The 266,117-nt window shown below is 46.1% G+C and overlaps 2 protein-coding genes across 2 annotated transcripts; both read left to right on the top strand.

The window, feature by feature from the left end:
- Nucleotides 1–39,320: 39,320 nt before the first annotated feature.
- RAB2A (RAB2A, member RAS oncogene family) lies at nucleotides 39,321–74,122 on the top strand. The gene is made up of 9 exons (XM_054179267.1): nucleotides 39,321–39,476; nucleotides 39,573–39,704; nucleotides 49,944–50,015; nucleotides 53,397–53,464; nucleotides 58,129–58,211; nucleotides 59,566–59,658; nucleotides 63,204–63,315; nucleotides 70,189–70,257; nucleotides 73,569–74,122. Exons 2-9 carry the CDS (start codon nucleotides 39,659–39,661, stop codon nucleotides 73,662–73,664), a joined length of 639 nt encoding a protein of 212 aa, XP_054035242.1. The 5' UTR covers nucleotides 39,321–39,476; nucleotides 39,573–39,658; the 3' UTR covers nucleotides 73,665–74,122.
- A 19,158-nt stretch (nucleotides 74,123–93,280) lies between these two features.
- CHD7 (chromodomain helicase DNA binding protein 7) lies at nucleotides 93,281–215,935 on the top strand. Its single transcript, XM_054179258.1, has 38 exons — nucleotides 93,281–93,431; nucleotides 135,564–137,421; nucleotides 161,119–161,540; nucleotides 169,657–169,795; nucleotides 172,662–172,799; nucleotides 173,890–173,955; nucleotides 178,896–178,951; nucleotides 180,320–180,434; nucleotides 182,133–182,216; nucleotides 183,495–183,632; nucleotides 183,729–183,850; nucleotides 184,343–184,586; nucleotides 187,284–187,460; nucleotides 188,923–189,066; nucleotides 189,590–189,845; nucleotides 194,454–194,664; nucleotides 195,446–195,641; nucleotides 195,886–196,053; nucleotides 196,673–196,852; nucleotides 197,112–197,222; nucleotides 197,309–197,514; nucleotides 198,468–198,667; nucleotides 199,296–199,455; nucleotides 202,494–202,583; nucleotides 203,310–203,413; nucleotides 205,163–205,292; nucleotides 205,569–205,641; nucleotides 205,939–205,993; nucleotides 206,744–206,972; nucleotides 207,457–207,665; nucleotides 207,786–208,463; nucleotides 208,879–209,039; nucleotides 211,082–211,309; nucleotides 211,672–212,115; nucleotides 212,654–212,875; nucleotides 213,048–213,188; nucleotides 213,929–214,033; nucleotides 214,832–215,935. Exons 2-38 carry the CDS (start codon nucleotides 135,739–135,741, stop codon nucleotides 215,783–215,785), a joined length of 9,039 nt encoding a protein of 3,012 aa, XP_054035233.1. The 5' UTR covers nucleotides 93,281–93,431; nucleotides 135,564–135,738; the 3' UTR covers nucleotides 215,786–215,935.
- Nucleotides 215,936–266,117: the final 50,182 nt, after the last annotated feature.

Genomic DNA, 266,117 nt, shown 5'->3' with positions numbered 1-266,117 from the left:
CAGATTAGCTTCCACTCAAGATTCCTACTGCTTTAATGGTGAAGTCACAAAGGAGTTGGAGGGTGTGTTTCCACAAAGAAATGGAGCATGAGACAAAGCCCTCCTCACATTTAACTCCAACCATGAATGAAGATAGTGACCTGACCAGTCTGCACAAACCAATTAGTTCATTTATGGGCCCAGCTTCGAGTAAAAGGATTGAGACAATCAGCTGGAGGTAGTGGCATGATCTAAGCCTTCTCCAAGATCAGTGGTATTTGGTCTGCTTTAATGATGTAGGTACTCGATGAGGCTCTGGACAGCCTGATCGAGTGTGGGGTGTCCCTGCCCATGGCAGGGGGGTTGGAACTAGATGATCCTTGTGGTCCCTTCCAACCCTGACTGATACTATGGTACTATGATACTCCTGAAGGCCGTGGGCAGTCATTCCACCTGTGTTGCTGTGTAGGACACCCTGACATGCCCCAGGCACTGCCCTTTGCCACGTGTTGATGTGCTGTGTAATCAGTGAGAAACACTCACAGCTAAACATTCTGTTACCTGATGGAGCTGTCCCAAGGCATCCACTTCCACTTCATCATTCTTTCCTCTTTAATAAAATGTGCTCATTGTGGGGATCATGTGATTTATGCATCTCCATCTCTCTCTAAACTGATCTTCTATCAGACTTCAGAAACTGTCTTATTACTTGACATCTAAAATTCAGCTTTCCCAGAAACATTCAGGTTGGAAAAGACCCTCAGGATCACCAAGTCCAACCCAGAACCCTACTCCACAAGGTTCACTCCTAAACTATATCCCCAAGCACCACATCCAAACCACCTTTAAACACATCCAGGGTTGGTGACTCCACCACCTCCCTGGGCAGCACATTCCAGTCTCTGACTGCTGGGAAAGTTTTTTTCCTGATATCCAGTGGTAGCTTGAGGCCATTCCCTCTTGTTCTATCATGAATTACCTCTGAGAAGAGACCAGCACCAGCCTCTCTACAACCTCCTTTCAGGAAGCTGTAGAGAGCAATGAGGTCTCCCCTCAGCCTCCTCTTCTCCACATTAAACAGCCCCAGCTCCCTCCATTGTTCCTTATAAGATTTATTCTCTTTGTGGAGAAGCTCCCAATGGTTGACTTTACTGTGAAAAGATGTTACATGTACATCTATAACACACATAAATACACTCCTTATTCAGTAAACATCCATCTCTCGTGGTGTTTGCCACATTGGTTCAGCATCATGCAAGCTCTGTAGGATGGCATAGCTATGGCCCTCAAGACAGTATCAAACTGATGAGCAAAAAATAGGAGAAGCCCAGCCAGCATCGCCTTCTGGAGTGACTTGGCAGCTCAACAGCAGAAACAGGAGCAGGGCACCTCTCTCCTGAATCCTCCTTCAGCCTTTGATTCTGTGGCACATGCTGACTTCTTGTTTAACTGGGATTAATGATCACACTCTTTGATAATACCAGGGGAAGAAAAAACAAGAAAAAGAGGAAAAAGAACAAACCTCTGGCACAGATCCAGGGCTTAAGAGTTCCTCTTTGAACTCAGAGCCTGGTGGTTCAGAAGCAGTGGAGTCTCTCACATTTCCTTCTGTCAATTGAGAAGCAGCGTTTCGAAACGTTTGGTCTAATACCTGATCCTGGAGAGACTGCAAACAACTCTTCTGCATTTCCTACCTGATCCTGGAGAGACTGCAAACAACTCTTCTGCATTTCCTACCTGATCCTGGAGAGACTGCAAACAACTCTTCTGCATTTCCTATGTCTAGATATATATTTTTATTATTATTTATTATACACCTAATGATTTTTGGGGGTTTTTTTCCAAGACAACATCACTTCCCTAAACACTTTAACATATATGCTGGGAAAACCAGACCTGAACCAGAATTCTGCCTCCAAACACTGTGAAATCTCTGTTGTTTGTGTTTTGTCACTAGCAGCGTTGTTTTAAGAGGACACATTTCAACAACTGCTCTCACTGTTTACACCACTCCTAGAGGCAGAGTCCAATGCAGAGAACAGTGCAGGTTATTAAGAGATGGGCAGCAGCCCTCCAGTTCCTGAAGGGAGGGACTTTTGACAAGGGCTTGTAGTGACAGGATGAGAGGGAAAGGACTGAAGCTTGGGGAGGGCAGATTTAGGCTGGAGATTAGGAAGAAATTCTTTACAGTGAGGGTGGTGAGACACTGGCACAGGTTGCCCAGGGAGGTTGTGGATGCCCCCTCCCTGGAGGTGTTCAAGCCCAGGTTGCATGGGACCTTGAGCAACCTGCACTAGTGGAAGGTGTCCCTGCCCATGGCAGGCGTTTGGAACTGGCTGATCTTTAAAGTCCTTTTCAACCTAAACCATTCTATGAATCTCTGAATTGCATAGAAGTTATTTTAAACTACCCATTCCTACCTGCAGGATTCTTTGCAGGCCACAGAGCTGAGACTGTTTCCTGTGATTCAAGGGATGAGAATTGCAGACTGTGAGATGATCAAATTTCCTTTATTATTCACTTATTTACTACGCTGCTGCCAGCACAGAGCAGCTGAGGTCACGCAGGACTTAATAGGGAGAGAAATATTCTGTGGGATATTAGACTATTCTATTTGGGGCAAATTAGAGGCCATTTATGCTTCTCTGAGTCAGAACTCAGTTTGTGCCAAGGTGTCCTGAAAGAAAAGGTGATGTCTGTACAGCAGCATGGGCAACTGAAGGGACCAGGATGAGGAGGGGAGATTTAGACTGGAGATTAGGAAGAAATTCTTTACAGTGAGGGTGGTGAGACACTGGAACATGTTGCCCAGGAAGGTTGTGGATGCCCCCTCCCTGGAGGTGTTCAAGATCAATCTCTCCTCCTTATCTGGCTTTTTCAGTGCACGGGGCTTCCTATTTTGCTTCCCAGGCTGGCCAGCAGTCACCTGTGGTCTTGTTTCTATCTTTATTTCTTGCCAGCTTTATTTCTCTGCAATAAGTTTGATCCTTTCCCAGATTAAGAAGGGTAAGCAGAAAGTTTCTCCATGTGACCATCGAAGCATGAGCTTTTATAGAGCAAAGCTGAAAATCTCTCTGCACCTTTTCAAAGGCACTGGTTCATTATAAGCAATAACATTCCACTATTCCTGGAATAATTTTATTTACCCATCTTTTCTTTTCTTTTTTTTTTTTTTTCCCCTGCAGCTGAACTAAATGTGTTGCAAAAAGGGTGGCCTGGTAGTATAAATAGTCCAAGATGAAAAGGTAAGGAGAGTCCAGTTTCAATAAAGGCACCATTTATAGCAAAGAGAAACCATCAGCAGTGAAAGGCTTCCTATGTTTGCAAGCCAGGTTTATGTTGGCAAGTCCAGCCTGCAAACATTGCAAAATAGCTCAGCTGGATCCCCAGCTCCCCTTAGATCCACACCAAAAGGTGCTGCTTTCAGTGCCCTTGTGTGTTTTATGGTCTGTAAGTGTCAATTTGTGCTTCTGGGCTTTGCCAGCTAACAGGATCACAGCTGGTCCTGTCCAAACTTCTCATTTCACTTTACAATAGACATATTCGGGGGGGGAATTAGAGGGTGATGAAAGGGTGTACACAAGCTTTTCTACAGTACAGGTGTAAAACCCTTAATGGGCAAAATTTCCTCTTCAAGAGTGCACAAGAGGTCAAGGCAATGTGGGAACAGGTTCACATTTCTAAACCAAAGGACATGCGTTGCATGTGACATGGAACAAATGACAGCACAAGAGGAAACAGCCTCAAGTTGTAACAGAGGAGGTTCAGGTTGGATATTAGGAAGAATTTCTTCACAGAAAGGCTTATCAAACATTGGAACAGGCTGCCAGGGAGGCGGTGGAGTCACCATCACTGGTGCTTAGGGACATGGTTTAGTGGCAGTGGCTTAGCAATAGCGGTGGGATTGCAAGCTCAAGGTGAGCAGTTGAACCTGATGAGCTCAGAGGTCTTTTACAAACTCAGCATTTCTGTGCTTCTGTTATTCTATGCTCTTCCAGTGTAAAATAGGACTGTTGTGGCTGCTCAAGAGAAGACACTCATACAGACAAAGGACAGCCACTAAGAGTGAGGAGACACTGGAACAGGTTGCCCAGGGAGGTTGTGGATGCCCCTCCCTGGAAATGTTCAAGGCCAGATTGGATGAGACCTTGAGCAACCTGGGCTGGTGGGAGGTGTCCCTGCCCATGGCAGGGGGATTGGCACTGGATGATCTTTAAGGCCCCTTCCAACCCAAACCATTCTACGAATCTATGACACTAAAGCTATGGCAGGACAGTTTCAAGTTCTTTCAGGAAAACCCAAGTAATAAAAAGCCATTTCTAAGGACTGAAAATGCCACAGTCAAAAGGGAAGTGAAGAAATCCTAAAAAATACAGTGGAATTAAGGGCAAACTTTAAAAAAACACCCAACCCAACCAGACCAAAACAAAAACCCCACAGAGAATAACCTAACAGGGGGGTGGGGGGGGGAAATCTGTGAAGGATTAGAAAAAGTGGGAAAGGCAACAGGAATTGCTGATGAGGTAAAATGAGCACAAAAGCAAAGTGAAATCCTGCAGACAATAGAAGAGCAGAAGGGAAGTGAGATTTTATTTTCCTTTTCCCCTACTAGGCTGAAAGGAAAAAGGAGATAAAGGATGAAATAGGATGTCTTTGGAACCCAGAATGCAAATGGCAATCAAGGGCCCTGACAGGGCAAAACTCCTGTGTAAATAGCTTTTCATTTCTATAGGAAGGAAGCTCAATTAAAGATACACCCAGAGCAACGCTCCAGGAAGAAGATGGGAAGCTCAGAGGGAAAATCTGCAATAAGGAGATGATAAATATTTATTCACCTGACTGGTAATAATTTCAGATCTTTAACATTCAGATGAGATTCCTGGAGGATTAGGAGCTTCATCTAATACCTATTGAAACGAAGTGGCTCTTTTGTCAGTGGAAATGACACAAGTTAAATCTGCTGCTTGGAAATTAAAATGTTTTGAAAGAGAAGCACTGAGTTAGGGAAAGGCATCATATCTTCTGCTGCTTCAAATAAAAGGAGAGAATGAGCCAAGTAATGAGCCTTAGCAGGCTTTCACTAGATGAGCACAAGCAGCTGTTGGCTTAAAGGTGCTGGCTTTTCATTCGTGAGAAAGGGGATCAGGATCAAGTGGCAAAGGAGAAATAACATATTTGAGTCCATAAAATGATGGCAAGAAGAAACTCAGTTCTTCTCTTCATTCCAGTATCTTAAGGGGGCCTGCAAGAAAGCTGGGGAGGGAGTTTTTAGGGTCTCAGGTAATGATAGGACTAGGGGGGATGGAACAGAACTAGAAATGGGTAGATTCAGATTGGATGTTAGGAAGAAGTTCTTCCCCATGAGGGTGGTGAGAGACTGGCACAGGTTGCCCAGGGAGGTGGTGGAAGCCTCATCCCTGGAGGTTTTTAAGGCCAGGCTGGATGTGGCTCTGAGCAACCTGCTACAGTGTGAGGTGTCCCTGCCCATGGCAGGGGGGTTGGACCTAGATGATCCTTGAGATCCCTTCCAACCCTGACAATTCTATGAATGTATCATTCATTCTGCTGAGTTTTGCTTACTAGTGTGTAAAGATCCAGAGATGACAAAGTGCCCATGTGCCCTGTTGGGGTAAAGCTATGAAATCCCACAGCCAGAGTGCAACCTGCCTTCCTCTGGCACAAGCTCCTGCACTTCATGCAGCCACTCACGTGTTAAGTTAATGATTTGCCTGTCAATAAATTATAACTTGTGCTTTCCAACAGCACAGTCTCCAGAAATGCATGACCTGGGGACATCCAGAAATGAAGAATTCATTACTCTGACAGTTTGTTCCAGTGGTTAATCCCTGCCAGTCTTAACTAATGGGTACCCAGTTCTAATTTGAATTTATCTGGCTTCAACTTCCAGCCACAGGTTCACATCCTGCTTGTTTGCCTGGACAGAAGAGCCTTTATTGCTTTGTGTTTTCTCTGTAATGTCCTCACCCACTTTACTCTGGTCACCTCTGTGTGGTCTAAAGAAAAGGAGCTCATTAACTACAGGCTTAAGACCAGGTTACTTCATTTTTAGCTTTTTATTTTCCCTGCAGATTTTCCACATTAAAAGCACAGCAGAGTTCTCCTGTGTAGCTCTTGCTTTCACCTCTGTCTTCTCATTAATGTCTTGTTTCCTCTGCACACTGATGATCCACATGAGTTTGGGTTGTGTGTTTTTTTTTCACTCTCAAATCAGACATTGGAGCTCTTGTTCTGCTGCTGTTTAGTATAAACATTAAATCCTCTTTCCTAGTCAGGGTATCCAGGAGCCAGTCTGCAGAATGTGGACACAGCCTGCATTATCATTTTACATTTAGCTGACCTCAAATGCCATTCACTTGAATGAGTCCCAGTGTTCATTTTCAATCAGAATCTTGTACACCAGCAAATCAGAGGCCTCATGAAGTTCTGTAATCTCATTAGAACTGTTTGTTTGACAAGACATGCTTCCAGTAAAACTATTGTCACTAGCATCAATTATATTCCTCTCCATCAAGCTTTTATGACTGCAATCCCATTTTCCCTGGAACTCTCAGACAGTAATGATTTCATTTCTCTCTCTCTCTGGATTTCCTTTAATATTTACTGAACGCTAAACTTCTTGAAGTCTTCCAAGACTTTCCTGGGTGTGTTTAAAAAGTTTACAGAACAGGCTGAAGATCTGTTCAGCCAGATCTTGTAGAACTGCAGAGCGTGAGTGCATAGATTTAGATCAGGTTTTAAACTCCTGTGGTTTAGGATATTGCATAATACCACCTAGCTATTAATAAACTGAAAAATTCTTTACCCACACATGGTCTAAGAAGATCAGACTCCAAACACAGAGGCCCTGATACATTGATGAATATTTTCTTTCTTTATCATCTTTTGCAAATGCACAGTCTCCAGCACTAATTGACTTGGGGTTTACTTTCTTGCTAATGTAAGGCTACATAAGCAATCACCTCAAGGGAGGTTCTTCTCGCCCTCTACTCTGCTCTGGTGAGGTCACATCTGGAATACTGTGTCCAGCTCTGGGCTCCCCAGTTCCAAGAGAGACAGGGAACTGCTGGAGAGTCCAGCAGAAGTGACAAAGATACTGAGGGGCCTGGAGCAGCTCTGTGAGGAGGAAAGGCTGAGAGTCCTGGGGCTAATGAGCCAGGAGAAGAGCAGCCCCAGAGGGGATCTGAGCATTGCTGATGAATAGTTAAATGGGGAGTGCCAAGAGGATGGGACCAGACTCTTTTCAGTGGTGTCCTGTGACAGGACATTGGGCAATGGGCACAAACAGGGACTCAGGAGGTTCCATCTGAACAGGAGGAGAAAATTCTTTGTTGTGAGGGTGATGGAGCCCTGGAGCAGGCAGCCCAGAGAGTTTGTGGAGTCTCCTCTGAAACCTAGCTGTGAATTTTAACCTGAAGTGTTCATCAGTATTTTTATAGCCCACAATTTCCCCTTCATATCAATATCTGTTTAGTCCTTTTTCCACTTGCTGCCATTTTAATTTCTAATCATTTTTCTATCCAGCATGGAACCAGCACCAGATTCTAAGCACAGCAGCTCTTCTGGGTTTTAGATGTGACACTTGGTCACATTTTATGCAATTAAGGACTTTCCTATTTTCATTCTCTTTTTTTTCCCCCTACTGTTTTCCTTTCAAGTCATGTCACTTGAAATCTTAGAGATAGAAAACAAACTGCTTGATTTCAAAGTATATACAACAGGAAGCAAAAGATATGGAAAGAAGTTTGCAGTTTCAAAGTCCAATGGTCAGCTGCAGATAATAAATATGAAGGAGCAAGTGTTTAGAGGGAGCCCAGGCAGTGAATGATAGAGGACAGTGCAAGATAACACCTTAATGCTGCTAGAAAGGCTCTTAGCTCATGTCCTCAGTTTTGCAGTTCAGAAGAGTTCAACTAGAACCTAGGAACAGGAGATGATTTCTTTCAGATTTAGATTTTACCATTCATTAATCAAGTTTCAATGTAGATAGTTAGGAAGAAGGAACTGATTTTGTTTCTCTTCAAATGTTTGGGGTAGGAACCCTGAACACTCGTTGCTTAAATAGTATTCTTCCAGGGCAACCTGTTCCAGTGTCTCACCACCCTCACTGGAAAGAATTTCTTCCTCATCTCCAGTCTAAACTCCCCTCCTCAAGCTTCAATCCACTTCCTCTCATCCTATTCAGCAGTGCAAAGGGACTGCTAACTTTCCAAGCCACTAAACAACTTCAAAGAGCTGCCATTAAAAAAATCCCTTCACAGCCTGACCTCTTTGCCCAAAGTGCCCCAGATTTCCACGCAGTAAGTTTTCTGGTGGCTCTAACATTTCATCGGTGTCCTGCAATGCGTCTGTGTGCAGCAGCTTTGCAAGAAAAGAGGGAAGGAAAGGCTTCAGAGACAACTTCTTCATAGAAAGGAGGAGTTGCCTGAAGCCTTTTTCCTTTTTTTCCTATGAGATTTTGTATTTCACAGTCTCCACCCTTCTGTTTAGGACTTTGCAAACAGGCATTTTCTGGTTTACAGTGAAACACAGGAGTCTTAAATATCTCTTCAGCTGCTTCCTAATGTTTGTTCCACAGGAAGGGAGTTAGTTCATAGCATAGTGTGCTTTGTTGTACCAGCAAAGCAGATAAGCTCAGCTTCTCTTCATCAGGGAAAGGGGGCAGAGGAAGAGCACCAGGAGACAGGACTTAAGGAGTGCTGGGCAGGTTTCAGGGAACAAGACCACTGTCAGGTAAGCAGGAAAGGTCCTCTGCTATTTATGTTCTTCTGCTGCTTGTGTTCCTCTGCTGCTTTGCAAACTGCTCAACTGTGTGTAAGCACTTTCACCAAAATAGCTGAGTTTTGGCTCCCAGCTGTGGGTCAGTATTTCTCACAGCAAACCAAAATGCTCCTAAAATCTGTTGTTATTATTCCTGCTTAGCACTCAAAACCTCCTTTTGGCACTGAAAAGCTCTGTCTTGGGTCTGTTAACAGACATTTGAGTGTCAGGTATTCCCTTCACACAGAAGGTGGCCCATTTCTGGCAGTCCTATCTGACACTCTCGGGTTGGCATCACACTAAAGGAGCCATCAGGCTTTGTGCTGAAAATCTGACCCTCCATAGGGTTTGGCTTCCTAAGTACTTTGATTAAATAACAACTTGTTCCGAGGAGACCTTATCACATGAAAGGGCAGGCTCCTCATGGGTCCCCAGATCCCTCCTTGGAATTCCTGGAGACAGAAGTCACTTCTCAGGTTGAAAGGCATCATTTGCAGTTTCTTGGGACTTTTCCTACACTGTCTACATTAGCAATAAGTAGGAGGCCTGCAGCAATAAGTCTGGTGGCACTAAATCAAAGTGTCTACAAAGCTTCTCAAAGTACAATTCTTGCGCGAGCATTTCCTCCCTTCTTTGAGAATCTCTGTCTGGGGCTGAGCTTTTTGGCACAGTCACCAGACACCCAGCTTTGTTAGGGTGTGAATTATAAACTAAAAGTCTAGGAATACAAAATTAAAAGCTTGTTTATCACAGAGCTTCTTTGCCAGTGTAGAGCGCTGGAAGAAGTTGTTCTGTGACAGGAGAGCTTTTCCAGTGTCATGAGGAGAGTGGAATCCCTGCCAGGCAATGCAGTGCAGCAAGCTCAGGAAGCTGCAGGAAAACTTCTCCTTTCATTGTTAAAATCCCAAAGAACACAAAATCCCTGCAGCATGGTGTTTAAAATGAAGTAGTGCAAGAGTGGCAAACAAAAGTGGGCATGCTGGAACTTCCCAAGAGCTGTCATTTTGAACCCTCACCAGCAGAAATGTGTCCAGGAGTTACAAATGCTTTTCTAAAGACACAGGCAGCACATCTCCTGTGACTTATCCACTTCCCATTTTTCCTTCAAAAGCAGCTGAAAGAGGCACTCTGCACCTGCTTTCTCCCCTGCTTCTGCACGAGGAAGGAGGCAATGAAGGCTAAGCTGTAGGGACTTATTCTATTTATGATTGCAAAGACTCTTGGCTTGAAAAATCAGTCCGGTTCCAGTGCCTTTCACCTTCTGTGCTAAGCAGGGAGACAAAGAGAGCATTCAAAGACACCCCACATGTGACATGGGCCAGTCTAATGGCATTAGAGCAGTTCAGTGAAACACTAATGAATTTACAGTGATGACAGCACAACAGTGGCAGGATCTGGTCTGCTCTGTGGTAAGTGGTTTTCCTAAGCAACCTCAAACACAACCAATCAGTCAGGGCTCTGTCTAAAATCTTTTGGTTCCTGAAACCAGTAGCCATTCCCTTGTTTGCTGTGTCACTGGTGGCTCTGCAGTCCATGCCAGACCTGTTCTCACCAAGCTCAGATAAGACTGCAGCTGTTTTGATACCTCAAATATAGTTTTGCCCATAATCTCCTGTGGTTCGTGCCACCAGCCTCAGCAGCTGCTTGGAGGTGAGATCCAGGAAAAAAGCAGCCTGGATCTAAACAAAAAGGTGGTGTGATCTTGTCCAACTCTATATTCAGAGCCTTTTCTTCACCATCATAACTGCTGGCTGTCACTTATCTGTGCCTGTGTGTTTGGGTGAGGTGGACATACAAGGTGTTAACTCAGATATCAGCACGGTTCTTGAGATGAGGAAAGATGTGAGCGCTGGCTGTTTACACAAGATCTTATCCTGCCTCACTGCCATCAAAAAGGTTATTGCAGTTTCTTAAATGGGCATGGTGACAGGACAGCAAGCCCTGCCAGAATGCCTGTTTCCAGAATCCTAGAGAGGAAGGTGTTGGGTTTGAGGAGATCAGTATGTGGGGGAACTTCTCATCACAGTCTACCAAGAATGTTGCTCACACCAAATTATTCACAGGATTAGTGATTTATTGCAGGCATTCCCTTGCAAGGAAAGCTGTCAGTTCTGTACTTGAGGCAAGGCAAAGTAGAAGTGCTTCTGGTATTTCTTAAATGTCTCTTTTTAAATAGATCCCATGGCATTTCTCTGAAGAAAGAGGTGTTCTTCCAAATGCTCTACCATATTCTGCATCACATTGTCCCTTCCCAGGAAAATGGGTAATGGCATAGGCAAGGAACACAAAGAGGAGGGGAAAGTGTCTGCAGGCTTTCAGGGCTCTGCCAAGTCTCACTGAAGCTGCCTTGAGATGAAGGCAGGAGAAGGTGACAGCGAGAAGTGGAGATGCACTGCAGTCTGTGGTGTTCTGCAGAATGGTGACTACAATGAAGCTTGCCTTGCTTTATAGTTCACTCCAGCCCTAACAGCAGTGAAACCAAGCAGTGTGGGGTGCAGTGCTGACCAGCTACCTGCATGAGTACCCAAAGCTCTGGGAGGACTGATGGAGCACAGCAAAAGCCTTCAGCACAGAAGTCAGCAAGACCAAGGGTAACTTTCATAGCAGTGAGACCTCTAATTGCACTCTTGTTTTCTTACATCTGGCTCTACAGACACTGTCATGAGAGAGGAACTACAGGAGCAAGGCAGCACAGAAGCACACCTGCATAGCTTCATTTACTCCCCAGACTGTGCTTGTCAATTGATTTCAGTAGGACTTCTCCTGGCAGCAGGGATTGCTGGGAGGAGAAGACAAATCTGTCCTTTTCCTGTCAGAAATGCAGATCATATAGGATTGATTGCCTTCATTAGCCTCATTTCAGTCATATTATTAGCTATAAATCACAGGACAGTTTTCATATGGCATTACAGTGTTATTAATATCACAACATCCTCATCCCCCCCTCCCCCAGTTCATTGGAAATCCCAATAAAATTATTTAACTGGAGACTAATAGCATGGCTGGATATTTCTGTCTTCCATATGTTCCTTCAGCTTTTATCCTTTTATCTTTCCGTCTTAACTTTTGTTGTTGTTGTTGTTGCTGTCAAATTGTGCTGCAGAGCACAGAAATGGTTTTCTGTCCTTGCCATGTCTTGCACATTACAAATGCATTAGGGGAGACAGCAGCTACCTTGATTTGCTGTAAAATGTTGGTTTTCCCTTGCAGCCACTGGAAATGAGACTCATGAATGCATTAAACCTAACCAGAGGTGGTGGTTCCTCATTTAGTAAAAACACAGGCCAAAATTATTATTAAAAGGATGATTTTTTTATATATACATATAGTTTGCTCTCTCTGTTTGATGTTCAAAGTCATTCACTGATGACAATAATCATAACAATTATAGGAAGCTTGAGGGGAACAAAAATAAAATTACCTCTTCTAATTCAAGCTTGGGAGGAAAATGAATTGTCCTGGACAACCAAAAACTGCTTTCAGAAGCAGTTTTACCTCCGTGGAATTGGTGCAAAAGTCAAGCTGTTACAAGTTCCTTCTGCTCCAAACCTAAAAGCTGGGGGAGATATTTTTTCACACGTATTCCCAGCCCGGCTCTATTCCCTCTGTGCTTTGTGGGATCAGCACAAAAGGTCTAGAAAGTAGGCTGGAAAAATCAGCTGCGGGTTCTCCTTGAGAGAAGGGCTCCCCAGCTGCTGCAGTGCCAGCACAGCCAGCTGTCCCCACCAGCAGCTCGCTGCTTCCTCCACCACACTGGGCAGATCAAGGTCAGGATGCAGCTCCTTTCAGGGTGTTGGAGACAGCCAGAAGGTCTCCCCTCATCCTCCTCTGGGCTGAACAGCCCCAGTTCCCTCAACCACTCCTCACAAGATTTGTGCTCTAGACCCTTTTCCAGCTTTGTTGCCCTTCTCTGGACACACTCCAGCACCTCAATGTCCTTCTTGTAGTGAAGGGCCCAAAACTGAACCCAATATTCAATGTGTAGCCTCACCAGTGCTGACTACAGGGGGACAATCCCTGCCCTGGTCCTGCAGGTCACACTGTTGCTGATCCAGGCCAGGATGCTGGTGGCCTTCTCGGCCATACCCTGGCTCATGTTCATTTGCACATCAATCATACCCCCAGGTCCATTTCTGTCAAGCAGCTTTCTTCCTCAAGCCTGGAGCCATTCATGGGGTTGTCGTGACCCAAGGTGTGTGAGTGTGATTTGTCCATCAATCAGAGGTTTCCAGACATTCAGGCTCCATCTCCTGAAGATCTCAAAGGATACTCTGATGTCTTGATTTCTCTTGATTTCTCTTCCAAACTACTGGCAACAGACAGACAGTCCATTACTCCACACTGCTGCAGAGTGCATGTGTAATGGTCAAAAACCTCCTATGCCACTGCTGCTAATGCTTTGTAACAAAGAAATGCTCCTATCACATGGAGCTTATCACCAAAATTAAATAGTAATGATAAATGGCTGGCTAATATTTTTCTGTGAGCCAGTTTTTAAATGGGTCACATTGTTCTTCTCTTTGCCAGCAACCTAAAATAGAAGTTATTATATCAATAGTGGTCTGCACATAATAGGATGTTATCAGAAATTGAGTTTGCCAATGGCTTTTTTCCCTGAAAATTAAGGCTCTAGTAGTGTGGTTATAGAAAATTATCATAGTTTACTTTCCATTTCTCTATCTAAAAGCAAGATCCTTGATAGCAAAAGTTGCAGTTGGAATCCTGACTCAAGAAACTGAGCTCTTGGCACAGGCATTAAGGAAAATGAATGTTCCGGTTGAGAGCATAGCATTATTGATCCCTGGAGGTATTCAAGGCCAGGCTGGATGAGGCCTTGAGCAACCTGGGCTAGTGGAAGGTGTCCCTGCCTATGGCAGGGGGATTGGAACTAGGTGATCTCTAAGGATTTACATGAGCTAAGGAACTAGATGATCTTTAAGGTCCCTTCTAACCCAAATCATTCTTCAGGTTTCTTTACCCTTCATGGGCCAAATTCTCTGCCAGCATTTTGGATGCCCTTGCACAGCCCTCAGTGGGACTGCAGCAATTTGTGCTACAGAGGATACAGGGTCTGGTGGTGTTAAAATTGATCTAAGTTGTAAAACATAAGGGTAGAATTTAACTAAACATTGACAGATTTCCTTTCCCAAAGCTTGGATTTGAGAGGCTGTTTATGAAAGTCAAATTGTGGACCTCTTCTCCATGGTGTACCTTGCAGGTGTGCAGCTCTGCAATGCCATGGAAAATACAAGCCACCCACAGACACCAGCAAAAAGGCAGTCAGATGCAGCCCACACAAGGCACATGGAGCCATCCAAGAGTCACCTGCATCTCCAAGGGGGTGAAACACTCTGGGAAAATGGGAATTCAGATGTGAGCAGTGAGCAGGTTATTTGTCCCAGCTCAGATTTGTGCCTTGTTGCGGTGCTGGTGAGGATTGTGTCCAGGCAATGCCATGTGAGGCTGTGGAGGATTCCTTCTGGGAGAATGGATTTCCCCACTGCTGTATAAGCAGCTTCTGCTCCCACTCAGCTCTCAGTTCAGGATTAAAGGGCAGCTCAGGGCTCCACTTCAGCAGTTTATCCACAGTATCACCATGGTTGGAAAAGACCTCTAAGTTCATCAGGTCCAACCATTAAATTAAGGCTGGAATGGCCAAAATAATTTACAACCATTAAAAACATAATAAGGGAAAATAAAGAGGTCTTTCCACCACCTGCTGAGTGGAAGCAGAGGAGAGAACAGACTGGAGTCCAAGGTCCTGAGTATGCCTGGCACCACACATCAGACTTTGGGGGATTTCTTCAGAGAGGTGAACTTCACTTGCTCTGAAATCAATGAAAACCTGTGCATTCCATCTGTTTCTCATCAAAAAAATACCTCTGAGTCCCTCCAGCATGCAAGTCAGATCTGTCTGAAAGTCACAGGGAAAAGAAGGGCTGAAAGGGTAAGAATTTCACCCTTCTTTTTCTTTTTATACACTCTTTATTCCTGCAGATCCTATGGGAAGCAGAAGGCTTCAGCACAGGGACAGCCAGAAAGATTCAGGGCTGTTAAATTAGCAGCTTGCTTAAATCCCAAGGTAAACTAGTTGTGCTAAATTAATCTGTGAACCCTCACATCTGATCTAGAGCCTCTGAACAGTACAGATATTTTGAGATGATCTAATTGTGGTTGGAGAGAAGGGAGAGGATGGGCATGAGTATGGTGCTGCAGCAGGGTGAGCACACAGGGTTGGAAAAGACCCTTGGGATCACCAAGTCCAGCCATTAACCCTACTCTGTAAAGGTCACCCCTAAACCATATCCCCAAGCACCCCATCTAAATGACCTTTAAACATATCTAGGGTTGGTGACTCAACCACCACCCTGGGCAGCCTGCTCCAATGCAAAAACCTGACATGGCAACACCAGAGATCAGAGCTGTCTAGGTGCTTCTAAAAAGTAGTTGCTGGAATCATCCCAGGACACCAGATTTGAGATGCTTGCTAGGAAGGTGTGTAAGGGAAAAAATGGGAGTTTCTAGAAGTGGTGGGGGAACTGGGAAGGACAGGGAAGGTGACTGCTGCCAACTGATAGAGCAATAGACAGGAGATGTCTCTTGGAGGGGCTTTTCCAGCTCTTCAGCAGGAATCAGAGGCACCCCAGACAGCTTTGGTTTCTAAACTCAGGCAGGACCAGTTAAGAGCAGTGCCTCTCAGCAGAGTCAATTGGAGGATAGAGGTCCTGCCATCTTTAGCATCACCTTGGGAAGCAGAAGACAGGGCTTGTGGAGCTGACTGACAGCAGCATGCAGGGAAACCCCAGGCTCCTTCTTCTGGGCAAGGCTCCTTGTGAGCCCAGCACTGGCAGATGTTGTGGGGTAGCAGCAGTCCATCCAATCTGCTCCACACCATCAGCACTATGAAAGCACGTGCCAGTCTGTTGTCATGGTGTGCTCAAATCAACCACTATGACCAAACAAGGAGGGTGCAGAGAAGACTTGCAGTGTGCTGCTGTCGCTGTGGAATTTGTGGTGTGTCACCACATCCACCTTCTTTGGGTGCATGGACTTCTTTCCTAGAGTTCTTGAGATTGCACTTCTGGTTTTCCCCTCCTGCAGGAGTGGTGGAAAGCAGTTTTCAAACGCAGAAGATCAACTGAACAAGATTCTGCAGCTTGTGACTCCTTCAAGATGTGATCAATTATTGTCCCACTGCCACAGGCCAACCCCTGCCATAGAAAACTCCAGATAATCTTCAGCTGCATTTCCTAAGCCATTAACAGGATGGACAAGGCTTAGATAACAACACACAGCTTCTTTGCCAAAAGCAGCTGACAGGAGGAAATGGACACCAAATGAATTCCCTCATTAGAGCAGCACAGTGTGTTTGGAAATTCAAAACAGACTGCCTGGGAAGATTTACATCCAGCACAAGGTTCATGGCAGTCCCTCTTCTAGGAGTGTTGGTGTTGTGAGCCAGTGCTCCATCTTCAGAAAGGCTGCTGGGTGCACACCCTGGGGTTTGTGTGCTAGGGTGAGCCTGGACTTAATTAAGGACATGAGTTAAATCCCACCCACGGGTTGTATATCACGTGCAAGGGCTACCTTCAGAAGCACAGACACAGACACACCAGCACCTTCTCATATAAACAGCAATTTCTATCATTTGCTTCTTGAGAGGCATTATTAAAAGCAGCAGGTATATTACAGGCTGTAAAAACATCCTGTCTTTAAGAAGCCACATCTGTATTTAAGCTTGAGAAGAGGAGATTTAGGCTGAGATTAGGAAGAAATGAGTTACAGTGAGGGTGGTGAGACACTGGCACAGGTTGCCTAGGGAGGTTGTGGATGCCTTCTCCCTGGGGGTGTTCAAGGCCAGGTTGGATGGGACCTTGACCAACCTGGGCTAGTGAAAGGTGTCTCTGTCCATGGCAGGGGGTTGGAACTAGATGATCTTTATGATCCCTTCCAACCCAAATCATTCTGTGATTCTATATCCAGGGCAAAAACCTGGCAGTCATCTCAAGGCAGCAAGGTTTCTCTCCTGCCTCATTTTTAACCAACTGAGAATGTCTCACAAATTGGGGGTTACCATTTGTCAGCCACAAAGTTGTCAGCCAAGACTACTTCCTCCTGGTAAACTTCCACTGTGCCTCTTTTGGAATTACAGGAGTGTATTTTTAGAGTGTTGTGAACCTCTTTTCAACATGCCAGACTCCATCAGAGCACTGCTCAAGCAGTATGTACATTTATAGCTGTCATTAACAGGTTACATTGAAGAGCTGAAGTCGCTTTTCATCCTTCATGGGATAATAATATGATAACTATAGGCATCAGGGGCTGCAGTAAGAAAGCATTTGTCAGCATGTGTGTAGCACAAGGATTGCTTTGCAAAGAGACAACTGGCAGCCAAAGCAGTTCAGGGTGTTTCTTCACATATTCAGGGCAAAACCCAGCAGCACTTTTCACTTTGTAAAGTAAAATCTAAGAGAATCCCTTGTTAAATCACTGTGTCTGTGGCTCAGTCTCAAATAGTGTCTGCAGAGAACAGGGAGCAGAAAACACCATAAAAATGATCCTCTTGATGGGTAGCTGAGGAGCCCACACACGTGGTCCACAAACACAGCTGTAAAAAGCTTTCTGCATGGTTGTTGGTGCAGGAATCACTTTGGAACAAGGCTCATCCCAAAACAAAAGCAATTCCCACAGCCCATCTGGGAGGAGGGTGAGGAAGGAAGGAGGAAGGCTTATTTCATCTTCTGCACTGCAAATAATTGTTACATCACTCCAGAGCATGCAATATATCACAGCAGGGGCTGTGAAGCATGAGATCATCAGGAAAGGGCAGCCTCTCTTAGCACTTCTGCTGCACAGCCTGTGCTCTCAGATGTCTGAGGTGGGAAGGTCACAGCCACAGACTTCACAGCACCTCTGTCCAGTCTCAGCCTCCACCCACCCTTGGCTGTCTGAGGTTATGAGGAAGAGGTCAAATGCCCTCAAGTGAAGTCTGTGTTTATCCTGGTGGCACACAAAGAAGAATCCAGTTAAAATCAAATTAAGCAGCTCCCTTCTTAAGAATGATGGTTCTACTGTGCAGTGCAGATGAAAATGAAATTCCAGGAGCTAGTGCCCTGATCTCATTTTGTGATGATCCTTTACTGTGTCTAGTGTCCAGCAATACACAGGGATGATCCACAAGAGAGCAGAGGAGGATTTACAATGTGTAATGATGTCTCTGGTGCTCAAACCCATGTTCCCTTGCATGGAAACCATGGTGGTACAAACTGGCTTGGAATAAGGCACAAGACTTTTCCTTATCTCAAAAGAAAAAGCCCTCAGTTGTACTGGAGTGAGATAAAATGACAAAGGTAAGGGCAGAATTAATTTAGTTCAAAGTAACTTCTTTCCTGGGAGGATGATGGAGCCCTGGAGCAGGCTGCCCAGAGAGGTTGTGGAGTCTCCTTCTCTGGAGAGATTCCAAACCCACATGGACATTTTCATCCTGGGCAACCTGCTATGGGTGCCCTGCTTTAGCAGAGGACTCAAACTGGATGATCTTCAGAGGTCCTTTCCAGTCCCCACCATTCTATGATCCTATGACTATGTCATATGGTCACAACCCTTTTTTTCCTTCAGTCCCTGGGTTTATTGTGATATTCCAATAATCTCATGGAAGTGTTGCAAATCCATTTATAAAACTGTATTGGTCTCCTTTAAATGAATTCATACACACACAAGTGCACTCTCACACTCCTAACCTTTCTCATTGTGCACCAAAAGGTTTGAGTGGGGTCCCAAGCTGCAGCTCTTCTGAAATCAAACCTGTTGGAGTTTTGTGGAAGATGTCTTTGAGTTCTTGCAGAGAAGATGCACAATCCATGGCAAGCTCCATGCAACCTGCCAGCTCTGTGTGCAAACTGAGAGTCCAAATCACATACAGTCCCCTTCCTTTCTTTTGTTTTGGCTGAAACCAACTCTCTGAGAACAAACCTCATCCATGCAAATGTCCCAACAGAGAAATGCTAGATTTAGCTGACAGATGCATAAAGTCTCATGTTGTCACAGAATCCCCCAGTGTCTAATCAGCACCAGATGTCAAAGAATGCAAATCTACAGCTGGGCCTGGTGTTCATTTGTGCTCCAAACTCCCTCCTTCACAGCTGTTGTTTTCCACTTCCATGTACACTGAGCCAAATTTTCAGAAGCAGGAGACAGACCACAGCTCCCTATACTGATGTGAATATAGATGTTTCTTTATTTGCCTGCAAAAATGCCTGTTTGAGCTGAACAACAGTGTTATTTGTGAGGGTATATTTGAGTATGCTCACCTGCTGGTGCTGAAAACAACCTTGCTCCTCATTCAAACACAACTTCTCTGCAACAGGAGTTTTCTTCCCAAATATCTTTCTGCCAGGACAAAAGTGGGGGGTTTAATCCTTGCTCAAGCCTCCTGGGCACCATGGAAATAATAGTCACAGCCACAGTAATACAACACAGACATCATGGGAAACTGAACCATTATCAGTACTTCCAGCTTTGGTCCCAGGGCAAGCAGAGCCAGGTGAGGTACCAACATCTGCCATGGGAATACTCTTAGAGATCTCCACATTGCCAATAAGACTGAATCAGATGAACAAATCTGCCTACAGAATATTGAAAAGCTGGCTCCACAAGTTGCATTAGCCAGTGCCAGAGTCCTGTTATTGGGTCCTTTCAGTCTGGAGAAGAGAAGGCTCCAGGGAGACTTTATAGTGGTCTTCCAGTACCTGAAGGGGGCTACCTGAAGGAGAGCTGGGGAGGGACTTTTGACAAGGGCTTGTAGTGACAGGACAAGTGAGAATGGATTGAAGCTGGAAGAGAGGAGACTTACAATGGAGATTAGGAAGAAATTCTTTACAGTGAGGGTGGTGAGACAGTGGAACAGGTTGCCCAAGGAGGCTATGGATGCCCCCTCCCTGGAGGTGTTCAAACCCAGGTTGAAAGAGTCCTTGAGCAGCCTGGGCTGGTGGGAGGTGTCCCTGCCCATGGCAGAGGGTTGGAACTGGATGATCTTTAAGGTACCTTCCAGCCCAAACTATTCCATGATTCTACTATTGCAATCAAATATTTTAATGTCATTTGAATGCCAGCAGTGTAATATGGAACAGAGAGGTAGTGAGTCTGCAGCTATTTCTGTATTTATTGAGGCCAGAGAGCAAAGGTAATAAAAATGTTAAGTGTTAAAGCACTTCTGTCAGGAGCTTTTTCCCTACCTCTGCTGCCTTCCAGTGGCTCTGTTGCCTTTCATCCAAGTATCTCAGGTTCTTGATCTATCTGGTAGTCCTCACTGCTCTTTCTTTGCCTTTCTTCTCTACTCTAAAAGAAAATTATTCCACTTCTGGCTACAAAAAATAAAATAAAATAAAACAAAATAAAATAAAATTTAAAAATACATTTTTAAAAGCCTTTTCTTTGAGCATTTCTCCAAGTGTGGCATCAGTCCTCATCTGACCCAAGGGAAACATCAGCTTTGTCTATCGATTCCCTCCACTTCTTTCAATGCCATCAACCCTCCCATAGCTTTACTCCACACTGGGTAACAGCCACCTTAACAAGCAAACCCAGCTCAGATTCATCTCTTCCTGATCCCTGTGTGAAGTGTCTTTCATGCTGCAGATAAGATAAACTTGGAGAGCAAGCAGGGACATTTTTCACTCCCAGAAGTGTATGAACAGTGTAGCTCTCCTGATGAAGCCCAGACAGGGTTCATCATGAAGACAATAGCAGCTTTTAAAGCTGTACAAAATTAGCTCTTTTATCATTCAGCTGTGGCTGTGCCAAAACAAGAAGTAAATCACTGACACTGTGCATTATGCATGAGGTATGCAACAGGACTGAAAAATGATTGATTGATTGATTGATTGATTGATTGATTTTCCTCCCCCCTTAAAATTCTAAAAAGGAATTTGCACAGGATGTGATTTGAAATTCTTGGGCCAATATCATTGCTAATTTTAATGGCTATTAGAACTTGTTTGATTCTTTACATTGTGCCTTAGAAGAATTCTAGCCCAGATATGCCTGGGAAATGTCTGAGAGCCATTGCAGAACAAACAGGAAATGTGAAAGCAACCGCAGTAAGCTATTAAATATCTCTAGGTGTGATGCCAGGACTTGGCTCTTTAGCTATCAAGCAGATGTTAACAGATGACAGATAAGTAATTCTTCCACAGAGTTGGATGAAAATCCTGCAAAAGCATCCAGACTCCTGCAAAATGCCATCTAAAAGCTGACGTATGGGGGAAATTGCACATAACGGAGCAACATCATTCCTGTGTAACAGTCTTAATTATGAAATATTAACACTCTGGCATGTGAGGGTTTAGCAGCAGCTTGGAATCTCAGTTTTGTAACTGAGCCCCACGCATTTATGCATAATTGGATCCATGCAGAAGGTTCCAGCTTGTGGTGGAAACAGATTTTGGTGCACGGTGCCTTGGGGAGAGGAAACAGCACAAAGGCCATTTGGTCCTGTGTCTTACCTAGCTGTGTGCTCAAGAATCAGAGCTGTCCTGGATAACAATGGCAGCAGCCAGAAGCTCTTATCACCTTACAGGAGGGTGACCTTGGCAGGAAGGGTTTCGAAAGGCACACCCTTTTCCTCTCCCGACCTCAGGAAAGCCCTGAAGGGAGAAAAATGGCATTGGGATCCCAAAAGTGGTGCCTGCAAGAGATCCCAGCACTAGATAAAATGGAGTGCTTTGCACTGGATGGAGACTTTAACACATCTGACTGAAATATGTGAAATCATAAAGAAAAAGGATGTGTTTTATCTAAGCAGGGTGTGAGTTGGTGTGATTCAGTCATGAAAAACATAACACACAATGAAATTAGGAGGATGAGCATGCAGCTGAAAACAGTGGAGAGATGCAAGCAGGAAGATACTTATTGGTGTTGAAGACATAAGCAGATACTGTGTTCACTGAAAAAAAATAAACCCAAACCAAATAAAATCTAAACAACAGAGAGCAAAAACCTTTTAAATCAAATTTTCTAAGCAAGTGTCGCTTTTTCATAAGAATGGGAATCAGACTCAAAGATCTGAAGGTCTTTTCCAACCTTAATGATTCTATGTAGGCAAATCCAGCATCAAAATCTTGGTCACCTTGAGAGTGTGGACTCCAATCATTTCTTCATAAGTTTCTCCTGTAAAGTGTCAATAAGGGACCGAAGAAGCAGCAGAAAATGAAAACAACCCAGACTTAACTCCACAGCCAAGTAATTCTCCAATCAAGGACCACAATAAAAACTCAGAACTATCCAAAGCAGACAGACTTCAGGGTAATTTGTAAATCAATTAGTTGTTAACACTGTTGTAAAGAACATTTTGGACATTCTGCCCAAAACAACAACCAATTTGGGTTTAATAGCAGGGAAGTGCCCGCAGCCAAACAACCGTGCAGGCCAGATGTAAACCAATTTCACAGAGCTAATAACTGTATTCAGTTAATTTATAATTGGTTAATTTGAAGTAAAACTATAGGCTGAGGGAGCTGAGGCTGTTCAGCCTGGAGAAGAGAAGGCTCCAGGGAGACCTAATAGCAGCCTTCCAGTACCTGAAGGGGGCTACAAGAAGGCTGCAGAGGGACTGTTTTCATGCTGCAGTAACAGGTCCAGGGGCAATGGTTTGAAATGAGAGCAGAGCAGAATGAGATTGGATGTTAGGAACAAGTTCTGCACTAGGAGGATGCTGGAACACTGCAACAGGTTGCCCAGGGAGGTAGCTGAGACCCCCATCCCTGGAGATATTCAAGGTCAGGCTGCACAAGGCTCTGAGCAACCTGGTCAAGTGGAGGATGTCCCTGATGACTGCAGGGGGATTGGACTGGATGCCCTTTGGAGGTCCCTTCCAACCCAAACCATTCTCTGATAGCTTAAAACATCACCTGAAACATGTAGGCACTAGAGTTTTTTTCTATATGTTCTGTGTTCTAACAATTACATTTTAATCAGTAACAAAACTTGGAGGTAATGCCAAAGGTGTAATGACAAACAAGAACGACAAATCCTGGCACTGTAGTCTGAAAAACAAGCAGAAAACCTCAAGTCATGGAAGCCACAACAGTTAAATTTCAAAGTATCTGAAAGAGTGAGAACAAATCTCAATATTGACACAAACACTTCGCTACAAATCCTGCTGCAGATAAAAGGCTGAGAAAAAGTTTAGGCTGGGTTGGGTTTCATGGAATCTCAGAATGTTGACTCTAAACCAGGCTGATTTATGTTCTGTCATAAATGTGTAAATAGGGACTGGTAATGGCTGGGGAAAGTCTGTATGCTAACTAATTATCAGCTGTTAACTAGGACTTGTAGCTCTTTCAGAATGATTGTAATGCCAGGTTACCCACAGTGTGTGACAGGGACACACATTCTCTGATGCCCTTCATCACCTCCTTTATATATTCCATGGCAATGTAAGACTGGAAGCCCCTCACCTCAGCCACTAAATGCATTCCCTGCTGACCAAGATGACTATGTGAGCAGTTTGCTATCATTCAGTTATTATTAGATACATTAACCAGCTTCCTTTTTCTTCCCTTAATAGTCCAGGGAAGCTCTGTGAGTCTTGTTATGGTAGGTTCACTGCCAAGGCTCATCAACAGAGGGGAAAGACGTACAACAAAAACAAAACCAGTTATCTTTTAACCACATGTGAATTCCTGGCAGGACTGGAGTCCAGGGGTGCCTTGCCACTTGCCTGGGATTTCACCTTACAATTATAGCAAGGGGATGTTCTCACTCCTCAGTGCTTTTCTCATTTGGCAATCTGAGGCAGGAAAGCAAGGACAGGAATATCAAGCTGGATTCATAAAGAGATTAGGGTCCAGAAGCTGAATGTAAAAGTCACCCAAGCCTTCAATTAGCAGCTCCTTGCTCCAAAAAGGCCTGAAATTTCCAGATAGCTAAATTTTGCCAATAAAGTGTCTGGGGCACACCCAGAATTGCTTCTGCCCACAAAGGGAATTCCCAAATGATAGAAATACTTTTTCCCTTGTGAGGATATATGTGAAAGGTCTCCTTAGACTGGAAAAACAAAAAAAGCATGTAGTATGAAGGGGGGGAAAAAAGTGCTGTAGCTTTTGTCCTTAACTTCTGGTGTCCTCATTTATTAAAAAAATTGGAGTTTAAATCACTTATTCATGATGATCACTTATTCAGGATCTATGACATTCAAGGTTAATTCTTGGGATGACCTGAACTACAGCACCCACTTCCCAAGGGAATGTGTTGTCACTGTGTCTCAAGGTAGAGAGCAATTTCAGAGTCATGGAATCGTTTTGGTGGGAAGGGACCTTTCAGATCCTCAAGTCCAACCATTAACCCAGCACTACTAGGTCACCACTAAACCATGTCCCTCAGCACCCCATCTACATATCTATTAAATTCCTCCAATTTTCTCACTGAGTCCTCTTAAACTGTCTCCTTTTGCACAGAGCAAATTGAGAGGGGTTCACAGACTGGAGAGCTGTGACCAGCCTAAGTCCATTCAACTCTGTCATGCAGTGCACAACAGTTTCATCAGAAGAAACTATAAAGCCTAGACTCCATTCTTCCCCCACTGCCACAGATGGAAGAACAAGTGTGACTACAGCAGTGAGCACTTCACAACACTGAATAAATTGTACTGGATCTGCCTCTCTCCTGCTTTAGTGATTTCTGATACAGGACATCTAATTTCAGGAGAGAAGCAGAGAGCCTGAACACTTTTGAAGGAGTGAGGCTCATGCTCACCTGGGATTTCTTGATTTCATGGCATGCTGAAAAGTGGCTTCTATAGAACCCTCTCTTGTACAACTCTCCACATATGTGTAGTAGGATTGCTTCACTGTTGATTTCTTCACTTTGAAAAGATGATCCCTGAAAAGTCCTTAACTGAAGAGTCTGGCCCCACTCTCTTGCCCCACACCCTCTAGCTCTTGCTGAGCACTGAGAAGATCCCCTCTGGGTCTGCTCTTCAGGCTAAACATCCTCAGGGCTCTCAGCCTTTCCTCCTCACAGAGATGCTCCATGCCCCTCAGCATGTTCAGTGCCTCTGCTGGACTCACTCCAGTATTTCCCTGTCTCTCACACTGGGGAGCCAGAGAAGGACACAATACTCCAGATGTGGCCTCACGCCCAACACTGCAAGAAGTTAATAAACCCTCCCTAGCCATGTCGAAATAAGAGAATCTTTTCCTTTCCTGTCAGTTAATCTTTTTCAAGACTCTGCCATCAGAAAAGCAATTGTTAGCTGCTGCTTCACTAAATGATACCTCTAGTCTGACTATTCTTTTGAAAAGCAGATAAGGAGTTGGAGATCATTTGTGAGATATAAATACAATAGCTCTCCTTATGCCAGCCGTGGTAATTTGGTGCACTGACATGTGCTGCATTTAAACACTTCTGAACACTTTTGAGCACTTGGGAAAACAAACAGGATCTATTTTCTCTGAAAGCAGGAAGGGAAGGCAGAAAGTCTGTATTTCATTACCACCAAAGCAGAAGGTGCAAAACTGGGACAATGCAGAAGTCAGAGTTGCTGTGATCGAGGTTTCTGAGAAGCAATCTGCATTCCCCAGATCTTGGGAGAGGTTGGACTGGATCTTTTTTCCTCTAGTGGTGAATTCCTCTCCCCCCCCAAAAAAAGGTCCAAAATGCTTAAATTCAACAGAGTCATTTTTCCTTAGAAAACTGATTCCTCTGGTTTTATACTCAGGAAATTCACCGTGATTCAAGCAGCAAAATAGAAATATTAGAAAGCTGATATAAAACTCTCCCTTTGCTTTCCGTACTTTGCCTAGGGGGGCTTCATGTTCCAGTCCGGCTCAGTGGCCTTCTGGACTGAAGAGAACTGCACAGTCTCCTGTAGATCCCAGAAAACCACAGGATTATAGAATTGTTTTGGTTGAAAGAGACCTTTTAGATCAATGAGTCCAATCATTAAACCAGCACTGCCAGGTCACTGCTAAACCATGGCCCTCAGCACTACGCAGCTGTGAAACCCCTCCAAGAATGGGGATTCCACCACTGCCCAGGGCAGCCTGCTCCAGAGCTTGACAACCCTTTTGTGGAAGAAATTTGTCCTCATGTCCAACCTAAACATCCCCTGGCACAACTTCAGGCCATTTCATTTTATTCAATCTTTTGTTCCTCAGGAGAAGAAACTGACCCTCACTTGGCTCCAGCTTCCTTTCAGGGGGCTGTAAAGAGCCAGAAGGTCTCCTCCAGAGTCTTGAAATTCACTCCCTGTGTCTCACCTTAATTATTCACACAGCTAAGAGCATAATACAAGTGTACATCCAACCCCCTGTGCTATCACCACCTGCCCTCTTCCTACCTCTGTCAGATCACTAGAATAAAGATGTGAAGAAATATCTTGAAGCCTTGAATTCCTAAATCCCAGTTGCATTTGCATTAATGAAACAGAAATAAATGGAAAGATTCAGAGCATTTCCCCCTCTCTGTTGTATTCCTGAGTTTTCACTCCTCTGAGAAAACAAACCTCCAGCTCTCTCTTGTTCCCAAAGCCCAACACAGAATGTATATCTTGGAGTTCAATGTCAGCTAGCACACCCGAAACCCTTCAGAATTGTCCCCTTTTGGACATGTATGTCCCAGAAGCTTTATGCTCCAACTCTTACACAAGCCATATACCACTTTTTAATTATTTCCAGCAGACAAACATGCAGATTGCAAATTCCTGGCAGATTTGTCTCCACAGATTAGTCCCAGCAGATGAATTCAAACTGGCCCCGTTAGTCTTTCTTCTCCTCCCACCTATATGGGACCTGCAGACAGAATTCTGCAGAGACACAGAAGTTAACCCCAGTCCTAATTTTTCTTACTGGTTGGGATTTAGAGCCAATGCAAAAAGACACATTAAGATATTGCCTTTTGTCAGCATTTGTCCTCTTCTTGGTTCTGAGCAGCCTGATAGCTTAATATTGGCCATAGTACCAGAATCGTAGGCTCGTTTTGGGTTGGAAAAGACCTTTAAGATCATCTAGCCCAACCATTATCTAACTCTGCCAAGTTTGGGGCTAAACTTCCCATGTTGGCAGAACCAGGGGAAATAATAAAATAGAACATTTCCTCAGTTTATGAGCGCCTGGGGTCTAGTTAAATAGGATTTGGGGTTGTTTTTTTTAAGTAGGTATCTCTTCTTGGCAAAGATTTTTCACTGTTTCCAACCCTAGCCAGTCTGCATTGTCAGCACCTCTTTAGAATGAGCTGGATGGTGAAGCAAAAGATATCAAATGAGTACATTTCCCAGGCAAAGTGGAAAACAACTGAAAACAACTTCTTCAGCTAATCCATCAAGCAAGAGATGTTAATCCTTTTATTAACTTTTAAACAGGGATTGACAGAGTGCTCTACAACCTCCCAAATTTCTGTGCTGCACATTGAAAATTGCCCTTCACTAAAAAAACTGTGATTAGGGGAAAGTGTGCTACACAAAACTCTCCAGTCACCAGGAGTTTTTGGAGCAGTGGCTAAGGTTTGAGTTTAGCACTAACATTTTTCAGCTGCATATTTGATGCAAGTTCTCCATCTAGTGGAGTCACGTTCAGCGCTCCAAAGGATCTCCATTCCTTGCATGCCATCATTTGTAGTTCTCATTCATTTAAGGAAGAACAGCAACATAATCTTGTAGAAATATCTAAGTGCTGCAATAAGTGGGGTTTTTTCCCCCAAATTAAACTTCATTCCACACAGTGACTGAACTAGGGGTTTGGACAACACAAAGGCCAAAATGAACTACAAAACCATCCACAACATTAGTTGATTTTGTCCAGCTCAGTTTTGGTAGTTAAGCTGAGTTTTATTTTTTAGAAGTAAGTATCAGTAACAAAACAATCACATTTAAAAGACAGTTTTAGAGCAGGCAACGTACCTGCTCATACAGCATCAACAAGACAAACCCATCCAGGTGCCAGAGGGAAAAGCAGCAATTTGAACAGCTTGTCATAGGATGCAGTAAGTTCCAAACCACCTGAAGTTCTTACTTTGGGATTGTAAAATACTTATTCTGGTCCAAGCGTGGCGGTGTGGATGTTTGCCTGTCATGCAGGGGTTCCAGGAGAAAGCAGAAGGAGCACTGCTGTGCAGAGTCAAACCAGAGGAATGCAATCACCCACCCTGCCTAAGCAGATGAATCAGAATACTCCTCCCTGTGCTTGCAGGGAACAGCCCCTTGGAGAAAAAAAAAACAACACAGCAGTAAGAAGTGCTCCTGATAAATGCACCAGTCCCATCTCAGAGCTGCTAAAACTTCAGCTGGCTGCCAGCTCCAGTACCTGTAATCACAATGTAGCACACAGCCCAGAGAAGTAAAAATCCTTTCAGGTGGGTTGGTTCTGAGCCACGTCAGGAGGCAAAGGTCACAACAGAGGAGATGAACTTCACCTCTGTCCTTGCTGGCAGTGAGTGTGCTCCCAAAGCCCTGGGTGCAATGCGCTGTGCTCCTTGCGTGGCACATTGCTTAATAACTGCATGGCTGATTTCAAGTCACCTCCCGTTCACAGCAGTTTTTAGTGATGACTTGACAGCAAGAGCAGGTTACAGTTATCCTGCACTTGAGATAATGAAGGGTTAGATCATAGGTGAGAGCCCACATCAGACAGAAGATCTGTATCCTGACTCAATACAGATCAACACTGTAAGCTTGGGCTCATATAACACAAGCGCCTGAAAGGTGCCTTGACTCCTTCACTTACCACAGCTCCAGTACTGGAGATCATATTCCCTCACACTGAGGAAGTTCCAGTTTAGTCTTTCATAGAGTACTGGCTGAGCTTGTCACAGCACCAAGTCTTGCAGATGCAGGTAGACTTCCTTCCAGCCAGCAAACCATCTCCCCTGCTCGCCGCACTGCCTGCGCAGCAGCAGCTGCCAGATATCCCTGACACACAGAGGGGTAAACCGAGACAGCAGCAGGCTAAGACTGAGCTGAACTGATCACAAACAAGCTGCCCTGGAGGAAAGAGACCTGACCAAAATCTTCTTCTGTATGCTAACAATACTGAGTCTTCAAAATCAGTCTGTGATTCTTCCAAGGAGGAAGATAGGAATTAATCCAGCACTAGAGATTTCTTAATGCTGGCTTTGGCAATATAGCCACAGTGTCCTGCAGGGAATGACAGCAGGCAAGAAAAGAGGGTTGGAAAGGATATCTGGAGATCATCCAGTCCAACCCCCCTGCTAAAGCAGGGCACCCACAGCAGCTTGCCCAGGATCACAATGTCAAGGTAGGTTTGGAATCTGTCTGGAGAAGGAGACTCCACAACCTCCTTGAGCAGCCCGCTCCAAGGCTCCAGCACCCTCAGTATTTAAGCACTCTTAGACCTGCAACTACTGCATTGGAGTTTGCACACCTGCTCTGTACTTCACTTTGGAAGAAGATCACAAGTACCTATATCTCACCCTGCTATCAACACTGGAGCCCTTTTGGGCTTGGTGGTTGTGGGTTTTTTTCAGGCATATTAAATGAAACTGGCATCTGGATTTGCCTTTGGGCTGCTTGGTACTTTCTTCATAGCATGGCAGGTTCTCCTCTCTTAGTTGCATTTTGTGAGAGCATCCCTTGAAAGTCCATGTGCTATGACAAGAACACAGCTCCCTGTTAGAAAACATATTCATGTATCTACAGCTGAAGGCAATTTTCTCCAGCTTGCCACTGTGCAGCCACAGGAAGAGGGGGAACATTTCTCCAGTATATTATCACTATAATTAGAATCACACTGGACACAGAGTAAGCATCCCTTGGGACTGGACAGGGATCCCAAATTCTTTTCTTTTTTTATCTCTTTTTTTTAAATTTTGCCCTAAAGATGGTAAATGAAAAATATTTTAAGAGGCTGTAGTTCCTTTTTGTGGGGTTTTTTTTTTTTGGTATCTGGGGTACATGGACAAAGTCTGTCACATTGTTCTTTCATGAACTGACCCTTTACTGAGTACTTCAGAAACTCCCAAATGCCTTCCACAGACAGACATTGTTTGTTAGCAAAGATTACATTCAGAGTCAGGGCTGTGGCTATTGTGACAGATGTGTGGTCTGTGTGTACAGGACTTGATTTTCCTCCTCTCATCCCCAACTGAAGGTTTGCAAGAGAAGTTTCAGGAAAAAGGAACTTTCAGCTTTTATTGGATAGCACCAGGGATTCAGCATTTGCTTACTACCAGCTAAAATAACACCCAAAGCACACAGAGGTCGATTTCACACTGTCCAAAGGAAAACCCAGGGCTCTGTGTATAGTTCCTGGGGCAAGACAGGACAAAATGCTGTCTGGCTTGCTTTCTGGAGGTGTCTTTCTTCTGGAGAGATCTGTCTTTCTCCATTGATAGAGAGGGAAGTTAGAAGGGCTGAAGGCTAAATCTAGACAAGAAAAAATAAAAAAAAGATGCTTGGGGGAAGATTTTTATGTAAATTAGGAGAGTAAGGAAGCAACTATCTTAAACTATGAGTTTTTTATTGGGGCAACAACAGCTAAACCAGTGTGCCCAGGTGGCCAAGAAGGCAAATAGCATCCTGGCCTGTATCAGGAACAGTGGCCAGCAGGAGCAGGGAAGTCATTCTGCCCCTGTGCTCAGCACTGGTTAGGGCACACCTTGAGTCTTGTGTCCAGTTCTGGGCTCCTCAGTTTAGGAAAGATGTTGAAATGCTGGAAGGTGTCCAGAGAAGGGCAACAAAGCTGGGGAGGGGTCTGGAGCACAGCCCTGTGAGGAGAGGCTGAGGGAGCTGGGGTTGCTTAGCCTGGAGAAGAGGAGACTCAGGGGAGACCTTCTTGCTCTCTACAACTCCCTGAAGGGAGGTTGTAGCCAGGTGGGGGTTGGTCTCTTCTCCCACGCAAGCAGCACCAGAACAAGAGGACACAGTCTCAAGCTGTGCCAGGGGAGGTTTAGGCTGGAGGTTAGGAGGAAGTTCTTCATAGAAAGAGAGATTAGCCATTGGAATGTGCTGCCCAGGGAGATGGTGGAGTCACCATCACTGGAAGTGTTTAGGAAGAGACTTGTTGGGGTGCTTGGTGCCATGGTTTAGTTGATTGGATGGTGTTGACTGAGAGGTTGGACTCGATGATCTCAGAGGTCTTTTCCAACCTGGCTAATTCTATTCTATCTTCCTTATGAAAACAGCAATGGGAGGCTTTGTTGGGCAAGGGGGTGGTTGCTATTGCCACAGCATGAAGATTGTGATATGCAGATTTTTTGAATGTCCTTTCCACTCACAGTTGCAGCCTTACAGTTAAACAAAGTGGATTGCCATCCTGCCCTCTGAATTGGCCCTTCAAATCCTCCCTAAAATAGGAAGAGATTAAGGGTGACTGACAGCAGGAAAAAAATATATAATGCAGCCCCATATATGTTAATCTTGCCATCTTTTCTGCAGGATTTGGAAGGAGAGGGATATTTCTAACTGCTCCTTTGTCTTGCTTTTGGACCGGCCAGTGATTTCCCAGCACCCGAGAAAACATTTCTAAAGGTCTGGGACAGAAAAATAATTCTTTGGGGGCAACTAATCTCTCCATTCATGTCATTCACAGGAAAGTAATTCTGGGCTCTTAATATTGGCCAGAATATTTGGTCTTGAGTCTCAGGCCAGGGAAAAACTGGGAGACTCTGATAAACATTTCCTTTATCACAGCCTTAACTAACTCCATTTAATCAAACATTTCAAACTGAATCAGGATACTTTTGTGTGCTGGCAAAGTTGGGACAGGCTGCAAAGGGTTTGTGTTGTATTTTTTTTCATCTCAGACACAACCAAGGCCTTATCTGAAGGCCTTTTAAATAGAGAGGGGCTCAGAATCTTCACTTGTATCATCTGGCTATGTAACTGTTATTAACTTGAAGATGTTGACCTGGTTTATAGGCGCTGAGATCCAAATAACTTAAACCCACTTCATTTCTTAACAAAACACTTCAAATCCACTCTGACTTTTGTTCTGCTTCACCTATTTTCAGCATCATTAGGCATCATTTTTACAGAGCTTAGCCTCAGAATACTGTTACCTCTGAAACAGGCTCTTGTCTTTGCCTGTTTATCTTCACATTAGGTACCAAACTGGAAATACAATCTGCTGCATGATAACCACCAGCACTGTTACTGCTGCTGTTTTGATATGGCTATAGGGAGCACCATGACAACACGCTCTGGACAGGACTTACAGGGAACACAAATGAACCCATTTTGTTTGCTCACAACTGAGTATTAGCCCTTCCATTTTTCACTTTATTAATATTTCACATACATAAAGATCCTTTTGTCCTAATGGGTTCCAAAGGAAACCATTGAAAATAAAAGGGAATGGGAATGATTTGGATACTGCTCCCCATAACTGGATTATAGGTTCCTTGCTTCTGTGTTAAACCGCTGCAGCAGTTCAGCCTACAGATGACTGAAGCCTCTGATTTCTCTGTTGAGAAACAGCTTTGTCTTTGAGCAACAGACTTGTAATTGTGGCATAGAATTAGTCAAAAGATCCATTCTATCCTCTGCTGAATTGCTCACAGAAGATGCAAGAGCACACTTGTGCCGCTGACAGTGACAGCACGAGCTCTGCAGATGTCACTGTTGCTGTCACTTTGCTCCACATAACTGGGGCAGCCTTGGGTATCCTTCCAGAAATCAGCACAAAGCCTGATTCAGTCCTTCCCTGCTAAACGTGGCCTTTATAGTCCATGGAATTACTGCAGGCAGGAAGGGGAGGATGCCATTTGGGGAGCGTTTTCTAATTAATTTAAATAGTCAATGTCTGAACTATAGTTTCAGCAAGCTGCTGGTCCTGAATTTGGTGCTTTGGGGCTGAGTGCCTCTAGAGCACAAGTCCTGTGAGGAGCAGCTGAGGGAACTGGGATTGTTTAGCCTGGAGGCTGAGGGAAGACCTTCTTGCTCCCTACAACTCCCTGCGAGGAGGCTGAGCCAGGTGGGGGGCAGTCTCTTCTCCCAAGAAACAACTGACAGGACAGAATGAAATGGGCACAAGTTGTGCCAAGGAATATTTAGGTTGGACATCTCTGCAGAGATTCCAAACTCACCTGGACATTGCTATCCTGGGCAACCTGCTGTGGGTGACCCTACTTTAGCAGGGGACGATCTTGAGAGGTCCCTTCCAACCCTGACCATGCTGGTATCTAACATAGAATACATAGAATACATAGAATAAACCAGGTTGGAAGAGACCTCCAAGATCATCGCGTCCAACCCATCAACCAATCCAACTCCGCCCAAGCAACTAACCCACAGCACCAAGTACCCCGTCAAGTCTTCTCCTAAAAACCTCCAGTGATGGTGACTCCACCACCTCCCCAGGCAGCCCATTCCAATGTGCAATCACTCTTTCTGTATAGAACTTTTTTCTAACATCCAGCCTGTATCTCCCCTGGCGCAGCCTGAGACTGTGTCCTCTTGTTCTGGTACTGCTTGCCTGGGAGAAGAGACCAACATCCGTCTGTCTACAACCTCCCTTCAGGTAGTTGTAGAGAGTAATAAGGTCACCCCTCAGTCTCCTCTTCTCCAGGCTAAGCAACCCCAGCTCCCTCAGCCTCTCCTCATAGGGCTTATGTTCCAAACCCCTCACCAACTTTGTTGCTCTTCTCTGGACTCGTTCCAGCAAGTCAACATCCTTCCTAAACTGAGGGGCCCAGAACTGGACACAGTACTCGAGGTGCGGCCTAACCAGTGCAGTGTACAGGGGCAGAATGACCTCCCTGCTCCTGCTGGCCACACTGTTCCTGATGCAGGCCAGGATGCCATTGGCCCTCTTAGCTGCCTGGGCACACTGCAGGCTCATGTTCAGTCTACCGTCGACCAGCACCCCCAGGTCCCTCTCAGCCTGACTGCTCTCCAGCCACTCTGACCCCAGCCTGTAGCTCTGCATGGGGTTGCTGTGGCCAATGCTTTCATCGCCTCCATTGCTGCCATTGCCTGAGCTGTACAGTTTTTACTGATCTTGATAACACCTGAGTAATTCAAGAAAGTTCCACCCCTGGAAGTTATTAAGGCCAGGCTGGATGGGGCTCTGAGCAACCTCGTCTAGTGTGAGATGTCCCTGCCCATGGCAGGGAGATTGGAACTGGATGATCCTTGAGGTCCCTTCCAACCCTGACAATTCTGTGATTTTTACCAAGTCATCAGCAAATCTGTGGCAGAGTAGCAAATTCCAGTCACAAGCTGACATCCCAGTTCTTAGGTCAACTTTCCATGACATGGCCTAAGTAAATTTAAACTCTCCACCCTAAAAATATCCACTTTGAAGTGAAGTTTTGGAGAGAGAGAAGCTGGCAGTACTAAGCTTCTTTGCTGGTTCTGCATTATTTAACCTGTAAGATGTGAGGGAGAGGGCAGGAAAAGTGACTTTGCAACTTGTGTAGAATAAAGCAAATTTTGTAATGTAGCCCTCTCAATTAACATAGAATATGGCAAAAGAAACACTGACTTTGATAACCTGTGCCAGCCAAAACTGTTTATTTTGACAGCTACTCAAGAAAGTGATGTTTCAGTGCTGACTGCTGACCTTCCTCAAGGTTTCTTCCAAGTGAGTCCAAGGAAGCTCTCCAAACACCTGGAAGAAACACAATGTCAAAACAGTTTACTTCAGAGTAACTGTCAACATGTATGCCTGAATTTAATTAACCTGAACCAAAGATTAAATGTCATTGTTCTGAAATGAATAGCAATCTCTGCGTTTATCGGGGGAACTGCACCATGACAACCTTGGTCATTCCTGGATGGATCTGGGAGGAAGACACAGACACATGGTTCCTCAAAATCAGTGGTCAGCAGTCAGTGTGGGCCCATGCAACAATGAAAAGCCAATATTGTGCTAAATGAAACATCAGTAGTTTCTGGTTTAAGGTTTAGTATCTGAGGTATTAACAATATTAACTGCAAATCATGGTCTGGGGAAAGAAGCTCTATGCTCTGAAGCATCAAATCACCATAGTTACAGAATCCCAGCAGGGTGAGGGTTGGAAGGAACCTCTGGAGATCATCTAGTCTCCCCTGAGCCTCCTTGTCTCCAAGCTAAACAACCCCAGTTCCTTCAGCTGCTTCTTGCAAGACTTGTGCTTTAGACCCTTCACCACCTCTTCTTTGGAGCTGTTCCAGCACCTCAGTGAGGGTCCCAAACCTGAACCCAGTATTCAAAGTGCAGCCACACCAGTGCTAAGAACAGGGGGACAATCACTGCCTTGGTCCTGCTGGTCACACTATTGCAGATGCCAGCCCGGATGCTGTTGGCCTTTTTGGCCATCTGGGCACCAGCTGCTGTCAACCAACACCCCCAGGTCCTTTTCCACCGGGCAGCTTTCCAACCATTCTTCTCGAGAGCCTACAGCACTGCATGGAATTATTGTGACCCAAGGGCAGGTCTGTGGCAGTAGTTCAGTCCAAAAAAGTGCTTTGAATCCTCTCATGCACATCATTTTGTTTCACATTTACCCTAAATATGAAGCAGCAGATACACTGAGTGACAGCTTTCTTTGGACCTACAGAATTTCTGTTTATCAAATGTGATGTTAATCACACCAATTTATTGCAAATAAACCCAGAATAGCTGACACATTTTCCCCCCTCATACAACTGCACTCATAAGTTATATTTGTAATTCCATTTTGTTTCCCTTTCAGCAGACAGAATTAACAGAATTTCGGTTCTGATCAAGGTAATTATTGTAAAATCAGGCTCAGTGAAGATTCCTTACTGGTTGGTTGGTCAGTTCAGGTCTGCTTCTCTCTTCACTCCAGCTAGATCCCTACGCATCATTTAAACCTCTCTAATTCTCTTTGACAGAAAAGGCAGAGCCCAAGTTCTATAAACAAAAATGCATGGAATTCACTCACCTCAGAACATAAGGTCAAACATCTGCTTACTGCATGTATGGTGTTTAAACCTATTTGATCTTTATCTGAGCTGCAGGATAAAGTGTTTGCACGTTTTAAGAGTCACTCGTAAATGTAGAGCTTGTAAAGCTGAACTACTGAACTATTCCAAACAATGGCAACATTCCATGGTCCCAGTTGACTGATGTAAAACAAAATAAATATGCTTGTTGTCATTACAGTAAAAATGTCATGTAAGAACAATGAAATCTGCAGTATATTGTCATTCATTGCAAATTCCTGATAGAAAATTCAGCTTATTGAGATGCAACCTAAAAGCATGAGCCACGAAGCAGATTCCAGCAAACTCCCCCAGCTCATGTTCCTAAAGGTCCCAATTGCAATTCTTCTTTCCAATAAAAGCTGAATGCAGACAAATTAGGGATGAAGTTACTGGGACATGTTAACCAGTCTATGAATCTCTGTGTGGCCCCTTTGTTTTGGAAATCAGTCCAACAGTATAATTGATCTGAAATTACCTTTTCCTTTTCTTTCACTTTTCTTCTTCCTTTCCATGTGTACTATAATAAATACAATTATTTTCATGTTTTTAATTGTACAGCTTAAACTGGATATTGCCTCATTTCCTCCATTTTCACTAGAGAGACAACATTTTCATGAACAACCTGGGTAACACAATGGCTGAGGTAAAATAAAAACCAAGCAAAACAGACAACAACAACAAAATGTTGAACTGAGTAACCCTGAGTGAAGTTACTGAGATTCAGAAAATGGGAAAACAGTGATTAATGAAGAATAGAATAGAATAGAATAGAATAGAATAGAATAGAATAGAATAGAATAGAATAGAATAGAATAGAATAGAATAGATCAGGTTGGAAAAGACCTTCAAGATCATCAAGTCCAATCTATCACCCAACACCATCTAATCAACTAAACCATGGCACCAACTGCCCCATCAAGTCTCTTCCTAGACACCTTCAGTGATGGTGACTCCACCACCTCCCTGGGCAACACATTCTAATTGCAAATCTCTCTTTCTATGAAGAACTTCTTCCTCACATCCAGCCTAAACCTCCCCTGGTGCAGCTTGAGACTGTATCCTCTTGTTCTGGTGCTGGTTGCCTGGGAGAAGAGACCAACCCCCATTTGGCTACCACCTCCCTTCAGGTAGTTGTAGACAGCAATAAAGCTCCTCTGAGCATCCTCTTCTCCAGGCTAAGCAACCCCAGCTCCCTCAGCCTCTCCTCACAGGGCTGTGCTCCAAACCCCTCCCCAGTTTTGTTGCCCTTCTCTGGACATGTTCCAGCAAGTCAAGATTTTTGTGGATACATTTGAGTAACCATCTAGAGTAGGGATCTAGGTGAAAAATAAGATTCTGATGATGTAGGAAAAAGATGGGGGAGAGGGAGAAAGGAATTAAAAAATCCCATTCAGAGAGGAGCAAGACTGGAGATGCTCATAACTGTTTTGAGGTGATGAGGTTGATGTTACAGATACATGGAAACTGCTGGCTTAGACTCTTATAATGTTAAGAAACTGGGAGAAGTACAGAGGAGGGAGGGGGAAGAAAACGGGGTGTGGTGGGGGGAGGACAGGTGTTTTTTTATTACCTTAATTTTGGGTTTCAGGCCATGAAATATGGAAGCAAGATTTGGCACCATCAGATTTATTGAAGGGTGTTACAGATAGATTAGATGCATACTTGTTTACTGAGAGATGTCAGTATTGTTCAGTGTTGTTGACTTGAAGCACCACAAATAAAAACCTCTATAAAGTTAAAAGCACCCAGGATTACTACCAAAAGGTTAGATCTGTGAGTTCCTATGAGGAAATGCTAATGGCTCTGCAACAGTCTCACCAGTTCACAGTCAACAAACAGCTGAGCTGAGTGACATCCTGACTGCAGCATCCTACCGCATTACCATTGCCAGGTGTCTCACATAGAATCGATGTGAAACTGACTGTGAGCCAATCTACCTTTGACTGCTCCAGGGACAAAGGTCTGGGTACAAGAGACACTTCACAAAGTAGGTTAGATTAAGGAAGACCTTGGAGTTTCTTCCAACTCACCAGCTCCATGTGAACTCTAAGTAGAAAGTCCTAAACAGTAGCTGTGGACTTAGGCTACTTTCTTGGATCATTGCTTCCAGTTCAAATACAGAAACAGAAAGGAAGATATCCTTTTCAAGGCAGAACTGCAGTTTGATCACAGAATGATGGAGGTTGGAAGGGACCTCCGGAGATCATCTAATCCAACCCCGGTGCTAAAGCAGGGTTACATGCAGGAAGCTGCCAAGTATCACATCCAGGCGGATTTGGAATCTCTCCAGAGAAGGGCACTCCGCAACTTCCCTGGGCAGCCTGCTCCAGTGTCCCAATACCTTCAAGGTAAGTAAGTTTTTCCCATTGTTTTGGTGCAACTCGTGTTTCAGTTTGTTCCCATTGCCTTTTGTCGGACATCAGACTCTTTGAAAAGAGTCTGGCCCCATGCTCTTGACCCCCACCCATTACATACTCATAAGCACAGAGAAGATACCTTCTCAGTCTTCTCTTGTCCAGGCTAAACAGCGCCAGGTCTTTCAGCCTTTTCTCCTCACAGAGATCTTCATAGCCTCTACTGGACTCATTCCTGTAGCTGCTTGTCTTCCAACTGGGCAGTCCAGGACTAGACACAAAGCTCCAGATGTAAGCTCCCTAGGTCAGAGTAGAGGGGGAGGAGCAACTGTCCAGGTCTCACTGAATAGCAGCTTGGTGGTGTATCAGTAAGTGATAAAAATAACCTGGTACAGAGTTGCTCATGCTCAGAGGCCTCTCTTCTCAGAGCTGGATTCATATCAAGCATTTTTCCCTGGAGAAGGGATTTTCTCAGCCAGCATCACTATAAAGGCTTTGACCAGCAGCACAGGAGTTCCACCCCTGACCCTGCTGCCAACTGGGAGCTTGGCAGTGCCTAACACACGCCTGGTTGCCTCCATCCTCCCTTCCCCAGCCTCTCCTGGCAAGATGCGGGTGACTGCAGGGCAGGGGCCACCACTGCCCACCACTTGGACACCTTCTTTGACAGTACTCAGCCTGGCACCTCTGGAGGGTATTGTCAGTTAATCCTCCCACCAAAGTGACATTAAAACACCACTCCAGACCACGGTGCTTGCTGAAGCCCTGCATGACCTGTTGGAGAGAGTCCAGAGACAGCACAAAGATGATCAGAGAGCTGGAGAGCACCTCCCTTACAGGGGGCCATGCTGGGAGAGCTTGGGGCTTCGGGGAGAACTTAGAGCAGCTGTCCAGTACCTGAAAGGGCTGCAGGAAAGCTGGAGGAGGGCTCTTTAAAAGGGCCTGTGGTGATAGGACAAGGGGCAACGGTTTTAAACTGGATCAGGGCAGATTTAGATTGGACATATGGGAAGAAGTTCTCTACCCTGAGGGTAGTGAGACACTGGAACAAGTTGCCCAGGGAAGTTCCGGACACCTCATCCCAGGAAGTGTTTAAGATCAGGCTGGATGAGCCTTCGAGCAACTTGGTCTAGTGAGAGGTGTCCCTGCCCAGGGCCGGGGGCTGGAACCAGACGATCTCTCCGGTCCCTTCCAATTCAAGCCCATTTACTGTCCTACGGCCCCTCTCCTCCGCACCCGCCGCGCGGCGTGGCCGGCCCGAGTGCCCGCCCCGTGGCGGGCGGGAGGAGGCGCCGGGCGCCGCCGCTACCTCAGCACTTCCGGGTCGGGGCGGAGCCGGGAGCGTGACGCTGCCGGAGGCTCCGGGGCCGCTCGGCGCCTGGTATTGTTCTCGCCGCCCGCTCTTCCCGCCGCCGCGTAGCGCTTCCCCCGCTGCCTCGGGAAGGGGAGCAGCGAGCAGAGCGAGCTCCGCAGGGGCGGAGGTAGGAAGGGAGCGAGAGAGCGGTGTCCGGGGAAGGGCCCGGCGGGAGCGGGCCGCCGCCGCCCGGTGGCCGCTAACCGTTTGCACCTCTCCGCAGCACCAGCCCTGACAGCGGGGGCGGGGGGAGAGCGGGCGCGTCACGAAGGAGCGAGTCAGAACCGGAGAGCCGAGAACTGGGAGGCCATGGCCTACGCGTATCTCTTCAAGTACATCATCATCGGGGACACAGGTAAGCGGCGGGGGCGAGGCGGCCAGGCCGCGCCGGCAGCGGGCGGGGAGCAGGGCCCGGCTCTCCGCTCCCATTTCCGCAGTGCTGGCGTCGTCGACGTGGTGGCTTTGCGCGAAGAGGCGGCTCCCCCCGCCTTCCTCCTCCTCCTCCTCTGCGCTGGGCCCCGCCCGGGGCCTTGGCCTGCCTCGACAGCTCCGAGCCCGGCGGCTTGGGCCCAGCAGCAGGCCCGGGAGCCTGACAGCCGTCTCCGGCCTTGGCTGACAGGCCGCGGGGCAGTCCGGGCTGTGTCACGCCCCAGGCTGCGGCATTCGGAGCGGGGGATGGGGGAGGAAGAAGGTGCTGTCGCAGCACAACTTGTACCTGGGTAGTGCCCCTGCTCTGCGTCCCCGCAGCAGTGAGGCCGGAGAGGTGCCACTTGTCCTTCTGCAGCTCTGATGTGGCCAGGGCTGCTGCTCTGAGGTACCTTCATCGCAGCCCCCAAGGATGCCCTTTCCAGCCCTTGCTGGAGGTGCTGTAGCAAACTGTGTCGAGATGTGCTGCCAAAGGAATATTAAAAGCCTTGGCTCTTTCTTTCTGGTTTAATGGGACTTTTAAACATTTATTTTTTTTTTACTACTGTTTTCCCAGATGCCTCAAGTTGCTTCTGTAGTCTCTTCCCTTCCTTACCCATTTGCTTTCCACTTCTTAAGGACTTAGTGCATTCTATTTGTTACTGTCTGCTGTGTAATAATGCTTACAAGTGCTGCAGGCAGTACCATATGCTGATAGGAATTGCAGTTTGAAGCCCTTTTGCCAGTATATTCTCTGCTCCCTTAGTGTAGTGTGGGTCTAAGTAGTTTCATCAAACTGTTGTCAGGACAAGGTAGCTAACATAGTTGTCTCTCTTGCCTGTTTATTGTGCATCTTGTTGTCTTCCTCATACCTGAATAAATGCCTCCTTTAATGAGTTTGACGACTCTGCTGTCAGTTCACGTGTTATTGTAAGGATACTTGCATAATTGTATTTCATACCTATGAACCAAATAGTCTGTTGCTAGAGTGTAATTATACATTGCAGCTGCATGACACATGAGGTTCTTCAATACCCTGAATGCAACTACTCTGTAATTTTTGTCTTTTTTAAAACCTACATTTAAATTCTGGAAGCTTTTTTTATTTTAGGCTGCTGCAGTAGCAGCTGTAGTACAAATGAGTCTTGAGAAGTATGGCACAGCTGTAATGTGGAAGGATTAGGCTGTAGATAAGTGAAAACTTACTTCTCTTGAGCATTTAGGTGAGTGACAGCTCCTTAAACCAGAGGAGAGAAGACTACCTGAGCAGAGTCAGAGGAATCAAGAAGAGATTTGTCTGCCCAGGATGATGCAAAATGATAGTGCAGGATTCAGAATGATAGTGCTTCAGAACAGGTGGCCAATTCTGGTGCTTCTCTCAAGCAAGTGATCACTGAAGTGGTAGAGACAGCAGCAAACAATTGCTTGGGCACATTGAGCGTACACTGATTAATTTTTTACAATGAAATATCCTTGGTGTAATGGCCTGTGCTGCACTTCTCACTTTGGTTGCTTGAACTGTGAGTTTGAGAATGGATGCAGAATAGAATAGAATTAACCAGGTTGGAAAAGACCTTTGAGATCATCAAGTCCAACCTATCACCCAACACCATCTAATCAACTAAACCATGGCACCAAGCACCCCATCCAATCTCTTCCTAAACACCTCCAGTGATGGTGACTCCACCACCTCCCTGGGCAGGTCATTCCTGAAGTTGTATCAGCTGCTTAAGAGCCAGATATGGGAACAGTGAGATAAAAGAAACAGACAGTAAAACAGGTCACAAGTTTTGGGTTAGTTGTCTGGTGTTTTGGTTTGGGTTTTTTTGTGGTTTGTTGTTGTTGGGGTGGGGTTTTTTTGTTGTTGTGTTGTATTTGTTTGGTTTTAATTCCTGTGGCTTTTACTCAAGAGTTGCCACAGGAAGCTAATTAAAACTACTGCAACCATCATTGTTGAAGTGAATTAAGTATGCCAGTAGTGGTAAGTTGGTTTTGCTTTTATTTAGATCTCCTGTGAGCCTTTTAAGTACTCCAATACAGCTCGTACTGAGAGCCAATTAATGCTGTGCACAGTTGTCTGTTGCCAAAATGACTGCAATGGTTTAGGTGTCTCTGCTGTTCCTCAGACTAAGGCAGTTGATCTCACAGCTCTGCTGTTGAACATCAAGAGTGGATTGGGACTGTCCTGTCCAGTTCCATTGGTGGTGTGCCCCAGCATTCCAACCGGTGGAGGCATCCCAGTGGCTTTGCAGGCTGCATAATTTTCATAATGATCAAGAAATTGATCTTTGGGACTTGATTTAGAGTCTTTGGAAATGAGTCAACTGCCTGGTGACTCAGCAATTAGTTGTAAACAACCTGTAGGAGAAAAGTAAGACAGCATCAGCTGAGGACAGATGTTAAGGTTTAGCTCCTATTCCCTTTCAGCACTACAAAGCAAAGTGGGTTATGTGAGCCATAAACCAGCCAAAAAAACCCTGCAGTTACACAGGACACTTGCTTGTGTCTTCCCTGACTTGTGATTCCACATGCTTCCATTTACTGAAACACAGGAAATTCAGTGTGATCTCAGTCTCTTAATATGACAGCCACAGAAACTGGCTGTGCAAGGCTGCCTTTTGCTCCACAGCTCTTGTCCCCTTCTGTTGCTTGCTTCGTTGGCCACTGACATTCAGTGACTTTGTTTCACTGGTGCTTCGGGCACAGTAGCTTTCTGAACAAGGGCTTGATTCTCTTCTGGTTGTTACATTTTATTTATTTTGAAAGTAAAAGGTGTTTCCTGTGTAGTTGAAACTGTTTTAAGATGTAGGTCACTTGCTGTTGTGGGAGAAACCTGAAATGGAGTATCTGTCCTGCTACTCAAGCAGCTGGAGAGTAGCTGTGAAATTTCAAGGAGTTAGTATCTTTAAGAGAAAAATACAAATATTATGGAATACTGACAGCTGTGAGAGTTAACCAGGAAAAGCCTTTTGAGTTAGAGATTTCCAAAACATTCCAGGAGTTTTGCAGCTGCACTGTGAGAAGCATTTGTGGTATGTTCTGCTTAGGGCTGTACTTCTGAGACCTTTGCTTTAGTAATGGGTAGTGTCTGTGTCATTTTCATAGCTGGTAGAAGCTGCTGTGTTCATCCACTCTTATCTGCACATCTGCTTTTGCCCAGCACTTGAAGTTGGGATGAACTTTGATTAGAGTTAGGGTGAACACTTAGCACACAAGTCTTCCCTGTTTTTGCAGTGAGTGACTGAAAGTCTGTCATTCCTTTCTTACAAGTTTTTCTTTATGATGGTGAAATTGTCTTTTCTGCTTCAATATTTCTGTTACCAGCAGAGTACCACATGGGAATAAACTGGGAATGAAACATGAGATTTCTGTGAAGACAAGAGCTGGAAATATTTAGTTTTTTCAAGAGTACTGAATATGCATTTAACTGCATTTTCTTATATTAGAATATGTTTATTAGGTTCCACCAGAGAACGCTGCTGAACTTCAGTATACCTTGAGGTGCTGGAGCACTTCCAAAGAAGGGCAACAAAGCTGGTAAAGTGTCTAAGAGCATCAGTCTTTTGAGGAGCAGTTGAGGGAACTGGGGTTGTTCAGCCTGGAAAAAAAGGAGATTCAGGGGAGACTTCACTCTGTAAAACCTTCTGAAAGGAGGTTGGAGCCAGATGGGCATTGGTCTGTTCTCCTAAGCAAAAAGTGACAGGATGAGAGGAAATGGCCTCAAATTGTGCCAGGGGAGGTTTAGATTGCACATTAGGAACAACTTATTCACTGATAGAGTGGTTAAGCCCCAAAACAGACTTCCCGGCAAACTGGTGGAGTCCCCAATCACTGGAACTGTTCAAAACTTGTAGATGTGGTGCTGGCAGATGTGGTTTAGTGTTAGGTTAACAGCTGGACTTGATCTTGGAGGTCTTTTCCAACCTTAATGATTCTATGCTTGAAATAGCAGGTTTTGTCAGTTGTCCCATCTAAATGTCTCTGTGATCAGTGTCATCTGGGTGATGAGTGCATCTTCCATGAGCAGGTCTGTCTGCCATTTTTCTTAAGTATGTTAGTTCAGCAACTCTCAGAGCTTCTGGCGTAATGAACTTTCAATTTCAGGTAATTGCTGATTATAAACCAACAAGATCTCCAAGTTATTAAAGGAAGATGATGAAAGAAAACATAATTGCTTGCTGATCTAATTCTCCTCCCTCTCAAGAGTAAAGCAAGCTGTCTAGTCAACCATTTCACTTGTCTAGAAGATCCTCAAATGCTGAAATTAAGCAATTGAATTTGTTTCATTTTCCAGCCTTATTTGTGAAATCCTTCCAGTGTCGTTGCCCTTTGTTCTGGCACAGCAACTGTTCCTAGCTAGTGGTGGGTATGATCATAGCCTCTTGCCCTCATTTTCTGGAGCTATGTAACAGTATTTCTTAACTAAACAGGTTTTCATCCCACGAGACCTGATGTTAACATCTCATGGTAGCTTGAGAACTGGTTCACAATGAAAACCAGAGTACTGATTTGTAGTGTCTCACTTCAGTGCCCTTCCAATTACACTTTCATCCCTAAAAGTGTATTAGGTGTTTATAAGGACATTATCATAGCCTCTTAGAAGAAGTTAACTAGAATTAACAGACTGTAAGCAGATGCCCATACAAATGGTTTCATGAGACTGTTGCTGTTACCCTTGGACTAGCTCTTACCTTTAATTTGGAAGGAAAAAACCCAACCAACCTTCATCATCCCCACTCCCCAAAACAACCCAACCAAAACCCCATTCCACCCTTCAACCTTGACTAAAACCATTGTACTATGAATGCCTGGCAGTTTTCTTAGTCTAGTGATCATCCAGGACACAAAGACATCTTCATTTTGTTTGGAAATAACTTTTGTTCCTTTATTTTTAAAACCTGCAGTTAGCAGTTGAGTATTGCCAGACAAAATGTGAGAAAGCCAAGCAGCTCCTTTCAGTTTGTAGGTCTGCACTAATCTTTATGCAGAAAGGAAAACTTACATCATTGGCTTCAGATGCACTGCTGTAAATAATTTACAGCAGTGTTTATTTGTTTAAAGTATTGGAGCTGAATCATCTTGAAAAGAGTTAAAGAGCCATTTTTAAGACATTTCTTCCCCCAAACATCTGAAGCCAGCACAAAGGATTTTGGAGGCTGTTTTTCTTCCCTACTTGCCCATTCTTGCACTAGTATGTGAAGTCCACTTGCTTTGTAAATGACAGTTTGGAACTTTGTGGTGTGTCCTTCCTATTCATTTAACTTTTTGATGGCAAAGTTTTGACTAACAGATAATTGCCTGAAGAGAGGTTAAAAAAAGTCTTTGCTTTAGGTTCATGTCTCATTATGCTTAGGCCTGTGAAGGGCTAATACTGCACTCTGCCAGTGTGGGTGGAAAGGAAGGAGAGAGGGAATCAGCTGTGGCCCATGATAAAAAAAGATCTCATGAAGCACCTGGAAGCTGGGTAGACCACTGGAAAGAACTAGAAGTACCTCATAGCCAGGTTAGAGGTATATGTCTTGTGATATTTGTACTACTCACCTGGTTCAAGTCTGAGCTGGGTTTTAAGCTGTTATTGGAGACTCTGTAGCTTGTTTCAAGATTTATTTTGTTTATTTTCTACAGGGAGGTGAGAAAAGAAGGAAACTTGTTTCAGCTAGGTTGGTATTGGGGCTTTGGTTTCATGGGCATGTAAACTGATGTGATTAATTACATGTGAAAGGAGGAGCTCTTGCTCCCCTTACCTTGTGGTGACTTTGATAGCCCACGTGAGCTGAATCAACCCACTGTAGAAAAGTGCCTGCTTTTTGGGTTAACTTTTTACTTGGTGGCTGAGTCAGCTCAGTTGGCTGGGGAAATACTTTCCAAGGTCTGGAGTACTTTCAAGGGAGGAAACTGGACGCAGGAGAATCAGTGAGAGCAAGATATCAAAGGGGGAGTTGGTCTTCATCTCTGTGGGTGGCCTTCACCCTGCCCTGTGGAGCAATAATATGGAAAACACAATTGTGTGAGATGGCTGAGTTAATCCAATCTGCTGCCAAAATGGATGGACCTGGTACCACTCCCTGTCTCAGCTGGGAACTTCTGCTTCTTAGCTGTCAGCGTCAGTGCTTACCTGATCCTTCAGGGAGCCAGTTCAGCTCACAAAGGTGATTTGGAAAACAAAACCAAATCAATTGTATGTGCAGTCAGCAAAGTGTAAGAGCCATTTTGAGTGAGGAGATAGAACTGTGTGGGAAGGAGTGAGTCTACTCCTCAGAGGCAGCTAGCAGATTCACTCTAGACATTCATCTGCAGGATTCAGCATTGATACCTAGGTTGGGATGACTAATGCTGTGGTTCTTTTCCTCTGTCACCTTTCTTGGGCTACAGTGATGGTTATGTGAACAGTTAAGGACATTATCTCAGCCCTCTGTCCCCCACCCCAGCTTTTTGAGGAATTTCAAATTTGAGCCAAATCAGCTTTCTAAGACAAACATCAGTGAAAGGAGCACTGAGTTTGTTTGGTGGTAAGAAAAGCCTGCAGGTCTTTCTCCTGTAGATTGTCATGCATCTCTGACTTTGAACTTGGTTTGCCCTGTTCACAGGGAGTCACAGGAGCTGGAAGGGGAGAAGGAAGCAAGTCACTCCTCCTAGCAAAAGCTGTTTAACTGGCTCAGCTGTGTCATCACCGGTGCCGTGGTTCCAGAGCTGGGTTTTTGATTGCCATGAGTGCAGCCTGCTGCTGAAAAGGACAACCCTTCCCTTTCCTATGTGTTTTGTGGCCCAGGTCTCATGCACATACCAATGCTTTGGGTGTGTAGCTTTATGCTGGATCTGTTCCTTGGTTTAGCTCACAGTGTAACCTTAAGAATGAGAAGGGTGAGGTTAGAGCTTTTCTGGCTTACTGAGCAGTGAAATGAGCAGTAGTGTTGATACAAGGCTGGGCCAAGGTAGACAACCACAAAGCTCTGGCAATACTTTGTCTAAGGACATTGACTGCACCCAGGGACATTGAGTAGTACCAAGAGGAATTTGGAGAATCAGCTCACGCTGCTGGGTTTGGAATTTAGAGCTGGAGGGTAGTGCAAATTCCACATCCCATCCCTGTTTGGGTACTAAGTGAAGAAGGGAACAGGCACTTGCAAAGCAGCATGCTGCTCCCCTCTGAGCACATAATCCAGTGTTTTAATTTGTTCTTAGCAAGAGCTTTTGTTCACAAATTGTATCCAAGCTCAGTTCATTTCTTTGTTTTAGATACGATTTTTTTTTCTCCTCTGGGGTGCCTTATCTGAAGCCAGATTAAAGTAATTGTGGCAGTAAACTGGAGAATGAGTTAATAAATAACTGAATCTGTCCCTTTTGTATACAATTGACTGTCATCAGACATGCTCAACTGCTTCTCCCAGGGTGTCTGCCTCATTTCAGGTGTAAGATTCACAGAGCTAAGTCAAGGAGATACCTGGTAAACAGCCACTTTGCTGTTAGTTAACCAGTGTAGTTACTTTAAACTGTCTGTATGCCAGGAATTAGCTGCTGTGCAACTGTTAATTGATATTTGCAGCATCTGTTTATGTCACAAGGTGGTTAAACTGCACAGGAGCTCCTACAGAGCTCTTCCCGGGACAGGTTCCTGGCTGTGTCTGACAGCGGAGGCTGCTCAGGCATGGGGAGCAAATGGGCCACAAGCTGTTCTCATCACAGCTTTCCTGTTACAAACTTGCAGCATTTGAAAACTCTCAAATTGAAACCAAATATTACTATTAAATATTTGTAACCTAAACTTAACAAGCACTGCAGCTTTGTCTGCAACTTTTGGCACATCTTTTTCAGTCAACTTTTTGAACCTCTTTCAGTCAACAACAGTCCAAAACTTAGAGACTTCCAGACATTTTTTTCTTGGAAGAGTGAAGCAGCAGGAATGGCATTAAACAGAAACCAGTTACTTCTTTTGTTTCTGGGTGTGAACCCCTCAGTCTGCTCCTAAAAGACCTGCTACACGAGTAACTAGAGATGCAGTCATCTTGTGCCAGTTGAGGCAGAACTTGCATGGAAGGATCTGTGCTTGTCTGTCATCTCCACTGTGCTGACGCTGGTGTTTGTGTGTTCTCCTGAACCAAGCTTACATCAGCCTTACAAGAAGAAATATCAGATTGCCACTGGAGAGCTGGAGCACTGATCAAGTGTCACTTTGATGGCATTTTGAAGTATTTTTCTACTGTTCCTCAGCTATGTGCAGGAATACTGGGTATTTTAAGGTTGTGGTTTATCTGATGCTACTGAAATAACTTGGTATGGTTAAGGACAAAAGCCATTCTACATTCTGTTCCTGGTGTGGATTATAGGCAGGTTTTTGTAAGTGGAATGGTAACTATGTTCTATGATGGGGCAGCTGTATTTCATTGGTGGTCTAAAAGAGTTCTCTGCCCTTAACAGCTCCAGTATTCTGCCTGTCCTTTGCCCTATTTCTTCCTCACCTCTAGCATTTTTCCCCTTTCCTCATCCACTTCTCCCTACTAATTCAGTTGGGCAAAATCTATACCTGCTTCCAAGCTGCTTGTGTTCTGGCAGCTTTCTCTTACAAGCCAGAGAGCAACAGAGGAGAGGTCTGTTAAGGCCAGTGCTGCAAACTTTGCCGTGGGCTGTAGTTCCATGCCACTCAACGCTGTTGATCTGCTGGCTGCTGCATTTCTCTTCCCTCATTTGAACTATCATGCTTGTCTGCCCCTGCATTGAGCCATTTCTGTTTGCTTTGTCACTCTTCTGGTCAGATTAGTGTGCTAACCCAGCAGACAGCTGAAATGTCTTCAGGACTTGGCTAAGCCGTATGGAGAAAGGGGCACGAAGCTGCTGTAAAGAAGAGAGCAGGGATAGCACCACCAACAACTGCCTTGGGCTGCTGGAACTGCTGCATGTCTTGGGACATTAATCCCCAAGTGTCATCAATTCATCACAACTCGTTTTGTGACAAAGCTGAATGCGAGTCTCCTGTTTCTGCTGGATTTGTCTGAAACTGGCTACTGATCTTAACTTTTTAACACCAAAGTAATTACAATTGCATTCGATTTATTTCCTCATGAAACCACTAAAAACCTTTGATTTTAGCTGCAGAAAGATCAGTGTCACTCTACACAAATCTCTGTGTCTGTCTTTCTGTGTGCTGCTTTTCCTTAGTCCTTTGTTTGCTGTCTTTTGTTATCAGATGTGTCACTTTCTGATCAGCTGTTACTGACCTCCACTGTGAGGCTAAAATAGCCTTATCTTGCTGGACAGATAAAGCAAAGTACAGCAGGAGCTTGGATGCTACAGGACTGTGTGTTATGTGGTAACAGTTCAGGGTTTAAATATATGTAACCCAAATACATGACTGTCGAGTTGTAAAAAGCTGAGAATATGAAATTTGAGCAGATCAGGAGGAATGACTGCTCTAAGTAAAAGAACAAGGTAAAATTAAATCCCAAAATTATTCTGTTTCCAAACCTAGATAGTTTGAATGCTTCTGTCCCTGTCCTGCTTTTACTTTGCTGTGCTTTCACACAGAGGAAAAAATTGCCCATTTGCTGACCAGTATCCATGCAGCATGAAGCAGTTAACATTTGAGTTGGAAAGCAGAGTATCTGAGGGAAACAATCTTTGTGTTGTCTGGCTGTACTATGAACTCAGCTGTTGCCAGTTCTTCCTGGACTGTTTTTGGGCCTCCTGGGAACCAGTGGGCAGTAGCACATTGTGGCTGTAAGCAGCCATATATGTATTGCTGTTATGTGAGCTGAGAAATGGGGAGCTAGGTGGGAGCCAAGGTGCTGTTGAGGATCTCCTTAGCTTGGAAGAAAGCTGAAAGTCCTGAAGGAGTTTTAGAGTTGTGAGAAGCAGCGAGGCCTGTAGCTGCTGTGGAGAAAGACTTTCAAAGTATCATTTTATAGCCTGTTAGGAAACATTTTTTTTTCTGCTTAATTTTTAAGGCAGAAGTGTTGCTCAAAATTAAGAATTTAATGTCACTTGTTTTATTTTTGAACATTCCTTTGCCTAAAGTGTTTCTGGAACGTCAAAAGCTCTGTTCTGTTACCAAAAAGTTGTGTATGCTGCAAAGTAGGTAAAATCAAGTTCTAGTAATGAATTTTAACCAATGTACTGCTGACTTACATTTATTTCTAAACAAATAGTTTTAAAAAATTGCTGAAGAAGTCTTTCTTTTCTCTTTCTTTTTTTTCAGGTGTTGGGAAATCATGTTTATTGTTACAGTTCACAGACAAGCGGTTTCAACCAGTCCATGATCTCACTATTGGTAGGTCTCTTCTGCCCCCACACTGTGCTGTTGGGGTTCCTCAGCATACATGTGTGAGTGTTTGCTGTTGCAATGCAAGATTTGTGCTGTGTTAACTAACAGTGAAACCTCAGCTGGTGAAGTCATCCTTTAGCTAATAAAGACAGGTGGAGGCCTTTTTTCTAACTAGGAAAGTACAATTCTGAAACAAAATTCTTAGCTCTAGTATCTCAGCTGCCTCCTCAGAAGAGAGAAGAGACAGTTCTCTTGGTATCAGTACAGACTGGGGTGTGAAGGGCTGGAGGGCAGCCCTGTGGAGAAGGACTTGGGGGTGCTGGTGGTTGAAAAGTGGGACATGAGCCAGCACCATGTGCTCCCAGCTGTGTACTGGGCTGATCCCCAGCAGTGTGGGCAGCAGGGACAGGGAGGGGATTCTGCTCCACTCTGCTGAGACCCCATCTACAGTGCTGAGGCCAACTCTGCTGAGACCTCAACACAGGAGAGATGTGGACCTGTTAGAGCAGGGCCTCAGATTGCCTCTGACCTACAGTAAATGGTGCAAACTTTCCACACAAAATCTAAGGAGTAGTGTGGGAATGAATTTTTCTGGGGGCAAACTTGGTCTTCAGCTCAGCTTCGCTATTCAGCACAGCAGATGGTAGTCTCTGGTAAGGTTGCAGAACCTTTAAACTTCTTGATGTTATTTCAGGGAACTCATCAGTTCTGAACATGATGAGCCCTGCCCAAAATGTAGCTCTAGTCTCCAGTTTTAGTTTGAGCCCTGGAATAGGGGAGCCTCTTGTGTTTGTGAGCATTGAAATATAAACAAATACTCTTCATTTAACAGAATTTTTGGGTGGTTTGGTTATGGCTTTTCCCTTTCTTGACTGTCTCCCCACACCATGTGTGTGGCTAAGATAATTCAAATTCTTAGGCTAACATCAATTTTCAGATATTTCTGAGGGCTTGGCAGGAGATAGGCTAGCTGAATAAAGAGCCTGAGTTCTTTAGGGAGGCATGAGTTATTGTCATCTTCTCTTATTTAGGCCTGCCAAATATATGACACCTTATATATCACTTATGCCTTTGGCAGCCCTGTCACATCAGCAGACTGATAGGCTGTGGGAAACAGCTTCACCTCAGCAGGGTGGTTGCAGTGCCAGTTCTGTGCTTGGCACATAGCTGGCTGAAATCTGGGAGCAGAAATTGAAGCTAGTGGGATGAGGAGGTAGACCGAGATAGCAACATAATGAGGGCTGTAGGAATGGAACATGGGAAGCTACTTGGAAAGGGGATGAAGGGACATTTGTGTGTGTTTTAGCCAGGAGTGTGGTTGTCCCAATTACCCAAACAGATTTGGAAAGACAGGGATAAATAAAGAACATGGATTAAGAGTCATATGAATGCCCATGCAGGGCTAGATGAGATAGGCTGATGTTACCCCAATGCACTTCATGTGCTGGAACATATAAGAACATGTAAGAAGGTTTGTGTCTAACTATTTTCAGTATAATACACTGATTTTAGCCTGTGGGAGTGCAGATTCTGTTCCTGCTGTGAGCAGCTTGAGAGAGGAGAAGGGAAACTGAAATCAGACACATGGAAAAAAGGCATTTCATCTAAAGCTGTGCAAAATTCAGCCCCAAATTTTCGTATAGCTAGCCTAAAGTGTTGTCTCTGTGGCTTAAGAAATTCAGAGAGGAACTTTAAACAAGATGGGGGAGAAATAGAATACATAGAAGCAGGTATTTGTCTGTCTTTGAGCTGCATTCGGATCTATGTAATAGTGTAACAGAATTTGCAGTGCAACAACTATCTCCACTTTCACTTGGTAACTGAAGTGTCAGTCATCAGAGAGAAATGAAGGTGAGGGGGAGGAGCTGTGTGATGCACTTGGGGTAAAGAACCAAACCTCAACACACCCCAAAAATGCAAATACCAACAACAATGAAAAAAACAAACACAAAATCCCAACTGCCACCCCAATATTTGTAGGTAGATATGGGTGACAAAATCCACTGTAAACATTGTTTGGTTTGCCCATTCCTTTAGGACATGCCCTTACGGTAAACCTTCTTTAAGAGAGCAAAGATCAGACTGTGTGGTGGTTCAGATTCAGAACTTTCAGCAGATGTTTTGATGGAACAGGATAACTATCCTCTTAATAATTTTCTGTGAGGTTTAGGATGATTGCTGGATTTAAATCAGCAGCTCTCTATATCTGCATTTTCAGATCAAGTAATGCCTGCAGTGTTGACACTTGAAGTAGTCTAAGGACCTTGCCTGGCTTTGCAATCAGCTTCAGAGGCAGCATTGTCATTCTGCTGCCTCCTTTCTGCTCCTCCTCCCCTATTCTTCAGTTTGTCTGCATACAGTTACTGCAGGTTATTGGGGTGTTAAAAGAGAGGAGAATGTGCTTTGGCCCAGGGTTTGGCCCCAATATCCTGTGGGAGAGGAGGGTGGTTCTTCCCTGCCCCCTTCCCTAAAAGTAATCCTGCAGAAAGCGACACTGCCCAAAAAATATTCCAAGCAAGCTTGTAAAGAGAGGTTTGCAATGCTTCAAATCAGGGCTGCTTAATTAGAAGACTTCAGTCCAAATCTAGCTACATTTTAGACAGAACTTAAGCTACCAGAGCCTTTTTTTTTCCCTCTCTGAAGTAATGGATCTATGAAGCATAGATTAATGGAAACTTGATAGTCTTTAAACGTGTTCACTATCTCTGGACATTTGTCAAACTTTAACTACTGTAGTAATAGCCTCAATTTATTCTTAATAGTCTTAAAATTGCTTTAAAGGCCATCATAAAAGGCTGAATTTTTCCACAGAAGACGTTCCCTTTGTTTATTTGAGACACAAGGGTTTTTTTTCCCCTTGGTTTGTTCCATTTTGATCTTTAACCAGCTCAAATTTGAGAAGCATCAAGGCAGATGAGTTTTAATGAACAGAGAAATAAAATGTAGCTTGTGGAAGGTGCCATATGTATTTCCTCTTAACAGAATATTTTATTGATAAAGAAGTGCAGGTTTGATTTCCAGGCTGGCTTCAGCAATCTGTCATTTGTAGAGTGTTAAAGTAGCTGTGACTCTTGCATTTCCTGTTTGCATTCCGAGGGGCATGTTTTCCTCCCTCTGATCTAGAGCTACTAAATCCTTTGGAAAACTTTGTAGGAAATAGCTCTTTGACACTTCTCTCATTAATGCCTTTTTAAAGCACTTCAGAGTAACAGTGTTCTTTGGGAGAAATTTCCAGCTCTTTCAGGTAGCTGGAAAATTGAAAGCAGCTTGTGAAAGAGCGCTTCGGACAAACAGAGTGCTAACAAATTTAGTTCTTGTTTTCATAGGACTTGGCATTCTTCTTACTGATGCATGCTAATAACATCATCTTCTGTGAACCCTCTTCAGGTGTTGAATTTGGGGCTCGAATGATCACTATTGATGGCAAACAGATCAAGCTTCAGATATGGGATACGGTAAGTAATAAATCGTAGGAATTATCTAAACACGTGGCTCCACTGGCTTTCCCTTTGTTCTGGTAAGCTCTCTGCCATCAGCACCCATGTGAGACTATCTCCTGTGTCTTGCAACTTTCTTTTGGTTTCTACAAAGACTCCAAAATTGACTAAAATTAGCTTTTTTTGCTGTGCTGTATTCTTAAACCGGTGCAGATTCCTGCTTCCTCGAGGATCGTTTTGTCAGACTTGTAAGACTGGAATTTCTGCTGCCTCAGTCTTTTCCATGATATAAAGAACCTCTGGTCTTTTTCTATGCTTTCATGCAAGGTCTGGGTAATACAACACCCTGTTGGGAGGTTGTGATGTGTCTACTAGCTTTAGTCTCAAGGAAATATTTGCATTTGCAGTGTAGAAGAAAAGCCATGGCTTGCTTATAGAAGAAGGTTTAAGATCTCCAGTTCAGTATAATCAAATCATGAAGATAGTAAATGCTTCTGACAATTAAGTTTTGGAAAACTTCCCAACACCCAGACTGACTTTTGAGAGGGTTTAGTTTCAGAACATAATTTTGCAAAGTCAGCTGTCCACTTCTTGCTAGACACTTCAGCATAGAGCAGTCAGTGTCTGCACTTGTTGTGATGCAGTGGATTTAAGATGCTGCTACTGATAGCTCTGTCTTTCATATGTGCCTAACAGTTCCCTGAGGCAGGGTTGTCAGTTTCCTTTTCCAAAAGCATTTTAGGATACCTTCAGCAACTGACAGATGGATGAGCCCTGGCCTCATGTAGTGCTCTTTTTGGTATAGCAAATAGAATGCACATCCCTTCATTTATGTGTGCATGCCTGTGTATGTGTGTGCATGGAAGAATGCAAGCAGGAGGGGTTGTAGCTAACTTCTTGGGTAAGATCTGAAGAACCTCCCAAGAGTTCTTTCCTAATTGTCTATTTCATGATAGTTTCTTCTTGCTTTGATAGTTTTTATGTTCATGGGCAGTTGGTTAATTCTTTTTAAAACTGGACTTTTAACCACCAGGGCATGGTTACATCCTGCAGTTACATGTACACCTCGCAGCTCAAACGAGGATGGCTCATTGCTCATGGCCCTACTGCTGTGTAATAACATCAAGAACTTGCAGAGGAACTATTTTGGATTCTGAAACTAGTTTGCTCTGTGTTGGCTGCTGTGTAAGAGTGTTCTGTCTGTTACATGCTGCAGTGTACTCAGTTATTGAAATACTGTATCATTGGTATTTTGTTTTCTGGATGGTTACAGATTTCATGTCAGCTTATCTATGGGAATGAAATCTTGCTTGGGATAAGGCCTTGGATGGAAGGAGGGTAAATCATTTAGTTTTATCCACAGTGGAACTCCCATTTTAGTGAAGGCAGCAACTTAAACCCTAAAGCTTTCAAATGTATTTATAACCTTAAATAAACAGTAAGACTTTTCTGATAGTGGAAAGCTAAAGTTTTGTGGTTCTGTGATGTATTTGGATTTGCTTTGGATGTCTACATGGCATGTGTTCAACAACAGCAGAGGAAAAGGCTTGTGTACAAATGCTCTGTACTTAGACATATGGACAGCTTCACCCTTGGGGATCTTTGGTCCTCTTGAAATCTCAGTTCTCACTGGGATGCTGACAGGGTTATGCTGAAGCAACATGGGACTTGGCTGAATCCTCCACAGAAATTCTGGCACTTTCTTAAATTCTTATGGATTCTTCTTCATAAACATCTTTATTTCTGTTCTCAGTTGGGAACATCTTTGCTGGAAAGCAGCAAGGCAAGGGGTTGTTCTGTTGTTTTGGTTTTTAAACACTATTTTTGTGCCTGTTCTTTGCACAGCATCACCTTAAAATTGTCTTTTATTCTGGAGTCGAGACATGATGGCAAGAAAGAGTAATGCATCTGTACAAACAAGCTGCCATGTGACTAAAAGGCTGTTAATTTATTTATAACTTAGAAAACTATTCAAAGGTATGTATTGCTCCTCTCTTTCTGGAACATTTTGTTCCAGGGGTCAACTTTGTGGAGTAGTTCCCAACTGGCAGTTGTCATAGGTGGTGTGACACTTGAGTGAGTTGGTTGTTTCTTAGATGTCTCTTTGATTTTCCATACAGCTTACAAAAGTGTAAACAAGTTTTGAGCAATAATTCCCAAGGTGAGTGAGGTGTTCTGGGCTCCAAGTTGGAGCATATCAGATCTGCCCCTCTAAAAAGTCAAATACCACTAGCTGTGGGGCACTGTAGCTTCTCATGCTTTGTCTAGAAGTATACTATAAAGATTCTTCCTAATAAAAACTGTCACTCAGCGTGGATGTTGAAGGCCTGCCAGGATGTACTCAGAGAACTTTGTCCTTGAAGAAACTTTCCACATTCTTCAGCATTGAGAATAGAGGGTTCAGTAAAATGAATGGACTGGTTTCTAGGGAGATTCACTGTTGTGGACCCTATTTCATTAACTACTTTCTGGTGCTGCATTGTGGCTCTTTGGAGTTTATTTTCCCCCCCTTATTTTAAAGATTCCAAAATAGCCAGTTAAAGGAACTTTCAAGGAACCCTTTCTGATAGCAAAGTCTTGCCCACACATTTTGCAGCTGACACCTCCATGCCTACACCACACACTTGGAAGTGACACCAAGATTTCTTGTAGGAATAGTAACACTTTTTTTTCTCCAATGTGCGACAGATACTGTGTCAATGGTAACAAAGTTTAAACATTCTGGAAGCTAGGGCAGACCCTAAATCTGTGTGACTGATGCTTCATGTTGTTTCCATCCTTTTTAAACTCTGTTTTGGTCTCTATTGAGGGGTATTTAGAGCAGCATATGGGATCCATATGGGATGTCCACGCAGTGCTACAGTCCAAGCAGGGATGAAGAGTTCTGTACTATTTGGAAGCCCTATAGGTCCTGGAACTATAATCATGAGAATCTCTCCTATCAGAACACTTGTTAACCAATATGATCTGAATTGTAAAAGCTTACAATCCAGAAAGCAGAGTTTCAGCAATCTCAGTGTGGTAGGCCAAATTCAGTTCACATCTGATCTTAGGCAGTAGATTGGTAACAATAACTTGTATGTTGTGTAGTTAGGAATAAAATGGTTTGTGCATCTACCATGCACTTGAGCTAGTCACCATACCAAGAAAAAGCTGTAGGGAGCTAAGCATTGCAGTAAACACTTGGGGGGGGGTAGGGTGGTGGTGGTGTTACTATTCCTTGGTGCAATCTGGCAGGCTGTCTTCTGTTACCTCAGTCTACACAATGATGCACTTGAACTCTTGGCCAAGTCCATATGCTGATTGTGTTGGAACTATTAAATCTATTGTCTGTCTTTTGTAACTTTTTCCACTGGAGTGGCTAAGGTTAAGTTGGTTTTTTTTTCCAACTGAAGTCACTGATTATCCTGGGAGATAAGGATCCCTTCCAAAGACTGAACATGTTGAAACTTGCAGAGCCACTGTTCTTGTTCAGTGACAGAATATAGATTGAGTTCTCCTTCAAGAAGACTTTCTATTAAAAGAAGTGCAGGAACTGTGAGAGGAGACAATTCTCTGTACACTAATTTTGTAGGCAGGGCTGAAGAGTGCCTAATACTTGATAAATATTTAATTCTTGCTTTAAATGGTTTTAAGTCAGAGTCATTTCCTGTAGTTCTGCAGGAAACTCTCGCTGCACGAACGTGGGTTTTCAGCACTAATATCAGGATTTCTTAGTCTTATGTTCTATGTTTTAATTATGCTAAAGCTTTTATTATTACTGAATATTAGAAGTAAATGCTTCTCCTAACAGCTGTCAGGTGCCAGATAACGCTTCTGAAAACCATGAGCACGGGGAGCTCAAGGTCTGCAACCACAAACACTGGTTTTTCAAGGCTGTGTTCTTTTGAGCCTGCTGTTTTAGCAGTGCTGAGATTTCTGCAGAATACTTTTCTGTGAGAACTCTCTAATTTATGTAGGATCTCTGAAGTTTCTCAGCAGTGCACATGAAGATGACTCTCGCATCCTGTAGCCGTTTGACAAGCATTATTTATCAAGCACGGAGGAAATTGATTAGCCGTGGAGCAGAATTGTGTCAAATTGAATTCAGAACCATTTTCTGCTTTTTCATAATAAAATGATTACTGAAAGAATTCCATCTGAAGACTGTTGAAAGCTGGCTGCAGTTTATGATATAAGGGATAAAAATCTGCATCCTTGGCCTTCCAACAACCTTTACACCAGCAGATGGTGGGCGTAAAGATGTCATTCATCATTTATTTACAATGGGCTTTATTTATTCTAGTGTCAACAGCTGCCCCAGGGAGCGGGTTATTGAATTCAAATGTGAAGCTCTGGGTTATTTGCTTCCTTTCAAATTTGTCTTCAGAGCTTAGTTGCTAGGAGTCCATTCTGTGCTCTAATAATGATTCATGTATTGTGAAGCCATTCAGTAAATTGGGTTGTCGGGGATTGCCAAAAAAGGTTTAGAGGTCTTGTTCCGATTTTCTTTCTTTCAAGCAGCACTCTTCTGTAGTTGGTGTCTGATGTGTTACAGACCTTGCCCCCTCTCAGATTTCCACTCCAAACTCCTTCATGTCCCCATCCTCTCACAAGTAGAATCCTGTGATTCTGAGTTGGTGGTTTTCAGCAGCAAAAAATATACTCTGAGATGTGAACTAATGAAACTTTGTCTTCTACAGGCAGGGCAGGAGTCCTTCCGCTCCATTACAAGGTCATACTACAGAGGGGCAGCAGGGGCTTTACTAGTGTATGACATTACAAGGTGAGAATACCAAGGAGGTACAACTGGAATGAAATGCTATGTCTTTGTAGAGTTGTGCTATGAGATGTAACAGTGTTAAAATGTCTTGAGTTAGTTTGGCTTTTGTAATAGATGTTTGTACTCTTAACATTTTGCCAGCTTTCTTGAAGGGTTCCAGCACACAGCTTGTGTGACCTGTATGCTCCACACTTTCACTGTGCTGGTTAAGAAAAATACAGTCTCAGAAAGAATGCAACAAACATTTTATAAGCTATTTGACTGTGAACCTCTAGATTACCTTTCCTGAGGAAGACCTTTAAATATTTCATTAATCCCTTTCTGGTGGTTGGGGTTTTTTTTATTACCATGAGCTAGAATTTTTCAGTAATTGCAGCAGACTTTGTTAGGGAAGTGCCATTCTGCAAAGGAGTGAAACAGTAAAACATCAAAGTTTGGTTACATAAAAATACCAGGAAACTTCTACCATTCCTGTGTTTATGAGGTTGGGAAAATAAGGGTCTGAAGTGTGATGATCTGGGGGGTTTTTTGAGGCAGCTGTTCAGAAGTAAGGTTTTCCTGCTGCATTGAATGAAGCCTCTGTACAACTTACCTGCAAAACTGAGGCTACTGGGGCTGGATTGTGAAATGTTCAGGCTCCAGAATCCTCTTAGGGTGTGAGGCTCCTTTTGTGGAACTTGGGTCTCATTGCTGAATTAAGCAACAACTTTTGTTCCCTGTTTATTTTAAACCATCATGAAGCAGCATATTCTTTCCATTGGATTTCCAGCAAATGCATCTTTGAGTCATAAACAGATGAATAAATAGCTAGATGTGAAATGTTCAACACAATTTCCAAGCCTATGAGTTAATATTTGGTGTACACATTCTGTACAGTCTGGGGCATGCCTTGTTTGTGTACCTCACTTTTTAAAAGGCTTTGTTGCTGAGTTCATTATTCAGTTTGTAAACTCATAGAAAATTGTTAAACATTTTCTGTCATCAATAGAACAAACATTACTCTGAGTATGTGATTATTGGTACTGGTATTTGAATCTGCTTGGGACCTTTCAAATCCTGCTCAGCAGATTTTGTATGTATATAAAATTACAGATTCTTACAGCTCTAAGAGTCCTCTTTACCCTTTGTGGCAAACATGTTTTCAAACACTTTTTAGGCAGAGTTCATTAATGTTCCTTGTTTACTACATTTTTGTTCACCTATTCTCTCTCTCACACAAAGGGCTTACTAGCTTTTATTCCTGGAGCATGTGTACTAATAAATGAGTTGGTTGCTCAAGTAGAGAAGCTGACTAGCAAAAGGAAAATAGGTTCCTTTGGAATACTGCTTTTTAATTGTCATTCTCTTCCATACTTAGGAGGGACACTTTCAACCACTTGACAACTTGGTTAGAAGATGCTCGTCAGCATTCCAATTCCAACATGGTTATAATGCTTATTGGAAATAAAAGGTAACATTTAACCAGCTAGAACTTTTTGTTCTCTGGATTTTAGGTTTTGTGTTTTCTTACTTGTAGGCAATGTTTTAACTTCAAATTCCTTTCAGTCACTGAACTATGGTGAATCCAAAAACCTTTCCTTTTCTGATTAGTCTGATACACATGGATCAGCTGCCTCATGTTGTGAGCACCCGTGACAGATCCATAGACATTTCCATGGATGCTATCACACAAGTAGAAGTAATTCTTAGAAGTAATTCTGTCTTGAAAGCATTGCCTCTGCATGAATGAGGTCATGAATTCTAGGAACTGTCATGCCATTTTTTATTGTTTATTTACATCTGGAACTACCATTTAGAACATAAGAGATTCTCTAAGGAGAATATGACTTTTTAATTTGAGGTGTTCCAGAGTGCTTTAGTTTTTAGTTAAGAATCACAACAGAGAAAATGCAATTGAAAATTTTTTGTCACTTCAAAAACTTCTCTCAGCTGTGAAAAGTGCACACTTCAGGGATTGTAGGAAATGGTTCTGAAATCTAAGCCTGTTTCCTCTTCTGTAAGATGAGATTAGCAGCAGAGAAAGACAAAGTTTTGGAAGTGTGTTACCCAGTTTGTGAAGAATTATTTACTTGACCTTTTCATCAGATACACTCAAGTTTCAAGGTGATTCCCTGTTGATACTGAAGGTCTTTATAAAAGCATCTCAAGGTTATCTGTGACTTCTCTAGTCCTTGATCCAGTGCAGATGTAGCTGCATATAAGTGGTTTTTTTCAGACACCAAAATCATCATTTTGGTATTTAATAACCCATTTGTTGTGGGCTTTTGCCTAATTGACTTTAACTTGTCTTCATGCCTCGATTCTTGAAGGTGAAGATGCCAGGTGAAATAATGGTTGGTATCCTTGTCCCTTAAAATGTAGTGAACAGCCAGGTTTTCTTAGACACTACAGAGAAACAGCCTTGTGCTCGAGACTCTGGTTTTGCTACGCTGGCCTGTTCACCTCTTCTTCCCTCTTCTTCTCCAGAAGGGAGAAAAAGAAAGATAGAAGATCTCCCTTCCCCTGCCCCTCACCCTCCCTTTGAAAAACATGTTTTAAAATTGCTTAATATTAAAAAAACCTGGTTTAACAGTGCTTAATGTTAAGCATTAAGTAATTGTGAAGCTTGTCCCCATTTTTATAGATCATCTGGAAAATAGCTAACACCATTCTCTCACTGAGGCTGTGATAAGCATGGTCTTCAAAAATGAATATATAAAAATATAATCTCTTATTAAATGAAGTTTTGGTAGGTCCCTGGCCAACTGTTTTATGCTTATGTGAGTGAAAAAAAAAGCACTGAGAGAAACAGTGAAGGCTACTGTTTACTTAAGATAAGTATTACAGAAGTTAGCATATTTAGTTGACATCTGCAACTCTTCCTGATTATTCTTAGCTGTTAAACTGAATCTCTGTGTCTTGCACTTTGCTGATGCAGAGTCTGCCACAATGTGCTGCTTGCAGCTAGCTCAGTAATTCCCAGCCCCAAGTAGGTTTCATTCAAACAATCAATATACTTAAATTATGTATTTTAAGTTGCAAAATCAAGGTGCCATGTGAAGTAACAGTTCCTTAAGAAGCTTTTGTAAAGGGGATTATTTTCAAGTCTCAGAGGAGGGCAGGATGAAAACTCCTGCAATTATTTTGTATTGCCCTGAGAGGAGTTCTGCTGGCAGGGCATGCTGCTGGAGATGGATGGAAGAACTTGAATGCTAGCATAATATTTTGGAAGGAATAAGTTCTGTTCTTATGAGTCCCAAAAGTGCACTTAATATAGGTTTGTAGTACTGCCTTCATGCTAGATTTGAAGAGTGAGAATTGAAGCTGCAATATAATAGCTGTGTTTTTAAAATACCGGTGTTAAAAGATGACACATACTCTACTTAATCTTCTTTCCAGAACAAAACCTAGCTATATTGATCTAGTAAGACCAAATGCTTCAAGTTATTGGAATGGAGAGAGGAAGACAACTGTGGTTAGTAGAAGCAGTTCAAGCTCTTTAAGAATATGTTTAGATATCAGTAGTGAGTTTTGACTGGGCTGGCTCTGGAGCTTTTGATGCAGCTGCACTATTTCAAGTCAGAAGGGTTGTTTGTTCTGTCGTGGAGATAACGCTGTAGTGATTCAAGGTTTTAAGGAGATACTTCTGAGGACAGCGTGGTGGTAGCAAATAAAGACACTGCTGAAGTTCAGAAATACAGTGCCAGATGACTACTTCAGGGACATGAGAATGGACACCTTGTAAAGATATCTTAAGCCTGAAGCTGAGATACTGGGAATGCTTACATACAATGAACGCCAACTTCCACAGTGTTTTGGGAAGACATCTCTTGTATCCTTATCTTCAAACGCTCAGTGGGTAAATGATGTGCTGAAATTGTCTTGACTCTGTAACTCATCCAAGCTGGCATGTGGTTGTGAAAAATAACAAAACCCTGCTTTGCTGCAGAATAAATTCCACAAGTGAGTACTGTTGGTATTTTTAATACATGCAGAATTACAAGGATGGCAGCACTGAGGCCCAGTGTGATGTGCTTTTTACTGGCTGCCCATGAAACATTTGCATGCTGGTTAGATTAAAGTTGTGTATCTGGGAAGCTACTTTTACATGCACCACTTAAATGAAACGTTGTTGAAATGATGTGTTCATTATTTATGGGTAAATGTAGCATTCTTACTGCTCTCACTGTACTTAGAAGGATGAAATGTGGGCTCCTTGTTCTTAAACAAGCTTTGGAATGTAAGAATTAAATACTTGTGTCTGTATGCCTTTAGAAGCAGGTTTTATTTCAGTTGTCCTGTCTCAGAGGGTTGTTTTTTGTGGGGTTTGGTGGTGTTGGGTTTTTGGTGGATTTTTCTCCTGTTCTTTTGTGTAATATTTAATCTAAACTGCTTGGAAAGCAGGAAACAAAAAAATGTGTAACAGTCACTTCAAACTCTTATGCTGTCAGAGGGTCAGGCCTGGAGTTTCAAAATCTGATGTTAGCCTGGTGGGAGAGAACAACTGCTGTAGTTCAAAATAACTTAATTTTTTGCTGTGAAGCCTCCTTATCAGAACAGAAATTGACTGAATTAAGTTTGGTTACTGAACATCAAAATGTTAAGAAATGGTTTATGGACTTCCCTTACCAGTTCAGCTTTACGGTGGGGATTGGTCGGTAACACTACACCAGAAGACAGTAATAGCTGCCTAAATTGACAGTGTCTAAAGCTGGCATTCAAGGACTAGCTACTTAAATCTACATACATCTTGCTGGAAGTAATTTCATTAATTCTTTGATAAGATCTGTGTCAGCTAGGATTGATAGCTCAAGCAAGTGTGGTGTCTCAGGCTATTCCATATACTCTAAGTGCAAGGCTTACAGTAACTCTGTGTAAGGGCTTGAAGAGATTCTCATCTGTATGTACTAAGTTCTGCTGGGGGCTCCTGCCTTAGAAGGATGTCTCTGAAGGATAATGTTTATAAGGAAAGGTTAGACCATGCCATTAACTTGGGGTTTCTTTTCCTACTTTTAGTGATTTAGAATCTAGACGAGAAGTCAAGAAAGAGGAAGGTGAAGCATTTGCACGAGAACATGGACTTATCTTTATGGAGACATCTGCCAAAACTGCTTCCAATGTAGAAGAGGTAACTTTGAACTCTGATATTGTAGTTTTGAATTGCACTTTTTGCAGATATTACTCCTCTAGGTCTTTGGATTTCTCAACTTGAACAATTCTTCAGTTTGTGTTATGAGATGGACAGTGTCTATGTTGTACCTGATTGCACAGCACTGCTCGTACTGCTGAGACTCTATTAGTAAATGTACTTGTTTGGGTGGGTTTCTTGGCATTTCATCAGAGCAATAGGTACTGCTGTCTGCCCTGGAATCTAAAAAGTAAGTCTAGAACAGACATGCCAGTCCAAAGCAAGTCAGGCTTTTGGCATCCTTGGCAGATGTCAATCTAACCTGCCCTGGTCATACATGAAACAGCCTGTAAGCCAGTTCTGGTTAACTGTCCTGGCTGGGTGTCCCATCCTCCCCTCACGTTTTGCCTTCCCTAAGTCTGATCTCTGCAGGAGGCAGAGAAAGAGACAGAAAACCTTGACACTGTGCAAGCACTGCTCAGCCTTTCCTCCTCACGGAGATGCTCCAGGCCCCTCAGCATCTTCGTAGCCTCTGCTGGATAATCTCCAGGAGTTCCCTGTCTCTCTTGAACTGGGGAGCCCAGAACTGGAGCCAGTACTCCAGATGTGGCCTCACTAGGGCAGAATAGAGGAAAAGGAAAAGGAGACCCCTCCTTGACCTAGACCCCCGTCCCTGTTCAGCAGCTGATCTCGCTGAGCTGTGCTAGTCTATCACTGACTCCTGGTGTGGGAGTTGGTTTTAGTAAGTTGTTTCCCATATGGAGGGGATTATATAGCCCTATGCCAAGCTTTCATCTTAAGAGCATTGTCTGTGTTACTCCAAGTTGTCTGCACATAAATAGAAAGCAATAATGGATTCATTATTTAGGATTAAATCTGAATAGACTTAATGGTTTTGCCTGAGCAGTGGAGCACTTCTGCTACATGTAGCCGGATGGTCATTCAATGGTTTTGTTTCAGCTGTAACTTAATTTTCTCTTCAGGCAGCTCCTTTCATACTTTTGCTTAAATGGATAATGAATATTCAGAAGCCCTGTAGCTTCAACAGCAGAACTACTGTCACAGATAAGGGAGGGAAGGTGGCCTTTGTGATACTCTGAAGGGTAAAAATGAACATCTTGTGGAAAAATGAGACTCTCCACAGCTTCCAAATTGGAGCTGATTTTTAGAAGTGCTTTTTATTTCCCCTCCACAGCCTCCCTAAACACAGCTTATTGCTGGTAAACACTTGTTTTGACCTGCTGACAGAGTTAGGAGGGATTTAGTTAATAAAACTGGAAAATTGTAGGATGTGAATAGCTTTCTTAGTAAAGTGAAGTGACACATGATTTAATCTGACTAGAACTTGCAAGAGAGCAGGATGTCTAGTTCATGAGAGTATTAACCTGTAGGTATCTCTTAGCTGGTATCAAAACCAGGATTCCTTGAAACCAAAGGTTCCTGTGACCTTTCAGCTATGTGAAGCTGGCACTTTAGCTCCTGTCTCATGATAAAGTGGAGTGATGAAGCTCATGTGGGAAAGAGAAGGGGCAGGACACCCGGTTCCAGTGAAGCTTCATAACTTCTACCTCCTTGGGGCAGGCCCTTGGACTGTGCCCCAGCTACCCTGTACAGAACACTGACTCTGCCATGGCTCTAGGGACTTCTGGGCATCATCAGAATAAAAGGTCTTAGGCTTTATAGAGGACCAGGAAAAATGTGATCTGGCAGCCTAAGCTGTAGATTCTACTGAAGAGATGTGTTCTAGGGGAGTATCTTTTTTCCTCAGGTGCTCTGTCCTTTAACTGTTCAACAGCAGCTGCTGAACTTCTGGAGGCACCTTGAGCTCTATTACAGTGCATCTTTTACATGGGTTTGTCAGATTGCATTGCAGTGGGTACACACCAGTCACTGTCAAGTTCTGTGCAGCTTTACTTCAAAAATAAGGCTGTGTTGGGGTGCTTTTTGGGCTGTAGGCTCATACTGCTTGATAATTAACCCCTTTGTCGCCCCTTCAGTGTCCCAGGCTTCTTTCTGAAGGATCATTTAGTGGTAAAAAGTATTGTCTTGGTGTGCAGAAACTCAGAGCTTTGGGAGCTTACTCTCACCAAGTGTCCACTTGGGATGCTCTAGGGTGATCTGTGTTGTATCTTACTGGTAAAGGATAAGGCAGGAAACTAGGAAGGGGAGGGGAATTCTGGATGTTGGCTGACCCCAGTGGCGTGAGGATCATGCTTTACAATTGTGAGATATTTAACCTTTAAGCCTCCCTCATTTAAAAGTAAGAAAAGCTTCCAGGAGAAAATGGAACTGCGTTTCAAAGCCTTGCATTTAACTTTCTGTGGCCACCAGAGGGCAGCATCGGACGGGAGCCGGCGGTGCCCAGGCTGAGCCGGCGGTGCCCAGGCTGAGCCGGCGGTGCCCAGGCTGAGCCGGCGGTGCCCAGCCTCAGCCGTTCTCCTTTCAAGCGAAGATGAGCTTGCAGAATCTGAGTTTTGAGAAGTGTCAGCGGTTCAGTCACAAGCTTTTCCTGATGTGCTCAGCTTGGAGCTGAGCCTTCAAATAATTGTCATAGCGTTAGCTTTCTGAGAAAGAGAAGTGACCTTCCTGACATCTGCCCAGTGCAAACTAATTGGAGCTGTTCTCTAACTTACATCCTGGTGCCTGTAGCTTGTTACTGCTCCTGCAGACAACTTCCACAAGAATTGAGGTACAAGGAACTTAATTCCCTACTTGTATTGTTTTTAGCAGTTAGAGAATTCATTCTTCCTGGTTGTATCTCAAGGGTAGTAAACCTACATTACTTGTTAACTGAGTGTGATAAAATGGATGTTGAACTTGGTTTAAATCTATGTTCAGTGTGTTTTAGTTTATCATTAATGCAGCATCTGTATTGTTTGGGGGTTTGCTTGGGGTTTTTTTTGAGGTGAACATCATGAGACTTCCTGATTTCCATGCAGCAGTGTGATCTCTGAAAACTCCTAACACAGATCACCCAAAGTGATATTATAGTGGTGTATTGTGGCTGGAAATGCTCTTTGGTTAGCTTTGCAGTAGGTGTAGTACAACAGGCAGATCTCATCTTGCAAGACTCACTTCCCCACCTGTAATGTCATTTTCCTCAGCAGGTATTTTAGAATCCCTTTGTAATGGGAACAGAAGTGAGAAACTGAGTCACTGTATAACTTGCATGCAGCCATTTGTTGAGGTTTTTTTCCAGGAGTCTCATGCATAAAAGAATCCTAATTTGTGATTTAGAAGATTAAAACCAGGAGTTAAACATTAAATAGAGAAGTTACATTATTTCTTTGTTTCTATTATTTTCCTACATGTTTCCATTAATTATCCTGGAAAATGGTTAAGAATGTTGATATTTGGAGGCCTAAGATATTGGTTTTGCTTAAGCTCCTTTCTTTCATGAGACATGGAGGTACTTGCCATCTTTCAGGTAACTGAGTATTAATCCAGATTGAATCTGGTACTGTCCTTCCTTGGGTGATGAAAATGAGGCTGGATCCTCAGCCTGAGCTGCTTTGAGGTGGAGGTGCTTGAGTGTCTTTGTGTGGTGCTTTGGTGACAGCAGCGTTATGGCCATGTGCAGTGCAACCACAGAAGGCTTGGCAGGTAGGCAGCCAGCTGAGCCCCTGTGGGCTTCCTGGTCAAGGTCTTGCCTTGTGTGGAAGTGGCTAAACTGCACCTGGATCCAAGTTGGCATGTGAAGAGCTCCAGCTGTGTTCTTGCAGTCCCCTGCACATGGTCTAATAAATCCAAACTGGATTTGAGGGGAAACCACTCTCTTTCTGCATCCGTGGCTCAGTTAATCTGCAAATAGGATAAACTGCCCATAAATAATTGAGTGTTTTTAGTAGACTGCCTGTTCCAGATAAGAGTGAGAACATGCAGCATTAAAAGAGATTTTTTAGAAGTAGTCAATTATACAGAGTTCACCTCCTTGTCCTTGCTAATTGGGGCACTGGGATGGGATGCCAAAATCTGCTCTGATATTCTTGGAGCGAGCAGGCCGCTGCTGGTGGGGCTGCTCTCAGGCAGTGGCTCTGGCTCCACACACACTTTGAAGTGGAACTTAAAATACATGGATGCAAGAAACAAATGGCAGCCTCGAGGGGTGCAAGGCTCTTTTCAAGGCTGGTTAGCAGCAATATTTTTTTTCAGAACCCATACCAACTGAAGAAAACACAAGGTAGGCTTATTATGGGTTGTATTCCTGTCAAACCCTGGGTTTCAGATGGGGAGCTCAAACCATTCCAGTTGCTCTCTCCAAAGATGAATCAGAGGGCTGGAGCACCTCCCCTATGGGGACAGGCTGAGAGAGTTGTGGGTTGTTCAGCCTGGAGAAGAGAAAGCTCCAGGGAGACCTTAGAGTGGCATTCCAGTACCTGAAGGGGGCCTACAAGAAAGCTGGGAATGGACTTTTTTACAAGGGCTTGTAGTGATGAGAGGGAATGGATTGAAGCTTGAGGACGGGAGACTGAGACTGCAGATTAGGAAGAAATTCTTTCCAGTGAGGGTGGAACAGGAACAGGTTGCCCAGGGAGGTGGTAGATGCCCCCTCCCTGGAGGTGTTCAAGGCCAGATTGGATGAGGTCTTGAGCAGCCTGGGCTAGTGGAAGCTGTCCCCGCCTATGGCAGGAGGGTTGGAACTAGGTGATCTTTAAGGCCCCTTCCAACCCAAACCATTCTGTGCATCTGTGATTCTACATGGGACCCAGTGCAGGCTGGCATTTTGCCCTGTGCAGTGGCAGTACAGGGATCTTAAGTTGAAGGTTGGACTTGATGGAGTCAGAGGTCTCTTCCAGCTGAAACAATTGTGTGATCCCATAGTCTGTGTTGTTTTAAAACTCATACATGGTGCACCAGAGTCACCCATGGCAGTGTGGGAGTCAGAGCATGTCTTCTCAAGACAACAGGAATGGTAGGACTGAGGTGAATGGAACATTTGGGGTTTGCAGCTCAGCAGTTCCTCAGGCAATATGTTTGATATTAAGAGAGCCTCAGCAATGTTCTTTTGCTTTGTACAGTGCATGTGGAAGAGCTGTGTTGAAGGTGAGAGGGGGGAGGATCAAATGCTGTCAAATCACACTGTGTTTCCCAGTGCATCTTGCTGTTTTCTTTGAGGACAGATGCACTCCTGGGGTGATCCATTCTTGCATGCAGCATCCAGAAGAGATTCTTATCCCCAGCAGTGTGTGTTTGGAGTGGGGAGTCTGTTAGAAGTCTCATTTTGTTGGTTTCAATTAGTTTTAATGAGAATTACATTAGATCTGTAAAATTAATGCTAAGATCCTGGCTGTGCTTAGACCAAGGCTTCCTAGAACTATTACAAGTGCCAGTTGTTAAGTGCTTGTTTACACCAACTTATCATAACACATTTTTAAGACTCCAAGTTCTGTTTAATGTCCTGCTGAAAAAAAAGAAGCGAGGAAGTATCCTCACAGCTTCCAGCTGGGTGAGCTGCCATGGTTTTTGACTTGTACCTTTCAGTAGGCCCACGTGTGAGGCCATTCCAATAATTAGTGTGCTATCAGGAGCCAAGATGAGTTTGGGTTTGCCTTTCTTCCATCGAAAACTTCCAGCTTCGGAGGAGTTTGAGTCATCAGCTCGGAGCTGGCCGCCAGCCAACCTTTCTCCTCTACTCTGAGCGCCCGTTTGAAAACCGAACTGGCTTCCTAAGTGCCTTGTGAATCTGCAATGATTAATTCTGCTCATTATTTTGCTGCAAATTCTCATGACCCTCTGTGATGATTCGATCACCCACTTAGAGTTTATGCATATTCATATCTCTCTGCTGCTGCTGCAGTCGTTCGAGTCTCCTTCACTGGCTGCGGTGTGTGCTTGGTGCAGTAATTGAGCTGCAGTAGATTGATTACTCTGGGGAGCTGTAAGGCCTTTAAAGGTGAAAACATATCAGTCCTGTTAATTAGGAAACAAAGCTCTGGTGGCAAGTTCAGCAGTCAAATGCTTCCAGTGTAGAAATGAGGAAAGGTATGATTTGTTCCTCTCCGTGAACCCTGTTTACTTTTTTTTGGTGTGTGTTTGAATTAGATCTGTATTTGCTGTAACAGGCTCAGCAGAAGATAGCCTGTCTTGTGTGCTTGCTTGGTGTGGGTACAGCAAACCAAAAAGAGCTCTGTGTTTGATATTGATTGCAATTATAAGCTGCTGTTAATCACCTCTTCAATTGTGCATTGTTTTAGACGTTACTTGACCTATAAAGTTAGAGACAAAGAATGGGATCCTTGAGTGTAGACTTCACCCCCACACAAGTGCATCGTTCACTTTGCCAGCCCTGGGTGGCCAAGAATTCAAACAATAGGTTTTCAGACATCACCACAAGACCTGGGGCCTCTCCTTTCTGCTCTTAAGATGTTACACTGCCTGTCATGTGCAAGATTAATTAAAGGGGATACGTCCTTAAAATTAGGTGAATATTAAATGATAGCATAAGGTTTCATCCAGCAGACAGCATCCTTACATCATCATTGTAAGTACCCTGTGGTTTTATGTTGCTAAGCACTCTAATCTAGAGTGGCCTATTACAAAGATATTAAGGGTAGGGGAAACCATCTGCCACACAATCTATCCATAAGGGTCAGAAATAAATAATTTAAAAGTAATTTATATATCTTTAAAAACCACTTTTCCCCCCCTGTAATTACTGGACACCAGATTGTCGAATACAGATGTTCTGAAAGCCCCAGTTTCTCTCAGCAGCCTGGGATCCGCTGCTGCCTCAGGTTAGAGGATGCTGTTGCCATACCTGTTCTGCTGAGGTCAGGAAGAAAGCTCTTGCACCTCAGACTGGATTCCACTGAGTGCATCTTGAAGGGATTCATTGTGTTTGTGTCTGTCTTTTCCCCCCCTCCTTTCTTTCAGGCATTTATTAACACTGCAAAAGAGATCTACGAGAAAATCCAGGAAGGAGTTTTTGACATTAATAATGAGGTAACTTTTGGTTCTCTGAACATTTTGTGTGTGTGTGTGTGGCTTATAAATGTTATGAAATCCACCTTCCCTAAAAGGCTGGGCAGTGAACTCTTTGTCTGTTCCTTTTTGGACAGAGAATGGTCTGCCATTGTGATAAAAATGGATTAAAATAAGTGACCCTATCCATCCATGAAGCAGCACAAAATAATATAAATCCCCACAAGAGAAGAAAATCCACTTTCATCCACTTCTCCATATGGTGTCATCTGTTTTCAAAGATAATTTTCCACTATGTAAATGGGGGACCATGTTGATATGCCAGATGCACTCCATGAGCTGTCCAGTGTAGGGGAGGGATTGCTTTGAGAGTTACATAAAAGATTTTTGAAATGTTCCTGGGTTAGGTGCCTGGATTCTGCAGGGAATAAAAGATTAGCCATTTTGCCTGGGCACATTACTGAAATTACAGATTACCCAGGCCTGTCTCTCTGCTGGGTGGGGGTGGGGAGGTGGAGCAGGGAGCATTTCTGTAATGCAACAGCCTAGAAGGGCCTCTGATGTCGCTTGAGTTTTGAAATGATAGTGCTGTTGAAAATCTGCAGCAGTTAGAGGAGGCTTGTGGCCATAGAAAAAGCAGATTTGAATTCAGTGGTAGTGAATAGAAACATTCTGAAAGCATAGAAGGGTTTGGGTTGGAAGAGACCTTTCAAGGTCATCTAGTCCAGCACCCCTTCGGTGAGCAGGAACATCAGTGACCAGAGCAGGTTGCTCAGAGCCCCAGACTACCTGACCTGGGGCATCTACCTCCTCTCTGGGCAACCTGGGCCAGGATCTCACCACTCTCTAAAAAAAAAAAAGCCAAACAAACAAAATCTTCCTCCTCTCTAGTCTGAATCTCTCTTTAATTAAAGCCATCACCCCTTGTCCTGTCACAGCAGACCCTGCTCAAAAGTGTCCCAAATTTTCTTACCAGCACTTTTAAGTACTGAAAGGCCACAGAAGGTCTCCCTGGAGCCTGCTCTTCTCCAGGCTGAACAACCCCAATTCCCTCAGCCTGCTCTCACAGCAGAAGGGTTCCAGCCCCCAGATCCTTCTAGGATCCTGTGAGCTCTCTTACCATCCACATTAAACTTTACATGGTGTGACTTGTTTCATATGACAGCATGAAGTGGTCCTTTCTGATGCCACAGTTTGGGGGTTTATGTCCTACATGCCCCTGAATACTGTTTCTGAGGTGCTTGGTGTAACCACCTGTGAAAAAGCTGCCCTTCCTCTCAGTTCTGTGTCTGTTCTGTGCCTAAGTGGATTCTCCACCTGGGACTCTCAGCCTGACACATCTCTTGAGCGTGAAGTCCTGGCAGAATTGTTCCAAGAGCAGGGATGGAATTGGCAAGACTCAAACAGCTTAATAGATTTCAACACAAGATGATTTAGACTATGAGAAATATTGCTGTTAGGACTTCAGAGAGGAACTAATGAGAAGCTTGAGTAGTGTGCAGAGTATTTGCATTGGGAAACATTTTAGCTAGGTAAGACTTGACCAACCACCCTTCAGAGCCCATACTCTGTGTGTTGGTGAAGCCCTTTCTAAATGCAGCTCAGCCATGGAAAAATTTGCCATTCTCTTTCAGGTTTTTCCTACAGAAAATGCACTCAGCAGTGCAATCTAAATTGGAGAGTAATCAGAGTGTCTGGAAAGGCAGGCTCATTGTATCTGTCGAGTTTCATATAGTAGCTGCCTGCTTTCCTGTGCCTTACGGAGCTCTGATTGCAATCCGCTGTCAAGAGCCAACAGTCCGTGCTATTTATTTGGCTTTATGCCAAGCCTGGCTCCTTGATTCCTCAAGAAGTTGCTATCAGCCCAGAGGGGGCAAAACCAATGAGCCATAGGGCATGCTTTTTATTAAAGAGGAGTCAAAGAGCGAGAAGAAACCACATCAGCTGCTGTCAATACTGAGCTAGTGCCAGAAACCCCAAGGCTACCACTGTTGCAGAACAACTGCCAAGCGCTATAAATCTGAGATTTACTGTGACGCAAAGTTTCCTTAAGAGCTTAATTTCTGAAGCTACTGTATTACTTTGCTGAAAAGTGCTGTATTTTTAGGTGAAATCCACTTGAGGGAGCGAGGGTTAAGATAGAAGTGTGATTTTGATGAATGAAAGAGCTGCGCTGTGTGTGGGTTCTTGGCAAGTCGCCACCGCCTTTCGGGATCAGAGAAATTATTGATGACACAGAACACTCGTGTGCCCTTAGCCTCCACAGCTGATTCAACACAGAAAGAAAGGCTGTCTGGAGAGGAAAAGTTTTATATTAAACTATTAAACTAATGGAGGTTTTGGTGGGAGGGGAGAGGTCATCTGTTCTGAGCCGGCGCTTGGGTGTTTTTAAAGCCTCGTGCCAAGTAGCGTTCAGGCAGAGTCCCTGCTCTGTGTTCTCCTGGTAGGAGTTTAAGGTACAGCGTTCAACACAGAGATCAAATTTAAGTGACATGGAAAGCATCTTTATATTTGTCAAGGACATATTCCTAGGGGGGGTAAAACCCCACATTTTTTAATAAGGTATATATTTTTATATATATATATATACTGGACCTGGAGTACTCTGTCCAGTTCTAGAGCCCCCAGCATACCAAGGAGGTGGAGTTGTTGGAGTGGGTCCAGAGGAGGCCACAAAAGGTGATCATGGGGTTGGAGAGCCTCCCCTGTGTTCATGGGCTGAGTGGGTTGGGGCTGTTCAGCCTGGAGAAGAGAAGACACTGGGGAGACCTTAGAGCAACCTTTCAGTACCTGAAGGGGCTGCAGGAGAGCTGGGGAAGGACTTTTGACAAGGCTTTTGTAGTGATAGGATGAGAGGGAATGAATTGAAGCTGGAAAAGGGGAGATTTAGACTGAAGATTAGGAAGAAATTGTTGACAGTGAGGGTGGTGAGACACTGGGACAGGTTGCCCAGGCAGGTCGTGGACACCTCATCCGTGGAAGTATCACAGTATAACTAAGGTTGGAAGAGACCCCAAGGATCATCAAGTCCGACCTGTGTTCAAGGCCAGGTTAGATGAAGCCTTGAGCAACCTGGGCTGGTGAGAATTGTCCCTGCCCATGGCAGGAGGGTTGGAACTAGGTCATCTTTAAGATCCCTTGCAACCCAAACCATTCTATAATCTACGAATGATTGATTTATTACACTTATGGCCTACATTAGGAGAACTTGCTGTATGACCTCCTGAAAAAAGAACAAGCTTTTCAAGTGTGTTAATGTTCTACAGCCTATTGAACTCCATTTTCCAGTGTGTTACCTTCTGAAATCATAACTCTGTTAAACTGTGTTTCAGGCAAACGGCATCAAAATTGGCCCTCAACATGCTGCTGCCAACGCAACACTCGCAGGCAATCAGGGAGGACAACAAGCTGGAGGAGGCTGCTGTTGAGCCTGTTTTTACTTTCTAGCTGCCTGGCTGGGGCCTACTAACTTGTTTGTTCACCCTTCCCTCCCCCACCGCCCCGCTCGCCTCCACTTCAGTTCAACTGAGACATGAAACTTGTAAGTTGGTTTCCTGTTGCAGAAGACTTTATCCTTCAAATTCTTGTATAACTTTGAATAAATGGTTAATGTTCACTTCAACCCCAGATTTTGGAGATTGTATTCATACCTATTTACCTTTGATTTCTAGGTCAATTGATGTGATTATTTTTGTTCAATGTTGTCTTGTGCCCTTGGCTACGAACTGAAGTTGTATTAAACACTACAAAGTCATCCTGAGTATTTTAATCAGTTTGTGTAGTTAGGTTTCCCAGCTCCCTGCAGTCACCTAATGTTTAATATTGTAGAGCTGTCCTCAAACAGTTTTTGGGTTGTTTTGGGTTTTGTTTGTTTCTTTCTTTTCTTTTTTTTTTTCTGTTGTTGTTGTTGCTGTTGTTGATTTTTTTCCAGGCTATGAAGAGAAGCAGAAGGACTCTTTTAATTCTGTATTTATCACTTTCTGTATATATAGTTTAATAACCTGCTTGGGTGTACTTGCCAAGCTAGAATTCTTTAATGCATTTGCATAAATTCTATACTACTTAGAGCTTAAAAGAAAAACCCTACAGGAGCATTACTAGAAGCTGCTTGGACGCTAAATTTTAAGCCTTTTTGACATTGTTAGCATGTTCATCCTCCCCCCTGCCATTATCCTGAAGTCCAAGAGAAATGCTTAATGTATATTACTAGAGGCTACATACATGCTATCTATTTTAATGCCAAATGTTTGCTGTTTGTTCCACAATTTCCACAGCACCTCTTCAGAAATGGATTAGCTGTTTGCCTTAACGAGTTCTATAGGTAAAACCAGAGTAGAAGTGGAGGAGGAGTTGATCAGTTTCTAAATGGCACATTCTGAAAACATTAATCTTTTCCTTAATGTTTTTGGGTTGGTTTTTTTTTTCTCTTCTTCTCTTGTTTACCACTTGATTTCTAGGTATATTTTTCATGCAAGGACAGTTTTTCAACCTAAATGTACAGTGGTTGTGTAAAGTTTTCTTTTAGTGACAACTTGTAATCCTGAATATATGGTAAGCATCTTGTCTATTGTGAAGAGGGTGTGAAAATAAAATCTGCCAGTTTGGAAATCTTGATGAAAATCAAACCTAGAAATGCTTTGGTACTTATTATGGTGGTGGTTGGGGGCAGGGGGAGAGGGGAGGGGGGGAAATGTTGTGCCTCAAATGAAAGGGTTGCAACAGTGCAAAACAGAATCCTGTGGCGAGGTGTTTGTCTGTTAAAGTGCAGAATATTCATGTCCCTGAGGGAACCACTGAGTTTCATCCCACTGGAACCAACTGCAGATCAAAGGTAACACTGATGCTAGGCCATGCTTCATGTATCCAAATAAATAAAAGGGGTGGGGAAGGGGCAGGAAATGGTTGTAAAACTTCTGTCTCACTGGACCGAGCCCTGCAGCACAGCTGGGGATGTGGATCCTTGTGCCAGCTCTTCTTACTGTCAGAACTTGAACACTGGGAGTGAATAAACTTCAGCCTGACAGGTGGCTTCTAGTCCCTCCTGCTTGTTGCCCATGCTGTGTGCATAGGTATGAATGCACTTGAGCTGGGCTGTTGATTTCACCCCTGACATGGGCACACAACCCCTAGGCTCACCTCTAGTGAGCTGGGTTTTATCCCCTTCCTCCTCTGAACCTCGTTTAAAGCCCTGTGCATGAGCCTTGCCCACTCATGTGTGAGAATCCTTTTCTGCTTCTTAGACAGCTGAACTCAGTCTGTCCCCAGCAGGCCTGGTGCTGCAGAAATGTTCCCCTGATCAGAGAAACCAAAGCTCTGCTGGTGGCACCAGCTCCTGAGCCACACATTCATCAGCTGTGTTTGCCTGTTCCTTTCAGTGTTCAGTGCAGTCTGCCCTGCCACTGAAGGGACTGAAGAAAACACTCCCTGTGCTTCAACCAATCACCCCAGTGCCTTGAAGTCCTTTTTAATTGCCTTTGCACTTCTGTACTCAACCTCATTGCTGCTGTACTCAACCTGTATGACCAGTAATGCATAATAATCAGAGGGCTGTACCAGCCTAGGGAGTTTCCAGGCCCCAGGGAAGGAGCAGACTTCCCTGTGGGATGGATCTGGCCCCTTCCAACCTAAAGCCATTGTATGATTCTGTGTGCTTCACAAAATGATTCTTTCACAGGTTTCAGTTTTATTTGTGACTGGTAACTTGCTGAGATCTCGCATCGAGTTCCATTTGCTGTTGTTGGCTGCATGTTCATACCCAAAGAATTAAAGCATTTATTTGTGCCTCAGCAACTTGTACAGCTCTAAAGCAGTCAGCACTGAGAAATCCATACCAAGGTGCAGTTCCCCTCTGCTCCCAGTTTAGCATATGGTCTAAACCAGAGTTCACTTCCTAAGGAGGAAATTTGGAGTGACAAATCCTCCAAGCATGACTTAAGATTTCTCTCTCTTATTTCTACCTTGGCGTCCTCTTAGATTAACACTTCCCCCTCAATCTCAGACCTGTGTGTTTCTGTGGACTCCACTCATACTGATTTATTCTTCTGCAAGATCAGACTCAGCACTGACTGAAGGTAAACGACTGCCCAGGCACTTGCTGGTAAGCTGAAATAAGGAGGAGCTGTCTGAAGCCCCTGGCAGGCAGCGAGTGCCCCCTTCCCAGCTCCTGAGCTGTCTCCTTGCTGCTGTCTTGTGCTTTTGGGGACAGAGTTCATGGTGTTGGTGACTGGCTGAAGAGCCTTCCACTGCAATCTTAATGTGTTGATGGGGTTAGAAGGGCACAGTTTGCCATGTAGTCCATACATTGAAGTTGGGAAAGCGATTTCTGCCTTAAGAGTTTACCTGTGACTCTTGGAGCTCTAAATCTGTTCTGGGGAAGAAAGGAAAAAGTTCTTCTCAGTCTCTGAGTTCAAGTGAATCTGAGTGAAAAATAAAAAGGTGTATTTAAAACAACTTACAAATATCAGAAGAGACTTTTGGGCACTAAAGGGTCATTTTTGTTAATCATTCTAAATGAGGGGGCCCCTCAAATGTTTCTAAGTTGTCTCCAGGAGGGCATTGCTTTTGTGGGTGCTGACACCTGAGGGAGCGATTCATTTGGCTGGACCATTCTGCTGGCACTAGATTGTCCTACTGCTTGCTTAGATTTCTTTGAGGGGGTTTAGGGTGTGGGGGTTTGGGGTTTTTTTTCTCCTAAATCAAGTTTCTTGTCCATTTTGCCTTGTGTGTTCTGGTGGATTCCCTTGTTCAGGCTGAATCCAGTGATGTTTTCCACTCCATGCCTGTTAACGCCTCCACTGAAGGGAGTTTGCCTGGTGTGGAGTGTTTGCTCTGAGGGTGGAAGGGTGGGACAGAGATCCTATAGAATGGTGAGGGAAGCACTGCATGGCTTCTGTTAGTTGTCACGCATACCCTGTGTACAGTTTTGCCTGTGTGTGGGGGAGGGGAGGGTCATTGGCCTGTTCCACTACTGCACAGGAGGAGACAGGGGAGAAGGAAGCAGACTAGCAGGTTTTATTTGGCTATCTTAATGAATTGTTTGCTGATGTCATGCTTGGGGGTTGTACATACTTCGTGTTCCTCCTCCCACCCCCCCCCCAGCTGGCTGGGTTGTGCTGTGCTGCAGCAGGGTGACTGTAAGAGCAGGCAGTGGTGATTTATTTTCGTGCAGAACTGAACTCTCCATTTGTAAATAATCCTGGGCTGCTGCTGTGTAAGTAGCTGATGAAATGTCTTCGCTGGGGCTGCTGCCTAGGAAAGAAACCACAACATTGGGCAATAAAAACTCCTAACAGAACGTTGTGAAACCCAGGCCATGACAAAAAAGCAGCATGTTGGGGATCTGGCTTTTTTTTTTATTATTATTACTCTAATTTTTTATTATTTTTCATTCATTCTTGGGACAGATTTTATTATTTTTGGAACCCTTACAAGACTTATGTTAAATATTGTGGATGATAAGAGGAAACAGACTCTTGGCAAACATGGAAAACCAATTACAGCACATTACCCTATTCCCCTTCCAATAAAGGAGGGGCAAAGCTGAAAGTTTATTCTTCACTTAGCAGCTGGAGGAGGAGGAGGAGGAGGAGGAGGAGGAGGGGGGTGGAAAGTGGTTCCTACTTTAGGACTGGCTTGAGGAAAGAGCTTGTCGCTGTAGCGATCTTCCCGCGGGCAATCCAAACTGGAAAAGGGAAAACCCAAGGAGCTCCACAGGCAGCTTTACCCTGCCCTGTTGTCATGTGAGCAGTGGGTGAGGAAACCTCTGTTGTGTGCTATCAGGTGTAGTGTTCCCTTAACAACTCCAGAACTCTGTGGCAGCACAAATGCAGATGACTCAATGCATCAACATGTTTGTGTTGTCTTCCCCCCCCTGCCCCCCAGCATAGTTACCGTGTTTAAAATTCCTTCTGTAAAGAGTCAGAGATAAAAATGTTTATTTTGGGCAGAATCTTGTTGATGGCAGAGACTCTGGCAGATTTGGTGTCAATTAGAGCAGGGTCTAATTAGCCTTTCTTACTTAAGGCTTTCCAGACTCACTGGAAACCGACTGTTCACTTTTCTTAGGATACAAACGGTGGGAGGCAGGACAATCCTGAGGTGAGAGGACAGCTCAGGAGAGACGAAGGAACAATTCTGACCATTGTCAGTGTAACGTTTTCCAAGTGCTAGAATCGTTTAGGCTGGAAGAGAGTTCTAAGATCAAGTCCAGCCGTGAACCCAGCACTGCCACATCCACTGCTAACCCATGTCCCTCAGCACCGCATCTACACAGCTTTGAAACCCCTCCAGGGATGGGGACTGCACCACTGCCCTGGGCAGCCTGCCAAGCCCTGGCTCAGTCCTTTCTGGAAAGAAACTTTTCCTAATGTCCAAGCTAAACCTCCCCTGGTGGAATCTGAGGCCATTTCCTCTTGTCATGTCCTTTGTTACTTTGGCGAAGGTTTCCCTCCCGTAGATGATCCACCAGCAGCAGAAGGGTTCTGTCCAATCACGTAATAAAAAGCAGTTGCCTCTTAGCCGTTTCTCTGGCAGAGCACCACCTGAGTGGGGTTTTGTTTGGGCTTTATTTTGAAGGTGCTGTAACTTCATTCCAGCTCTCCAGTTTGATTCAGTTGCTGTGCAAGGCAATGAAGCAGACTTCCTTCAGTCTCAGAGTTCTAAACTTGTTGAGTCACCAGATGTAAAGACGATCCGTTCAGGACTGCAGTAGAGGAAAAGCCACTGCTGGAACTATTGCTTCATGCGCCCAGGAAGGAGCTTGCTCGCTGCAGGGAGGAGGCTTCTCTGGTTATCTGACAGCCGGGAGCCAGGCTCTTAGAGCCGTCTCCTCTTCCTGCTCCACCAGGACCGCGGCGCCTCTCGGAGGCAGGAAAAGCAGCAATGTGATACTCCCCAGCCTTATCAACCGTTATCAGCTGGATCTGCTGCTTGCTCCAGACTCCACCTTTGCTTGGAAAGGGCTTGCAATTCCATGAGGTAATCCTTCCTCCCAGCGCCGTGGCTCCTTCCGACGACCATGTGCTTGTACCACGGGCCAGGACAGAGGATGAAGCAAGCCAGCCCCGACGCCCATGTGCTGTGGCTTCATCCTGCCAGAGCAGGCTGCCCTTCACGGCTGCCCCTGTGCTGGTAGGCGTCCTGGACAGGAAGGCCTAAACCCTACAGCCCCAGCGAAGCCATCGTCCTCCTGCCAGGGAAGCAGCTGAACCAAGCACCCTGCTCGGGCTTGCCCGCAGCACCAGGGCATGCCCAAGTCTCCAGGGCCTGGCTGTTCGCAATCCGCCACCGGGTAACCCACCGGTGCGAGGTAAAATCCTGTTCGGTTGGCTCCGAGGCTGATAGACGTCTGCCTTACTTTGATTATAGCTTGGGCTGAGGAGCAACAACTCTGCACTAAGGTACTCGCAGCGCCTTTTAAACCCACACAGCGCGGCTGCAGGGGGCTTCAATTAAACGGCTGCAGCTTGGCTTGCGCGGGGGAGCGGGAGGCAGCGGCGGGCTCCGCACGCAGCGGCCCTGACGGAAGATCCCTGCGAGGGCCCTCAAAAGCGGGCAGCGCCGCCCTCGCCGCTCCACGGTGCGGAGGCCGGGGCCGTGACCCCCCGCGTTGGAGGGCGCTGGGGCCGTGCCGAGCCGGGGCGCTCTTCCCGCACGGAGCGGACGGGACCGGGGCGGGGGGGAGAGGACGCTGCCCATTGGCCGGCGATGCCCATTGGCCAGCGGCTGCGCCCAATCAGAGCGGTTGCCGTCAGGGGAAGGAAAGCCCGGCCGCGGTGACGTCACGCAGAGGGGGTGGGGCGGGGATCCCCCTAGGGGGCGGTGGGAGGGGCCGGACCGGGCTGGGCTGTACCGGGCCCGGTTGTGCCGTGCCGAGACGTTCCGTACCGTGCCGGTCTGTACGGTCGCCACAGCAACCTCTGCCCCGCGGGGTGGGGTTCGGCTCGCCAGCCGCCCTGGGAGGCGCCGGTCACCGCCGGCTCCTTCTCCCCCGCGGAGTTGTTGCAAGGGGTGAGCCGAGCGACTCGGGGTCCTTCTCCCTGCTGCCCCCGGCGTGTGTGCCCGGAAAACTTGGCTGGGAGCTGCTGTGCGGAAATAAAGACATCTGTGTGTGCAGGAGAGACTGGGACCTGTCGAAGCGGGGCCAGAGGAGGCCACAGCAATGCTGGAAGGGCTGGAAGCCCTCTGCTGTGGGGCCAGGCGCAGAGAGTTGGGGTTGTTCAGCCTGGAGAAGAGAAGGTTCTGGGGCATCTTCTAGTGGCCTTTTAGTACTTACTGGGGCTGATCAGAAAGCTGGGGACAGACCTTTTAGCAGGGCCTGTTGGGACAAGACAAGGGGTGATGGGTTTAAACTAAGAGAGGGAGATTCAGATTAGGTAGAAGGAAGGAGCTGTTTACACTGAGGGTGGTGAGAGCTTGGCCCAGGCTGTCCAGAGAAGTGGGAGATGCCCCTGGAACCATTCCAGGTCAGTTTTTTGGGACCTTTGAGGAACCTGCTCTAGATGTTCCTGCTCAGTGCAGGCAGGTTGGACTAGATGAGCTTTAGAGGTCCCTTCCCCCCCCAAACTGTTCTGTGATGTATCACAGTAGCTTGAGGAAATGGATCCCATTTCAACTTCTTATGGTAAAAAGTTACTGCAACGGGGAAAAAAAGACCAAACAGTTTGTTTCACTTCATTTTTTCACTTGGCAAAAGGGTGGAGAAAAGCAGCAGTGAAGGTAAATATTTTGAGCTGTGAGTGGTTAAACAATCAAACCTTTATGTCTGTAAATAGTTCTGCAGCACTAGCAACAAATAAACATTGTCAGTTTCCCATATTTCAGTTGTGACTGCAGCAGGAATCTTCCTGGGTTGTATGCCTCTGCACCTGCCTTCTATACTGCCACTGGCTTTAGGTTTGGCATAAACTGGAGTGGTCTCATCTAGAGGATAAGCAAACAAACAGCAAAACAAAACCCAACAAGGTAGAGAATAAAAGAAAGGTAGAGAAAATGGAAGTCACCCAGGGCAGGTCACACAGGAATGCATCCAGATGGGTCTTGAAAGGCTCCAGAGGAGACTCCACAACCTCTCTGGGCAGCCTGCTCCAGGGCTCTGTCACCCTCACAGTAAAGAAGTTTCTCCTCATCTTGAGAAAGTTCGTAGGTTCTGGTTTATGTTCACTGCCCCTATCACAGGACACCACTGAAAAGAGCCTGGCTCCTTCTTCTTGACACCCACCCCTCAGATATTTACAAACCTTAACAAGATCTCTCCATCTTCTCCAGACTAAACAGCGCCAGGTCTCTCAACTCCTCATCAGGCAGAGGTTCCAGTCCCTTCATCATCCTCACAGCCTCTGTTGGGCTCTCTCCAGTAGTTCCCTGTCCCTCTTGAACTGGGGAGCCCACAACTGGACACAAAACTCCAGATGTGGTCTCACCAGGGCAGAGCATATACATGGCAATGCTGCTTAACAGACAAGCAGCATCTGAAAGCACATAAAGCCTAATTGATTCCAGACACAAGCAGCCTGGATTTTGTTTCCTCTTATTCCAACTTTCTGACCTTGTAAAAATTATCTTGATCATGTTACAGTAAACCAAGGCCACAGTCTTGCCAAAACTGCCCCCTGTGCCAGCGCTGCCAAGCAGCATGTACAGCACAGACATCCACAGCAGCAGGTCCCAGGAGGGGTTCTTTGTTTTCCTTTTCAGCAGTGAAGCAACAGCCTCACTTCTGCTAAAACCTGGACCTAGGGTTGCATCCTGAAACATGAAAAATGCCTACTGAAGCTTGGGTGTGAGCTGGAGGAGAGGTGTTCAATCCTTGCAGCACTTCAAGCTACTGGGATTTCACTGGATCATAGAATTGTTTAGTTTGGAAAAGATCTTTAAGATCATCAAGTCCAACCATGAACCCAATACTACCAAATATGCTGCTAAACCATGTCCTTCAGCACCACATCTACACAGTTTTTAAACCCCTCCAGGAATGGGGACTCCACCACTGCCCCGGGCAGCCTGGTCCAGGGCTTGACAACCCTTTGGGGGAAGAAATCGTTCCTCATGTCCAGCCTAAACCTTCCCTGGTGCAACTTGAGGCTGTTTCTTCTTGTCAAGTCACTTGGTCCTTAGGAGAAGAGAACCCACTCCTGGCTCTAGCCTCTTTTCAGGGAGTTGGAGAGAGCCAGAAGGTCTCCCCCCAGTGTTCTTTTCTCCAGGCTGAAGAAGCCCAGGTCCTTCAGTTGCTCCTCACCAGCCCTGTTCTCCAGAGCAGCTTTGTTACCATTCTCTGGACCCATTCCAGCGCCTCGATGTCCTTCTTGCAGCGAGAGGAATATGATGTCACACATCAGCTTGCAGTGGTGATACAACACCAGATGTAACTCAAATATTAAGCCTACCTCTCAAGAAACCCAGCAGCTTTTATGCTTCATTAACTTGGTTTCAAAGAAGTTGGCATCAGTAGGGCTGCCACTGTGTCTGGGGCTTTTTAGTTCCCTTGTCAGCATTTCTTTCCCTCCAGAATGCAAAGTGTGTGGTTTGCAGCCTGTGCAGTGTTCTGACTCAAAAGTCCTCCCACCTCACCTAGGTTTGAAGGATGGAGATGAGTGCTGACACTGTTGTCTCTATCTTCTAGCCCTGGTGAGACCACCTGCAACACTGTATGCAGTTCAGAGCTCCTCAGTATAAGAGAGACAGGGGTCTGCTAGACAGAGTCCAGTGGGTGACTGGGAGACTAGGACATCTCTGCTGTGGAGAAAGGCTGAGAGCCCTGGGGCTGTTCAGTCTGGAGAAGAGAAGGCTGAGAGGGGATCTATATATACATAGAATACATATACATAGAATAAACCAGGTTGGAAGAGACCTTCAAGATCATCGCGTCCAACCCATCAACCAATCCAACACCGCCCAATCAACTAACCCACAGCACCAAGCACCCTGTCAAGTCTTCTCCTAAAAACCTCCAGTGATGGCGACTCCACCACCTCCCCAGGCAGCCCATTCCAATGTGCAATCACTCTTTCTGTATAGAACTTTTTTCTAACATCCAGCCTGTATCTCCCCTGGCGCAGCCTGAGACTGTGTCCTCTTGTTCTGGTACTGCTTGCCTGGGAGAAGAGACCAACATCCGTCTGTCTACAACCTCCCTTCAGGTAGTTGTAGAGAGTAATAAGGTCACCCCTGAGTCTCCTCTTCTCCAGGCTAAGCAACCCCAGCTCCCTCAGCCTCTCCTCGTAGGGCTTATGTTCCAAACCCCTCACCAACTTTGTTGCTCTTCTCTGGACTCGTTCCATCTGATCCATGTCTGTCAATAGCTGGGGGGTGGATGTCAGGATGAAGGTGCCAGGCTCTTTCTGATGGTGCCCAGTGATAGGACAATGAACAAAGGGTACAAGCTGCAACCCAGGAGGTTCCACCTCAACATGAGGAGAACTTTCTTTACTGCGAGGCTGCTGGAAGCCTGGAACAGGCTGCCCAGAGAGGTTGTGGAGTCTCCTCAGGAGACCTTCAAAACCCTCCTGGGTGTGTTCCTGCGTGACCTGCCCTAGATGATCCTGCTCTGGTAGCAGGGTTGGACTGGATGATCTCCAGAGAAGCCTGCCAACCCCTGCCACTCCGGGCTTCTGTGAATCTAGCAAGGGTTTGATGACTTTTCTGCACAGCTGTGGGCAAGGTTCAGGTACAGCCCTGCCACCTCAGGAGCTGTGATACGATCTGTGCTCTCGGTGCAGAAAACACAGCATGTTCTGGCTTGTGTTTGCTGCAGAGCCCAAACAATTGGCCTCTTGCTCTGAAGCTCTGCCACTGCTCGACGTCAGCCTGCAGCCTACCAAGTGTGACCTGTGGCACTGTGGATGCAGCTCACGTCCCCTCCCTCCTCTGCAACCACGGCATGAAGGCACCAGGGCTTGCTGCCTTCTCTCAAGGAAGAGGCTTCTGCTCAGCTGCCAAGAATGTCCAAGTAAACAGAACGATTGTGTAAGTTGTTTTAATACCCAAAGCATAAACAAACTTGTGCAGAGGAAAGGTGAGTTCCTGGGCAGGTTCCCAGGGGAGTTCCCTCCACACAGCAGAGCTGAGCTGTTCCTCTGTGAGGATATTAGGAAGAAATTCTTGACAGGGAGGGTGGGGAGACACTGGAACAGATTGCCCAGGGAGGCTGAGGATGCCTCCTCCCTGGAGGTGTTCCAGGCCAGGCTGGATGAGGCCTTGAGCAGCCTGGGCTGGTGGGAGGTGTCCTTGCCCATGGCAGGAGGCTTGGAACTGGATGACCTTTAAGGTCCCTCCCAACCTGTACCATTCTATGATTCTGTGATAAGACAAACTCTAGACATTGACACAAGACAGGAGCAGAGAAGGTGCAGAGTGGCGATGCCTGCTGCTGGTGGTGGTGCTTTTAGCACCGAGCTGTGGCTCTAGGTTTACACACTGCTGTAGTGAACATCTTTGCTTTCACAGCGCGTCAGACAGGTGGTGAGCATGCAGGATCTCATGGAGCCAGGTCTCACATGTCTCCTGCAAATGTATGCATGAAGTGAGTGTTCCTTCACCTGGGAGCTGGTGTTAGAAGAGCACATTTTGTTAAATTAGGCATTCAATGTGTTCTTTGTCAGGTTCAGTGAATGGTGCTTGCTTTAAACACCCTGCTGATCAAACCCTCCTTTGTTTCTTGCAGGGGGGGTGCTGCACAAGGGTTACACTGGACTGTGAGACACTGAGATCATCCAGGTAAGCTGAAGAGCTCAGGTTTGCTGTCTGAACCTCACACTTCCTGACTGTCCCAGCACCCACAGTGATCACTGCAGGCTGCAGCAGGAGTGTGTTCTCCTTTCCCTCCGTGTTATGCTGTTTCCATAGAGTATTGATTCACATTCAGAACTTTGGCCCTTAAAGTGTTCTGTGCCAGTGAGATCAGGAGCAGGGCTGACAACATCACTGCTCCATCGCAGCAGAACTCTTCCACAAGCTTTGAACTTGACTATGTATGAGACCATTTTCTCATGTGCCTGAAACAGGGGGAGGCACAACTTATTTTGCTTTTTCTCTGAATGAATGTACATAAATGATTTTATTTCTGTCCTCATAGCCTTCTGAAACCCACATTTTCCATGCATGCTCTTCTGGAGGCAGACTCTGCGATTGTATCAAGGTGAGGCTCGACAGGGCTCTGGGCAGCCTGATCTAGTTGAGGATGACCCTTGATTACTGCAGAGGGGGTTGGACTGGATGACCTTTGGAGGTCCCTTCCAACCCAGCCCTGTGAAAGGAGAAGACAGAGAGGGAAGGAGAATAGAATCCACCATGCTCTGCAGTAAGGCACCAAGCTAGCACTGTGCTAAGTGCTAAGTAAGGAAACACCAGGAGCAATATGGGTTGGTGTAATGCACAGCACAGTTCTGAAAGATCTCAGTTGCCCCAGGCTGGGAGGGTGGTGACCACTATGGATGGTAACCCAGAAATTAAAATGATCTAAATCAAGGCAAAACAACCACCAGTTTCTTGGGGAAATCAAGGTAGGTGGTTGGAGGGAGAGTTAGAGACTTGGAGGATGCAAAGCTGCTGCAAAGTGCAATGCTCTCTTAGGATTTATCAATAGGTGGCATATGTAAGTCATCCAGAAAGAGGTAGAGAGGGCTCCATGAGCACTGCTGAGGCCTCAGCTGCAGAGCTGCCTTCAGTTTCGTGTTCTCTGCTGGAAAATGAAGTACAGGACAGAGTGAGAAAAGAGAAGGGATGCAGAATATAAAAGGGAAGGTGAAGGAAGGGAGAGAGTTGAGCATGAAAAACAATTTTTGGAAGGAATTGGATCAATTTCCCAACATCTGAGAGGTCTGAAGAGGTTTGATCAGCCGTGTTTTTTTGGATGCTGAGGGCAAGGTGAGCTAAAACAGATCTGCAGAGAGGGCAAATATCTCAGACTGGCTATCAGGAGAGTGATTTAAATTGGATATCGGGAGAGGCAGGCGAGATGCAACAACAACTTGGAAATGGTTACAGTGAAATACCAGAACAAGCTGCTTAGGAAGTTCAGATATCTGCTCCACAGAGGGCTTCTGAGAACAGGTTAGACAAACATCTGCTGGGGATTGTCTGGGGCTACTTTATCCTCTCTTTGTGCGGCCGGGGGGGACCAGATGGTCTCTTCAGATCCCTCTCAGTCCTCTTCCTAGAAGTTTACCACGCAGAGAGGGGAGTGGACCCGAGTTTAATGAGAACACAGCATCGTCCTGTTAGCTGATCCCCTTTCAGAACAGAACAAGAATCAGAGGGAAACCAGGTCAAACTCTTGTGGGACGGTGAGGCGTGGGGGTGTTTGTTGTTGACTTGCCATTTGAGGAAGCATTCACCCAAAAACGAAGGGGAAAGTGATACAACTGAGCACGTTTAAGGTGTTCCTCACTGCATTTCTAGTGTGGCAGGGTCAAGAAGCAATTCTAAATGCAATTTTAAATGCTGTTTCTTTTTTTTTGGTGAGCGTTAAGTAGTAAACCCAAGAGGTTTGTCAGTGTTGTCCAAGGATATTATGAGTCTGTGTTTGGCCCTGGGGTTGTAAATTGCCTCCCATTTTTAAGGCAACCCTCGTAGGTATTTCTGCCCCTCTCCAAGAATGTCACACCCAGGTGCTCCTCGCATGTGCAAACCCAGGAATGTCATCCTGATGGCTCACTCCTGCTGCCTGGTCCGCAGAGGGAGCAAGTTACTCGCTCCCTGCTCTGCCGAAGCTTGAAAGGAAGCGGAACGGAGCCGTGACCGTCGGTGCCTCGTTCCTCAGCAGGTGAACCCGGGGACAGCAGCGGCGTTTCCCTGCCTCCCCAGGGCTGGGGGTTGGGAAGTTCCAGCGCAATGTAGCTGCCGTGGAAAGTCGTGCTCAGGGCGAGGAGGAGCCGGTGACCTCTCGGCGGGGCAGATCCCATTTTACAGGCGGCTCTGAGTCAGGGTGGAGCCGGCGAAATGAACTTTGTGTTTAAGAAGGAAGTGCCGGCGGTGGCAGCTGGGGTTGCTAAGCAGACGAGCTGCCCTGTTTTGATGTCAGCTGATAGTTTGGTCGGCTGTGTGACTTCACTCGTAGATATGATGCCTTCCATTTATTGAGGACAAAGGTCAGAAGTTATCGGCGCTGGGGTTGTCTCTCCGTGTAAGATGAGGCAGGTTCTACTCGGCAGGCGAAGATAGAAATGGGAGTCCCCAGCGCCGCTCCTGCACCGGGAGAACAAAACCCACCCTGAAACTGTCACTTTGTGTCATGGTCCAGGAGCAAGCGGCCTCAGGAGCAGGAGCTCCTGGAGCAGGTCAGGTCCTGCTGTTGCTCCATTTTTTATAGATTCACACCGGGTGGGAAGGGACCCTCAAAAGTCATCTTGTCCTACCCCCCTGCACTCAGCAGGGACATCTCCAGCTAGAGCAGGCTGCCCAAGGACACATCAAGTCTGATCTTGAATGTCTCCAGGGATGGGACCTCAACCACATCCCCAGGCAACTTGTTCCAGTGTTTCACCACCCTGTGCAGAACTTCCTCTTGATGTCCAACCTAAACCTGCCCTGCTCCAGTTTCAAACCATTGCCCCTCAACCTATCACTCCAAGCCCTTCTAAACAGTCCCTCTCCAGCCTTCCTGTAGGTCCCTTTCAGATACTGAAATGCATCTAAGGTCTCAGAGCCTTTTCCAGGCTGAACAGCCCCAACTCTTTCAGCCTGTTCTGCCTACCAGCGTGCCTTGTCTGCAGTGGGAATGGGGACTGGGGAGCTGAGGTGAGGTGAGCAGTCAGGCACTGGCCTATTAGATGAGCATTCAGATGGAGACCAAAGTGATCTTGCTTCTTTCTTCAGCAAACTAAGCAGTGAGTCCCTTAGGGAAGGAGAGCGAGTTCTGTGTCACCTCTGTGCCACTCCAGCCTGCCAGCTGCCTAGGCTGTCCTGGCAAAGTGGCAGCACCCGGGCAGCATTTCAGACACTTGGGGAGCAGAGCACAGGCAGGTCTGGGGCAGCTGCCCACAGCTCCGTGTGTACCCACACAACCCACATTGACACAGTTTGCTGTCTCAGTTGGCATTTCTGCCTATTCCCCCATGACAGCCTGTGTGAGGTCCTGAAGTTAGGCTTGAGGGAGCTGCTGGTTGTTGTCCTTGTTCTGGGAGAGATGACTGTACCAGGAAACTTCCGTGGGGCAGAATGGATTTGGGCAGCAGCATTAATTCTTCTTGCCGCTGTTGGATTCCCAAGGGGTGAGGCAGCAGCCAGCACTGATGTCTCTCTGGGAGCTTTGCCCCTACAAGGCCTGGCAGGTGAGAGGCATGTGGACAGGAGCTGCTGGAGCTTGCTGCCCCCCTGCTTTTCTGGTTCAGCTCCTCGGTGAAGGAGTTCCCAGCCGCAGAAGTGGCTGTTTGGGCCGGTTCCAGCTTTTGACACTCCAGCTGGCTTGAGTTTCAAAAGACAAACCAACCCACCCACCTCCACAAGTGTCTACCCTGGCTTGCCCTCTGTTCCCTTAGCGTGCTGGTGCCACAGGGTGGCTCCTTGCAGCACTTGTGCTTCTGGTGCTTCTTTAGCTTCTCAGCTGCAATGTTGAGGTTGCTCTTTCGGATCGGAGTCTGCTGCTTCCTGGTGCTAACCCAAATCCACATGCTCTGGCTGCTGCAGCAGGCTGTGTGCTGCAGAACCATTTCTCCTGAGAAAAGAACAGGGAACATTGTTTGCCTTTAGCAGATGGGGACTTGGTGAAAATCTGTGCCCCTTTGGCTGCTTTGCCCTCCTGCTCTTGTGTGCTTCCCAGTGCTGCCTGATTTTTGAGAAACTCTGAGCAAAACTTTCACTTGTGAAAGCAGAAGGAACCGTTTGTCTTTTTCACTTTGTCTGGCTGAAACAGCCTTCAGAGATGAATAAAACCTGAGTGTGTGTCAGGGTCCTGCGACTGGGGAGCTGCTTCCTGCCAATCATGGGACACAACCTGATGCCTCAGCTCAGCTGAGGCCACAAAATGGCATCCTGAATGTGGAGCCTGAAGTGCTGGGAGGGGGGCAAGATATTCCAAGCACAAGCTTGGGCTCCTGCATCAGTTTCAAGCCTCTCCTTGCACAAAGAGAAGTAAAAGTCTGTGAGATGAGAAGTTGTTGAGGTTTGGGTACATCTGTACAGAATTTCCTTGGGAGCTGCAAGATCCTTCATCAAAGCTAAAAAGCCTTTGGAGGGAGCCAGCTGGAGGGGATGGCAGGAGCACAGGCACTCTCTGCCAGAGCTGGTGCCCGGTTTGGCCCATGGCAGTGCCGAGCAGGTGAGGAAGCAGATGTCCTTCACAGAGCTTCTCTCCAGCGGGACAGGCTGCTCTGAGCTCTCTGTGCACAGCCCTCAGCACCAGCAGCTCTCAAGCAAGCTGAGTCCCTGGGCTGGGTTGCCAGAAATGAGGCACAGGCTGCCTGGTGGCCTGAAGGCTACCTGTGCACACTGTGCACTCTCGGCATCGTGAGGAGTCATCTGCCACCTTCACAATGACAGCGTCTAGACTCCAAGATCACATTTCACTCATTGCCTGTTAAAACAGACGCTGGTTCTCCCGAGTCTCCTGAATAAACAACCTTCCTGTGTATTTTCCTGTGACACCAAGTCATTTGCATTTGGTAACGCTGATGTTTTCAACCAGGAGTCAACGCCACCCAGTCCCCTCCGTGCTCAGCTTCTTGTGGAGCTCGCTGAGGCATCTCTGCCTACCGATGCCTGTCACACACAGTGACTTGCTCAGCTCTGCACAAACTCTCCCCACCTCCAAAGGTTACCCAGCAGGGTGAAGTGTAGCAATTCCTTGGGGTTTTGTTGGTACACATCCCCTTGCTCTGCAACTGCTGTTGAAATTCTCAGCCATCAATGCAAATGCTTCCTAATCTGCCAGCCAAATGGCTGCCCACATCAGGTGGATCACTTCATCCCAACAGCTCACAAATGGCTGGGTGGCTACAAGAGAATTTTCATCCCTGTCATCTCTTGGATATTTTAATAAGCTGCTACCAATAAGGTTAATTATGAAGACTGCCCTGTTGGTGTTTGCTCACTGTCCTGCAGAGCTGCAGAGTGATGGTTGGTCACTTGGGGAGTTAGGACTTGCTCTGTGGGGGGCTGGCTGAAGCACCAGTCCTGCTTTCAGGACTTTGTAGCAGCCACACCACCATGTGTGGTACCAGTGTGAACACATCCCACACCTAGCCATGCCCCACCTCGGAGCACTTTTCCTTCCTCCCCATTTCCCAGTGTGGCTGAGGAGCTGGAGAGCAGCTGTGACTCTGCCTATTGCTGTGAAAGTGGCATTTGCAGATTCTGCTTCTTCTGATGTTGGACAACGTTGGGAGACTCCCTCCACCTTTTTATTACCCAGGTGGTGGTGAGCCAGCTGATTTCACAGGCCACCGCCAGGAGGTGATTTATGGGACCCAAGGAGCTGGTTCTGTGTCTCCAGCCGGAGGCATGCACTAGAGACTGGAGTGTTTTTCTTCCCTTGGCACAAGCATTTAACTTAGCACCTCCACATGTCCTCCCTCATTGCTGGTGCCATAATTACCTCTTATTTTAAGGAAATGCTACGTTTCTTTGACATCTTACCCTGTCACCACGATCTTCTTTAAACACTTTTCATGCTTGGAAACTTTACAGCCGTGATTTCTGCTCAGCAAGAAACTGAAACGAGTTGTAGAGGGAGCACTCGGGCTGCTGGCAGTTGGTCTCAGAATGACTTTCTCCAGCCCTTAAATCTTGGAGAACTCAAATCTTTGAAAGCGAGGGGAGTTCCAAGGTGAGTTTAGGTTACACCAGGGTGCTCGGCTGCCAGATGAGAGGAGCAGTTACATGGCACACACAGGAAAACAGAGTCGAGGGTGTTTCTGGGCTGTTTACTCCCTGGTCTGTCAACACAGTGCAAGAGAAAACTGAAACTTGTTACGTTCAGTAACTTGGGAGGACACTGCTGTGTATGTTGTGTTTCCCCACCCCCAAAGTGGAGGAATATGCACATTAAAAATAGAACAATCATAAACCGAGCAGATTTGGTGAAGGTGCACTTAGGGCATGTGCTGCTTTTTAAAATGCTATTTCCACTTTCTATTTTTAACTTTATGGAAGACCACGGTGGGGAACAGGGAGCGTATTCTACCGTGCTGTCAGCTCCTCGACACATTTTCCAGCTGAAAGCCTGGGACAGCATCACCTCCCTGGTGGCTGGCCCCTCTCTGTGTCACCCTGCGGGCCTGGCCGGTGACACCTCTCCATCTGCCCTCCTCCCCAAATGGTGCTTTCCCCCTTAAACCCAAGGGAGATGGAGTAGGCCTAATGGGAACAACACGAGGTGGAAGAGTTTGGGGCTTCCTCTGCAGCAGCCTGAAATATCCCTGGCCATAGTGGTCCTCATGACACTGATGTGGATGGAGCTGACAACCCAAAGAGAGAGAGGAGCTTTTGACATTGGTGTTGTCCATGTCCAGTTCTCAACACGAAAAGCTCTGTGAGACCTCTTGGAAATACCTCCTCTCCTTCCCATGGAAGAGGTTTGCTGGTATGGGTGCAGCAAACAGCTCCCAAAAGGGGCCATGAGAGCTCCTGCCGAGCAGTGGATGCCTTTTTGCTTTTCCCTCTCCAACCTGCTACAAAAAACGATGGTTAGAAGTTATCTCCGTGGAATGACTCGCAGAAAACTGCTGTAACGTGGAGCACTGGGTTTGCACTTTTAATCTCTTGATACTTTTAAGACGCTTATTTCGTTTCCAGAGCGATGCGGGGAGGACCGTTAAGCGGGCTACTGGTAATCACTTTTGGGTGGGATTTCTCTAATTTACTTACGGAAGGAGTTTGTTTCGTTTTGTATCACGAATTTGAATGCATCGCTTACAAACAGAACGGCAGCAGGGGCTCGGCGGATCTCCCGCTCCCGGATCTGGTGCTGGTCCTTGATCTGATCCCGCTGCCGGTCCCAGCGGGGCGGGGGTTGAGCGGCGGCAGGCGGGCAGCGCTTAATGGCCGCTTCCCTTTGCAGACCCGACCCGCTCGGGACAAAGTCCACCCGAAATCGTGGACTCGAGCGGTCCTACCAGCCCCGCCTGGCCTCGCCCCGGCTGCCGGGAGGGGAGCAGCGGGCGGGGACGTAGTGCCCTAGCAGGGGACCGGGATCGGGGCAGGCCGCGGGGGACCGGGCAGCCTTCCCCGGCTGCTTCTCGGTTTCGCTTCGCCGCCGCGTTTGGGAAGTTTGAAGCGCAGCGGTGACACAGCGACACCCCCCACATCCCCCTTCCCTTCTCTTCTTTCCTCCTCCTCCCGGGCTTCACCGGGAGTTTCCCGGGACGGCGCTAACCATCCCCCCAAGCCCCCACCCGCCTCCCAGCCCCGGTGACCGGCAGCAGCCGAGGCGGAGCAGCCGGGGAGGCGCTGGGGAGGCGCACGGAAGCCACCGCCGGCCCCCGCCCCGCCGCAGCGCTTCCTCCTCAAGGTGGCGGACCGGGTGCGGGGCGGTTGGTGCCCCCTCTCCCCCCGCTCCCTGCTAGGGTTTGGGGGGGTTTATTTTCCCTGTTTTTAGGGTTTTCCCCCCCCGCTTCCCTCCTCGTTGCATAAATTATGCCGGGCGGGGCTGTGACGTCGCGGGGGGCGGGGCTCTCGACAGCGCTCGCCCCCGGGGAGGGGGCGGTGTCGGGGGCGCGCCTTGTGGCGGCGGGAGGCGGCGGGGGCGGGCGGGCGCAGGGGGCGGCAGCCGCCTGGCTGGTGTCGCGCTCGGCTCGGCTCCGGCGGGCGCGCTCCCTCGCTCGGGAACTATCGGATTAAACTTGAATCGAGTGAAATTACACAAAGGAGCGAAGCGGAGCCGGGACCCGGCGGAGAACCCGAAACTACCCGAGACCCGCGCTGACCTCTTCTTCTCCCTTCCCCACCCTTTTTTTTTTTTTCCCTTCTCTCTCAACCCCTCCTTCACCCGCCCGCCCCGGTCAGGGATCTCCCCCACCCACCCCACCACCCCTCCCCATCCTCCCCTCTTAGCCCAGCCCTGGTGCGAGCGAGCAACTCCGTGTGTGTGTGCGGGGACCCGCACCCCGCCTCACCCCCTCCCTAACCCCCCCCCTTCCCCGACCGGCGGCACCAACTCCGGAGCGTGTCCCCTCCTCCTCCCCGGCCCCTCGGCGGAGGGCAGCGAGGGAGCGAGCGGGGGACACCGGTCCCCGACGGCCCCCCGACGGCCACGCACCGGCCCGGTGAGTGACCCAGGAAGGGAGGAAGGGCAGGAGGGCGGGCAAGGCGCCGGCCATGGAGCCGAGGACTGGCGGCAGGTCTCCGATCCCCGGCGGAGCGGCGCGGAGCTGAGCAGGGGGTGCTTACTGCCGGTGGTGGCCCTGGGGGTCTGTGTGTGTGTATATGGGGGGGATGCTGCCCCCCGCCGCGGCTCCGGGCGAGGCGGGGCGGCGGGCGCTGGGGGGGTGGGGGGTGTCTCAGCGGGGCACTTCCCCGGGTGTAAATGGCTTTTTGTTGTGCTGCGGCCGGCCGGCCGCCTGCCTCGCCTCGGGGGAGGGGAGGGCACCGGGGAGAGCCGGAGCGGCGGCGCCCCTTCCCCTTCCTTTCCTTCTTCCTCCTCCTCCCCTCCCCGCCAGCCGCTCCTCTCCGCAAGTTTGGAAGGTGACTAAAAATCCGGGAAAAGTTGAGCGGAGCTGCGCGGCGGGGGCGGCGGGGCCCAGCGGCGGCCCGGGGCTGGCCGCGGGAGCGCTTCCCCCGCTGACCACGCTGACGGCTGCCGGCGGCACAACAAGCGCTAACAAAGTGAGGGCGCTTCCCCGCCGCGCACGGCCCGGCTCGGCTCGGCCCGGCCCGGCCCCGCCCCGCCCGACACCACCGGCACATGGGTCGGCGGGGGCCGGTGCCGGGCCGCGGCGGGGGCACCCCCAGCGGAGGCCGGGCGGTGGGTGGCGGCGGGCGGCAGGAAGGCGGGCGGGGAGGAGGAGGAGGAGGAGGAGGGAGGCGGGAGCACGAGGTGCTGCTCCGGCCGCCGGTGCGTGCGGCGGTGCTTCTGGGGTGGGGGGGAGGCGGGCTGGAACCGTCCTGTCCCGGTACCGGGAGAGAGGGGGCAGGGGGCGGCCGGCGCTCTTCGGCGGCCGGAGAAGAAAGAGGAGCGGGGGGGCGGGGAGGGAGGGGACGGGAAGGACGCTACCTAAGGCAGCCGGAGTGGTGCCGGCGGACGCCGCATAATAGGGGCTTCACCCCACGCCGGGCACCTCTGGGCTCCGCCGGTGCGGGGTCCGGGCCGGGGGGGTGTGGGTGCTGCCGCCGCCACTGCGCACATGGGGTCGGGGCTGGGGCGCTCACACACCCCCCGCTCCACCCCCCCACCTCCCCCCCGTAGCTCCGTTCCGGGCCATTTCGAGGGTGAGAGGGGGGGAAAAAAAAAAGGTGGTTTGAGGCCAAGCGGTCATGGCGCGGGGTGCGTGGTGCTGGTGTGGGGAGTTCGGTCGCGGTGGGGTCGGCGGGGCCGGGGCGGGGGGAGCAGAGCAGGGCCGGCAGGGAGCGGAGCGGACAGCGTGTGTGTGTGTATGTGTGTGTGTGCGAGTGTGTGCGGCGGCGGGGGGAGGGGGGCAGGGTTGTTAGTGAGTCTCAGGGAGAAGGCGCTGCAGGCAATGAGCAGCCATCATTACATTGCCTTCATTTATCCCGGTAGCGTTACATCGGGGGACGCGCTCCCCACGCCGGGGGAGACCCGCAGGGTTCGCCCCGAGCCGCCGGAACAGCCTTGGCGGGTGGGTGTCCGGGGATGGGGATGGGAAAAAGGGATGGGGAAGGGAGGGGGTGGTTCAGGGAGCCTGGGAAAAGGGGGTGGCTGTGGGGCAGGGGTTGGAAATGGAGCCGGTTTCCTCGGCTGGCTCCGACAGCCCGCTCACGCCCGGGCTGAAAGTAGTTGTTTTTTAAACAGACAATGGACAAAAGGAAAGTGGCGATGCCCGGGAGTTCCCTGCCCGGGGCCGGGGCCGCTCGGCGCGCCGGCAACTCTCTCGCACTTCCCCACTTTCTGCCTTTGTTTTCGTTTGGAAAGGGACAGAGCGTGCCTTCCAACTACAGAAAAGGGCCATTTCTTCATTTGCGAGTGGCATTCTTTCCTTTTTTCTTTCTTTCTTTCTTTTTGTTTTTTGTTCTTTTTTTTTTGTCTTCCCCTTTTTCCCCTTCTGTTTATTTTCCCAGCCGCTTGCTCTTGTGCTGGGTTTGTGACTCGGGGAACATCAGGATCACCCCCGATACCATAAGTTAGTTTCCGTGTCGATGTGCGCCTCGATTTTACTTTCATCAAAGCAGATTGTGAGCCGTGTTTATCCTAGAAGATGGCTTTGGGGAGAATCTGTTTGCCATTACTATTATTTATTTTTGTTTGTTTGTTTGTGTCCGTGCCCCTTCCCCCCCCCTCCCCCCCCTTGCTCATGGTATGTGGGACTAGCAGAGATACAAACAAGCAAGTTGAACAAAACACGTTTGTGTTCATTTCCTCACAGATCATCCATTCTAACGACGGCAACAAACAAACAACAACAAAAAAAATCGTAGTGGCTATGACCCTTAGCAGCTTGGGTAGCTGATTTATCCCAATTCCAAATCCCGTTAGCTTGCTGGGGTGTGCCAGTATCGATATAGAATTCGTATTAAAAAAGCCTGATCCCTGCTTATTGCTATTACTATTTTGTCTGAAAGTTGCAATCAGCTGCTTTCCAGTGAGAGTGCTGCATCTGTCGCTTGGAGTGTTTTTGTCTCGCTGTTGCACAACAGAGGCTCTCCAGTCTTTAACCTAAAATGGCAGCTTTAATTTGACTGGGGCCCATTCATTGACAGTGATAATAAAAAGGCTGAAAGCTAAATGTAGCTGGATGCTTGGGGCACGTTTGCAGAACTCTCTCCATTGCTAGGCGCTGCTAAGAGAGGAACTTGGAGGCTTTTTCCCCCCCCCCTCCCCTCTAGTTTCTACCCTCAAAGTTTTCAACGTGGTTTGCCTTTTTTTTTTTTCTTTAACCAAAAAAAAACCCCAACCCCCAAAAGAAGGACAAACCTCCAGGTTGCTCTGCATAACACACGTTTTAGATTTCAGGGTGGCTGGCTGACAAACTTAACGGTGAGGGAGGGAGGTAGAGAGGGCTGCTTCTTCCCACAGCTCTGCCTTTTGAACAGCGGTGGAAAAATTCTGGTAATGCCTTTTAAAAGAGGAGTCGTTCTGGGGGAAAATTAGACCGTTTCTGAGGCTTGTAACAGGTGATTAGAACAATTACCTGCTGTACCTCTTGCTATGAAAGCCGGAGCCTTGCTTGTTTCCTCTTGTTTGGCGTTGTAAACCTGCTCGGGGTTTCGCGGAGATCCTTTTGATAGTGGCGTATTTTCCTCTAGGATGAAACCACAGCTGCTGGGGAAAAAGGAATTAATATTTTTTTATTTAATTTCTCTTTTTTTTTTTTCCTTTGGAGCAAGATGTCATTCTGAGTTTGAAACAGTTTTGCAGAATAAAATTTCCCCTGCTGCAGCGTTGGAAAACGCCACAGATTTGCTTCCCTGTTAACCTAAACTGCTTATTTCCGATCTCTTTCGAGCTTTTAAAGCTGACAAATGTATAAAGATCAGTACTAAAGCCATAGAACAGGCTGTGGGAGAGTGTTGAATGCTCATGGTGGCAGGTTTAACTGCATTAAAGAGTCAGTGATGCCTGGATGATCATATTTGACCAAATACCTCACTAAATATTTAACAGCACGATGATATTTCTGTGTATTACTTGTAAGTCCTAATTAGGTTATTTAAACAGTGGAGAAAAACTTGCTCAGCTTCAAAACTCCAAAGGATTTTGTTGCCTCTTCAGTAATTAAGGAAAGTTTTGATCATAGGTGAAGATCACACAGCCCTTTTGGGGGAAATAACCATTTCTGAGGATGTGGTGGTGTAGGAACAGCAGGCAAAAGGAGGTGTAGTGGAACACTCTCTGCTGCGGTCGGGACTCTGGGGAGTGCTGGGGGATTGGGCTCGTAACCATTTTCGTTTGAATTTGGTTCCTGTGGAAACCTGAAGAGTTAGGTCAAGGGAGCGCTGTAAGGACTTCTCAGTCCAGGCAGAGGGGTCAGTAAACCAGAGCAGAGCTTTTCTCACGTGAGTTATTTGCTGTTGGGCACTGAAAAGCTTTTGATGAACGTCCGTGGTATTCCCTGTTAACGCTCAAGTAATACCAGGGCTTTATAAGGCTTCAAACGAGTTATTTGTGACTCAAGGAGAAACAGGCTGATGGTCAAGACGAGAAGGATGCCCTGGAGAAGGTGATGTGCTGCTGGGTCTAGCTTGACCAGGTGTCCTCTGAGTGCTGGTGGGTCCATCTTGCCCTGCTGTGCACACTCTGGCCTTTGCTGGAGGATAATCTGCAGCACAAAACCTTCACAAGGAAACAAACCCAACCCAGAGGTGATTTTTCTGTACAGGTGGAAGGTTTGAGCAATAAGAACTTTTGTGGATTTTCAAAGAGCTGCTGAAATCTGGCAGCAAGGCTCTGGTTTGCCATGGCCATGGGCAACCTCTAGCAACTGGCTGTTGGGGCTTGGCTTTGTTTTTAGTGTATGTTGGTACGTAAAGGGTTGTTAAGGTGGGAGGAAGAAAGTCACCAGAAAGGAAGAGGGAGGAAATAAACACGTGCCTTGCCTTGAATCCTGTGCCTTCATTCATCTGATTTTTATGTGAATTTTCAGAGGGAAAGCTGTTGGAGTCTGCTGGTTTGTCTTTGCTCTGGTGAATCTAGCGTTACTCGAATAAATCCGTGTGGCCGGCAAGGAAACAGGCAGCTGTGTGACAAGTGGTGTGTGTCTGAGCAGCCTCCTTCCCTCAGTTCCCTCAATCCCCACTTCCAAACCATTTTGTGTTTGCCTGCTCTGAACAGATCACTAACTGCTCAGATTTATGAGCTGGTTAACTGATGCCCATAAGTAATCCGGGTGATACTTTTATGTTACTTTTATGTTCCCTGTATACATGAGAAAACTGCAGATTTTAGTCAATAATTAAACTGTCTATTTTACAAATGAGTCTTTTGTGTTGTAGGTGAGGCTTTAGATTTCAGTTTTCCAACAGGAAAGTTATGGTATTAATTTACTGCTTGGTTGTTAAGGCAGGCATTAACTCGATGGTTTCTCATCATTCCTGATTCTGGGAATGGTTTGTGCGAATGGATCTGAAGGGAGGAAAGTCTCAAATATTGTCTATATTTTTGGCAGCTGTAGGAAGGCAAAGGGAAGCTCCAAGTATTTTTAGAACTCTTTCAGAGGAAGGAGTGAGGTCCAAGATGCAGAAGCATCCCATGTCGTTGGGAGGATTCCGACAAGTCACTGCAGCCTGGTGGAGGAGTTTGCTTCTTGATTTCTTGCCCTCCTCTGCAGAACCCAACTGCAACTTGCAGTGGTCCGTCCCTTCCCCGAGGTCAGTGGTTGTGGAAACGCCACACTGTAGCTGCACACTGGAATTCTTAGTTGGAGAATGGGGTTGGAAGGCATGGTACAAAAAATAAAAAGGAGGCTGTGACCTGAAGGACACATTCCAAGCGCCCAAATATGACAACAAAGCTCTTAAGGATATTCTTAAGTACACAAAAGCTGATTAGCTCTTAGCTTCCAACATTGTGACTTTTCAGAGATGTAAACATGCACCTAGAAGAAGCCAAGGCAAACCCAGGGATCTTCGTGCTGTTGGGTTCTCTCCTCTCATGGATGCTGCTCAGTAGCAGTTCCTAAACATCCTGGTCGTGTTGCTGCAGTTAGGCTACATGCATTCTCCTGAGGAAAAAACCCCTAAGGAGCTGTTACTGAATTTAGGCATTTTCATTTAAAAGTTGACATGCAGTGAGAGAGTGCTGATTATCCAACAAGCTGCTCTGCTAGTAGAGGGTCACCACAGATGACTTTGAAAGGTTATTGGCATATAGGAACTCACCAGAAGCCCGTGGCGGAGGGCTGGCTTTGCTTTGTAGTGACCTATATAGCTGTTTTGGGTGTGGTTTTGCTTGGCCTTCATGGGAGCCGTGTCCAACCTTCCTGTGACATAGACAATTGCTGTGAGGAGAGGGCCTTGAGGGGAATGATGGGGAATAAATAACTTTGAGAATCAATTGTCTGGAAAAAAGTCATTGCAGCCAAAATGTCTGCTTTCTTTCTAATGGTTCTGAGGGGAAAATTGCATTTCACATATCTGGCCCTGATCCTGGAGGTTGTTCTCTTCAGGCTTCATTTGAATAGGGGTCGGTGATCATAGTGAGCACCACAGCAGCTTACCTGGGAGTAGCTGTCCTGCGGAGAACCCAACGCTGGATACTTTTGGAAGCACTTTAATGTCCTTGAGCTGCTTTTTAAGCCATCCAGTTGAGCTTTCTGTTTACAGCTACAACTCCAACAGGTAGTGGCTGTCTTTAAAATTTCTTCTTAGTGATTTTTTTTCCCCCTTTTTTTTGGAAAGAAATTGGCCTACCCCACGTTTATTTTGATTTCTATCTACAAAGTGAGCGTCACTTCTTAGAGCATCTCACGGAGGTGTACATCAGATGTGCAAAGTATGATTCCTTTTATGCTGCAAAGCCAGCCTTGCACTGAAACCTAAACCTTTTATTTCTTTCCCTTTCCTGCCCCTGCCCCCCACCTTCCCTATCTTTCCATAGAGGTTTTTTTTTTTCTTTCTTCCTCTTCAGATTGTGCTTTTCCTACTGGGGTTTTAATCTTCTCTCCAATTTATATTGCTCTCTGTTTGCTCAGTAGAGTTGCATTTTCTTGCCAGCCTTAGATAATTAGGATATGTTGCAAAATAAACATGAATTTCAACTCCTAAACCCACTGCTTTCTACCCAAAGCGTGGAGGATGCTTTTGTTGGTGTGGGAAGAGCTGGCTGGTTGCACCAAAGCCTCAGCCTTAGACCCTGGGTGCTGCCTGGCAAGGGGTGGTCTGCAGCAGAGAGCCAGAGCAGGGAGTCACTTGGGTGCTGCAGCCTGCTGGCAGCCTTCCAAAGGTTCTTCCTGACCCTTGGAATAGGAAAGGCCTCTGCTTGTTTCAAGTTCTGTTTTCATGAACGTGACATTCTGCCATCATTTCACAGTGAAGAAATGCAGCTGTCACAGCTCCCTGTGCTCTCTGCATGGAGTGGTTTGCAGAATAATAGAGTGGTTTGGGTTGGAAGGGACCTTTCAAGGTCATCTAGTCCAACCCTGCTGCAGTCAGCAGGGGCATCTGCAACTAGAGCAGGTTGCTCAGAGCCCTGCACAACCTGACCTGGAATGGTTTCAGGGATGGGGCATCTGGCATCTCTCTGGGGAACCTGGGCCAGGGTCTCATCACCCTCATTGGAAACAATTTCTACCTTCTCTCTAAATCTCCCTCTTTTCAGTTCAAACCCATCAGCCCTTGTACTGTCACAACAGGGCCTGCTCTCAAGGCTGTCCCCGGCTTTCTGATCAGCCCCTGTAAGTACCAAAAGGCCTCCAGAAGGTCCTCCTGGAGCCTTCTCATCTCCAGGCTGAACAACCCAAACTCTCTCAGCCTGTCATCATAGGGAACCTCATGTTTTTCATGGAACACCTCTCTTCCATCTCTCTGATCACTTTTGTGGTCTCCTCTGGACCTGCTCCAACAGGTTCATGTCCTTCTTGTGCTGAGGACAAGAGTGAGTGGGGAGAGTCCTGTCACCCTTGGTGTGAACTGGGGAGAGCTGTTGGGAGATAGTCCTTGCCAAACAAATCCGGGGTGTGAGGGCAAGTTTGTGTTTGGGGATTGTGATGAATTTGAAAGGAGCAGGGAAGATTTGGAGGCCAAGACCAGTGGTAAAGCAGCTCAAAGCCTGGAGCAAGTCCAAGGAAGACTTTCATAAGGCACCTTTTTTGCCCTGGACCTTAAAATAGGAAACCTGTGGATTTACTGACAGGGTAAATGGGATTTGTTAAATGAGCAGTCTCGAGGTGCAAAGGGATAGAGTCATTCTTTGAGAGAAAATTCAGGGGGAGCTAAGTGAATTTTAAAGCTGGAATTTTACAAGATTAGAGATGAGTGATAGGGCAAAATAAGGAGGAAAGAGTCTTCATCATAGAAAGCATTGGGGTAGTGCTGCTCTGGGAGAAATGTGAAATGAGCCCTTAGCTTGAGAGGAAAGGAGGAATTCAGTTGAAGTCTTTTGTATTGACAACTTGGGTGAGCTGGTCAGTGGGAACTGGAAAGTTGATGATGACTTGCTGTAAGAAAATATTCCTTGCTTCAGAGAGGATTCATCCCTGTAGCTGTTGAGACTGAAATCCAAAGCCGAAATGTCACTTGGTAAAATGTCTTACAGGAAAATGCACATCAGGCTGGAATGCAGAGGACAGCAGTTTGGGATCTCTTTGAGTTGAAAATAAGACAAGCAGGAAGGAGAGAGGACTGAGTTTGGTTTTAGTGCTGGATGGAAGGAGTATTAAGGAAAGGTTGGTAAGGATGAGGCTAACAGATGTCAAAAAAATCACTCTGATAAGGCTGAGATAAAATTCCATGTAGGTGAGAGACTGGGAAGTCTCAAGGATGCATCTTAATGAGTCACTTAGGGTATAACAAATGTTACCAAGACCTTCCCTGTTCTGGGCAGGGGAGCACAGCTGAAGTGCAGAAATCTGGCATCTCAGGTAATGTGCTGCTTCTAGTTCTGAACGTGTGGTGTTTGTTCCTGTGGGATCAGAAATAACCTAGGGAGTCCTAACTGTGGGAATTGGCTTGAAGTAAGGTGTAAGAATTGGATTGGTTTGTTTGGTTAGTTTTGGTCTGAACTGTCTGGCCTCTATCTAGGCAAGCCTTGTGGCTTTCTGAGAACATGACTGCTGTTGGACAGGAGTCACTGGTGCTCAGATGTGGTTTATTGCAAGGCTAAAAGCAGGCAGGTGGTCATCTTTGGGTCTCAGTTTGGGAGGTTGTTGGCATTTCTCATGCTTGGGAAGATCTTGCAGACTTCACAGGTTGGTGTGGTCATGTCAGGATGGCTTAAAGGAGGGCCCTGTGTCATTGTAGTCATTGCTTAAGTGAGGTCAGAGATTCCTTTAAACTCTGATGAGGGGACTCTTGCTAAGAGTATAATTCTTGCCTCGAGTTGTTTTAACCATGAAGAATTAAACTGAGAGTTTATAGTGAGCAATTTAATCTCTCTCTTGATTTAGGGAGGAATCATTCAGAAAGTGAGTTAAATAAGGGTTTCTGGACTGCCTCAGGAGGTAAGTCTGGGAGAGACCTGCTAAGTAATTCAGTTTATTTATCGGTGCCCTTACGAAGTGTCTGCTGTGCTTTGCATTCGCTCTGCTCTGTGAATGGGGCACAGCCTTGCTCATCCTTCCTGTAATCATTGCCCTTTCATCAGTGGGGAAGTGAATAAGCAGCCTTCAGCTTCACTGCTCCCCCTTTCTCTCTTCACCTCTGCAAAGCACATTGTCATGGACTCCTAGTATGGTGGGGGTTGGGAGGGACCTCTGGAGATCATCCAGTCCAACCTCCCTGCTAAAGCAGAGTCACCCACAGCAGCTTGCCTAGGAGCACAATGTCCAAGCCTACTCCAGGGCTCCAGCACCCTCACACCAAGGAATTTTTTCCTCCTGTTCAGATGGAACCTCCTGGTTTGTGCTTGTTGACTCTTGTTTTGTCACTGGACACAACTGAAAAGACACCCAAAAAATTAATGGATATTTGTTTGGTTTTTTTCTTTTCCAGAAGTGAAGGTAGTTCCATGTGTTTCTTTTATTCTATTGTAATCTTAAAGGATCTCCACCTGCATCAGTTCCACTCCTTCATTCCATGCAGTAATCTCCATCCCATGCCACCTTCCCTTGCCCAAGTGACTCTTAAGCACACACACCTCTGTATTTTAAACAGCATTTGAACTTTGTGGTAGCCAGGCAGAAGGAAGGGCTTGGTCTGGCACACCTATTGGAAGAATCAGCTTGTTAAGGGCAGCACTTTTAACATGGCAAGCATGGAAACCTGCTTTCCAAGCTGGGTTTGATAATGGCTGTGGTACGTGGCATTGAGCATGTTAGGTGTTGCAGTAAAAGTTGAGAAGACAAATGGATGGGGTGGTGGTTTTGTGTGGCTTTTCACTTATGGTTGGAGTTAGAGGAATGGCATGGCTAAAGTGAGTGTTCTTGGATGGTTGAATCTCAAGGAAGTAAGCCAATGCTTTGCACCCCTGCTCTCCCCCACCCCCAAATTTTGAGGTGTTAAAACGTTGACTACAAAGAAGCTGACAGGAATTGCCTCCATTGCTCTTCTCATGAGGAAGTTCCCTCAGTTCTTTCAAAGACTATTCTCCTTCATCTCTATCCACCACCAGTCCCCTTTTCCCTGCCCCCTCCTTTAGAAGAAAGGAGACCAGCTCACCTGCCTCTCCAGGTGAAGGATGGTCAACCTTTGGCTTGGCAGCAGTTCCTGTGTGGTTCCCCTGCTGAGGCTGTCTCATCACTAGCAGCACAGCTGGGCTGTGCAGTGTGGTGATGGTTGGGCAATGTGAAGTTTTGTTGTGAAGGCACTCAGGAGCTCTTGGAGGTGAATATTGCAGGCTGCATGCCTGGTCTTCTATCCCCAGCAGTGGGGCTTCTGGGATGTGCTGTTGGTTTCTTCTGTGGCACCGAGATTGGTGCTGTGCTCTGTGGCTGTCCAACATGATGGGCAGCTGGTAGAGTCAGGAAGACTGTATGACCCTTGTGTAATTTGTTAGGTGGTGGTTTGGGACAGGGTGTTTTTTCTCTCCAGTGCATACCAAAATGAGTTGCTTGTGTTTTGAGGTGTCTCAAGGTAGGCAATGAACTCTGAATGGCAAGATGAGGACTGCAGCAGCTGAGCTGTCCCGTTTGCTGCTGTCATTGATCCCGCTGGGCTGTGGGAGGGATAGATTTGATCCATGTTCGCCTCTTGCTTGTGGAGTGAAATGGCACAGCCACAGTAGGCAGTCCATCACAGGACCAGGCAGATCGATCCACAGAGGGAAGTGGCTGGGCAGAAAACCTGGGACTGGGCATCTAGAGCAGATTGTCACCTGCCTGTGCTACAGCACCTTGCAGCACGCTGGCTCAGCTGCCTCCTTCCAGATTCTGGCTCTTGGCCACGTCAGCCTTCCTCTGAGAGTTTTATTTGGATACTGGTGACAACTTCAGGAGAAGAGGCATAGTTCTTGCTGTGTTCTTATCAGAAATACTTGTAGCTTGTCTCCATCATAATGCTGATTGAGATCAGTGGTCACTTTCCCAGGGCTTTTTAGATTAAGAAAGGCCAACAACTAGGATGAACTATGCCAAGTTTTCTTTACCCTCCTTTTCTGATTGAATTATCCTTATCTTGCTTGGTAGGGGTGGTAAGAACTTTCTTCCTGCTGGACTTACATCTGTATGGGAATACATATTGTGCACAAATAAAATAAGGTAATTTCCCCCCCACCCCCCTTTTTATTGTAGCTCTGAAGATGTTTGGAAGTTACTGAGTGTCTCCTTGTGGTCCATCTAATTGTTTTTTAAGGTGGGCTATGGTCTGAGAAAAGCAGTGAGCTAATTTAACCAGACATTATGCTGAAAGGAGAAGTTTCCTCTCTGCCTTTGTCCCCCTGCACCCACCCTTCCAACCACATGGCTCTGCTACTTTGTTCGAGCAGCAGTGCTTGTCAGGTCCTTCTGTGAACCACTTTAGTTCACTAAAATGGCAGAAAAATAACTCTGTAAAATGGAGAGCATTTTTTGCTGTTGTAATGAATCAAACTGGCTCATAAAAGGATCTGATGAACACCAGAGCTGGTGCTGAGGACGAGGGGGGCCGGTGGCTTGGAGAGCTGCAAGCCCTTTTCATCTTTTCATTTTGGTGGCAGTGAGCAAGTGGATTGGATCAGTTGCCTGGGAACCTTCATGGGAGAAACAGAAATAAAGAAGTCATCTGTGAAGCAAAGGGACACCAAAAGAAAAATGTGCTGGCCCGGGTTCAAATTGATATTAAAATTTGTTTATTCCAGCGATGGTGTGGACTGAATGCTGCAAACAGTTTGTTAGAATTAATAATCCACTGCCCAGAGATCATTGTGCCTCTTGAGGGAGGAGAACAAAAAAACCTCCAAGATTTATTAATATCTAAATGGCTTGTCTGGTATTTCAAATGTAAAGTATTTAATCTTTAAACCAATTTATTCACAAGGAAGTACACTGCTATGAGGGAGTGGGGGGGGTGTGATTCTTTTCTTTGCTAGCTTCAAGTTCTCCATTAGGTTCATCAACCTTCTGAGTCAATTTCTGTCTCAAATTTCATCACATCAATGTTTAATTCAGTGCATTCAGTTATTCAGGGTTTTATCCCAGGTATCCACATTATTCCTGGTTGAGAGCTCTTGGTCTAGTGAGGTGGCTAAGATTGTGACTTCCTATCACAGTCTAAAGCTCTCTCATAGTGAAACATGCTCATATTGGTTTCAAATTGGTGACAAAATTACACTGCAAGTAAAATGCCACACTGCTTGCTTACTGCTGTAGCAGTGTGCTCTTGCTGTTCTCCAGAGAAATGGGCACTTTACCCCTTGTAGCTCAGCAGAGGATTAAACACTTTACCGAAAATGAGGAATCCTGACTGCAGCTCCTGCTCAAGCCACCTGCCAGCTTGAGCTGGCTCATCAGGAACGTGGCCATGAGAAGCTGCTCCCTCTCTGAAGAGCCAGGCTGCTTGGTGAAGTTATTTGTGTAAACTGCCTGCAGTGTGACAGAAAGGGGCTTCCTAGCAGGTGGAAGAGTGGAATCTCATGGTTTCCTTCCTCTTTTTCTCAAGATTTGAGCACTGGAAGGTAAACACTTGCACTGCATTGTTGGGTATTTTAATAACTCTGACACCATCTGGATTCCTCTCTGCAGGTCTTCCATCTAAAATAATCCCTTTCAGGAGGTACAGGGGGTGGCAGGAGGAGCAGGAGTGGGGACTTAGATTCTACCTCAAGACACCACAAGCTGCTTTTGGTGAAGACCGTGTGAGGAGCAGTGGCCCTGACTAGCCTTGTGTGTGTGTCTGTGTGTTCAGAGTGAATATTGTAGTCACTAAAAGCAGCTTGTTTACATTAGGAATTGTATGTGCTAGCTCTAATGGGCTTTAGGAAGCCCAAAGCACAGCTGTAAAACATCTGTCTCTGGGACCAGATCTTGTCTGTCTGATGAGTTTCTGTCCTGTATTTCACGTTGAAATTTAGAAGAAAGAAATGGAACTTTAAGCAATAAAAAAGTAAAGAGAAGTTCTTGGCCATCCTGCTTGGAGACTGGCTTGCACTTGTCAGGCTATCATGCTGTTGTCTTGAACTCAGAACTGAAAATAGTGACTCAGTATTAACTTAACTCTACTTCCTCTTTAATCCGATCATCTTGCTTGCTATATGACCTTATAACACCTTAATTTAAAGGCCGCTTATTCCAGTGGATTAAATTTGGAGGTGTCTGGAGTGGTGGGCAACGCTACAGGAGGAGCTTAAGAGAAACTGTGAAGTAGTTTTGCCTCAAAGAAAAGAACTAAGAAGGGACAGAACAGGGAGCAGTGGGGGTGTTTTCCCGCTTGCTGGTGCTGATGTACAGTCTGCAACAGCACAAGGCTTGCTGAAAGATCAGGAGGAGTTTTGAGCACAGAATTCTGCTGTACCAGAAGAGAAGGCATGCTCACATCTAGAGCTGTTGGAATGTGCTGCCCAGGGAGGTGGTGGAGTCACCATCCCTGGAGGTGTTCAAGAGGGGACTGGATGTGGCACTTGGAGCCATGGTTTAGTAGTCATGAGGTCCTGGGTGACAGGTTGGACTTGATGATTCTTGAGGTCTTTTCCAACGTTATTGATTCTGTGATTCTATGAACATCTAGTGAGTGGATCTGGTTTCTTTCTCTCAGTCACCCATGAGAGCAATAGAAGGCAAACTGTCTCTTCAGTCCCTCTCCAAGTGTTTGGGTGGTTTTTCTTCTTCTGGCCTGAGCAGATGGTTGGAAGCCAGGAACCTGAGTGCTGCTCCAGAGCGGCATACCAGGTTCATAACAATGTCTTTTGAGGTCTGCCACACTGGGGTTTGTAACAGTTGCTGCTCACCTAGCAGCTCTCATCAGATGATCTCCGTTCTTTACCAAGTGTTAATTCTTGCCTTGCTACTGCTCTCCTGGAGCAGATGAATACCAGCCTCAGAGGCAGAGTTGGTCTGGTATTTAGCACTTTAAAACCCAATCCCTTTCAAGTGTTTAGAGCCAGTGTCTGAAGGGGCTGCTATTTCTCAGAATTTACGTCGCCTTCCTCTAAATATTTTTCTCAGGAGTAAATTCCAAACAATTCTATTTTGTGTTTTGAGTTCAGGGGCTATAAGCTTCCCCCTTGTCCTACACAGCTTCCTGAATAAGCTCTGCCAAATGCTCTGTGATTATTTTATGTTGAGCTCAGGTTTAGGTGTGGAAAGACTTTAGCTGATGCATTTCCCCTTCTCTGCTATGTTACTAGCCATTTTGACCCAGCTTTTCTATGAGGTTCTTCTTTCATCCCAAGTCAAGTATTGAACTTGCCTAAACTGCAAGCCCAACAACCTCTCTGAAGAACTGTGTGGTATTTAATTTGTTGGGTGTGATCTGGGGCTCATGGCGAGTTTTACTGTACCTGTGAAAACTTTTTGATGGTTGCAAGGCCTTGAAAATTGTGGGCTTGTGCTGTCTGATGGAGGTTTAGCAGGAGGCTTCTTCTGCACTGGGTGTATGCTGCTGCCTGCAAGCTTGGGCTGTCTGCAGCAGAGTGGCAGCAGCACCTTTGCTTCCTGAAGGAAGCAGCAGCAGGCTGGAAAGTGCAAAGAGGCAGAGTTCTTCCATTGCTTGCCACTGTGTCTTCTGTATTTGTTGAGGGGCAAGGTCTGCACCTTTGGTTTAGGAGATGGGCATGGTCCTCACTTTATAGGTGATAGAAAGGGTTTGTTTTCAGCTGCTAGGGTGTTGCACAATGACTGGTGGATTGGAGCCGAAGATTGAATTTGGCCTTCCAGTAATTCCTTTAAGTGATTAACCTAAATATGTTGTAGTTATTTTAAGTACCTTTTTATAACAGTAGTAAAGCTTTGGGCCAGCACTTCAAGCTGTTATTATCTCCTACAACTGCTGTTTAAATCAGACGAAGTATGACTCTCTTAATTTTCTTCACCACTCGGTGGTGTTCTCAATTCTTTCTTCTTCAAACGATGAAATAATGTTTTTAATAAAAGTTCAGTGTCCCTAAAAATGCAGTGTTTTCACACAACTTGGAGTTGTTCCCAAACTGAACTTAAACTAACCCTGTGAAGCTGCTGAGTAGCATCCAGAGAGGCACTGCTTGTGCTGCAGTGTTTAGTACTGTCACGGTTTCTCTTACTGCCCCTAGCCACCTTTTGTTGTTGTTGTTATTTGCTGTTCCCTCAAGGGGTTAAAAGCAGATCACAAACTCTCTGATTGTGTTGCTGTTGAGTAGGATTCTCTCTTATGTAGGAATGGTAGAATTTTAGCAGCCTAGTAGTATTTGGGTGTCCCTGTCTCATTCATGCTGTGGTCCTCTCAAACTTTTGTAATCTCAACGTGCATTCTTGAAGTACTGATAAGATGGGCTGAAACAGTTTCTTCATGAAAGGAAGGTGAAATGATACACTGCAAACTGTGTGTTATCAAAGTAACATATTTATCAAGAGCCATTAAAACCATGTTACAAATACCATCTTGCTGCTTCAGTGCCAGACAATAGCTCTGCCAGTTGAGACCAGAGCTCTGTCTCATCCAGAATCCTGTTTCACAGAGACTGAGAGACCTGGGGCTGTTTAGTCTTGAGAGGAGAAGGCTGAGAGGGGATCTTATCAATGTCTATAAATATCTGAGGGGTGGGTGTCAAGATGAAGGTGCCAGGCTGTTTTTGGTTGTGCCTAGTGATAGGACAAGGAACAACTGGTACAAGCTAGAACACAGGAGGAGACATTTCTTTACTGTGAGCCCTGGAGCAGGCTGCCTAGAGAGGTTATGTATGGAGTCTCCTTTTCTGGGGACTTTCAAAACCCACCTGGATGTGTTCCTGTGTGACCTGCCCGAGGTAATCCTGCTTTGGCAGGTGGGGTGGACTCAATCTCTGGAGGTCCCTTCCAGCCCCTAACGTTCTTTGATTCTGGACTGTGGTGGAGGCTGTCCAGAGTGAGAGCTTGCAAACCCTTTAGGCTCCACAACTCTGTAGCCCAGAATTACCTCAGGGGAAGAAAAACCCCAAACTGATAGGTAACACTTAATGAGTTTTTCTTGCATGAATTCATCTCGTCTTTTCTCGGTCTGTGTAAACTCTTGGCTTCCATTGGGACCGTGGCAATGAGTTCTGCAGCTTAAGTACACATTGTATGAAGAACTGCTTCCTTTTATTTGTTTTATTTTGAACCTACCACCTGCTAGTTTTGTTTGATGTTCCCTAGTTTCGTTGTTAAAAGAAAAAGGGAACAATGGTTCACTACTTACCTGCTCCGTGTGGCTCCTGATTTCATAGACTCGCTTGTTCTACCCCTGGCTGTCCCTTCTCTTGGCTGGAGGTTCTGAAGGGTCTGTCAACCCATTTTGGTCCTTTGGTGGTTTCTGCTCTTGAAGTGGAGGTGGGAAGAGCACACACTGGGACTGCAGCAAGGTGTGGGTACCTCCTAGACTTGTACATCTCATGCATCTAAGCTCTCGTGCAGTTCTGTGTTTGGTTTATGGGTTTTGTTTCTTAAATATGCTTAACATTCTGCTTCTTCTTCTGACAAATCTTGTATTCCTGGAGCTATTTATTCTAGTTCCCAGATCTCTTAGGTCTCAACATTGAGGTGATCAGTTCAGAGCTCAGCAAAATATATGTAAACCAGCAGGATTGTATCTTTTCAGGTGCATTGCCTTCTGTTTGCCTACCCTGAATCTCATCTGCATTTTATTACACCTTCACTGGGTAAGATGAAGCTCTGCTGCTTCCTGCATAGTTAATTTCCATTCTGCTCAAAATGAACTTGTTGGTATTATCAGCAAACTCCCTCACCACCTGTTCCTGGATCTCTCCTGTGCATGCTAAACACCACAGGTCTGGAAAAGAGTCAGGGGATGTTTCCTAACATTTTTTTCCCTGTGAACCAGTTACTTATCCACGTGAAGACCCTTCCCTCTTGCTGTTGGAGCTTAGTTTCTTGAGGAACTATTGATGGAGGACCTTTGCTCAGCAGTTGGCATGTGCTCTGGTCATCCAAGTTATCTCAGCCCTTGACCACCTATAAATTGCTTCAAAGAATTACCATGCAGCAGTAAGCCAGGGCTTTTCTATGGGCAAGCTCAATGTCACTGGTGTAGTCTGTACTTAGCCACGAGCCCTTGAACATCGTTGCTTACATCTTCTACCTGCTGACCCTGAGGAGACATTGGACTTGCTGGTCTGGAGTCCTTGACAGTCTAAAGCTGTGACCACCTATCACCATTGACATGACAGCAGTGTTTGCCAGCAGGATGTTTTGCAGTGGATAGATGGGATTTTATCCTTCAGCTTTCCACAACTCTTGGGTGAATATCATCTCACTTTGGCTGCTTTTTGCTTTGCTTTGACCAAAGATGAAAGCCTCCTTTGGTGACAGTTGATGCAAAAAAAAAAAAAATACCCCAACCCTAGAATTATTTTTTTGTTTTATTTATTTACTTGGAGTATTTCTTTCATGTCTTGGTTACATGTTAGCCCAGTGGATTTTCTAGCAGGCTGGAATATGTGAAAGGACCTTTTATTATTTTGCCCCTTTATGAAGGTACCTTTCACTTCCAATTTTATTTGCCAGTTCTTTTTGTTCCCCCCCACACCCCCCCTTTTTTTCTGATTTATTCCCCTCTTGATGACAAATGTTCTCACTGATCACCTCCCCAGCTTGTGGTGTAACTGTGATGACTTTTTTTTCCCCCCACCCTCAATAATTTTCATTACATTTTCAGTATTTGCCTTTTTTTTTGGTCTTATTTTGGGTTTCTTACCAAGCTTCCTAATTTTTCCTGCATTCTTCTCTGGGAAAGCAGAAAAATAAGGATTTAATTTTTTTTCCCCCCCCCCCATGATTTTTTGCAAAAATGTTTGGAGTTTTGTTGTACTTCATCAGGGATTTGTTAAGTTTAAATATACTTAATGGATTTCCTGAGCAAAAACTGCGAGTCATGGTATAGTCAAGTCAAACAGATCTGACTGTAATATGATTTGTTGGCTGTTGAGATAATCCATAATCTAGTTAAATTAGGGCAGTGTGGCCCTGTTTGCCTCACTGTGACTTTGGAGAAGTTGCTTGATAAACATGGTTTATGTGCCTCTCTGAAGCCTGGTTTCTTCTCGCCAGCAAACCACAGTCACCTTACCGAGATGTACAAGTGGCATGGAAATTTAGTTTGAATGCCCCTGATTTATTTAAGAGCGAGACAAAGTGTGTGACTGTGTCCTCGAGTTTTAATTCCCCATCAATTGTAAATTGATGCAGTTGTTCAAATCTCCACAGTGTAAAGCAGTATTACAATCCAGCTGTAGTTATCGTGGGAACCATAACTTGGACTTTTCTTTTTCTTGGCTGCCTATGTGAAAAACTGCACTGTAGTTATATTATTGAATTGTTTAGCACTGAGGTCTCTCTGTTTTATCATAGTATGTGACATGCTACAGTACCACTCTGTGTAAAAACCTTTGGTGCTTGAAGCAGTGGTGGAACAGTAAGAGTTTATTCATCTCCTCATGGAGAGAAGGGCCAGAAAACGTATTTAGCAAAATGTTTGCACAAATAATAACCACTTCGGACTGGGGCCGGGGTTTCTGCTGGAGAACTACGGTGCTTTGCTTAGCTGAGAAGTACTTGGAAAGTTGCAAGGCTGGAAATCTCACCTCACAGGCATTGAGTGGTGATTCTGTGTTTCATTTAATTTCTGCTCGTGTTGAAAGTCTGAGCAGTCTGTAAGGTTCATAGATACAGAGAATGGTTTGGGTTGGAAGGGACCTTGAAGCTCATCGTCCAGTTTCAACCCCCATGCCGTGGGCAGGAACATCTCCTGCCAGACCAGACTGCTCAAGGCTTCATCCAGCCTGGCCTTGAACACTTCCAAGGGAGGGAGACATCCACAACCACATACTCATGCAATATTTCAGCACATGCAACTGCATTTGGGGGTTTTACACTTCAGTAATGAAGAAGAAAAGCCCCAAACCCAAAGATGCTTGATGTGCAACAAAGGAGGTGAGATATTTGAGACCTTTTAGTCATGAAGGCAGGTAAACTGATGTTGTTAAAGAAGGAGCAGCTGGAGTTTTAAAATGGATGCTCTGAAAGGTGGCAACTCTTGGAAGCAATCAGAAGTGTAAGGCATTTTATTTTTTAGAGTTTTGTTTTTTCTCCTGCCACGAAAGGCTTGTGCCTGTTTCGATTGAGGAGTCATAGTTGTGCTTTGGTAAGTTAATTTTTAAGCTTTCTCATGAAACCCAGCTTCCAGATAGCAGGCCATATGTACAAGATAAGCTCATCAGCTTTGTTTTCCTTGTAAAATAAGTTACATTGCTATCACTGTGCTTACAGGTAAAGTCGTTGAGGGTAACAGAGAAGGAAACTCTATAGAAGTGTTTGGCTTAAGAAAGAACTTAGAGGAGTTTGGTTCAAATAATAACTCACAAAGCACCTAGAAGAAAGCAGAGGGGTGGTTTTTTTCTGTCTGCAAAGAAAAGGTTGGTAACAAAATTTTGAAGTAACAAGGGTTGAAACTAATCCAGCCTGGAATATGATCAGTGTGTTGTGAGAGGGTAGAATCTCTTAGGTGGTTTTTAATAGGGGTCTTTAATGCCATTTTTTGGTGTTGATTTTTTCCTGATCTAACACATTTTTAACTCCTAAGTCACCTTCATGAAGAATAGAGGGGAATCTCAGAATGGCTTAAGTTGGAAGGGACCTCAGAGATCATCTACTCCAACCTCCCCACCATGGGTAGACTTGGCTCCTCAAGGCCTTATCTAACCTGGCCTTGAACACTCTTAGGAAGGAGGAATCTACAACTTCCCTGGGCAACCTGTTTCAGAGTGTCACCACCCTCATACTGAAGAACTTCTTCCTAAGATTCAGTCTAAGCCTACTGTACCTCAGCTTCAAACCATTCCCCCTTGTCTTGTCTCTAGACACCCTGATGAAAAGTCCCTCTGCATCCATCCCTTCAGGTGTTGGAAGGCAGCTGTAAGGTTCTCTCAGAATATTTTCTCTTCCAGGCTGAACACCCCCAGCTGCCTCAGCCTGTCCTCATAGCAGAGGTGCTCCAGCCCCTGGATCATCTTTGTGGCCCTCCTTTGGACTCGCTCCAACAGCTGTGTGTCCCTCTTATGATGGGAAGTCTGGCATTTGTTTGTTTAAAAGCTGTGTTGTGCATTAGCACAACATCTCGCTGCTACTGGAAGATCAGGAGCTATCAGTCATTTAGTGCCTAGGTTTAAGTGGAGTAGGGGCTTTTATAGGCTGATTTATTAGAAAACCTTGCTTATAGGCTTGTCTCAAAGTGTCACTGGCAGATTTGATAGGGAAAAAATAAATAGCGTGAAGACAGTTGGGGAAGGCTTTGCTGTGGTCTATGAATAGTGTGGATAGACCAAGAGGTGCTGTAATGCTGCTTGCTTCCTTTCCCCTATCCCCCCTACATGTGGGATTTTAAATGGCATGGGAGGGGGAAGCAGGTCTTAGTCTAGTAGCAGGAATGAAGCTATGGGTTATAGGTATCTGTTCTTCTTTCTGTGATCCTTGTCGCAGGCACAGATCACTTCTGTCCCCCCTGCCACCCCCCAGCAATAAGCATTTTGAAAGGCTCTGCTCCACCAAGTATATTCTTAACAAAGACCTCTGAGTAGTTGGGTTCTGCACCACAAATGATAATTACTCCTTAAATTGTGACTTTGAGTTGCTGAAAAGGGAGACAACTGTATATTAGGTTCTTCATTTTGAAGTGGTTTAGAAACTCAGTGTTTTAAGTCTGAAATATGCAAAAGGTATCAAAATCAAGGCAGGACAATGTGCCTGCAGGCCAGAAAGGTCTGTCAGATGAGTTTGATGTTGATGATTTAATGATCCAGGTAGTATTTTTAATCAAAAAAGCAGATGAGTGGTACGAAACAAAATCATCTGCTTTGGGTTCCACATCCCTGTTTGAGAGGATTTATGGAGCAGTTCTGCATTAGCAGAGTAAGAGTCCCAGCGTAGGTTTGTTGTAGGATAAACCCAAAACTGGCTCCTTGACAGTAAGTTGTCAATTTTCTGTGCTTTTTCAACATATTTGTTCCTTCTGGTCTACAGTGAAGTTTAACAGGGCAGTAGAGTTAACTACAACAGCAAGCTTCTGGAGATTTTATGTTCATAAATACAGACTGCCCTGCTGTGGTCCTGATGCCTCCTTTAACCCCTTTCTGAGTTTTGATCTGAATCAGAGGCCCAGATGGCTGGAGCATGAGTTGATTTACAGTAGCCCATCACTCAGCTTAATTTTTGTATTGATGAGATAGATAAGTGGAAGGAAATAAATAGTTTCTATTTAAGCACAGTCTTTTTCTGCTGCTTTTTCTTTCCTCTCCCCCTTTTACCCTTCAATGTTTACAAAAGAAATAGTCAACCTACCAGCTACATGCTTTTAAGCTGGAGGAGTGGAAAAATACTTCAGGTATTTAATGTATCAGGTGTGAAAGGAAGGTGCTTAGCTGAATGTTTAGGTAGGTGCTGCTGTGATACAAAGATGATGTAAATTTGGAATAACTTCTGAAGAGCATGCAACTGGAAGGGTTAAAAAAGGCAACAAACCAGTGTGGCCAGTTCTTGGTTTTTTGAGTGGGCAAGCAAGATGGTGAAGGGTCTGGTTGGTTTCAGAATAAGGGGATGCAAGTGAGGACAGTGGTCCAGGTCACCTGGCTAGGAAAGAAAAAAGCAACTCCTGTGTTAAAATGGATGCATATTTAGAATTGGGATCACTGTTGACACCAACACTTTGCATTTTTATAGACTGAAGTCCCATCCATCATCTCTGGCCTTTCCCTCCAAAATCAAGAACTCTGAATGCTGTTAGCATATTCTGTCTTGTGCTAAGCCTGACTGTGTTTGGCCTGGAGGAGAGCAGACTGAGAGGGGCCTTTATCAGTGCTTATGAAGGGGGACAAGAGGATTGGGCTGGATGCTTTTCAGTGGTGCCCAGCGACAGGACAAGGGGCAACAGGCAATAAATGGAACCTGGGAGGTTCCACCTGAACATGAGGAAAAACTTGGTGTGAGGCTTCTGGAGCCCTGGAGCAGACTGCCCAGAGAAGTTGTGGAGTCTCCTCTAGAGAGATTCTAAACTTGCCTGGACATTATAATCCTGAGCAAGCCGATGTGGATGACCCCGCTTTAGCAGAGGGGTTGGACTGGCCGATCTCTAGAGGTCTCTTCTACCCTGCACTGTGCAGGGATTCTGTATCTAGCTATTCCTCTGGTCATGGGCTATCATTTACCCCAAAGTGATTACAAAGCTGTTGTGCATTAGCTGATGGCATCCATAAAACATTTAAACATGTGCACAGCTGGCATTTTCTGTGTGAACATCCCCAAACTTTATATTGCATTTCCTTACATCTTGTAATTTCTCTTTTTTTCAAACCTTTGTGAAATGAGTAACTTGGATCTCCTGTGTGGTTAACAGCATCCATAAAAGTGATCTCTGCAGGAAAGATCATTGGGGTTTTAGAGATGAAGAAAATTTGAAGTCATATCTGTTGTGCATCTTAGTCCAGGTCAAGGTTTGTGTAACATGAAATGTCACTCACTGGAATTAAACTGATTTCAGGCTCAGGCTTCTGTTTTAAGATCCAGGTATTTGCAACAGGGGAAGGTTAAAAATGATATCTTGAAATATGCTCCTGTTATCTTGAAATATGTCTTGAGTCAGCAGCTAAGTCAAGTTCTGGTTTTGAAACCTGATAGATCCCAGCCTCTGGTATTCCTTCAAATAAAACTGTCTTTTGCTCAGAGATTGAACATTTGGAGTTAGTCAGAGATGTGAGCGTTGTGAAGCTGCGAAAAGGAGGCTCGGGTTACAGCGCCAGAAATCACTCTGTTAGAAGTTTAATTTGTTCGTTCAAGAGATTTGGCAGAGTGAGGGGTGGAAACCTGCTCTCCAGAATGCCTTCCACTTTCCCTCTATCCATGCATATATTTCATTAGCTGTTGGCCAGCTAACTGACCGCAGCCAAGTGATTATGTGAGGTAAAGCAGAGAAATTACAACAGAAAACCTGTCCTCTTGCGCTAATTTTTGTATATTAATTGAAGGTTATTTGTCATTTATGACCCTGAAAATCCACATTTCCTACCAGAGAACTAATAACTCTTTAGCAGATAAAACCTCTCTCTGGCCTGTAGTACATGTAGCCTGTGGTGTAGGTATTTGCTGTAAGCTTTAGAATCGGGGTTTTTGTCAAGCTCTTAATTTTCATCTTCCTACACCATTTGTTGAGTCTGATTATGATGATCACTGTGGAACTGCAGGTGATGGACTGAGTGGATCCCAGTCTATGTAACTTCAGGTAAAAGATCCTCTATAGAATGATGCTGAATGATGGCTCTGAGCAACCTGATCTAGTGTGAGGTGTCCCTCCCCATGGCAGGAGGGGTTGGAACTGGATGACCTTTGAGGTCCTTTCCAACCCTAATAATTCTACGATAGTTTTATTTTCCTTCAGCAACAATCAAATTCTGTGGTAGTAGAGTTGGTATCCCTTTAAAACACTTCTAAAGTGTTGGAGAGGCATCCTGTGTGATAGCTCTTGTGTTCAATGAGTTCCTAGATGGTTCTGAAAGATTTATAGTGAAGTCCAAAGCATTTCAAGGCCAAGTGTAGCAGTCTTGTCAGATAGAGCTTTACAGCCTAGCGACTTATAATGAGAGTAGAATGTAATTAGAAATTGTCCATGTCTTTACTGAGTACTGATGAAAACTATGGCTCAAAGGTTAATTCAAATAATAATTAATATTGGTTTCTGTCAGAACAGGGTGGTAATGAAATCTTTGGCGTGCGATGAGTCTGATTTTAAGAAGTGGGTGCCTAAGAGAGAGAGGCTCCAGCTTACCTTTTCTGATTGTGTTCAGTTAGCTTACAATCAGCATGATAGCTTGATGAAGCATAATTTGAGGGCAATTTAAAGCTCCTCAAATATTAGAGCCCAGAGTGAAAACCATCGAACGCGGTGCATCTGTTTAAGGAGACAGATTCCCAGCGAGATTGCTGGAAGGAGATGGGTTTCCTACGACTGATCCTGCCTAAGAATTGTTGTTGTTGTTGTTAATAACTGAGCAATACCATGTGTTTGTGGGAAGTAGTCTTAATAAGATTTGCTAGCATGAGAAATGTGGGATGTTACATTGGTGTTTGTTTAAATTGGACTAGTTTCAATGAAAGCGATAGACCAGGTTTTGCTGGCAACCAAAACAAATTCTGTTCAGTTTCTTCTTCTTTCCTTTTTTTTTTTTTTTTCCCTCCTCAGAAGAAATTTTCTATTGGGGGAAAAGAAAGAATAAATAGATGCTGTTAGCTTTCACTTGAGCTAAAACCATAATTTTTCAGTTGGTGAGCTACCAGAGCTGTTATTCTGAGAGGCATTTCATGAATGCGTTGCTGTCTTCTGATTTCCCCCTACCTCCCCCCGCCCTCTGTGCCTGCTCTTACAAATCCTCTACCAAAAAGCTTCTCCAGAAAGTTATGGCTTGGTTTTATGGGTCTGAACAGTTCTGCGTAGCACACCTTCCTCAAACCTCTCCTTTCTATTCACTCTGCTTCTCTCAGAGCCTCCCAGGCTGCTTCCCCCAGTTTGAAACTTGCCGTAATTTTAAGGCTGTTTCCTCTTTTGCCAGAAAGGAAGCTTGAATGCCTCTAAATTAGATCTGACAAAGATCAGGTATTTTCTTTCTTAGGCTTGTGAAAGCGATCGCAAGACTGATTGCTTTTATTTTTCCTCTCGTTTGGATAATGCTTTCCATAGAAACTGCTTCAGTTCCTGGCAAGCAGAGAGTCCTCAGTCAGGACTGGACCTCTCAGCAGTGGAGGCACCCAGTGGGAATGAGTTACATGGTGGGGGCAGGAGTTGAGAAAGGGGGGGGGGGGGGTGGGAGTGTGTTTGAGGGGTGTTTTAAAACTGTTGAAAGATAGGAAGTGCTGAGTTGATTTCTCAGAGCTGTTCCTGCTGTTCATGCTTCTTTTTTCACACATTTTTCTCCAAAGCCTGGGTGAGGGACTCTGTGCTACACTGAAACTTCCACCAGAGGTTGGAAGAAAAGCCAAGCCCAAATTTTAATGATAGCACTGGGGAAAAGCTCCCTGTGCAAGTCAGATGCTCAGATTCTCTTTTCTCTTTTACTGTAACCAAAGAAATACTGGCTTGGGAACTGAGCTGCACTTAAGAATCTTACAGAGATGTCTTATGCTAAACCTCTTGTCTTGGAAAACTCTAGTGCTTGGGTCAGGAAATGGAGCTTCTTCTGTCTGAAAATGAATCTGCACACAAAGTTTCAAAACCCAACAAAAACCAAAACCAAAACGATGGCTGAAATCTTTCTTCCTGAATTAAAGTTGCATGTTTATGCTTAATTATTTAGTCCTTAAAGAGAATCCATTGCCTGTAGAGGTGGTCCAGCATCTGTGGATGATCTGCTGCAGTGATAGCAGGGAAAAGTATAGCTCTCAATCTGAGAGATTCCCTGCAATGGAAACTCTTGATTCAAAAATACTCCCATTCGGAGCAAGACCTAAGTGTGCCAGAATTTCTGCTAGTACTCCAAGGTGGCAGAGGACAAATGTGGACAGAAATTGAAAGGGAGGTGCTCTGCTGAACATCCTGAAAACATTTTCATTTTTATCTTTCTGTATATTCCTCCAAACTGCAATTCAAACCACACATTAGGTCCCAGTCCCTTTCCATGACAGGTCTGCACATTAACCTGGAGGTATCAATAGAAGCTAGCCCTTATTTAACTAGGGACAGACATGCCCCGGTGCAAATCCACCATCTCCAAAGAGCAGTGAGACGGGTGGTGGGGAGGGGAGAAAGGAAGAAGAGGATGGTCGTTTCAGTTCATCTTATTTCACAGTGTTAAGTGGCAAAGTTGCTATGGTTAGGTCTGCTCAAAATGCTTTGCAGAGTATCCTGTAGTTTGCTTTCTCTGGCCACTTGAAATTCTTTGGGAAAGGGAATCTTCCAGAGGATTGTGTCTGTGCTGTGGAATAAACAGTTGTCGTGTGAAACTGATGTGAGCCTTAGTTTTACTCTGCCTCCACTAAAATACACTTTTACGGTAGTTTGTGCAGGATCAGCACAGAGGAGTACAAAGAGGGAGCTTTTCAGTACAAAGGCTGCCTGTTTGGCCTGCCCAAACCACCGTGAATGTGTTTAAAGGGGACTTTTATTACCATGGAAACTCTCAGACAGGAAGGAATTTGTCCTGCCATATCTAGAAAATAGTCTGTAATGGTCAGCTCTTGGAACAAAAGTGTTTCAAATGGTGGGATGTATTTAAAAATTCTTGTGGTGAAGATGTTGGGGTTTGGCTGTTGGTTTGGTGTTTTTTTTTAAGAGAGGAGAATATGTAAAACCCAATCTTATGCTAATAGACTTTTGGGGTGGGGAATTTAGTGAAGGCAGCAGACCAGTACAATGTGAGCAGGGGAAGCGTTAGGAGAAACGTAACAAAGTTCTGTCTCTCTGTGTCCAGAAGGCTTCCTAGGTGTGGAATGGATGTGGATGAAATATTCTCCCTTTAAGCAGCCTGTTTATCCATCACAGCCATCCATTGAGGGGACTGTGCGTGCGCTTGGCTTGAACTGCTGGAGGCAGTCCTCTGAGCACCAAGGATTAATTGCTTTTGGAATGTCTTCGCTAAAACCTGCTCTTTGACTCTCTTGACAAATATCCACAGCACTCACAAATGGCCTTTATTTTCCTAAATCACACCGAGTTATAACATTTCTCATCGAAAAGAAATTCTAATGCCAGACCCCAGAATATTTGCACATCCCAGAATATTTGCACATCCTTCACTGGAGCTCTACGTTGGGATGAAGTGACTTCAGGTCAGCCATCTTCCTTCCAGCCCTCAGGAGCAGCTCAGTGGTTACTGCAACTTTTTCATCCATGCTTTCTGTGGTGCTTGGTGTTGATTTGATTGTGTGTTTGATCAGTTACGTGGAAAAATGTTTTGTGTTGATTTGACCAATTAGAATTGCTTTTCTTTCTGTCTGTCTTCTCCTCTGGAAGACACTCCAGCAGACATTGGTTTCTCATGTTCTTTCTATACAGCAAATGCCTGGCTTCTTTTAATGCTCTGCTTTTCAGGTTAAGCTGTTGAACCACCTGGCCATGGCCTGAAGGCAGTTTGAGTGAGTGGTGTAGTAATAAGCTGATCCAATGGGCTGTGCTGCTCGAAATCAGCCGTACCACTCTCGCTTCTCCCCTTGTGCTGTCACTGCTGTTCAGCTACCCCCGTGGTGATGATCTTCTGATGGCAACTAATGGTTACAGTAGCTTACCTCTAGTGTCAGGCTGCACCCAAATGATGTTTGGGGTAAGCAACAGAACAAAAGCATTTTGTTTGTGGTTAGGAACAGGAATAACTAAGGAGGAAAAAAATCATTGTGAAAACTTTCTGCAGCCCTGCCAATTTTGCACTTGCTTGCAGCTGCTGCAAATCAATGTTCAAAGTCTAATTCTACCTGGCAGGCCAGGTAAAGGACTGTTACACAGCTATAACATGGAGCATTTCTTTGTCCCTTCTCCAAGCATGGGATGACCTTGTTTGCGTTATCTGGGTTAAGGCTCTAATCTGCTGCTCTCATATGAGGACTTCCGTCTTACATGGTGATCAGTTTAGTTTCTTGTCTCCTGACTGGAAGAGCAAAAAGGATTGCAGAAGGTAGTTCCAACCAGGGTTAAAAAGAACCAAATGCACAAGAAACAACCCACCCTGTTGTTCTTGTATATAAAACCTTGTGCTTAATGTTTCTGTTTCCCACACAGGGCTTGGTCAGTTTCCCTGATGGGGGCAACTGGGGGCAGGCTGCCATCCAGACTGTGCCAGGGGAGGGGCATCTTCATCCTGGACAGTCATTTGTGTAGAAACCCCCATCAGATGCACTTCCCCTAAGATATTGTTGACTAAGTTGAAAAAGGAAATACTAGTGACATCATGTATGACTTAATATGGTTATTAACTGCGCAGGTGTTGTAAAGCTGTGACTCTAAACTGTAGTGGAATAATTGTACCATATGTCAGGCTTTTGGTTTTCCTTCAATTTTTGTTCTTCCTCATTTACCACATTTGTTTTTTCCTCTTTAAAAATGTATTCCTTGGCTGCTTTGGTTCTGTAACACCTCTTACTTCAAAAAAAGGAAGGAAAACAAACAAAAAAATCCCTCAGGCCTTGATTGGTTTTGATCTTACTTCATCCACTGTTTCCTTACTCACTTCTCCAGTATGCACATGTGGTTTTGTCTTCTTCCTCACTGTTCCAGTTCTAGGCTTTCTTGAGCTGGCAGTTCCTCTGCTGAGTTTCATGAAGAAGGCAAATGACCAGCTTGCTCTTTTCCACTACCTCCTGCTTGCCTGAGGAGCTCACAGCCAGTGCTCCTGGGTCCGTGTTTCATGGCTCGGTGTTGCTCTCCTGATGGGAAGCCTGGGGAAGCACTAAATCATCTGGCCACGTACTGCTTCCTTCAGCTTGCTGCCCAGCAGATCCGTGGGCTGAGTTTGCAGCACAGTGTGATGGCTGCAGGCAGCTTTAAAGCTCAGGAGTGGGGATGGGCTTTCTGCCCCCACCCCCTCGCCCCACGCCACACAGACATTTCCCTGCTCTCCAGCTGCTCTGGTTTCCATCTGTTATGGGGCCTTCTGGTGCGACTGTTTCATCATCTGCCGAGCTGAGTGAAATGCTGAAGGACCAGACACTGCCCTGACCCAGGGAATTAGGGGGTTGTGGTTTTGGAGAAAATGGCTCACACGCTGCTTTTCCCTTCCTCTCCAGCTGGGTGCATAACACAGGCACACCTCATGTCTTGAAGAGCTTGGTTAGGTGCTTTTTCATGTCTTTGCAGCAAATGTGTTTACTCATCTTAGTTGTGTGTGTGGTGATGTAGGCCTCTCCTACATAGCAGCTGCCCCCCGCCCTGGGAGGAGTGCTGTGATGGGTGTGTGATGGGCTCAGAAATGCTAAATGTTAACTTGGAACAGAGAGTGGAGAAGAAGCTGAAACCGTCTTGGTGAAGACAAAAATATGCACCTAGTAAGAAGCAGCAGGGAGCCAAGAGAGGCGTTAAGAAACCTTGGAGTGGCCATTGCTCTCTTGGCCCAGGAGCTGGGGAACTTTACCCCGCAAAGTGTCTTCTCTTGGCAGGCAGATGCCTGCTGCTCATCTTCAGAGCGCTATTTTAGGCTGCTCTTGTCTTTAGCACTTCTTCCATCCTGCAGACGCTCAGATTATCCCTTTCACAGATCGCTGGGCTGTTGCGCTCTCTCGAGTGATACTGGCAAGTCACTGACAGCAGCAGACAGTGGCAATGCAGGCGCACAACTGAGAAGGGTTCTTGTAAAGCAAACCAGGTGAACAACGGAACAAACATTTTATATGTGAAGGATTGTAACCACTTCTGCCCCAGAAGCCCTGCAAAACGTCATTAATTATCCCTGCCCAAGCAGGGAAAATTGCCAGAGTGCAGTTCCTCGCTAGTCAAGTTGTCCCAGTGAGCGAGGAGCTTTCATTTTTCTGACTGTTGCATCTTCTTCCTTTAGCTCTTGGCTTTTAAAAATCTGTTTAGACACTCTCAAATTGGTTTGGATTTCAAAATGATATGTGTAAATGAGAAACATACCTAGCACCCACTTCTGTAGTTGAACAAAGCTTTTTGTTTCCTGAACCTGACTACGACTCTGTGTGGGAGCAGTGTGCTCTGACAACTGGGGCTGTTTTTTGGGGACTTCAGTGATCTCACTGAAGGGTTTTAATATTAATTCATCATGAGTGTTATGGTTGTGTTTTGATGATAGTCACTTAGGAGATGGGTGTTAGGCAACCAGTTGAAAATTACTGTAAAGTGATTTTTTTTTTCCTCTTTAAGTGGTTCATACATTCAACTTGAAGTCCCAGAGCACATTAAAAGTGCTAATGTTCCTTCTCCTGCGAGCGAGGTTTCTCTGTATTTCTCCATTTAGCTCCTCTCTGCCCCCAGATCCCAGCTAATATGGTATATGTAACTTAACCACTGATTTCTGACTGGGGATCCTGCATTTATTAGCTTAATGCTGGCAGAAATTGATAATGGAGAAATAAAATACTATAGACTTGCTGATAGGAGCCATTGTTTGCCTTTTGGGAGGACAGATGTATTACATGATCAGAGGTATAATACACTTTGGGATGGTTTTCTGTGCAAGTCCATGACAGTCAGTGCAGCTGCCACTTGAGCTGTGCAGAATTAAGAAGAGGTCTGTTGCCCTCTTGTAAAAACATGAAGTAAATGAAGCAGTGACCAAGGAGGGGAGCACTCAGTGAAACGTGGAATGTTTTTGTTGATGGATAAGGGTTGTGCAACTCAGCATCTCTGTGTGCTAAGTCCTGGTGTTGTAAATAGTTTAGCAGTTTAGCTGGGCAGTGAGAATGGGTTTGGAGTTGTCACACCACAGGCTCCGCAGTGTTTTAGAAAGAAGCTTTTCCACTTTGTCTTCTGCACTTGGAGCAGTACTAAGGAAGGCACAAAATCAGGGCCAAGAGGAAGTCAACCTGTGATTTCTGAAGTTCAGGGACAAACAGCAGTGGAGTGAATGTCTACTAGTGGTTTAAGGAATGAAGTGATTTGGTGTGCTAGTCTGTAGCTACAAGGCTCTCTGCAAGGCTTTCAGATTAAGCAGTTACTGTGTGGTGCAGCAGAAAGGGAAAATTAAATGGATGAATAGTTATCTGGGTTTGAATTCAGTCAAAGCTGCAGATGCTTAGGTCAAAAAGAAGTAGGGGAAAGTGGCTGGACAGTCTCCTAGCTCCAGTGAAATGTGAAGTTTGCAGGAAACACTTAAATCTTCAGTCTAGCTCTCAAATCTGTAGAAGTGTGTGAGTGTGTTCTGTATCCCTTGTCTCATTTGTATCCGTTATGATAAAAGGTGGTATGTCTTTTGTGCAATAGCAGATGGACACTGCTTTTCCAACAGGGGGTAAATGATTGGACTCTATTCTGTCACAGATTTGAAATAGAGGCACTACACAGGTTTTTATCTTGTAGATGTTCCTTGCATCACTGCTTTGTTGATGTATACTTCCTTCTTGCCTCTCAAACTAAACCCTCTCTTTCAACTTGTTTTAGTTGGCTTCAGCTCTGGAAAAAAAAGGCTTTTATAGTCCCGCTGTGGGCCTTACCTGTAAATTCACTCCAGCTTTAATGCTGTTACTTTGTTCACTGTTTGGAAGGTGTGAGAGGAAGCTCAACATCATCCTTGTTGTGAAGAAGACATAGGGAATGGGTGTGAGACATGAAAAATTTAACTGTTCATCTTCAGGCACAGTTGCATGTCATGGCCATATCAATAATCTCAAACACCCAGGTTATCAACAAGGGCTTTTTGCAGACCAGGCTGATAGCATGGAGCTGACTATCCTGCTTTAAATGAACTAAATTGAATTATGTGTTCATTGTGGACAGAAAAAGTGACTTAGGCCTGTTTCTTAGGAAAGGATCTTGATATTGTGAAGCAAATATAATAACCCCTCCTGCATGTGATGCTGCTTACACCTGAGACCCCTAAAGAACATGTGAATTTTACCTTTTAAGCAGAAAGATGTTGAAGTGGTTTTGTTGGCTTTTTTTAGTGGCTATTTTTTAAGCTGATGCTTCAATTGGTATTTATTAACAATATCACAGATGCATAGAAATTCTTCTTTCGTTGCATCTCCCATTCTTTCTAAAGAAAATGCATTTTCTGTGAAGGTGTTAGGAAGAGTTCCTAGAGTGTGCATGCTGTTTAGCATTTCATCTTACTAACACCTAACTGCTGCTTCTAGACATGTAGGTATTTAATAATCAGAAAAATAAGTCTTAAGTAATTCATGCTTTTGGAGGAAGTATGGATCCTTTCTTTGTTGATATTGTCAAGTCCAAGGATTCAAAGCCTGCCCCTAGAAAGCTGCTCTGTAAGTAGCCACAAATCAAACACAAATGCAGTCTTCCCCAGAGGAGGGGGAAAAAAAGACACCAAAAATCTTAATTTTAAATAAATACTCCTAGCTTTTGAATATGTTGAGAGCACAGCCTGTGCTGTAACCCAAGCTTGCCATGAGAGGCATAGCTGACTGGTGAGGAGTGTGTTTGAAAGGGAAGGTGGCAGCTGGCTTACCTGGATGCTCAGCAGCAGGCTGGGACAATCCCAAGGAACAAATCCGTTTGACAGCTGTTGCTATTACTGCTGCCATGCAGACATCTCTTGATTAAGCTGGTCCCAGTTTCTCTCTTGCTTAATTATTCTCTTTTTGGGGTTTTTTTGGTGGTTGTGTGTTTTTTGGTTTTGTTTTTTAGAGTAATTTGGAGAGCTGTGCAGAATGGAGATGCTCTGGAGATATGATAGCTGCAGTTGGTGTTAAGTCCTTCCAGTAGCATACAGGAACTTGAGAAGTGGGTTTTAGGAAAATACAAACAGAAGATCCTTCTTAACAGCTTTATAAAAGCCATGTGGTAGAAAATCGTTCTATCAAGTTCAGTCTTCATGTATTTTAGAGTGTAAGACATCAAAGTTTTTCAATTAGAATATTCTTTTCCTCAACCACTCCTCGCCCAAGCCTGGCACACTGGTGTACAGTGTGCAAAGGGACCTGGCTGTTACTGTTTCATTGCTTGCTTTGCTTTGAAGCTGCAGTCTCAGTTGAGGACATAAAATGCCCCTTTTTGAGGTGATCTTGTCTCTTGCTTTTCTTTGAAACCTCGGTTCAGAGATCACCATTATCTGAAAACAGGAGTACATGGATTGCAGGTACTGAATGGGGTAGGAAAGGAAGAATCATGATCTGTGAAAATCTGACCCGTGTCAGGTTTTTTGATGATGCTTTGATCAAACACAGTAATTTAAAAGGTGCTGTAAAAAGTTGGTCAGGAAAGCTCATTGTGGAGGTTTAGATAGTGGCAGCAGGCAGTTCATCATCCCTTTCAAGTACTTCTAAGTACTTTTACTTTCATAACTAGTTTTATATAGTGTATATATAACTGTGGAAGGACAAGGAGCCAGAGTTTAGTGCGTTGCAAGCCTCATTAGCAAAACTGTTACCCTAGTCTCAGCTGTAGGTCCAAATAATACTTGCTTCTACAACATAAGCATTTCACCTGCCACTCATTCCTGTGACTCCTAGATTAACTCATCTCTTTAGACCTTCATCCAGACTTGTCTCCTCAACTGTGCACATTGGGTTCAGGTTATGTAAGTCTTTGCATGCTGACTTAGGCCATAAAGATAGTTCTTGATGTCCTCAGGATGCTATAACAATGCTATTTACCATTTGAATCCCAACACTGTTTTACTTAAGAAGTATACTTCTAGTCTTCTGATGGTTGGTGTTTTCTGAATTAATCTTTTTGTAGAGATAAAAAAAATTTGGAAAATGTTGCTTAGCACTGGAACTTCACAGTCCTTTATACCGGTTCTGATTTCTCTCTGCCTAGGTTGTGAGCAAAGGAATATGTTTTTAGCCATTTGAGTTTTCTTCAGGTTTGGGTAGCAGGTTTTTGACCCTTGGTTGAATGGAGGTTTTTTTTCCTCACAGTGTTTCTGCTTTGCACTGTAGCATTGGTATTACAGTAGCTGTTGTAGGTCTTGTTCTGACAACCAGACTCTAAATAGTAAGTGAAATGTAATACATAATTTTTATTTTCTTTGCTGAAAGGTTTAAACCAGTATGCTGTATGTGTATAGGGCAAAAATTACTATCGATAGTGGAAGCTGAGTGAGGGCTTAAGTTCAGATGTAGGATGATTCATCTTGCTTGTAAAGAGCGTGAGGGAGAAACTACCATTTTGTTCCACAATCCTGAAATATGTTCTCTTTAGTTCTGTGAAAACTCTGGCTTTTCACTCTGGATGTATAAGGTGTATTTATCTTCACAGAAATGAGTGTGGATATGTGGTTCCTGTACAAGCGCAGACTCTGATCTACCAGTATTTATGAAGAACACATGTACAGGAAAATGACTCTTAAGTACAAGTCATAAATTGAAATGATTATAGAATATACGTGGACAAATATACCATGTGTGGTATCGGTAGACTGTAATTTCATCAAGTGGTTTTTCAGACTTCATAAACTATGAATGAAACATGATTGTATTGGCCTTATAACAGGTAAAGTAAAATATAGGGTCTGGCTACTTTAAAGTGCTCATAATTCTATGGCTGGAAATAGCCTTTTGGGATACGATTACGTCTTAAAACCTGCTCGTGATTAAAAAAAGAAATACATTTAAGTGAAAATCACATGCTCCGAAACCCTGGGAAACATTTGAGTATCCACCTCATGAATTTTTACAGTTCCCAGCTTTCGGGGTGTAAACACCGCGAGCTGCTTTCGCCAAAAGGCAGAGAGGAAAGCCCCGTTTTACTCAGAGCTTTGTCACCTCTTCGATTATTTTGATGTTTACGACTTGGACCACGCAGGGCTTTTGTTTACCTCGGGGGATGCGGGCAACATTTTGTTGCGGATAACGTTTTGTTGTTACGACCTGGACACCATTATATTTTGGTTTTGGTGGCTTTGGACGGCGCTGGGCTTTGTTTACCTCGGAGGATGTTTATTTTTTTGTGTGACTTGGACACTGTTGTTTTTTTTTCGTGCGAATCGGACACCTTTTTGTGTGTGTGTGGTTTGGACACCCTTTCTTTTTTGGCTTAGGACAGTGCTGGGCTTTGTTCACCTCGGGGGATGTTTACAGTATTCTTATGTGTCTCGGACATTATTTTTTTGTGTGTGTGAATCAGACACCCTTTTTTTTTTGGTGGCTTGGACACCCTCTTTTTGTGACTTCGGACGGCGCTGGGCTTTGTTTACCTCGGGGGATGTGGCAAACCCCAGCCCAGCGCTGCCTTGTGGCGATGGCGTGAGGCGGCCATGAGCGCCCGGCCCTGCCCCGCGCAAACCCTCCCGCTTGCTGCTGCGACCTCTGCCCTTTTGTATCCTGTGACACTCAGCCTGTCTTTGTGCTCAAGTTTATTCATGATGGATACGTTTCCCTCCCAATCGCATATGCCGGGAGCCCGGCAGAGCGAACAGATAAATTATTTTCAGCTGCAGGCCTGGGCTGGGGGAGGAGGGCGGCCGAGCGGGGCCTGCGGGAGCGGGGGCCCCTCCGCGCCCCTCCACGGCTCAGCCGGACCTTGGCGCAGCCTCCCGCTCCCCCTGGAATATGAAAAGGGGATGACTCTCGGCCCCTCAGATCCTTTTTAAATGCAAAAGAATGTAGGAAATTGCCAGATCAGTTGGTTAATCAGTGACAACTGCAGTAGGTGCACAAAAAGCACGGCCCTTAACAAGAGTAATCAGTTGCGCGGGGTGTTTTTTCAGCGCCTCAGCGGGTCGCCGCTGGCCCCACCTCTTGAATCCTCAGGCCGGTTTAGTGTCAGCTCTAGAAGAGAATGTAATTGCTGGGAGATTTCTTGGTGACTGATGGCGACAATATAAGTCTTCTCCCTGACACCACGTCCCTCCCCCCCTCCAGCCTTGCTTAGGCTTTTTGTTCGCAGCGCAGCCGTGGGTCGGGCCAGCAGCTGGCACCGAGCAGCGGAGGGAGAGGGGGGAGGCTGGTGGGAGCGAGGGATCCCGACCCACCGACACTGAAAATTGTATCACGGAATCATTTAGGTTGGAAAAGACTTCCAAGATGTTTGCAGAGACTACACGGGCCACGCTTGTGGTGTCCATCCCTCGCGCAGGGCTAGGTGGGTCCCCTTGATAGGTTTATTTGCAAGGTAGCGCTGCTATCAAATATTTGAAAGAGTATTCCTGAGATATTTTTGTGATTGCAATTGTTTCTCTTACTTATCTAGGACTATTTTTAGACAAACCTCCTCCTTCTCCTCCCATCCATATTTTAAACTTATGTTGGGAGAGAGAGGGTGGTCGCATGACCAAAAAAGGCCTCTTAAAATTCCAGGCTACATAACAGTGAAACGGAAGTGTTTCTGGCTTAGCCTTCTGCCCTCCCACTTCATCACAGATTCCCAGCATGGTGGGGGTTGGAAGGGACCTCTAGAGATCATCCAGTCCAACCCTCCCCCCCCACTAAAGCAGGGTCACCCACAGCAGGTTGCCCAGGATCGCAATATCCAGGCGGGTTTGGAGTCTCTCCGGAGAAGGAGACTCCACAGCCTCTCTGGGCAACCTCAGACTCATGTGTTTGATAGACTTAAATGGAAAAACAATTATTTCTTTTATTCCTCCAGTTACCTCTTTAAAAAAACTCCAAGCACATACTTCTGGTAAATGCCTAGCAATTTTTTTTCTTCTGGGCTGGAAAGAAAAGACATGCTGAGGGCTCTTATTTGATATTCTAGGTGCTGACTTAAAATTAGCAGTGTCCCATGTTAGGAAAAGGATTTGCAGCCCAACTGGTATGGTGGTTGCAGAAGTCATTTGGAACAGGAACGTATGATGTAACGGGTTTGGTGGGTTTGCATCAGAATAACAACCCTACGTGATGCTGTTGTGGTCTCCTATCAGAGCTCCTGTGAACTTGAATGACGTAGGATATTGTTTCCAAATGTGTGGCACAAGCTGAACTCTAGCTGGTCATTCCTGCATCAGCTGCTTGACAGCAACAAGCTGCCAAATATTCTAAGGCTGTTGTGCCCTCAGTTGCCTTTGTAAAAGCCAGTTCTTTGCCAAAGTACATCATGCATTATGGAAATAAAACACAGTCTGGCTTCTGCTTAACTATTGTATGGGAAATTTTAGGCTGCGTGGATTTCTTGACCAAAAGCTGTTAGTCAACAGCATTCGCGGCATTTAGCTGACTGCACATATGCAAAACCCCGTGATTTTGGAGCACAGGCACATGAGGATTTCACTCCCACTCTTAGGGTAACGAGAGATCTTGACTGCCTTGAATTTGACACTGCAAATCTAACATTCTGTGTTACTAAGATATATGTGAAATTACTTTTCAGAAATGCTTATACCATATTTCCTGACTCTTCCCACTGGAGGCAGAATATTCCTGAAATGTGTGAGGTCATTCTTTTCATCCTTGTGAGTCCTGTCTCCCTTTCATGGGATGGGGGAAAACAAGATTCCTTCCATCCTTTGATCTGATATGAGCTATACAGACTTCACATATGTACTATGTGAAGTGAACATTAGGAAACCGTTCTATACAAAGGAAAACAAAAAAGTGTCTTTAGGCATTCAGACAATCAATGTTTGTTTGGAAGCTGCAGTCAGAAATCATATTGGAATTGCTTCACAGATCTGCTGCTCTGTTTTGGCTAATCTGTACGTAGGAGGAACATGCCATGGGTGGAGAGTTGTCTGTGACAGCAATGAGAACTAAGCACTGAATGTGCAGGAGACTTAGGGGAGCTTCCCACAGACACGGTCAGGCACTTGCATAACTGTCCTGGCGTCACCAACAGTGTTCTCTCAGTAGGTAGATGAGCTGAAAGTTCTAAGTCTCATCAGCCATCTTCCCCAGTATGAGTGTCTTGGCCTGGCTTTTCTTGCATTGCCTGGGTGTTACATCTGCTGATGAAAGCTTTGGTCAGTGTTTCTCCCCAACTTTGTTCACAAAAATAAGAATGTGACTTTAAGTGCTGTCACTTGTGTCATCTGCTTCCATGCTGCAAACGCTTAACTTGCTGCCCCTAACAGCCAGCAGGAGCTTAGCAGTTTTAAAAAGCAGTTTAAATAGGCAATGTTTAAATGCAGATTTAGTAGCCTAATGTTTAATCCTACAATTTGAGTCTCCAGTCTCAAAATGACCTTTGGTGTGGCTTTTTTTGTTTTGTTTTTAGCATGAGAGGTCTTTTCAGCCTAGTTCTTCAAAATACCATGGAATCTGCCCTGTTTATGTCTTGTAGATGCATAGTTCCATTAAATGAGTAACTTTGTGTCTGTCAAGAGGTTTTGTCTGAGATACCAACTGATAGCTGTAAAAATACCAACTCTGTGTAACACATCTCATAGTCACTAATAGCTGCCTCTTCATGTTCTGTTTATTGTTTACCTGCAGTGTGTCCATCAGGAAATGCTGGTAAATTTCTTGTAGGCTGCACAGCTGAATTGAGGAACTTGTTGGTTTGCAGAAGTCTTCTGAATGGCAGAATGTGAGGGTGATGTTGTGAAAGGTGTGTGTACTTGCGTGCTTCCTTGCCTTGACTGCCAGGATCTGCTGCTTTGGGAGCAAGACTGATGAAGTTCAGCTTGTGGTGTTTGCAGCCCTTTATCACAGTGTGAGTGTGCAGTAGCCAGTTTAGTTCCACTCATAAAAGTGGGAAGCTGCCCAAGGCTACTGAGCCCATGTAGCTTTGAAATACTTAAGTTGAGCAATGGTTAACTACTACTTAAATTTGAGATCTAGCTGTTCCAGGCTGGAATTTTTCAGGCTGAAGTAAATGTAAGCTTGTCTGTTTAGACAACAGGGTGGTTAAGCCATTGACTGTGTCCTAGTAGTTGGGATCATACCATTGCTTTGAAAAGAAATAGGTTGTCCAGGCAGTCTTCATACTCACTGACTGTTTAGTTCAGTCCTATTGGTGCAGTCTTTCATGCTCAGGGACAGAAAAGCTCTAGAAAGTTCCCTGCCTCTTCATTCATTCACTCCTCTATTCAGCAGTCTGCCTTTCTAAGGATTCACATACCATCTCCTTGAACATGGAGAAGAATTGCTGCTAAATGAATCTCTGCTGGCCTTATCTTAGGGGATACCAGAGAGGATGATGTCTCTTTTTTTTTTTTTTTTTTAACTGTTTAATCCAAAGAAAGACTTTAAGGTGAGGTTATCCTGGTCAGTCTTGCTGTCAGCATGTCTGTTTTCATGGGGAAGCCACCAGTGGTGTTAGTAGATATTTTGTCCAGAATTATTGCTAGATGCAGATCCTACCTTTATGGGGGAAGGGAGGTATTTTTTTGGTTTGTGTTGGCTTTTTGTTCTTGGTTTTATTTTGGGGAGCAGCCTTGAGGATTTAAGCAAAGAATATGCATTCTATTGGAAGAAGCAAAGAAACAGTTGCAGCTTAAAATAAGGCTTGTGACTCATGACTTGCTTAACTATCTCCAAGACATCCATCCCATTAATGTAGAAGGCTGAGAGTTTATTGGGTAATTCCAGTATTGACCGTTTTCTTATCAAACTGTTGGTCAATTTGTCTTGACAGCTGCTGCCGTCTTTCATTCTTCCACAAGTGCTGTTAGCCACATCTCCACCAGAAGTGTGACTTTCATTTGGGAAAGTAGGTTTGGCAAGAGTTGGTGCTGACTTATCTCTGGCTTGCTCTGCCCTGAACTTTACCTAGGAGCCTGTCAGCTTAAAACAGTAACTAAAGTACCAGGATTCAGATGCGTGCTTGGGGCTTGTAACCCAGGTTCTGGAGATACTCTCTTAAGTTTGTCTTCAACAGCAAAGAGAATGCTCCTGTGTTGATTTCAGTTTTTGTTGCAGAGTTTCATTAGTGCTTCAGAAGAGAAGACCACACCTGCCTTCAAAAATGGTTCATTTAATAGGCATGATTTAGATAATAAAATGAGTGAAAATTCAGGGATTGGAACAGGCTACCCAGGGAGGTGATGGAGTCACTGTCCCTGGAGGTGTTCAAGAACTGTGGGGACATGGCACCTGGGGACATGGTTTAATGGCCATGGTGGTATTGGGTTAATGGTTGGACTTGAGGTCTTTTCCAACCACAACAGTTCTGTCCATGTATAAAATTATTTCCTGTTATTAATTCTGTGGCTGTAGATTGGTAAACTGGTGGGTCAGATCCTCCCCTTGGCTCAGGTTTGAGAGTGCCTGGATTGCATCAGTGTTTGGAAGGTAACAGTGTCTGTACACCATGGTGTTTACTATTTCCAAGCAAAGAGAGACTGTTTTGTTAGATGGAGGTTCTCTGCACATCCTGGTGCTTAGCTTTTCCAGCTCCTGATGACAGTGCACGTCAGCAATGTCAGAAGTCCTTCAACAGTCTTTAAATCACTGGAGGGGTCTTGAACATGACAGAGTGGTCACCTCTGGAGCAGTCTAATGCTGGAAGCTTTTTCGGGTGAGGGAGGGTGGTTCTCACCTTGTTGTTGGAACTTCCTTACACTCTGCTTTAATAAACTGATTGAGGTAGTAAATATTCCAGTTGCTTCAGCTTAAAAAAGAAAAGGAAACCTAAATAAATAGCTATTGGAAATATGAAGATGGCTCATAGGAATTTGCCTCCTAGTGACTTAGAAATATAAGTGTTAATATCTCAGCTGAGCACTAAAGAGATTTAAGAGTGTGGTTTTAGAGGTGACATTCAAATGCTATTTTAAGAGGAGTGATAAATGCTTGTGCTTTTCCTCTTGCCCTCTGCTTCAAGCTGGAGAAGGTCCTCTTGACAATGGCTACAAGAAGTGTAATAAATGTGCTGATATTTTCTCCCTAAAACTTGTCTGGGACAAATTGCCTTCAGTTAAAATGGTCTGGCCTGGCATTTTGCATTCAGAAGGACTGCAACAAAATGCAAGATGTGAAAGTTCAGACTTGTAAATCTTCTTTTCTTTGATCACTGATTTAAAGGCAAGTTGATATTTGCAAGTACAGTCCCTACTAAATTATGGCAAAGATGCAAAACTAGGTTGGGTTTGCTCTCTGTGTGAATGGGCTGCCTTGGATATTGTCTTAAAGTTCATTTTGAGACGTGAGATGTAGTGAGATTCTGATATTGAGAAGAGGCAGCATTAGCTTAGTTCTATTCCTACTAAGCAGATCCAAACAAAATCTTTCAAGTTGTTTCGGGGAGAGGATGTGGGACACAGCTCACAACATGTCAGTTTTCCCTGTAGGAAACCCACAGTGGAACACTTCTGAATCTGTTACTGTGTGTTGCTGCCTTCTGTTTCCCCAAGTCCAGGTGTGCACCTTGTTAGGCTAGCACTTTGGTACTTAAATTCTTTTGACATTAATTCTCCTAAGTGAGTTTTCAAGATCATAATTCTGGAAAGAACAAAACTTCAGTGTGGTTTTCTGAAGTGCTGCAGTTGCATTTAGTAGCGTGCCTGCCTCAAGATGAATAATGAACCCCAGTGACAGTGTTCCCTGTTCCCGTCAGGACTGTTTAGAAGGGCATGTAGTGATAGGACAAGGGGCAATGGGTTTTAGCTGGAGCAGGGTAGATTTAGATTGGACATCAGGAGGAAGTTCTGCACAGTGAGAGTGGTGATATACTGGAACAGGCTGCCCAGGGATGCGGTGGAGGTCCCATCCCTTGAGGCATTCAAGATCAGCTTTGATGTGGCCCTGGGCATCCTGGTCTAGTTGGAGGTGTCTGTGCTGAATGCAAGGGGGTCAGACAGATGACCTTTGATGGTCCCTGCCAAGGTGATGCAATCTGTGAATCATGAGAGAAATTAGGATCTGGGTTGAGAAATGTGACCTGTGAATGGAACTTTTGAATTTCATTTTCTTACACAAACTGAGCAAAGTTTTGCTGAAATGGGGAGAGTCATGTCTTCCAGTTTGCTGCTTTGTTTAAATGAAGATACAGCGTGTGTTTTAAAAAATAATGTTATTTTTCTTCCTCGGTGCTCAGTTTTGGACTTGTGTGTCGTTTAGAGGGTCATTTTCATGTGCTTCTGAAAAATCTGTTGTGCCTATAACTCGGTCTAGGCCGTCGCAGGACTTGGTGCTTCTGCTTGCTCATCTGATTACACAGCTCAAGGGAATAAGGTTAAGGACATGCTGTTGGTAACTAGAGCGTTTTCAGGGCTTTAGTTTGGCAGATGGACTGCTTGGCTATATTCATACATCTGCCTACCTGCTGTGGCAGCTGCTGCTGCTGCATGTTGTGTTCTTTTGTTCTGTTCCACCCAAGAAAGGAGCACAAGGAAGTGTAGTGAATGGATTAATTTAAGGTTAAGGCTAGTGTTTTGCTCGCTTCCTAACTCTCAATCATAATAAAGCTTCTGATAAAGCTAATGAATCCTTCTGAAAGTGAAACAGATTTTTAGGATGTGTTTCAGGGGCTGCAACTAGCCAGTAGCATTGTCTAAGAAACAGTCAAGTATGTTTCCTTCATTATTTATTTCAATATCTTCTTCTTTTTCTCTCCCCTTCCCCCGCTTTTTCCAGGAGCAGTAACCAGACTTTGCCTGACACTGCATGGTCCAAGAGAATTAAGGAAATATGGAATGACATGAAGGAGATTAGTTGAGGATTAAAGGCTTTGAGGACAAAACACCTCGCCGAGGTGAAGCACAGACTAGCTTTCTAGTTGTAGCTCCGAGGAGCTGTGTGCTGAAAAAAGATGGCAGACCCAGGAATGATGAGTCTGTTTGGAGAAGATGGGAATATTTTCAGTGAGGGGTTGGAAGGTCTTGGAGAATGTGGATATCCTGAAAACACAGTAAATCCTATGGGGCAGCAAATGCCCATGGATCAAGGATTTCCCTCTTTACAGTCCTCTCTTCATCATCCTCCAGCAAATCAAAACCAAGCCAAGTTGACCCATTTTGATCACTATAACCAGTACGAGCAGCAGAAGATGCACCTGATGGATCAGCCCAACAGGATGATCAGCAGTGCCCCTGGGAATGGGATCGCATCTCCGCATTCGCAGTACCACAACCCTCCAGTTCCTCAGGTTCCTCACGGCAGTGGTGCTGGTGGTCAGATGGGAGTCTATCCTGGCATGCAGAACGAAAGACACGGGCAACCCTTCGTAGACAGTGGCTCCATGTGGGGACCACGGGCAGTTCAAGTGCCAGACCAGATAAGAGCACCCTACCAGCAGCAACAGCAGCAGCAACCGCAACCGACACAGCCGCCGCAGGCACCCTCCGGACCCCCTGGGCAGGGCCATCCTCAGCACATGCAGCAGATGGGAAACTACATGGCTCGTGGTGATTTCTCAATGCAGCAGCACGGTCAGCCACAACAGCAGAGGATGAACCAGTTTTCTCAAGGCCAAGAAGGCCTCAATCAGGGAAACCCTTTCATTGCCACCTCAGGACCTGGCCACTTGTCTCATGTGCCCCAGCAGAATCCCAGTATGGCACCTTCTTTGCGACATTCAGTCCAGCAATTTCACCACCATCCCCCCACTGCTCTCCATGGAGAATCAGTAGCCCACAGTCCCAGATTCTCCCCTAATCCTCCCCAGCAGGGTGCTGTTAGGCCACAAACACTTAATTTTAGTTCTCGGAGCCAGACGGTACCCTCACCTACTATAAACAACTCAGGGCAGTATTCTCGATATCCTTACAGTAACCTTAATCAGGGATTAGTTAATAATACAGGGATGAATCAGAATTTAGGCCTTACAAATAACACTCCAATGAATCAATCTGTACCAAGATACCCAAATGCTGTCGGATTTCCATCAAACAGTGGTCAAGGACTAATGCACCAGCAGCCCATCCACCCTAGTGGCTCACTTAACCAAATGAACACGCAAACTATGCACCCTTCACAGCCTCAGGGAACTTATGCCTCTCCACCTCCCATGTCACCTATGAAAGCAATGAGTAATCCAGCAGGTACACCTCCTCCACAGGTTAGACCTGGGAGTGCTGGAATGCCAATGGAAGTTGGCAGTTATCCAAATATTCCCCATCCTCAGCCGTCACACCAGCCCCCTGGTGCCATGGGAATTGGACAAAGGAATATGGGCCCCCGAAACATGCAGCAGAATCGTCCATTTATGGGTATGTCTTCAACACCACGGGAGATGGGTGGGCACATGAGACCAAATGGTTGTCCAGGTGTTGGCCTTGCAGATCCACAAGCAATACAAGAGCGACTAATATCTGGCCAGCAGCTTCCTAGTCAACAGCAGTCTTTTCAACAGCAAATGCCAACCTGTCCTCCCATGCAGCCTCATCCAGGGATACATCATCAATCTTCACCACCCCCACATCCTCATCATCAGCCTTGGGCACAGCTTCACCAGTCACCACAAAACACACCACAAAAAGTGCCTGTCCTTCAGGTAAGCTGCTTCTGATGAGTAGAAAATGTTTTAAATTGCTCTTTAAATGCATTTCAGGATACACAAGATTTGTAGTTGCAAAATATTCGCTGCTGTTTGACTCCCCTGTTTGCAGCCACTTGTGTGAGTTTCTTGGTGCACAGAAGCTGAAGGTAAAGTGAGGTGCAGGTAGCTTGGTAATGCCCTTACAGAAATTTTTACAGGATAACATTATGGATAGACTGGAATGTGATACAGCCACAGGACAAGCTGAATACCTGCTTTGTTGGGTTGGATCCTTTGAGGAGAAAATGAAAAGCACGTGTGACAATTGTTACCTAAACTCCTAATGTCTGTATCTGAAACTTGGGGAAAGAAGTGTGTGTGTTACAGTGTGTTTGCTTTGGCCAAACCCAGGGGGTTCTTTAAGTCCCGAGGGAGCGTGTTGTGGTTTGAAGTTGAAGCTGAAATTCTGACGTGTGATAAAATGTCCAGGATGAACTTCTTCAGCACTGAGTAATGCAGCTGAGAAATGGTGGGGCAGCGCTTTATGCGAGGAGAAGACAGCGGATGTGAATCACAGCCTGAAATCAAATCTTCTGAGGCTTAAATGAAATCTCACATAGGATAAAAGTTTTATTTTACTGAGTCTCTGACCTGCGGGTTTTGATGTAAATTTATTGCTTCCACCTCGTTTTTCAATTAAAAGCTAAAGATGGTAAAACATCTTGATCCTCTGTAGCTTAGCAGGTTTGACTATGTGCTACTGTGTTAAGCTTCAGCTGAAAAAGTGCCCTTTGGGATCCTGGTGCTTGCCATTGCTTGCCTCTGGCTCTGCCAGTCGTCACTCAAGAGGTTCTGGTACTGAATGGATAGATGGCCAAGATATCAGAGGTTTTATTATTTTGTAATTAATGCCAAGTGGCTCTGCCCATAAATATTTGGAGGCAATTGTTGGAATGCAGTGGTAACGACAGGATGCTACAATAAGCTCAATAAATCACACAAACAGCTGTCCCAGGCAGTGTCCTGGGCCTGCGTGGAAAGCAGCTGCTCAGCAGCCCCTTCGCCGCTGCCTGCCGGCTGCTTCCATAGCCGCTCAGCACAGCGTGAGCTGGGGCTGGGAATCAGATGGATCTGCTGCAGGGGGGCAGCTGACAAGGAGTGGTTACGTGGAGCAGCTCAGCAGCTGGGAGAGGCTTCCACGCTCCCTGTGGAAGAGGGGAGGGGGAACCATAGGGTGGGGTAGCCTTAGGAGAGGAGGGAGATCAGGGGCTAAGCTGGGGAAGGACGCTGTCTTTCTTCAAGGGAGGTAGAAGCTCTTCCCTGGAAGGGGCAAATAATATCTTCAAGACAATCTTTCTCTCCCCTGCCCCCTTCCAAATGGGTGTGAAATTTTATACCTGTTTTGACCCTTCCTCTCCTGCCACATCCAGGCACAGGCTTTGTTTGGAAAAACTAAATTACAGTTCTCAGATGAACATGGAGCTGTGTGTTCCTCCTTGAGAGAGCAGCTCTTCATGGTGCCTCTTGTGCTATTGACTGCAGGTAAGCAGGATGAAAGAGGAGAGAACTCAAGACTACATGAGAAAAATCCAAGGCAATGAGCAGATATTTGGGAAAGGGGTAATGGGTCCATGGAGAAATCAGTGCTGAATCTCTGGGGATCAGAAAAAGAAGTACAAGATGTGTTTTTTATCCAGAAGATGAGAGCTAACACATCTAGCAGGAAAAAACTTGAGAGGAAATTGCAGAAATGGTAACTTAGAGATGTGTAAGACTGGAGAGGAACAAAACCCAGCATCAGCTGGGATCCTCTGCAATTAGTGATAGTGGGGCTGTGGGAAGAGAAGACTTCAGGCTGACTGTACCCCAAAGCTGAGGTGTTTTTCACTGGCATTAATTCTTTGTTTTCATCTGACCATCCAGTAAACCTTTTGATTTTTTGACAGCAAGAGGTGCCTTGGAAGGAGCAGGTTTACTTGTAGAATGGACAGGCTTGTTAAACATTCTTGGGACATTTGTTTCCCTTTTATCTGAAGGGGTAAAACCCAGACAGCTCAAGCCTTCAATGAGCTACAATCCCATTACAAAGTCCTAACTGCAGATGAATAGCTTGAACAAAGGTAAGTGCTGAAACAAAAATGAGAGGAAAACCACATGATAACTCCAGCAATTTGATTAAAATCAGTAATTCAAACAGTAGCAGCTAGCCAAGAAACTTCTCCTTTAGCCTGCTTCTGTGAAGTTTTTATTTGGTAGGAGTTATTGCTAACATACCTTCCCATTAAGTAATTAGTTTGAGACCTGACTGCAGTAATGAAACCCTTGACAGGCATGCATTTCCCACTTGAAAACTGTTTGGATGAAATAAATATTGTTCAGGTCAAAGAAAACTCAACTCCTCCCCACCCCCTGGGGATAGCTGCAGATGTGGGAAACCCCTGCTCTTCAAACCGAGCAGAGGATTTGCAGCTCTCCCGTCGGCATCGTGGTTTGCCCTCCACGTCAGCTGGCAGAGAAGTGTTCATTGAAGAAGAGTTATTTCAACGACCACTTTGGTTCCACAAAATGGACAGAGGCAGTGCAATGGAAATGACAATGTACTTTTGAATCAACAGAAGCCATCTTAGTAATTATTTCTTTCAGTGATTTGAAGCTAGCCTTATCATGGGAAGGCTGTCATACTTGTGGTTAACCAAATTGCTGGGTTGTTTTTAGCTATGTTGGAAGGAAAGTGAAGTTCTTTTGCTTTTAACTTGGATTTTAAAAGAAAAGCCATGTAGATTCTAGGCCTTAAAGTCTTTTTTGTGTGTGTGTGTAAAGCTTCTAATGTATTTTGGCTGGGAGATAGAGCTGGTGATTGAGAACTTGATTGGTTTACATTAATAGCTGAAATCTAGATGTGGCTGTCGGGAAGCTTGCTAGCAGTGAGTTGCTGGTTTCATTGGAGCTTGATAGGTCTATTAAAGACATCACAGTGTTGGGCCATGCAGTCAGTGGGCTTGGTTTTTCAAACCCTCTTCTGAAAGCAAAGACTTCTGGATGAGCTCTGTGGCCATGTGGTGGGAAGGTGGGTGCTGCTGTGGCCAAGGTGCAAAGCAAAGGGTAGGAGGTGGAAGGAGCTTGCTTGTTTTCGTAGTGGAGGCATCTGTATTGGGCTTGTGGGCTCCTGCTCTCAAAATAGATCTGGAAAAGGGTGAAAAGTCAGAGGGCAAAGTGTACCGCTGCTGTTAACATACTTAAAGCCAAGTGCTGATGTGGTGTAGAGCCTAGAAACAATGAAACTAAGTAATTAGAAATACAACAGGAGTGTCAATTGTGTGGCTGCAAGCTGTGTGAGTCCAGGCATGCTCTGGTCAGGTTGAATATTAGGAAAGACATCTTCACTAAAGGGGTAGTGAAGCCCTGGAACAGGCTGCTAAGTGCAGTGGTGGAGTCCCCATCCCTGGAGGGATTGAAAAGCTGTGTTGATGTGGTGCTGAGGGACATGGTTCAGTGATAGACTTTGTTGTGTTATGTTTACAGTTGGGCTTTATGATCTTAAAGGTTCTTTCCAACCAAAATGATTCTGTGATTCTGTGGTGCCTGGGCAGTGAAATAGCAGACAAAAAACCTGTCCTTAGAAGCAGACTCTCGGTGTTAGATGGCTGCCTGAAAATGTGCTCTGACAGCCAAAGAAATGAAGTGCTAGGAATTGGTATGGAAGTAACAGAGGAAGGCAAAGCCGGTTCCATGCTGTTGCATGGAGGCATGCTGTGCCCATGTGGCAAGTGCCATAGCTCTGGGTCCCTTCCTCAGGGCTCAGAAAATAAAGTAACACTTGAAAAACAGAGAAGGATGATTTGGGGGGAAGAAGAGAGAGAAGGTGAAAGCCTCTGAAATTGAGTGCAGTGGGTACACAGAGAAGGTGACTGTGAAACCAGGGCTGTTTGTCACCTGCTTTTGTCTCCTTGAAGTCTTTTAAGGTGTTCAGCAAATGATTAGGTGGTGAGCTCAGAACTGCACATTAAGGTGCTGATCTCCGAGATGTTGTGGAGGAAAAGACATCATTTGATAATCATGAGGGCACCAGATTCAGTTCAGCAGCTCAGTGCTGCAAACAAGTGCCTCAGAATTCGTTGGGGTGCATGTACTGCGTGCATCTTTGGTTCTTGCACTCCTCCACAGACTGCATCAAGAGGGGCTAGCAGGTTAGACAGGCCTCTGGAGGTCTGTGCTTATGAACTCCTATTTTCAGAGTTTTATGAGGGACGGAGCAAGTGCCAGAGCTTTCTCTGCCAAAAGCAGGCTATCCTGGGTGTGCTGTTGAACTTATTTACCCACAGCTACTGTGTGGGCTGAAGTTTCAAGTCCTGTTCATTAATCATGTTCCAAATGTGTTTATAATCAAACACAGGAATATTTAAGTGACAAACAGTTACAGCATAACCTCCATGCTTGACTAACTGGTAGGACTCATCGGAGGGCACCAACAGCATTGAAGGATGCTGGGTTGTGTTGTCCAGCTTCTTGTGGAGAAGGAATTCATTGTGTGTGTTACAGTTCACTGCCAGGTTTACTCTGCTGGCTCTCCTGGCTGTGGGCATGTGACTTTGATTTAAATCACAGCTCATAGCTGTGTTTGGGCTGAACACATTCTTTTGAAACTTCCTGCCCTCCCTTGCAAGGGGAAGAGGCAGGGAAAGTCCTGCTGAGTCACCAGCTGGGACACCCCTGTCACAGACCCTTCCTGCATTTTCAAACCCCGTGTTGATGGCCCAGTTTAATTTATACTGGGAGGTACCTGAGTAATGGAAACTACTGGAATGGTTTGATGCAATATTCTAACCCAGCAGAGAGTGCAGGATAAGTCAGGTACTGCTGGCACACCGAAATGAAGTTGACTTTCTCCTGGGTATTCGTTGTAAGGTCTAAGAGTAGCAGGAAGAGACTGACCCCTTCTCCTTAATATCTTCACAGAGGTCTCCATAAATCACATGCTGTCTCCACAACCATTGTTCAGTCTCTGTCCTGTAATTTTATGTATTATGAAGTGGTATCATTTCAAACTGTTAAGATTTTCCCCATAAATTAATATTCATAAGCAGTGTCCCACAGCTCCAGAGAAAGCTTTGCTTTTCCTTCCCTAGTGTTTAGCTTTCTGAGTGGTTTCCAGTCAGTAAGTAGAAGACCTCCAGATTTTTTAATGTTTTTTAAATTTTTAAACATTCTTGGGTACCTTTTGATACAGAGGTGCCATATGCACAGAGCCTTGCATCTGGGAAAGCACAACCCCATGGACCAGTATAGGTTGGGGACTGACCTGTTGGATAGTAACATAGGGGAAAGGCACCTGAGGGTCCTGGCGGACAGATGGATGCCCATGAGCCAGCAGTGTGCCCTTACGGCCAAGAAGGCCAATGGCATCCTGGGATGTATTAGAAGGGATGTGGCTAGTAAGTTGAGAAAGGTTCTCTTCACCCCCCCCAACTCTGTAAAGAGTGCAAGCTGGAGCAGAGGAAGTTCCATGAGAACATAAGGAAAAACTTTCTCACTGTGAGGATGACAGAGTGCTGGAACAGGCTGCCCAGAGAGGTTGTGGAGTCTCCTTCTCTGGAGAGATTCCAAACCCACCTGGATGCATTCCTGTGTGACCTGCTCCAGGCGATCCTGCTCTGGCAGGGGTGTTGGATCTGTGGAGGTCCTCTTCCAACCCCTAACATTCAGTGATGCTGTGCACAGTCAGCAAAATCTCATGACTGCCCCTGGAAATGCTGGTTTCCATTTGCAAGCGTTCATAGAGCAGCAATTCAGTGCTGCTTAGCAAGGTTGTTGAAGGTGCCAGAATAAATGGAATGAAAAACCTCACTAATACTGAACCTTAATTGAATTGTGCATTATTTTTGTATCTAGGTAAGCCTCTCTGTGTGTGTATTTATGTAAAATAGATGTTAAACTCCAAGGGCAAATCAGAAGTTGTGCAGGATGACGAAAGGAAAGCTGAGAAGAAAATCCAGTGTTCATCTAAAAGTAAAGCCTGATAATTGTTGGGGGTTTTTTGCCTTAAAGTTTACAGACTTCTGTATTTTATGGAGGCTCTGAAGAACTCCTGTATTGGAGCCATGTATTCAATGTAATTAACAACAACTTCCCAAATAAAAGTAGACCATTAAAGCTACCTCTGGTTAACACTGCTGAAGGTATTTCACCTCTAGAGCAGAAGAGTCTCTTACATGGACAGCCTGATCCATCCGTGCTCAGTTTTGGGCCCTCACTACAAGAAAGGTGCTGAATCACATCCACAGAAGGACAATGAAAGTGGTGAAGGATCCTTGTGAGGTGTGGCTGAGGAAATTGGGGTTGTTTGACCTGGAGGTGCAGGGGAGATGACCTGGCTCTCTACAGCTGCCTGAAAGGAGGTTGGAGGTCGGTCTCTTCTCCTTAGGAACAAGCAATAGGACAAGAGGAAATGGCCTCAAGTTGCACCAAGGGAGGTTTAGGATGAAAGTGAGGAAAATTTTCTTAGCCCAAAGGGTTGCCAAAGCCTGGCTCAAGGCTGTCCAGGGCAGAGGTGGAGTCCCAATCCCTCGAGGGTTTTAAAGCTGTGTAGATGTGCTGAGGGACATGGTTTAGTGGTGACCTGGCAGTGGTGGTCTGCGAGTCTATCCAAGAAATGCTTGATTATTTCTTTAACTCCAGTGGCAGGCTTAATAAGGAACAAGTTGTAGGCTAAGTAATATGTCCTGCCTTTTTATTGTGGATCCTCCTCCTGGTCTTTGTCCTGCTCTTTCACATGGAATGAGACTTCCATTTGTGCCTTTGCTTGTGTCCTGAATAAAAGTGTCACAAACTTACTTCATTTTTATGGTGCTAGATATATTGCACAGGTGATAATGTGGACTGGATTTTGGGAACAAATAGCTTGCTTTGATTTTCCTTTAGAGATGCCATCTATAAATATTTGGTGCTTGCTTTTGTCCACAGAGTTGTAAAGTTTGGTAGCTAAGGAGTGAGATTAACACCCTTGTACATTTCACAGTGATTAAAGCTTCTGTTTGTACAGATCTTTCCTTTGAAATGCTCCCAATTCGCAGATGTGGTTTAAAAATGGTGAAGCTCCTTCTTGGGAGCTGGTAGGAGCTAGGAGCAGAGGTGGAAATGTGGGCAAGAAGTGGTGTCCAGGGAGAGGGTAGCAAATGGCTGAGCTGATGGAGTAGTGCTGAGCAGCAGAAACAGAGGGACTGGCCAGGATCTGTTATGATGTGGGCAGAGAAGTTCAAGAAGTCTCCCCATCTCTCCTGCACCAGCTGCTAGTCACCTGCCTCTTCAACCCATGGCAGAGGTGGCCATGTGGCAGGTGGGTGCCCATCACAGCTCTGCACACTGCTTCAGGGTGCACCTTAGTGTCCCCATGCTGTGGGCAGAGTCCACTGATGGCATCCCAGCACAGCTGTGTGAAGCCAGTAACAATATCTAATCTCCTTAAGAAAAAAACAATCCATGCAAATAAAGGTGGCCAAAGTCTGTGATACAGAACCTGAGCTCCTCTGCACCAGCACGCCTGATCATCTGGTGACCTGGCTTATCTGGCCACCTCCCTTTGGCCCAGGTCACATTCCTGGCATCTCCTCACTCTGGTTCAAAGCAGGAAATCCCACTTCTTGTGGGTAGTGGTAGAGGTTAACCTGAGATCTTTCTCTGATCTTCCACTGTTGGCTTGGGAGGAATCTTTGTTCCTTTGCTTCCATCAGCTGTTCATTCCTGGATCGGTATCAAGAGCCTGGGTGCAACTCTTTGCTATCCTCTTCCTCAGCAGTTTTGCTGTGTTAGCTGAGCCAAGGAGATGGCAGCAGCTCAGCTATTGCACTGAGGAAGCACAGAAAGGAAGACCTGCTGGCAGCTGGGTTCATACTGCATGGCTTGCTGCTGTAGAAATTAAATGTCAAAAAGTCTCAACTTCTGGAGCTTGGCAGGGTGCTACGGAATATTATGGGGCCTACGAGAAGGCTGCAGAGGGACTGTTTCCAAAGGCCTGCAGTGATAGGATGAAGTGCAATGATTTGAAATGAGAGCAGAGCAGATTTAGATTGGATGTGAGCAACAAGTTCTGCACCATGAGGCTGCTGGAACTCTGGAACAGGTTGCCCAGGCAGGTAGTTGAGGCCCCGTCCCTGGAGATATTCAAGGTCAGGCTGGACAAGGCTCTGAACACCCTGCTCTAGTGGAGGATGTCCCTGCTCACTGCAGGGGGGTTGGACTGGATGCCCTTTGGAGGTCCCTTCCAACCCAACCTATTCTCTGATTTTCTGCAATTAAAAGGTTAATAATCATAGAATCACAGAATGGTCTGGGTTGGAAGGGACCTCTGAAGGCCGTCCAGTCCAGCACCCAATCACGAGCTCTTCAAGAGGGCAGCGGTCTGCAGCACCAAATGAATCCTTTCTCTGTGGCTCTAACATGATGTAGGGATTTCCAAGCACCTCTTAAATTTCACCTTCCACTTGTGCTCTTTTGTTAAAGACAGGCTCCTGCTCTTTTCATGGGAGAGGAATATTTTCGTGTGCAACGCAAGAGTTCCCAAAAGGAATGTATACCCACCTCCAACAGACTTCTGCCTTGAAACAGACTGAATAATTTAATCAGTTGAATCAGAAAAACATTAGTCAACTTTAATTGTGCTAATTAAATTGTGGTTTATTATGGCTCTGCAACTCCCACAGCCGAAAGAACACAACGACCACAGTAACTGAGAAGTTAATTCTTCTCTAGATGTTTGGATTTAGTGTTCCTGGAAGAAAAGGGAGAGAGCTTCATAACAAGTTTCATAACAAACTTCTTATTAGCCAGTTGTCCATGTGAACTCTGGTTTTTCCACTCTCCTATGCCGTCTCCTTTCTCTCCAGATGGCCCTCCATCCAGTTCCATTCTGGTCCCTCCTATCTCTTTTGGCCCTGCAGGGCTCTGATAGCTGTGATAATCCCCTGCCTTTCCCTACCCCTGAGAGCTGGAGGATATGAAGGTTTTATTTTTGGAAGAAATCTTTCTGTACCAGCCAATTCTTGCTAGAGATACTGGGAGGCTTATTATGTGCAGTGCCTCTCTGAGTTTAAAGTGACCCCTTACCACCAAATGCTGGCATCAGGGTTGAGTTGTACAACAGGTTTATGAAATACCCAGGCTAAACCATCAGGCTTTAGCTTTTTCACTTGTATCTCACTCAGTTTGTTAATGGGGTGTTGCAAATGTTTCCTGGTGCAAGCATGGTTTTATTCAGCAACTTGGGCTAGTGGAAGGTGTCCCTTCCAGAACTAGATGATCTTTAAGGTCTCTTCCAAACCAAATCATTCTATGATTCTGTGACTTTTTTTTACAGTGAGGGTAGTGAGACACTGGCCCAAGTTGCCCAGAGGTACCTCATCCCTGGTCAGAGATACCAGAGGTACTCCATTCCAGGTCAGGTTGGTTGATGCTCTGAGTAACCTGCTCTTGTTGAAGATGACCCTACTGACTGTGGGGGAGGTTGGGCTAGATGACTTTTAAAGGTCTCTTCCCACCATTCTGTGATCGCTTCAGGGGCCAGTCCCAGCAGTGAGTTCTGTATTGGCTGATCCAAAATGGTGTAGCCTCACCTCACCTGGGAGTAATGGACCCTACAGTGCCACTCTTTCTTTGTTTCATGGAAAGACTGAAGAGGCTGTACAGAAAAAATTGTTTGCCTTTGGGTTTGAAGGGAACTGGGCATAACTGAGCCTTCCTGTGGAGCTGCAAATCTTGTAGTGGAAGGTGACGATGTGAAACCACAGTTACCCGAGTTGTTTGACAGGTTAGTATGAGTAAGTCAGCTAGAAAAAGATGGCTTTAGCCTGTGGTATGTACCCTCCATGTCTGTAAACTTCTTCCATGAGAGAACCTTTGAGTAACTTGAGTCAGAGGGAATATGCTGGCAGGGCAGGCAAACCTGGTCACTGTTTCCATTTCACAGGGTGGAAACCTGCAGCTGGGTGGCTGTGATTTCAGGGGTGGCCACAAACCACCTCCCTCTTTCTCCTCACCACCCTGGGCAGGCTCCTGTTGGGTTTCTTGGTGCTCTGAGGGAAGCCTTCCCTTGAGAAAAGTGAAGACTGCTTGTTGCTCAGCTCCTGCACACGTTCTTGGCTGCCAGTTTGACTCTCCTATACATTTAGATACCCTCAAAAAGGCAAAAGCCTTTGGGTACAGTTTGCTGTTCTGCTCTGTCTTTTAGTGTATCCAAAATGAGCACTTTGGAAAGTGACTTGAACTATCTTAGGGCTTCAGCTAACTATCTTTAATTGGATAGTCAAAAATCCTGGTGCAGAACTGTGAGGACTAACTTAAAAGCAGTATTAAAAGCAGTATTAGCTGTGCACATGAAGAGACCTACCTTTCTTCAAGCCTAGAAAACCACCAATTTGTTTTCTACAAGTCACAAAGACAAAGTTGTTGAAATCTTGATCCCTGTGGTTTCCTTTGAACTTGGGAATACGTTCCCTGGGCTGCAGATGCTGAAGAATTAGGTGCTTGTATTCATAAGTAAAGCAAAGAAATCATTGTCTAAGTGGAGAAACCCAGATAATAGTCAAGAAAAGCTGGGCTGCAGAGAGCTGAAGTATCCTCTGCAGGTTGTCCTGCTCTTTCAGTGATTAACTGCTCAAGTCTGATATACTTCCCACTAGGTGTAAAAGGTAAACTGCTCCTCTCTGCCTTGTGTACAAACGTAGCCTAAAGCAAAGTCCTCCTGTAACCCACACCGTGGCCTCATTGGGAGAAGGGGTTTAAAGTGTTAATTAATTGGTCTGGAGAGCCTCAAAGCAGGCCAGGGGCTTCTGGTCTGGGAGCTCTGGGGTAATTTTTATGGAAAACAATTATTGTTGGGGTTCTTTTTGAGAGAAGAATTTGTTCTGTCTTCGTTTATCCTTGTTGATCTGCATCTCTCGCATTGAGGATGTGTTTAGTCTCCAGCTGCACAGCCTTACTTTGCTTGATGTAAACATAAATGAATCTTAACATGAGAAACGAACACTCAGCATGAGGAAAAAGCCTCTGTACTGTGAGGGTGACAGAACCCTGGAGCAGGCTGCCCAAGAGAGCTTGTGGAGTCTCCTTCTCTAGAGATACATAAAACCTGCCTGGACACGTTCCTCTGTGAGCTGCAGAGGGGTTGGACTCGATGATCTCTGGAGGTCTCTTCCAACCCCTAGCATTCTATCATTCTAACAATCAGGGGTACAAGAACAACAACTGCTGAAGTGTTTCAGGGCAAATCTGTGAGGGCTTTGCACTGGAGAGTTGAATCTCTGTGCTAGTATTTTGAACTTAGGAGTTGTCCACAAACTTCCAAGCATCTCATTGCAAACTGGGATTGTGAGTAATAAGCACAGGCTGCTCTGCTGCTGCTGGAGTGGCAGCTGCGTAATGCTGAACGGACACCTTCCTTTGCAGGAACATTTAAAAGGACTAATTCCTCTTAGTCATCTGCAATCCTCTTCCCACAGCTTGAGCTCAGGGCTATAATGGAACCCATTAGAGGCAAAAGGTCTGTGACTCAGCCGTTGAGCCATGCAAACTCTTGGCTTCTTTAATGGGCACCATTAAATCTTTTAGTAGTTTTTTCTCTCATAAAACAGGTATTGTTGGTGCAAGGTGTATGGCTGCTGAAGATACAGTGTAGCTTTTGGCCTCTGATGGCCAGGAGTTATCAACCCTCGGTGTTTAAAGGCTGGTTAATTGGAGAGACCTTGCTGGAATTACTGCTTTTCCATAACTGGTTAGGAGCTCTCCAACGGAGTGCTACAAGGGTGATTGGATTTCTCCTGTGAAGAAAGGCTGAGAGCCTTGGGGCTGTTTAATCTGGAGAAGAGAAAGCTGAGAGGGGAATCTGATCAATGTCTATAAATACCTGAGGGGTGGCTGTCAGGATGAAAGTGATGGTGGCTTTTTGGTGGTGTCCTATGATAGATACAAACTGGAACCCAGGAAGTTCCACCTCAACATGAAGAAAAACTTCCTTGCTGTGAGGGAGCATGGGAGCAGGCTGCCCAGAGAGGTTGTGGAGTCTCCTTCTCTGGAGACTTTCAAGACCTGCCTGGATGCATTCCTGTGTGACCTGCTCTGGGCTGATCTTGCTTTGGCAAGGGAGTTGGATCCATTGACCTTCAGAGGTCCCTTCCAACCCTTCCCATTCTATGATTTGGGTGATTATTTGATTCTGTAGCAGGCTGTGTTGTTTTGGTTTGTTTTAAATATATGGGGAAGTGAACATGGAAAGAGCTGTAGTTTGGGAAGGGGGTCAGATGTCAGTAGAGCAAATGCAAAGAAGTTAAATGTTTGAATCCATGTGTGTGTTTGTAAATCAATATGTATGGAAGAAAAGAAAGTAGCTTTTCATTCTTCTGTTGTTGCCTACCCACAGACTTAGATGTGATGCCTTAGAGCTTTAAAGCTGCTGTGAGCATCAGTGCCTCTGGGAGAGGGGTGTGAGGAGAGCATCCAGAAAAGTGTAGTTGTTTGTTACCACCTGCCTTAACTGAACCTAAGTTGTGGATGCCACCTCCCTGCAAGTGTCCAAAGCCAGTCTGGATGGGGCCTTGAGCAGCCTGGTCTAGTGGGAGTTGTCCCTGCCCGTGGCAAGGGACTTGGAACTAAAGGATCTTCAAGGTCCCATCCAACCCAAACCATTCTGTGATTTAGAATGTCAAAATGTGAACTTTTAAATACTTTTAAGTCTTCTAGTAGGAAGTGAGCTCACCTGCACTGTGAGATGCAAACAGCAACATGCCAAACACTTGGAGATTTACAGTAGACTTAAATGGGAGAGACAGGAGGGTTGAGCCACTGCAGATATCATGGCATCAGAAAGCATTTACCCAGTAGGGCTGTTTGGAAGAAATTCTAGACAAGGCCCTTTAATCACAAGTCAGAAAATGTAATGATTAAAATGATGATAATACAAAGGTTTAGACTGGCTTTTCATTGCCTTGGTGGTGCCTGGTGGATTTTTGCAGGAGAATTCTCTGTGGGTTGTTTTTTTTTTTAATTCACAAAATTCCAGCATAGTGGTGGTTGGAAGGGACCTCTGGAGATCATCCAGTCCACAACAGGTTGCCCAGGATCACAGTGTCCAGGAGGGTTTGGAATCTTTTCAGAGAAGGAGACTCCACAACCTCTGCGGGCAGCCTGCTGCAGGGCTCCAGCAGCCTCACAGCCAAGAAGTTTCTCCTTATGCAGAAGAAAAGCCTTGAGTGCAAGTTGTAGGGTTTTTTTCTTTGAAAAGAAAGGTGCCAGTTGCAGTCATCCAGATCAAATACTGATGAACTGAAAGTCTGTCAGCTCCAAACTGAAAGCAAAGTGCAGTGCCAGTGCCAGCAATGTTTCCTCCAGTGCTTTAAGCTTGTTTCCCTTAAGCTGGGACACTCAGTCTGCAAAAACTTCTGATGAAACGAGGGGAAGAAAAACCCCAAACACCTTACTGCAGACTGTGGAAGAATTTATTACTTAAGGTTTTATTACTTAATAGAAATGCTTATTGGGAGAGTGCCCTGGGACTTCAGTGGGACTTCCTTTCTAGGGATAGGAATGAAAAAACTCAAGGGTTCAAGTCCTTTGTCACATCTGTTGAAATCTTAAACATCCAAGGCCATTGCCCTTTTCTTGAGCTATTAGAATGTGATGGATATTTATAGCTTTGGGGAAAACTTACTCTTTCTTCACGAGGGCTTGCAGATAGGAGAAGTGCTAAAGTTCTTCATAAGGGCTCTCTCTGTGTGTTGGTCATTAAACCGGTGAGTGATGCATTTTGGACACGTTCGGGTTTCTCAAGCGTGTGCTTAGCAAGTCTCGAGTCTGATGGGGCAGCTTTTTGAACAACAATGCTGGGCTTTTATTTTTGTAGGTGTGTAAGGAAGGGGTGACAGAGCACTGGAGCAGTTGTGAAGTCTCCTCAGGAGAGATTCCAAACCATTCTAATTCTGGGGAACCTGCTGTGGGTGACCCTTTGGCAAGGCTGTTGAACTGAGATGATCTCCAGAGATCTCTTCCAACCCACACCATGCTGGGATTCTGTGTCTGACATGATGTAAAAAAACCACAGAGAGTGGTGCCAAGTAAATGGGCTGGGTCAGTATGCACTGATGTCCACACTGCTCCATCTGTGCTCCTCTCTGCTCCTAGTGAACTTCATGACAGTCTTTACTGCAGCTTGGTCCTTCTGATTCACCGTTGAAAAGTATTTCGTGTTGTCCTCACAAGCAGTGGACCTGGGCTCACAGGATGTCTGTCAAACAGGTTTTATTTCTGAAGCTTGTCTTTACTTGATCCTTAAGTGCTGCCTGCTGCAGAGCAGGCAGGAAAGAAAACCTTCTGGCCTGCCAGTCTTTGACTTCATCTAGTTAAAAAACCAACCCAAGCATTCTGCTTTTCTCTTCAATGTTGTCTTCCTTCCTTAGATAAAAGTGCACTTTAATTGATGCAAAGCACGAGAAGATACAAAGTGTACTTCACCCTCTCTTTTTCCTTTTAACCTCAATTTCTATCTCAGTTTACCTGAACTGAGATAAAGCAAATTATTTATTAGAGGCTTTGCAAATGGAAAAATAAAAGCTGTGTCCCTTCTGGATGTAGATTTACACCTTAGATATTGATGGCATGTAAGAGTGTGTATCTCTCAGGTAGCTCTGCCTCATTACCTTTCACTTTGTGTTTTTTAACCTATGCAGCCTGTTAACTAAGTTTCCTGTTAACTCTTCTGGAGGTTAGAAAGGGTGTTGGCGGGGAAGAAAGTACCAGAACCAAAAGGCTTTTGCTGTAGTGGTGTGAAATGCTTTTGCAGTTGCTGCTGCTGGCAGCGGTGGAAGCAGAGACAGAACCTTTCCGGCTGTCTGCGGTCAGGAGCAGCGATGCTGGCACCACCTAGGCCGGTCTTTGATTTTCTCCTTAGTCATAGCCCTGGTGCCGTTCGCTCTGCGTGGCTGTGATTCAGAGCTGATAACAGCAGAGGAACGTGTTGATAGAAGCAGATGTGAACTAATTAAGGTCTCCCTTAAAATGGTTCTCCCAGTGACTTTGAGTCTTCTGTAGCAAAAGAACATTTCAGGTGACATTTATCACTTTAATTGCTATGGGCAGGCTGTGAGGGCTTAATTCTTTACAGTGAGGGTGGTGAGACACTGGAACAGGTTGCTCCCTCCCTGGAGGTGTTCAAGGCCATGTTGGATGAGACTATGAGCAATCTGATCTAGTGGAAGGTGTCCCTGCCCATGGCAGGGGGGTTGGAACTAGATATCTTCAAGGTCCCTTCCAGCTCAGACTGTTCTGTGAATCCAGGAATGTACCTAGTCAGGACTCTTTTGTTGGGGTTTCTTTTCCTGGGCAGGGGACAAGTGTTAAGTGGAAATCATAGCTGGTACCAGAGCATCATAAATGTGGTGATGGCAATCCAGTGTGATGTACCCTTCAGAGAGGATGGATCTCTGTGTATCTGATTGTTCAGTAGCTGAGTGGAGGAGTCTTCTGCTGGTGAAGGGAAGAGGCTGCCTGTGTAGGACTTCCTCTCCTCCTTCAGGGCTTTGGATTTCAAAGTGTAGCTGTAAAATGTGCCTGAGATGGAGAGGATGTTGACATTTCACTGCGTTGGAGGAACTGCTTCACTTTCACAGTGGAGCTGAAGGTGTGGGGAATGTGGAGGTAAGCCCAAGGGAACCAAGCCAGCCTGTCTCTGTGCTATAACATTAGGTTAATCTTCGTAATGCTTATGAAGGGAGCAGTAGCAGTAATAAGATCATAGCAGCTTCAGTATGAATGTTTTGGGTTGATTTGTGTGTTTCATCCTGATGCTTTCTTACTTTGCTGCATGACTTCCTTGTCTTGCCTGGAGATGTGCAGCCATCACTTTGGTTTAAAAGGTTGAAAAAGACTGGTATTAGACCTGGATATTCTCCAAGGAATTCCCTGGTAAGCACTAGATATCTGATAGCTGTACTGGGGCATAACTTCACAACAAAAATATGTCTACTCCACTCTGCTGAGATCCCACCTGCGGTGCTGGGCCCAGCTCTGGAGTCCCTAGCACAGGAGAGACATGGACCTGTTGGAGCGGGGCCAGAGGAGGCCACACCAATGATCTGAGGGCTGGAGCACCTCTGCTGTGAAGTGGAAGGTGTTAGGAAAAAGGCTTACAAGCCATTTTACAGGGGGACTCTTGCTGCTCTCCCTGCCAGTTTCCCACTTGTGCTATAGGCTGCATAGCATAAGCTCTGTCAAACTCCTGTTGGCATGTTTCTGGCATGTCTTGATAGTGGAGCACAGACAGGAGTGAGGTCTCCTTTGACCATGACTGTGTGGGGAAGGCAGGCTTGAGGTAGATGAGCTGTCAACGTGAGTAATAAGGCTTTAGCCAGTAGGATTCAGTACCTAATCGTCCCACCCTTTCTACATGTCGCTGCAGCTAGTAGCTAGTAAAAACCTGCCAAAATCTTGAGTCCTTGACCTGTCTGCATGGTGGTGATGGAGAGTGGAGAGTGGCTTTTGTTGTGTACTGTTTGGGACCCGCCCTGCTTGGACTGGGAGCGGTCTTGGACTGATGTCTAAACCATACAAGCTGTGGCAAAGAAGTGTCAATGAAATGTTTGTCTATGGAGCATCACATCAGCAGGGTCACACAATCCTTGTGGTGGCTGCTGCAGTTTCTTAGGTGGAAGGCGAAGTTTGGAGCCTTCCCTTGCCCTGACTGGCTTCAGAAATAAACTAGTATTGCAGCAGCCCTTCACTAAAACATGATCTGCAACCCTGCAAAGTGATTCTTTTAATTGCCAAGTTGTGTCATGTTAAGAAGGTATCAACAGAACTTCTATTTTCCACGTGTTTTCATCTGTCTTTTGTAGATGTGTGGCAAAAAACAATGTAGCGAATTCGGAGGTTGCTGTAGAGTCTTGTTTGCAAAACAGAAGTCTTTGCCTCTTGTTTGTTGTGATGCCTTTCCCTTTATCGCAGACACAACACTTGTTAGTTTACAAATGCAAGCTCTCCCTTTGTAAGTGCACCTGTTTTGAGAGAGGTTTCTGAAGCATTAAGATACCCCTGGTCACACAAAATATTTTAAGGGAGGACTAAGTATTTTTCATACAGTAAAGTAAAGAGGACTTAAGCATCTTCAAAGCAGTAGTTTCATGGAAAAGGGAAGAGATCATTTCACAACATAGGAGAAAAAACTGATTGGTAAAAGAGATTTTGGAGAGAATGCTGGCTGTGAGCAGAGTCTCCACTTGAGCTCCTATAGGAAGTCAGTTGTACAACTGTCGGCTGTAGGTAGTAGTGTCTGGCTGAGAATTTGGAGGCGGTGATTCCTGTTTTACTCTGGAGTTTGTACTGATACATGGAGCTTTGCAAGCAATGTCTGAAAAGGATTTGCCTCTGTCTAGAAAAGCTGAAGCATGTTGGAGATCGAAGGAGCACGGAGACAAGTCTAATGATGAAAGTGTTGAGGAGACAAGTTGAGAACTGCAGGGACAAAGCAATGCAGAGCGATGTGACGCGCAAACTTCCCCAGTGATTTGTTGGGAGGATAGGCAGGCTGAAGTTTGTTCCCCGTAATCCAGAGGGATGATGAATCCTTTCATTAAACTGTGAAAAGAGGAATGGTGGAGCAATTTCTACATGTGGTGGCTTCTAACACCAAGGGGACTGTGCTATCAGGAAGGAGATAAACTCCCGAGTTATCTCAGTGGCACTGGCTGGAGCCGCTGCTTCCAGAAGCGATGCTGTTGTCCATCTTCTGTCCTAGAAACTCTCTGTGGTCACAGTTTGCTGGTTTCTCTTTTCCAAAGTGAAGGTGGTAATTTAACAGGACTTGCAAATGAGAATGTTCAGTAATAACTTGCCTAAGGTGGAATTACCTATTGTACAGATACTGTATTGGGAGAGGTTTTGGATCAGTGGGGAACCACCCGAGCGCTTGCTCTGCTGTCACACAACTTAGTTAGCAAAGCAAAGTTCAAGAGAATTGAAATAAAGTGTGGCTGCAGTAGATCTTTTTTAAAATATGGAAAGAGTCTGGAAATACCCAGGAAGGAAATGAAAGGAATTGTAGGGAAAAGGAGCATGGTTTTGGTTGGTGCTGATGTTTCAGTGTGAAGTCAGCTGAGTCATGTCGCACACTTCTTAAAGCTCAATATTGGCTCAAGTTGCTGCTCTGCTGGGGAAGAGACACTCGGCTACTTCCAGTGCTTAAGTACAGTTGATTGTGGATCAATCCTTGTTCAAGCAACAGAAAGATTCTCCTCCTTAACCTCCCTCCCTGCTGCTAACCCCCACCGGATTAACCCCACATCCTGTCCATCTCCCTGCCTCACGTAACAGCCCTGCTTCTGAGTATCTGTGCTGTGGGCTGTGGAGGATCAGCTTAGCTCCAGCAGCAGCTGTGAAATGCAGGCAGCTTCATTTTGAACTTCTCAGATCTTGGTGATCCATGTTTGGAAGGTTAAAAACAAGTTTTAATTCCAGAAGAATGAGATTTTTGCACTCCAGGAAGGACTTCCCAAATAGCCTTTTAATTTGTTTTGTTGTTGTTCAGATATTGTTGATTTTTACAGCTAACACAAAAGCACTGCTGGAGCAGGTCCAGAGGAGGGCCATGAAGATGATGAGAGAGCTGAAGCAGCTCCCCTCTGGGAGCTGGCTGAGAGAGTTGTGGGCTGTTTAGCCTGGAGAAGAGACGGCTCCAGGGAGACCTTAGAGTGGCCTTCCAGCTACAAGAAGGCTGGGGAGGGACTTTTTGCAAGAGCTTCTTGTGATAACATGAGAGGGAATGGACTGAAGCTTGAGGAGGGCAAGTGGACTGGATATTAGGAAGAAATTCTTGACAGTAAAGGTGGGGAGACACTGGAACAGGTTGCCCAGGGAAGTTGTAGATGTCTGCTCCCTGGAAGTGTTCCAGGCCAGGTTGGATGAGACCTTGAGCAACCTGGGCTGGTGTGAGGTGTCCCTGCCCACGGCAGAGGGGGTTGGAACTGGCTGATCTTGAAGGTCCCTTCCAGCCCAAACCATTCTATGACTGTGCTCTCCTGGGTAACCTGTTGAGCTGCAAATTGTTTTAACTCCCGAGAGTTCCTGAAGAATCTCCGCTTGGCTCTAATAAGCCTCGATCTTTAGGAGTGTCCTGCATTGTGATATTGCAGGTTAATAGCATTGATTAACTGTCAGGCAGGGGGAATTGATGAGAAAACATCCATTGTGAAATTAAATGGTATGAGTGAGGAGGGTTCGGTGCTGCTGGCTGGGGAGGTGAGCAGCCCCAGTCGTCGGGGGCAGGAGCATTAATGTGAGCTCCAGGTTTTTTCGCGTGATTAAAACAGGCCATCTGTTCTTTGTTAAATGTTTACCAAAACAGCTTTTCTCTAAAAGATTTAAAGAGGTGTGGGTCTGGTAAACACACCAATGATTTGGGAGCACCTTTTCCACCTTCTTTTCAAATAGTAGCAAAATAAAAGCATCCTGTTGCAGTTATCAAAGGGGAACAAATAGCTGTTTGTGTTTAATCTTCACTGATTTTTCTTCTTTCCTGGGGAAGATTAAATTCTCTACCAAGATACTAAATGCTGGCTTTGTTATTACCAAAAGCAGCAGGAGAAGTGATTTTTGTGAAGCATGCAGATAAATGTTTCGGGTTTTTTTTTTGGCTATAAACCTGTAATATCTGGGGGGGGGGGGGAGGGCTGTTTAATGGAAACTGGGGTTCTTCCATTAAAAATGGTGACCCTGTAACCAGAGTTAATCCTTTGTAGATTTAAAGTAGAACTATTGGAAATAATTCCCCGTGGTAGGCTTAATCTAATATTTACTAGTGAAAACCTGTTCTTCCTTTTCTCCCTTCTCAAGGAAGAGGTTTGGGGTAAGAAACTGCATCTTTCAAGCTGCTTCCCGTCTCCTCCTCACTAGATTTGTGCTGCTCCTACACAGCTTCACACTAGGGAGCAATGTGGGGTTGTCAGTTAAGGATAAACCGTTTTAGCATATTGCAGGAGTGTAGGCAACAGACTTCCTAGAAAAAGAAGAGTTCATCACACCCATTTCTTTGAAAGAGTGCTACAATTGAAAAGAGCACAGGGAAATCAATTGCAAAACGTGCCAAGCTGCAAAGGGAGTGGCATGTGGCAAAAGGAAGGTATTTGCAACTGATAGGAAATAAAAGCAAAGCCAAATTAGGGCAGAGTTGGCTCTTACAATCCCCCAAACACTAAACTGCAAAGTGATACAAAACAAACCCATAATATTTTAATGTGTGTGCTTGGTGATGCAGATGACTTGGTACTGTAAATAACAGGCAGTAAGCTGTGTTTGTTAATATTTGTTTCATGCATAATGATGAAGTCTAATGTACATTCTGAATTGGTTTAGAGCCCGAGAGTGACTCTTGTGGATGAGCTTTTTGAAGTAATAATCTGAATGTTGTAGGATGACATCTTCTAGAGTGAGTTCCTGAGTACTGCAGTGTGGCTGCCATTCTCAGCACTGTACCTTCTGGCCAGACCTTGCACTGAAGCTACAAATGTCAGCTCACGAAGGGCTGACGTTGCTGTTGTGGAGACTTGGACAGCTGTCTGCCTTACCTTCAGATTTGCTTAAGACTGTGCTGAAAATTGTTGTTCAGGCTTCTAAAACAAACAAGCAAGCAAACCAAAAACCCGACCCAGAAGCCATAGAAAGGAGACAAGGATTAATTGTCTGAATTAGATTAAAAAGAGATTGATGAGAACACTCAAGGATATAGAAAACTTTATATTGATATGAAGTCATATCACTAATGAAGGGGCAACCTTGAGAATGGTATGGAGTTAATTTTACATGGTGTTACTTGATTTCTTGTGGGCTTTAATGTTTGTTGGCTTGGCTGCTTCACGTGCTGAAGAAAAACAAATTAAATGAGCAATTCTAATTTGTTCCTGAAAGTTGAGTTTAAGTTTACAGATAGCTGTAAAAGTCTCTTAATGTGGCAGAGAGACACACTAGAGTGCCAAGCACAAGGTACTTACTTGCTCAAGACAGAATTTACAAGTAATGCAAAGAAAACTCTAGTGTTTTCTGTGTTAGACACAGCAAGTGAACAGTAGTTAAAAATAGGTCTGAGTATTGTGCTGGACAGCTTGGTGAAGACACTGAAACTTGCACTTGAGGTCTCTGGAAAATGTTGGATGCATGAGAGAGGAAGTAGCAGAAAGCAGAGCAATACAGTGACTACCCTGGGCAATGCTGGTTGAATGTACTGCTCTGAAAACCTATGGATAAGAAGTGTTTAGAGGTGACCTGTGCAATACTCCTGTCTTTTCCTACCTAAAAATAACTGTAAGGCAGTGTGAGTTCAGAGTGATCTGGGGTACAGCAAAGAGAGTTTTGTTCTGTCACAGATCAAGTCTGAGGTGACATTCAGTTCAGTCAACCAAATTCAAAACAGATTAGAAGATGCTAAAATATCTCTTGTTTTGTGAGATGCATAATTGGACTGCAGAACTCATTAACACCACTGCCTTCCCGGGGTCAGCTTTTTTTACACAGATACTGAGTCTTGAAGACCTTTCCAACATGTGTGTTATGGTGACTACAGGTTACATACTCATACTTGAGGTAGGGCTGATTGATGTGGTGCTAATGCAATCACAGAATCACTTTGGTTGGAAGAGACTTTACAGTCCAACCATTAAGCCAGCACTGCCAGGTCACCACTAAACCATGTTCCTCAGCACCACATCTACATGGCTTTTAAAGCCCTCCAGGGATGGGGACTCCACCTCTGCCCTGGTCAACACCAGGTTTGCATTAGAGCTGTTTCCACTGCAGCTAAGGCCCTGTTGTGCTAAAAAGTATCTTCATAAACAGGTGGAGGATAGTAATATGTAGAAGTCACCCTGGAAGTTCTTGGTTAAGCCCAGCAGAGCCAGTCCATCTGCCAGGCTTTCCCTCTTGTCCTGGAGTCTGTTCCATGAAGAACTGAAGGGGATAGCTTGTACTGTTCAAACCTCCCAAACAGCAGTTAAGAGCTGTCTTTGCTTCTGGACAGCCTTGGTCCTTGTGCTGCTTCGGTAGCTTCTGAGTATGTGAAGAGTGTGCAGGGCACAGTGGTTGTTTGCTGCTGTGAAGAAATGCTGAAAATAGGACTGCCCTGGTTCAGTTTGGTTACATCCAGAAATCTGTGTTAACATACTTGGAGAAGTACACTTGCAGTCACTTTCTCATGTGATGACACTAAGACTTTTATTTCCTACATCTTGTGCAATGTCTTTTATAGAGCAGGTGGCTAAAACACATCTGTGTGGTGCCTGCAGCTCTCCTCATGCTCAGGGGTTGGGTCTGTGGGCATTTGTTTGACACTTGCTGCTCCTTACGTGCAGTGTGAATAAAAAGTGGAGAAAAGGCCACACAAATAACCTTGCAAACAGTTACACAGGCACTGCTGTTCTAGAAGTGAAATTCTAATTTCCTTTAAAGTTGGTGGGGTTTTTTCCCACCCCAGTTCAATGGCTCAGACCTTTCAAATGACTGGACTTTGTGACCATGGCTAATGGGGACCTCTTCCGCCTAGAATCATCTCAACTTCACTTCTAGGGAATTTTAGGGAAGAAAGAAGGAGGAGAAACAGAAAGAGGGTGGGAAAATGGTCTGTCCATATATGCAGCTGCAAGAAAGGCATCAATCAGTAGGGTGTCAGGCTGTTGCTTTTCTTCTTCAGAAGCACTGTCATCCTGCATTTGTAACCACGGGCAGGCAGCGAGGAGAAGCAGGTCAGAGCTTTGATAGGCTGCAAAGTAATGGCAGAGCTTAGATTCACGCCCCTGCAGACTCATGGGTCTTTGTGTAGACCAGAACCAATGAAGTGTTGCAGATATATCCCCTGCTTAGCCCAGGCACTTGATATTTGTCTAATTATATGTAGGTTTTTGTGTACTTTCTGACTCTGGAGTAAACCTGATGCACTACACGGACTCTGCAAGCGGAAGTTTTTGCAGCTTCACAAACAGTGAGGGTAGTTCTCTGTCCAGTCTGTAGCAGGAACTAATCTGTTTCGATGACAGGTAGGGATTTGTGGATCTTTGACATGAAATGTAACATTATATTACATCTTAAAGTGGCTTAATCCTTCACATGCTGATCAAAATACCTCCTGTCACAGCAGAGCCAATGTAAATTGCCTTGATGAATTTTTTATAAATACAGCCTGTGAATATACTTTCTTTTCCTTTGCATGTCTAGAAACACACTTTAACCATTTTTTTCCCCCCTGGAGGACAAAATTCCAGTGCAACTGAGTAATTGGTAACAAGTCATTCATTCTGCTAACAGCAGTTTGGAGGTAACTGAAATAACAATTACTTTCCTTTTGCATCTCAATGTTGAAAGCTGTAAATATTTTCTGTACTTCATACACAGGCTTTGAAGTAACTTTACCCTTGCTAGATTAAGAACTTCTGGACACTTTGCTACTGGATTAACTGACCAAAACTTTGTTTGACTGACAAAGACTTTGGGGTGTTTTTCACCATACAATGCTTGAGATCTGCTGCTAGGTTAATCTGCGGTTGCAGTCGATGTTCCTAGAGTCCTTTTCCAACCGAAGCAGTTCTATGATTCTGCTTAATAATTTCTCCCCCTTGTATAACCTCTTGCTCCAAAAGAGCAAATGTTTAGAAAGCCAAGCTGCAAATCTACAACTTGATTTCTGTTTGTCTCTCTCAGCATTCTCCGTCGGAGCCCTTCTTGGAGAAACCAGTGCCGGATATGACTCAGGTTAGCGGACCCAACACGCAGCTCGTGAAGAGTGAGGATTACCTGCCAGCCATCGAGCCCCAGCCCCAGCAGAAGAAAAAGAAAAAGAAAAACAATCACATTGCTGCAGAAGGTCCCAGTAAAGGTTTTGGTAAGGAAGACTTTCCTGGGGGACTTGACAGCCAGAATCTAAGCAGAAACTCAGTGGATTGCTCCCAAGAAGAGAAGAAGAAAAAGAAAAAGCCCAAGGCAAAAAAAGAACCGAAGGATCCTAAAGAACCCAAGGAAAAGAAGGAACCCAAGACCCCCAAAGTCCCTAAGACCCCTAAAGAGCCAAAGGAAAAGAAAGCAAAAAATGCCACGCCAAAACCCAAGACCAGCAAAAAGGCCAGGTAAGGCAGGAGGCTTCTGTGTGCCATCAGAGCAAACACTGCTTGGGGCAGCTCTAGAGCATCTCTGCTAAGTGGCGTGGGTGGAGAGGAAACCTTGTTTTGCCATTTCCCTTCTACAACATCATACCACATCTATTATCTACAACACCTTGGAGGTGTTCAAGGCCAGGCTGGATGAGGCCTTGAGCAACCTGGTCTGGTGGAAGGTATCCCTGCCCACAGCAGGGGGGTTGGAACTAGATGATGTTTAAGGTCCCTTCCAACCCAACCCATTCTAAGAATCTGTGAATTGTGTTTTTGTGTAACTTGAGCACGTATCTGTTTTGGCTTTCCTGTTTATGGCTTCACAGTGCCTTTAAACAAGCTGGAAAGGCAGAAGGTTGTGGGGGTTTGATTTTGTGGGGTTTTTTTCTCCTTTTCAAGGCATAAAAATCTCTGAATGTGTTAGATTTCAAAACTAACTTTTTCTCTTCTAATGCTTGACCCTTGTGTGTGGTTGTGTGTGAAGAAGTTAAATTGCTTTGCCAGTAATGTAGATTTGACCAAATCCAGAGATGAAGGCTTAGGGTAAAAAGGTTGATGACCTTTTTCTCTAAATAAAGAAGTTAGTTCAGTACTTAGAGTTGTACAACCCTTACAGATGCTGTTTTATACTGATACAACCCAAGGGCTCCAAGCTCTGCTGTTCAAAAGCCATTTCTATATGGATATTGATGTATCCTCGCTGTAGGGATTATATTCCTTTTGCTGTTTCATGTAAAGATATTTTCCCTAGCAGAAGAACCTTTGTGGATAGACCAGATGCTTCAACCCTGTTTCTTTAACTGTTTTCACTAGGCATCGTGTCCCTTTATCAGGAGAGGCTTAAAATGCTCCAGAGTAGTATGAGAAAGAGCAAACTGCCGTTACACATGAGTAAATACGTCACAGATAATAACACAGATTCTTTCCTTACCCCTCAACTCCCTAAACACCCTGATTATAAAGGCCTACTTGAAAGGAAACTGGGAGGAAAAAAGACATTAAAGCTCAATTTTAATCTTTTTTTTCATTTGTACCTCGAATTTTGTACAACTGTTCTGAATTTGTTCTGAACATCTGAATCTGGTTTTCAAGATGTGGCTAGCGTTATAAAATATAACTTCCAGATGGAAGCACGGCCAGACTTGGTTAATCCAAATCAGTTTGCAAAATCCATTTCTATTAGGCTTTAAAAATTGCACTTAATGAATCAGCTTTGCATACATTGTGCAAGAGTCGCTGTTGCTTCGGTTTGGTGCAGCTGTATGGCTATGGGAGGCTTGGGCAGGGAGATGCTACTTGTTCCTGCAGCGAGAAGGAGTAGGTTCTGCATTAGCAGAGATGGTGTTTCCTGAAGAATGTACAAGCACTGGCTTGTAAAATGCAAGTGTTGTCCTGAGCAAGTTATATTGACTGTTCATAGAATCAATAGGTTGGAAAAGACCTTAGAGATCATGGAGTCCAACCTATCACCCAACACCTCATCACTAACTAAGCCATGGCTTCAAGTGCCACGTCCAATCCCCTCTTGAACACCTCCAGGGACAGTGACTCCAGTAAACTCCAGTTGACTGGCCCAGCCCTACTGCTTCAGCTGTCTTCCAGACTCTCCTAAGCGTGAGGATTACATAAATTCACAGCTTAGAAAACCTCTTATCTGTGTCCCAATGTGCGTTGTTTTAAACCAAACTCTTATCAGCTATACACCAACCTTTTAGTTCCATCTCCTTCTACTCACAGCTGTAAAGGCTGACCAGGCCATCCTGCCCAGTTTTGACCATCTCCCAGCAATTTTTTGCCACCAAGAAGTAAAAAAGCTTTTACTGCAGGACTGCTCAATGAGCATGTTTTTTACAAGGTCTTGGCTACAATGGAGCTTTGTTCAGTAAGTGATGTTTAGAAGGAGTCTGCCTTAAAAACATGCACAGGCTGTGCTGGACACCAGACCTCGGAACTGGTCTGTCCTGTCCACTCAGCCCTAATACCTTTGTGTGTCTTCTGAATCCTGGGACGTGCCATGCAGATTAAAGGAGCAGCGTCTCCTTTGAAGGGTCAGATCACTGCTTGCTTAGTTGTAGGAGTGTCTTTATCTTCCTTCTGTTGTCCCTGGGTGGCTGAATGAAGTGCAGCATTCTAGTTAAGCACTAAGCCCCATTGTTTTACCTGTGAGAGAAGCGTCTTTGGAGCAGCACTAAGAGCATTTGCTGTTCCTTTTGCTTGCTCAGGGGTGTGGAGAAAGTCCTAGTTGTCCCATAGCACTCCTGTGTTTCTGTTACCAAATGTTCTCTTGAAAACAAGGTTGTTCTCATTTTATGGTCTTGTCAGCTTCAGTATCAAACTGATTTGAAGAACTCTGAGACTGGGACACTCTCTGTGCTGCCAAAGATTTCTGAAATCACCGAAAGCAATGTGCTAACTTTGGCAGTGCCACAGACTGGGGAACCTGGCCAGTGGCAGATCACTGAATCGAGCTTTTAAATAAATCAGACCAAACTTTTAGTCACCTGAGCCTGCAGTATTTCAGCATCACTAACTCTGGGAAGGAAACATTACAGTAGCTGAAATGAGGGGAGATTAATGCAAGTTTATATAGATTATGGAGGATGATTTAAAAGTAAAATATTTTGATGAAGTTAATGCCTGGCATCTGTTTACTGCTGCTGTTTACATTGCTCAGTGTTTTGCTTCTAAGCACTGAAGGAGTAGTGTGATTTCCAAATGTTGTGCAAAAGTCACGGTTTTCATTCCTGAAGAAGCTGATTAGTCTTACTAGAAGAGTTTTGCACTAATGCAAAATTCAGGTATACAACATCAGACACAGGAAAGGGATTTATTGAAGAGCAACAGTTTGCTGGGTAAAGCATCACAAGTCCTTGATAGTTTTGACAGAGAGAGGCTTTGTGATTCACAGAGATAAAAATCTGATCCTTAACTATCTTAGCTCATAATTTAACTCAGTTCCAGTTTTTACTACCAGAGTATAATCTTTTCACTAACCAAACAACAACTAAAAAACCAGAACCTTTTTATCCTTCACACCCCTTCTGTCCTTGGTATATATTGTAACAAAACAAACAGCCTGCCTCACTGAAATGCACTCTCCTGTGGGGGGCCAACAGTCAGACTGGAGAAAAGAAGGGAAGAAGCTGATTAATTTCATGCTTGTTTGAATTGTGTGTTCCACAGCATCTTAAAAAGACAGAAAACACCCAAATGTGCTGCTGGTATGTTAGACTGTGTACCTGGGGATTTGGAAGGAGAGATCACACATTAATATTGGATTGTAACACTCTTAATGGATATTAGCCCAGTCCTTCCAGTGCAGAAAGACAAATACAGTGGTGACTGAAAAAAAACCCCCAAACAACAACAACAACAAAAGCCCAAACACGTTTGCAAATGTACCAAACCAGTCAGGTTTGAAAGCAAAATGTTGGGTCTCAAATGAAGGGGTTTTCATTCGATTGGGTGGCTGCAGTATCAGGTGGGCTTTTAATGTTGCAGAGCCAGCTTCAGTCACATGCAATGCAGGCAGATTTTTCCAAAAGTAGCTGGCCAGGGAAAGGCAACTAGTCCTACAGAACTGCAAAGTCATGGCTCAGATGTCTGTTCCTCCTGTGCCTGTCCCTGGAGGAGATGAGGACCACCTGTTTCAGAAGATCACGCTGCTGCACAGCTGATATCTCTCCTGCTGCTTCCTATGGAACTGTAGAGAGTGGCCACCGATGACGGTGGGAGAAGCAGTAACTGTGCGGGCCAAATGGCAGCTTTTTGCAGGAGCTGATCCCCCTCCTGTCATCTCCCCAGAGCAATGTGCTGTGCTTTGCAGGGCTGCTTCTACCCGCCTCCTCCACTCCCTGGGGCAGGGGAAACTCTTCCTCCTCCTCACGCCTGCAGCAGCGGCATCGAGCGCTAAGCATGAGTGTTGTGACCTCTTTTAGAGGGAGGTGGAGAGGGACCTTTTGGCCTCCAGATTCGCTGTTGTATCGGAAGGGGGATGGCTCCTGGCTGCGGAAGCGGGAAGACCCTGGGGAACTAGAGGACAGGAAGAGAGGTCCCGAGGCAGGGGTGGTGGTTTCCACTCCAAAGCTTGGATCATCCTGAGCAAGACAGGAAGGGGCTGCCTGTGGGAGAGAACAGGAAATCGTGTGAGATTTCCATGTGCGCATCCACTGAGGCTGTTCCTGTTCGCACCTGTCCTCATCTCCCTTTTGAACCAGCCCAACCTGAAACAGCTGCCAGATATTTACCTTTGTCTTTGCTGCAGGCAGGTTTTGTGGGCTTGGGACTTTTTAGTAATCTGGCTGATTTTTTTCAGGCTGGAAAAAACCTTGTTGTCCTATTGATTCCTCCCCCCAACCCCCACTTTTGTGACATACAAAACTTGATTGGAAAAAAAAGAAAGAAAGGAAAGCTTTGATTGTGCTAGGAGCTTCAAAAAACCCACAGTTTCCCTCAGGTAAGGCAGTACAGAAAATCTTACAGCTCTAAAATGTTGAGAGGGTGAGATAATTTATTTTATGGATTTGATGTGCAGCATTTTTCTAAGCCAGGTTCCAATCATGAATTTGTCATGAATTTGCCAAATGGTAAAATAGAGGTGGTTGGTATATCTGATTTATTTTAGACACATTGCAGGGAAAAAACAAGTGTCATCCAAATCCTGATAGCTATCATAAATTACATTAATAAACAGATCTGTCAGTTACCCAGATCAGATGAAGTAGTTTCACAGTGTAAACCTGCAGGCTGATTACTACCCCTCTTCGTCCTGCAAAGCTTGCCATGCTTTTGGGGGTATTTTTTGAGTCAGATGGTTTGGCCCTGTAAGCTCCTTGAGTTTGACCTAGCTCTGTAGGTGGCTGCTTGACTAACTGACACAAAACACTTTGTCAGTGTTTGGATCCTTGTTCTCAAATTGTAATTCAAGCTTGCTTTCCAGTTGTCCTACTTACTGTTTTCCTCCTCAGCCTGTTTTCCTTCACATTGTTTGCTCATCTGACCTTCTGCAGGTTGTCTGCTTACTGATCCCCTGTGGTCACTATGCTGGGGATAAGAGGATGAAACCAGAAAGTGGTATTGGACAGCTAGGTTGTGAAGCATCTAATCTGAAATGTCTGTGTTCATATCACTTGAACAGAAAGACTAGTTTTAACTGGCAGTTTTAAAATATTTCAGTGGTTTGTGTGTGGCAAATACTCCTTCAGTTTCTCCCAGACTTCTTGTTTTGAGACTGGACAAAAACCTTGTTGCTAGTGGGACTTGGCTAAATTTTGCATTCATGCATGTGTAAAAACAAGTATGAGAGAAAGTTGTCTAAATGTGTAGGTCACAGTTTGCCTTTCCTTATTGCCAGATTTAGAAAATACTTTCAGCTGTGCCTCCAGGGGTAAGCACTGACACGCTGACCCTCGGTGTAATGGCAAAGTCTCAGAACTGCTTTTTACCTGCTTGTACTTCTGTGTGGAAAGGTAATTCTTGCCCAGGCTAACACCATTACTGAATGGCCTGAGTATGATCTGCTGGAAAGCAGAAAGGCTGAGTCAGAAGTGTGTACATTTAATTGTCAGGAACAGATCGCACTGTCTCTGTGGGAGGATGGAGAGGAACAGCAGTAGCTGACAATTTGAGGAAGCTGCTGCTCCCACCAGCCAGGTGAAGCTCCTGGGTGCGTGATGCGCTGGGAAGCAGTGCCTTGCCTCGCCTCGCCTCGCTCAAGGGCATGATGGTGCTCTTTTATGGCTTATTTGTACTTCACCTTCCTTTCTTTCCTTGAAAGAAACTGTAGCTGTGCATTTAAAAACAATCCTGCTGCTGCATTTAGAACTTAAAATTCCCAGTGGAGCTGCAGACGGGCTTTGTTCTCGTCAAGTTGGTGGCTCTTTCATGTGTCTGTTTTTAACTGGCCTGGCAAGGGGGGTAAGATTTGAATTGCTTGGTCCACGTCTCTGTTACTGGGGATGACTTGGTACGCCGAGTCACGGCTCAGGGTTGTGTATATAGGTCATGGAATACTCTTAGCTCGCAGTCCCTGCCTCTGTGAGCGGAGAAGGGTCTGACAGAGGCTGGAAAGAAACCTTTGTCAGGGTGGACCTGCCGCTGGAGTCGCTGGCAGGGTCTTTGTCTGGGCCTGGCCGGGGCAGGGAGGCCGGCAGGGAGGCCGGGCGGCCCTCGTTAGCGCTTCCCGGCCTTTCAGCACAGGGGTGTTTTATCAGTCCTAGGCCACACTATTCTTCCTGACTTTAAGCCTGTTATTCACCCGGGGCACGGCAACAACTACTAAACTTAATTGCACTCCTTGCTCTGATTTACGGGGGTCAGGGGCGGGAAAGCACCAGCCTGTCAGCTCCCTTCACCTGGCCGCCATCCAGCTCCCCTGTGGCAGCCTCACCTTTGATTTCAACAAATTCGACAAATACGTAAAGTTTGGGGGGGGGGCTTAATTTTTTAAAATTTTTTTTTTTTTTTTTGGGAAGCGGTGACTCGATAAAAGGCAGTGTGAAGGGAGGGGAAGCGGCGGCGGCGGGGGGGGGAGGTTGGTGGTGTGTGTGAGGCGGGGGAAGGGGAAGAAGGGGGGCGCGCAGGCCGCGGCCGCGCAGGTGCCGGCAGCGCCGGGGCGCTGATTGAGGGAAGCAGATGGCTGCAGTCGGTGGCCGCCAGCCAGCGGAGCAGGTGCTGGTCACGTGGGCGCGGGTTGCCCGGGCGACGCGAGCGCTCTCGGCGCGCGGATGAAAGGCGAAAGGGGGCCCCCGCCTCAGCCGCGGCTTTGTGCCATTGGTGGCAGCTAGAGCGGAAACAAACGCCGCGAGGGGAGCCGCGCGCCGCCCGCGCGCCCCGGGGAGGGAGGGAGGGAGGAAAGCGAGCCGGGCTGCGCGCGCCGCCGCGGCTCTCCGCGCTCCCTGCGCTCCCGGCCGCCTCGCACACCCCCCTCCCCCTTGTATTCGCGTTGGAAATGTCACCGTTGGAGGTGTTCTCTCGGAGAGGAGCGCGGTGTCACGCCCAGTGATTTCACTATAATACAAATTCATTTCCAAAACTCCCGGTCTTTGCACTTTTTGTGAGGTCGACGTTTGTCTAAACGCAGGCTGCGAAGGGGATCATGCCCCAGGCGAGTTGTCCCGGTGCCGAGTGCTATCCTGAACGTAACCGTAATCCTGAACATGACCATATTCACAACTGTAACCTGGATATAACCATATCCGGGAATTTAGAATTACTGCTCCAAAATGCATCTTCAGTGGGCCGCTGGTGACTGAAGTGAGCAAGCTTGTGTCCGCAGCACAAGTCTGGTGAGGAGCCCCCGACGGGGCTGGGGTTCTTCAGCCTGGAGAAAGGAGGCTTCTGGCTCTCTACAACTCCCTGAAAGGAGGTCGGAGCCAAGCAATGGGTGATAGGACAAGAGGAAAGTTGTGCCAGGGGAGGGTTAGGTTGGATGTGAGAAACAATTTCTTCCCCCAAAGGGAGAAGAAGGTTGTCAAGGCTTGGAACAGGCTGCCCAGAGCAGTGGTGGAGTCCTCATCCCTAGAGGAATTGAAAAGCTGTCTAGATGTGTTGCTGAGGGACATGGTTTAGTGGTAATCTGGCAGTGCTGGTTTAACAGTTGGACTTGATGGTCATAAAGGTCTGTTTCAACCAAAACAGTTCCAGTGTTCTATAAGTATAAAACTGTTTGGCAAGTTACAGGACCAAGGATTATGAGGGAAGCACACCTGGTTTGCCCACTTAATATCGAGACAAGTCCACCTCTCTTCACATGTGTTGAGTTGCCCAAGTTCTGCTTTTAGGAAGTGCAGGTTTTGAAGAGAGGAACTCCTCCTTTCCAGTCTTGTTCTTAGTTTCTTTTTGAGTGCATACTTAGTGTCACTGTCTAAGATCCTGAAAGAAAGAAGCAACGTATCCCATGTGAAGGAAGGGGAAATGTATGGTGAGGGCACATGCATCATCGATCTTACAGTTATGCTTAAATACTGAAATAAGGAGAGAGTCAAAAATAATGAAGTCACTGAAAAGAAACATCTCCCAGATAAACTGTTTTGTTAAATGCTTTTTGCTTACATTTTAGTACAAATACTGATTCAAAGTATCTTTGTTTCAGTAATAAGAAAACAGATTCAGAAACAAGTGCTGCGAAGAAGAAGGTTAACAAGGGAAAGGAAGGTTCTGAAAACTCAGATTTGGAAAAAACTCCACCACCATCACCTCATCCTGAAGATGAAGATGACCCAGGGGTTCAGGTAATGCTATCTTTCAAGTTCATCGTAGGCTTTGACAACTTAGATGTGTGGAATGGTAGCTCTCACCGTCTTTGTTACAAAGATATGGATATTTGGGTGTTTTCTGTCTTGTTTAGGGTCACATACCAAGAAGGTGAGAACTGGAAATCACTGTGATGCATATTTTACTACAAGTATTCTTCATGATGCTTTTGCTTTACAGTCTTGTTACCTGCAGATGTGTGTTGAGTTTTCAGATGTTCTCTTGCACCAATGCTTCAGTTACAGTATTGAATTTTCTGCTCTTTAGACTTAATGTACTGTTATGAGGTCTTGCTTATAAGCCTCATGTTTCTTCTTCTGTTGGCTTTGCAAACCTTCTGAAATCAAGAGTAAGGCATACCAGAGCAGGATGTCAGAAGTGTGCATGTCAGGGACATGTAACCACACTCCTCCCATGGATGAAAGGCCTCTTTTCTTGCTGGCTACCATGGATTTCTCCTGACCACTGCATACCTATTGCTTTCTGTCCAAACTTCATTTCATGCAAAGAAAATCTAGAAATAGAGATATAGCACCCAGGGCAATTTTGGTGTGCTCTGTCATTAGCCACGTTAAGAAGTGGTCAGCTCCTGGCTTGCTTCTGCTGGAACTGGGAATTAAATTGCCAGCTGAAGAGGCAGAAGCAGGTTGTGAGAATGGTCAAAGCCAGCTGGGTGAAGAGGTCATGGTGACTTGTAACTTCCCTCTTAGTCTTTTCCAGAAGGATGTAGAGTATAAGGAAATGAGAGCAATCCTGTATACTCTAATTCAAAACAAAAGGAGCAACAAAAAGAGCGTTACTGCCAATTCCTGAAGCTGGAAAAACTGAGCTACCATGCAAACATTAAAAAGTCTGAGGAAAATATTTTGTGTCCTGTGCCACAGATCTGATTAATGGCACTGACAAAAAAGAGTTGCAGGAAAAGCTTTTGGGGCTGTGGAGGATTTGGGGTTAATTTGCAGATGATTATATGCTAGCTGTGGTTCAGTATGCATGCACATTTTGTTTGTTTTCAGTTTAGTGGGGCAAAGTTTTCTCCTGGTGAGAAACTTTACATTGGAAATACTTTGGGGGTTTTGTAAATACAAAGTGTTTGGCTATTTGCATTGCATTTTAACTCAGTGTAATAGAATGTTTCAGGTGATAGGTTTTTTTTTTTGCTGTCTCACACCATTCATGTTACACTGCACTCCACCCCACACTTCTTTTGTGTGAAGTTAGGGAAGGTTTACAAACATCTGCACTGGGACAGCTGCAATTTGTGACCTCTTTGTTCATTTCCCAGCTGAAACTACTGATGTGTAGTTGTCTAAACAACACTGTTACACTTTCTGTGTTAAATATTGAGTCTTCCTGTAACAATATTATGCAGCATCCTTTCTGATTCTGAAGAAGAGACTTTGGGCACCAGAAATACTGGCAAGACTTACTTATTATTGATCCAAAAATAAATGTCTACTTTCCCATCAGTGATTATAGAAAATGGGGTTCAGATTTGACAGGTAATATCTATTTTCAGGTAAAAAAAGGTTATAGTTTTGTGGGAATGCTCATAAGTTACTGTACTAATTGTAGAAGCCACATCACCAGTGTCTGGAAGGGTGATGTAAACTGGACCTTGGCTCCAAAACTTCATTTTCTGTCCAAGAAGGGGTTTCTGGTTTTGTGAAGTGCATCAGGTAGCTGTGCTTTAAGAAGTATGATTAACTATGGGAGAGTCAATATTTGACTTTGTCTCTGCACATTGAAAGAGGCTGTGCACAGATCTGTTAAACAAGCTACATAAGTATTTGCATGTTCTGCTGGAGATGTGTGTTAAGCTGAGAAAGATGTGAAAATCAGTAGTGCATCAGTTCATAGAAATGGCCTTTAACAGTTGATACTCAACATGTTGTTTTTAAATCTATTTGTATATCAGTCCATTGAGATACTGGATGCTCACTTGAGTTTCCTTCTGCAGCATATGCTCTCAGCTTCTCGAATTCTATAGCTTGATGCAGACTATCTGGGAATGTGAATTTTTTTGTTGCAGAAAATGATGTCTGGTGCTGAGCACCAAATAGCAGATTCTGTCCAAAGCACGCCTGTGGATGTTACAGCTTGTTTGCTGCAGTTCCTCAGAAGCCTTCTCTCATCCTGACCATGATGGTGTGGGGATGTGTTTTCAGTTTGGGGCAGCTCAACTTATTCATCCTCCTTTTAGCTTGGTGTCTTTCCTCAGGCTGTGCTGCAGGATGCCCTTCTGAGCAGCGCTGGGTCAGTGGAGTGAGGCAATGGAATTTCTTTGCATTTCCCCTACAAGATAATCTGGGTACAACTGGGTGGACAGGGAGAGCGAGGGACTGTGTTGTCACTGCTTAGCAACACCCTGGCTGTGCCGTGCAGAGGTGGTGTTTGGTTCCTGCACTGGCCATCTGTCAAAGTTTATCCTAGCTGTGAGTCAAGAGGTGCAGCTTCTTGGGGTTTAGTTGCTTGCTGAGATACACCTTCCGGTTTTCTGATGTGGGTTTAGGCATGCTAAGAAAAAAAAAGAGAGAGAAACAAAAGACCACTTCCCAACACAGAGCAATTATGAAGTGGATTTTGTCCTTTGTTTTGTGCTTGGGTTTTTTGAGTGTTGGTTTCGTGGCTTTGTTTCTGTTATTTTTTACACAATTTAAGAGCAGCTAACTGGCAGGAATGTAGGACAGGAGTGTGCTGCTGGTCCTCTTTCTAGCAGGGTGCTGTAAAAATAACAGCACTGGCTACCCACCAGTGTATTTGAGAAACACACAGACATTTTCTCAGCTCTCTGTTGCCTATCAGCCCTGTGTCTCATGGAAAATATCCCCACTTTCTATTTAGAAGCGACGCTCCAGCAGGCAGGTGAAGAGGAAGCGTTACACAGAAGACCTGGAGTTCAAGATTTCAGATGAGGAGGCTGATGATGCTGATGCTGCTGGAAGAGACTCTCCTTCAAACACTTCTCAGTCGGAGCAACAGGTCAGATCCGAACAGGCTGGAAGGGCAGAGCTGCAGCATTCATGGTTGAGATTCAGGCCCCTCTCCTGAGCAGTGCTCACCCATGGTTGGCACAGCCAGCAGGCATTAGCTTTTTACGTTCTGAGGCAATAGATTAATTCATAACTTTGTTTACAAGCTGACGACACGCAGTTTGACACAGTCCTTTGAAATTAATGGCCTCTACCTAAAGGAAACCAAAACTGGACTGCTAGGAGTCTTGAATTTTACTCCTCTGAATTCAGTGGTCTGACTTTAATAAACCACTCAAGCTTGTCCCCTGCTGCTAGGCACCAGAAGAACCCCTTTATGAAATTACTGCCTTGTAGTACCCAGCAGGACACACTTTATTCTCTGCGCAATGTAAATGATGGAGAAAATAGTTTGAATAAGATGAGGGGTAATAACCCAGCAATGACTGTTGTAACAATCTCATTGTTTTGTAGTGCTTTTTCAAAGAACTACTTCACTTAACTAACTGATGACCTGCTGCAGAATATATATGTGTCCTCTGGTATTCCATTTGGCAGTTCTTTAAGCCCTGTGAAATACTGTTTGTGATCTCCATTGCTAATTGTGTCTTATCAGAAGGAGAATTTGGTAGGGCTTGCCTGCAGTAGTGATGAATTAATGTAACAGAATCCCAGGCAGTTCTGATAGCTGTCATGGGGACCCTTACACAGAAAACTGGAGCTTTTGGAACATCTGATCTTTAGAGTGGATGGTGCTGAAAGCATGTGTTATTTTAGGGGAGCTGAACTGCCTGTGTGTTTCTGTTTGTCTGTGCATGTCAGCCTTAGTGAGGGAGCTAGAGTTGTGTAAGCTTTTAAAAATGGGCTTAAGCAAGCTTTTAAAAATGGGCTTAAGCAAGCTCCTAAAAATGGGCTTAAACAAGAATCCTCCATTACAATATTAAATCTCTTTGAATCCTCTAAGTTCTCATGCTATGGGGGAAGAAGTCCTGTGTATTAAGCTCCTCTTGCAGAAAATAATTTGATGTTGTTCTGATGCAGGAAGTCTTTAAGTAACAAGGATTGACTCCCATAACTCTTGTGTGATATTTATGATGTAGGAATCAGCTGATGCTGAAGGTCCTGTTGTGGAGAAGATCATGAGTAGCCGTTCAGTCAAGAAAAAGGTAAAGCAAAGCAAAAAACCTTCCCTTCCCTTCATAGTTTTGAACAGACTGAGCAGGATTCTGCTGAAGCCCACATAAAGATCTTAAATTACCTTGGATATTCCAAATGGAAAAGCTGTTTTCATGAATAGAGGAGGCGCCCTGGAAGTGTCTTCAGATCACATTTAACATGCTTTTGGGTAGCAATTCACAAAACCTTTAGTCTCCCACTCTTTTCTTGCAGTTTTTCACATGAGAGTTTTGATTTTTGCAAATACCTAAGCCTGAGTGAAAGCTGTGCTGCTCTTCACTTCGGAGTGGTGTTTCATGGGAGCTTGAGGTGTGAGAGAACTCTCCTGCATCTTGAGTTTCTGCCTTTTCTAGTAGTGAAAAATCCTTGCCCATAATGTTTGCATCTTTTGATAGTGGTTGTGCTTAGCAGCTGAAATCAGTTCAGGTGTGACTGCGAGTGTTACTTAAACTGCTGATTGTTATGTTCCTTTGTCCCTGTGCTCAGATGGGGAAAGAAACCCTCTTTAGTTCAGTGTGACTCTTCTAATTCTACCCTGGATGCAGGGGTGGAATTAAGTTATGTTCTTATTTTGCATACAGGTTCTTCTGATTTGCTTCACAACTTGATTGGCCTTTGCACTTCCAAACTAGTAGTCTCTGAGCAGGAAAGAGAAAAAGACCTAGTTCCCAAAAAGCCGTTAGTGTATTTTCCAGGCTCTTTTGTGTAGCTCATTCTGTGACTTGTGCTGCAGTTGGGCAGAAAACTGGTTCACACAGATACAACATTCACTGTGATCTTAGTTAACCAGAAGTGCTTCTTTTCCTTGAAGTCTTCATTTTCAAATTGGAGGAGGGGAACTTGTCTTTATTCATGGATAATGCAATGTCATGACTGGCTGTGACTGAGTTTGACCCCTTTTCTGTAGCTTTCACAGCACAGAACCTCTAGGGCTTTTAAATCCAGAACTGCATTTTGTGTTTCAAACCATGCACTTATTTTTCAGATAAACTTGATGTAATATGAACTCAGTAATTAGTTGTTCTGATGGTCTGCTAGGAGAGGGAGGAGAATGTGGTCTTTTCGTAAATGTCTTTACATTAGAAGCTGTTTTTCACCAATTATTCTTCTCTTCTTCCTCTCCCCTGCAAACAAAGGTGTGATTACTCATGGGGAGTGTGTATTTTGCTGCAGTTTGTGGGAAGTGGTTGGTCTGCTGCCTACATGTCTTTGATTGCAAGCTCTGCTGGAGGCAAGCTCTATTTTGAGCTCTTTCTTTAATGTTTTTTATGGATTGTATTTGCAGGTTTGAGGGGTGTCTCTTCTTTCTCTGCTCTTCTCCCCAGCCCTCCTCTCCAAAATCCAACACCCCCCCCCTAAAAAAAAAAAAGGGAAAGATATAGATTTCAGGTTGTTAAATATTAACATCTGAAGTGTCCAACTGTGCTTTTATTAAAGGTCTTTTACACTCTCACTAACGTCATCAAACCCCTGGTTGTTAGATTACTAATCAAAGTAAAATTGCTGCGATCAGGACCAGTGCATAAAATAAACATGAGGAAGGGCTTCACTAGGAAACCTTTCAGTGGATTAGGTTGTAACAAAGATGTTGCTTTCAAGTAAGGGACATCAGATAATGAACATGCTCTTGGAGCAGTATTCTTACCATGACATTGTACTGGTTTTCTCAGCAGTAGCCTTAAGTCTAGGTTTGGAGTCGCCAGGCTTGAGGCAGCACTGTGCTTGCAGGCGGTTTTGAACTGTATGAAATAAAAGGTAGAGATTGCATTGGTTTGTGTTTCAAGTGCAGAAGAGCAAGGAAAAACCTGGAACTTGGAATTCTTCTCTTGCAGAAAGTGTTAAATCCGTGTCTCTCTCTTCCAAAACCTTCACAGTCCTCCTGTATTCAGTTTGTATGTGGAAGTTTTTCATTCTCCTAATTATTTTCTTGGCTAGCTTCAATCCCTGTTGAATTTCAGCCCCTTCACTTTGAAAGGAATGGCTGGGACTGAAAATGCTGTTCAGCACAAACAGCACTTACAATGGGAAGATGTGGTGCTTGTGGAACACTCTAGCTGTGTGGTACACATTTGAATTTCCCTTTTCTGCCCACTGCTGCATGGTGAGAATTAGATCTGATTGACCTGTGTACAAATAAATGCCTGCATTTCTTCCACAAGCTGGTTAGTTCACAATCTAGTGGTGAGCATCAATAGAGGCAATTGGTTTCTAGATAACAGAGTCATAGGAATGGTTTGGGTTGGAAAGGACCTTGAAAATCATTTAGTTACAGTCCTCCTGGCATGGGCAGGGACACCTCCTACTAGACCAGGTTGCTCAAGGCCCTTTCCAGCCTGGCTTTGAACACTTCCAGACTTGGAGCCTCCACAACTGCTCTGGGTAATCTGTTGTTTCTGTCTGTTGTTTTTCTAGCACTAGATCTGGGGTGGGGTTTTGTTGTTGGGTTGTATTTGGTTGGTTGGTTGGTCAGTTGGTTGGGTTTTTTAAGCTCTTCCTTGTCTCTACAGCTCTGAGAGGCTTGCTCAACTAACTTCACATGAGCAGGTATTACTGTACTCTTTCTGTGGCAATGGCAGTGCAAGATTGTCTGCTCTTAAATATTTGCCTGAAGGAAGGGATCATTTCTTTCTTTAGATGTCTGCAGAGACTGTGGATCTCTTTTTGGTGGTGCCCAGCAGGACAAAGGGCAATGGGCAGGAGGCTCTGCCTAAACATGAAGAGAAACTTCTTTGGTATGAGGGTGCTGGAGCCCTGGAGCAGGCTGCCCAGGGAGGTTGTGGAGTCTCCTTCTCTGGGGAGATTCCAGCGCTCCCTGGGCATTGTGCTCCTGGGCAAGCTGCTGTGGGTGCCCTGCTTTAGCAGGGCAGCTGGGTTGGATGATCTCTAGAGGTCCCTTCCAACCCCCACCATGCTGGGATTCTGTGTTGTTCTGTGATCAGATTATCAATTATGATCTCACCTGGGCAATGAGTTCTATAAAGATTTCTGAAGATTGTGTTCTGAAATGCTCTTTACTTCGGTGAATCTTTGAAGCGCCTGATACAACATATAATGACACAGACCAGTTATTACCTGTTAGACAATACAAAAGTACCTTTTACTCATGAGGGTTACAGGATTGAAGATTTAAATTGTAAATTATTGTTATTAAGTTGGCAGTTGACAGAAAATACCCTTGATGGAAGTGCTGTTGAGAGGAATTAAATTGGCTGATGTGAAACCTTTCTATGAAGGTGTTTAACCATGATGTCAGTGCAGGATTGATGCCTCTCAAAACATTCTGGTTTAAAAACTAATCAAAGAGACTTGGCCATAACACATTTTAGAAACTAAAAGTGGTGGATGTGCAGAGATTGGGAAATGGCCTGAAATTGTGCCAGGAGAGGTTTAGGCTGGGTACTGAGAAAAATATCTTTGCTGCAGAAGTGGTCAGGGATTGGAACAGGCTGCCCAAGGAGGTGGTGGAGTCATCACCCCTGGAGGCATTCAAGAAACATGTAGACTTTATGCTTAGGGACATGGTTTAATGGCCATGGTGGTGCTGGGTTGATGGTTGGACTCGATGATCTCAGAGGCCTTTTCCAACCATTGGTCTTGAAACTGACCAATGTAGGGAAATCCACTGCTTCCCCTGGGAGATGATTCCAATGTCTGGCTGTGCTCATGGGGAAACATTTTCTTCTGGAGTCCAATGGGAATCTCCCCAGCAGTAACTTGTCCCCATCACCCCTTGTCTTTTCCGTGTGACTCTTTGTAACAAAAGAGTCTCCATCATCATAGTAGCCACCATTTATGTACTGGTCCATGGTAATAAGGCCTCCCCTAAGCCTTCTCTTGTCAAGGCTGAACAAACCCAGCTCTCTCAGCCTTTCCTCATTTATTTTCCCCCTCTCCTTTTGACATGTGTATGTGTTTAGACCGCAGGATTTTGACTTACCAAGGAGTCATCGGTTTTGTCTGTATAGTTCTGCAGACAGGATTTATCACAGAAGTTGTTGTCTCTGATGAAGTGTGTAAACCAAAAAAAAAAAAGCCTCTTCCATTTAAAATGGTTCCAAAGTTCACGAGCAAACACAAACCCTGAGTGTTGTGACACCAAGTGAATTCCAAACACATGCCTGCTGTGCTGTCCTTAGTTTGTCCTACGGCTGGGTTCAGGAGGAGCTGAAGCCAGCTCTACGTGCCATATGTTATGCAATACTTTGGCACTAGGGATGAGTTAAGGGTAGTCCCAACCCTTAGCACCGAATGCCCTTGGTTTTGCTGCTTTCTATCATGGCTTTAACCTTGCTTTAAATGCAAGTTTGGGGTGTTAATTTAATTTGGCTGCTCTGTATGTGAGACATCTTGCCTGAGTGAATTTAATTGCACCATTGAGTAAAACTAAAGCCATGAACACTGATGCACTAAAATTCTAGCAGAGGTAGAAGGTTTAGTTTTATATGGCTTCTTGTTTGGAGTTATTAACTATATGGAGGAATAAACTCCCTTTAAAACTCTTTTTTTAAAACATTACAAAACCCACAATGTAAAGTTGCCATGAGCCAGCCAAAAATAATACATATGGCATTCAGGAGTGCAGTTGCTAATTGGCTGCTGCCTGAGAAAATGGTACACTTGGCTTCTACTTAACACTGTGGGTTTGGCAGCAAGCCAGGTTTGGGGTGAGGTTGTGAATGAAGCTGCATGTGGTTAGGGAGGAGTTCAAATGATTCATGTCTTGGAAGTTGTAGTAAGCAGTGCAGAATGCACTTGGGGAAGCTGCTGGAGGAAACTCCTCACCCATGTCTTTCCCCGACGGATGCTTTCGTGCACCTCCACTGATCTCCCTACGTGGGGACCGTGTTCTGTATTTCTGTTAGTTTTAATCATTAACTAAATGGGGATGTTGAGTGGTTTAATTCACATTTCAACCGTTCTTTTCTTACAGATGGAGAATGGAGAGGAGGTAGAAATAGAAGAGTTCTATGTAAAGTACAAGAACTTGTAAGTAAAGTTAGAGGTTTGATGCTGCCTTTTAAGTTCACACCATTTCCAAATAGGTTTTGAACACTGGGTTTGTGAATGATGTGATGACCAACTTTAAACATTTCTAATGTTTAATCCAAACCAGTGGCAAATAAATAGGGAGCACCTGGAGTTGGTGGTAGTGGGTTTATAGTCTTATCTTAATTTGTCTTCTCCCCAAAATGAAATCCAGAGGTAAAACTGTTCACGTAAAGCAGGCTTGTTATTCACACAGACTCAAGAGCACATAGCCACGTAGCTGTGTAGATCTAACTGCAACCATAGAGTTTCATGCCTGCGAACTACTCACCAAATAACCCTTTTAACTCTTTCAAAACCAAGAGCTGTATTCAACAAAATGCGAGGTGGCTTCCAGCTGATCACTGCCTTTCTTTGAGAGGGATGTGACAGCAGTGAGAGCAGCACCTTGTTTCTGGCTCTGAAGCTGCAGTGCCCCTCACTATTTAAAATAAAATATTCACAGCTGGATAAACTCATGTGTTTTTTTCCAGGAAAAATAGCAGGTCTTTTGTCATTTTAGTGAATTTTCCATCCAAGAGAGAAATTCACTTACTGAATTTAAAACTCACTCCAAAGTGAATTTCATGCAGCTAACTGCAGGCAGGCACAAAATATGCTGCTACCTTTGTACCTTTTGCTCTGTATTGATTATCACATGATGTTTAATTGCTTAATTAGGCTTTGTTTAGTTTGATTACATTGGCAGGTAATTTTTGTATTAACCCTTCACGTGTTAGACTCCTTAGCAATATAACTTTGACAGGCTCTAAATGCATCAAGTGGGACTAGTCATTTTTGGCAGAGTTGCTCTTCCCTCCTTAAAGCTGAATGATTACCGTGGAGCTGTATCGACAGGGTTTGCTTTCTACCAGTCTTAAAACTTAATTGGCTCTTGCAGCTTTCAACTACAGTGCAGTTCTCACAAACCCCAGTGTATAGCATGTCAGCATTTGGAACATTTGAGTGTTTTTATTAACTTCTAAAGCCCTGCTTTTTGCTAGACTATGCTGTTTAATAGTGACATTTATGCCAAACGTCTTCCATAGGAATTATGTTCTAAGTATGCCCAATAAAAATCGTCTTAGCTTTGTGCCAAACACTTGATGTACTTCAGTTTTGAGTAGGAGTTGTTTTTATTAACAGTCTCCATTAGTAAGTGTAATTACTTCCAGTAAAGACCATTTGTTAATAATTTGTCTGATGAAGAAGACCATGTCCAGTTGGCAGTGCAATGTGCTGGAGGATCTGTCTGTACGAGTGGGACACACAACAGAGTATGCAGTGGAAGCCTGTTTCTTGAGTATGATTTTCTCTTTCATCTTCTAGTTCTTACCTTCATTGTCAGTGGGCATCTGTGGAAGAGCTGGACAAAGACAAGAGGATTCAGCAGAAGATTAAGCGGTTTAAGGCAAAACAGGGCCAGAACAAATTCCTTTCAGAAGTATGGTTTGTTTGTTCCTTTTATGTATTTAAGCAATATTCTGATGAATTCTTGTTCTGTATGAAAGCAGAAGGTTTTCAGCAACTGTGTGATGCATCAGTAGCCTTTATTCTGGTGTGAAGCATAACTGTGCTTGATCCAAGTCTTGCAAGTTTCTAGACTCAAGTGAGCTATCCTGACTTTGTACTTTTTATTGCAGTGTTTTATTTTTTCCTTTAAGTGAGTGGTTAGCAGTTTGCATTGTAAGCATGACTCTCAGTGAATCAGCTCTCTTCTCAAGAGCTGATTATGCCAGAAAAATGCATCACATTTTTCTGTGTTATGGACTGCTGTTCACTAGGGATTCCAAGCTTTTTATCATCAATTTAATTTCACTTAGAGCCATAAGCAGTGGTGTGGCAGGGGGTCCTGTCAATAAAAGCCCAGATCTGCTGATTTGTGTCCCTGAAAGCTTGCTTTTCAGCAAGTGCTGTCTTTTGAGAGGGGGGAAAAAAAAACCCAACAGGTTCTTCTGCTTCTGTATTTATTTGCTTAACTTTATTTTTACTATACAGTTCAAGCTAAAGAGAACCTGTTGCAAATTGAAAGCTTCTCTAAAGTCAATGTGGAATATCAGGAAGTGTATCTGATGGACGTGCTTGGAGAAAATACACAGGAATTTCATCAGGAGGACTTGATGTGCTGAGCGTAGAACATCTATGAATGCTGTGTCAGAGCATCCAAAATGCTTGGGGTTGATTGTAACAGTGGCACCCCAAAAAAATTAGCTGCATCATATACTTAATGCCTAAGGAATTAGATTGAATTAACTTTCAAGACTCCTGATAATTGAGTTTTTTAAAGAAGTTAATAAATACATAATTTGGACTAACAGTCAGTGCAGTTTATCATGTCATTAAGCAGCAGTATGGTGAAATTAAACATCTGTTCTAAGTGGAGGTGCCTGGAATTGTTCCTTTCTAATTTATTTCTGTTTAAAAAAACTGTTGCCAGGTGGGTCACAAGTGATTGTAAGGACTTGAGATTTGTTCCTGTCTTAGAAAAAGCCATCAGCATGTAGCCCTTTTATCTATCTCTTCAGGTGAAGGGCATCTTAAAAGTGTAGAATTAAACACAAAACTTTCAGTATGCAAGAAAGCCGTGGAAGCTGCCGAGGATATAAGGAAGGCTATAACAAACTGTGGGGTTTGGCAAATCTCTGTCTGCCTGGTGTGTTTTATCTCCTTTTTTTGAATTAATAATCTTTGAATCTTGCTTCTGAAGCAGACAATTCCTGTAGTTAAAACAATCCAAAGGCACCTAGTGTAGAAGGCTCTCAGTTCTTTATTGTGAGCTGTAGTTTCCAAGAATGCTAAATGCATTGCATGCCATAAGCCTTTTCGATTGCTCATTAGTGAATTGTAATTTCACACTTCATTTAAAATATTCTTAAACATTCTCTCACAGTAAAAGGTTTCACACAGTAATTAAGAGGCCCAGTTAACAAAGTCTGAGAAGTCTGATTCCCTCACGGGGAATGATCTTGCTGAATTGTAGCGTTTCAATTAACATGGTGAAGTTTGCCAAATATCAATTCTGTGTCACCGTGACCCAAAATATTATTGCATGGTGAAATATAGAATCATTTTCTCCTCTAAGGAAGAAGAGCCTAATAGAGATATCTTACTCTTTATTTTTTTTTTTTACCTCCTTGGACAGATTGATGATGAGCTTTTTAATCCAGATTACGTGGAAGTGGATCGCATCATGGATTTTTCACGGAGCACGGACGATAATGGAGAGGTAAAGAGAACTTTCAGTGCTTCTGTAGTCGTAGAGGCATTGTGCTTAGAATTTGTTGTTTAGGGATGGGACTGAATGAACCACCTCAGACACTGACAGTGTACATGTGTGTAGAAAGCAGGAACCTGCCTGAGAAAGCATTGGCTAATACAGCAGTGTCCCTAAAATAGGTTTAAGTGAGAATTCCAAACTTGTTACAAGTTGTCTACAAAACAACAACAAATCATCCCCAAGAACAAAAGCCTTTCTGAGCTAAATGTCATCACATCTTAGACCTTATTTATCTGTTGCAGATGAGGTCCTGAATTCATTGTTTCTTACTCCTTAATGACTTGTTCTGCAGGGCAAGATCACTTTGTATTCCAGGGGAATCCTTTTTGGTTCTAGGAGAACAGAAAAGATGTTGAGGTGCTGGAACATGTCTAAAAAAGGGCATACAGCTGCTGTAGGGTCTAGAGCACAAGTCTTAGAGGAGCAGCTGAGGGAACTGGGGTTTCTTTAATCTGGAGAAAAGGAGGTTGAGGAGAGATCTCATTGCTCTCTACAACCCCCTGAAAAGAGGATGGAGCCAGGGGGGGTCAGTAACAAGTGATAGACAAGAGGAAATGGCCTCAGGTTATACTAGGGTAGGTGTAAGTTGGGCATGAAGAAGTATTTCTTCCCTAAAAAGGTTGTCAAGGCCGTGAAACAGGCTGCTGAGGACTGTGCTAGAGTCCCCATCCCTGGAGGGGTGTACAAGCTGTGTAGATCTGGTGCTGAGGGAGGTGGTTCAGTGGTGACCTGATGGTGTTGGGTTAACAGTTGGACTTAATCATTTTGAAGGTCTCTTCCAACCTAAATCATTCTGTGATTCTGAAGCTTCACTATGCCAGTGTTTCCAGACTGCTCTGTCAGTGAACGGTGGGGTTTGGGTGGCCTGCTGGGATGTTTCTGAGGACACTCGATGAAAAAACAGCGAACTGGTTAAATATGTGATCAAGAACAGAAACTGCAGGAGCTGGACAATGAATATTTGCTTTAGTTCTAAGTTTTAATTTAACCTTTGTGATGTCAAATGGAGCGTTGTGCTCCTCTTGGTGGTAAGCCTGCGTTCCCCCATCCCACTCTTAACTTCATTGGGTTGTCAGCCTGCTGATGGCTTCTCCTTTGGGCTGATTCGTTCAGGTCTGGTAAAGCTTTTTGAAACGTATCAAGCCTGCAGATCTGTAAAAAAAAAAGTAACAGTTGCATTTTATTCCTTTGAAATGGTGATGCAATCTCATTTTTGTCTCCCCAAAGCCTGTAACACATTATCTGGTGAAGTGGTGTTCGCTGCCTTATGAAGACAGCACTTGGGAGCTCAAGCAAGACATCGACCAAGCGAAGATCGAAGAATTTGAGAAACTGATGTCTAGGGAGCCAGAAATGGAGCGTGTGGTAAGAGTTGGCTCCGTGCAGAGGATTTGATTTGAAAATAGCCAAGTAATGTGGTCTTTTAGAAACCACTAATGGGATTTGCTGTATTTGAAACAGGAGCGGCCTCCTGCCGATGACTGGAAGAAATCGGAGAGTTCCAGGGAGTATAAAAACAATAACAAACTCAGGGAATACCAGTTGGAGGGAGTGAACTGGCTTCTTTTCAATTGGTACAACACGTACGTAAAACCTTGCTGGCTGGCTGCTGAATCCTGCTCTGGATCAGCTTTTGTAGTTGATTGCAAACAGTAACCTTTGAAAGTAATCTAAAGCACGGCTCTGGAACGGTTTCCGTGTCGCATTTTCTGCTGCAGGAGTCACATGCAAACTAATTCTGGTGCACAGCGGAATGTTCCATAAAACATAAGTCTTGCAGATAGATTCTTGTGATGTGATTTTTCTATGTAGACGTGTTCATGCACACCCCTGCTGCCCCTTCCTCCCTCATGTCAACTTGAGAGGTGCATAAAGTGGCTCTATCCATTCTTACTGCATCACAAATCATAACGCTTATATAATACACACAAAGTTTATGATGTCCTTTCAGTGTCAACTTGCCATTCCAGACATTTCTGTTGAGCTCTCTCCTGATCTTTCTCTGGTTTAAGTTAGGACTGAACCATTCAGACGAATATCATTCAGACTGTTGTTTTTTTTATTATTGCTTCCAGACGAAACTGCATTTTAGCAGATGAAATGGGGTTGGGAAAGACTATCCAGTCCATTACGTTTCTCTATGAGATATATTTGAAAGGAATCCATGGTCCTTTCTTGGTTATTGCACCATTGTCCACAATTCCCAACTGGGAAAGGGAGTTCCGCACCTGGACAGAGTTGAATGTGGTTGTGTATCATGGGAGTCAAGCGAGCCGGCGGACCATTCAGTTGTATGAAATGTATTTCAAAGATCCACAGGTAAAAAAGCTCTTTGTGAGTTTTGTTGGGGTTATTTTGCTCCTCTTTTAACCCCTCCCCCCATGTTTCACTGTTGTTAATTAATCTCGATGTTAATTAGGTTTTTCGTACTGATAAGAGTCGGTTTCCGGATGTGGTTTGATGGCCACGGTTGGTGTTGGGTCGATGGCTGGACTCAGCAATCTTAGAGCTCTTTTCCAACCAAACAATTCTACACATAAATTAATAAAGAGAAGGCTTTTTAGTAGGAGCCAAGAATTCAGCTGGAAATGGAGAGAGGAACCAAGAGTTCCTGGCCTGGTGCAGCTCTTGTTTTGAGTTTTGTTGTTCCATCCAAGGTTTTGACTGATTTTGTGTTCCTAAGGAGAGCAGGCAGAAAAGATTCTTAATGGAGGAACTGCTTTAATTGGAACTCTGCTTAAAAATCAATCTTTGTCCACCATTCCAGGAAAGACCAGCCTGCAGAAATTACACTTGTCAAGGCTTCTTTATCAGATAGGTTTTGAATCTATGTAGCTGCATATATGTTGAATAGCTCTTAGGAGAGAAGGAGAGCAGGTATGGAAAAGATTTGTGGTAGAAACAGAAGGCACTTGGAAACCTGGAGCTACAAAGAGCAGCAGATCTCTACACTTCAATGCAAGGCTTTGCTCAGAGTAACTGAGCAGGATTAGGGAAAAATAATGTGCATTAATTGAATATTACTCCAAAACAATATCCTCCTCCTCGTTTCAGAGAAAAAAAGAGTGGAAATTCCACCTGGTTTGATGGCTCATGGAGCATCCTTTCCAGCTGGTTTGAGCATCCTTTCCATCTGAGCTTAAAGAAGTGATAGTGTTGAATTCATATATTTAGATTTTCTGTGAAGGGTTTGATTTCCTGCCACTGGCTATTTTGATTAATAAACTCCAATGATACAAAATCAATATGGCACACATTAAGTGGATTTAAAACTGGCTAACTGATATTTCTCTATGTAATTGTAAATGAGAAATGATTTGCATTTCCAGCGTAGTTCTTCAGGGATTGGTTCATGTCCATGAGCTATATAACACTTCCATCAATGACCTGAAAGAAAACATAAAATCATTACTGAGGAAGTTTTCAAATGACACGAGGATGGGGAGAGTGGTAAATAACTAAGACAGTTCATGGATACAGAGTAAGCTGTATTACTTAATAAATTGGATCCAAGCTGACAATGATCAGACTAAATATAGGGCTGTCTGTGGACAAGGAGTGGAGGTGAGTCTTAGAGTAGGGAGAGGTCTGTTCTGGGAAGGCTGTTAGACAAATGCAGGTCCTTTTATGTCATGACACATGAGCAGTTAAACATGAGTTCATACTGTGAGAGACTGTGGTTAAAAGGGCTAGTGTAGTGCAAGTGTGTAGGAGGAAAGAAATCTTTATTAAAGGGTAGAAAAGTTACAGCATTCTTCTGGCTGTCAGTAATGTGGTGGTTAGTGCAGTTCTGCCTAGTTCTTGCTTCCTGTCCTCAAAAAGTGTGTTAAAAAAAAATCCCAGAGTCCTTAGAGCATGAGGGTGGCTGTCAGATAGAAAATATGACGGGGAAAGAGCAGAGTAAAAACTGCTCTGAAGGTGTTGACTGTGGCACAACTTGACATGCCATTAGGGCAAACAGAAATAGACTCATGTACTTAAATAGAGTAGAAAAACACCTAGTAATTTATAGCAGGGAGAAGTTACATCTGTTTGGCCAAGGAAATAACCATTTTCTCAGCACTTTATCAAAGAGACTTTCAAATCCCAATCATAGACACTGTTGTTAAAGGAGATTGATTTGAATAACAGTTGTTACACCCTGGTCTAAAAGCCTCTATTACAATAATAATCACATTTAGCTTCTTGCCTGCATGTCTAATACACAAAATGAACTGGAATTGATTTGTACTTTTTCTGGGTTTGAAACTCTTTCTTAGCAAAGCTAAATACTGTGTACCAAATTCAGAAATTGAGATTCAGACAAATGCTGCCTGCACTGAAGTGTTTCCTGTGTTGGAAATCATATTTGTTTGTTTGTTATTTAAGCAGTGCTTGTTCTCAGCGTGTTCTTTCCCCTTAGGATGCAGCAATTATGTAGCATGAAACCTGAAGAAACATCATCAGAAAAAAAATCTCTCTTACTGTGCAGATTCTCAGTGTTACTTTGGCAATATTTTGTTGATCAAAAGCCAACTAGAAGGGTCCAAGTCACAATGCTGCAGAAAATTTTGTTCCTCCTGTTGCCATGTTCTTTACTTGCCTTTTGTAATGACCATGGGAGTCATCTGACCCCGTAAGAAGTAATGACAAAGTATTTGTGGCATGGAAAAACAAATCATTCTCTGCTGGCTTCTCTCCCTGAACTGGCTTAGGAGGAGAATCAGACAATTGCCATGGTTGGGGATAAAGGACAAACGGAGTGGTGGCAGTTAGCTTAGATGTTAGATAATCCAGGTGACTTACAGCAGAAATGCTTGTGTGCCATCTTTGTCATGAGTTCTCTGGGCCTTTTTACAGGACTTAAACCATGCTTAGCATCCAGCCAGCAGTGCACTTACACACTGAATCAGCAGTAGTGACTGACTTCAAGCACCTTACCCAAAGCACTGTTCCGTGTCCTTAACGATTTTTGAAGATGAAACCAGTGCACATCCTTTCTTTGCCAGGGTGTGTAACTTCTGCTGTCCTTTCCAGGGTCGTGTGATAAAGGGGTCCTACAAGTTCCACGCCATTATCACAACGTTTGAGATGATCTTGACTGACTGCCCCGAGCTGCGTAACATTCCGTGGCGTTGCGTGGTCATCGATGAGGCCCACAGGCTGAAAAACAGGAACTGTAAGCTTCTGGAAGGACTCAAGATGATGGACCTGGTCAGTGTGTGCATCTCTGACATCTGTGTCTTCCATGGGTTTATTACTCCTGATACAAGGTTTCATCAAAAAGTAAAGGAAAAGGTTTTCTTCTCAAGTCATCAAGTGCTGACAAGAGTGAGGGAAGCTGAGAGAGTCTAAATGAAGTACCTGGAAGCAAATGCATACCTTCAGTTTGGCAATGCTGCTGTCTCTTCATTGATTTAGACCTAGAATCATAAGAATGGTTTGGGTTGGAAGAGTCCTTAAAGATCATCTGGTTCCAACACCCCTGCCAGGGGCAGGGACGCCTCCTACTAGACCAAGTTGCTCAAGGCCCTGTCCAACCTGGCCTTGAACACTTGCAGTCTTAAAGCCTCCCCACCTTCTCTGGGCAACCTGTTCAATTGACTCACCACCCTCATGGGGAAGCATTTCTTCCTCATGTCTAATCTAAATCCAGCTTCTTCCACTTGGAAGCCATTACCCCTCATTCTGTCTCTTTGTACAGAGTACCTCTCCAGCTCTCCTGTAGCCCTTTTCAAGTACTGGAAGGCCACAAGGTCTCCCCAAAGCCTGGTCTTCTGTGGGCTGAACAATGCCAACTCTCTCAGCCGGTCTTCATAGGAGAATAATGGGCATTGTATTAAGGGAATCAAAATAAATCTGTTCTTTCTCTCTTTTCATGTGATTCACTCCATAGTTATTTCTTCACAAAGAAATTTATTTGAAGATATACTGTGGTCAGGTGGCCAAACAGTATTGATATCAGTTGATGTTTATTTGTGGGGTGGCCATAAGGAGCTTCTTTCAGATTGGCCAAAGAAGGGGAAACTGAGTTTTGTTATTGTGGCTGCTGTTTAGACAGCTGAGCTGAAACCTGGGCCTGTAGATGGAGATGGGGGACTTCTCACTTCAGTTCTTGCTCTACTGCTAAATCAATATTTAGCCTTGGGCTGGTGGCTGAATCTCTCTGGGCTCCTTCTCCAAAGCAATATGCAACTTTACTCCTTCTTCTGCCAGTATCATACTCTTGTGTGTAGAGGGAAAGCAGGATCTGCTTCAAGTTGCCTATGTTAGAAACTTTGACCTGCCCTGAAGAGCTTCATGCACTGAGCTCCTTGTGGGGGAGGGGAGGGTAAATGGGTGCATTTCTGCTGGAGGTGGTGGGTTACCTTTAGCTGTTCTTTTGTCATTTAAAGTTCATTGTGTCTGAATGGGCCGGGATGCTGTGAGTCAGTAGAACCTCTTGTAGCTGGAGGAGTTTTGAAGGTGCTTTAAGCAGTGAATTATTTTCTGAAGGAATGCCAGGAGAATGCTAGTTAGAAATGTCTTGGAAAGTGCTGTAGGGGTCAGTAGCTGGGGAGGAGAGAGGAAGTGAAAATGAGAGATACCTAGAGGGGGGAAGATGAGAGTTTTGTGTATTTCTCCATTGAAAAAGAATTGAGTTGGATTCCTAGGCAACTGTTTCTTAACCTTTCAGGAACATAAAGTGCTGCTTACTGGAACCCCTTTGCAAAATACAGTAGAAGAACTATTTAGCTTGCTTCACTTCTTGGAACCAGGTCGCTTCCCATCAGAAACCACATTCATGCAAGAGTTTGGTGATCTGAAAACTGAAGAACAGGTAAACTACACCTGCACACTTAATTCTCTACTTCGTTATTGTGAATTTATCCATTTCATTCTATCAGAACTTCATTACTTGGTTTTACAAGTAATAACCTATTTAATTCTGGGGGACAACCTAAATGCCATTCGTCTTCTGTCTGGAATATATTTGAGCTTTTTATGTAAGGGGCTTTACAAAAGCTAGGCAAAGCTGGGCTAATTCTTTGGAGGCAAATGAACATTTCTTCTCCCCACTCCCATTTAGGAGGGTTCCTAAAGTAATATGCTGCAAAACCTGGAGACACTAAAAATACTGAATAAGAGTTGCACAGTGAAATTTGACTTTAGAGGTGTGTGTGGCACTGAGTTAGCAAGGAGAGCTCAGTCTCTAGGTCATTGAGGAAAAGAGTCTTTTACAAATGCTCCCTACTTGGGAGCTGAGGTAGAAACCAAGGATTTTAGAAGTAGGGAAATTGGTAAATAACCATTTGAAGCCTTGCAGTTTGAATTCAGTTACTCATGAAACACATATTTCATAGGTGCAAAAACTCCAAGCTATTTTGAAGCCGATGATGCTGAGACGTCTCAAAGAGGATGTGGAGAAGAACCTGGCCCCCAAAGAAGAAACCATCATTGAAGTTGAGCTGACAAATATCCAGAAGAAATACTATCGTGCTATTCTTGAGAAGAATTTCACCTTTCTTTCCAAGGGTGGGGGTCAGGCAAATGTTCCTAATCTTCTAAACACTATGATGGAGCTAAGAAAATGCTGCAATCATCCGTACCTTATTAATGGTAGGCCTCCTGGTCTTCTCCTTATCCAAAAGTGGTTGTGAGGAAGTTCACTAAGGTAGAAATTCTATTCTAGGGTGTCTTTTATTAATTTATTTCAAGTAGAAGAGTGAGTGGGTATCTGCTAGCCAGGACAGCACTGCTTTTGAAGGCATCTGTGCTGCCTTCTCCCAAGGTTTCCTAGCCCCGGCAGCCTTAGCGTTGGTATTACCAAGTTATTTCTGACAAACAAAGCTTCTCTTACCATGCTGGTTGTTGGATGCTGGCAGAAATACAACAGGTGTTTTCTTCAGAGTTACAGTTCACTGCTATTTATGTTACAGTTCACTGCTCTTTATTTTCTTTCCATAGAATATTATGAGACAGTGACTTAAAATTTCCAAATAAAAGTTGAATAAAGGTCTGAATAAAGGTCTTGTTGGCTCATTTCCCTAATTTAACTAGCCAGGAAATGGTTTGTGTGAATATCATCTTAAATGGATGGTTTTCAGTGTGATGCTATTGATTATCCATGGCAAGGACTATAGAATCAAAGAATATATCAGGGTGGAAGGAACCCACAAAGATCCTTGAGTCCAACTCCCTGGAATCAGAGTCTCTCTCTCTCTCAGGGTGGAAGGAACCCATAAAGATCATTGAGTCCAGCTCCTGGTTTCTTGCAGGACTACCTAAAACTAAATCATGCAACCAAGGGCATTATTCCTTGAAAACTAAATTGTGCAACTGAGAGCATCATCCTTGATGATCTTCCTTGAGCTCTTGACAGTCATGGTGCTCTGACCACTGCCCTGGGGACCTTGTTCTGGTGACCAATCATATGATGACCCAGCCAGCTACAGCTGTCTGAAGTGTGCTCAATTTGTTTGTGTTGGTCACATCAAATCTCCCCTTGGAGGAAGCAGCACCAGCTTCTGTGCAGGGTTGCTTTCTGTGGGTTTCTTGTTTCCCAGTTCCTCTTCCTTACCCTGTGTGATTTGTACTAAGGTTGATTTAATGTTGGTTATAACCTTCACGATGAAAGATTGGTTTGTTCAAGAGCCAGATGTGAGTTCAGGTATTTTATTGTATGGCTTCCATATTGCTGTGCTTATGGGTTGTTGGTTTTCTCCCTTGACATTTTTTGTTTAAATAGGGGGTGGGGGAATTCTTAATGTTGTTCATAAATGACATCTAATTATTTCATGCTCAAGTAATTATTCTAAAGACATGATGTAGGGTTACTCCAAAGTACTTCCTGCTGGTGGGCTGCTCAGTGTCTAAGCTCAGATGAGCATACAGTGAAGTAGCTTTGTGGTTCTGCTGCAGGGTTTTTTTGTTTGCTGGTTCTTTGTTTTAAGTCAACCTATTATGTAAAGGGTTTTACCAGAAGGTAGTTTATGGTGTCCAGGTTGTGAGCTTCTGAACGTGATGCTTTTTACATGTCTTGGCTTTCAGCTTTTTAGTTGCAATTTTTCCTTATTTCATGTTTGCTGGGAAAGAAAGAATAAACTGAGTGTTTTGCTGCTACTTTGGTTTGTCAAACAGAATTCAGGAGCAGTACCACTTGCAGTGTTGCCTGCAGAAGTGACTTTGTTTTTTCTTGTGTCATTTGCTGTCTGTTAGAGACTGCTCTGTATAGCCAGGTGGCTCTATAGAAAATCTCAAGTATTTTTGGATGTATCTGAACCCTAATAAAGGGAGAGGAGGTGGTTTTGTCTCTTGAACACTCTTGCCTGTATAACATTTTTGTGACTTTTGAATATTTGGACTTGCTGGTGTCACGCAGCAATGTGGCAGGTGGGTCAAGCCTTCAGCTGGGAGAGAAAAATAAACAAATCCTGGCTATTGGTGTGGAGATGGAACTAAACAGACATGTCCTTTGTAGTTCTAGGACAAAAATAGCTTTTACATCCTGTAGTTGTCTGAGCCTGAGGTTTTGTTTTGATTGGTAATTAATATCTTTGTACTTAGTGACAGCACAAGTTTATTGTAGCTCTACCAAGAGCTCTTGCAGTGCTAGTACATGATCTTGCACAGTGTTCTGCTGCTGAAGGATCTGTTGCAGTAGCAAGTTCTTGAGACTTAACTGCTTTTCCAGAGGTGTCTCTGAGTCTCCCTTATGTTCTTCCAAGTTTGTGAGCAAGTAGCACTGCAGGTGTACTGGAATATCCAAGCATTGTCATTTCTCTTAAGAGCTTGACTCCCTCTTTTCTCCATAGCAACCACTCTCAAGTGAACATCATTCCTCTGTCTCCACCAGCCAGCAGTGGGGAGTGCTTCTGAACTTAGACATCCTACAGTGCTGAATGTTGGAAAGGTTTCTTACTCTGTTCCTTGTGCCCTCTTGAGCCCTGGATGCCCTCCTAATTAGGAGTGGAAGCAGGGGTTTCCCTGATGGACCAAGCATATATTCCAACACCTTCCCTTTATCTCCTACTAAAAATCAGCTAGGATAGGAGCTAGTGACAAAGCCCTGCAGGTAGTACATCAAGTAACTTGTGTAAGAGGCTACTCGGTGTACTTACTTAACTGCAGTTGAAATTGACATAGGGATGAAGACGACAGGGCAGTTCTTTACAGGCCTTAGCTGGAGAGGGTTATTGGAAGAGCACAGCTTTGGAGCTCATGGTCTGTCATGGAAATGGGTCTTGCTGGGGCCAAACTCTGACACTGAAACTTGCCCATGTGTTAGAGTAGTTGTGGTGCACCTGGCTGAGGTGGTTTGCTTTTGCAGGTGCTGAAATTTGCAGGTTGGTTTACTTCAGAGTAGTGAAATGGAAATTTGGCTATCACTTTAGTAAGAATGAATGTAACTGAGAAAGGTCATTGAAGATCCTCCATATGAGCTCCTTGACAGCATGCACAATATCCTGAAATCACCTGAGCTCAGTGCAGAGTTTGAGATCTACCTAAAGTTCTGCCTGTTTTGCAAGGTGGGAAGGGGTATGTTTGAAGGGAACCTGAAGGAATGTCTGATTGCACCACTTCTCATGTGCAAACCATTCAGATCAGCCGTTTGGAACAGGGAATCAAGGAAAATTCCAGGATGTAAAACTCCCTTCAAGTGTGGTCGTGTTCTGAGTCTGTCAGGTCCTGTAGAAGTTGGTAGTGCAGGTGTACTGATGCTAGGAAGCTGCCAGCCAGCCTGCTGGGGTAGTACCTAGAGAAGTCACCACAGTGCAGCAGGCACTGAACCAGCCCTCACACAGGGAGCGGGTGTTGGCGTGTTTGTTTACAGGCATCTACTCAGAGCAGGGATATGAGAGATGCTCAGCAGAAGCCTGGCAGTAAGTGGTTCTTCCCCCTCCTCCCCCAGCCCTCCCACCTTTCCCTGTGCTATTCAAAAGCAGCATTGAAGCTGCATACTATAGAAACCAGAAATATTTTACAAACTACGTTAAAACCCCCCAAAAACGGAGAGACTGGAAAAGCCAGCTCCAAAGAAGGGTTTATATGGGCGTGAAATAAGCTTAGAACCAAGATTCTGAACCTTTTACAGAGCCAAGAATAGTAATCTGATCACTCTTGGCATAGTCAAGTGTTTGTAGAAGTGATAAAAAAATGGAATCAAAGCATAAGAGAGGCTGAAGAGAAAACTTGCAACGTGGTCTGTAGTCTTCAGGCAATGAGTGGAAGGAAATAGTTGCTGCTGTGCAGAGAGGGGATGACAAGAAAGAACTTCTGACTAATAGTAACTGGAAAGAATAAAACATCAGATCAGAAAAATAACACATGCAGTGAGAAAAGAAAGCTAAAGAAAAGGTAAAAGGATAATTTCACAGCTGCTTATCCCCCCCCCCCTCCCCCCCCCCGGCCCCTTCAAATTAGTTTTTTCATTGTTTGGATTTTGACTCTGTAATTAATAATGGAAGGAGCAGATACAGGTCATGCACATGCTTAAACCTGGTGTAGGTTTTGGAGGCACAGACATGAAATGTGATTTGCCTTTGTGTTTTCCTGAGGAAACATGATCTTCTCTCTTTCATGTTTCATGTGAAAAAGGACAGAAAATCCATTTGAGCAGTTGGAATATAGTTTCATAGCTAATTTTTCCCCTTAATTTTTCTTAATTTTTCTTTTTCTTTATTTTTTATTTACTTTATTTTATTCTCATTTATATTTTCCTTTATTTTTCCTTTATTTTTCCTTTATTTTTCCTTTATTTTTCCTTTATTTTCCTTTATTTTCCTTTATTTTCCTTTATTTTTCCTTTATTTTTCCTTTATTTTTCCTTTATTTTTCCTTTATTTTTCCTTTATTTTTCCTTTATTTTTCCTTTATTTTTCCTTTATTTTTCCTTTATAATCTTCTTTATTTTTCCTTTATCTTCTTCTTTATTTTTCCTAATTTTTCATTAATTTGCACCTCAAACAATTGCATTTCTTGAGGGAAGGTTTTAAAAGCAGGGAATAAAAAAGGAAGGAAGGAAGGGAAGCCTCAAAGTTATGTTTTATTTCTGCTGTTGCTCTGTATGTTTGCTTTAAATTTCAGCTTCATAATTTTTTCCCTGAGTCTTTATTCACCCAGGGCTTGAAGCATTCCTGCAGTTTGGGCAGGGTATTGAAGGGGAGCTCATTGTTTATTAATAAAGCCCTCTGCAGCGCTCATGTTTTTGCTGTCCAATCTTTGCAGGTGCTGAAGAGAAAATTTTGGAAGAGTTTAAAGAAACACACAATGCCGACTCTCCAGATTTTCAGCTCCAGGCAATGATCCAGGCTGCTGGCAAGCTAGTGCTGATTGACAAGCTGCTGCCAAAACTGAAGGCTGGTGGCCACAGGGTGCTTATCTTTTCCCAGATGGTGCGCTGCTTGGACATACTGGAAGACTACCTCATTCAAAGACGGTGAGAGCAACAATCTCATACCATGCTAAATAAACTCTGCCTTCCTCCCTGGCCACAGGGTGTAACCTGGGAGTAATCCCTGCTGAACGGGGATGAAATGGTTTTAGGGGCCATGGTTTAAAGCTGGAGCAGGGGAGATTTAGGTTGGACATAAGGAGGAAGTTCTGCACAATGAGAGTGGCGGAATACTGGAACAGGCTGCCCAGGGATGTGGTCGAGGCCCCGTCCCTTGAGACAGTCAAGATCAGACTTGATGTGGCCCTGGGCAGCCTGATCTAGTTGGATTTGCCCCTGCTGACTGCAGTGGGTGTTGGACAGCATGGCCTTCCCTTCCTGCTCAATGCAATCTGTGAGTCTGTGAAGTCTGTCCTGTGAGGAAAGACTGAGAGAATTGGGGCTTTTTAGCCTGGAAACAAGAAGGCTGAGGGGGGGATCTCATATATGCTTATAAATACTTCAACAGTGGGTGCCAGGAGGATGGGGCCAGTCATTTTTTCAGTGGTGCCCAATGACAGGACAAAGGGTAAAGGGCACAAGCTTGGACATAAGAAGTTCCATCTAAACATGAGGAGGAACTTCCTAGATTTGAAGCTGACAGCCCTGGAACAGGCTGCCTAGAGATGTGGCAAGGTCTCCATCTATGTAGACATTCCAAACCTGCCTGGATGTGTCCCTGTGTGGCCTTCTCTAGGTGAAGCATTCTGCTTTTGTGTGTGTGTGTGCTTACAGAGCAGCAATGCCATGGCAGTGAAGTTCTCCTCACAATGCACCTTCCTTCCAGGTACCCGTATGAGCGAATTGATGGCCGAGTGAGAGGCAACTTGCGGCAGGCAGCTATTGACAGGTTTTCAAGACCTGATTCTGATAGGTTTGTTTTCCTGCTGTGCACAAGGGCAGGAGGTTTGGGCATTAATCTTACTGCTGCTGATACCTGCATCATTTTTGATTCAGACTGGAACCCCCAAAATGACCTCCAGGTAATGTTACAAGAGGTGATTTCAGTGAAAATTTTCCTTTGCCTTTTTGATGTGAAATTTCCTTCACCTATAAGAGAAATTATCTGTTGTCCCTCTCTTAAAAACCATAAAGATTATCATTTATACTGAGAGCAGTAACTTCCTGGTTCTCTCCAAGTTCTGTTTTAAAGTAAGTTCTCTGATTATTTTGTACTTTCTCTTCCTTCTGTCACCTGTAACTGAGTATCTGCCTTTGTTTTATCAGGCTCAAGCACGGTGCCACAGAATAGGACAAAGCAAATCAGTGAAAATTTACAGGTTGATAACAAGGAATTCTTACGAGAGGGAAATGTTTGACAAAGCCAGCCTGAAGCTTGGCCTCGATAAGGCTGTGCTACAGTCTATGAGTGGAAGAGAAAACGCCACAAACGGGGTGAGAATTAACATCTTAAGGTGCATGATCAGCAAGTGCTCTGAATGTGCAACACTTGTGTTTAGCTGGAGAGGGGTGGTGGTCAGGGGGAGTGTGGATTTTAAAGTTCATTCAGGGCAAGGTTCAGCCCATCTGATGGCTCATTCATTGACAAGAGGGGGCAGGTGGAGTCATGTTCCTTCCATCCTCATCCTTTCTCATCATTCTACCCTTGTCATGGTGTTCATCCTGGCACTGCTTGGAGTTCTTTAGTCCACTTTTTCAGGGGTAGCCTTTTTGCTTTGAGCTTCTTTGGCTTGAGCTTTTTGTCAGGTTAATAAGTTAAATCTACTCCCAGGAGGCATTTAGCGCTTATCAGAGCTAAGGAGATTGGGTGACAATGAATTATTAAATTGTTTAGACCACTCATATAACCTCACCCTGAGAATTTTGTTGTTGGTACTCTTCTCTTAAAGGTGCCTGCAGCATGAATGTTTCATTGACCTACACCACATTGTCTTCCAGTTTCAGTTCTTAAAATGCTAAATAAGAGGGCAGTCAGTCTGGTTATGCTGTCAGGTGTAGACACTGGCTGGTGTCAAAAAAAACTCAACCCCCCCACTTCTCTTACATGTTCCAGGTGCAACAGCTTTCTAAGAAGGAAATAGAAGATCTCCTTCGAAAGGGGGCATATGGTGCTCTGATGGATGAGGAAGATGAAGGGTCTAAGTTCTGCGAAGAGGATATTGATCAGATTCTCTTAAGGCGAACGCACACAATTACTATTGAATCTGAAGGGAAAGGCTCAACGTTTGCCAAGGTGTGCATTGACATTGAGGAAAAGGAGTGAAATGTGACCAGGAGAGATGGTAGTGCTCTTAAATTGTACTTGTCTCGGGTATTCTCCTCACAGGTGTTGGGGTATCTGTATTTCCAGTCATGCTAGTTTCCAGGCTTACCTTTTTTCTTTCTTGAAACTACCACTTCATAGGTCCTAAGCATTGTGTTTGCCAGTGAAAACAGATATTCCCTGTAGCATGCAGTTAAGAGACCAATGCGTGTGTTTTCACATTTACTAGGCTAGTTTTGTTGCATCTGGGAACAGGACAGACATTTCCTTGGATGACCCTAACTTTTGGCAGAAGTGGGCAAAGAAAGCTGAGCTGGATATCGATGCCCTAAATGGAAGGGTAAGAGCTTTGTGACAGTTGCTAGTATAATTCAGTTGAAGATTTTTTTCCCCCCTTCCTAAATGTCTGCATTTTCATTGTTTTAGAACAACCTAGTTATTGATACACCGAGAGTCAGAAAGCAAACCAGACTCTACAGTGCAGTCAAAGAGGATGAACTGATGGAGTTCTCGGACCTGGATAGCGATTCTGAGGAAAAGCCTAGCACAAAGCCCCGCAGGCCTCAGGACAAGTCACAGGGTTATGCAAGGAGTGAATGTTTCAGGGTGGAGAAGAACTTGCTGGTTTATGGGTAAGGATGCACAGATTAAACACACTGTTTGTGGCTAAAGAACTGAACTGATAACTGGTAAAGAACTCCTCCTTCTCTTGGATATGTTCACGTAATCTCTCACTGTGTAACCTTGGCACTGTGTACACAGCAATGAGATTTTAAGTTGCTATATATACGTAAAGTTGCTTATATATATACGTATGTTACTTAGCTTGAAGTATCAGAGTGTCTCAGGTGGCTGTGAGCTCACAGGTGAGATAAGTAGTTTTGTGATGATGGAATATTAGTTTCTGGTTTCTCGTGGGTTAAAGAGCTCCTGAGCTATCAAGGTTTAATCTCTCTTTTCTAAGCGCTGTGGACAATAACAAAGAGCATTTGTAAAGGGCAAGGTGGTTGTCAAACCAGCAGTCAGGCTAGAGGTTTTCAACATAGATCCTGGTGTTTTTGGCACCACTTAAATTCAGCTGTTTGATATTTTATCCTTTCCCCCATTGGCTTTACCAACCTGAATTCTGCCTCTTTGCAAGCAAGTAGCTGTGCTTGGCTGCTGGCAGGGTGGGCTTCAGAGCGGCCGGCTTGATTCTAGGAAGCAGTGTGCAACAATCGCTAATAATGGATTTCAGGATCAAAATAAGAACGATTCCCCAAATCCCATGATTGCAGGAATTGCTTGAATTTCCTCTTTGTAGCTTACTGGGACCATTAGAGTTAAACATATGTACTTTATTATTTTAAGGGTAGTTCCAACTGCAGCTTTACGAGCAGTGAACTTATTGCCTGTTCTGTAAAATAAACATTCTTAACTCTTTGGTGCTGGCGGTTGGATTCCCTGGCGGAGCCTGCGAATGCAAAAGGCATTAGTGCTAGCACGGGAGGTCCCAACTCACTTGGCACCAGGAGTTAAATTAAAACTCACAAATTACACAGCACTGGTGCCCTGGCTGCCGTACTGAAGGTGTTTTTTCTCCTAGCTGGGGTCGGTGGACTGACATCCTCTCGCACGGGCGCTATAAACGTCAGCTCACAGAGCAAGATGTGGAAACCATCTGCCGGACTATCCTGGTGTATTGTCTTAATCACTACAAAGGGGATGAAAATATCAAAAGTTTCATCTGGGATCTGATCACTCCAACTGCAGATGGGCAAACTCGAGCTTTGGTTAATCATTCCGGTATGTCTCCCACAATCAAATGATGATGCTGGTAAATAGGGAAGAATTGCTTCAGTCGTGCTATCCCCTTAGTTTAAACTAGAGCCATTCTGACATGTCCTAGGATCTTGTCAGGTTTTATGAGTAAGGTGGGCTTTGACTTGGTCTGTACTTAAAGGGGAAGTCTCCCCGAGACACTTGGTAGACCGCAGTGCTCGTTGCCTCAAGTCAGTTCTGAACGTGTATTCTAGCACAAGTGGCACCTACTGCTGGAGTTAATCTCTCTCAAATTGCCATAAATCAGAAAGCTTCTTTCCTTATGGCCCCTCAGACTCATGAGAGCTTTAACAAGAAATATTTATGTAACACCATTTTCTGGCGAGCGCTCTGAATGTTTGCAATCTTCACACCTCGATTTGCATGAAAGTTTTGGTGGATTTTGTGATTTGCAATTTTCTGTGCTGAATTATGTTGCAGTTCAGGGTTTTCTTTGGGGCTTTTTTTTTTCCCCTCCCTCCCGTGGTTGTTTTGGCCCACAAAGGAATTAGTGGAGCAGTGACACTTGGCTTTGAAATGTGTGATTGGGGTGTGGATTGGGGTGAGAGCTCTCCTACTGAGATTGTCTAAGAAATATTGGGGTTTGCTGTAGGTCTGTCTGCACCAGTGCCCAGAGGGAGGAAAGGCAAGAAAGTAAAAGCCCAGAGTTCACAGCCAATGCTGCAAGACGCCGATTGGCTCACAACCTGCAACCCAGATGTCTTGTTTCAAGAGGACAGCTACAGGAAACATCTCAAACATCACTGTAATAAGTAAGTATTAATGAGTATTTCATTTAGAGGGTTTTTACTACGTGCTTTTGGAAAGCCCACAACTTCTTTTGGCTGCTTTTAATAGAATTCAAGGCCGTTTAATAGGATGTAAAAGCCATTATTACATTTTAATTTGGGGATAATCATCTTAACAGATATCTGGATACTTGTGTAAGCTCTTTATGACTGATCAGTGCTTAAATCACAGTTCTGAAGAAAAACTGCTTCCTACTTGCTAAATAAGAAAGGAATCACATGAGGTCATTACTTTTACCATATAAAGATTCCCTCTCCCCACAAAGTCTGTTTCTCTTGACAGTTGGCTCTCCTTAAACAAAAGCTGTTTGTTTCTTACCCTTCTTGTGGGGTCTCTCAGACCAATGTCCTCAATCTTCTGTTCCTAAGATACAAAACTCAAATATCCAGATCTTAGTTTCCAGAGTTTCATGTGGTAACTCACTGATGGGTGGGTGTATCTCTTCCTTGGTTTTCTGCCTTCCTCTCTTGCTCTCCACATTGTACAGAATACTACTTCTTTCTCCTTTGTTTGGGTTACACTTCCTCACGCAGCCCTTACCTGAATCAGAGCCCTGATTGGATTGTTGAAATTCTAAACATGTTACTGAGCTTGGAAGCCCAAAGGGATGAAGATAATTGTGTTTTGATTTGATGTTATGTTGGTTTATTGTTGCATGAATGTCTCTTAAGAGCCTCTCTTGCATTCTTTTAGCTTTTGGGTTGCAGTCTTAGTTATTTTTGTGTTAGCATCCTGGTTCTCCCTCTCAGTTTTGCTTACTTATATTCTCCTAGTATAGACACAGAAGCTAATCCTTGTCCCAGAAAGAACCTGTATTGGGGTTGGTAGGGGGAGCTTGTTTGGGTTTCGTGTTTGGGGTTTTGGTTTTATACTCTTCGTTATACATGAACCATTGAGATGTAACGCAGTGTTACTGAGAGGTTGTGATTGCTTTGGTGGCTTTAATATATCCTGTGTCCTGCTAACACTGATTATTGGAAAGAAATGATTGATTGGAAAACTACCTGTGGCCTGTCAATAGGAGGTGTGGTGTGAAGGAGGAAAGGCATTCCGGGGGTTTATTTGCTCATTTCCAGATGCTAACCAAGCTTAGTTCTCAGCTGATGAAAACAGATACTTACAGAATTACGTTAGCAAGTGCACTGCCAAATCAACTGCTTGCTGGGTTTGTCTGAACTGTTTCTCAGATGTTATTACATTTCACTTGTGCTTAAAGTAATTTGATTCTTTCCTATAACATTATTTTAATCTCCCAGGTAACATGTCCTCGTTACTTGTTAGATCAGTTTGGAGATCAGGCTTAAATTAATTTTTAAAAGCATTGCTTCTGTAATAACACAAGGAGAAAAATGACAGGGACTGGGAAGACTGGCAGGTGTGCAAGGATGTTTTCAGGTGGTTTCTTTTTCCTTCACTTCCCAGATCCACCAGGACTAAAGTGAATTGTAGAAGCAGCATGTGTAGTCCAGGTGAAATCAAGCAGAGATGGAGGCCAGTTAATAATCTAAGTGATACCCTTCCAAAGGTAGCAGTAGAAATTGGCTTGGTAGGAACTGGTGACCTGTCCTTCTGTCACGTGTGTGCTGTTCTCATGCGTAGGACTCCTGAGAGGTGCAGAGAGCCTCTGGTTTTTGGTTGATGTTGGTTGTTTTTTTTCCCCTGCTCCTCTTCTTTGGCTTGATGTAACAGCTGTTATTGCTTAATACTAAGATGACAGAGACCCTCAACAGCTTATTTACATAGCCACACAGGGAGCGGGGACACCTTACTGGTCCCAGTTATCATGCCTACAAAAAGAAGCATGTCTGACATGTTTTGAATTGCAGACATGACCTTCATTCAAATCCCTGCTCTTCTGAGGGCTGCTTGAATAACACGTGTAAGAGCGGGTGTTGCTGCGCTCGCATCAGATCTCTGATGAGGAGCTCTCAAAACTGGTGGTGGTCTAAATTTTTCATGCAAGCTGGTGATCAGATTACTGCCTCCCTGGTCACCCTCCCTGTTCTCTGAGCAGCAGCAGTTCAACAGTTGCCATGATGGATTTGGGTACAGTGAGAGGGCAGGCTGAGTACTCCCCATCTCAGCTGGCCCTGCTTTTACTTCGTGAACAGGGCAGCAGGGGGTGCCCTGAATTGGGTAAACATCGGCGAGCGGGGATTATTTCCAGGTAGATCCTTTGGCTACAGAGATGACCTCTTCTCTAGTCTCCTTGAAAAGCCAGTCTGCCATCCTCTCTCCTGCCAGCTTCAAGTGTGACCACACCACCTGACAGCACTTCCAAACCTGAGAAAGGTGGGGGGGGAAATAAACATGGGCAACAAAGATTATCCTTTTTTTCACTTCCTTGTAGCAGTTAGGTTGTGCACAGGTGAAAATTAAAGAGCAGTTTGAGCTTAAAAGAGTAAAAATAGTTAATGTGTCCCAAGGGAAATGGGGGATTATTTTTGTTCCCCCCCATTCTGGGAAGCAGAAAGTTGTATAATCTGAAAAACCTGACATTCCATATTGAGGGTTTATTGTAAGGTAGTAAAACCAGATTTTATATCTCGTTTATTCCTACAACTTCTGATGTGCTTCCAAAAATGGTATTAAGGCAGCAGCTGAGGAAATTTTATGAGATAATGAAGCAGAACAGTTACTGAAAGCCATCTGCTCAGTTGTTTACAAACTTGCTTCAATACTTCAGAGGCAGTGGTAGAGTACGTGTCTAAACTTCACAAGCTGCACTAGGTAGAACTAAATGAAATGCGCCGGGGCCGGGCTGAGCTGGGTCCCTCTCTGTGCAGTGTAAGCGGTTGCCAGGCAGGCCTGTTGGAAGCCAGCAGAAAGCACCACACAGAGGTGATTATGTGCCACCATCTGTCACGCTTCAAGCCTACCATACAGCATGGCTAATCAGCCTTGGCAGGATGATGGATGAACAGCAGCAGCTGCCAAAAGCCACTGTTGGCAAACAGTCCTGAAGTTAAGAACTTTTTCCCCCCTCTGCCTTCCTCTCCAGGGTCCTGCTGCGTGTCCGCATGCTCTACTATCTACGACAAGAAGTTATAGGGGACCAAGCAGACAAGATCTTAGAGGGTGCTGACTCAAGGTTAGTGCAAGTGCAGGTTTTTTGTTTTGTTTTTTTTTTGCTGTGTGAGGCTGGCTTTTATAAAGCACAGGTACTGTAATAAGGTAGCATTTAAAGGTTGTCACACTTTATCTCTTAAATGCCTGGGCTCGAGCAGCCTCATTATTTTATCAAGCGCCGTGGGTAATTTTCTTGGGGGAGGGAATGATGTGGGAGGTGACAGCAGTGGATTTTCAGCTCTGCTAATGCTAAATGATTAGTCTATCTCAATTTAAAAAAAAAATAATTAAAAAATATATCCTGGGACCTTAAATGAATCCTGTTTGGATAACCTTTCTCATTGTCCTCCCAGAACAGCCTAATGCTGAGGAGGTGTTCTGGGGTGTTTGGGGAGGGGAGGTTGGTTGGATTTTTGTTGCTGCCTTTTTTTTTGGATCTTCATTGAATTCTATTTATTTAATTATTTATTTATTTTTAACTAGGCACTTTTAATGTTTTCCAGATTTTAAAATGTCTCTGTTGGCTTTTGCTTTTGGGGCTTTTTTTGTGGTTTGGTTTGGGTGGGGGTTTTTTGTTGTTGTTAGTTTGTTGGTTTGGGATTTATTCATTTTTTCTCCCCCTCAAAATTTTGCTTTACCAGATACTGTGAACCACCTTTGGGGCTGTATGTTGTTGGGTTTTTTGGGTGGTTTTTTTTTTTTTGGTCTGGTAATACCAGTGAGAATGTAAATAATGCCTTCTTCACAGTGAAGTGGACGTATGGATACCTGAGCCATTCCATGCTGAAGTTCCTGCAGACTGGTGGGATAAGGAGGCGGATAAATCCCTTTTAATTGGAGTATTCAAACATGGTAAGTGATGTCTCACTCTGAACAAAACTCAGTTGTGAAGCTTTCTGTGTGTAGGACTGTTCAGTCATAATATTAACAAGTATTGTTCCAAAGAACTGTTGGCTTGTATCTCCCTTTTTTTTTTTTCCCCTTCCCTCTCTTTTCTCTTGCCTGCATTAAAAACCTAATATGAGCTGTAAATATCAGATGCTGTTTTTAAATGTTTGCAGAACATTTGAGAAGAAAACATTACTTTCTTGGCTGTAAATAAAACAAAACCATATTTGTTTAAATAATAGCCAAATAGTAAGATAGATCTCCATAAACTTTGCTTCCAGCGCTGCTTCACTTGCTAACTCTGCCAACCAGTGTCAAAGTGGACGGTGGGCTTAACCTCTGCTATTAATCTGTACAAGTGCCTCCTGGGCTTTGTTCCAAGCAATATTTCACAAATGTCAGTGTTGAGAACTCCCGGCTCCCTTGAGTGGGATGCAGCCTTGTTAACTTTGAAAGGCTGGGGATGCAGAGCTGGCATGATATATACAGTGAGCGATTCCTGATTATAATCCCAATTCTCTGGAGGTCGCAGAGGTATTCTCAGCAGCCCAGCCTGACTAAAGGGGAGAATGATGGCTTATAAAACCTTTCATGATTACAGTTTGGCTTGAGGCTCTACAGCAGTTAGGAGCAGTGTGTTGTAGTACAAATCCTAATTGAATTGTGCTGTTCTGCCTATGTACAGCAGCTCTGTTTTGTGGGCTCAGCTGAGGCAAGTCTAGTCTAAAAATCATTTTCCTGCAGTGCACTGTTGGGATCTGCCATTTTCCATCTAGTCAAGTTGGGCAGTAAAAAAGCAAACAGCAGTTTGAAAACCATAGAGGGAACAGTGTCATCTTACTGACATGCATCATCCTAAACCTAATGAGACAGGTTCGTTGGCCTTACGCACAGCCCATGTATACAGCGGGTTTCCAGCCTGTGCTGAGGCTTCCAGCAGGGCTGCAGCTAGAGAAAACCTCTCTGGGTGTCTGTGCTTCCATTTGCATCTGCACCTTTCCAGTAGGGAGTGTGGCATTTTGGAGGCATAAAGGAAACTCCAAGAAGTTTTTCACTTGTGAAGGATTGTTGCTTTACCTTGTAAAGACATTCAGTTGCTTTCTGCGGCATCTACAGATTGTTCATGTTATCAGTGTGAAAATGTTTTGGTGCTGATGGGATTTACAGCTTCACAGATTGCACTGGGTTGGAAGGGACCCTCAAAGGTCAGCTTGTCCAACCCCCCTGCACGCAGCAGGGACACCTCCAACTACATCAGGCTGCCCAGGGCTACATCAAGTCTGATCTTGAATGTCTCCAGGGACAGGGCCTCAACCACCTCCCTGGGCAACCTGTTCTAGTGTTTCACCACTCTCATTGTGCTGAACTTCCTCCTGATGTCCAACCTAAATCTCCTCTGCTCCAGTTTCAAACCATTGCCCCTTGTCCTATCACTACAAGCCCTTCTAAACGGTCCCTCTCCAGCCTACCTTTACCTCCCCTTCAGATATGGAAATGCAGCTTTAAGGTCTCACTCTTTCAGCCTGTCCTCCTAGGAATTGAAAAGCTGCCTTAGAGGAAGGCGATGCTTGTTTCCAGCACAGTGACAGCTCCTTTGTTTTACTGAAAAATAAATAAATGAATCCAGAAAATTGCACTTTTACTGCCTAAACCCCTTCCATTCACAGCAGGTCATAGCTTCTAAGAGGGCTTTGTCTGTCTCTGCGCACGCAGGTTACGAGAAGTACAACTCCATGCGAGCTGACCCCGCGCTGTGCTTTCTGGAACGGGTTGGCATGCCTGACGCAAAGGCCATCGCCGCTGAGCAGAGAGGGACAGACATGTTAGCAGATGGTGGCGATGGGTAAGGAGGACATGAAAAAAATTAATAAACTTTATCAGCGTTGTATACGTTGGCAGCAGTTCAGATGTCAGCTTTTGCTTACATCTCGCCTGAGGAGCCGAAGTGATCATATGATGTAAAAAGTACATGGAATTGTTTCCACAGCGGAGCATGAAATAGCAATGTGTGACTTCGGTGCACCGTGCTGATGGCTTCTGGGGCTTTTCTTTTTTTGCCTTTTGTCCAGAAAATCAGCTGCCTCTCAAACCCAGAATATTTCTTTTCAATGTTTTATAGTGGTGACTTTGACAGAGAGGACGAAGATCCAGAATATAAGCCGACCAGAACTCCCTTCAAGGATGAAATTGATGTAAGAACTCCCATCCTTATGTAATTACAAACACATAATTATAGCTGATCCATGGAATGGCTTGGGCTGGAGATCATCTAGTTCCAACCTCCCTGCCACTGACAGGGTGACCCTCCACTAGAACAGATTGCTCAAGGCCTCATCCGTGTTTGTCTTAATGTGCTGTTCTTAAGTATGAGAACTACCAGACTGTAGTTCTTATGTTTGAGAGCTACCAAATAACAAAGCTTGTTTGCTGCTGTGTTGTTGTCATTTTTCTCCTGAAATGATAACTGAAATTTCTGTCTTCTCCCCAAGGAATTTGCAAACTCACCTCCAGAAGACAAAGAGGAGTCCATAGAAATACACCCAAGTAAGACTATAGCAAAGACATTAAGTAAGAGGTGGACTGTTTATGTTACCAGAGACTATAGCAAAGACTTTGAGAGGTTGACTGTTTATGTTAGCAGAGGAGGGGGGATAGGTGGTGCTTTGGGAAAACACCCCAGTCAACTTTTTCCTGCCAAATCTCTCTTCATGCCTCACATCTTCCAAAACAATTATTTACTGCCTTTGAATAATCCACATTATGGCTTTCTGGGTTTCTAATTACATTAGAAACTGTGGTGATAAAGACCGGATGTTTCATAACGCTGCCGTTGATGTTCTCACCACGACAATCTTGGAAAGTTATAGATCTGTTGTTTCCTCAGTGTGGAGGAAAAATGCCAAGTTTAAGTGAGAATAATAAAGTGGAAAATCATCAGCGTAGGTGTTTCCTCAGAGGCAGAGCCGTCTTCTTAGCAATATATTTAAAGATGCATTGCATTAATTTAAGTGCTTAACAGTAATCATAGTATGTTTGCATTCCCAACATTAAATAATGATGCTTGATGGTTATCTCTAAATGCTTCACAAGCATTTTTGTGCTCTTGGAGCTGGATGGTTTGATTTTGTTCTTTATCTCCTACCAGTGTTGTTACCCTGCTGCTAATTTGTTATGCACCAATATTAATGAGGCGTGGGTTCTTATCTGATAAAACAGGGATTCAGTTAGAGCCATAGAAACTTTGCAGTGGTTAGTGGTGGGTTTGCAGCGCACAAACACTTCTCTATTCTCCAGACAAGCACAGCGAAAGCAACTCTGAGTTAGGCCAACTCTACTGGCCCAACACTTCAACCCTGACTACCCGGCTGCGTCGCCTCATTACTGCCTATCAGCGCAGCTATAAAAGGCAACAAATGAGGCAAGAGGCACTAATGAAGACTGACCGCAGGAGACGTCGGCCTCGGGAGGAAGTGAGGGCACTGGAGGCAGAAAGGGAAGCCATAATCACTGAGAAACGACAGAAGTGAGTTTCTCAGGGGGATCTCTCTGTAAATCTGATTTCATAGAATTGTAGAAGGGTTCTGGTTGGAAAGCCCTCTAAGATGCTCAAGTCCAGCCACCAAACTAACACCATCATGGATGCTAAACCATGTCCCCAATGCCATGTCCATGTATTTCTTGAACACCTGCAGGGGTGGTGACTCCTCCACCTCCCTGGGCAGCCTATTCCAGTCCCTGGCCACTCTTGCAGGAAAGAAATCTGAATCTCCAACTTAAACCTCCCCTGGCACAGTTTCAGGCTACCACCTGATACCAGAGTGAAGAGACCAACCCCCACCTCACTCCAACCTCTTTCCAGGGGGTTATAGAGAGCACTTTTTGCTTTTGTGTCACCAGTACCACTCTTCCCTTCTGAGGGAGTAGTTTAAAGGAGCTTGGGGGCATCAAACCACGTTTGGACTCTGGTTTATTCAGTTGGCCTCACTTCTTGCTTCTTTCTTGCCTAGATGGACGAGAAGAGAAGAAGCTGATTTTTATCGTGTGGTGTCTACTTTTGGAGTTATTTTTGATCCTGTGAAACATCAGTTTGACTGGAATCAGTTCAGAGCCTTTGCTAGGCTTGACAAAAAGTCTGATGAAAGCCTGGAGAAGTATTTCAATGGCTTTGTGAACATGTGTAGGAGAGTGTGCAGGATGCCGGTCAAACCCGACGACGGTAAGTTCAAGCTGAGTGTGGGAATCAACATGAGCCTTGAGAGACAGACTGTTGAAACCTCCTGGCCAGGTATAATGAAATGGGTGTCCACCTAACACAATCTAATGGCTGTCATTGCAGAGCCACCTGATCTCTCCACACTGATCGAGCCCATCACAGAGGAACGTGCTTCTAGGACTTTATATCGTATAGAGCTGCTGCGGAAGATCCGGGAACAGGTTCTCCATCACCCGCAGCTGGGTGAGAGGTTAAAGCTTTGCCAGCCAAGCTTGGACCTGCCAGAGTGGTGGGAGTGTGGTAAACATGACAAAGACTTGCTGGTTGGTGCTGCTAAACATGGAGTCAGTAGGACAGATTATCACATTCTGAACGATCCTGAACTCTCTTTTCTCGAGGCTCACAAAAACTTTGCTCAAAACAGGGGGACGGGTGCTGCAAATCCTGTCTCTTCTGTAAACCCCCTGGGTGCTGGCTGCAGTCAGACACCACCTATTGTCCCATCCACACCAGTACAAGAAGAGAAGACCACAGAACAAACGGAGTCTAAAGCTGAAGGGTCTGAAAATGCAGCAGCCAAAGAAAAGTCTGATATCAAGGAGGAGACGGATACTGCAGATAAGGACACTAAACAGGACTGTGATGCTGAGGCTGAGCCTGGCTCTGTTAAATGTGAATTGAAGGACATAGAAGTGAGCACAGACGTAGACCCAAAATCTATTTCTGAGAAAGGTTCAGAGGAGGACGAAGAGGAGAAACTGGATGATGATGATAAATCAGAAGAATCCTCCCAACCTGAAGGTAATGTGTTGGTCAGATCAATTCTGTCTGCTTAGCGTGAGCCCCACAGCTGTTGTCACTTGTGCCAGCTGGTAAGTGGCACACACTGAGCCGTTCTGGAGCTCAGGATGGGCTACATGTAGCAGTTCCTCTGCCCTTCCATGTATCAGGTGGCTAGATAAGCTTTCATCAAACCCACCCAGCAGCAGTGGGGTATTCCCCCCCAGGGGATGATTTCCTGGGTAGCTTTCTGAGCCAACAGGCGTGATCTCGGTGCCAAACGCAGAAGGCTGAGGCCCTGCTGCAGTAATTACTGAACAAAAGCCTGAGTTAGAAGCATTGTTGTCAAGCCTGGTTGTCTTAACCTGTCTCGTTAGGTTGGCGTCGGGTGGCTGGGATGGTCTGCAGTTAATGCCTGGTCATGGTTGTCATTCAGCAGGAGCAGTTTCTCAGGGTAAGAATTTTGATGAAGAAAGCAACGCCTCCATGAGTACCGCGAGGGACGAAACACGCGACGGCTTCTACATGGAGGATGGGGATCCCTCTGTGGTTCAGCTGCTTCACGAGAGAACCTTTGCCTTCTCCTTCTGGCCTAAGGTTGGTCAGGGGTCAGTGGCCTGTGTCTTTTTGGTAGAATTTGGGAAAGGTGACTGCAAAGATCAGCCAGCTTTGTGCAGTTCTGCGCTTGCGGAGGACAAGAGGCTTGTTTTGCGTGAATGGGTTGTGGGCTAGCATTTGGTTCTTCAATTTCATCCAGATTAGCAGAGGAAATGAAAGGAATTGCTCTACTGTAAGGGCTGTCCTTTAGGAAAACAACAAACCACTGACAGACAGGAGTTCCTCAAAGGCTCCATAACTCTATGTCAGCAGAATCTCACCTCTCACACCTCGGTTGATGGAGGTAGAGTCAGGGTTTTGAATGATGGCTTTTGTCTGAGGGGCAATCTGCAGCGTTGGGAGCGGAGGTTTTGTGAGATCACATTTGTATTTTGGGGTGAGGAGATTGCAGGGAAGGCCATTGGTGACCTACATGATCTAAGCCATTATGTAATGTTGACAGATGTAATTGTATTAAGGTATCCTGCAAACATAAGCAGCAGTTTCAGATGGGGTAAAGCTGTGTCTTATTTTGGTAACAATGCAGAAAATTGTCTAATAGAAAATGGTTTTCTTTTTAAAACAGGGAACTATAACCTCCAAATAAATCCATACATAATTTATACTCTCCTTTGCAGTAAGGAGAGGGGGAGAGAGAAATAAAGTAGTAATAGTCTTAAGCTTCCTAATCACCATAACAGGGCCATCTGGTTTGGGATGGGGGGGCAGGGCAGGGGGGACCTTGCTCTTAATAGGCTTATTCCTGGGGAAAGCAAGCAGTCTGTGGCAGCTGCTGAGATCTGCTAGTGGCTTTTGCACTGCTCTGCTCTTGAGGAAGCTGACCCACACTCCTCTTCCCTGCCCAGCAGTATTCCTCCTCCTGAAGTTCCTTCCACTTTAGGCATGCTGGTGTAGAGCTGCTTAAATACTGTCATGGCAAAAAATGAGATGATTCTCCTCCTTTTTGCTTTCGGGATGGAAATGGGGACTGGAATAAAAACCCACCCAAAAATCTGACTCCCATCACAGCGTAAAAGTAAAGCAGCAAAGCCCTGTGCTCTGTGTAGGTTCAGCATAAGCAGACTAATAAACATAATTAGAGATTTTTAGTGTGCACGCTTCAGTGAAATTTGAAGTGATAATGGGCGTGGAATGAAAATTGACATTCATTAGCTGTCCCTAGCTTGGTGCCCGTTTCATAATGTTGAACTTTATTAATAGTGACGCTAATGAGGATCCACTTCCTAGGACAGAATGGCAGATCCAGCCTCTTGGATCCCCAGCCCCACAGCTTTAAGGGATGCTGGTTGCAGATGTTCTGATTTTTTTTTTTACCTTCCTAACTGTTGATTTTTGTAAACTGCTGGAGTTGTGGGTGTGGAACAACAGGGAGCTCCTCTTAAATTTGTCACTTTAGTACGTTGTCCTGCAGAAAACCTTCATCTTGCTTCTCCCTCAATGTAGAATCACAGAATTGTTCTGGTGAGAAAAGACCTTTGAGTCCAAACATTCTCTAACTCTACCAAGGCTGCTGCTAAACCACGTCCCTCAGTACCACATCTCTGAATCTTTTCAACACCTCCAGGGGTGGGGATTCAACCACCTCCCTGAGGACCCTATTCCTGTGTTTGAGAACACTTTCAGTGAAGAAGTTTCTTCTAATGTCCAACCTTACCCTAACTCTTCCTGTGGGGCAATTTAAGGCTGTTTCCTCTTGTCCTGTCACTCATTTCTAGGGAACAAGAGATCTGACCCCCACCTGCCTCCCATCTCCTTTGAAGTAGTTGTAGAGAGTGAGAAGGTCTCCCCTCAGCCTCTTTTTCCCCCCCCAGAAAGCAGCTTTTTAATTCTAGTGATGTTTCATCCCACAAAACTGTGTATTGGCTTCTCCTAAGAGGCCGAGTTTATGCTGACCCACAGCACTAGCTGGGTTGGGGTGTATCTCCTCAGCTGTGGAAGCTGGGCCATGCTGTTCCCCTCGCTTGGAGCTGAAGAGGCACCTTCCGTGCTGCAGGTTCATGACGTGCTTTGCCTTTATGCAGGACCGAGTAATGATCAACCGATTAGACAACATCTGTGAAGCAGTGCTGAAAGGGAAGTGGCCAGTAAATAGGCGCCAGATGTTTGATTTCCAGGGCCTCATACCTGGCTATACTTCAACAGCTGTGGACAGCCCTCTACAAAAAAGGAGCTTTGCAGAGCTCTCCATGGTCGCTCAAGCCAGCGTCAGTGGCAGTGAAGATCTCACCGCTTCTCCTCAGTTATCCAAGGCAAGGCTGCTGCTTGCTCTTTCTCACACAAAACTTTGTTAGTCTTGCTCTGTCCCAAAAAAAACTTTGTCTGGCATGCACTTATGCACAGTAAAATGAATTGAAAATAGCATTTCTTTAAATGAAACCAGAGAAGTAAATGGTGGCATCCTAGAATGGTTTGGGTTGGGAGGGACCTTAAAGATCCAACCTCCCCTGTGGGCAAATCCTACTAGAGCACGTTGCTCAAGGCCCCATCCAAGCTGGCTTTGAATGCTCCCAGGGTTTCTTTGCATAAAATGAAGGCTTTGTTTTCCAAGCTGTGTGTTTTGGACTCTTCCATTCAGCTCTGCTAATGGCTGGCAACGCTCATTTTTCTCCAGGAAGATGCACTCAATTTGTCGGTTCCACGTCAGAGGAGGAGGAGACGAAGAAAGATTGAGATTGAGGCTGAGAGAGCTGCCAAGAGGAGAAATCTTATGGAAATGGTTGCCCAGTTACGTGAGTCTCAGGTGGTCTCAGAAAATGGACAAGAGAAGGTTGTAGATTTATCAAAGGCCTCACGAGAGGCAACAAGTTCTACCTCAAATTTTTCATCTGTTACTTCAAAGTTTATCTTGCCTAATGTCTCCACACCCGTGTCTGATGCCTTTAAAACTCAAATGGAGCTGCTGCAAGCAGGTCTTTCACGCACACCCACAAGGCATCTCCTAAATGGCTCTTTAATAGATGGAGAACCGCCCATGAAGAGGAGGAGAGGAAGGAGGAAAAATGTGGAAGGGCTTGATCTGTTATTTATGAGCAACAAACGGACATCGTTGACTGTAGTAAGACACCAACCTTTTTGGCTCTCATTTCTTCTCCTGTGTCTAGTCCTTTCTGAATGTGTCTGAAGTGTTGTTGTAGTCATGTGTGGCTTTTATCCAACCAGAGCTGGATAGAGCTGGTGCTACTTTTTGAACCAGAGTGTTGTTCACATCAAGGTTGCTCTGACATGTTGGAGGTGATCTGACATGTTGGAGGTGATCTTTAAATAGCTTGTGCTTTCAAAAAGACGGTGGGGTGTGTTTTAAAACAAAACATAATATATTTGAGGCTTAAGGATGTCATTTTATTGTCTAGCCAAGGGGGCGATACTGGTGGGGTTTAACTGGAAGTGTACAGAATCTGCTCTGTCTTTGGCTCTGTGTTCTTTAATCTTCACCTGTGCTAAACTTAACAAAATTCCCTAATGCAACAATAAAATTTTACATAGTGTGAATATTTAAACCCCAAGAACTCTTAGGTATGCAAAATCTTCTCAAGCATTTAGTTTCAGTTTCATGTCCTTGAAGTGAGAATTAAAGCAGATGTTTGTCTTCTCAGGAGGATGCAGAAGTGACCAAAGCTTTTGAAGAAGATATGGAAGCCCTACCAGCAAGGAACATTCCATCTCCTGGTCAGCTGGACCCAGACACTCGCATCCCTGTAATCAATCTAGAGGATGGGACCAGGCTGGTGGGAGAGGATGCTCCCAAAAACAAGGATCTAGTTGAATGGCTTAAGTTGCATCCCACTTACACTGTAGATATGCCAAGTTATGTACCAGTAAGTATCCAAAGTTAGTTCTACAGATACCAAGATTAGTTCCCTCACACTAGCCACAGCCCTGGAGTTTGTAACTGTAACTTAAAATGGTTGTGAGAAGGGGTTCCATGACTGGGGATGCGTGTCAGGAAAACAAAGCACTGAAAAGCCACTGCCTTTCTCCTCTTTCCAGAAGAGTGCAGATGTGCTGTTTTCCCCGTTTCAGAAGCCGAAACAAAAGCGACACAGGTGTCGAAACCCTAATAAACTGGATATAAACACCCTGACAGGAGAAGAAAGGGTTCCTGTTGTAAATAAGCGGAATGGAAAGAAGGTAAAAGCAAAGTTAGTTCGGCGGAGGGCTTGATCAATGTCTTGTGTGTGTGCAGAGCAGCTTTCCTCCTTCAAGCTTCCTCTTTTAACAGTTCAACACTTAAAACTTTTTTTCAAAGGCTTGTAAGGATTGAGAGGGAGTGGAGTGAAGCTTGAGGAGGGAAGGTTTAGACTGGAGATTAGGAAGGAATTCTTTCCAGTGAGGATGGTGAGACACTGGAACAGATTGTCCAGGGAGGTCATGGATGAGGCCTTGAGCAACCTGGTCTAGTGGGAGGTGTCCCTGCCCATGGCAGGGGTTTTGGAACTAGATGCTCTTTAGGGCCCCTTCCAACCCAAACTATTCTATGAATGAACTTACCACTCAATTCCTCTAATTTTTCCTCTCCTCTTGTGATATGTTCCTATCAATCACTCAAGTAAACAACTCTTACTCTTTGGAGCTACATAGCATATTTTTTTCTTTATATCAGATAAGAATTTCATTGCTAGCACTGCCTGAGATACATCATTTTGCTATATCTACTTTAAAACCATAATCTTCTCAGTTCTAGTATCATTAGCTCCTTTCTATGTGTTTTTCAAAGTCTGAAAGTGTTTACTGCCATCCTTCAGAGATGAAAGTGCACAGATGGAAAATGTCCATAGGAGTAGATGGTAGAAGTAGTTTTGTTGGGGTTTTATTGTGGTGTTGTTTGGTTTTTGTTTTTTTTTAAGTATTAACCTTGTCTCTTGGATTAGATGGGTGGAGCTATGGCCCCTCCAATGAAGGACTTGCCAAGATGGCTGGAAGAAAATCCTGAGTTTGCTGTTGCTCCAGACTGGACTGACATTGTTAAACAGTCTGTAAGTGAAACGTTCACTGCATGCTTCACTGTGGATTACAGCACAGGAAAGTTGAAGGCTGTGTAAATTGATTATTAAGACTTTATCTTGGAGCTGCTTTGGAGCTGAGGAAACTGTAGCGTCTGGGTGGGAGTTACCCAGCTTGGGGCGGGTGGTGATAGGAGGCTGCTGCAGAATGGGGATGAAGGACACTTGAAAAATAGCTGCAGTGAGAACCCTTCAGCGTTTGGTTTGAATTAATTTTAGCTTACAAGCGACAATCCTTAATAAACACAAATATCCAGACATCAGGAACTGTTAAGAAAGTATTTGTCATGTTCATAACAGAATTTCATCATCCTGGTGACAAGCACCATCAAAGGATTAGGTTTCCTGCCTTTTCTTTTACGGATTGGCTGAAAATAAAGGGCACGGTTTTGGTTGTAATAAACCATTCCTCTGCTGAAGTTCAGCCCCAAGTACAGAGGCATAACCTCCTAGCTGCAGTGTGTCAGAGTGGGGGTTTTAATGGAGCTGCAGAGTTCCAGCATGTGTTGTTTTACTGTTGTGTGTAAATGGGAAAAAAAATCTGTGACTCTGCTTTCTTCAGTTGTTCCTACATGTTCTGCTGCCGCTCGCTCGAGTAGCTAGCTAGTCACGATGTGCCAGGGCTGGAAAACAAGCGGCTTTTGGAGCCTGCTGAAACCCCTTCTGTTCCTTCCATCAGCACCCGTTAGTTGCTGAAAGCTCTCAAAGCTGATGGCCATTAAAGCTTGTTGGCTTGGTTTTTTTCTTCCTCTCTCCATGTCTCCTTTTCAGGGTTTTGTTCCAGAGTCCATGTTTGACCGTCTTCTCACTGGACCTGTCGTGAGGGAGGAAGGAGCAAGCAGAAGGGGAAGAAGGCCAAAAAGTGAAATTGCCAAAGCAGCTGCAGCAGCTGCTGCTGTAGCATCAACTTCGGGAATCAACCCACTACTAATGAACAGTCTGTTTGCTGGGATGGACCTCACCAGCCTCCAGAACCTCCAGAACCTGCAGTCTCTCCAGCTCGCAGGCCTCATGGGCTTCCCGCCAGGGCTGGCGACAGCTGCTGCCGCTGGGGGGGACGCTAAGAACCCGGCTGCCATGCTGCCTCTGATGCTGCCAGGCATGGCAGGGCTGCCCAACATGTTTGGACTGAGCGGATTGCTGAATAACCCCATGGCAGCGACCACTGGGAATGCCACTGCTGCTGCCGGCCAGGGAGAGGCCGAGGACGGCGCCTCGAAAGCTGAAGAGAAGAAGAATGAGAACGAAGAGGAGAACAAAGACTCCGAGAAAAGCACAGACACTGTTTCTGCTACTGACTCTGCGAATGGATCTGTCAGTGCTGCTACTGCGGCCACCACCGCCACTGCCACCACTACCACCACCACCAACACTGGATTGCCCACAAACCCTCTGGCCTTCAATCCTTTCCTGCTGTCTACCATGGCTCCTGGCCTCTTCTATCCATCCATGTTTCTACCTCCAGGACTGGGAGGATTGACTCTGCCCGGTTTCCCAGCACTAGCAGGACTTCAGAACGCAGTGGGCTCCAGCGAAGAGAAGGCTGCTGACAAAACTGAAGGAACTGCCTTCAAAGACGAAGAAACTCTGGAAGGCAGCGATGCAGAGGAGAGCCTTGATAAAACTGCAGATTCCTCCGTTTTAGAAGATGAAATAGCACAGGGTGAAGAATTAGACTCACTTGACGGGGGGGAAGAAATAGAAAACAATGAAAACGATGAATAACCCAGTACCAGTTACAGTTAAAGTGTTTTAAACTTTTGACAAGTGGTAGTCCTACTGTTTACACTCACAGTTAAATGTCCATACTTAGTTTTTATAAGCTGTTCTGTAACATAGTGTAGCAAAAAAAAAAAGGAAAAAAAAAACACAAAAAAAGGAGAAAGGAAAAAAAAAAAGAGACAAAAAAACAAAAACAAAACAAAAAGGATAAAAAGAGAAAAAAGAAAACGTTCAAGTCATGTTATACAGATGTGTCAAAAGGTATCTTGGTCATTAAGTATTGTGCAGTGCATTATTTATTATCCCTAGGAGAGATGAAATTTGAGAGGTGATCATGTCTTTTTAAGGAAATGGACATAATGCTCTGCTTTTTTTTGGGTTGGTTTGGGTTTGGTTGGTTGGTTTTTTTGGGTTTGGGTTTTTTTTTTGGTTTCTTTTGGTTTGGTTTTATTTCTTTTTTTTTTTTTCCTTTGGGTACCCATTGGTATTATGAATTTAAGCAGCAATTTGTAACCGAGTGGCACTCGCAGAAGGAAAGTGCTGCTTAAAGGAAGGATGAAGTTATATGTATTTAAAAATGTTTAATTATGTTTCTTATTCTTCTTTTTTAATTTTGCAATTCTTTTTTAGTCTTCAATTCTTTTTTATTTATTTTTTTTTATTTTTTAATTATTTATTTTTCTTATTTTTCTTTTTTTATTCTTTTTTGTTTACTTTTAATTTTTATTCCTTTTTTAAAAGTTCCTTTTTCCCCTTCTTTTTTGTCCCCTTCTTTTTTGTCCCCTTCTTTTTTGTCCCCTTCTTTTTTGTCCCCTTCTTTTTTGTCCCCTTCTTTTTTGTCCCCTTCTTTTTTGTCCCCTTCTTTTTTGTCCCTTTCTTTTTTTTTCCCCTTTTCTTCTCCCTTTCTTTTTCCCTTTCTTTTTTTTTCCCTTTTTCTTCTCCCTTTCTTTTTCCCTTTCTTTTTTTTCCCTTTCTTTTTTTTCCCTTTCTTTTTTTTCCCTTTATTTTTTTACCTTTCTTTTTTATTCTACCTTTCTTTTTACATTTCTTTTTTTTACCTTTCTTTTTTTTCCCTTTCTTTTTTTTCCCTTTCTTTTTTTTCCCTCTTTTTTTTCCCTTTCTTTTTTTTCCCTTTCTTTTTTTTCCCTTTCTTTTTTTTCCCTTTCTTTTTTTCCCTTTCTTTTTTTTCCCTTTCTTTTTTTTCCCTTTCTTTTTTTTCCCTTTCTTTTTTTTCCCTTTCTTTTTTCCCTTTCTTTTTTTTCCCTTTCTTTTTTTTCCCTTTCTTTTTTTTTCCCTTTCTTTTTTTTTCCCTTTCTTTTTTTTTCCCTTTCTTTTTTTTTCCTTTCTTTTTTTTCCCCTTTCTTTTTTTTTCCCTTTCTTTTTTTTCCCTTTTTTTTCCCTTTCTTTTTTTTCCCTCTTTTTTTCCTTTCTTTTTTTCCTTTCTTTTTTTTCCCTTTCTTTTTTTTCCCTTTCTTTTTTTTCCCTTTCTTTTTTTCCCCTTTCTTTTTTTTTCCCTTTCTCTTTTTTTCCCTTTCCTTTTTTCCCTTTCCTTTTTTCCCTTTCCTTTTTTCCCTTTCCTTTTTTCCCTTTCCTTTTTAATCCTATCTTGTTTCCTTTCTTTCTTTTTTCCTATCTTGTTTCCTTTCTTTCTTTTTTCCTATCTTGTTTCCTTTCTTTCTTTTTTCCTTCCTTTTTTCTCTTTTCCTTTGTTTTCTTTCCTTTCTTTTTTTTTTTTTCCTGTTTTTTTTTTCCATTTTTCTTTTTTCCTCTTTTTTTTTGGGGTTATTTTCTTTCTTTCTTCGCTGTGAAGGTCAAGATGAAATTCACCACACCACATATCGTAACCGGAGCTTCATTTTGACTGCCCAAGAGCTCACCCACGCGCACACACACACCCACCCCCCCACCCACACCCCCCACACACCACACCACACATTCTCTCTCTGACAATCTTCATGATAGTGTGAATGTCTCTGTCTTTGAGACACAGCAATAATAAGGCAGCTGTTGAATGTGAAGAGTACCTTTTGGAATTAAAAAGAAAAAAATTAACCCCGGGGAGAAGGTTTCTTAACAGGAGAAAGCTACAGTTTGAATCGTCTCGTGATGTTGTAATGCACTGGTAGAAATAATAATAATGATTTAAACAAAAAAAAAAAAAACAAAAAAGAGAATAAAAAAAAGGACTAAAAAAAATAAGAAAAGGAAAAAAAAATAAAAAAGGAGGAAAAAAAAAAGAGAAAAAAAAAAAGGAAGATAAAAAAAAAAAAATCAGGTACCTTTTTTTAAATTAAAGGACTTTGTTACTTTTAGCCACAAAGCTAAACAGCATTACCTCAAACTCTAAAACTAGCCTTGAAGTTTACAGACATGACTTTGTAAATGTATTGTTTTTTTCTTTGTTGTGATGTCTTCTTATTTTAAATTCTTTGGGTTGGTTTATTTTTTGGTTGGTTGGTTGGTTGGGTTGTTGTTTTTATTTCTTCTTCTGTTATTTCCCCCCCCCCAGCCCCTCCCCTAGGCCCCCCTTGTTTTTTGGCTTTTTTGTTTGGTTGGTTTTGTTTTTGTTTTCATTGGTTTTAATTTTTTTTTTCCCTTTGGAAACTGCTATCATGTAAGATAAGATGTAAATTGCTGCCAACTGTAGTAATGATGCTTTTAATAAAAGTGACCCATGATATGCAGAGATGTAATTAGAGGACGGAGTGTTTAGGGATGTCAGCTCTGGTGTTCACTTCCTGTGTTCGTGGCTGCTTTTTGTTGTGGTTTGGTTTGGTTCTTGTCTTGGGGTTGTGTTTTTTTTCCCCCCCACTGCATTTTTTTCTGCCATATTCTTCATAGCTCAGGGGCTCTAAATGCTGAGCACACCATCTTCAGGGGGACCAGGCAGGAACCTTCATCTTTTCCACTCGAAGTAACTCCACAGAAATGCACACTAAAGCCCTTACTTTACTCCTTCAAAGGGGCAGAGAGACTGAGGATACTTTAAAATGTGTTCAGCGTGTGATAATGTGGTACACTAAAGAACAAAAAAGGCAAAAGAAAAATGAGGCTTTAATAGGCACAATATCTAGGTCATTTATCCTTGGTTAATGGGTAGAAAAACACAATGCTGTAGTGACAGCAAGGGACACAAAGGCTCTGTGGTATCCTGTAGACCAGAGCTTGTGATGCCAGAAACCACTGTGTCAAACAACCTACATGAAACTAAAACTGACCCACTTTTCATAAAACCCAGTGTCTCTTCTGGAGAGCTACCCATTTGGAGCCTTTTCTGACCTTTTGATATGGGAGATAATGTACTGCTGGAGAACTTCTGCTTGCAGTGTTGTCACCTTGACACACGTGTACACAGCCATCTCCAGAGCCAGCTGAAAAGGTTAGGTTTTCAGTGGAGTACATGAAGCAATTAGCAATTTGAGTGGCCAGCTGTGGGTGGACCCCCATCTTAGGACTAAGCGTTTGTGCTGTTGGAATGCTGGAGACCTGCACACCTCGCACTGGTGTCAGCTGGGAATTTGCACCAGAGCTGGCATGGGCAAACTGGTGCAAGGCCAAAGCAGGGATGTATGAAAAGGGGTGAAATCAGTCTGAAAGTCATAGAATGGTTTGGCTTGGAAGGGGCCTCCAAAGGGCATCCAGTCCAACCCCCTCTGCAGTCAGCAGGGACATCTTCCACTAGAGCAGGTTGCTCAGAGCCTTGTCCAACCTGACCTTGAATCTCTGCAGGGATGGGGCCTCAACCACCTCCCTGGGCAACCTGTTGCAGTGTTCCAGCAGCCTCATGGTGCAGAACTTGTTCCTCACATCCAATCTAAATCTGCTCTGTGCTCATTTCAAACTGCTGCCCTTTGTCCTGTCACTGCAGCCCTTTGCAAACAGTCGCTCTGCAGCCTCCTTGTAGCTCCTTCAGGCACTGCTCTAAGGTGTCCCTGGAGCCTTGCCTTCTCCAGGCTGAGCAACTGCAGCTTCCTCAGTCCATTCTTGTAGCAGAGGCTCTTCAGCCCTCTGATCACTTTTGTGTCCCTCCTCTGGGCTCACTGCATCAGGTCCATGTCTTCCAGACCATGACAAAAAAGCAAGGGGACAAAGTACGTTAACCTGGAACTCCGTGTCCAGTTCTGGTGCCCCCAGCACAAGAAGTACAAGAGGGCTACAGAAGACCTTGGCAGAGACTTCTTACAAGGGCTTGTAGTGACAGGATGAGAGGGAATGGATTGAAGCTTGAGGAGGGCAGATTTAGAACAGGAAGAAATCTTTACAGTGTGGGTGGGGGGACACTGGAACAGGTTGCCCAGGGAAGTGGTGGATGCCTCCTCCCTGGAGGCCTCGAGCAACCTGGGCTAGCTGGAGGTGTCCTTGCAGGGGGTTTGGAACTAGAGGATCTTTAAGGTCCCTTCTAACCCAAACCATTCTATGAACCTCAGGAGTCAGCTGTTGAAGTTGTTTGCCTGTGATGTAAGTTGGTTCCACACCTCGTGTCTCAACATTTTCTGCTTCCTGTGAAGGCTGACTGGTTCTTCCCATAGGCTGTACTCCACATACTGGTACTAAATAACCATTTTCTTGAAGTCAGTTTTATCCCAGCAAAGATTTACACAGACTAATGATATCCCTTGGGAGGGCCCTTCTTAATTGGCAAGAGTAGGAATTACATTGTTAAAGGCCACACCACCCCTGTGTCAAAATGGGGTGGAAATTCCGGTAACAGCCTGTTTCTGCCTGTAGGTTTTTTGGCATGGAAACTCCCCAGTCCTGGCATGGGGTGTCCAAGTGACAAATAGGTCAATGTCACCTCAGTGTTCCTCTGGAATGGTGTCACTCCTCTGCCTTTCCTAGTCCAAGGAAAAAACATCCCTGGAGAACTGTTGCAGCAGAAGCGATGCCGTGGTCGTGTGGGAGCCACCAGCCTCTGACTGTGCTTTCCACACAGCCTTTGCTGCCTGCAAGCCAAAGGAACTGCTCACCTGTGGGAAAGAAGGTAACACTGGCTTTTGGGAAGGGATGTGGGCCCCTGGTTTGAAAAATGAAGTGGGGGGATTGCCATCTAATGTTGGAGAAATGTATTACATGAAAACAGGAAGGGGGTTTGATCTGACACAGTTTGTACAAGTTAATGATGACAAAGGTTCTCACCAGCTCTTAAAAGTGTGTCTGAAGAGAGGAATCTTCCCTGGGTAAGATGCTTAGAACAGACACCACTCTGCACTTGAATCACAACTGGAGCACCCTCCATGGAAGCATCTAAACTTTGTGTGCACTTCCTAAGCAGGAGGGCTGGGGGTTTGCTTTTAACATAGACCATAATTACCTGGAGTTCATGAAGGCTCTGACTTGCAGCTATCACCAGCACCTAAATTTCTTAAGCAAAGACCAAGGCAGCACCAAGTAACAGATTGGGAACTACCAGCATGGAGCTACAGCAACACAAATAGCTCAAAGAATTAAGCTTTGATGGTTTTACCAGTGCTGGCAGCAACCTGGGAGAGCTGGAACAGCAAAGTCATTCAGGGACACAGATTTGCATCCCCTCAGAAAATGTATTTTGTCACTTACCTTCACATTATGCAAAACACTGGCTGCTTTGCATTAAACCTATCACCTAAAGCCACACACAGGCTGAGCTGGGACATTCACCTGACACTTGGAAGGAGGTTTTTGGTTGCTTCCAAAGCTCCCATCAAACCCTGATCCTAGCAACTCTCAATCCTGAACATTTCATTTCCTTCACCTCTTTTTTTCTCAAGAGCAGTCAGCTCAAGCTAGTGACAGCTGAAACATCATCTCTCCATCAGAAGCCAGCTTCAGGTCTCTCCGTGGCATCACCACTTGAAGCCACAGAGGGCTACAACAGGTGATCGCTGCAGTGTGTGCAGCAGAGCCCGCCACCAGTGCTCCCCCACCCTGAGCTGAGTCAAAGAATGGTGTAGAATCATAGAATGCATCAGGTTGGAAGGGACCCTCAAAGGTCATCTTGCAGTCAGCAGGGACATCTTCAACTAGAGCAGGTTACCCAGGGCCCCATCAAGATTGACCTTGAATGTCCCCCGGGATGGAGCCTCAACCACCTCCCCAGGCAACCTGTTCCAGTACTTCACCACCCTCACTGCAAAGAGCATTGTCGAGGGCTTGGCACCTTCCAGGCCCCCAGGGATGGATTTAGAGGCAGCAGAATCAAAAGCCCTCAGATAACCCAAATGTAAGGATTCAGAGGGAGCTGAAATGCATTGGTGCAGAGCAACCTAAAGGAGTCCTCAACATCTTGAGCATGCAGTAGAGAATTCTGTGGGATGCTAATACTAGAAACAACAAACTCCTGCACTGCTTTGTTAATTGGTGTCTTGCTGCAGAGGCTCCTTTGTGCTTTTAGTTCCAACTTTGTGAGCTTTATTAACCTTCAGGACAGCAGAGAGACATCCAGCCATGGATTCATTGATCTTTTGGGCAGGAGCATCCCTAAGATTTAAAATGCTAACAGTGTGCTCTGTGGGCAGCCAGATGACAGCTCTGGCTTTGTACAAGGGCCTCTGGTGACAGGATTGAGAGAGAATGGATTGAAGCCTGAGGAGGGCAGATTTAGACTGGAGATTAGGAAGAAATTCTTTCCAGTGAGGGTGGGGAGACACTGGAACAGCTTGCCCAGGGAGGCTGTGGATGTCCCCTCCCTGGAGGTGTTCAAGACCAGGCTGGATGAGGCCTTGAGCAGCCTGGGCTGGTGGAGGTGTCCCTGCCCATGGCAGGGTGGTCAGAACAAGACGTTCTTTCATGTCCCTTCCAACTCAAACCATTCTCTGATTCTATGGCAGCAGAGCTTCCACAGCTCTCCTCGGACAACGCTTTGACCTTCTTCCAGGTTTCTGGAAGTCCAAGAACCTGTGGGCTTTGCAGGCAAAGGAGTTGGGAGCAGCAGCCTCCTGCTCTGTGCCATCGGTCTCCTCCCACAGGGCTTCTGCTATTGTTGGGCTCGGGGAAGGATTTGCATATCTGTGAGTGCAGAGCTAATGTTGCTCCCTCTGCTCAGAGGCCCTGCAAGGAAACTCCATGCTCCTTCTCCCCCCGCATTTTTTTTTTCCTCCCCTCTATTTTTTAATTCTTCTTCTTCTTCTTTTTTTTCCCCTTTTTTTCTTTTTCTTTTTTCTTCTAAGGGCTACTAGCAAATAAGAGGCAGCCATTGTGTATCTGCAGCGGCATTGTTCTGCACCAGACAAAGATGGCATATTTCTCCCATCCATAGTTTCTGCTCCTTCAGCCATGGCTGGCTACTGATGAGCAGCTGTGCAGGCTCTGAATAGCCCAAGGCATTTCCTAAAACCATTAAAAAATATGAATTTTCCCCCAAAATATGTGCCAACCCCCCCCAAAAAAACCCAAACCCAACCCATTGTGGCAGGAGGAGGGAAGCAAAGCTTTTGCCTTTTTTTTTGGTCCAGAATGTGCTTTCCTGAAATCAAACTTCTGAGGCATGGCCACATTTAGGTTCCATCGATTCCTGAATGACTTTCACAAGTCCCATATTTAGAAGAATATTTCTTTCCTTTTCCTTTCCTTTTCCTTTCCTTTTCCTTTCCTTTTCCTTTCCTTTTCCTTTCCTTTTCCTTTCCTTTTCCTTTCCTTTTCCTTTCCTTTTCCTTTCCTTTTCCTTTCCTTTTCCTTTCCTTTCCTTTCCCTTTCCTTTCCCTTTCCTTTTCCTTTCCTTTTCCTTTCCTTTTCCTTTCCTTTTCCTTTCCTTTTCCTTTCCCCTTTCCTTTCCCCTTTCCTTTCCCCTTTCCTTTCCCCTTTCCTTTCCCCTTTCCTTTCCCCTTTCCTTTCCCCTTTCCTTTCCCCTTTCCTTTCCCCTTTCCCTTTCCTTTCCCCTTTTCCTTTCCTTTTCTTTCTCCCTTTTCCTTTCCTTTTCCTTTTCTTTTCCCTTTCTTTTCCTTTTCTTTTCTTTCCTTTTCATTTTCCTTTCCTTCCCTTTTCCTTTCCTTTCCTTCCCTTTTCCTTTCCTCTCCTTCCCTTTCCCTTCTCTTCTCCTCTCCTTCTCTTCTCCTCTCCTTCTCCTTTCCTTCTCTTCTCCTCTCCTTCTCCTTTCCTTCTCTTCTCCTCTCCTTCCCTTTTCCTTCTCTTCTCCTCTCCTTCCCTTTTCCTTCTCTTCTCCTCTCCTTCCCTTTTCCTTCTCCTTTCCTTCTCATTTTTGATGTTTCCTTTTAAGGTTGGAAAGGGTTTAAACTCAGCTTTATCATTTGGCTTTATGATCCCAGGCAGGTGCTCCTAATAAATGGTGGAAGGAAAACGTTTACAAACCAGCCCTGCTCCTCATCTGCCACACATCTGACATTTCCAAAGCATCACTTGGGGCTGGCAGGATGAGGAGAGGCCTTTTTTTCTCTCCCCCCCCTTCCCAGTCGTCTTCGAGTTCTTCCCAACCAGACTGGCCATCTTCTGCTGTCTCAGTCTGCAGCAGGCTTGCCATCTGCTATATGGCTAATCAATTCACAAAGGTGCTGCTGGGCAGTGCAGGCTCCCCGTCCTCTGCCAATATTTTCTGGAAGTTGTCAAACAGAGCTGAATTTGTTCTCAGCTGTCACCATCCTCGCATCGATTCCAAGCTCGTAGCGCTCCGGTGACCACTGGGCTACGCGCTTGGTTTTGCAAGCAGCGTTTGCTCTTTTGGGCCTGGCTTTGGGGAGTCTGGAGCTGTCTCTGCTGCTTGGGACAGTCTCTCTCTCTCTCTTCAGGCTGCAGGTAAAGAGATGCCCTTCCACTGCTTGATGATGCCCCCTCCCAAGCAGGGCAGTGAGCGTCCGACGGCACTCAGTGCTGCTGAGGCCGCACCTCGAATACTGGGTTGAGTTTTGCGCCACTCACTCCAAGAAGGGCATTGAGAGGATGGAGCAGGTCCAGAGAAAGGCAACAAAGCTGGGGAAGGGTCTGGAGAACAGGGCTGGTGAAGAGTGGCTGAGGAAGATTGTTTGGAAGCTGAGAGGAGACCTCATTGCTCTCCACAACTCCCTGAAAGGAGGCTGGAGAGCTGTGGGGGTTGATCTTTTCTCTCTAGTATTGGGTGAAAGAACAAGAGGAAATGGCCTGAAATTGTGCCATGGGGAGGCTTAGGTTGGAGATGGGGAAAAGTTCCTTTGCTGCGAGAGTGGTCAGGGATTGGAACAGGCTGCCCAGAGAAGTGGTGCAGTCACCATCCCTGGAGGTGTTCAAGAAAGCTGTGGCCATGGCACTTGGGGCCATGGTTTGATGGCCATGGTGGTGTTGGGTTTTTGGTTGGACTTGGCTGATCTTAGAGGGCTTCTCCAACTCAATCAGTTCTATCATTCTAGGTTTGAAGGGTGTGCCTGTGGGCGACTGGGCAGAGCAGGACTCCAGATTCAGTTTCTAATTCTAGCTGCTTCCCTCAGGCAGTTGCTTTAATTGCAGTTTCCAGCCCTCAGAAGGCAGAGTGACACTTGGCTTCCTCACGGAGATGTTGTGAGGCTAATGTTAGCAACAATCACACAGCACTCCCAGCGCCCTGATTAGGACTGCCTGGGTAAGAGAATTCAGCACAGCCTTGAACACAACAATCTTCATCACATCACAGCCCCCCTCAGTCAATCACTGCCACTCTCTGATGGGGAACCTGCTGCTTCCCCCCTGGGAGATACCAAATCTGTCAGCTCCTCTCTGCTGTCTCCTGCTCCCATCAAAAGCACCGTGCCAAGCCTTGGGTCTCAGTGCTCATTGTCCTGTTGGCTCCAAATTTCAGGGCACCATGCACCCACCATGCAACCTGCCTCTGCTTGACCTTGGGGCCACCAGCTGCTCTGACTGCCTTTGACATCACAGCAGTGAGGAGGTGAATCAGCTCCCTGACTTCTTCACAGAAGAACAGGGGCTTGGACAAGACAACCTTTGAGGGTCCCTTCCAACCCAATCTGTGAGTCTGTGAAGTCAGGTTTTCTGTCAAGGGACTGCACTACAGAAATAACCTGCAGGAGGTGGTTGTGGAGCTGGTTTCTGTGCCTGTCTTCACCCTTTCTGACAGGTAAGGGAGGACATGCTGCCAGCAGGCAAAAGCACATTCAGTCTGCATGGTGACCAAGCTGCAGCAGGCTTGGACACCAGTGGCTGTGTGTCTGCTGCTTGCAGCAGGCAGAAATTGCCATGGGAGAAATCAGAACCAGGAGTTCTGGGAGGAATGTGGAGCTTTCTGTGGGAATGCTGAGGGACAGCACATAGAAGGGCTGGCACAAAAAGATTCTTCCCCATCCCAGGCAGGGTTTCTGACAGAGCAGCCTCGGGAGGGTGGCTAGGCAGAGGTGGCAAAGCCTCTCATAACCTATCAGAAAAGGTTCTGCTTGCAAGATGATAAATTGCTGCTCTGACTCAGGAGCAAAATGCAGGACCTTTCCCTCCTGATTCCCTTCACCTGCCAAGAAGCACTCAACCTTGGCCATGAGCAGGTAGAACCTCTCTGACAAATGTGTGTAGGATGGGACCAGGTGGCCCAAGATGGGAACATGTGGCCCAGGAGGAGAATGTGGGTCAGGCTTCTTGGGGCTCAGCAGCTTGGTGCTGGGTAGCTTTGTTTCACAGAGCATGTTTCCATCTGGCACAGACTCTATAGGTGTACTTGTCTGTTGGGAGGATGGAAAAGGTGAGGATGCCATCCTGGAGACCCAAATGTGACCCACCAGGTGACATACTCCCTCTGGATTAGCTCTGGGTGTTCCCTGAGGTCCTAGCCAGCAGGTTGAATGCTTTTTTTTACAAGCTCATTTTCAACTTCTGGTTTTATGTCCTGTTTTATGGTATGTTTATTCCTTTTGGTTTTATTAGTGGTTTACAGTTGCACAATTTCTGGTGTCTGCTGGCACCAAACCTCCTCCTGTGAGCCTGCAGCCCTCATCCCCCAGCTCGGCTGCTCGCAGCAGCTACTGAAATCCCAGCAGCAGCAGATGCAGCACGAAGAATCTTCACTGGGCAAAAGCCATCATCCTTTGGGTGGTTTTTCTTTTATGGCAACTTTGCATCTGGATGTGACCTGGTCTAGGTGACCCTGCTCTGGACTGGATGGTCTTTTGAGGTCCCTTCCAGCCCCTACCATTCTGTGATTATCTTGGTCCCCTTAGAAACGAAAGGCATGAAGCTGAAGGTGAAAATGTCAGCCTGGAAGTCCCAGCGAGCTGACCTCTCTGAATTTGTTGGGGGATCACATCTGGCTCTGAGAGATCCACCCAGCTGTGCAGCAGTGATTCAGGAAGCCATAAATGGCTGCACTGCAAGGAGCAGGCTCCTATTTGGAGCATGATCTATGCTTTGTAAAGAAAATTCATTACAATGAGTCGTCCAAAACCCAAGCTCTTCGATGAATTTTTCATGTCTGCATACCAAGATATATATAAAATGATGGTAATCACACACCTTTGGGGCAATGCTGAGCACCAGCTGTTTCACTGATGATTTATAGGTTGCCAGGCTCAAGGTTAATAATCAGGAGAAACAGGTTACAGTATGCAATGTATTTATGTCAGGTTAGGAGTTCAGTGCTGAGGAGATGATGTTAGGGTGATACGTGCGGGTTTAATTAGCTGCAGCCCAGCTCCCTGCAAAATCAAATGCAACCAAATGCACTTCCAGAAGGGGGGGAAAAAAAATTGTGAGAAGTTGCTGGTGGGACTCAGCTGAAAGGAAAACAGCAAACTGTCCTCTTTGTCTGCTCTGGAATCTGTGTGCCAACTGCTGGAGCGGCCACTTCCTGAGAAGAACTTAGTGCTAAGGTGGATGGAGCTGTTTCCAGGACAGAGAGCAGGGTGGTTTAAGCTCCCAAGGAGGTTGAACCTCTTTTGTGAGCTGCTGGATCTTACAGCCCAGTCCTGTAAGATAACCCAGAATCATGGAATTGTTTCAGCTGGAAAAGACCTCCAAGATCAAGCCCGACCACCACAGCCATCAAAGCACGTCCATATGTGTGCCATAGCCACACTTCTTGAACACCTCCAGGGATGGTGGCTATTAGGAAGAAATTCTTTCCAGTGAGGGTGGGGAGACACTGGCACAGGTTGCCCAGGGAGGCTGTGGCTGCCTCCTCCCTGGAGGTGTTCAGGGCCAGGCTGGATGAAGCCTTGAGCAACCTGGGCTGGTGCGAGGTGTCCCTGCCCACAGCAGGGGGGTTGGAAGTGGATGATCTTTAAGGTCCCTTCCAGCCCAACCCATTCCATGATTCTGTGATTTCCTTGGTGTTAAGATGCAATGTGCCAGCCCCATCCTCACCCTGCACACACTGGCTGGGGGCTGCTGTGTGTTCAGTGCCTGCCTCCCCGTCCCACTCGCTGCATGTTGATATATGCTAAGCAACCTGTTGAGCTTGGGATAACAAATGCAGCCTGCCCTCCAAACAAATGGGGAGAGCCACCCTGGCATAATAAAATCACCAGGGAGAGGGCAAGGAATAGGACACAGATGAGATTTCATTCTCATAAATTGCCTCTCGATTACACTTGGAGTATATTCACAACAGGGAACTCCAAATAGGATGAGGAAAAAAGGAGCTAATTCATTTCACCAGCACAGCTTTAAATCTCCACCTCTACCCATGCTAGGAAATTAATTATGGCTGTGATGAATGAAAGGAGAAGTTATACCAGTAATGAACATCACCATATCCTGCTTTCTTAGCCCAATAAAATCTTCTTGAACTGAGCAGTGGCATTCATAAATGTCAGCAAAGCAAAACGTGAAGGTAATAGGGACACATTGACCTGGGTGCAGGCAGTGCTGCCTGTGGCTATGGGAAAAGGATGTTGGAGCCTGTGTGTGGTTTTAAAAGGCCAGGATGTCTTGGAGGCTTCTCCACTGACTGATGGGTCAGTGGGGAAATAGCTAATAAAGGTGGGTGCTATAAACATCATCAGTGAGAGCTGTGGCTGGTGGTGGAGGGGACTGGAATCCCAGGGTGAGAACTGGGTGTAGTAAAATGCATCCTGACTCTGGGTTCTGCTCTGGTGGCATCCAAGTCCCCCACAAAATAACCTGAACTGCCCTGTTAAGTTGTTAAACTCTGTGCCCTTGGGTTGCTACTGAAGGGCTTAACCTCAAGGGTTTCACTTCTCTGCTCTGTCAATGAGTATTGGCCTCTCACTGGCTTGGCAGGGGCCACTGGAGGTGTAACAAATGCATTGCTCTCAAAGAGACCTGAGCACCCTTCAGGTTCTTCTGGTCATGTTTGCTTTACCTGATCTTAAAGGCTTGGAGAGGAGGAGGTCTCTCAGACTGCTGTGCCTCACTTGTGGTTTGTCCTCCTCGCTGTAGTTTTTGCCTGTTCCTGTCGCTGCCCTTCTCCATGAACATGGAGAACCAAAGGAAGTCTTTTCCTTCCCTGCAGCATTTTCTGTCTTGGAAATCAGTTCTGTGATCCCCCAGGGTCTGTTTGTCTTCAGGCTGACCCATGGCTTGACCAGGCTTTCCCTGCAGGTAGGACCTTACAGATCACTCCCTTTGGTTAGCCTTCAAGCAGGTCCTGGCACTGGCCACCCTCCTTGGGCTGTGGCAGTCCATGCAGCTGACTTCTTCACCTGGGGTTTCAGCTCTTCTCATGCAGACCTCCTAGAACCCAGCTTTCCTCTGTTGTTGTGCCACATTGGTCCTTGCTCAGCTTGTGATCCATCTGAGGTCCCTTGGCCCATCATCCATCCCTCCAGGGGTTATTTCTGCATAGCTGCAGAATCATAGACACAGATGGTGTGGGTTGGAAAGGACCTTGACATTCCAGCTGGTCCAGCACTGGACATCTGCAGCTAGAGCAGGGTACTCAGAGCCCCCCAAAAACCTGACCTGGAATGGTTCCAGGCATGGAGGAACTACCACCTCTCTAGGCAACCTTGGCCAGGATCTGGCCACCCTCAGGGTGAAAAAATTGCTTCCTTCCATCCAGCCTAAATCTCCTTCTTTCAGTTTCAAACCATCACCCCTTGTCTTGTCACAAAAGGCCCTGCTCAAAAGTCTGTACCCAGCCTTTTTGTCAGTCCTGGAAGGCCACAGAAGGTGTTCCTGGAACCTTCTCTTCTCCAGGCTGAACAACCCCAACTCTCTCAGCCTGGTCTCACAGCAGAGGGCTTCCAGCCCTTCCATCATTGCTGTGGCCTCCTGTGGCCCCACTCCAACAGGTGCCTGTCTCTTCTGTGCTGACTCCAGAGCTGGACCCAGCACCACAGGTGAGGTCTCAGCAGAGCAGAGGAGCAGAATTCCCTCCCTGCCCCTGCTGCTGGAGATCAGCCCACGATGGGGCTGTCCTGGCAGTGCTGTGCATGTCTCATGGGCTCTGTGAGCATTTCCCTGCCTCATCACTTCACATCAAGACCTTTTGCAAGCCTGGCTGTTGCCTTTCAAGCCCTTGTGAAGGTGTGATCTCTGTTCCCTCCCAGCCATGGCGTGCTCTGGGTGCTGGGAGGCCTCACAGGATCTGCTTTTGCCTCTCAGCTCAACCCCTTCGCAGCATTCCCAGTTGGGTCACAGCAGTTCAGGCTGGAGCATGCTTCCCCAGCTGCCCTGGGAGGATGTCAGAAGCCTGTGTCAAAAGCCCTTGCCATCCTCAAGCATCTCCACCAAGCCTATTACTTTACCACCAGAGCAAATTAATGTGATTTGATGCAATATGTTCTTGACAAACCCATCTCGGCTGACTCTCATCTCCTTGTTCTCCTCTTGTGTGCCTACAAATAGTTTTGTTATTTTCCTGGGAAATGAAATTAAGCTGACAGTGGTTTTATCATCCCCAGCCCTCCTTCCCCCTCCCCCCCCCCATCCCCTTCCCACACCCCCTGTGCATCCTCCTCCTCTCTCTGTTGTTGCTGTGGCAGTCGTGAACCTGCTGCTGCAATTTCTCTCCCTGTTTTCCTGTCCTGTTGTGATTTTTTTGGGGGGGTTGCTTTGGGTTGTGGGTTTTTTGGGGTGGTTTTTGGTTTTGTATCCACCCCTCCCCATCAATCCCCCCCAGGCTGTGCCCCAGGGGATGGAGAGCTGCTGCTTCCCCTCACGTCCTGTGACATTTGACCGCTTCACCCTGGGCCAGCAGCTCGCTGCTTCATTTCAGGATCCCAAATACAATTGCTTTTTGAACTCCCTGTGGACTCTTTCCAGGCTGCTGCACAAACTAAGCCTCTTTCTGCTCCTCTCCTCACCGAGCTGCAGCCTCTTCCTCCCTTTCCAGCTTTTACAGAGCGCTCTACATTCCCGTGGAGATTTACGGGCGCCAGATAAGGCCTCCCTCGGCTGCCCAGAAGAGTTTGCACCCTGCTGCTTGGCTCTGGTGAGACCTCCTCCAAAGGCTCTGCCCTCCCTCTGCCAGCAGCCATGCAGAAGCCAAGCAAGACCAAAGCACCTCCCTCTTGCCCAAGGTTTGGTCAGTAAATGGTGCTGCCCCCTCAAAAGTTGGTAGAGCTTCTCTGCAAGGGTCTGAGGTGATCTGGGGGTCTTCTGCATGGCTCTATGGTCTCCCAGTGTGCCTCCAAAGCAGACTGAGAGCTGCTGTTTGGGGTTTTTTTACATGCTAAGGGACTCAGCTGTTTTGGCAGCAGCAGAACTGGGTGAGGGGCTCAGCTGTGGGCTGTGAGCACCCCCAAAACCACTAAGGAATAGCATCTCCAAAAGCCCTGCAATGGCAACCAGCCCTTCTTTGCTCAGCCTCTGAGACCTGGACCCCATCTCTGTGATGACAAGGGTGATTCCACCCTGCAAGCATGGCTCTAGGCAGGCTGGGGGGCACTGATAACCATCCCATCCTTCCCTCTCTGCTGTCTGGGGAGGATTCATCAGCCTGTGACCCTTGGAACCACCACCACCACCACTCTGAAGGGATGGAGGGCAATCCATTTGGAACTTGGCCTCCGGTCACGAACATGAATTGAATTCCCACCTAACTTTTGGGTTGGAGTCTACCTGAGTCATTTTGTCTCTGAAGCCAAATACACCTCCTAACCAAAGGGAATTTCATGTGGTTTTTGTGCTCTGTGCCCACAGCTGCTGCTCCACCATCTTGCTCAGCACCTGGCGCCGCTGGGTCCTGCAATGAAAAGGAACTCCTGAAGAGCCTCTGGTGAACGACTGTTGGAAGGCCTCTGTGAGTGTTGTTTGCTATGGGCTTTATAGGAGAAAAAAAACCCCAAAGTTGAGTAATCTATAATCAGCAGTGAGTGCAAAGTGCCTGTTTGTGTGCTCCTGCTTTGGTGCTTAGCATCCCCTGCCTCGATGCTGATAGAAATATCAGCGCTGGGGCTGCACGCTGATAGTGAATTCGTGTTCTGCAGTGATCTGGTTATCTTGTCAAAGCTGAAGTAGCTGGACTGTAAAACTTATCTAGTGAGTTAACAGCTCCTCAGCGAGCAGAAGGCACAGGGGACATCTGCTATTTTGATTTTTAATCGTGTGGGGGCTTTGGAAAGCAGCGCAGCGTGCTGTAAAACCGCCTTGGGAGGGCGTTTTGTATGCTGTGCCACCCACACCACCAGCTCAGCTCCACGGCCCCCTCACTGGGTCTTGCAGAGAATCATTTTGGTTGGGAAAGATCTCTGAAGATCATTGAGTCCAACTGTAAAGCCAGCACCGGCATGGCCGCTACACCATGGCCCCAGGTGCCACGGCCAGATGTGTCTTGAACACCTCCAGGGCTGGTGACTCCACCACCTCCCTGGGCAGCCTGTGCCAATCCCTGACCACTCTTGCGGCAAAGAAATTTTTCCTAAGCTTTCCCTGGCACAATTTCAGGCCATTTCCTCTCCTTCTATCACCTAGGGAGAAGAGACCAACCCCCACCTGGCTGCAGCCTCCCTTCAGGGAGCTGCAGAGAGCAAAGAAAAACAAACAAACCAACCACCCCAGCTGCAAGTGACAAAACAAACCCCAAACCAAACAAAAACCTCCCACACAGACAGCCACAACAACAAGCACAAATCAGCAAACAAACAAAACCCCCAACCAAGCCAACACACAACCCCCCCCACCCACCAAAGAGCTCTGCGTGGGGGCAGAGCCACCAGCCCCGGGTGCGGGTGCAGCCTCATCTCAAGGTCCCATGGCCATGTGTGGTCCTGTACCTGCAGCAGGCGTGAGGCAGCAGCCCCAGGCAGGCTGTGTGAACCTGAACCTCTGTGTGAACCTGAACTTGTGCATTTCCTGCCTTTGTGTTGTGGTGTTGTGCTCCATTGTTGGCCTGCCCAGCCTCCCCCCCTCGCCCTGCCAGCGGATGTGCCCTGAATTCAGCGTCTTCCTATTCTCAGAATCCCTCCCTCGTTTTCTCCTCTTCAGGCTGTGAACCAACTTCGGTGCCTTTTCCATATTTCTCTTGATTTTTCCCCTTCTTCTTCCCAGCAGCTGAGTCAGCATCTCCCTTTCTCTGCAGCCCCTTAAAGCTGCTCTTATCTCACAAGTGAGCCGTTTGCTGCAACCACCACCTAGAGCGGCTGAGATAAGCAGTTGAGGTTGTAGCCATCTCCTCACAGCCCATGAATGCTTCCAGTCAGCTGGGAAAGAATAGAAATGTTTATTCTCTTGGAAGAGCTTCCCACAGCTGCTCTTGCTCCCTCTTTGTTTCACCCAGTGCTGCCTATCCTGGTGGCAAATAGAGATGGGGCTGGAAAAGGCTTGAGCCTGGTGCAAAGGCCAGCTCCTCTCCTGGTTAGGGGATTTGTAGGGAGTGCCAGATGGAGCAGAGATCAGCTTTGTCCTCTCTCCTCTGTGATATCCTCAGCCCCTGGTGCTGCCAGAGGGACCTGGCAAGAAACAGGGTGATGGGAACAAAATCTCCCTGGCAAAAGCTGCATTGGACAAGCCCAGGGTTCTAGGAGGCAGAGCCAGGGGCTGTGCTGGGGCTGGGGGTGACCCTCACTTTCCTTGCAGGGGCCACTGAGCTCCAGGTGTTACTACTCTGTTTTTCCAGAAAGAGATAATGGAGAAGAGGCTGAGGCATAGGCATGGAGAACAGTTTGCAGCAGTGAAAGGTTCCAAGCTGAAGAAGACATTGCTGGTAACACACAGAGGATGGGGCCAGCTGGTCTGCACGAGCCAAGCAGTGCCAAGAGCAGGTGGAAACCACAGGTGAGGTCCAAGTTGCTGTGTGTGCTCAGAGATCTCTGTGCCCACAAAGAAAGGGTGTGAGAGCTCAGGGGAACATGCCAGAGGGACGGGATGCCTGCCAGAGGGACATGGACAAGCTTGAGAAGTAAGCCCATGTGAGCCTCATGAAATTCAAAAAGGCCAAGTGCCAGGTCCTGCACCTGGGTTAGGGCAATCTTCAGTGCAAAATGGGCTGGGGGATGAAGGAATGGGGAGCAGCTCTGTGGAGAAGGACTTAGGGCTACTGGAGGGTGAAAAGCTGGATATCATGAGCTCCTAGCCCGGATCCTGTGCTGGGCTGATCCCCAGCAGGGGCAGGGAGGGCATTGTGCCCCTCTGCTGTGCTCTGCTGAGACTCCCCCTGCAGTGCTGGGGCAGCTCTGGAGCCTTCAGCACGGGAGAGCCATGGACCTGCTGGAGCACAGCCAGAGGAGGCCACAGAGGCTGGAACAGAGGCTGTGAAGAGGCAGCCGATCCCCAGAGCTCCCTCCCCGACCCCCACCAGGCTGTGAGTTCTCAGCTGTAGCAGGCTGCAAGTGCTCTCAGAGGAGGGTCTCATGCTGGTGTCTTTGTACAAAGACATCTTTGCTGTTGTACTGAAATGTGCAGGGAGTTAGCCATCCTTCTGGGGGCTGTATCACTCTAAGGATGCCCCAAATCCCCCCCAGGACTCCTTGCTGCTGCCTGCCTGTGTCCTGTCCCTCTCCGCCCAGCGCTGTGCCCCGCTGCGGCGTGTGTCTTGGGGCAGGGTGTGTGTCCTTCTGGCTCTGCAGGCTGCTGGAAGAGGCAAGCTCTGGTAGATCTGAGCTGTGCAGAGTCTCCACAGGGCTCTGGGAGGTGGGGTCTGCGAGCAGCTGGCTGTGCCTCAGGACCCCTCCATCCCTCTCATTGCTTTTGGCCCAACCTACCCGGTGGAGGCAGCTGGACCTTGACCAATTTTTAATTACCAGCAGAGTGATTGAAACGGTGGCAGCAGCAGCAGCAGCTACCTGGAGTCAGTAGGAATTGACTCCTGTCATGTGGTGGGGATAATCTTCTCTCCCTGTGACCCTGCTGTGGGACCCATGCCAGGAGATGGAAAGCAGAAACCTGATTTTCAGAGATGATGAAGGCGGAGAGCGACGACCCCGTGGTGCTGTGAGCACTGGGACGTGGTCCCCAGCTGGTCCTTGTGTGTTGGACCATGGTTAGAGAGCAGCATGGCATGGCATGGCATGGCATGGCATGGCATGGCATGCAGTGCTCTGAGAAATATCAGAGAATCACAGAATCTTTAAGCTTGGAAGAGATCTTTAAGCTCATCCAGTCCACCCATCAACCCACCACCACCATGCCCACTAAACCGTCCCCCAAAGTGCCATGGCCACAAGTTTCTTGAACACCTCCCCAGGGAAATAATAAATGAAAAACAAAACAATGAATGTTGAGGAGAAGAGGAAATGTGCCAGGGGAAGTTTAAATTGGATGTTAGGAAGAATTTCTGTACTGAAAGAGTGGCCAGGCATTGGAACAGGCTGCCCAGGGAGGTGCCACTGACCCTGGGCGTGTTAAAGGAGTTGATGTGGCACTTTGGGACACTGTGCAGGGGTCATGGAGGTGTTGGGTGGAAGGCTGGACTTGGTGAACTGAGAGGTCTTTTCCAGCCCTGAGGATTCTGTGGTTCTACAAAGGAAAAAATAACAAGAGGAAGGAAAAGGGATTTGAAGCAAAGAAGAATGGAGCCACTCACAGAGGTGCCCACTGCTGCCAGGCAGCCTTGACAGTAACTTCCCACTTGCCTGGGACTGAGATCACAGAGGCAGAGAACATTAGAGACATTCCAACATTAGAGGTTGGAAGGGATCTCTAGAGATCATCCAGTCCAACCCTCCTGCCAAAGCAGGATCACCTAGGACAGGCCACACAGGAACGCATCCAGGCAGGCTTTGAACATCTCCAGAGAAGGAGACTCCACAGCCTCTCTGGACAGCCTGCTCCAGGGCTCTGTAATGATTTCAGTGTCAGCACAGTGCCATTCTGGAAAGTCCCTGCAGACCAAGGCCATCAGGGGAGCCATTTCATTACACTTGATGGGTGAGTGCAGGAGGCAGAGGCTAAGAAGAGCAGCATCATGCATGGAATGAAAGTGGCAGCACGAAGCGTTCGTGTGGAGAACGTTTGGTTCTCCCCAGAGGAGCTGAAGAACAGAGCATCCTCTCCTCCAGCTCCTGCTTTCAAATGCACATTCAGGACTTCTGCAGCTGCTAAAGTGATGCTCTCCTGAGCATGAGACTTCTCACCTAATACACACACACTTAACTGCCTCCCAAACTGCCTTCCCCACACCAGCTACTCCCAGGCTGCCTGGCAGGAAAGGCTTTGGCACCAAAGCTGTGTTTGTATTCTCATGTGTGACAACACCACACGAGGTGTTTTGGTGTTAGTTTGTAAAGTCTGCACAAGAGCCACATTTGTCTGGGGATGGCAGGAGCATCTCCCATCCACCCTGGTGACAGAGAGAGAGGCTTGAGGCAAGTGATGGTTGAATGACTTTGAGAACTGCCTGAGCTTAGAAAGCATTTTTATTTTGTGTTTGAGAGCACAGAAAGCTTTGGGGTCATATTTGCAAGACATTCTCACCACAGGCCTTGGGGCTGGTCTCTTCTCCCTCCTATCAAGTACTAGAACAAGAGGAAAAGGCCTCAGGGTTGAGCCAGGAAAGGTTTAGTTTGGAGATATGGAGAATTCTCTTTCCTGCAAGAGTGGTCAGGCACTGCAACAGGCTGCCTGGGAAGGTGGTGGAGTCACCATCCCTGGAGGTGTTCAAGAGCTTTGGCACTTGGGGACATGGGTTAGTGGCCATGGTGGTGCTGGGTTTATGGTTAGACTTGATGATCTTGAAGGTCTTCTCTAACCTCTGTGATTCTAAGTCACAGTGAGGTTTGTGACTGTGGAAGCTTAGCAGTTGGCCTTGATGATCTTAATGGTCTCTTCCACCTCTTCCAAACAGAACAATTCAATGATGCTGACAGCTTTCCAACACCTCTCACATGCCCAGCCCAAGCAACATGCCACTTGCAGGGCACCTTGGTGGTGCCATGACACCCATGTGCTCTAAACCATCACAAGCTGAACGTGCTGGAGGGCTGCCAGTATAACCTGTTTGTGCAGGTGACCTGCATGCCATGGAGAACCCCCTTGTGCACTGGGCTGTGAGGAAGGCCTGTCTGTTCTTCCTAAACAATTCCTGAATGAATCTTCCCAGGCATTTCCAGGAGCAGCACAGACAGGAGAAGGAGAGGAGAAGAGTTTGCTGCTGCTGGCCTGGATGTCTTCACAACACTGTGAAGGCAAAGCTTGGAGAGATCCTGGGAAGGATCTCAGGTCCCTAATTATCAGCTGGTTCTGTAGTGCTGAACAAGGACCCTGCAGTGAAGGAGAAGGTGGCAGCCTCAGGTAGTGACCTGGGGATGGGATGAGATGGAAGGGGATGAGGTGGGGAGGGACAAGATGGAATGGTGTGGGATGTTTGGGATAGGATGGGATGAGATGGAGCAGTGTGGAATGTGTTGAGACAGGATGGGATGAAATGGAATGGGACAAGATGGAACAGTGTGGGATGTTTTGGGATAGGATGGGATGAGATGGAGCAGTGTGGAATGTGTTGAGACAGGATGGGATGAAATGGAATGGGACAAGATGGAACAGTGTGGGATGTTTTGGGATAGGATGGGATGAGATGGAGCAGTGTGGAATGTGTTGAGACAGGATGGGATGAAATGGAATGGGACAAGATGGAACAGTGTGGGATGTTTTGGGATAGGATGGGATGAGATGGAGCAGTGTGGAATGTGTTGAGACAGGATGGGATGAAATGGAATGGGACAAGATGGAACAGTGTGGGATGTTTTGGGATAGGATGGGATGAGATGGAGCAGTGTGGAATGTGTTGAGACAGGATGGGATGAAATGGAATGGGACAAGATGGAACAGTGTGGGATGTTTTGGGATAGGATAGGATGAGATGGAATGGAGTGGGTTGGTGTGGAATGGGGTGGGGTGGGATGCCCCCACGGGCAGCTGTTTGAGGACAGCTCTCTGAGCATGACTCATCAGCTTGTCCCTGCTGTGCTGGAAGGGACGAGGGTGCCCGGGATGCCCCAGCCCTGCCGACTCCTGCCCACACTGACAGCCGCCAGGGGGGCTTACAAAGACAAAACGCCGACGTGTGGGCTGGCTGGACGCTCAGGCTGGGTGAATGCTGCACAAGCAGAGGGTCTCCAGCTCTCTGGAAGACAACAAATGCAGACAAAAGGTGCGGCAAAGCCGACTGGAGCAGCATGTGCCAGCAAAAGTTAGCTCCTCGTCCTTTGTAGCCAGGCTGGGCTGCAGCTGCAAGGCAGGGGGGGCGAGGGGGGCTGGGCAGGAGTGCAGCTGCTCCCCATCACGTGTGGGCATCTCCTGGGGGAGAGGAGCGAGGGAGGGGGGTGGCCCCGGGATCCGCTGCCATACTGCTGCTGCTGGGGAGCAGACAGACTGCAGGAGGGACGGGCAGCACCGGGCTCGGGCAGCTCCAGGCTCGGGCAGCTCCAGGCTCGGGCAGCACCGGGCTCGGGCAGCTCCAGGCTCGGGCAGCACCGGGCTCGGGCAGCTCCGGGCTCGGGCAGCACCGGGCTCGGGCAGCTCCAGGCTCGGGCAGCACCGGGCTCGGGCAGCTCCGGGCTCGGGCAGCACCGGGCTCGGGCAGCTCCAGGCTCGGGCAGCTCCAGGCTCGGGCAGCACCGGGCTCGGGCAGCACCGGGCTCGGGCTGCAAGGTGCTCCCTGCAAGCTGCCCTCTGAGCACAAAGAGAATTGGAAGGCTTGAAGGTGCTGAAGTTGGTGCTGGCTGTATGGAGCTGTGGCAAGGTGTGCTCGTGGCTGTCCTCCAGGAGCCCTGAAGTGGGTTTTGTTCATTTGGAAAAGGCAACACTTGATTAAGGCTGTTGATTTACCACCAGTTGAGCTGCAGCAGTAACAGATGGAGAAGCTGGGCTTGGTTGTTTGGTTAGGGTTTTTTTTTTATCCCCTAGATGCCTAATAAATGTATTCCTGCAGAGGCAAGTGGAGATACTGCACATTCAGATGGGACAGTTGGAAACCAGGGAGTAAACCTGGGTGGAGAACCAACCCTCTGCATTCCATCCCTGGAGCTCTTCTGCGGCTTTCCTGGATGATCCATCAGGGTTGGACATGCAGCAGGGCTGCAGGCCAGGAGTGATGCTGGTGAAGAATTTAAGCACATAAAGTTAATGATGTGAGAACAGGTGTTCTCTGCTGTGGGCCCACGGGGAGGAGTTTGGGACAGTGGCTGTCTAAGCACAAGATGAGCTGTGAGAGATTCAAATCTGTGTGGATAGCAACAGCCAGAGAGAGAAAAACCAGCCGGCAGAGATGTCATTTCTGAGCCATGAGGTGACTCTGAGAAGGGTTCCAAAAGCTGCTGGTGCCAAGGGTAAAGCTCTAACTCAGATGCAGAGTGAAAAAAAAAACCCCAAACAACAAACAAAACCACAAAGAAATGGAAAGGGAGCGATGGATGCTGGCAGGCACCGAGATCACAGGATCACTAAGGTTGGAAAAGACCTCCAGGATCATTGGATCTTGGGGGTGCTGGTGGATGAGAAGCTGGATGTGAGCCAACAATGCACACTTGCAGCCCAGAAGGCAGATTGCATCCTGGGCTGCATCAAAAGCAGCATGGCCAGGAGGCTGAGAGAGGTGATTCTGCCACTCCACCCTGCTCTGGTGAGACCTTACCTGCAGTGCTGTGTCCTGCTCTGCGGCCCCCAACACAAGGACATGGACCTGCTGGAGTGGGTCCAGAGGAGGGTCACAAAGATGAGCAGAGGGCTGGAGAACCTCTGCTCTGAGGACAGGCTGAGGGAGCTGGGGTTGTTCAGCCTGGAGAAGAGAAGGCTTCAGGGAGAGCTTATAACTGCATTTCAATATCTGAAGGGGGCTAGGAAGGGATGGTTTAGAAGGGCCTCTGGTGACAGGATGAGGGGCAGTGGTTTGAAACAGGAGCAGATTTAGGTTGGACATCAGGAGGAAGTTCTTCACTATGAGAGTGGTGAAATACTGGAACAGGTTGCCCAGAGAGATGTTGGAGGCCCCATCCCTGGAGACATTCAAGGTCAGACTTGATGGGGCCTTGAGCAACTTGATCTATTTGGAGATGTCCCTGTGGACTGCAGGGGGGTTGGACAAGATGACCTTTGAGGGTCCCTTCCAACCTGATGCATTCTGTGCCTCTGTGATCAAGCCCATCAAAGCATGCTTGTGTATCACCAGCAGGGAGGAAAGCACAGACCCTCCTGAGATGGCCGCAGCACAAAGCAGATGGGGCTGAGAGGACGGCATGGCAGACCTGGCACCATCCAGACAAAGCACTCGCTGCCACAACTGTCCCTTTGCTGAGTGTGACCTCCCCTGCTCCTCAGTGGGTATTGCTGGTGGGTTTTTAACACTGGGATTAAGATAATAGTGGATTTGGGCACTCAGGTTAATGCAGTTTCCATTATTAGACCTTTTCCTCCTTCCCTGGAACTTCCTCAAATTAATCCTAGGCTTCCTTGCTCAGGCTTTCCTCTTGAGTGGCTTCTTCTTGTGGGGGAGGGAAACCCACTCTCCCTCAGCTTCAAACCATTCCCCCTTGTCCTGTCTCTAGACACCCTCAGGAAAAGTCCCTCTGCAGCCTTCCTGTAGGATCCCTCCAGGTACTGGAAGGCAGCACTAAGGTCTCCCTGGAGCCTTCTCTTCTCTAGGCTGAAGCTGCTGCTGAACAGAACGGCAGCATGCCAGGGAAATGTGCTTCTCCTCAAGGAACGCTGAGGGGTTTGCATGGATTAGAGCCTACCTCCAGCTCCTGCCTGCACTGCCTGATGCCAGGCAAAGCTCAGAAGCAGAACACATCGCCTGAAGCACAACAGGATGCGACGCCAGGGTGAGAATGTGCAGAGAGCACTGAAGATCAAGCCAGGCTCTGCACCTCCCTGTTTGTTTTAGCTGAGGGATGAAAATACTGGCACCAAAAAAGGAAAAAGACAAAAGAGAAAACAGAAAGCTGGAGCAGATGCAGCCTCTCCATGGGGCTGCTTCTCACAGCCACCTTCCCGCTCCTGCCTTGTGCTCTCCTGTCCCCTGGATGGTCCCAGTTACTAAAAAGCCACCTGGCAGCACTGCAGCTTGCTGGAGTGGTGTCCATGGGGAGCAGCAGGAGGATGAATGCAACCTGAGGCAGCTCACTTGGTGTCTTTCTTGGAGGACAGGGGAATGCCTCACTGCAGTCTTGGATGCAGAGCCTCCTTGCCTTCTTGGGTAAGATGACCTCCAAGCTCTTCCTGGAGCAGCAAAGAGGGTGTCCCATGTGGGTACTGAGAGGAAGAGGAGGAGGAGAGAGGTTTGGCCCCCCTCTCTTTCCTTGCCAGCACCACACTCATCAGGAAATACTTCTGAGTGGTGAAGCCCTGTCCCAGGCTGCCTTGGAGTCCCCATCCCTGGAGGAGTTTCAAAGCCATGGAGACGTGATGCTGAGGGCCATGGTTTAGTGGTGACCTGGCAGTGCTGGCTTAATGCTTGGACTGGATGATCTTAGAGGTCTCAGAACTATTCACCCAATCCATAATGAACTTGGCAAATTGTTTCAGCTGACCTACAGCTGTGATTGATTTGGTTTAATTTTTTTTCCTTTGCAAATCAATTAGTACAGAACAGTACAGAACTAACCAGCTTGGAAAAGACCTTTGAGATCATCAAGTCCAACCTATCCCCCAACTCCATCTAATCAACTAAACCATGGCACCAAGTGCCTCATCCAGGCTCTATTTAACCACCTCCAGGGATGCTGACTCCACCACCTCCCTGGGCAGCACATTCCAATGGCCAAGCTCTCTTTCTGGGAGGAACTTCTTCCTAACATCCAGCCTAAACCTCCCCTGGCACAGCTTGAGCCTGTGTCTTCTTGTTCTGGTGCTGGGTGCCTGGGAGAAGACACCAACCCCCACCTGGCTACAACCTCCCTTCAGGTAGTTGTAGACAGCAAGAAGGTCACCCCTGAGCCTCCTCTTCTGCAGGCTAAGCAACCCCAGCTCCCTCAGCCTCTCCTCACAGGGCTGTGCTCCAGACCCCTCCCCAGCCTCGCTGCCCTTCTCTGGACACATTCCAGCATCTCAACATCTTTGGGGTGCTTGGTGCCATGGTTTAGTTGATTAGGTGGTGTTGAATGATAGGTTGGACTTGATGATCTCAAAGGTCTTTTCCAACCTGGTCTGGTCTATTCTATGTCATGCCATTCCATTCCATTCCAACTGAAGGGCCCAGAACTGGACACACCACTCAAGGTGTGGCCTAAGCAGTGCTGAGCACAGGGCAGAATGAGCTCCCTGCACCTGCTCATCAGAATTACTCTCTCATTGAGGAGAGGGGAGGAGAGGGGAGGGGAGAGAAGGAGAGAGGAGGGGAGAGGAGGCAAGAGGAGAGGAGAGCCTGGGCTCTTCAGCAGGCAGAAGGTCTTTATCTCCCCTCCTAGCTCCCTAATGTGCATTAAAAGTTGCTCATAAGATGCAATGATTGAGCTGCGCAAGCCGTGCATGGCGGGGAGGGGAAGAGCGATGAGCTGTAGCCACCAGGCTCCATCCACATCACTCACCAGCTCCCTGGGCACGGTTCCTTACCCAGCTGAAGCCAAGCAGCAAACTCTCAGCAAGATGAAAGAGTTTTTATAGGGGTTGGTTTAGTAATGACAGGACAAGGGGCAATGCTTTTGGGCTGGAGCAGGGGAGATTTAGGTTGGACATCAGGAGGAAGTTCTTCACTGTGAGAGAGGTGAAATACTGGAACAGGTTGCTCAGGGTTGTGGTTGAGGCTCTCTCCCTGGAGACATTCAGGATTAGATTTGATGTGATCCTGGACAGCCTGATGTAGTTGGAGGTGTCCCTGCTGAGTGCAGGGGGGTTGGACAAGATGACCTTGGGCTCGAGGTGAGGAGAAAGCTCTCCACAGAGAGAGTTGTTAGCCATTGGGATGTGCTGCCCAGGAAGGAGGTGGAGTCCCCATCCCTGGAGGTGTTCAAGAGGGGACTGGATGTGGCACTTGGTGCCATGGTTTAGTAGTCATGAGGTCTTGGGTGACAGGTTGGACTTGATGATCTCTGAGGTCTCTTCCAACCTTGTTGGTTCTATGATTCTATGACCTTTGAGGATCCCTTCCAGCCCATGCAATCTGTGAGTCACTGGAAGTGGGAAGATGCTGCTGCTAAAACACAGCTAACTCTGTGCTAGACTTTGAAGGCCATTTCTCCTCTTTGCCCAAACTCCTGCAATTTTGATACACAGGTTTTTCACATGGTAAAAACCTACATGTGACAGTTTGGGCATGTAACTGACCTTCTGTTTCCTCATCCCCAGGCCCACTTGAAAGCACCACTTGTTAAGCAGAACATTTGGATCCACTCTGAAAAATTTAGAATCACAGAGAACTGTGGAGGCTGGAGAAGACCTTTGAGATCACCAAGTCCAACTGCTTGTCTCCAGCTCCCAACCCCAGCACTACCACTAAACCACGTCCCTCAGCACTGCCTCCACCTATCCTGTAAACACCTCCAGGAATGGTGACTCCACCACCTCCCTCAGAATGTGGATCCAAGCGCAGCACCTTGATGCTCATCAGTTAGCAAGTGGATTTTGGGGGCTATGTTGCTGCATCCTGATGCTTCCATTCCATTCCATTCCATTCCATTCCATTCCATTCATGATGCAGGCACAGACTTCTGGTCCACAGGTAGTGATGCTATCTCCAGCACAGGCACATGTGTGCACCCTCACACACATGTACCTCCTCCCTCCAACTCTCCTAGCATGCACACAGCACCCCCCATTCCCCCCCTGACCCCCACAGCATCCTGCTGTCACCACCATGCAGCTCCCACTTTGATAAATCTTGACATAATTAGCTGGTTTTTATTCCCAATCAATGACTCTCTTTGCTGCCCATACAATGCCTGTTCTCTTATCAATGTTGCTTTTCTCCCACACCCACTTTCCCTCCTTTTCCTTATTGGTTTTTTTCCTCTTTGGAGGGGGCTGCTAATCAACCCTTGGCAAACCAGGATGCCTGGGCATTGAAGATGAGGCTGTAAGGAGGAGGAGGAGGAGATGGGGGAGCGAGGAAGATGACACAACAAACAGGAGGCCTCTCAGCAGCCGGTTCCAGACACAACATCTGCAGAATGAGGCCATTTTTCTGTAACTCTAATCTCATAATTCATTGTTTGTGTGGTGTTGGTTACAGTAGCTGAAAGAGGGGGGGATAACAGCAGGTCAATTTGGCACTGAAGCACGTTTGAATCAGCAATGAGGGGCAAGCCCACCTTCTGATGAGCTGCTGAACCACGGCCAGCAAGAGAAAAGCAGCAGGAAAGTGGCTGTAAAGGAAAACCAAGAGCCCTCAGAATGGGATAAACCCTCCTAGAAGGACTTATTTCTTCAAGCCCATGGGGTTGGCATGTGTTGGGTGAGCACCAAGGCTAGTGGAAGGTGTCCCTGCCCGTGGCAGGGGGGTTGGAAGCTGGTGGTCTTTGAGATCCCTTCCAGCTCGAGCCGTTCTGTGATGCTTCTCTGCTGTGACAGCCTTTTCCTCACCACTGCTGCTGCTGCTCATTTACTTTTTGGGCTCCCATGAAAGCAGGCTGCTGGCTTGGGCAGGCTGCTTACAGAGATTGTGGGGTCTCCTCTGGAGACTTTCAAGACCCTCTGGATGCATTCCTGTGTGTGACCTGCCCTGGGTGATCCTGCTGTGGCAGGGGCAGGGGCTGGATGTGATGATCTCTGGAGGTTCCTTCCACCCTCTACCGCTCTGTGGCTGGGGGCTCACCACAGCACCTCTGGTGCTGCTGAGCCTTTTGCCTGGGTTTTGGTTGGTTGGGGTTTGTGTGTGTGCAAGAGAAAGAAGATGAAATAGCTTTTATTATATATATATATTTTTTTTTTTTCATGCCAGTAGCACAGAAGGGATGCCCAAGCCTGTGGTGGTGTGTTGGTTCATGTGAGCAGCTGGTTGCTAAACTTCTCGTTTGGAGCTGTAAAAACTCGAGCATGCCAGCCCAGATTAGCTAACAGCAAGGGAGTGTCCTCCTCGGCTTGCAGGCCACAGCACATCTGCTCTTTGAAGAAAGAGAATGAGCACAATCGGGTTGGGTGCTTGGTGGTGGCTTGCGTTGGTTGGTTGGTGCTGGTTGGGGTTTGTGTTTTGTTGTGGTTTTTTCCCTCTTGCCTCCCCTCAGCCTCCCATTTGTGCTTGCCTTCATAAATATCCTGATGAGAGGCTGCCTCTGTGGCTGGCGTGTGGGAAGGGGTGGGGGAGGAGGGTGGATAAAGAGCGATTCTCCGCCTGCGAGGGGGACACCCTTCCTCCCCTCCCCGCCACCTCCTCTTCCTCCCCCTCCCCTCGCCGTTTGACCTTGAGTTCGTTCTCTGCTCCCACTCCCCTCCTCCCCTTGCATCTGGCATCCGAGCCAGGCTGGTGCAGCTGGGGGGGGGGGGCTAAAATCCCCTTCCCCACTCCCCTTTACACCACTCTGCTGCAGGCGTGGGGTGCTCCCCATCCATCCACCACCCCTCCCAGCACAGCCCCCAGGGGCTGAGGACTGGGAGCAGCCCCCCGGGCTCCCCAGCACGGGTGTCCCGCTGCCGCTCCGCAACCCTAATCCGGTTGTGTTTTCCAGCAGCATCGCGGGGAACAAAGGGCAGCCTTGTGCTGGCCCAGGCTGCCTGTCCCCGTCCTTGCAGCTGGCGCGGCCGCCGGTGCTAAGCTCCAGTGAGCAGCATCAGCTGAAGCCCTCATTCCCCTTCAGCCCTCTTCAAGGGCTTCCCTATCCGCTGGGGCTGCGATCGGTTACACGAAACATTTGGTTGGCAATGGGCTGTTTGTGCTGGAAGGCAGAGAGGGCTCTTCCAGCAGCCAGCAGCCATCCTCGGCAGCAGAAAAGGAAAGAGACAAAAAAAAAGAAAGAAAGAAAAGGGCTTGCCCTGTGTTAGTTTCCAACAGTTTCACCCACACAGCAAAGTACAATGGAGACAGATCATGCACGGTGACAGGCTGCCGGCGGCTCCAGGGGATCCATAATTTATGATGTTTTTCTTACCGATCCGGTTTTGGATTTCACAAGCAGACCAGTTTCCTCCCCATTTGTTGCTTCCTTCCGTCCTCCTCTGGAGAAACTGAACACCAGGTTCAAAATGAGTGAGAGTGGCAGTGGCTTGCCCCCAGCTCCTGGGTGGCTGGGTTTGTACAGGGCAGGTGGGGTAGCGGGGGGGGGGCGGTCCAAAACTGCACCCTGAATGCAGCTGGGGAAGGGTCTGGAGAAGAGGGCTGGTGAGGAGCAGCTGGAGGTGTTCAGTCTGGAGGAGAGGAGAGTAAGGAGAGACCTCATTGCTCTCTACAGCTCCCTGAAGGGAGGCTGCAGCCAGGTGGGTGTTGGTCTCTTCTCCCTAGGTGATAGAACAGGAGGAAGTGGCCTGAAATTGTGCCAGGGGAGGCTTAGCTTGGAGATTAGGAAAAACGTCTTTGCTGCAAGAGTGGTCAGGGATTGGCACAGGCTGCCCAAGGAGGCGGTGGAGTCCCCATCCCCGGAGGTGTCGAAGAAATGCGCAGACATGGTGCTTTGGGACGTGGTTTAACGTCCGTGGTGGTGGTAGGTCAATGGTTGGGCTTGATGATCTTCCAACCCAAAGAGCTCTGTGATTCTCACAGGGAAAGGAGAATGCCCTGGCACACAGCTCCCCACGTCTCACCTCCCTGGTGAGCAGCCCACGTGCGGCTGCCCTGCCCCACGCTCAGGTTCAGCAGGTCACCCGGTAAAAGCCGGGCTGCCAGGACTCCCAGCAACTGGCTGATTAAAGGTAAGGAGGTTAATGACAGCTTTGGAGGATTCTTCTTACTCAAATAAATAAGAATCAAAACTTAATCTGCTCTATTGGCCATAATCTAGCCATGGCTCTCTGGCCAGAAATAGATGAACCAGGGCAAGACTGGTTGGACTCAATCATCTTAAAGGTCTTCTCCAAACAAACCAACTATGGTTGTGTGAGGATGCAGGTGGTCTGAGGCCACCTCTGCAGTGTGCCATCAGTTACATCCAGACACAGAGGCACAGAGCTGCATGGGTTTGTCCAATGGGCCAAGTCCCTGCTGTGTATCTGCAGACCCCAGCTTTGGCCCTGGAGCCAGGATGGGGCCATGCTCCCTGCACCCGTTTGGGAGGTCAGCCACACAACGGTGTGGAAAGGCCATTCACCAAGGTCCTCTACCCCATCCAGGGGCTGGGCAGTGGGGGGTGCAGAGTTCTGTACCCCCAGCCAGCCACCCTGCTGCAGATGGCTGGGTCCAGCTGGGTGGTTTGCAAACGGCCAAGTAAGTTTAAACCCACAGTCACTGCGGTTGCTGCGGCGGTGATTAGTCACACAGTAAGTGATCCAATTATGGCAACCCCTCCCCTGCAACACCCCCCACTTCATCTGTGTCAGAGGAAAACCCCAGGCCTCCCTTAACTTGAGTTTCACGTCGGTTTGTATCCTAAAAAGGAGCCTGAGGTTGGAAAAGGAGAAGTGGGGGGCGCCAGCGAGGTTTTGGGTTCAAAACAGCCCTGCTTGCCCCTGCACTGGTGCCCTGCAGCCAGGCACTGAGTGAAGTGAGGTGGCTTTCAAGGAAGTGGGGGCTGTGTGGCTGCTGGAGGGGTGGCAGAGGGTATGGCACTGCTGTGGTGGTGTCCACCACACGACCTGAACAGGCAGGTCCATCTGCCACCACAGTCGACTGACCCCACGGCTGCTCTTCTGCTGCTCCCCTGTGGATCAGTGTGCAGCAAAGTTCCCTTTCATTATTTCTTATATATAAAAAACCCCAAACCCAGCCCCAAGGACTCGATGGTCTTGTAGATCTTTCCCACCCAAAATGATGCCATGATCCCCTGAAGAAGAAGAGGGATTTGAAGCCACATCAAGGACTCGCCCTGCCAAGGGCTGTGCTTTTTAGAAGCACACGTCCCCTCCTGCTGGCTCCTTCCACAGGCAGGCAGGGGATGAGTGAGGGAGAGGAAGCTGCCTTCCCCATCCTCCTCTCCCTCAGCTGGTGCTGGGAGCAGGTGACAGACACCTGTGTCCCCACACCACCGGGTGCCCCCTCCCCGGCGGCCAGCGGGGTGGTGCGAGGGGCGGGTGGGAAGCAGGGAGGGAGGGAAAAGGGGAGGCATTAATTTGCTGCCGTGGCAGGCGGCAGTGTCTGCCTGCAGAGCGTGGAGCTGGGCACCACCTGGGCACCCCTGCCCACCATCCTGCCTGCAGGAAGCCCTTAAATCCCTCTGGCAGCCTCTGCAGAGCCCTCTGTGGCAGGGCACGCTGCCGTTGCCATCAGGCGCTGTGATTTATTGCCTTCTTCCAGCGCGGGGTCCCCGGGGCCGTCCCTGGGCACATGAAGCCTCTGTGATGTCTGTACTGGATGCTTCTCCACCTCTCCTTGCACACTTGGCTTTTTGGCTGTGCAATGCTCCAGCATAATCACCCCATAATCACCCCAGCTGAGAGCACTCACAGCCTTTTGCAGGATGAGGACTGAGAACAGCTACAGCAGATCTGCAGATGAACGCCGGTGCCCCAGCTTTGTGCCCATGCTGCACAGTTCCATGCCTCAGCTGGAAATCCTTGGGCAAACAGCTGATGGAGACCCCAGACCTTTGGTGTCTGCTGTGGTGTTCATGGGGTGAGTTCTTGCAGCCCCAGCTGTCCACCTTCTGATGGTTGCACCCTCTTTGCTCCCAGCTGTGGGCTTCACAGTTCCAGCTCATGTGCCCCTTTGGGTTATATCTGGAGTGCTGTGTCCAGTTCTGGGCTCCCCACTTCCAACAGAGACAGGCAACCATTGGAGAGAGTCCAGTAGAGGCTACAAAGATGCTGAGGGGCCTGGAGCAGCAATGTGAGGAGGAAAGGCTGAGAGCCCTGGGGCTGTTGAGCCTGCAGAAGAGCAGCCCCAGAGGGGGTGTGAGCAATGCTCAGCAAGAGATAATCTGGGGCGGGAGCAAGAGGCTGGAGCCAGAATTTGTCAGTGGTGCCCAGGGATAGGACAAGGAGCACTGGGCACAAACTGGAACCCAGGAGGTTCCATCTGGACAGGAGGAGGAAGTTCTTTGGTGTGAGGGTGCTGGGGCCCTGGAGCAGGCTGCCCAGAGAGGTTGTGGAGTCTCCTCTGGAGAGCTTCCAGCCCTACCTGGGCATTGTGCTCCTGGGCAAGCTGCTGTGGGTGCCCTGCTTTAGCAGGAGGGATGGTCTGGGTGATCTCCAGAAGTCCCTTCTGGCCCCCATCACACTGAGATTCTGCAATCCATGGTCAGATCCCAGAAGTGCCACCCAAGCAGGTTCAACCACGCTGGGCTGAATTCTGAGTGTCAGCTATTTTCTGGTCACCAACCTGTGCCAGCCCACCAGCGAGCCTAACTGGGATGTGTGAGCCCTTTTCCCCAGCACAGCTGGCCCCTGTCCTGGGAACTGCTTGTAAATGGAGCAGGGAGCAGTTGAGAAATACCTTTGACCCTTTGCATCATGTCCTTTCTGAGTTGTACCACCTCTGCAGGGAGCAGAAACTGCATCTTCCCAAGAGCCAGTCTCATCACACAGCTCAGCTGGGCCAGCAGGCTGTAACAGGCACCCAGCACAGATCCTGCCTGCGAGGGAGGCTCCAGGGCTGTCAGGAGCATCACCCTTAGTGCTGCTTGTTGTCTGCACACCAGTGAGGTACAGGAGCAGCTCCCAAGGACAAGGGTTACATTTTCTCCACCTCCTGGCAGAGCTGCTTCCTGCCGGGAAGTGGTGTGAATGGTAAAGGCCGATCCCAAAGCCACAGAGTCCTGCAAACCCTGGTGGGCTGCAGAGTTCTCTGTGAGTAAAGGAGTGGGGAAGAGAACCAAAATCATTTTCTTTAATGAAGGGAAGGGAAGGAAGAAATTCCCAAATAATTATGAGTGTGTTTACAGTGACTCCCACTGCTTCGTGCCCCTGACCCTGGGTCAGATGTGGGGTTTTGTATAGATCCATCCATAAGCACATAATACACTTGTCATAGATGAGGTCAGCTCTGATGGATTTTTCTGGCAGCTTCAGAGCCATCATATTTCCAATGTTTTGTCCAGTCAATCACATCTCAAACGGTGGTGCTTCCATCACACCCCTCCACCAGCTCCTCGCAGCTCTTTGTTAGGACAGTGTGGCAGCGTGGGCAGAGAAAGACGAGCCTGCTTTGCAGTGCACCTAGAGATGACCTCTTTTGTTTGCATCAAATGGCTGCAAGATGTAATCCCTTGCAGTTCTCCCCAGCTCTTCTCAGCCTGCCTTCCACGGATCAAGGAGCACACACCCACGGGGCCGAGCACAATGCTGCGCTGAGCTACCTTGGGCAGGTCTGAGCAGCTGTCCTCGCTGACTGGAGGCAATAAACCTCTGCTTGCTCACCAGCCCAGCTGGAAACGTCAGCCTAGGAGGGGCAAGACACCTGTGCTACAACCAGCATGAAGCTGGTGAAGGGTCTAGGGAACAAGTCTTATGAAGAGCAATTTGAGGGAGCTGGGGTTGTTCAGCTTGGAGAGAAGGAGGCTGAGGGGAGACCTTTTTGCTCTCTACAACTACCTGAAAGGGGGTTGGAGCGAGGCAGGTCTTGGGCGCCTCTCCTAAGGAACGAGTGATAGGACAAAAGGAAATGCCCTCTAGGGCTGGGCATTAGGGGGAAAAATTGGCCACCAAAACTATTATGAAGCCCTGGCCCAGGCTGCTCAGGGCTGTGGTGGAGTTCCTATCCCTGGAGGGGTTTCAAAGCCCTGAGGAGGTGGTGCTGAGGGCCATGGTCTAGTGGTGACCTGGCAGTGCTGGGTTAACAATTGGACTTGATCCTAAAGGTCCCTTCCGCCCAAAGCAAGTCTATAATCCTAGACATTTCCTCTCTACACACTCCCACCATGGCCCCAGCAGCTGCTCTCATTTATCCCCTCTATTTTTGGTACCTGGTGGTGGCCATCATGACTCTGGCTGTAGGAGGGAGGATTTCAGAGGTGCTTCCCCTCGCACAGATGGAGAGAGACCTGAGCAGGGCTTTGAAAACCATCCTGTCCCTCACAGCTTAAAGAGGAGCAGGGCGTGCTGGCACCTTTTCTGCCCTGCTCTGCATCTTTTGTGCTGAACACCATATTTAAGTGGGATTATTTTGGTGTCCTCACCCTGCTTTGTCTTGAAGCAGTGACGTGCAAGCCGGCTCCTATCTGCAGCAAAGCCACACCGTGGTGTTAGCAGTTAACAACAAGCCTGGGTAAATACACCCTGCCCTTGAGCTGGGCTGGTTTGCTTGGTTTGGCTCTGGGCTGACCACGGCTGCTGGCTCTCTGGTGAGGTTGGAGTGCAGGCAGGGCAGGCTGGGGATCTGCTGTTAAGGTCTTACTGGAACTCAGGCAATTTATATTAGCCTAAGATAGGTCCTCCTTGGTCTTGGTGGCATGCACTGTACAGAGCAAATGTTTGCTCTGTGATTCATGGTTTGGGGGAGTGCAGAGGGTATGCTCCAAAAGGGCCTCTCCCCACCACTACCCAATTAGTTTTCCTGCTGTGTTTTCCAGTTCTTTGTTATTATTTCAGTGGTTTCAGATTTATGAAGAGTCTCATCCTATCTGGGGTTATGATGTGCAGCCTCAGGGGCCTGGGGTCTTGTGATTGTGCAGGAGTTGCTGCTGCTTTTTGGTGCAAGGATAGAGAAAGCAAGACTGAGTTTTGGGTTTCTGCAGCCACAAAGACATGAAAGAGCACTAAAGAGCCCTCAGCCACCCAAAATGTCAGCAAAGAGAAAGCCAGTTCTACACTGGAGGGCATCTAAGAACACCATCCTCCTTTTAGTTTGACTCAGGAGGGCCCTGAGCAGCAGACTCATGCTTCCTGCATGGTCTGATGCTGCACTTGATCCACGTTGGAACTGGGGTCAGAAGTTGGCCATAGGCTACGAGGAGGTGGCCCTGGTGCAGTGAGGAGCTGGCCCTGGCTCGGGAGGAGGTGGCCATGGTGCACTGCAGTGATATCTCTGGAGCAGAGGGGAGGTGTTCATGGTGCAGTAGGGAGGCAACCCTGGAGTAGGGAGGAGGTGGCCGTGGTGTAGTGAGGAGATATCTCTGGAGCAGGGAGGACACGGCCGTGGTGCAGGATGGAGATGTCTCTGGAGCAAGCAGGAGCTGCCATGGTGTAGTGAGGAGATATCTCTAGAGCAGTGAGGAGGTGGCCATGGTGCAGGGAGGTGATGGCTTAGAAGCAGTGAGGAGATATCCCTGGAGCAGTGCAAAGACAGGAGCTGCTCCCTGGCTCTGGAGGAAGGAAAGGACCCCCCCCCACTAATGGATTCCTTCAGATAAAAGAGCCCCAGCTACCTTTCTTCCCTGTAATGGCCCCTGAGGCTAATGTCTTAAAGAGGAGACAAAAGGATTGCTTTACATCACACAAGTGGGGCAGGAGCTCAGTGGGGAAAGCAGCACTTGAGTGCTGCAGCCCTGCCAGGGCTCCTGCAGCAGGATGGAGGCCAGGGGGAGGGGCGCAGCTGGCCCTAACTTGGGCTTTGCTGGTTGGCCTCTTGGTATTAAACCCTTTATTAACCCCTTTGCTGCTGCTTCAGTGGCCTTGTGCTCCGGAAAGGCTCTTCTGTCCTGGGACAGTCAAACAGCCAGGGACATCAAGGCGGGTCAAGTGTTTGTGTTCCATAGGCACAGGCAGCAACGAAGCCATGTGGTCTGTGGCAGCCAAACCAGCCAGGAGCAGCGATAACAATGCTGACAAAAACAAAGGAATTCTGCAGTAATGACTTGAAAACGATGGCAAGTGATAAGCACAAGGGAGCCGGAGGAGCCAGCTCACAAGACAGCAGGAGAGTCGTTTCCTACAGAAGAGGGGTGTTGGGCAAACCCAACCCTGTGTAGCCTGCAGCTTCCAGCAGCTCCAGCTGTGCTGCTCCTCCTTTGTCTGCTCTCTCCTCCTGCAGCTTTCCGAGGGGTGGGGAGAGCAGGTGGGACAGCCACCGAGGGAACAGCTAAACCAGGCAGCAGCTGGATGCAGCAGGTCCTCCAAGGAGGCTGCTGCTGCTTGTGCAGCCCTTTGTGACCAGCCATCCTGGCCCCCTGGCTCTCCCTGGCTGCTGAGCTTATAAAGCCCCAGCTCTGGCAGGGGATATTTGCCATGCTTGGTCCCTCCACAGTATCTTCCAGGTAGCTGTTTTTGGGCAGGGGGCTGTGTAGGAGTCCTTGCTGTAGGGAGGATAAACTGGCAGCCAAAGTAAAAGAGACACCTTTGATTAGCAGCTAATAGAGGAAAATCGACTCTTTTGGACCATCATCACCCTTGCCACATCAGATCAGAAGGATGCTCTGTCAGTGCCCTGCCTGTGACCCTGCCCTGCACCAGTTTCTTTGCAGGAAGACAGAGGGGAGTGGGCTAATCAAGTGGGCTGATCAACAGCATCTCCTCCAAGAGCATCCTTCTCACCCCGAGGATCCCACCCCTGAAGCATGACCTCCCTCTGCCTGTCCCAAATTCGGTTTGCAAGGCATGTGAGCCTTTTGTGCTGGACCTGAACACATTTAAAGAAGAGGAGGTGATGCTTGAAACTTCTCCTGATATGATTCCTGTGGATGATAAATGTTTTGCTTGGCTGAACATGAAGCAGATGTAAAAGAGGGTCTGTGGCTGCCTGGCTGATGTGGTCTGCTAAGACTTTCAGCTTGGCAGGGCAGGTCTGTCCTCTCTGTGACATTAACAGAGCATGGAACCCTCCTTCAGGCCTGAGAGGCTGCTCCCAGCAAAGCTTCCCAAAAGAGGATCTCATCCTGCTCTTAAATCCTATCTGAATCGCAGATAAAGTGAAAAACAAAACCCCACACAATTAAACATTGATAAAGACAACAACCAAAACCTCTCCTATTTTAACAGCAGGGCCAAGGGAGAACACTGGGTGCTGAAAATGCTGTACCCCCAAGGACCAAGCAGCATCTCCTCAAAGGTGCAGCTCTCCCAGAAGCAATAGGAGCTTTGAAGCCTGCCATTTCTCTGCAATCACCAATGTTCTGCAGGGGTTCTGCAGGGGTGGGGGGTTTGTGCTTTGGGTTGTTGTTGCTTAGGTTCCCCCCCGCCCCTTTTAATGTGTGTTTTCTTTCCCACTGCAAAAGCCCAGCTCCCCCTGAAAGCCCATATGCTCCTGTCCTGTTTGACTTTAGTGTGCAGGAAATGGCCTCTGTCCAATTAGCAGCATGGGAATTAGCACTGCTCGAAATTTGCTGCTCCCCACTGTATTCCCCTCTGAGAGTGCTGAACTCCAGAGCTCAATTTGCTCTCTTTCTCTCTCTCTCTCTCTGCTGCTTCTTGTTTTGTTTTCTTGCAGCACCAGGAAGATGGAGTGCATGGGAAGCTGTTAGAAAAGCACTGCTAACACCCATGTCAGGAGATGCAGCACTGTTCCTGCTGATGTTAACAGAGAGGTATCACAGGTGAGTTGTGTTTATTTGGTTTCCCTGCCTCAATGTGCATCATTTAGCTTGTAAGATAGCAATAGAATCATAGAATTGTTTTGGCTGCAAAAGACCTCTAAGCTCATCCAGCCCAACTCTCAACCTACCACCACCACGGCCACTAGACTATGTCCCCAGGTGCCATGGCCACACCTTTCTTGAACACCTCCAGGGATGGTGACTCCACCACCTCCCTGGGCAGCCTGTGCCAGTGTCTGGCCACTGGTCTCTTCTCTCAAGCAACCAGCACCAGAACAAGAGGACACAGTCTCAAGCTGTGCCAGGGGAAGTTTAGGCTGGAGGTGAGGAGAAAGTTCTTCCCAGGAAGAGTTGTTTGCCATTGGGATGTGCTGCCCAGGGAGGTGGTGGAGTCCCCATCCCTGGAGGTGTTCAAGAGGGGATTGGACGTGGCACTTGGTGCCATGGTTTAGGCATGAGGTCTGTGGTCACAGGTTGGACTTGATGATCTTTGAGGTCTCTTCCACCCTTGGGGATTCTGTGATTCTCTAAATACATTTTTCCTAATCTCTAACCTAACCCTCCCCTGGCATGACAGAATTGGCAGCTCTTGCAGCTCCTTGTGAACTCATTGCAGTTGCTACTTTACTTAAGCCTGGAGCCTCTGGAATCCTGTGAAAAGCAGGGGGGAAAAAACAACCCTCTCTGGTTGAGCTCTTTCATAGTTGTGAAAATTGTGTGGAGCATCATCCCAGTGCAAATGGAAAGGGAAGAAACAAAGCCAATGCCATACATACACCTATAGACATCCACCTGCAGGTTTATACCTAAATCATTCTTCCCCATGAGGGTGCTGAGACACTGGCACAGGTTGCCCAGGGAGGTGGTGGAAGCCTCACCCCTGGAGGGTTTTAAGGCCAGGCTGGATATGGCTCTGGGCAATCTGATCTAGTGTGAGGTGTCCCTGCCCATGGCAGGGGGGTTGGGACTGGGTGATCCTTGGGGTCCCTTCCAACCCTGACAATTCTGTGATTCTCTTTCAAGCCAAGTGTGTGGTGCTGTGCTGGGGAGAAAGCAGCACACCCTCTTTGTATGCTTGGGGTTGGCATATCTGCATGAACACCGTGAGGCACAGAAAGGAGGAATTCACCAGGGAGAACATCCTGACAATACCTTTTTGAAGGTCCTGTGCTGGAGCTGCTAGCAGAGTGCCCTCAGTGTGTCACGTCCCTGTGAGGGTGCATGTTCACTGTGTGAAGGGGACAGCCAGCTCTCTTTTGTGCTGAATGCAAAGCATGCAAAGGAAACTTTTTATTTAGGCTGCTGGACACAGACCAAAGCTGTGGTTTTTCCTAGCTGTCTAGCTCCCAGACTGACTCTCACAGTGGGTGCCCAGTGGCAGGCTAATGGGTTTCTCCAAGTCCTGGCCTGGATTAGGCAGCTACAGATCAGAGTGAAGTGCTGACTACATCACACACAGCTCAGCTTTTTTCACAACAGTTCTAAAGCAGACCAGGCTGGATGTGGCTCTCAGCAACCTGCTCTAGTGTGAGGTGTCCCTGCCTGTGGCAGGGGGGGTGGAACTGGATGATCCTTGAGGTCCCTTCCAAGACTAACAATTCTATGATTCTATGAAGAGAGTATTCTTTAAAGGGCCTTTTAGAAAGGTCACAATGGAGGGCACATCTCATGGGCTAGGGAGTGAGTCCTTGCTGTATCTTTTGCTATTCCCCCACAATCAGACAGAATGAAACATCATTGTTGTCATTATTTAACTCCCTTGTGCCAAGCAACCTCTGCTGAGGCCAGGCTCCAGCTGTGTTGGATGTTGTAATGGTTTCAGGTGTAAAGCTGGGAGAAAGTGATGGAAAGGCAGAGGTCTAGGCTGAGAAATTGGGTGGGGGGATGGAGCTTCAAGCTTCTCCTCTGCCAGGAAGCCATGGAAGGTGTCTGATACCTCAGATGATGTTTAGAAGTGAAGCTTCTTTCCCTTCTTCCCTGGGTCACAAATGATTTCCCTTGCACTTGTGTTACCCAGTACTGATCACTGGTTCTTTTATCCCTAGGTGGAAAACTGGGCAAGGCTGATATGGACACCAGACAAGGGAGGCACACCTGGATTCATAGAATTGATTGATTTGGTTGGAAAAGACCTGGGACATCATCCAGCCCAACCATTCTCTGACTCTGCCAACGCTGGTGCTAAACCTCACCCCTCAGCACCCCATCTACCCAGCTTCTGAACACCTCCAGGGGTGGGGATTCAGCCACCTTCCTGAGGAGCCCATTCCAACCTTCCAGCCTTTGAGGATGCTGCAAAAGGAGTCAAGATTTCCAAATGCCTTTTGGCTCTGAGCTGGAACAAAGGGGAAATGTCTTGCCCAAGTGGGAGAGCTCCTTGGTGAGCAAGCTCACGTGGAACTGCATTGCAGGAGGCTCACAACGCTCTTGAGGTAGACACAACCCCTCCAGAAGGCGCAGATGGTGTTGAACTGGAAGAGTCTGATAACAAGAGGAGAGAAGGTAGCGTGGCTGGGAGATAGTAGCTGGGTGGTAAATGTAAGAGGATGGCATTTGTGGCAGCCTGAGGCAGCCCAGGGGCTGATTTTCCACGACGAGCAACTCTTGCTCTGTCATTCAGTGGTGGGAAATGAAATAAGGGAACCCCCAGGAAAGGCTCTGGAGAGAACTGCTGTGGCACAGGGCTGAGAGACACCAGTGGCCTTTGGAATCACACTGTTTCCCTTGATTTTCAAGGAAGATTTATTTCTGTTTTCATTTGAGGAAGAAACTGACTCTTGTTGATGGAGAGTTCAGCCAAACCAAGCCCACAGGCAGGTGCTCCCCCGAGCGTGTGTAAAACACAAGACACTAATATTTATATTGCTTCACCTCAGTGTTTGGCACCAAAACATTCTTTGGTCAGTGTAATTGCATCCCACCCCTGTTGAGGCTTTGAGCTGCTAATTCATACCAGCAGCATGGACCAGTTCCCACAGTGTCCTTTCCTAGGAAGACCTCAGCATGTGTGCTGAGTCCTGCACAGCACCAGCCTCATGCAGTCCCAGAGATGAGTTGTTGCAACATCCTGGTTGTGTTTAGATGCTTCTGTTAAAGGATTTTCTTCACACCTAGAGCCCACTTACGGGTCATGGTCCCTCAAATGTGCACCTGAATGTGTTGTAAGGAGCCTGTTGTCACCTGTCCTTGCCCTTTCATAAAATCCCAGAGTGGTTTGGGTGGGAAGGGACCTTTAAAGGTCACCTGATCCAACTGCCCTGCAGTGAGCAGGCACAGCTTCAGCTGGAGCAGGTTTCTCAGAGCCATATCCAACCTGGCCTGGAAAGGTTCCAGGGATGGGGTATCTACCTCTGGGCAATCTGGGCCAGTGTCTCACCATCCTCAGTGTAAAATTCCTTCCTTCTCTCCAGTCTGTCTTTTGAGGGCTCGTGACCTAGTCGCACACAACATCCATCGGGCTCCCCAGAGAGGTTGTGGAGTCTCCTGCTCTGGAGACTTTCAAGACCCATCTGATGTGTTCCTGTGTGACCTGTACTGGATTCTATGCTCCTGCTTTGGCTGGGGGTTGGAGTTGATGATCTTCGAAGGTCCCTTCCAACCCCTGACATCCTGTGATCCCCAGGTGTCTGGGATGCTGTTGTGCCTCTCATGAGCTGCGTCAGAGGAGGTGACACTGATGTGACAGCATGGAAGGTGGTGGGTGGCCCAGCATGCCAGGGCATGCCCTCCCTGTGCAGAAAGGTGCTGGGGGCAGGATGGCTCCCCCGGCTCCCCTCAGCATCAGCCCTGATTGCTGACCCGCGCCGGGGGGCTCGGGTCCTCCCTAATTAGCCGTGGCCCGTGGTCATTGCCAGGCTCTCGGCCATTTTAATGAAAGGCTGTGTTCTAAGGGTGACCTTGCTGTAGCCGGGAGGTGCCAATCAGGGGAAGCATGGCTGTCACGACGATCATCAGCGGCACGTCGGGGACCTCGGCACCAGCAGCAGGGCAGGCAGCGCTGTCCGCCGCCTCCGGCCCGCAGCAGCTGAGAGGAAGCCTCCGAGCCCAGAGCAAGGGCATTTGGATTTTCCTTCCCACCATGTGCTCAGGTCCTGCTCTGGGGAATTGCATCGTCTGTGTGTGTATGTGTGTGTGTGTGGGGGGGCGTTTATTGAGCTTCACCCCTTAGCAACTGCACAAACGCCTTCTCTACTCACCCTGCCCCTGTCCTCCAGCAGCCTCAGCTGGCTGTGCCCCAGCTCCCACCCTGGCTAGGCACACCAGGACACCCCAGCTCGGGGGGTCCTGCAGAGGGGCTCCCGCTCCTTCACCCCCCCAAACCCTTCTTTGTTCTGTGCCTTCATTCCCTATTCATGTGATCACCTCGGTGCGATGCTGTCTCTCTCCTTCCCTGACTCTGCAGGAATCAGCGGTAGCTTCCCTCTCCATCTGCCGCTGCAGAAGGCTCCTGGGCTGCGCTCTGCCCTTCCCCCAGTATTTGTCGGTCTTTCCCTCCATCTTCGCCCTCTCTCCCCCCACCGCCCCCTGCAAAAGTCCTCAAGAGTCAGCTGTCACTTGTTTTTATTTTCTCCTGGCTTCCACAGCACGGTCACATCTGACTTGCCTGTGCTATTCCTCCGTGGCTGGGGGAAAACGTGGCCAACTTTTGCCTGGTGTCAGTTTAGCAGCCCAGGCCTCCTCCTCCTCCTTCTCCTCCTCCTCCTCCTCCCTCGGGGTCGTGGAAGCTGTTGCCGCACTGTCTCCCCTCCTTTCTCATCATGGCTGGGCTGCAGCTGGCGTGACTGGCTTGAGCAAATCTGGGGCCCCCCGTGAAGCTGCTCAATTGAGTTTGCCTCCCCCTCCCTTCCCCCTGCCCCTGCAAGGCTTGGGAGGGTCTGTGTGACTTTTTCCCCCTTCCCCCTCTGCTTGGCAGGGAAGAAGGCCAGTTCGAGCTGGTGATGGAGATAGGAACACTGCTGGTAGTGGATGGGGAACTCGTGGAAAATTTGGAGGGCAGGCACCACCTCCAGGGATAAAGCAATGGTTTCCCAAGGACCTCGTGCTGCACCTGGGGAGGTACCTGCTGCCTTTTGGGGCCCAGCCAGAACAAAGCACCAGTGGCTCCACCAGCATGCAAAAGTGAGGGGAAATCACTGCCCAATGGGCTCCAGCAACCCCCAGACATCCCATGGCCCCATCCCCATCCTGCCCAGCCAGGAGCAGCAGTGTCCCCCAGTCCTTAATGAATTGACCCTTTCCTGCTTTCCTGCTTTATCCTTTTATGATTGCCCTGGGGCATGCTTCGTTTTACTCCCTCCTTTAATGAGTCAAAGGGGTCCAGTTGGAGGCTTTCCAAGACTAAGCTTCCTGCGTTTCTTTACCCTTTCTACAAGCTTAATGAATATGCCACCAAAAAGCTCATTAGATGTAATGTCAGTTCTATTTCTGGTGCTCCCTCTCGGAGCAACTGCGTCCTGTGCTGGCAGGGAGATGAACCCAAAGAGAGCCACAAATAAATACCAAACCCCTCCTGTCCCTTCTTTTTCTCTCTTTCCCCCTCTCCCCCCACCCCTGCTTAAACAGGAATGAGGAAAGATTCATGACCCCTCCTAACTTCTCACTGTTCTTTTACCCAAGGTTGTCTTTCCCTCTCAACCCCTCAAACTGAAACTGGTCGTCTGGCCTTTTTTTTGTTGGCTTTGGTTTTTTTTTTCCCCTCCTTGTGGCTGCCCTGGCAGGGGGGCAGTGGAGATGGAGATAGTGTGTGGCAGGGAGGTGAGAAGCTCGGGGCTGAGTGGAGGAAGTGGAGCCTTTAGAGAGCGATGCAAAGCAGGGTGCTTCTGGGAAGCAATCAGCCCTGTTTACTGCAGGTGAATCAGAGCTCCATGACTGGTGAATCACTGGAGTATTTGACATGTCAGAGTGGTGGAAAATGATTCACCAGAGGGTTGATCTCTGGAGAACAGGGCTTCTTCCCTCCCCCCCTTTCTTCTTTTTAAATCCTTTTTTTCCTTCCCCCCCCCCCCTACCCAAGTTGATTTGGGATTGCTTCAGGGTTTGTTTGGATCCCCCACTCCCTTCCAAGGCTCCCAAAGAGAGGCAGACAGGCAGAATGGAGGGGGAAGGAAGAAATGCAAAGACGCTGGGAGCAGTTCCCTCCCCCTGCCTGGCCTTGGCTGTACTTGTCACGTACGTGTGAGTTGCAAGTAGCCCCCAGGAAGAGAGAAGCAGCCTACAGGAGAGGATGTGGTTACTCTGCAGCACGCTGTTTATCTGCTAGAAAGTTGCAAAATGCACCCTGCTGACCTCCCCAGCCTCTTGAACCCTCCCCAAACGGTGCAGGAGAAAAGGTCTTCTCCTCCCTTTGTATTTCATTTTCTATAGACATATTCCCCCACCCCCCACCAGTGGAACCTGATTTTTGTGTTCTGCCTTATGGACAGCTGGTGAGGAGGCCACCTATTTTGGGAATGAGCCTTCTCAGCCCGAAGAATCATCAGATGCACGATGGCTTTTGGTGCAGCAGGAGCACTGAGGCCCTCCTGAAAAAAAAATAATAATGAAATAAATAATACAGTAATAATAACAATAATCCTATTTGTGTTTGGATTTGAGCAAGGCATTACGGTGATTTAAAGGGTACAAGTCAGAAGCGTGCCAAGATTAGTGGCCTCCCATTGGTCTTAATCTTGTTCCCTCACTGCTTTCAGAGATGTATTAATGGCTTCAATTTTTAATTTGAATTTTCCTTCCCTGCAAGGTATCATTAGGCTGAAAGGTGCAAATGAATGGCGCTGGCAATTTGGTCTGCACCTAAGCATCCGAGGGTCAGATGGTTCCAAGTTGCGGCTATCAGTCATAGAGGAGCTGGCGCCTCGTACTTCCAGGGGCATGGAGAAGGCATTAAGGGCTGTAAGTCACTTGTAACTTTCCAGGCTGTTTCAGGGCTGGAGCATCCCCCTGTTAGCTCTTTCTGCCTGCTTGGCTGAGGCGACGGCTTGCTGGGCAGCCGCTCGGTGCGAGCGCAGGCCAGGGGGCAGTCCCCGCTTGCAGAAGGAGGGCCACCCATCCCGAGCACGATCGGACAGGAGCGCTGGCTAACGCCCCTCTGCGAAGTACCTGCTCCAAAAGTGGTGCTGCCTAGACACTAATAACCGTTTCCTTTTATATTTTGCACTCTGATTATTTGATTCTAATTAATACTGTGGCGCACAAAAGCTGCTTGCGCAATTAAAATTATGAAGTAATAACACAGAAGATGGAAATCTCTAGAGCCAAGGGACAAAGGGAAGCAGCAATTAGTGGAGCTATCTTTAGCTCTTTGGCCCTTCGCAAGGACAACAGAGCTACTTAATGTGGGGGCTGGGAAAGCGCTGCTCAAAGGAAACCTACTAGGAGAGAATACTCGGGCGCCGAGTTGCTCAGCTCTCCCTCGCTCTCGGCAGCATCGCTTCTAAACCAGCCCTGTGCCTCTTAATTTTTATTTATATTGATATATATTTTAAGTGAAAGTACCTTATCCATCCCTTTAACCTTTTCTCCTCGGAGGGAGACTGAAATTCTACCAGGAAGCCCTGTGAGAGATAAGCACTACTGATATACTCGCCGCCGTAGCTACCACCTCTGCTTATTGCTCTCGGAGCATGCTGTGTCTGGCAGCTGGGAGGAAAATAAATAAATAAACCCCAGGAATCGAATTCCTGAGGAATCTGGTCATTTCAAGGTTCCTCTGTACATTCACAGGTTTTAAGGGCCAGAAGGGACAATTATATCCTGACCTCTGGTGCAACATAATCCATTGAATTTCTCCTGGCGTTGCCGGCACTCAGCCATATGAAATGAGTTTGTGCTCTTTAAAATCCTCTCCTCAGCTCCAGTCTCTTCTCTCAGACAATCCCCTCTTACCCCTCAGCTCCCCTCTTCAGCACAGCCTGTGTGGGCAAGGGAGGTTTTGGTCTTCTATCAGCAGCAGCCCTGGAGCAGGATGGATTTTAGGTTAAAGCTGTGCAGTGTGATCCTTTTAACCTGGGTTCGCTGTTCCACCTTCGAGTCTCCACACAGCATTTCAGAGGTGGGGAGACCTCCTCTTCCCTTCAGTTATCCCTATGGCTTGTCTCTCATGGGAGCAGCCAGTGCCCAGCCTAGCTTCTTACAGATCTGCTCTGTGTGGTGTGGGGAGGAGATTGGTGTTGAGGGAGCAGGAACCCTCTGGAACTGGAAGGGGCAGAGCTGAAACCCTGCAACAAGCAGCAAATGGTTTCTCAGTGGCTGAAAAGGCTGTGAAGGAGACTGCAGTTGAAATCACTGGTCTGGGTGGAATCACAGAATGGTTTGGGTTGGAAGGGACCTTTAAAGGTCAGCTAGCCCACCCCCCTGCAGTCAGCAGGGACATCTGCAACTAGAGCAGGCTGCTGAGAGCCCCAAACAACCTGACCTGGAATGGTTCCAGGGATGAGGCATCTGACACCTCCCTGGGCTACCTGGGCTATTGTTTCACCACCCTCACTATAAAAAATTCCTTCCTTACCTCTAGTCTAAATCTCCCTCTTTTAGGCTGCAATGAGGTCTCCCTGGAGCCTTCTCTTCTCTAGGCTGAACAGCCCCAGCTCTCTCAGCCTGTCCTCACAGCAGAGGGATCCAGCCCTCAGATCATTACTGTGGCCTCCTCTGGATCCACTCCAAGAGGTGAGTAGAGCAGGGGCAGAAGGCCCTTGGCCCTGAGTCAGAGCAACCCTGCCAGTACACCTGGGTGGAAGAGATGACTGAATCCTGTAAAGGGGTTGAGTAACTCATTTGTTTAGTCAGAGGATTATTCCCTTCCCAGGAGGGTGGTCAAAGCCTGGCAGCTGCCTGCAGCTTGGCAGGAGGCTGTTAGTGAAAGAAGAGCTGCAGTTCCAACACATCTTGGAGGTGACTGCTCTCTGCTCACAGCCCTGTGTTTGCCATGGCAGTGGTGCTGCACTTGCCTTGGTGCAGGTGAGGGATGAGCCCAGCCCTGCATCTGCAGGTGTTAGAGCAGTTCTCTCTTTTGCAGTTCTCTTCTGGTGCACCCCACTTCTACATGTGCTTCACAGCTTTGGCTGGAGAGGCTGAGCTGAGATTTTCTCCATATCCTGAAATGGAGAGAAACACATACTCTGCACACAGCATCAGCAAGGGTGATTTACATGCTTTACATCTGCCCTAAGTGGTGTGGTGCTTTGGAAATCAGCACAGTAAGGCATACAACAGGGGGAGATTTAATCCTCCACAATTCTGAACATGCCAGAGCTCCTGCAACTTTACCCAGTGTCTCAAAATCACGGGTTGGTGGGGGCTGGAAGGGTCCTCTGGAGATAGCTAGTCCAATCCCCCTGCTAAAGCATGTTCACCCACAGCAGGTTGCTCATGATTGTGTCCAGGTGGGTTTGGAATCCCTCCAGAGAAGGAGGCTCACATTGCCCCTGAGCCAAAGCCTCACCTCAGAGCTGAGTGATCACAAGGGGCTGCTCCTCCCTTTTTTTTGGTCTCTTTATTTACTCACCTCCTCGCTGAGGGCAGATGTCCAGCTATTCTAGCTGGGCAGCAAAGCTTGAAGGCTCAGGCCAGGGAGCAAATAAAAAAGAACCCCAACTGGATTACTTCCACACACCCCTCTCCTGATCCCTTGAGCATGTCTCCCTGCCTGCCCAGGACCAGGCTGCTGCTTTTGGGCTGATTGCTTGGCAGCACTACCATGTCCAACAGCCTTCCAGCCTTCCCGTGGGAGCAGTGATGTGGTTTATGCGTTTCAGTCTGCACCTCAGCCTGCTGCTGCCTTTAAAATGGCTGAAAGCCCTTAGCAGAGGGAGAGGCTGTGCCTAAAAATCGCTTTGTGTGGTGCCCTCTTCCCCACAGCTGCCATCCTCTTTATTGCAAACACCAGGAGAACTCCATTCTGATGGGTGGGTTGAATGTGCTATGAAACACAAATCCAGGCAGCACGTGAAATAAGCCTTTCCTGCCATATGACAGAAACCACAACTGTCTGGCATGGACACACGAGCCAGAAGCTGAAAGAGAAGCAAAACACAAAGCCAGCCGTGATCTTTGATCATATGTTGTTTAAAATTAACAGCAGAGATCATAACCACACTTAAATAACACATCTGTCTGGGGGATAGACAGTAACACACAATATGCTTTTTTAATTCATTATGCATTTGAATCTCTCCCAAGTAACAGGTGGTTTTCTGACAGCACAGCCTGCCAAAAAAGAGCTTGAGAAAGGGCTGGCTGATGGTTATCCTGGGAGGTGAGGTAGCCTGGGTTCCTGGATAGCAACAAGCCCTGGCTCTCTTAACTCTTTTCCTGCTGGTTTTCTGTAATTAATGCCCTGCCTGTGTTCCAGCACCTGTGCTCGAGCTGTTGGAGGGGAAGCTGTGCCCCGAGGTGGGGCAGCAGAAGTCTGGGGGCTGCGACCTGGGGATGAGGGCCCACAACACCCAGCCTGGCCAGCAGGTGAGTTTGAAGGGTGGGACTGGCCTGATTGAACACGTGCTGCTTCAGGGGACTGGTCCAGGCTAATGACCTTAGAGACCCTGTAGTGGTCACCAGAGAGGAAATGGCATCTTTGGAGAGCAATTCATCCTGGTCCATAGCTGTCCCAGTGACAGCTGTGCCCATAGGAGGCTTCCCTGTCTCCCTGAAACATGAACTGTAGAATCATGTTGGTTGGAAGAGACCTCTATGGCCATCAAGTCCAGTTGTTAACCCAGCACTGCCAGGTCACCACTAGCCCATGTCCCTCAGCACCACCTCTCCATGGCTTTGAAACCCCTCCAGGGATGGGGACTCCACCCCTGCCCTGGTCAGCCTGTGCCAGGGCTTCATCATCCTTTTGGGGCAGAAATTGTTCCTAGTGTCCAATCCAAATCTCCTGTGGTACAGTTTGAGGCCATTTTCTCTTGGGAATGCCCAAGGTCTCTTCCAGCTGCTGCTTGCAGACCCCTTGAAGATGGAGGGAGGTCATTGCTCTGCCAGGCTTGGTGCCTCACCAAATGGTGTTCAGAGAGAGAAGTGCAAAACCCACCACACCTTGCTTTTCTCTGCAGAAGAGGCTGCACAGATGATCCAGCTCCAGCATGAGGCAGGGCTATGATTAACTGTACCTCATTATGGCTGACAGCCACCACTAGAGCTTGTAAAATTAGCCACATCTTTAAAAAGAAACCTGGCTGGGAAGTCTGGAGCTCAGCACAGGTCCTGCTGCACTGCTGCCCGGGGGCCTGCTGCAGGCTTGCTGCTGAGGAGCTCTCCAAGCCGGGAGGGAGGGGAATGTGTTGTGGCCCCGCTTCTTCCTCTGCTTCTTTGAACCCTCTCTGGGCAGACTTCAGCAGGTCTGTCTGTCTCTGGCAGTTTTGCAAGGTCATGGTATGGGGAAGAGTCGTGGCCTCAGCCCTTGCGTGGTGAGGTGAGCTCAGCTCCCGCAGGAAGGCGCTTGTGTCCCTTCACATCCTCCCCTTGTAACAGTCATTTGTTTTGACCTGTTCCTTGTACAAGCAGCTGCTCTGGGAGGCTGGAAGGAGAGACACCACTTCCTCCAGGGCTTGCTCATAGTAGTTCCCATTTTTGGACACATAAACTCAGCAGAGGTGACAGAAAACCTTTTCCTCTTGCTGGGAGCTCTTTGATCCTCATACCCTCGGGGCTGAGGGGAATGACTTCCTTCAGGTGCTTGGCACTGGCATGTCTGTCTT

The sequence above is a fragment of the Dryobates pubescens genome, chromosome 3, assembly GCF_014839835.1.
Source record: "Dryobates pubescens isolate bDryPub1 chromosome 3, bDryPub1.pri, whole genome shotgun sequence".
NCBI lineage: Eukaryota > Metazoa > Chordata > Aves > Piciformes > Picidae > Dryobates > Dryobates pubescens.
This window is presented reverse-complemented; position numbering and strand designations above follow the sequence as displayed.

Coding starts and splice junctions, on each gene's coding strand:
- RAB2A (XM_054179267.1), top strand. CDS start 39,659: ATGGCCTACGCGTATCTCTTCAAGTACATCATCATCGGGGACACAG. Junction 39,705..49,943: donor CATCATCATCGGGGACACAG/GTAAGCGGCGGG, acceptor CTTTTTTTTCAG/GTGTTGGGAAATCATGTTTA. Junction 53,465..58,128: donor AGCTTCAGATATGGGATACG/GTAAGTAATAAA, acceptor TGTCTTCTACAG/GCAGGGCAGGAGTCCTTCCG.
- CHD7 (XM_054179258.1), top strand. CDS start 135,739: ATGGCAGACCCAGGAATGATGAGTCTGTTTGGAGAAGATGGGAATATT. Junction 137,422..161,118: donor AAAAAGTGCCTGTCCTTCAG/GTAAGCTGCTTC, acceptor TGTCTCTCTCAG/CATTCTCCGTCGGAGCCCTT. Junction 189,067..189,589: donor ATCTGAAAACTGAAGAACAG/GTAAACTACACC, acceptor CATATTTCATAG/GTGCAAAAACTCCAAGCTAT.